General features: G+C 43.6%; 2 protein-coding genes across 4 annotated transcripts; both read left to right on the top strand.

Annotated features, from left to right (window-relative positions):
- Window positions 1-4,366: 4,366 nt before the first annotated feature.
- Window positions 4,367-67,593, top strand: CUNH10orf90 (chromosome unknown C10orf90 homolog). Of its 2 annotated transcripts, none has more exons than XM_071446250.1 (9): window positions 4,367-4,737; window positions 35,455-35,549; window positions 38,305-39,355; window positions 52,883-53,155; window positions 55,041-55,300; window positions 56,286-56,481; window positions 64,796-64,859; window positions 66,372-66,471; window positions 66,625-67,593. In XM_071446250.1, exons 1-9 carry the CDS (start codon window positions 4,671-4,673, stop codon window positions 66,661-66,663), a joined length of 2,145 nt encoding a protein of 714 aa, XP_071302351.1. In that variant the 5' UTR covers window positions 4,367-4,670; the 3' UTR covers window positions 66,664-67,593. The 2 variants fall into 2 exon arrangements, with proteins under 2 accessions (XP_071302351.1, XP_071302352.1); XM_071446251.1 differs by lacking the exon at window positions 4,367-4,737 and adding an exon at window positions 16,300-16,434.
- Window positions 67,594-80,691: 13,098 nt separating this feature from the next.
- On the top strand, window positions 80,692-266,155 carry ADAM12 (ADAM metallopeptidase domain 12). 2 transcript variants are annotated; one of them, XM_071446200.1, is made up of 23 exons: window positions 80,693-81,581; window positions 99,767-99,900; window positions 130,619-130,692; window positions 185,149-185,227; window positions 188,723-188,799; window positions 199,881-200,064; window positions 203,923-203,988; window positions 204,804-204,875; window positions 206,376-206,545; window positions 208,534-208,618; window positions 213,355-213,503; window positions 234,325-234,502; window positions 239,755-239,844; window positions 241,207-241,402; window positions 249,136-249,244; window positions 249,349-249,547; window positions 252,063-252,140; window positions 255,541-255,649; window positions 256,134-256,269; window positions 256,886-256,994; window positions 257,970-258,152; window positions 263,311-263,423; window positions 264,855-266,155. In XM_071446200.1, the coding sequence occupies exons 1-23, from the start codon at window positions 81,455-81,457 to the stop codon at window positions 264,913-264,915; spliced, it is 2,778 nt and encodes a 925-aa protein (XP_071302301.1). In that variant the 5' UTR covers window positions 80,693-81,454; the 3' UTR covers window positions 264,916-266,155. The 2 variants fall into 2 exon arrangements, with proteins under 2 accessions (XP_071302302.1, XP_071302301.1); XM_071446201.1 differs by lacking the exon at window positions 204,804-204,875 and having other exon boundaries at window positions 80,692-81,581.
- Window positions 266,156-288,358: the final 22,203 nt, after the last annotated feature.

Below are 288,358 nucleotides of genomic sequence, written 5' to 3'. Positions count from 1 at the left end.
ATCCCCTTCACCCAGCCAGTCCCAGTTCCCCTCCTGTATCCACACAGGAATCTGTGCTCCCTTGGATGTGCAAATGCTCAGCCTGTTCCAAAGCCCAGCAGAGTTCAGCTCAGGCTGCTGCCCAGACTTCAGCCGTGCCTCCGAGTTAATGATGTGAATTAAGGAGTCAGCATTAACTTGGAATTTTCTGGCTTTTGACTTTTCTTCTCACAGCTTGACGTTTTTGTAATGCTCTGTTTTTCTGAGACTTCAAAAAAAAAAAATAAAAAAAAAAGCCAACCCAGATGGGGAATAAAGTGCCAGCAGGACGAGTTTTGGCAGTTCTGCCACAGCTCCCTGGGACTGTCCTGGAGTGTTGCCCCTCTTGGTGCCACGGGCCAGAAGAGCCACATTTGGTGTCTCAGAATCCCAGGATTATTTTGGGTGGAAAAGACCTCCAAAATCATTGAGTCCAAGCTGTGCCCAATCCCCATTTTGTGCCCAGCCCAGAGCAGAGTACCACAGCCAGGAATGCCAGGGATGGGGATCCCACCACCTCCTGAGCAGCCTGTTCCTACGCTTCCAGTCCCCTCCAGGAGGAAATTGCTCCAGGTGCCCACCCTGAGCTGCCCAGGCCCAGCCTGAGGCCGTTCCCTCTGCTCCTGTCCCTGTGCCCTCCTGGCAGGAGCTGTGCAGAGCCACAAGGGCCCCCTGAGCCTCCTTTGCTCCAGGCTCAGCCCCTGCCCAGCTCCCTCAGCCCCTCACTGGAGCTCCAGCCCCTTCCCAGCTCTGTTCCCTTCCCTGGACCAGTTCCAGCCCCTTAATTCCTTTCTTGAGTGAGGGACTCCTAAGTGGGGACAGGATTCAAGGTGCTCCTCAGCAGTGCTGAGTACAGAAGGAAAATGCTGAGGGTTTCACCCCAAAGTCAGCTCAGCCAGCTGGGGCAGGTGCCACCATGGGGAGGTGGCAGTTCCAGGCAGGTGTCCCAGCAGGGAGCACATTCCCTGCCAATGGTGCCAAGGAACAGTGGAAAAAAAAGGGAAATAAGTGAGGTGACAAGCTGGGAAACAGCCAGCAGGGAAGGGTGAGCCCCCAGGCAGAGCAGGGAATTGATTCACTCTGCTCCCAGATGCATCTCACTGATTTCCTGCAGCACCTTGACAGAAAGCAGATACTACAGTGATAGCTAATTTAAAGGTATCAATAGAGAGTCACACTCCAATCTGCTGAATCCCAAACCTTTCCTGTGGCCACACCATCACACCACACCTCCCCAGCCACAGGATATGCTGAGGCTGGGTGATATTACACAAATCTGCTCTGAACTGTCACAGACTGGGGCCCTGCAAGCCATTTCCAAGGTGTGGCACAGCTCTGTACACCCCAGGAATGATTTCAGGCAGTCTCATCCATGGATCCAGCTTTGCACAGCTGCATTTTCTCAGGAGTAGTATCACACATTGTATCCTGCAGATCAGAGCAGGATATATCCATGTCCATATCCATATCCATATCCATATCCATATCCATATCCATATCCATATCCATATCCACATCCACATCCCACCTCAGCTGCCTGGAGGAGACAAATGGGACCAAAAATGTTTGATTTGAACAGAATTCCATCACCTGGATTTTGAAAATGGAATGGAGCTTGGCCCTGGGATGTGCTTAGGGATGTGGTTTAGTGGTGGATGTGGCAGGGCTGGGTTAATGGTTGGATTTGATGGTTTTGGAGTCTTTTCCAACATGAATGATTCTGTGATCTCAGGAAATAAATGATAATGTAATCAGGGGTTAAAGAGTTATTGGATCCCCCTGAGATGCAGACAGAGAGATACAATTCCTGTTGTGACCAGCACACCTTTAATCTAAAACTGTTTCAGAAGTTCCATTTGTGTGGATTTTCGCTCTGATTTGCAGGGAAGCTCCAGCCTGGGTTAATAATACAGTGGCAGCACTTCACACTGCTCTCCACCATCCAGAAGTAGCTATTAAACTGTCAACAGCACTAAAAGATGATATTTTGATGGCAATGGATAGGAACCCCATCTCCCTGCCCGTGCTACTCAACATTTCTGCAGCTTTCAAGTGCAGTCAAGCATAATTTGTCACTGCCTTGCATATGTGACACTGTCTGAACAGGGACTCTCAGCTACAACTCTGTCAATCAATTTTTTTTTCCCCAGGCAAAACTCATGTAGCACCAACAGACAGCAACTCCCCTTCCCCACGCCCCTTGCACTTTTTGGTGTTCAGCATCCACCTGCAGACCCCTGGAGGGGTGGCAGGAGGTGCCAGCTCTGGGGCAGGACCTGATCTGGACGTGCACAATGCCCTGCCCAGCTGCAGCCACAGATATCATTTAATGCTCACAATCAGGGCTGGATTTGGGCTCAGAGCATCCTGCTGGGAAACATTTCCAAGGGCTGGCTTGGCCAATATCTGTCTGGCTATCTTCCTCCTTGCAGCCTGACCTTTCATTTCATGCTGTACACATCCTAAAGGACATTTCCAGCATTCAGTTCAGGTGAAAACACATTTTTTTTTTTGCCGTTGTCACAAGTCTGCCATAGGAGGGGGTGACCTCAGCAGTGATCTCTGTAATCAGCACCTCCAAAGTGCACCTGCAATCTGGAAGGAACAGCAGATCCTGGTTGGTGCCAAAATCCAGCAGATAATCACAAACCCTTCTGTCCCTGCTGCAGTTTTAAGCTGGTGATCAAAGTCTTAAAAGTCATTCAATCCTATCTACATCAAACACTGAATAAAGTTGTGTTTTTCTCACTCTAAACCTGTCTAGAGCTGGAATATTAGAGGCAGAAATAAGCTTCATTTATAATTCTCAAGCAAAATCAAATTATTTCATGTCCTTGTGCCCCAAGTTGTTTTTCTTTCTTATCCTAACTGGAATAATGAGAAAAAGGTGGGAGGAGAAGTGCATCCACCTGGGCTGCTCTAGAAAGGCTCAGCAGCAAACGTTTTGAAGTCTGCCATGAAACATTCATCAGCCTCATTTGCATTACAACGTCATGGTTCTCTGGGTGAAATCCTGAAATCATTGCAATTTTTCTTTTTTATTTATTTAAAGATTGCTAAAATCACCACATGCAGCTGATAGGAAGGTACTGGAGATCCAAGGAACAACAGGAGCACGATGCAGCTCTAAAAGGATTTAAAGGAATCTGCTCTTACGTTCTCTGCATTTTAAGTTCTGTAAATTTTGTTGTTTGTTTGGCAAAAGCATATTTTCTAGAAAGGTATCTAAGAAATGCAGAGGTCACTGGTGTACTCAGAACATTTTTGCAGCATGTAATCACTGTCTCCAAAGAAATATCTACCTCAGAAGTACTTCGAGGTATTTTCTCCTTGAAAAACCCTTGGTGCACTGTAATCAAATTAACTCTCAGTATCCTTTTGGACAGCAAACCAGGCTGAATCACATGTTTTTCATTCTCCTTAGTAAGTTCAAATAACTTCTGAGCAGTTTTTTCTATAGTTCTATTTAGAATATGGATACTGAAATTAATGCAATATTCCAGTGCTGCTCTTAGCAGTATCAGAGAAAATGATGTCAATCTCTGTTTACCCCATTAAGGCATTACATAACTACACAGATAAATGATTAAAAATCCTTCATTGTGTTCCATCATTAGTCTTGTGATCAATTATCAGAAGGATGATTATTAAATTGTTGTTATATTCAGTTACTAATGATTTCTAAACGGCAAACATTGAGGAGAAAAATGGTGCTACCACTGATTAATTTAAAAACTTGCAATAAAAATTAAAACACCCCGGTGGAAAATACCACCTTCAAAACATAATTTAAAAAACAACACTGCAATGGATTTTGGGGTGAATTAGGAATTTGCTGTGCTTTTTTCCCCCCCCTTTCATGCTTAGAACATGAACATTTTGGCAAACAGGAACATTTTGGCAAACAGGAACATTTTGGTGAACAGGAACATTTTGGCGAACGGGAACATTTTGGCGAACGGGAACATTTTGGTGAATGGGAACATTTTGGTGAACAGGAACATTTTATGAACAGGAACATTTTGGCAAAAAGGAACATTTTGGCGGACAGGAACATTTTGGCGAACGGGAACATTTTGGCAAACAGGAACATTTTGGCAAACGGGAACATTTTGGTGGACAGGAACATTTTGGCAAACAGGAACATTTTATGAACAGGAACATTTTGCTGAACAGGAACATTTTGGTGAATAGGAACATTTTATGAACAGGAACATTTTGGTGAACAGGAACATTTTGGCGGACAGGAACATTTTGGCGGACAGGAACATTTTGGCGAACCGGTGTTCACTATTTAAAAATCCGGGAGGTCACTACAGAAATATGTGCAAGCAGCAGATTTGAACATTTCCTCTTAACTTTGCTCCAGAACGCTCAGAAGGAGGGACACAACTTCAATATTTAAATCAAGAGCTGCTCCCAGCACCCAAGGGTGAGCGAGAGGGCACAGGTGCGACACGGGCTGTCCCCAGCCAGCGCACCCAGCTTTTCTCTCCCCGGGTTGTTAAATCCGATTTTCGCGGGACACAAAGCCGGCAGTGAGCGGTGCCGGAGCAGAGCAGCTGCAGCGGCGCTGGAGGGTGAATAATTGATGTGCTGGCAGCTCCGGGCTGGTCCTGTCGCTGTCACCCGGCCGGGAGCGCATCCCGGGGATGCCCCGGCCAGCGCAGCTCTCGGGCATCTTCTGCACCCCGGGCTGGAGGGAAACGCGGCTTTGGGGTGAGTTTGGGGTGAGTTTGGGCAACTTCGGGGGGGTTCTGAGCGTCCTGCCAGCTCCTTTCGCTCCTGTGCCTGTCTTTCTGAAACCAGACTCTGTTCTTTTGGAGTCTGAAGTGAGTTTAAAAAAGCCTAAAAAGGCAGGAAGTACTTTTCTTTTTAACTCTAGGGAATATGTAAACAGCACCTACAGAACCGGCACTGAAGTTGTGATGAAGCTGTCTGAAATTAGCTGGTGGTATTTAAGTTTTCAAACCGCCCCCCCCCCCCCTCCTCTGTAGCTAGCCCTGGACAAGCTACTAAAACAAAAGATATTTATGTTCCCTTTATGATTTTCCCAAACTAAGATTACTGTAATTTGGTGTGAAATGTGAGAGCTTGAAAGAAGTTTTGTTTTCCATAGAAAAAAAAGTTGGTTCCCTGTCGGAAGTTTAACTTGTGCTGTTGTTTTTATTCAGTTAGAGACATTTCTCAATGTCATTTCTCAGTGACCTGAGACCTGCATCAAGTTCTTAATTAATAACTCTGCATTCAATGCTCTATTTTACCTTAAAGTAGTGGAAAAGTAACCTAATTTTCCTAAGGATAGTGAGGAGATATATTTTATGTATAAAGCACATGGTAGTGACGAACTAAAGCAACTCTCACCCCTTCTTTATAAGGCGAAAAACATCAAAGTATTTTTGTTCTGTTAATCATTAACAGCACCTACCTATAACACTTGTTCAACTGTCTGAGTTATTTTCCAGCAGCGCTCCTGCCAGCAGTGCCTGGGAGCTCTCAGGTAACTCAGTCCTTGGCACAGTTAAAAATTGATACAAAAGCAATCAGCTCCCGAGAGCAGAGGCCAGGGGTAGGAGCAGGGATGTGAGATGAATCATGAATAAGCCTTGATTGTGAATAACAAGTTCCCTCTCTTTTTATTTGTTTTTAATTGCATAGTCCACATTCTGCTGCTCCTGCTTTATTTCCTTTGTTTTGATCACAAAAGCATTTCTTCTTTGGCATCTCAAACCCAGCCAAATTTTGAAGGGATACAAGTCCAGCACAATGATATCTGGTGCTAACAGTAATTAAATGCCCATGTTAAAAAAAAAAAAAAAAAAAGAAAACAACAAAAAACCAAGAGGTGAAAAGAGGGATGTGTAAACACCCGGAGATATGCAAAGAATGGATGTAATCCTGCACTCCTTAACCATGGGAGTCATCCTTACTCAGGAAAATAATCCTGCTGCTTTCAATAGACATCAGTGGGTGCTGGAGCACCAGGCCCAGCTTTTCCAAGGAGATAACAGTGTTTTACCTGGGTTTTTTCTGCACTGCAATTTTAGCAACACAGCTCTTGCTGATGTGTTTGAATGCATTAGTGATAATATTAAATTAGGCTTTACCTGATGTCCATTTTGCCTCTGCAAGTGTGAAAGAGAAAAATGGGATAATGGATGAGATGTGGCAGGGAGAAGGTACAAACCCCACGTGTTTTATTGGCTACCCTGCTCCCTGTGTTTGCAAATCACTTTTTGGTCCATGGGATGTATCAAATTTGCTTTTTTGGGGTTTTTTTTAGGATAGGATGCAACTTTAGCACCAAAAAACTCCTGCTGGCCCTTAAAGTGTATTTGGGTCTCCCTAAAATTGATGTTGATAAATATTGTCCATCTGATTTAAATACAAGGGGACTGTGATAATGTCCAGGGAGTGTTTTTTACTGCTGTGATGCTCTGTGATCTTGCAGGAATGACACATTTTTATATAAATGTGGTGGTTTTGTTGCCCTTTTCACCAGCCCAGCTCAGCATTTCTGAGCTTTGCCCTCCCAGCCAGCGTGGTGCTGCCCTGTAATCCAGGAGGGGGCTTGGGAGCACCTGAGTGCCCTTCCCCAGGCAGAGCATCTGTTAATGAGGAAAACTAATTACCTAAAAGCTTTCAGCAGGATGGGGTTGTGAAGTATAAATAGTCATGAACTGCTCCTGCTGCTCTGTGTTTGTGCTGCTGCCAGCACTGGTGGGGTGGAGGGGAGTGACCCTTTGCCGTCACTGCTCTGTGGGGGAAAATTAGAAAAAATTGTAAGTGAAAAGTTGAAATAGAAAAAAATTACAAGTGAAAATGCACTGGATGATGATTCCAGGTGATATTAAAAGCTTACTCTGAAGCGAGGTTGGCATTAAGTCTCTATTGGCTTTTTGTTGTTGCACTGAGCTATCAAGAACGAGCTGGTTTTCTTCCCTCAGCTTTCTTACATGGTGGTTTCTATTTAAACGTGAGGTTTAGTAGATTAGCAGCATTTATTTGCTGCAGAAGCAGTTTAGGACTGAGGTTACATCACTCTCAGAGAGCTGGAAGCCATAAAATGACCCCGGTGCCAAGGGCTGGGGGCACAAAGTGGCGGCTGCAGGAGGCTGCAGTGGCCCTGGGCAGAATTTCCCTTCTCTTACTCCATGCAGAGTCCCAGCAGCAGCATCAGCTCCCTCCAGGGAGGTCCCTTTCTGCCCCTGAACCCTGCCCATGGAGAGTTCCCAGTCCTTGGAGACCCCCACAAGCACTGGTTGTGTGTTAATTTGAACTTTATGAATTTTGAAGGTGCATTTCTTGCATCTGTTCTTTTTTATTGAATTCTACCTATAAAAATCCAAATCACACATGCAGCAATTGTTATTTGGGGATCTCCTTCTGGCATTGGGCACAGGTCAAGTGCCCATTTTAGTTTTTATTACTTTTTGAGAATTTCAGAGGTGGCCATTCAAGCAAATTTCTTGGAAAGTTTTTCAAGCTTGGCCAAAATATGCTCTGGAATGGTTCAGCCTGTTTTGTATCAAAAATTGTGTGTGCAGTGATGTAAAATGGCTGGGCTTTTGGGGCTTTTTTTGGTATAAATTGTGTATAGAAAAGGTGTTTTCTGTGATTATTGATGTGTCATTCTTATGTCTCTCGTTGTCATGGCTGGTACCTGGTCAGAGGTTGGACTTGATGATCTTGGAGGTAATTTCCAGCCCTAATGATGCTGTGATCCTGTGACTTTGAGGTCCTTTCCAACCTCAGTTATTCTGTGATCTTGTGATTTTAAGTGGAAAAGCTGAGCTGGTGTGAGTGTACATGTTGTATTTCATGGATGACTACAGGCAGATGATAAATCTGCAATGCATATTTTTAAAATGAAGGTTTTCCCTTGTCCTCCACGAGTTCCTCTGCTGCAAATCCCAGCCTGGGAGCAGAGTTCCCAACACTCCTCGCTTGTTTGTGCTCCAGCCCAACCCCAATGTCCCCCCAGGGCATTTTCAAGGGCGTTCTCGTCTCCTGCACTGCTGCTCCTGATCCATGAGACATTTCTGCATCCCTGGGAGAGCAGGGGACAGCCCCACTCCCACATCTGTGTGTGGTCCCACCCCAAACCTGTCCCAGATTGCCACCAGTGCTGTGCATTAATCACTGAGTTAATTGGGTGATGCTGTAACTCCTCAGTCACACACCTGGCAATCCACTGAGCAAACTCCTCTGGGGAATAAGCCCTGACCAATACCTGTGACAAGGGATTCTCTTCCTCCCCTCCCTGCAAAGTACAAACAGCTCTAAGTGTTGGGTCCCCACTTGTTGATGGTGTGTTGCCATTAATAATTATTAGGGTCCTGCACAGGCTTGTATCACAAACAGCTAAAAATGTCTTTAGTGCCCATGGCAGGAGGTGGAACGAGGTATAGAAACCTTTGCTGGTGATTAAAGCCCATCAGTGCAGGGTTTATGAGGGGCAGAGGACAAAACAGTGCAGGAAACACACAATAACCAGTGACAAAATCAGCTAATCACAATTACCTTGGCTGTCTTTTGGAAGAAGAATGGAATCAAGAGAATATGGACATATTTTCCCTTGTGCCTGTAGGATAAATAAAATGGAAAAAAGAAGTGTTTTGGCAGCAGAAGGTAACTCTGGCCACATGGCCATGGGTGCTCTGGGACACCTCTGGGACTGGGTTTCAGATCTCTTTGGGTTTAACTGATTGCATTTAGTTTTCTGCTTCTATTGCTCTGGATTCCTAGTGCCATGTGAAGCTGCCATATGGAAAATGGATTTGGGAGGCTGGGCAGCTTGGGGAGATACCTGGCAGGGCTTGGCCCTGCAATTCCCATGAGAAACAGGGCAAGGCAGAGCCCAGGGCCACACATGGAGAGCTTCTGCCTCTTCTGAAACCAGCTGCTGCTCTTTGGAGCATTTAAAATTATTTTTAAATTCCCTTTCTGGATAAAATCAAACTTTAACAGGCAAAGTTCCCGTGCAGAACAAGAGAACATTGTTTTTAATGTAGTTTTGGTTAACAGGACACCTGTAAGAACAGATTAAACTGAAAGCAAGGTTTAATCAACATTGGGTGGCTGGGGCTCACTTTGCTCAATTTTCTGTGGCTGAGCTGCCCATGAGATCCCTCGCCTGCATTAATTGTCAGCTTTGCAAAGGCAGAGGAGCAGCCTGCAGGTGACTGCACCAAATCCCTCTGTTTTTCAAGGAGCAATTGGAGCAATGTGGTTTCATTCCCATTTTCCATGCCTGGAGCTGGTTGAGATCCCACAAAGGGCATTGTCCCAACGTGTGACACGCAGGGAGGGCACTGTGGGAGGATGGCCTGGCCATGCACAATGAAATGCTCTCTCCATGGAAATGAGGGAGTTGATGTCAGCCTTTGCCTGCTGGGCCCAGGGCTGAGCCACCCAAACTCTCCTTTCCCTGTTTTATCCTCTCACTGTTACCTCAGCCTGACTTTCTCACTGCTGAATTTCCTAGCAGGCAAACACTGCTCACTCTGGGTTTTTCCCTTTCTTTCCTTGCCTGCACATTGCCTTGAACAACAGCTCCTGACCTACTTCTGTCTTTTAATTGCTGTTGCAATATGAATTTTAATTCCAGCCAGAGTCCAGATGTACTGAGGATGCACAGCACATGCCAGGGCCAGGCCATTTATCTCCCAGGCCAGTCTTTCCCAGCCCTTTGAATCCAGGGGCCCCTTAACCTTTCTGAAAAAATATCTGAAGCCATCATCACGTATTTCCCTGTTGTCTGCTGATGGGAAATGCAGATAATAACTGCTAATCTAAATGCTAATATGTATTTTCTCTGACAGCTTAGTTGGTTTTACTGTTCTTTAACCTTTGGCTGAAAATATTAATGGAGATGGATGTGAGCCTGGTGCTTCCATCCCCCAGTGCCCAAATGAACCTGGGCAGTGACAATTTATAGGTCAATTTATATTTTTATTGTTATACTGAGTACTTTTTGCTTCTTTTCATGGCTCTTTTTGGGGAATTATGGACATTAGAGGATGAGTGGGTCACTGAAAACTCAGAATTCTGGATCTGGGGAGATCACAGTTGATGAACAAGGAATTAAGTTTAGCATTTTCCAGAAGGGTTCTGTGAACTTTGTTCCTCCCAAAAAATATCCTTATTTACTTCTCTACACTTGAGAAGAAACACTGGCTACAGGTGCTGCATTTTGAGCATCTCAAGAATTTCCTCTCCTGGGGACATTGTTTTGCTTAGCTAAGATCTCCCTCTTTTTATTCCACAGAAATGGGAAATGAGGACAAGTTATCAATGTGCCTTCTCCTCAATTAAATTAACTCACAGAATTAAAACTGAACTCAAGAAAAGCTTTAATCTTAATCATTCTGTGGTTGTAGCTTGTGAAGGACTCGGGAATCCTTTGGGAGGGGGAAAAAATGTATTTAAAAACATAAGCTGGTTTAGCTCAGGTTTTTCTGGGATACACTAGATTTTAATTAAACAGGAGTTCAATTAATTATAATTAATAAGTAGAATACAGAAAAGGAGAGCTGCTCATACTCTGGAGAGTCAGAAAATGAGGAGAAAATTGGGGATACAGCCTCACACAAGCCCTGGGAATGTGGCTGGGAGGAGAAGTCCAGGGAAGGACGGCACACAGAGGAGGATGCTTCCCTCCACCATTCCAGAATCCTCTTTCCCATAAATATTTTCCAGTCCTTTGCTTGCTGGTCACTCTGCCAAGGGAGGATTTAACAGCACAGATGCATCAAATCATTATCCCAGTGATGTATTGCAGGTACAATGTGTATTGCAACCTGTTCTCACAGCAGCCAGAACGTTAGTGCCTGATATTATTACTGATATTTGATGTACAATCCAACTCTATTTAATTAGTTCACTAAAATGCATTTTCTGCCAGAGATACAGTGAACAGGAAGGAAAATCACCTTCCTGGAGAAATGCCTCGTAGCAGGATGACTGAAAAAAGCAGATAGTAGAGTCTGAGAGGCAGAAATTGAGCACATCAATCCTGCAGATCCCCCAAAATGTGTGGAACCTCGTAGCTGAGATTTTGGAATACAAGCTGGCAATTTAGCTGTAAAATAAAACTCTTTAAAAGGAAACTCCCATGATATTACCTATAAACACTTTAGAACAGCAGATTAATCTGGAGTTTATGGGTAAGATAGCAGAGAGATGCTTCTGTGCTCAAGGAAGTATTTTTATGTTTGCCTAAATGACCTCTTCTTCATCCAAAGAGCTGCAGCTTTGCCTTAGACACGAAATTGAGCTGTGGCCTGGGGAGTCATCCCTACCACAGCCACACTTGTGTTGTCTCCTTGGTACCCACGGTCACAGTGGCACCAGGGGATCATTAAGAAAGGTTTCATCTTTTTTGCATCCTCTGAGCAGGCAGGAGAGCAGCATTTTGGCACGAGCTCTGAGCTGGGCCCTGGGCTCCTCTGCCTGCTGGATGGCAATTTGTGCACTGCTGTGCTGCCCAAAGCCACAGCCTCCCTGAGCAGCACTCAGCCCTTCCCTGAGCACCTGAGGGGGCAGAAACAGCCTCCTCCTCCTCCTCCTTCTGTCCCGTGGGAAACTATTGTGAAAAAGGGCCCCCGACAAACGAGGGAATGATGCATCCGACTCCATGTTCTCAGAAGGCTAATTTATTACTTTATGATACTATATTATATTAAAGAATATTATACTATACTAAAAAATACAGCAAGGATACTTACAGAAGGCTAAAAAGATAATAATGAAAACTTGTGACTCTTTCCAGAGTCCCAACACAGCTTGGCCCTGATTGGCCAAAGAGTGAAAACAACTCACAGCAGAGTCCAATGAAACAATCTCCAAACACATTCCACATGAGCACAACACAGGAGAAGCAAATGAGATCAGAATTGTTTTCCTTTTCTCTGAGGCCTCTCAGCTTCCCAGGAGAAAATCCCTGAGCCAAGGAATTTTTTCAGAGAATGTGAATGCCACAGGAAACCTGGGCTGGCTTGGTTGCTGTATGTGGGTGGAGGATGCAGGAGCCAAACACCACTGCAGGTCCTGTTCTCCTGTAGGTGGGAAGATAAAAGGGCTTGGAAATGGATCTCTGAGCCCTCTTCCATGAAACCAGGAGGAAACCAGGGGATCTCCTCCTGCTCAGGGCTCACTGGGGGCTGTGAAAAGGGCTCCACTCGTGTTGCTGCTCTCCTCCCCCTGTGGGGTTGGCACTGGGGTGGAATCACAGCTCCTGGACCACTGGATAAGGAAGGTGTCCCTGCAATGGCAGGAGCTGGAATCGGGTGACCTTCGAGGTCCTTTCCAACCCAAACCTGATTCCCACAGTGCCTGGTTGGGAATGGTCCCACTTCTAAATTGTCATTCCCTGCAAACCTCTCCATAATCAGTGAGCTCTGGGAAGGGCCATGGAAGCCTCCAAGGGAAGAGGGCTGGATGTGGGGTTCGTGGCTTGTGCAGAGTGAAAGAGCAGCTTTGGTGGCTCCTTCTACCAGACAGGCCAGAGAGATCCAGAGGGGAGAAACCTGAACAGTGAGCTGCAAGGAAACCTCTGCTGCTGCCTGTCTTCCTGTCTTGGATTGAAAAGACAGGTGTCTGCTGAGGAAAGGAGGAGCCTCTCTTGGAATGGAAAATGTAAACCCCCTCCCTCTGAATTATTGTAATTTTGAAATTAAGGGGCTCTCAGGCAAAGATATGGGAATAGGAATAACAGTTCTTTATTAGGAGAAAAAAAAAAGATAAAAATAAAAAAGCAGTAATACAAAACAACCCTGGCAGAGTCAGAGCAGTCCCTGTCCCCCTGTGTGTCAGGGGGTGGCACAGCCCCATCCCATGGGGGCTCAGCCCTCCTGCAGTGCCAGCTGTGGCTCTGCTGGAGCAGGGATCCTGCACAAGGGGGGAGTTTTCCTCTGCAGCTCCAGGGCTGCTGGAGATGGGCCTGGGCTCCCTCTGGCCATGCAGGGCAGCAGAAGCTGCTCCTCTGGGAATGCACTGGGCAAAGGCTGCTGTGGTGTCCCAAACCTCAGATTGTACCCAGGTAGGAATGTTTGAAACCTCAGATTGTACCCAGGTAGGAATGCTTGGCTCCTCCCCTGGGCGGAGCATCTCCCCATGGGATGCTGGAATTGGATCAGCCATGCAGGGACACTCACTGGCCATGGACAGAAAATAACTAATAATTAATGGCCCATGAACAGAAGATATCTCCTGGAGGGAGGATTGGTTGTGGGAGAGATAAAGAAAACTGCTCAATGAACAGCAGATACCTGCATCCCCTCTGACAGATGGAAATAGAATACACCCCTCCATTTCCAACCTAAGGCAGTTCCCAGGCTGGTAAATGGAGCCTTGCCCTGGGTCTGGCAGCTGAGGGAGGAGCGAGGGAGGCAGGAAGGGGTGTTTTCCCCTCATCCCAGGCCTGCCTTTCCAACCCTTCCGGCCTGGATAGGAATGGCAGGACACCATGGAATGATTCAGTCTTAATTACCTGTGCTCATTTCCTGTGTGGATCTGCAGCGAGCTGCTCTGCCACATCCAAATTCCACTTTATTGCTTCTCTTGTTCTTTCTCTTTCCCTTTGTGCTCCTTAGGTAGCAACTGCATTTTAGCTTGTTTTCAGGAACCAGCAGTAATATTTCCTGAGCCAATTCCTTTCTTTAATTTGTTGTTGTTTTGGTGTCTGACACATCCAGAGCTCTCCCTGGACTCCAGAGTCTCTGTACAGTACAAGTGTCTTGAGCACAGTTTATTTTAATCAGGCCTCCCAGAATTCAGTAAATACTTCAGGCCAATTCCTCCAGTAAATCTGAACACATTCAGCAAAAACATGTGCAGCCAGTGCTCAGACATAATTGCCAACAATTTCACACCCACAGAATCCTCTGACATTCCCAGAGCCCCATCTTCCCCATCGCTGTTTCCAGCAGGAACCCCCCAGTTGCTAAGGGGATGGAGGTTCTGATGCAGCCCTAAATGAAATATTTTCAGCACAGAGTGCAGAATTACCCATGTAGTTTTCTGGTTAATGTTCTCTGTGTCAGAGAGGAAGGAGCACGCTGCAGAGAGAAGCAGCTCTCCAGAGGTCTGGAGGCCAGGTTTGATCCAGGCACTACCCAGGCATTCAAAATATGAATTGAATCCGTGTCTGCTGCATTTAACTGGAACTCTGACAATTACAGGCTGTCACAGGAGACTTCCACTCCTCTTCCTGACTCAATTACCCAGGCTCACGCTTCTCCTAAGATTGAGCTTGACTTTATGTACCATTGCTGTAAATAAAGTCAAGCTCGTTTTCTTTTTTCTTTGCTATTCTAAGGAAAAGGGAGAGGCTGATTTTAGCACCCAGCATCCAACTGAGCCCAAGCCTCAGGGGGAGCTTTTGGTTGAATTGCAATTAAGTATTTATTTTTTTAGCCAAGTTGTGGTTATTGATGCACTGAATTTTAACAAACCAAAAAAACCCCACTTCCCACATTTATTGCCCATTCCCAAATCTTTGCTATAGGAGTATCTATCATAAAGTCTTAAAATAACAAAGATACATAATCAACTCAGGTCCCCTTAAAATTTTACAGACACCAATCATTACTAGGCAAAATACTGCAACATTCCATTAAGTTATGTTATTTCCATTGTATTTTCCATAATATCCTGCTCCTTATGCAGCCTTGTTTTCCTTATTCCCCATTTTTTTTGTGCTGAAAAGTTGTTTGCATTAATCTGTTCACAAGTCCTGGTTCCTTTTGTGAGTGATCTGCTGATTGCAGCTCAATAATGTTTGAGAATATCGAATTATTTCTTGCATTTTGGTGGTGATCTGAGTGTGTCCCTGTACAATTCCTGACTTGTGTCCTGCTCTGGAGTTCATTAACTCTGCATGAGTCAGGCAGGCTGCACTTCCCACTTCCCCATGGAAGTGCTCCCCTTCTTCTGCTTCTCCCCTTTTCCCACTGGGATGGCACAGCAGCATTATGGAATAAATCACACAGGATTATTTTGTTCATGGTGGAAAAAAGGCCATTCTTTATTCACAGAACTCCTTTTAATACAGTTTCACAGACCTCGTGTGGGACTCCAGTTGGTCAGGAGCTTTCTTGCCAATTACTTTATTGGTCAGTAACAAGTTATTATTGATTGTATTGATTGTATCAAACTCTCGGTGTGTATGTGCTGAAAAGTTGTTTGTGAGAGATAGTTTTCATTTTTCTATCTAAGGTGCAAAAGCAATTTATACAGGTGTTAGTTGTTTTTCACCCAGGAATATTTTGTTATGTTAATGGGCTGCTCACACCAGGATTGCTTTCACATGGGAACCTGTAAAATGCCAGCTTGACTAAGAAGAAATGACAGGCCAGCCAGAAAAGGCCTGGTTTTATAAGGCTTTTTCAAATAATTTTTCTACCTTACTGCAACAAAGGATAAGCAGATGATCATCCATGGAAGTGCTGTCCCACAGAAATGAAATCCCTCTAAAGCTGGGAACTGGGAAGTGCCCACCACAGTGTTGTGGAACTTTGGATGGATTGCTCCCAGATGTTGTGTGGAAGTGTTTAACTGAGCTGAATGGGATAAATGCCTGAAAAAAAATTCCATATCTTGTGGAAATTCCTGCTGTGCTCCCATGGTTTGAGTTGGAAGGGGCCTTAAATCCCACCCAGTGCCACCCCAGCCATGGCAGGGACACCTCCCACTGTCCCAGGCTGCTCCCAGCTCCAATGTCCAGCCTGGCCTTGGGCACTGCCAGGGATCCAGGGCAGCCAGAAATGACAAATTGTGCCATTGCTGATGCTCTCATTAACTCCCCAGAGCTGCTTCAGGAGATGAAAAGTCTCCTTTTCACAGTGCAGGAGTTTTAACTGTGCCCTGGCTAAAGATTACCTCAACCTGCTATAAATTGAGATGTTTCACTAATTGCTTTCTTGGTTCATTAGCCAAATTGTGAGTCTGAGGGAAATGGAAAAGGCTCAGAATGAATTTCCCTTGCTATCCTTAATTTAAATGGTGAATAATAATTTAATGTTGAACAAAACATTTTGGGTGATTTGCTGTGCTGGAGCTCATTTTTTACCTTGGGATCATTTGCCACCTTTGAAGCTTTGTGGGGAAATGATGCTCAGCTCTGCTTCTTTCTGATGTGACACCAGGCAGCAAGGAATAATCATTATAGAATAATTGTAATAATCTAAAAATGTATTCAGAAACACTTTTGTCATGGGAGGTCCCTCCTCAGATATTGTTTTAGGCAGTGAGATAAGAGAGATAAAAGGCAAAAATCTGTAAAGGTTTTGCTTCTGTGGATTTTGTGGCTCTATTTCCATTTCAGCCATGAAGGTGTCAAAACTACAACATGTCCCTGGTTTACTCCTTCCAACACTCAGCTGAAAATCAAAGATTAACTCTGAGCAGCTGCAGGTAACAAATTCTACTAATTCATCAAAGCCAACGCTGTAGAATTTAATCTGTTTTATGAAATTCCTCCCATGGATTGTTATGGCAGGGCTGTGGCACAGGAGGTCATTTGTGAGCTCTCAATTGCTGGTTGTGTGACAGTGAAAAAAGGAGGCCAAAAGAAAGGTTAAATTAAAGAAGCTCCTAGAAGCTATTTATGTGAGATGAATGTATATTATCTAAATTAATGACAGCAAACCTCCAATTAGCTGAACACTGATGCACAATTTGAGCTTTATAAGGTAAATGCATGTTTTGTGCAGCCAAAGGGTTGGGTGAGGAAGGTTTCACTGGGGTGGGGTTACAGGTAAATGAACATTTTCCTTTCTTGGGGCACAGTGACCTCACTGCTGCTGCTGACAAATCTTTACAATAAATCTGTCATTGTTTCCCAACATCAATAAGGAGTGTGAAACTTAAGACCTTTCCTTCTAAAATATCCTCCTATAACATGGGATGAGCAAAAACCTTGAATGTGCTGCTTTGTGTTTCAATAAACAAGTTAATTTTTATTTTAGAGCAGAGATTTCCTCCTCAGACCAGTGCATGTTGGTTTGGCTGAAATAAACTTGTTTCTGTTTTGTTCATTTAGAGAATTCCTCTGTAAAAATACAACAAAGAGGGCTGCAGCTATCAATTCCTTCAAGGAATTCAAAGGAAATTTCTAATGGTTTTTGCAGTTTATACATGCTAAAATAATGGTGTAATGGAGTGATTTGATCAATTTACTCTTTGGGGAGGGTAGGATTTAGTTGTAGATCATCAGTTACTTCATTATCCTGATTATGGTCATTGAGAGTCAAGATTTAATTACATTTTGTGCAGAAAAACTCTATTTTAATGTACTCAGGAGCTTCACATCTTCTCAGACCTCTTCCTATGCATCTTCTGAATTTTGTGATTTTAGGGAATCTCTACCCTATTACTTCTTTTTTTGACTTGCTAATGATTCCCAACTCATTTAGTGTCAGTATTTTGCAGTAATGTGCCCCTTTCAGGGTCATTCTGGGAAAATATCAACTCCTAGAGTACTTCTGCTCATTTAGGATGAGTTTAGGGAGATGTGGAAGCCCTACTCTATACTATTTGTTTATATTTTCTTTGATTTCTGGCTCTGTTGTTTTGTCACCCTGGTCTTCAGTCTTGTTGAGGTAATTTACGCTGGCTTTATATATTTTTTTCATATTATCCTCTGATGTATCCTAATCCTATCCTAATTTTGAGATGCCTGAGATATCAAGATCCCTTTTTAAAATTTAAGCAGCACTCTGGGTTACTCAGCACTTTTGTGCTGTGTGCTTATATTCAAACTCACACACTTTGTATTGCTTCAGTTGCTATTTTTAAGCTCCACGTACAAATTCAGCTTTCCTTGTTTTCACTGTTCTTTGTAAATTTTTTTGTTGGTTTTTTTGTTTCTTTTTTTAACCTGAGATTTTCTCTGTCCATTCTGTCCAAAAATACAGAGGCTTTTATAAACAACTTTCCTTCAGCTTTTAGCTGGGGAGAAAAAAAACAATTAAAAAAAAAATCCATAAAAACTCTCTCAACTTTAAAAGCATTAACTGCTGTTCTCTTCTGGAGAGGATGGAGCCAGGCTTTCTTTGCAGCCTCCTCCTCAGTCCCCAGGGTTTTCCCAGTAAAATTCCCTATTTTCCTTCTCTCCAGTGCCTTTTCCTGTGCCATTAGAGTGGGACTATTTTTCATGTGAGGGATTTTCTTTTGTTCCCTGTGTCCCACTCATGTTTCCCACTTTGTCTAACTGGGATTGCTCTCTTTCTGAAAGCTGAGGGACATTTCTAACACCCAGAATTGCAGAAAATTATTACATGTGTGCTTGACCCAGGTCACCAGCTGGTCACCACCCACCTTTTCCTTCATTTTTATTCCCCTACCTTTAATCCCCACTGCTGTTTATTCTGCATTTCTAGCAGGAGACATTTAGCAAAGGCTTTGGCTATAAGATGAATTCCCAAATCCACAGAGTTTCCCCATATTGTATTTTCACACTGAAATCCCCTTGAAAGGTCACTTGAAAGTTTGAAATACCAGAGCACTTTGATTGCTGTTGATTTTTCTCATGGTGATTGAGGAGCCATCGAGCTCATCAAGCTTTACTAAAAACACAGTCACTGGTTAAATTTCTGTTCTTGTAAAGAAAGAGCCCACTGAGCTTTCCCACACAGCTGCTGCTGGAACTGCATTCTTCAGGGATGGATATCCCCAGGAATGACACCAGGATCTGCCCAAATGGGGCAGAGAAGAAACCATTCCATGTACCTGCTGGAATTAAAGGAGAGCACAGCTCCACTTAGCCATGATTATGATGAGGAATTAATTTCCACAGCTCAGCAGTGGTTGAGGTACTCAGTGCATGGCCCAGAGCAGCTGTGGCTGCCCCTGCATCCCTGCAAGTGTCCAAGGCCAGGCTGGACATTGGGGCTGGGAGCATCTGGGATATTGGAGGGTGTCCTTGCCCATGTGCCTTGGTTTGAAAAGCCAGGTGTCTGCTGAGGAAGGAAGGAGCCTCCCCTGAAATGGAAAATGCAAATCCCCTCCCTCTGAATTGTTATAATTTTGAAATTAAGGGGCTCTCAGGCAAAGATATGGGAGCAGGAATAACAGTTCTTTATTAGGAGAAAAAAAAAAAAAAAAAAAAGCAGTAATACAAAACAACTCTGAGAGAGTCAGAACCCCCTGTGTGTCAGGGGGTGGCACAGCCCCATCCCATGGGGGCTCAGCCCTCCTGCAGTGCCAGCTGTGGCTCTGCTGGAGCAGGGATCCTGCACAAGGGGGGAGTTTTCCTCTGCAGCTCCAGGGCTGCTGGAGATGGGCCTGGGCTCTCTCTGGCAATGCAGGGCAGCAGAAGCTGCTCCTCTGGGAATGCAGGGGGCAAAGGCTGCTGTGCTGTCCCAAAGCTCAGATTGTACCCAGGTAGGAATGCTTGGCTCCTCCCCTGGGCGGAGCATCTCCCCATGGGATGATGGGATTGGATCAGCCATGCAGGAACGCTCACTGGCCATGGACAGAAGAGAATTAATAATGAATGGCCCACGAGTAGAAGAGGTCTCCTGGAGGGAGGATTGGTTGTGGGAGAGATAAAGAAAACTGCCCCATGAACAGAGATAAGTGCCCCAGCTCTGACAGATGGGAATTTTGAATTGAATACACACCCAGCTAAACCTGAGACACCATGGCAGGGGGTGGGAGGGATGGGATGGAATTTAGGTCCCTTCCAACCCAAACCATTCCATGATCAAAATTTTTCTAAAATTAACTCAGAACTACACCCCCAGGGAGGTGACCTCTTTATTTGGGGGGCTGGTTTGTAAGGGGTTTGTTGAGTGAATCATTTTTGGGATCATGCTAATAACAGGCTTTCAGTCACCCCATAGGCTGTAGATGTGTTCTATAAGATAATGTATTTATAGGTTTGTTCACCAAGTTTGGCTCAAATAAAGATTACTGACTTCACAGGTTTATAGGCAGTCCAAACAATGGGTAATTTCAGTATAAGTAGCAATGGATAATTTCAGTATAATAACAATGCATAATTTCAGTATAAATAACCCTGAATTCCCTCAGGAATGGCTGAACATGGTTCTTTTGTAAAAGCAGTAACTATAGCCCTACCACCATCAAAAATGCAAAGATCTAATTGCTTCTGAGACTTTAGAAAAATAATATTGAAGATTTTTGCCTAAATGGTGATTTCTCTCAGCACTGACCTGCCTGCCCATGAGTTTGATGCTGTTGTAGTTAATCTTTTTTAGGCAGAATGATGAAGTGTCTAAACTTCCCTATGTCATCCCAGCGCTCTTTTCCCTTTGCCATCAAGATGTTTCTGTTGTCCCACTCTGAGTTCATGCCCTTAAAACACTTTTCCACTCACCTTCCAGGCTTTGAGGATCCAGCTCTGCACTGACAAAGGCAGAGGGCTGAATTATGCTAGAAAAATATTAATATTATACAGTGAATTTTTTTTATCCTTGGGAGAAGATAAGATCATATAAATGAGGCAATCACTGCTGAGAAGAGAACTTAACAATCTTTCCTTTTTCCAGTACAAAATGCCAAGCCTTTTTAAGGAAAAGGAAGATGGGAAGTGCTGTGTAGAGCTCAGTAGCAGAAATATAATAGCCCTGTGTACCCCTCTTTGAAAAGCTGCAAGTTGGTTTTTTAAATGAGTGAAAAAGTAAATTGTATATTATTTTTTACAGGAAAATTAGCTTTTATTTATGTAAGGCAATCAGTGTTTATTATAAGTTAAACATTTGGAGAAACAGATTTAAAAAATCCCTACATTCTCTTGGATTTACAATGAGGGTTATGTGCTTGGTTTTCACCACAGCTGAATAAAACCTCATCCTTCCAAAAATCCTGTTAAATATTCTTCAATTCTTGTAAGTATCCCTGAATTCTTATTAAATGCTCTTCAATTCTGTATAATCCTGTATCATCTTCTCTTTGGCAGCCGCACAGCAGCTGTTGGCTCGCTGTCCCTTGATTAATTCTCTCCCTGTTCCAGGGTGGAATACACCTAGTTTGTTTAGTGAAAAGGAATATGGCTCATATTTTAAAATCCCTTTTAATGCAGTTACAGCATCTTTGCAGATTTAATTAGGTCTCAGCCCCTTCCAAATCGCTCAAGTCAAAGGTCCCATCTTCCTTGTCCCTGAGGCACCGTTACACCGAGTCCCCAGACGGCGCCGAGTTCCTGAGCGATGACTTTGCCATATAGGGGCTAATTACTTCTAATCTTACACATTGATGAGCCTGGATTTTATGTCTCTGAGCCACTGGGACTGGAACTGCCAAATTATCCTCTCCATAGCACGGGGGTTGTTTCTGCATTAAAGGGACTGGCTCCACAAATGACAATCCCTTCCCACCAGGCGCTCGCGTTTGAAACCCTAATTATTGCTGGCACTGGCTGCATCCACGAGCTCCTGGTAATCCCTGTCAGGATCTCAGGCAAGCTGCTGAGCCTGGCTCAGCTAAGCCAGGGAAGGGTGAGCAGAGCAGCAGAGAGAGGGGAGCAGGAGCTGAGTCATGAGGGGACATGGAAGCTGCAGCTGGATATGAAACATCCTTGAGCTGGGCCTGGAGCAGCATCCCCGAGCCAGGCCTGGGAGAGCATCCATGAGCCTGGCCTGGGAGAGCATCCCTGAGCTCAGCCTGGGAGAACATCCCTGAGCTCAGCCTGGAGCAGCATCCCTGAGCTCAGCCTGGGAGAGCATCCCTGAGCCTGGCCTGGGAGAGCATCCCTGAGCCCAGCCTGGAGAGCATCCCTGAGCCTGGCCTGGGAGAGCATCCCTGAGCTCAGCCTGGAGCAGCATCCCTGAGCCCAGCCTGCCAGAGCAGCTCTGAGCCCTGCCTTGAGCACCAGCTCTTTCATTTAATGAACAATAACTTCCACCAGGTCTTTAAAAGAAATGACTCAACACTTTCACCTTCTCAGAGCGGGAGGAAAAAATGTCTTTGGAGTCTATAATGCATGAAGGTGTTGGAAGCCTAATCTAGTATAAGCTGCCTTCAGCCAGGCCTTTTCAGCACCAGGGAAGAGAAATGAATGTCTAAAAAGCAGCAAATAGCTCCAATTGCACTCTGATTTCGTGGCAGTGTGTGCTGGAGGTCAGGAACATAAAGCTGTTTATTTCTCCCCACAAAGCAGAGGCTGTTATCATAACCTGCTGTAGGTGCAGGTATTGCAAACTTCAGGGAAATATTGGATTTTATTACAGCATTACTTCACACCATGTAAGCTCCTTTCCCTGCTTCTTTCTGTTGTAGTCTTGACCTAGCCCTGGAGTTGTGTCCAAAAAGGAGGAGTTTTTTCCAGGAATCTGAGTGGAGTTACAATAATTTGGGTTGAGCATTTACCAGATCTTTCCAGCTCTATTTACCAGACTTATCCAGCTCATTTACCATATTTATCCAGCTCTGCCAATGGACAACCATGACATGGAAGCTTTGTTAGGAAAGGAGAGGGTTGGGAAGAACAAGGTTTGGAGCTGGCAGAACTTTTAGTTGTCTATATGCAAGGAAATAAATAACACCTTGATTTAGCTATTGCTTTTTAAAAGGCAACAGGGAACTAAGTGGAAAAAACCCAAAACACCAAAAATCCCCCAAACCCCACGTTCTCAACCTTGGAAATCCTGGGAAAATCCTAATATTATCACAATACACAGCCAGAAACACCAAAGTACACCCAAGGCACAGAAACATCTTGTGCTCATTTCAGTATTTTATTGAAATATAAAAAGACCATTATAAATTAGAGAAATCCACATAATTTTGACTTAATAAACTTCCCTTAACTGTTGAATGAAGTATATAAATCTACATTTATACGTCGATCAGCATTAAATTTCTGGCCAAGGTGTTAATCCCAACATTCTTTTAACTAAGGCTAACTACATTTAGAGTAATAAGATGGTTTTAAATCAATATGACATAGACAAGACACATCCTCCAAAATCATGCTTTCAGTTTAGGTTGTAAGAAATATTTTTGCCTTTTTATTTAAATAATGAGTGACTTGCTGGAATTATTGGGATGGTTTTTTTTTAACATCATAGATGACCTTTATCCCACTAAGCACATAAAGTGCATGTACTTCTGAGTGTATTTGAAATTTTTTTTGAAAAAAAAAAAATTAAAGCTTGGGTTTTAATCTGTCTAAAGAGGACTAACCTTTAACCCAATGCCCTTGCAGGTATCCCTGCAGTGTTTGTCTGTCCTGTGGGCTGCTGTTGGTTGGGTTTAATTTACAGTAAATTCTCCTGTTGTAAATATTGGCCTGTTTGCCTCCCTTGAATAATGCAGTGCTCTCTAGAGTGAATCCCTGTGTGTGCACATCTGTTTAGCATTCCCACCATCCAGATTGCATGGGTGGGTTTGAGGAGAGAAAATTCAGGATCACTGAGCTCTGTGGTGCAGAGTTGGAAATAAAACTGGCCTGTTTACTTCCTCAGGGTGGGACAGCTGCTGGAGTGCTCCCAGCACACATTTTTACCTGTCCTAGCAAAGAGCAGGCTTTTCTCCATTTTCCCTTTGGATATAAGAGCCACCAAGAGACCTTTTTGGAGCCGATATAAAACACGTCCATTACAAACCAAAAAAAAAAAAAAAAAAAAAAAAAGGCAAACAGACAAAGCCACATCTCATCCTTAAAAAAAACACAAAAAAACCAAAAAATCAAAACTACACAAACCAAAAAACACATCAAATTAAAATTGCAAATTAACTCTGTGGAACTAATCCAATAGAGATATCTACCTGAGCCTATTGGTCCAAGAAAACCAGGATAAAAAGAAGATATGGGTGCAGAAAGGGTGCACTCAGTTTGCTGAGGGCTGCAGCCATGTGGGTTGGCTGTAGAGTTTCACATCCACATTTCCAGCAGCAGCTTTCCCAGAATAAACTGAACCTTCCACCTGAGCTTTGCTGCCCTTGGCTTTGGGCAGATCCTGACCTGGTCACGTCCCAGCACAGGGCTGGGAGCTCAGGGTGCTCCTTGTTGAGCCTGAAAGGGCTCAGCCATGTCCTGCAGGTCATTCCCAGGGTTTGATGGAACAGGGAGTATCAACGGTCACCAAAGAGGTTTCTGAAAGCACATCCAGCAAAGTCTGTGTCCTGGAAGTTGTTTTATTACAGCATTACTTCACACCATGCAAGCTCCTTTCCCTGCTTCTTTCTGTAGTAATCTTGACCTAACCTTGGAGTTGTGTCCCAAAAGCAGGAGAGATGTTTGGGATCAATTCCCATCCCAAAGCACCCAATGGAAAGGCTGGATGTGGAGGGTTTGGCTGGGGGAAGAGTGCAGCTGAGTTATTTAATGGTTTGTGTGTTGGCTCTGGATCAGAGATTGTTGTGGAAAGGAACAACTGCAGGACAAACAAAGTGGTGCTGGTGGCAACCGTCCCCAGCCACCTCATTTGCCTTGGAGAGAGAATTGTTTCAGCATTTGGTTGTTCTGAGCTGCTCAGCTATCACTTCACATGGCATTATTCCAAGCATTCTCTGCAGTAAAATCTGGGAATCTGATGCTGAGTCTGTCACATTTAGGAGGGTGACTGCTCCAGCAGTGCTTTGCTCTGTGACTTCTAACAGCACAGATGGTTATGTCTGAGGTACCCCACTACCAGAGTCAAGCAGCTGTGGCATTATTTGATTTTCTCCAAGCCCCTCAATTTCCATAATCTTACCAGGAGATTTCCATATATTTTTAGAGAATGAAAACAAGAATGTGAAATGGAAAATGCAGGCTAACAAAAAGAGGCCATTCCATGAGAGCTGACAGAGCCCATGAGCCCAGACCCAAATATTGTTCCTCACTCCTCCTCATGTCTCCTTTCCCTTCCCCTCTTCCATCTGCCCCTGTGCCTGCTCCCATGACAAGGGATGTGTCCTGCCTGAGTGGGAAACGTGTCCATGGATCCAACATGGATGACCTGGTCAGATTCTGTCTGTGGCATCCTCTCGTTCCCACAAATCCATTGATTTTCGTGGTCAGCTTGTTGGGATATCACCTATCAACCCTTCTGTCAACTTGCTTGGAAGAGACCTCAACTTCAAAAATCTCAGGTTGGGCATAAAGAAGGATAGGGCATTAATCAAATTCCTTTTGGAAATCAGGCTAAAAATGTGATCTAAGTAGAGGGCACAGTGCAAAAGTTGTTGGGTTTTTTTCTTGTTTTGGTTGGCTTTTCTTTTCCTTACTTGTTTCACATGCAGTAAATAATAATTAGGAGAAAAATCAGGACTTCTAAACCACAGGGTCAAATTTTTTGCAGGGAAATTTGTGTAATGACCAAAAGAATGCAACAAGTTTTAAGTTTGTTCCTATATCACCCTTAGTGACATCATCATTAAAATGTAAAGCTATATGAATGACTTTATCCATGTGAGTAGCTCTTAAAGGATAACTATTACAAAAAATAACTATTCACATATTGAAATATTTTTCTGATTGGCCTGGCATTGGATTTGTTGGGGGGAGGTGTGTGTATTTTACAAACACAACCTTGGAGAATGAGGAATTACAGGACAATGCTCTTTCTTACCCATCTGATGCAGCTCTGGTGTTGAATGCAATTATTGTTGAATGCAATAATTTGATATCTGAGCTTATTTTTGCACAAGAACTGGAATACACAAACAGGTTTGGGTGGTTGCTAGGCAGCAGCTGCTTCCCTCTCAGAAAAGCAGTCAGGGCTGCCTGGGCTGGGTGCTGACAGCCCAGCCCTGCTCCTTCCCATCCAGGTGACATCCACAGCCAAAAGAAAGCTGGAGGGAACTCCGCGTTTCACCCCAAAAAGCTGCCAGGAGTTACAGGTTTGAGGGCTTTAACATTTAATCATGGATTCCAGACTTTTCTGCACCATTTCAGAGCTGAAAGCCTGAGTGATTAGAAAAGAAAAAAAAGGCAATGGCAAAGGCCAATTGTTTTCTGCTGAATCTGGTGATAAAACCAACAGCCTCCATGCCCTGTTTCATGGTCATATGACAACATTTTTGGTTTAATCTCGATTATTAATTCTCTATCTGGGTTTCTCCACCTGTTGCAATGGAATCCAAAAAGGGTAATTTCAAGATGAAACAAATGTGGGTGTGTAGTAAAAGCACGTTATGAATAGAGATTTGGTTTTCTGCTTTCCCTTCCAAAGGCAAATTCAGGTAATAATTCACCAACTGGAAAGTTTTACGTGGTGGAATAACTGCAAAGTTCAGCTGTTAGATTTCAAATAGGGGCAAGTCCATGGCAACTGAAATAAATTAGAGGGAGCTGCAAAATATTCTTAAATTTTGCAAAACAAAACTATTTGTCATCACACCAGCGACTTAGAAACTGAACTTTTGAGGCCTCATAGTTATTTAAATCTTGCCTATTGTGTTTTTATCCTGTGAAAGCTGATTTTTTTTATCTTGGTTTTAGCCTCCTGCATCCCCTCTTATCAAGCAGTTTGTGATGTCTGTAATCACAGCAGTTAATGTGAGAGGTTTCCCAGAAAGAAAGAATAATCCCAAGTATAACACAAAAAATGAATGCTTCTATTGTACAAAAGCAACATGAAAAGTCTGTATTCAATCTGGCATGGCTGGAAATCCAGCAAGTTTTGTTTTGTTGTACAAATCGCTCAGTGTCAAATTTGGCTCCTGAACATCCCATTTCTTTGTTTTGGAAACAAAATGGGAGTGATAGAGATGTGGGCTGGAGTCACTCCTTTGATACTTCCACAAAAACATCTGTACCCACGGCACACATCATTTTCTGGAGTCACTGCTGTTTTAAGAGTATTAAAAGAAAAAAAAAATCAATAAATACCATTGTTACGCCAAAGCATCTCAAAAAAACCCTGCAGCAGGACATAAATTGAGTCATGAAATGCATAACAGGCAGCACACTTGTCCTCTCTGAATTTCTCTTTCAAAAGCAGGTAAATATAAGAATTATTGAATTGGGAGGCTACACAAAAACCTCGAGCTCTTATTATGCACAAGCAGCTCTGGGCAAATGTGTACATTTTGTAATTGCTACCAGTTCTGAGCAACACAGGCAGAATTTTTATTTACAGAATCCATTTGTGCCATCAAACTCTATGCATGTTGTGACCTTTACATAAATACTCATAATAACACTAAAATCACTCTTCATAAATATAATTTTTTGGCTGCAGAACTGCTTTGCCTTTGTTTGAGTATGCACTGTATTTGTCATGTTTACAGTCACTTAAGAATTTTCTGGCTGTCTCAGGCATTCCTGGACTTCCAGAAATGGATGTGGTCTCTAAAATGGGGTTGTTTTAATGCCAGGTTGGGAAGGGGATTCTGAGAGGGGTGAAGGAAACCTTCCATCAGCTCTTTATGGAATGTTTCTGCTAATTACCTCTTTGTTCTGAGAGGATATTGGGTGCTCAGGGTCAATTAACCAAATAATATGACAGTAGGTATTAATGAATCTCAGTGCAAGGCTCTGAACCAGGAATTGTCTTCAGAATTCCCTAAAATTAGAAAAAATTTGGTGTTGATGTTGCCTGGACTCACATCCTTTCTTTGTTTCTGTCTCCTGGTTACTTTATTTTCTGTACAAATTTCTGGCACATCCAGTGTTCATATTGAAATATTGAATATTTTTATTCAGGTTGGTCTAATCCAAAAGTCAGCACTACAAATTTCTGACATAAAACAGCCTCCAGTGAGTGCCTTGCTTGAGGTTTTTCCCCTCTCTTGCTTCCCATGCCAGGCCAGTGACACCTCCAGGGCAAAACCCCTCCCTGGGATCCCTGACCCCACTGAAGGATTTGGTTAAAGAAATATCAGCAGTTTCCCAAAAGAATAAAATGGTCACCAATCAGGAATTTGGCAAGGAACCTCCTTTGGTGTGTGCACCTCATACAGGAACCAGAATTTCCCAGGATCTCCTAAAGAGGATTCCTTTTCTCTGAGCAGAATTTTGGGGGGTTTTTTGTTGTTCCTGCTCCTCTCACTGCTTTGCCAAATCCTTTAGAAAAATGTGTCCAAACTATAGAAACATATCTATGTCCCAGGATCATGGTGAGATGTATGGATAATATTGGATTGCCCAACAGCACATCACTGAAAATTAAAAAAAAAAAGGAATAAAGAAAGAAAACTTGAAGGAGAAAGGGAAAAGGGAGAAAGTGAAGAATTTTCTTAATTTTGTCTGTGTAATGGATGTGCTGGGGGTGATCCCTGTCTTTTTATATTATTAATTGGAGATAAAGAGCAACAGCAATGTATAATGGAAACACAATATTTTTTCACTTATGCATGGGTTTGAAGATCTAATTCCTGTGCTCTTTCCAGCCCCCTGAAGAGCACCTTGCTTCTAATAGCACAGATAATGAGACATTCATGACTTGTGGCTTTTTGATAGCAGACCAGAACCCATTTGTCCCTTCCATGGTGGATCCTGTAATCATCTCTGCAGGCAGCCAGCACAGCTCCAAGGTGTGCAAGCAGGGAGAGATAATTCACTTATCAAATCTCACTTGTAACAGAAGAAAATCCATCCTGACATGTTAAAAAAAACAACAACAAAGAAAACTTTTCTATTTTGTTTACACAATGACTCCTTTTCAGGCTGCAATGATTTCAGGCTGTTAGGCTCGCTCTGATTTGAAAGCCTTCCCCACCAAGCTGCCTTAAAACACCATCATTTGGTGCCACTGTGTTCAAGTGCTTTCTTTTGTGGCAGAGTGCTTGTTTGTGTTGGTTTGGCTTTTTTCATGACAAGAGAGGTTTCAAGGAAAGGGCTGGAGCTGCTTTCCCTGCTTTGAGCCCGTGATGCTGTTTGACCCCTGCTGTGAGGATGTGCAGGTGACACAGGAATTAGATCTTCAAACCCATGCATAAGTGGAAAAAAAAGGTGTTTTCATGATGCATTGCTGTTATTCTTTATCTCCAATTAATAATATAAAGACAGAGATCACCCCCAGCACATCCATCACACAGACAAAATTAAGAAAATTCTTCACTTTCTCCCTTTTCCCTTTCTCCTCCAAGTTTTCTTTCTTTATTCCCTTTGTAAGTTCAGCAAAGATGCTCTGAAAGGACTGAGGGACTGTCCCTCTGTTGTCCTCTCCTGAGGAGCACATCCTGTGTGGTTTTTAGTGTGTTTGAGCTGTCAGGATGACTCCCTGTTCCCCTTAAGCATCCTGGTGAAAATTCCTTACACCAAGGCTGCTAAATGTGAAATCCTGCAGAGATTATCAGTGTAGCCCCTCCCCTCTTCCTTGAATTTAACATCACTTCTGGAGGCTCAGGAGAATGTCTGGGAAGAACAACCAGAGAAGCTTCCTGGATCCCTGCAAGTGTCCAAGGCCAGGTTGGAAGGGGCTTGGAGCAGCCTGGGATAGTTGAAGGTGTCCCTGCCCTTGATCTTAAGGTCCCTTCCAACCCAAACCATTCCATGTGCCTGTGTCAAGGCTTGCTGGAGACACAGCACTCTCTCCTCTAGCAACTAAACACATTTTTTGGTAAATTCCCTATAAATCAATTTGACACCAGCAAGGACTCTGACAAAAGGTGGAATTTTCAGCATTCGTGTCTCTACTTTTCATACCAGGAATGTGAACTTTAGCTTTGCTGCTCAGTTTTATTTCAGGTGACACCAGGCTCTGCAGTTTTATGATATCCTCTCTTTATGACACATGAAGAAGAGCAGAAGACACAGGTTTGGTTCCGGTGCTCATTCCAGCTTGGCTTTCATCTCTGATGTATCCACCACGTCTGGGAGGATTTTTTTGATGACTCACCTCAGATCTGAAGGTGCAAACCATGATCACTCCCAGCCCTTACTGAGCAGGGAGCCTGATGAATCTTTAACCACGACACTTCTTTTTCCTCCAGGCTTCCACAGGTATTTGAATTTTAAAAAGCCACGAGGAAATTTAAACAGTTCTAATGTTTTAAACAGAGTCGAGTATAAATTACTTCCTCCAGTAAGAGTAATACAAAGGAAGAAAAGGCCTTAAAAAAAATGTTTAAGTGAGACACTGTGTTAACAGAGGGATTGCTCTGATACCCCACCCTGCAGCTAAGCCATCCCTGTCCTTTAGCTCCCAGGTGCTAAGTGGGGAATTTGAGGAATTTTTGGGAATTTTTGAGTGCTGTAGGGATCCTGCTGCCATGGACATGAGTGGGAGCCCAATTCCCCTCACCAGTCTCATGGATGTTGAGCTAAGATCAACAAAAAAGGTAATTTTTTTTGTAAAGTGGAGAAGTTACCTCTTTTCATAGCAGTGTGTGTGTTCTGCAGTGCTGTTTGATGGTGTTTTCAGGGAAGCACTGGAGGTTCCTGGAGGCTCCAGAGTTCACTGTGAGGTGATGCTGATGGCTCAGAGGGGACAGGGGACGTGGTCAGTGCAGAGCAAGCAGGGCTTGGAGCAGAGCAAGGGAGACCAGAAGTGCTGACACACATTTGAGATTTGTCAGCATGTGAACAGTAAGTGACTAAAATATGCCACTTTCCTGACAAAAACTGGGGATGAGGCCAGGGCCAGTGGTCTAAAGTCATTCCAGCTCTGCCTCGTGTCACTCTGGGTGTCAATCACAGAATGCTTGAAGTTGGAAAAGCTCTGAAATCATCGAGTCCAACCATTCCCCCTGCACTGCCAATGTCACCCCTAAGCCATGTCCCCAAGCGCCACCTCCACAAGATTTCTGAACATCTCCAGGGGTGGTGATACTGCTACTTGCCCAGGCAGACTGTTCCAACTCTTGAAAACCCTTTTGGTGAAGGAATTTTCCCCAATATCCCCCTGAGGCTGCCCAGGCCCAGCCTGAGGCCGTTCCCTCTGCTCCTGTCCCTGTGCCCTGGAGCAGAGCCCGACCCCCCCGGCTGTGCCCTCCTGGCAGGAGCTGTGCAGAGCCACAAGGGCCCCTGAGCCTCCTTTGCTCCAGGCTCAGCCCCTGCCCAGCTCCTCAGGGATTCTGCAGCCCCTGCCCAGCTCCCTCAGGGATTCTGCAGCCCCTGCCCGGCTCCCTCAGGGATTCTGCAGCCCCTGCCCAGCTCCCTCAGGGATTCTGCAGCCCCTGCCCAGCTCCCTCAGGGATTCTGCAGCCCCTGCCCAGCTCCCTCAGGGATTCTGCAGCCCCTGCCCAGCTCCCTCAGGGATTCTCCAGGCCCTTCCCAGCTCCCTCAGGGATTCTGCAGCCCCTTCCCAGTTCCCTCAGGGATTCTGCAGCCCCTGCCCAGCTCCCTCAGGGATTCTGCAGCCCCTTCCCAGCTCCCTCAGGGATTCTGCAGCCCCTGCCCAGCTCCCTCAGGGATTCTCCAGCCCCTTCCCAGCCCCCTCAGGGATTCTCCAGCCCCCTCCCAGCTCCATTCCCTTCCCTGGACACCCTCCAGCCCCTCAATGTCCTTCTCACTCCTGGTTTGTCATCAAACAGTGTCCCCCAGCCTGGCAAAGACCTGAACCACTGGGAAATCAGCATTTTCCATGGTTTTTATGTGAGTCCCAGGTTTTGCACAAAACCTGAGCTGGCTCTGTGTGGGGCTGTCCTGGGCCTGCCAAACATTCCCAGGCCGTGATTCCTCAGCAGCTCCCTCACCTTTGCCATCGATCTGGGCTTCAGCAGCTGATTTACAAGCAGATCTTTGCTGAGCCATTATCTGAGGCAGCTGCCAGTTGGCCCGAGGCAGGATCCAGGCACTCCAGACGAGGGGGGAGAATCGGTTCCAGCTGCACTCTGTGATTAGGAAAACCCTGGGCTGCAGCCGGATGTCCAGATGCCTCACAGAATTCACAGAATTCACAGAATCACTGGGTTGGAAGAGACCTTCAAGATCATCGAGTCCAGCCCATCCCCAACAGCTCAACTCAACCCTGGCACCGAGTGCCACATCCAGGCTTTGTTAAACACACCCAGGGATGGGGACTCCAGCACCTCCCTGGGCAGCCATTCCAGAGCTTTATCACCTTTCTGTGAAAAACTTTTTCCTGCTATCCAACCTGTATTTCCCTTGAGGCTGTGTGCTCTGGTTGTGTCAGTGCTGCTGGAGAAAGAGCCCAGCCCCAGCTGAGCACAGGCACCTTTCAGAAGCTGCAGAGAGCGATGAGGGCAGCCCTGAGTCTCCTTTCCTCCAGGCTGAGCACCCCCAGCTCCCTCACCAAGGAATGCAGCATTTGGTTCAACAAACAGGATTTGTGAGGGGAGAAAATTAAGAAGAGTGAAGATGTCACAGGACAGAGGTCATGTGCAAGCAGTTGCTCCTCTGTTCCCCATGGCCTCTCCCATTTTTAATTGATTGTGGTGGGAAGGGAAGGTCTGGGGAGATTAAACCAATCCTCAGGATTTCAGCTTGGAGTGAAATAAGTTTCTCCTGCTCCCCACAGAGACAGAAAGTACTTGAAATGCCATTTCTTTCATGTTTTCACACCAGGGAAAAAGTGAACTTTGCATTTTGTTGTGTAACAAGGGTTCCAGGGCAATGTGTTTTGTCAGCAGTGAGCATTTGAATGCTCAGTGTGGGACATGTCTCAGCTAAAGCCTTGTACTCCCTGTAGTGCCTTCATTGCAAACACAGATTCAAGCTCTTTTTAAAGGTTTGGGGTTTTTGGGTTTTTTTGCTTGTTCTCCTAACATGAATTAACAAACGTGAAGCTTCCAACGATAGATTTAATAATACTGTGATAAATGCCAGTGCTTTTGCCACCAATGCCATTTAATCTGCCTCAGCAAATACATTCAATGAGTTGCCAAAAGTTTGAGTGTTTTCCAGCTGTAGGATTCATATAGCAATATGAGAATGTCCTTGCACAGGATAGGGTACAAAAGGCAATGCAAAACTCCACTGTGGATGATTTAGCTAAAGAAATAAATATTTCCTCTTCTTCTTCTCATCTCAATTCTTCCTGCCTCTTCTGCTCCAGAAACAGCTACTTTTTAAAGTTAGGCATAAATTTACCAATCTGTTCCAAGGGATCTGTGGGATATTGGAAGGTTGTACCCACAGATTATTGCTAATCATGGGAGGTTACTTGGATAAGAATAATTTGCCTGTTCTGTGCAATCTGCTGTGTGGACTTTGACAACTTGCTCTTCTTCAACCCTGTAGTCCTCAGTCTTTCTCTGGTGCTGGAAATGCATTTGAATGAAATTCATGGAAGAATGAGCCAGTGGGATCTGATTTATCCCTGGACTGCCTCTGGATTTCCTTGTGCACCAGTTGAGATTCAGAAGTTGATGATCTCCTGTTGTAGTTTCCTCCTTAATCTGAGAACTGTGAGGTTTTTACTGCAAAGCCTTTCAGGAAAATATTGATAACTTAGTGGAAGTTGTTGCTTTAATTACATAGGGGTTTTTATGAAATTTCTATTAATGTGCTACTCAATCCAAGATTTTCTTCTTTACCCTTCTCTGCAGGTTATTCCCTATTTAATTGCTTTAAAAAATAAATAAGAGCACGCATGGCTGTTCTTCACCATGAAGGTGCCCACGTGTGATTCACCACAGGTGATACACAGAAAATAACCTTTCCATGAGGCTTCCCCAGCAGCAGAGGAGGATTTTGTCCTTGGATCCTGTGCTCCTCACTGTGCACCATGGCAGGGTGAGGAGCTGGCTCCAAGGCATCTCACCTGTGTTTGGTGCCAGCAGTTTCCAGTGCTAGACCAGGTTCCCTGCCTTTGCACTGATGGCAACCCAGCATTATTCCTTTGCCAAAAACCATGGAGTGAGCCCTCTGCTCTGCCTGTTTGCTGGATTCTGGTTTTGCCCACACTGTGGCTAATGAGTCCAGCTGTTTGCTCTGTGGCTCTGGACTCTGTTGCTCAATGACAAAAACAAACCTCTTCCTTCACGCCAACTATGGACATACATGGTGGCATCTTGGAGATATGCTAGGGAAGTGTTAAAGTATATTTTAGTGTACCTTATTAAAACAAAAACTCATCAAACACCTTCTAAATGTTGTGGTGGGACTAAAGATTTCTTGAGGGATAGATATGATATTTTCCTCCTCTTGCCCTTCACCCAAGGAGATGAATTCTGTTGTGGTGGGCATGGTTTAATAAACAGTTCCTAAAGTGGAGATGATTTATATTCCTTTGTTAATATAATGTAACACATAAACTGAAATTCTGCTTAGCAAAAAATTTTCTCCTGTGGCAGCCTGCCTGGGTGGAAGAAAAATAATACAAAAGGTCTTACCAGTGGTGTGACATGTTGCTGTAAAACAACAGCCAGGAACATCAAGAGATTTCAGTCCAAATGGAGAATTTCTGAAAATTAATTTTGGATGCTTAATACAAACTAGAAAGTAACGTAATTTCTGGCAAAACAGTTGACAACAGACGTAATGCATCAGTGCAATAGCCCAGACTGTGTTAAATGGAAATTAGCTCCATGCAAAAAGCTGCAGAGAGGGAATAGTGCTTGCAGAAAACAGCCCGTGACAAAAGCAGAGGTTGAGGTGCTGATGGAACAGTTATCACTGAACTGGGAATGTTGTGATGTAATAGAATTTGTGGAAATGGTTTGGAATCACTGCAGATCTTTAAATGTGAAAGTTACTCAGTGCCAGTGAAATCCAGCTCATTGCTGGGCTGTCTGTGCTCCCCATTCTGCAGAGGGCACAGAAAGGGTGTTTGTTGAAATCTGTGGGAAATGGAAAGACAGAAACTTCCACAGACACTGAAGGGTTTGATCTGCAGCCTTGGAAGAAGCTTGGATTGATGTAAAAATACAATACACAGATATTAAGCAGAAAAATCATAAACTCATATTTCTATAGTTGTAAGTAAGAATATGCCTGAAGTAAGTGAGAAACTGCACTGATAAGATGGTGAAGGGTTTATAATGTAGGGGTGGGGTTGTGTGGAATAAACTGAGAGTTCAGGAGTTAGAACAGAAGCAGATGTGTGCCTGTGAGACAGAAGCCCATTGGAGAAAAGTATCCAGAGTGAAGCAGAAGTGAGTAAAGGTGATGGGTCAGAAAAGCAAAATAAACCCTGTGGCACCTGTCCATTGGCTTAGAAAGTTCTAGAGTGCCTTGTAACAAAGAACTCGTGACTGCTCTTGAGCTATGGCTGAATGCTTGCTCCTCTGAAATCTCACAGCCTCTAAGACTGATGTTTGTCTGAGCAATAAATCCTTCTTAGCCCAGCTGTGGTCCCATCCCTTAATTAATGCAGGATTATAATAGAAATCCACATTTCCCAGGTTCCCCAGGCCCTCCACAGTCATGCCCAAAGCCATGGAAATCAAAGGCAGAGATAGTGCAGCTTTGGATCAGCCCTGGACACAGTGTGGGACTGTCCAAGTCCCAGCAATAGAATCCCAGGGTTTTTCCAGAGCCTCTTCTATGCAGGGGGAGAAACAAATCCCAGGGCAATCAGATCATTTCCAGGACTCCTTCCCTCCTTCTGCACTCCATTTAAAAGCACATTTTCTAACTCATCTCCTCCAAAACACTGACAATAATGTTCTTTTCTCTGTGTTTTTCCCCAGGGGTGACACAAAAGCGCTGGGGCCCTGATGGTCAGAGGACATGCACAGGCCTTCAGCAGGAGAGTGGTGTGTGGAGAAAATCCAGCCCTTCCAAGGTAAAATAAATAAATTCTGTTTGGGGAGCAGTCAGCAGAATGCAGGAGGGTTTAAAAAACAATCACTGATTGCTGAGCAGTATGTTTGGACTTGGTTTTGTTTAGCTAAGCTTAGCTTAGGCAGCAGAAAAGCCAAATATAACGATGGCTAAGTGTTGTGATTCTGTGTGCTCTTGGTGACAGGGAAAAATGGCATGTTTTGTTGAGGAAAAGAAGTTGTAAAAAACCCCCCACGAGGCTAAATCAAGCAATATCCCAAATATCAGTACAGTCTGCCTGATATGTCCTCAGGACAAAGCCTGAGGTTTTCAGCTCACCACAATTACTTTGTGTATGTGTGGATATTTTTTTCACAAGATGCAGTGAAGCTTGAAAGCTCCCAACGAGCACAGGATCAGCTGGGCAAACTTTAAAGATCCAATTCTTTGCTAAAGATTGAGAGGAGGAAATAATACATATTTTCAACAGAAAAAAGGAAAAGTAAATTATTTAAAATATTGGCACAGGAGTTTGTAGCTAATCAGGAGCGTTTCTGACATGCCTTTGGACTCTTGCAGGATGTCTCCATCTGTGCAGCCCTCAACAAAAGAAATAAATGTCAAATTAACTACTGGAGCATGAGAGATGCATCCAAAATAAAGTCTCTCAAGGAACATTCTTCTTTGGTGCCCTGTAGAAATCTGGGGGAGCTTGAGAGTTTTGGAAAGCATGCAAAGGTCTTAAACCTGTAGGTAGAAGTAAATGAAGTGAAGAAAATATGAGGCAAATGTTGTTAGAAACCATGAAAGAAACAGAGGAGGAAGAAAATGCTTTCCCTGAGGCTGTGAAATTATTGAATTGTCCAAACCACAGGCAGCTGGTTTAAAGAGTTGATAAAATTTATCTGGATTTCACCTCGTTAATAAACTCTTGATCTACCTCTGCCCATCTGGGTTCCCAAGAGGCTCCTTCCCAAGGGATACAAAGGAGCTGTTTCAGGTGGTGTTTTCCTGCATGGAGGAAGAATAGAGGGGTGGTTTAATAGGAGCTCAGAATCATGGAATGGTTTGAATTGGAAGAGTCCTTAAAGATCATCTCCCCATAGGCTCCAGTGTGGTGTCACTCTGATGCCTTGTGCAGGCTGCCCTAGAACAGAGGCTGGACAGAGCTAAAGAATAAAGCAGGGATTTATTCAAAGCATCTCCTCCATGGATCCACCTTGGGCAGCACCAGAGCCCAGCCAGGCCTGCACCCAAGATGAACCAAAATGGCCCCAAAATGCACGGCCGGGCACGGGCTCTGTCCCTGGGATCAGTTCTGCTCCATTTGCATCTTGCAGTTCATTGTCCCATTCCAGCTTTAGCCCCTGCAGTCCCACCCTGCTTGTTTTTCTCTCTCCAGCCCACGGGGCTTGTGCTCCTGGGCTGAGATTTGGATCATTTGTCCTTGGTGCCCAGCTGGAGCAGGAATTGTTTTGTCTCCCTGCTCTGGGCACAGAGCTCACCAACCCTTAATATGAAGCTCAGAAGTGCACATTAAAGCAGCACAGAATCTGAAACATAGAAAAGCTGAAACCTGAGGCATCATTTTCCCCTTCCTGAGCAGGGTGACCATGGCACCAGGAAGGTCATAGCGCTGTCACCCTCACAATCCTCCTGGAGGAAGAACAGTATCGTGTTTTGTGAAGCCCTTGTTGAGTCCTGGCATTGATTATCAGGTGATAGAGACACTCAGCTAGGATTGGGGTGAATTCCCAATAAGCAGGAGTTGATGGCACCTAAACACAGAATGGGCTTTCTTTAGGAAGCTAATCCTCAGATCCTGCATGCCAATTCAATGTTGTGTTTGGATTTTTTTTTTTGTTTTCTATTAGGATCAAGGGATCTGGGAACACAGGGCAGGAGCAATCTAATCAGCCAATTTACAGCAGCAATGAGATTAGGCCAGATGCTTTATTGCATGGGACTTATGTGCCCAATGGGGTAGATAATAACAACAGGAGGCTTTAAACTCAGGTTAACTCTGTCAGAGAGCTGGAACATAAAAGCACCTCCTTTGTCACCTCAAGGGAAGTAAGGTGTGGTCTACCAAGATGGATGTTTCCTGTCATATATGGAAAAATTAATCTGGGCCACTCTGGGTCTCTGGGCCACTGTCAATCAATCTTGTGCATATGTGTTTGTACATTGTTGGCAGATGTCGCCAGGGAATCATAAGAAAGAGAGAACTAATTAATTAAAATAGTGCTCAGAGCCCTTGTGAGTAACTATCAGTTTTTTGGGAGTTTTTCATGCCTATAACTGGTGAGGTCGTAAAGCTGTCATGCCCATGGTGCCCACATGTCTTTTGCAGCATGTGATGTCACAGGGCAGTGATCCATAATATACTTAAATGCTTTCTAAATTCCAGCAGATCATCATGAAAGATGAATTTATAGTCTGCAACTGGCAACTGTCTTTGCCATGTCCATTTTTAAACAGCCTCCAATCCCATCCATGGTCATGAGTTAAGTACTCAAAATAATACTATGGAATACAGGTTTTAAATTTTAATATTTTTCCCTTCACCAGAGTGATAAAGTTTTCATTGAAGCCTCCCAGACAATTCAGAGCTGATTTCAAGAGCGTGCATTTTTAAATGACAAAAAAGTTATTATGAATAGAAAGGTAACAAGAGATCTTGAACAAAACTGTCTGCTGTGATAGATGGTGGACAAGAAACAGTTGCACACAGGATATTGGGGTATGGTGATAACTGGGAATCTTTTCATTTGCAGGAATCTCTGCCTTCCCAAAACACGACATTGGTTTCACCAGTAATCATTGCACAGATTGATGAGGAGAAGCCCTCTGTGCCTATGCAGGCCCTGCTCCCCCAGCCCAGAGCTCATCACACAGAGCCATCCTTGCCCAACCAGGGGCCAGCCATCGTTAGCAGAACATTTCTGGTGCTTCCCAGCCGCTTAGAGATCCAGGCATCCTTAGAAGACACCATGTCACCGTCGGACTCTCCCAGCCCGAAGCAGTGTCCAGGCCAGCAGAGAGGCTTTGCCTCCATCACTGTCACAGCCAGGCGTGTTCCTGTGGGCTCTGGGCAGCTGGCAGGTGGCCCTGGGGTTGGCCAGGAGCCCAGCTCCGTGTCCCCCGCGCCCAGCACAGTCCCCGCTCTCCTCGAGCGCTGGCCTCCCCCAGCCCACGCAAACCAACCTCCTTTAAAGGCTCCCAAGTCTTGCTCAAGATTAGGTGAAGAACCCCAAAAGCAGCTTTTTGACCCTGGAATCAAGGAGGATGGCGTGGGTCTCCAAAGCAGTGATGGGAGGGAGAAAATTCCACCTTCATTCATCTCCTGTGTCCAGCTGCAGGTGTGTGAGCCCTGTCCAAACACCATCTATTATCTGGACAGGTCACTCAGCGTGTGCATTGACCAACCTCGAGTTAAATGCCAAAAATTGTACAGATCCACGTTGTCCTTGAGCCTGAAGTGCAGTTTGTCCGGATTAACAGTAGATGGAGTAGATGGCATAGCTAATGGAGAGCCCATGGAGGAGAGAGCTCCAGGGAAGCTCCCAGGAGCGCACGGGGCTCTGCTCAGATCCCACCTGAGCACAGACTTCACGGGAAATAAGGTAATTAAGGAGGAGAAAACAAAGGAAGGACATTTGGGTCGTAAATACCCTTTGCAAAGTGTCTTTGCCTCGGGACTTCCAGCATTTGTGGATATTCCCAGAGGACCTCACAAGGCAGCAGCAGCAGAGGAAGAGGATGAGCAGCCTGGCAGCCACCACACTGTGTTTTCCCTCCAAATTCCTCATTCAAGCAATGAGGCAGGTAAGTCATTTCCACAAACCTCAGGCTGGTGGAGCAGAGGTTCAGGCTGGAGCAGCCCCACCACAGTGATCCTGTGAGAGCAGATAAGAGCAATTCTCACTTCTGCAGAGGCTCAGGGAGCTAGAGCACAACCCAGAGGTTTCCAGCTCCAGCACTGCCATGAATATTCACCATGGTAGTGATGTGTGTGCTGCTCATCAGCTGAAAGAGAGAAATCCCCCTGTGTTTTCTGCATTAAACCTCTTTTTTTAACCATTTATAACAGTATTTTTTTATTTTTCTCCCAGCAACCTGCAAGTGCTTATCCCCTGAAAATAATTAGGTTTATCTTTGAATAAGGGCTGAATTTCAAGGTGTGAATTTTAAGAAGGAGATAACTGCACTGAGCATGGTTTTGTGCTCCTTGCAATTAAAAATGATCTTGTTTTCAGCTTTTATTTAGAAGGCTACAGTAATAAGCCCAGGCTTTTATACTTAATGGAACCAGGTAAAAGGTTTGCAAATCTTGAACACGTTTGTTTCCAACCTGTCCAAGCATTTTACAAACATAAAATGTTCTTTGCAGCATTGCTCCTTGGGGAAGGGAGAGAGGCCCTGGGGATTGCTTCCTGCCCAGAGTGGTGCAGTTCCCGCTGCACTGGGATTTCCCAGCACATTTGGATAACCACAGCTGAGTTTATTGCCTTTCCAGGATGGGAAGATTGTCAATGAGTGGAGTCTGTTTTTTACCAAAAGCACAAAGATTAAACTCACCCCCTCTGTCTCCTGCAGCCTTGGGCTACATTTAATTGCAATTACCCTGTTCTTACATGGCCTTTTTGAGCTAAGGGTCAGTGCATGAACACGAGCCACTTCCTAAAGCTCCTTTGTAGCTTCATCCTCCCAGTGTGCCAGTGGAAGGAAACAGAGAGATGAGAAGGCTCACGCTGCCTCGAGGGCTGGGCAAGGTGCAAACTCCCCCGAGTCTCTGCTGCTCTCCCTTTTCCATGCCTGAAATCAGTGGGATTGTTCCTGCAGGGGCAGAGCCTGAGATAAAATATTCCTCTGTTTTCCTAAGCATAATCCAGGCTGTGTGGTGTTGGAGAGGAGAAGAACAATGGGGAGCAGGAGAGGGAAGATGCCAACCAGTGCTAAGAGGTTTGGGATGGAACTACAAAGGGATGGCACCAGCAAATGCAACACTTCATTGTATACATCCTAATTTTAAATATTAAGGAATATCACTCCATGGGGAATGTGTTGTATTCAAGGCTTTGTTCAACACCATCTAAGGTTTCTCTCTGATAAAGCAGATTTAAAACTGAGCATTCCCTGGACTTAGTGATGCCATGGTGGCATGGAAGAACCACTTTTACTAGAAATAATTAGAAAGTGAATTGAGAGGCTGCTCATGGTTCCACAGTTCTACTGAAAGGAGGAAATAAGTGAAGTAAGGAGCTGAGAAATACTGGTTTGTGATAAAGGACTTCCACCATTTGTGTACACAAGACTATAGGTGTAAATAAACATGGGAAGTGTTACCTTTTAACTGCTTCCACCTTTTGTGTGTGCCATAATGTAGAATGTAAAGATATACATTTCTCCTGCTCAGACCCTTTGTAATGTGTAAGGAGGTGTTTATCAGCTTACTACAACTTTCCTGTGTGAAATTTGAATAAACAACCAGAATAATGCTCCAAAACAACAGCAGGATAATCCAAGTAATGAGCTCGTCAACCATTAAATGGGACAAACCAGGAGAAACCTGGTGAAATGCATGGGACATCCACACTGGTCCTCAAAATGAGAGGGAATGGTGTGGTTTTAACCTGGGACACATTAAGAGCTGAGCCCTTTTTACTTCTGGACTGGGTGAAGTGAGGAGGAGAAGTATTGCTATGAGATTATCAATCATGGAATCATTTATGTTTGAAAAGACCTTTAAGATCATTCAGTCAAACCAGCCCCCAGCACTGCCAAGGCCACCACTGACCCATGTCCCCAAGTGCCACACCCAAAGGGCTTTTAAATCCCTCTAGGACTGAACAACCTTTTTGGAGAAGAACTTCTATCCCATTCTAGATTCTCAGTTATTTTGGATAGTTTTCTTTCCTCTGCTGTGTACTAATTCAAACCTGTTCCTGTTAGGCTTTGCTCTGCTCCATGTTTATGCAATGAAATGTTTGTGAAATGAAGTGTTTAAAAAGAAAGGAAACCCAGCAAAGAAGGGACAGTGAACAAGTTTTGCCACAGTGTTTGTGCTTTAACTCACTTATCTTATGGATGAGGTAACTGCAGAGAGCACTTTGTCCATTACATTTCTGATGACCCAGAAAGTTGGAGTTTATATTGGTTTGCAGCTGTAGGCAAGAGCTTCCTGCCAGCAGAAATACAAGTGGTAATAACATCACTATGCTGAGAAAAAAAAAAAAAGAAAAATTACTTTCAAGGCTACACTTCTCTGTATGAAATCTGTAAATGCAGTTTGCAGGATGTATTGGTTGCTTTATTAGGATCTGAGTTGGAAGGAGCACCCAAATACTTCTCTGCTTTACAGGTGCTGGGGCTGGGTTTGCTGTTTCCTCTAGGCCCAGTTAAGTGTCTTTTTCCTAATCTTTTGTGTGACTTCACTGCAGTAATGATGACTCTACTTACTGTATTACTCATATTATTTCATGTCCAAATCCAACTGTTCAGGACTTGGCTTTACATAGACCTGGATAACTTAATCTAAGGCCCTTCTTTCAGCAGGAGGCTGGGCCAGGTAATCTCCAGAGTTATATATTTCCACCATATGAAAAGGATGCTTTAGGATTATTAATGAAATGTAAATCTTGGGCTCTGCTTGTGGATGGGAATTACACTTGGAAATCCAAATCTCTGGGACTCGGAGTTCAAAGCCATGGTTCATGCTAGAGCACCCCAAGGATGGAATATGATATTTCCCCACTGTGGACTCTATCTTCTATTGGCTGCACTGCTTTGGGCCTTTACTTCCATTATCTGGCAAGAAATGGGATTGTAAGGGCTGGAAAATCCATGTTATACATGAAGTCAGACTTGAACCGTGGGAGGACAGAGCCATGGGACAGAATTGGGTTTATTTTTAGTGAGTGGCCAACATTCCCATCCCTTGGGCAGCTGCAGGAACGTGTGAAGGGTCCCACTGGGGGCCACACGAGCCACCCACCTCAGAGATGTGGCCAAGGGCCAGCCCAGGCCAAGCTCCACGAGGTGCCTGCCACGGGTGATGGATGTGCATCACCCTGCCTTTGGTCATGGCTTTTAACAAGCTGTCAGGACTTGCTAACGCTGCTCTTAGGCAATGCTGCAATTTCCTTTCCTGTCTGCAGCTGATGTCTCATAAATACAAGGTAAGTTAGAAATGAAAAGATTAGTCTTGTTTCTGCTGAAGACAGGAACATTTTTAATATTAATTTCTCACCTAGCTTTCATGAAGAATGTATTCCCCATGAATATCTAGTTCTCCATCCATCTTTCACTATCTATTACCCTACTGGGCACTGGGCTGAATTATTAAAAAGGAGAAAAAAGAAGAAAATGGGACAATTTTAAAATCTTTTTGACCCCTTGATTAAACAATATCATCACTTTTCTAGGGAAGATTATGAATGCCAACATCTAAATTTATCCATTTGAGCTTAGATAGCAGGAAACTTCACGCCTGAGCGCCTTCACACATCTCAGCTATTTTCTAAACCAGAATATTTCCTGCTTACCTCTACACTTATGTTCATGTTTTGTTGTCATACCCAAAACTGATGTGGAGAGATATTAAGGAATAACAACTGAGCTGGACAGTGAATCCAGTCTGGATGGTGGGTGCTGTGCTGGATCCCTCTGCCCTGAGCTGAGGTGCAGATGTGCAAAGAGGGTGGGGGGAGATGACAAAAGGGAAAATCATGAATTACATTCTCATGTAAGCCACCCAAAATTAGGGACATCAGGGTTATAAGATAATCATCAGCCCCAGTGTGGCCATAGGACCAGGGCAGTGACAATCCCTGTGCTGGGCACTGCTGAGGGACCTCAGATCCTGGGGTCAGCCTTGGACAAGAGAGACATGGAGGGGCTGGAGGGTGTCCAGGGAAGGGAACAGAGCTGGGAAGGGTCTGGAGGCTCTGAGGGAGTTGGGCAGGGGCTGAGCCTGGAGCAAAGGAGGCTCAGGGGCCCTTGTGGCTCTGCACAGCTCCTGCCAGGAGGGCACAGCCGGGGGGTCGGGCTCTGCTCCAGGGCACAGGGACAGGAGCAGAGGGAACGGCCTCAGGCCGGGCCAGGGCAGGTTTGCGTTGGGTATTGGGGAAAATTCCTTCATGGAAAGGTTTTTCCAGTGGTGGAGTCCCCATCCTGGAGGGATTCAAAAGCCATGTGGAAGTAGCACCTGGGGACGTGGTGGCTGTGGCAGTGCTGGGAATGGTTGGAGCCAAGGCACAGAAGGTTCCAGAGTTCCATCTGGAAGGGTTCCATGGTTCCACACTGCAGTCGGCAGCAGGAGGGGATGGCACACAATGGGTGGCTGTGATGAACGTGCTCAGCAGAGCCCTGGGAGCTCCCCTGCCTCCGGGGTGTCCAGGGCAGCACTCCCAACGTTCCTCTTGGAGAAGTCAGGGATGAAATGCTCGGGAGGGGAGGGACGTGGTCACAGCAGTGAACGAGACACCCCGGACACTCGGTAATGCCAATGCTTGCACCTTTGCCCAAAGAGCATGGCAGGTGACTCAAAAGCATAATTTGCTTAATTAAAACAACCCAAGGCAGTGAGTGGGGAAAACTGAGATGGGATCTGGGCTTTGGGTTTGTTGAATGGCCCCAGATGATTACAGACTTCTGTTTCCTTCTTGAACTTACTCATAACAAGTGCTGAAGTCAGCAGCGTGTTTTTAAGGGGTAAATAACTAAACTTGAATTTGTTTCAAGATCTATTTTAATTTTTTGATGCATGTATGTATATTCCTCCTCAAACTGGGGTAAAATCAGAACAGCTGGTGCTGTGGGACTTTGATAAGCTGCTACCTGCAAAGCAAAAATATATTTTTGTTTTAAATATACACTGAAGAGCTCCAGGTATTTGAGACATTTATGTATCAAGAAAATCTTGCGGGTCACCTTTAAACTAATTTATCAACCTGGTAACAGAATGGGATAATTAGGAAATCTGAAAGCTATGAGTAATATTTACTTTCATTAATGAAATAGTATTTGAAATGCTATGATGAAGGAATGTGGCCTGTTGTTCTCACCTCACCTTCTGTTTATGGGAAAGTGACCATGCAATAAGCCAGAGTACAAGATTTGTACGTGTGTAAAAATAAATATATATATATACATGAACAAGATATAATTAGAGGAAAGCAGTTCCTGACAATATGGAATTTATTGTATAGAAACTTGAGCAGCTCCAGCTGATGCTAATTAACTCTCCACCCTGCAAATGTGTGCAGCAGAACTGGTGGTGAAGACAGGAGAAATATGAAATATGGCACAGGAGATTTTACTTATCTTGCACCTGCTAAGCACAAGGAGCCAAATCTTCAGCTGATGTCAACCAAGTGAAATCTCTGCCTGCAGAGGAGTGACACTGATTTACACCAGCCAGGAATCTGGCTGGGGATGTTACTGACTTGGCATTATGGACACAGCAGCTGGTGCTGACTTGTTAAGAACAAAGGACCACATGCCAAAAAGCCCATTAAAAGGAGCTCCTTTGATGTTTCACTTCATCTGGGATAAATTTAAAATGGAGGAGGCTGTCAATTTTCCTTAGTCTAGACATTCTGTGTCACTGGGTCCGTGTTACGCTGAGGTGTGACCTTCACGTGCTGCATCCCCAGAAAATGAGGATTCAATCATTGCAGGTGTTGAAAACTCGAGTGAGGAACTGCAAATCCTGTTACTCTGGAAGATGCTGCCAGTCTTTGAGACAGACCCCAGCCTGTGTGATGGGCCAGAGCAGTTGCCTCTCTTTGTCTTGGAGCTTTTAATTTCATTTGTAGAAAGAAGGGGATGCCTTGTATTTTCTGGAGGGTCCTTTTGCATTTTTTAGAGTAGCAGCTCTTCAGCTTTGCTCTGTCTCAAAGGCCTGCTGCCTTCCCCATCATCTGGTGGGACAAAGGGTGTAGGAGAAGGAAGGGATCAGCAGGAGGGGTGTGCTTTGATATTCCACTCCTTTAAACTACCTATTTATGAAATCAAAAGACAGATGTGGTGACCTCCTGTCCTGCCATATGGAGGCAAGGCTACCCCTGGAGATTGTGGGCAGTGATGTCAGCAGGGGAGAAGGGTGATGCTCAGGGCTGTGAGAGCCAAATCTGGCATTCAGTGACAACACTGTGATGTCACAGTGACCCTGGCTGAGATCATTTTCCTGTGGAACCAATTGTTCTTTATCAGTTTCTCTGTGGTTTAAGGCAATGAGCAGCCAGAGATGGTTGGATCTTCTTGGGGTTTGTTTCTTTGCAATTTTCTTGTGGATTTTTTTTTGTTTGGTTTTGTGTGATCATAAAATGATTTGACTGGAGTTGAAGTTTCCTTCAGGAAATGCCCTTTGAGGATTAAAGGCTCAATTTTCTGTTATGGGACATAGCAATGAAGCTGTTGGGTAGGAAGGCCATTGTTTCTCTGGAAGACAGAAGGATGTCTGCCCTGTTAATGATGATACAGAACACATTTTTATGAGTGAAACTTGTAAATTAGATTTTCCCAAAGATTTTCACATTGTCTGAAGATCCAAGTTAAAGTTCAACATATGAAAACTGAGGGTTTGTTTCTTCCTCTCTTTTCCATTTTGGATTCCATGATTTAAAGGTCTTTTCCAACCTACACCATTCTATGATTCTGTGACATTTCTGAGCTGTCAGCGTTGGTAAGAATGTGAGACAGTTTGAAGTGAAAGACTAGAGGGTACAAGTCACTCGTTAGCACTCCGGGCCAGCAGCAGGGCTGGAATACCAGAATCATTAAAATAATGATTAAAAGAGATGGGCTCTGTGGACTCAGCGACTGCATTATGCCACTGGAGTAAAGAGCCTCATTTTCCCCTAATTCACACTTGGTTTAAACTAGGAACGACTCTTGTACAGTCTGTGAAATGAATACTTGGCTCAGCCTGGCTGCGGTAAATTATCAGAAGGAGCTGAACTAGGTGCCTCGGACATGATGAGAATTCCAAGTGGCCCAAGCCTTTCTTACCCTGAAAATCACCATTTAAATGTTCTGAATCATCCTGAACACTTTTTTTTCCAAGTCACACTGCATCAGATTGCTCCTTGAGTCACTACAATAGCGTCTGATAGCTTCTAGTATGACGTCCTGGAAATGCAAACATGGATTTTTAACTCGGAGGTTTTGGGTCTGTGGCTGTTACAGGGAATGTCTCGAAAGTACAGCAGTAAATATTTTTTTCCTTTCATCCTCTCCCAGCTCATAGGAGGAGAAAGGGAAAAATGCTAGTAAAATATACAAACACTGTAGCTGAGCAGCTGGATACTGGGAGCTCCCTGGTGTGAGCAGTCACCTCAGATTGTGTGGGTGGGTTATTAGCTGTCCACTCAAATATCCTGCTGCAATTATACCCTCTCACAATCCCAGGTGTAAGGTGATGTCCTGCAGGTGCCAGGCAGGAATGTTGCCTTATCGTTAAGGTTGGAAAAAGTCCTCAAAGATCACCAAGTCCAACACCACCATGTCAACTAAACCAAATCATCAAGTGCCACATCTGCTACTTTTTGGAACACTTCCAGGGATGCTGACTCCACCTGGGAAGTCTGTTTTGGGGTTAACCACTCTGTCAGTGAAGAGATCTTTCCTGCTGCCCAACCTGGACCTGCTCTGGTGCAACTGGAGGCTGTCAAATTGCAGGATTTTCCTGCTGCAACTACTGCAAATCCTCCTTCCACCAAAATTCTCCATGGCAGCCAGACTGGCTGCAGCACATTGGTCCCCATTCCCTCCCTGGAATAAGTGATGTTCCCTTGTTTAACACCAAGGGAGAAGGTCAGTTAATTATTTGCAAAGTGCTTGGAGAAAATAAATTGGCCTTCAGCAGGGAGAGGCTGATTGTTAGGGGCTGGTGATTAGCTGGGTTTGGGATTGTTTGCTCTGAAGCCACTACAATAATTTTGCCCAAAGCCTTCTGTAAACAAGCTGTTTCTTGACATTAAGAAGCTTTTCCTACTTAGGACTGATTATAGGTTTGAAGCCTAACAGCTCTTAGGTACACTTTCTGTTTTAAATGATTACAACTTTCTACAGTCAAATATTAGCTTTTGCCAAAAGAAAGCCTCTTCCTTCTGAGAAATATGGGCACAGCTGTCAACATGGTTTAAAAAAACAACCAGAAAGAGGTAGCTAGGAAAAAGAAAAGGTTTTTTTGCTAGAGATAATTTTTTAATCTAGACTCTTAGCTTGAGGTGTTATTGATATAGCTGAGATAATTAAGCTTTATCTCCATCAGGCAAGGCTGTTTGAAGAAGCATTAATACAGGTGCAATGACACATTCATTGGGAACAATGGGCTGGCTGAGCCTCTCTCCTCAAGCCAGCAAAGTTACCTTGACTTTGGATCTTGACATTTCTGGGAATGGAGCTGAGGACAGGGCCCAGCCCTGCTTCTCAGGATCCAGCCCCAGGTTTTTATTGAAAGGTGAATCAAGACCTTGTTAAACATCACATTTTGAACAGGGAGTGTGGGCAGAGCCACATTACCAGGAATTCAGGTAGTTTCCATGGATGTTAATGCTGAGCAGCAGCTGATGCTGTCTCTTTCAAATGAATCATTTCAGAAGCATCAGGAGGCAGTTTGGGACAAAAGTCTCATTGCTGGTCAGCAGGAATTTTAGTCAAAACACGAATTTTGTGGCACCCCTGGCCAACTGCAGCTCGGTGACTGATCACAAGTGATGCCTTTTCTGAAAAATAAATCCTCCATCCTACCTTGCATCCCTTGACAAACCCTGGCATAACTAATAACGCTGTCATGGCTCTCAGTGTTTCCATTTCTCTGGGTTACCAGGCTGTTGAGATGATGTGCTCTGTTTGCTCACATCTAAGACTGCGTGGCTCAGCTGTGCCAACCCTTGATTCATGATAAGGCCTGGGCCATCAGTCTCTGTCAGACACAGGCTGGAGTCTTGCCTGGGATTATGGATGGCTGCTTGAGGCACGTGTGGGTCTCTACAACTACTGGGTCTAAATCTTGAAAGAGGCAGAAGTTTGTTATATTTGAGGAATGTTCATTCCTGCTCCTCTCTGCTTGGGGTATTGGCAGCATCAGCTCCCAGCACGGAGGTCCGAGAGAGCTCAGCAGCTCAGGATGTGGGGATTTTATTAAATTAAAACAAACCCCCCAGCAGGTGGTCTGCAATGTACAGCTACCTCCAATGCTGATGTCTGATCTCATTAGGGACACACAGGGAATCAGCCCAGTGTCCCCTCCCCAGCCACCTCTCGGGCTGACTTGGTGGCCGGGGAGGATTTGCAGCCCTGCTTCTGCTAAAATGAACTTTGGCCAGTTTCAAAGGAGCACTTTGTCACAAATCATCAAAAATCCACTCTGGAACTCTGGGAAGAGTGTTATATTCAAGGATGAAAAGCTGAATTATCCTGCTGTAAAGTGAAATGGGGGAAAAAAGCAGTAACAATGGAACAGGGGATGTTTGCCTGGATTGTGTGTGTCTCAAATTTAACCTGCTGTAATGCAGGGTCACTTCCCGTTAGCAAAACCCCCTGAAGGGAGAGAGGGGGAAATGTAAAAAGATACTTTACAGTAAAACAATATACTTATTTTACTCCAAGATCAAGGATTCTTTTTTTTTTTTTTTTTTTAAAGGAGCTTTTGAAAACCTACCCTTGGTTTGACAGAATATTTTAAACTCCTCCTATATGGTATGGTTTTCACTAAGTCATTATTTAAAAATTGAGCTCTTGTCATCTTTCTTGCACAGGGCAAAAATGACTCTTCTCCAGATGTAATTATGACTTTATTCCTTAAATTTGCTTCTATAAGCAGCTGAACTTTTCCAACTACAACCTATACTGGCTGAATTTTATTAATGGAGTCATTCTGCTTTCTGTTTCTTTGAGTTTTGCTCTCCCATATCTCCCAAAGCATTACACTTGCATGTCTTTGTTCATTGGTTTTAAAGGCTTTCCTCAGCTGGGATAATAGAAAAAACATCTATTTCTGGTCATCCAGTTGCAATTCTGGCTATTCTCAGTGGGGCATATATATTTCAAGCTGGGTTGGTGGAGGGATTTAGATACACAATTCCAGATAGTCTTAATGAGAGTAACAGTCCTAATTCCCCACACAGAATATTAAAAACGGGTCCAGGGTGTACAGAGTGAAATGCTGTGATCTTACCTTTAAGTACCTTTGCCTTGTTCTTTTTTTTTTTTTTTTTTTTAATCCTAAATATCATTTGCATCTGTGTTCATTAAAGTAACTGAGAGCTGCTTTGAGGATGAGGGAGTTGATTTTTGGAGCCCCTGTCTGGTTTGCTTTGCTCTGTTTTCCTGGGGATTTTGCTCCACCTGGGTGCACCTTTGGAAGAGAAAGATTAATTCAAGAGGGAGCTGGAAGAAAGAATTTAGCAAATTGACTCTGTTATTATTCTGATTGCCTTCAGTGTTAGACAAGAAGAAGATGCACATTTTTTTATTGCCTTAATTAACTACCACCAAAAAAAGATCCCCACCATACTGTGAATCTAATAAGGATTAAGATTCAGTCAGAATATTAGAACCAGATCCACAAGGAAGAAGCTTTTCATGCAGGAAGGACGTGTTGATTTTATTCCTGAATTTCATCAGGAATCATGGGGGGTTTTGAAATTCTTCCTCAAGGCAACCTTTTATCATAAAATACTAGGAAGCATCCATCCCCTTTTTCTAATTTTTGGCCCCATTCTTAGTTTTGTTCATGCATTTCTTTTCCTTCTCTCCTAATCCTCATCTTCATAGGGATCCCCCAGGCCTTGTTGGGAGGATGCCACTGGTGGAGTTTCTTTCAGCAGGGAAGTGGTGCAGAGAGGAGAGAAGGTTTTCTCCATTTGCACAACGTGTAAGAAATTTCCTGGAGCTTAATTGTCCATTCCTGAAGGTTGCTGTACTTACACTTGGAAGCCAATATCCATGGAGAGCTAGTCTGGTAGTTAGGAGTAAATGGGGTGTGAATACTCCAGGCAGCTCTTCTTTCTTGTGTTCAGATCAATATTCCGAGTTAGAGAGATGTGACTTGGAGCCTCCTCCTTCCCTCACTCTGGTCTCCACTGTTTTACCCTTCTCCCTTACAGCCTGTTCTGAGCCCCCTGATGGCTCCTGCTGATTTTGGGGAGCCCAGCAGCAGCAAACAGCCCCTCCTGGGGACACAGCATTGCCTGGAGCAATTTGACAGTGAAGCTGTTTGGCTTCACAACACACATTTGCTGCACAGACCATTTCTTGATATGAAGGCAAATTATCTCCCACTGTGATGCTGCCATGGATGAGCAGAAACTCTTTCCTCCTTTCCTCTTTCTTCTCTTCTCTGTTTACTGCTGGCCAGTAAACTATTTTAATTTAAAAGGTGATTTAATGAGATAATCTGTTTTCCATTCAGGTTCTTCCTGTGGCTTAGCTCCCCTCCTTTCTTCCCTTCTATCCATCTGATTTCTTGGCTGCCTGAGTGAAAGGGTTTCCTCCCCTGCTGCTCTGCAGTCACTCAGTGCTACCTGCTGCTTTCTTCATCTTCTCCTACCCCACTGCTTGTTCCTACCTCCTCCCACAGCCACCCTTTGAGCCCATGACCCCATTAATCTGTCCCAGTGGTTTTTCCCCCCTCTTTGTGCTATAAGACATTTTTGTGTGACTGCAGGAATGGGATTGATCAGGGAACAGGTCCATGGATATGCAAGAGCTCTGAGGGGATGCACAGAAATGAGTCTGTCCAGTTTCTTGAGAGCATTTGCATCAAAGCTATTTCCATCTGAGAAAAGAGCTTGGTTGTGACAAAAGATAAGGGAGATATTTGCAATGTATGAAAAGCACAGAGAAAAATAAGTTCTGTCAGAGAGCAGGAGAGCTTGGATGCTACCCCAGAGTTTGGGAGCTCTGTGTGCACCCCCTTGCTTTGACCAGATTTTCTGTAAGGCTCTGAAACTTTGGATGGGGTTCATCTCAATGAATTTAATTAAAAACAAGGTTTGGTTTTTTTTCTGTTTGTGCTGATCTTCAGGGATCCCTCACCGGAGGATCCCCTGAGGAGCTGACTCCTTCTCACTGCATGGGCAGTGACAGGAAGGAGCTCAAGATGTTGTGGTTGGAGTCGATGATCTCAGAGGGCTTTGCCAACCTAAACAATTCTGTGGTTCTGAGCTCCAAGCTCTGATCTGCAGGGAGAGGGAAAACCAGTAATGCTGTATCTTAATGCCTCTGATTTTCTCAGAAATACTGCAGAGTCAAAAAGAGACATGGGTCAGTCAGGTCACTAAATTGCATAGGAGATCATCATTTTGTGGAAAAGAATATTTCTTATCTACTGTGAGTGGATTAAGGATTGGGAAAGTGAACTGCAAACTCTCCACAAGGCAGGATCTGATTTTAGTGAGTGACTCTGAGATAAGGAAGTGTCAAACGCAGAAACACAGAATTATTTAGGTTGGAAAAACCCTTCAAGATCATCGAGTCCAACCATCACCCCAGCACTGCCCATCACTAACCCATGTCCCCAAGTGCCACATCCACAAATTCTTTACAAATTCCTTAAATTCCTGCAGTGCCATCTCACCTTTGCCATGAATTGGCTCAAAGGAGAAAAACACTTCTAATCCTCACTCTGTCCTCAACCTGGACATGGCAAAGAGTCAGCAGAGAAAGAATTGTGTTAAATCTGCTTTTAAAAAGACAAGAAAGGTGAAGGAATCATTACAATGGCCTGGAAGGACAGGACAAGAGGAATGGCTTTTCACTGCCAGAGGACAGGGAGAGATGGGATTTTGGGAAGGAATTGTTCCCTAGTAGGGTAGGGAGAAGCTGTGGCTGCCCCTGGATCCCTGGCAGTGCCCAAGGCCAGGCTGGACAGGGCTTGGAGCAGCCTGGGACAGTGGAAGGTGTCCCTGCCCATGGCAGGGGGTGGCACTGGATGTTCTTTAAGATACATTTCAACTGGAAGTGTTCCAGGATCCTAGGATTTGAAATTGTTTAAACCTCATCAAAATCATTGTTATGGGTTCAGTGGTGGCTCTGATGAAAACCAAGGTCTAACAAGTTTTGGGATCAGGGTTTTGACCCCTCTCCAGTGGAGCGGTTGCCTCAGAAGCATCTCCCACCCCCAACATTTCCAGTCCCCCATTCTGGCTCAAAGCCACAGCAGGAACCAGCACCCAAAAGGTCCAACTTGTACAACGCTATGCCATTGCAGTTTTTGATGAGAAGAGCATTGCTCAGCCCCTAAAACTCCAGGATCCTGCCATGCCAATAAAAATCACATGGATTAGAGGGCTGAGGAAAAAAAAATTCCACGTTATAGGATTGTTTTTCTGTTTTTCTCAGGAACACCAATGCTGTTGGGAAGCAGGAAGAGGAGCAGCACAACAACCCCTGGCTCCCTTCCAGTTGCAGCCTCCAGAGAAACCATTGCTGCTGCTCCTGATGGCTCATCCAACAGGGCAGATCCCTCCAAAGATACCTCCAAACCCAAAGAGATCCAAGCACAGGCTGTCCTGAAACCAAAAATGTCTGTCTCCAGCAGCACATGCAACATAAAGGCATCATCAGGAATCCTCTGGGAAGAAAATGTTCACAGGCAAAAGCAGCTCCTAAAAAGTAAGGTACAAATCCTACTGTGGTTGTCAGGAATATGGTTTCAATAATAAGATGAGATCAGTCTCAGAGAAAAAAAGTGAAATAATGGAAATTCAGGCCATTTTTGTCCAGCTTTAAGTGCTGAGCGTGAGTCATCTGGTGAGAGATCAATCAGCTGATCTGACTGTATACATTGCTATGGTTCATAGAAAACAAGATTAAAATTACCAAGATAGGCTTAGATTCCCAAGAAAATCTTGAAAATGCATTAAAATTGCAAAGTCAAGCAGCCCCAGCCTAACCAAGTAATACCAGTGAGGTTATTTTTACAACCTTGTTCTGATACCTTTTTTTCACTCCTTCAACCTTCTTTTTTTTTGACACAACAACCTGAACTATGACTATTAATAAGATTTCAGAGTGTAAAACATAATTTCTTTGGGTTCAGCTGTGTGTGGGATGTCTTACTTCCAACATTAATTCTCACAGCTAAAATGCAGATGACACCAGCAGCTGTATTCATGCACCAGGTATTTTTGCAAAAGACAACTGAGATTAATTTGTGTTTAGTATCCATATGTTTGTGAGAAACTTATTCCTGAAAAATGTTGTAATGGTGATAGAACCTTTTTTTCTTACAGCTGTGTTTTCTGAAGAGAATTGTTTTGCAGGCAGGTAGGCAAAATTTGTCATCACTGGGCATAAAGCTACTGAATGTCACACATTTGGAAGCCCAAATGCTGTTTTCAGTGCCTGAAGTTAAATCATGGCATTCCCCGAACTGAAAGCAACTTTGTTTTACAAAAGTGAAGCATCCACTGAGATCTGGCAAAGCCCAACTTAATCCACACCTCTAAACCTGGCTTAGGGAGGAATTTAATTTCATGTTCACAGGTTTCAAGGTTTATTCCAAAATGTTGGTGAGAACAGTGTTAGGGAGGAAATACAGTTCAGGCTTTTATAAGGCAAATGTACCCAACACAGATCTTTTTAATATGTTTTTTTAAGTACAATATAATATGTACAATATGTCATAAAGAGGAAAATATTTTAAGTTTATTGTAACCAAAAATTGAAATGAAACAGTAACGGGCTTTATTCCCAGATATTTAGTTCTAGAAATCAAATTATTTGGCAAGGAAGGAGCACTCCATCCAGTGTGACTTTTCAAACAGTTCATATGGAGCCCTTCCGAAGTTCCTTTGTTATTTTGGATTCGTTCTGTCCTCTGAATGAGAATCTGATTTTTGAGCACACAGCCTCTTTTGGTCCTAATTTGTGCAGGGAGTATCAGTCAGTGAGCATTAAAACTTAATTATGAGCATAAAAAATAATCTCTTTTTCTCAATGTGAATTGACAGCTTTCATAATAATGCCCTATAATGCACAATAACCTTTTGTTGATTTTTTTTTTTTAATGGAGCTTTTCCACTGGCTAATGGATCTGTAGGAATGACCAAAAGCAAACTGGATTAAAAACAAAGGAAAAAAACCAAAAACAGTGGTGCTGATGAAAGGCTCAGTGTGGTGAAAGGGAAATGATTTGTGGTTAAAGCCCATAACAATCTGGTATTTTCTGCAATAAACTGGAATGAACTCTAACTGCAGGTCACAGCAAGATATCCCTGGCTTTCCATGGTGCAGATTTTGGGAAGCACCAGCAAAGAGAGCTGAGTGTCCCAGAGTTTTAATTGTGATTTCCTTCCCTGTGAGGTCTGGATAATGTGAGAGACACTCTGGGTGTCACAGGGCAGCCACCATTAGATCTGACCTCTTCTGCCTAATGAGGCCTATTAATAACAGCCTGGCTTTCTTATTTCAGGAACTGCCCTCTCTGTCTAATGAGGTGGAGAACCCAATAAAAAATTAGCCATGCGCTCCTAACGAACTTTTAAATCTCTCCAAGGCAATTACGAATTCCCTGCTCCGAGGGACAGAGCAGAGGAGCTCGAGGCACAGGACAAGCAAGGCTGGAGGGTGCCCCTGTCCAGGGTGTCCCTGTCCAGGGTGCCCCTGTCCAGGGTGCCCTTGTCCAGGGTGCCCCTGTCCAGGGTGCCACTACCCAGGGCCCACTCTCCAGGTGTGGCCTGGGAGAAAAACCTGCTCACCTGGCCAGAACCCCGCTCCGAGCAGGAGAAAACTCCAGCAGCTCCATGGACACTGCGGGTAAAGCATCATTTTTTCCCTTTTTCTCTTTTGTCCTGCTTATTTTTCTTTTTTTTCCCCCTTTTTCCCTTTTCTCCCCTTTCCCGCCATGGATGGTGTTTGCTTCCTGGGAACTTGTTAAGGGCAGAAGTTCACATTCTTTGATTTTTCCCTTTCCAGTGAAGTTTTGGCAGTTTGTATCCACTGCCAGAACTTGCTTGGTTGTCCAGGCTCCTTGTTTTGAGCTGCAGCTGCTGTTCCTGTGGGGGAACTTGTTAAGAGTTTGGGAATTTACAAATTCTCAGTTTCCCAAGTGCCTGGCACTTCCAGCACCAGCTGTAGGTGTGGACATGGCCCAGGTGGTACCTGCCTGATGGACTTCCCTGCCATTTCCTCCTGCACATGTTGCAGACCCATCTCTGCTCCTTTCCTCTGTCCTAAGACATTCCTAAATGTTGAAGCAGCCTTTGACTGGGAAGTGTTTTCTTTCTGGATCAGCCATGGAGAGATCTGACAATCTAAATAAACAGGAAAGTTTGTGAACTGCCAGTGACGAGTTGCTTCGGTGATGGGGTGAGAAAAGGAAACAGGCAAAACATCAAGAACTTGAATTTGGACGTAGAAATATGTAATTTGAAACATAGAAATGTGTAAGCTTGACAGGACAAGGGGGAATGGCTTCCCAGTGCCCGAGGACAGGGATGGAGGGGATATTGGGAAGGAGGGAATTCCTGGCTTGCAGGGTAGAAGCTGTGAAGAGCAGCTGTGGCTGCCCCTGGATCCCTGGCAGTGCCCAGGGCCAGGCTGGACAGGGCTTGGAGCAGCCTGGGACAGTGGAAGGTGTCCCATGGCTGGGGTGGGATGAGCTTTAAAGTCCCTCCCAACCCAAACCCAGACTCATTTCCACCACTTTAGCAACCTCTAACCAAACTCAGCCCTACGCCCACCACACATTTTCCTCCCTTTGAATCACGAGGGCATAAAGCAGCTTCTCTGTCTCCTGCAGGAAGCCCTGGAGCTCCACAACCCCCAGTTCATCTCCCGCTCCCAGCAGAGGCTGAAGAGGCTGGAGCTCATGGTGCAGCTGAGGAGGGCCCAGCACAGGGAGGCTCCTCCAGGCACCCCCCGAGCTCGGGCTCGCAAGTTCTCCACCTCCACCTCCAGCAAGAAGAGGCAATTCACCATCCCTGACCCTCTCAGTGGTGAGTTGGGAGCAGCAGCAGGTCCTTGGCTGCCTTTGGAAGTCCTGGATGGAATTTCCAAATTGAATTTGGGGAGGAATGGGACAGCTGCTGTTCCTGGTTCACTCTCCAGTGTGGTATTTTCGGGGTCCCCCATGGCAGGAAGGAAATGATGAATCTGACTCCATGTTCTTAGAAGGCTAATTTGTTATTTTATGTACTTATACTATATTAAAGAATGCTATACTAAAACTATACTAAAGAATAGGAAATGGATACTTAGAGAAGGCTTAACAAGATACTAATTAAAAACTCGTGACTTCTTCCAGAGTCCTGATACAGCTGGACTTTTTTAGTCAGATTAGTCATTAAATAAAAACAATTCCCATGAACACAATCAAATAATCACCTGTTGGATAAACAATCTCCAAACCACGTTCCAAAGCAGTAAAACACAGGAGAAGCAAGCAGACAATTATTGTTTTCATTTTTCTCTGAGCCTTCTCAGCTTCCCAGGAGAAGAAATCCTGGTGAAGGGATTTTCCAGAAAATATGTCAGTGACACTCCAGCATCTGTACAGATGCTCCTGGCAGGAATTCCCAGCAGCTCAGAGAAGGGTTAGTGGGGATGAGGAGTTTCCTGTGCTCTGTGGCAGCTCCTTAGGGACTTTTTGTCCCTGTCACATGCAGCTGTGTTCTTCAGCACGGTGCAGCTGCTGCTGGTTCTGGGGTGATGGCAAAAATGACATTTCATCCTCTCCCAGCTCACAGAATGATCAGTCTGGGGACAGAGGTGACAGCAGGGAGGCAGGAGGGATTTGGGACAGGAGTCCCAGTTGCAGGTGTGGATTTGCCACTTCTGTCAGAAATCCCAGAGCTGGGGAAGAGCTCTGGTCTGCCCTGCCCTGCTAAATCAAGGCATGCAAACTCTGTGAGTTCCTAATTTAACATGATTAGGTTGTGGCAAACAGCCTCAGCACCCAGTGAGGGAAACCCTTCTCTCCCTCACAGCCCGCACAGCACCTCTGTAAATGTTATCTAAGCTCAAGATGTTGCTTTTCTTTTTCTTTTATTTTCTTTTTAATTGCCATCTGGATGTTAATTAACTCAGTTGACTAAAGAACAAAGATTTATTTGATTGATTGGCATTCATCTTTACATCTTGGTTTTAAATCTGTGGCTGCTTGAAGATACATTGTTCTAGTGAAAAGTAAATTAATTGAAAGGATTAAACAAGCTAACAAAGACACCTGGAGGATGCAGGAAAGGGAATATTTGATGTCCTCAACCTGGGGAAACACAAACAGGTTTATGGCTCCCTGGAGAATGAGGGTGAGTGCAGGAGAGGTGGGTGCAGCCCCATTTCAGGGCTCTTGGAGTTTCCTGGAGAATTCCAATTTCCAGTGGTCTGTCCTAATCAGAGCCCTACTGGGTTTTTATAGTGAGAGCTAAAGACACATAAAGGAAACATGGCACAAAGCATGAATTCTATCTTAAAGGCTCAAGAGAATTAATCCACCATTTCCATGATCCAAGTTAATTCAGATCTCTCAGGGCTGTGCAGTGGGAGGATTCCGTGAGCTCTGCCAGGAGACCATGAGTTTGTCATCTTTCTTAGAGGAAGTGGCAAAAATCTCCCACTTCTGTCTGAACATCATTGAAAATCCCCCAAACCACTCTGAAAATAATTTATGAAACAAAATATGAAAGGCTAAACCTATTTCTCCTCAAATTATAATGAAATTTTAATCTTTATGCTTGTTTAATGAGTAATAAAATCATAATATTGAAATATATTCATTAATTATTGAAGTTAATGACTATTTCCATCTTTTAATGGTTGGTCATTAATGGTAAATTTGTCTAGAGAGAATCTTTGGTTTCTGTAACTCATCTGCCTTCGTGTAGTGTGGTTTTCTGTTTGTGAGACCTTAATATTTTTATAATGACAGAATGTCACATGTGTGTAATTGAAGCAGAACTGGAGTTATGCTGGAAATCCAAATCTCTGGGTGAAGCACAGCCCTGTAGGCTGCACTACAGAGGGCTCTTGTTGGAGCCCTGGCTGCTGAGAATTCCAGACTTTCTGTGCTGACAGGCTCTGACCCCCAGGAGAGCTCTGCATTGACCTGAGGCTGTGGAGAAGCTTCCAAAAGGGAATGATGGAACTGGGATTGTGGGTGTGGGGTTTGGATAGAAGTGTGTGATATCACAGGTGTGTGATCTCAAACTACACACTCAGAATCTCAGTTCTGTTACTCCATTTTGGAAGCCTTCTCCACGGCCTCAGGTCAAATGCAGTGTTCTCCTGGGGGTCAGTACAGAAAGCCTGAAATTCTCAGTACCCAGGGTGGGGAGGGGTGGGTGCCTGCTCTTGTTCAGGTGGAAATGGGGCTTTAACTGCAGCCCAAGGTGTTTTGAGCAGTTTGCTGCACTCACCTCTCTCTGAAATAAGTTTGGTACATGTGCTTCTCTCTGCTCTTGCAACTTGGATTCCAATAAAATAATTTACACCCAAAGCAAAGAGCTGCAGAGATTTTTATCTCTCCCAGAGAAATTATTCTATCAGCCTAAAACATCTTTATTGATAACATGAAATTATTGACTAGCAGGGTTTCCCTGTGTTTTGACAGTGTTGTTGCAACTTCAGTTTCTTGTAGGGGAAAGAAATAATTGGCATTCAGCATAATTTCCATATAAATACCAACATCTGTGCAGTTCCCATTTACCTTCCCATCCTGAAAACCCCAAGTTGTTTACCAGTTTTTAATTGTCCTTCACGAGCGGGGGTTTTACAAAACGCTGAAAGTAATCTGAGGAAAATGAAAATGTTTATCCTGCACGAGATTTTATCATCACCAGAGCTCTTTGAAGGCACAGAACCTGCTCAGAACTCCCAGGCAGCCTTTGTGCTGGGTAATGGGCACTGCTAAATTTTGAGAGTGCTAATTAGTCCAAGATAGACAACTCTGCTGTTGACTGTGTCGAACAAATTAGGGATCCCATTGTGACGAGCTGAATAGAAACAATGTTCAAATAACTGCATTTAAATCTCCAAAACTGTAATGTAATTACTGCAGTGACAGGACTACCAGCTGTTTATGGGCCTTTAAATCTGCAGAATGAACAGCCCTGTGATCTTGGTGTGCACAGGGACTTGGGGAGGTTTCACACAATTTCTCCGGCACCTTTGGGGTTTTTTCCCACCTTTCCTTTTCCTGTCCTTTATGGGGTTGGTTGTTCTTTGGGATTGGCCATAGGAGTTGAAGGTTACCCTTCAACCCCCCTGTGGAGCCTGCTGAGCTCCTCTGGGTTTGCACCCAAACCCTCAATATTTAATAATATCTTAGAAACAATTCAAATCCCCTCAGTCCTACTTCTAAACCTTCCCCAAAAGTTTTTTTGGATTGCTGTTTGTTTGGGTTTTCCAGGGGTGGGTTTCTCCAGTAGCCCTGTGCCAGGGAGGTTTTTATTTGGAGTGAGGGAGGGGAAGGTGGCAATCAGAGAATTTGCAATAATCCTGCAGCCACTCAGGTGTATTCCTGTGCCTTCACATTGGTGCTCAGCTGGGACTTCCTTTGAGTCATTTGTCACAGACACATTTTATGAAAAATCTTTTTGTTAGGATTTTTTCTCCTGAGAAGCTGAGAGGCCTCAGGAACAAAATGTAAACAGTGATTATCTGCTGCTGTGGAATGCAACAGGTGCATCTTTGATTAGTCCTTGTTAGTTTTTTCTAATTAATGGCCAATCACAGTCCAGCTGTCTCGGAGACTCTGCTCAGTCACAAAATTTTATTATTTTTCCATTCATTTCCTTGCTAGCCTTCTGATGAAATCCTTTCTTCTATTCTTTTAGTATAGTTTTAATATATAATTTTCTTTTAATATAATATATATAATAAAATAATAAATCAGCCTTCTGAAACACAGAGTCAAAATCCTCGTCTCTTCTCTTGTCCTGAGACTCCTGAAAACACCACCACAGTCATTTATTTTAGGTCATTTCCCAGTTCTCTTTTCCCCATTCAAACTTCTAAGAGTGCCACCCATTCTTTTGGCTTTTTTGGCTTGCAGCTCTGAATAAAGTCCAAGCTGCAGTCAGGTAATGGAATTAGGAAGAGGAATGATCTGTTTTGAAAATATCATTAAACTAATATTAACTCTGCCCCACCTTATTCAAAAGCTGATATTTTTGGGAACAAAAATGCTTTTTAGGATTATATGCACTAATGACATTGGAAAGATTCAGGAAGGCCAGGTGAGATGCTAATATTTTTGTTTTTCTGGATAAAATCCATGAATGTTTAAGTATCATTTGGATAAAGAGGACTGAAATCTCCAGCAACATCCCCAAAATTATTCTAATATGAAAATGTTTACATAAACCTCTCAACTTTACAGCTTTTTAGAGATATTAGTACTGTTTTCCAGAAAAACTAAAATATTGAGGAGGGTCAGAAGTCTCAGTAGTAGCAGGAGAGACCTGAACAGCTGGAAAACCTGGGAACCACCTTGTCACAGACATATTTTCTAAAAAATCCTTTCACTAGGATCTTTTCTCCTGAGAAGCTGGGAAGCTTCAGCTTCTCCATGTTTTGCTACTTGGGAATGTGATTTGGAGAACTGTTTACCCAGCGTGTGAATTGTTTTTAATTAATGACCAATCACAGGTCCAGCTGTGTCGAGGCTATGAGCAATCACAAGATTTTATTATTCATTCCTTTCGTTTCTAGACTTCTGATGTCTCCTTTCTCTTTCTTTAGTACAGTTTTAATATATCAATATATAATATATTATATTATATTATATTATATTATATTATATTATATTATATTAATAATATATTATACTATATTAATAGTATTAACAATGTTATATAATATTTATTATATATTATTATATAATAGTATTATTTATATACTATATATAATATAGTATATAAATTATATAATATATAATATAAATTATATATAATATAATATAATATAATATAATATAAATATAAATATAAATATAAATATCATATATATTATTATATAAAATAATTATATAATATTATACTGTATATATAATATTATATAATATTATACTATACTATAATATATAATATTATAGTATATTATATAATAGTATTATTTATATATAATATGAAATTATATATTATATTATATTATATTATATTATATTATATTATATTATATTATATTAATAAATCAGCCAGACTTCTGAAACATGGAGTCAGGATTCTCATCTCTTCCCTTGTTGAGCTTGCCTGCAAATTCCACGCCACCTTCCTATGGGTGCCCTTGGGGCAAGGAGCATTTCTGAGCTTTAGGATTTCTGTGGGCTGAGCAGGAGCCCAGGCAGCCTCACTCTGAACCCTTAACCTCAGGGATTATTGCATTTTGTGTCAATAACACCAGAACCTCCTGTGCTGGCTGCAGCTGGAGCAGCTCAGTGCAGGAAGGCACTGCCAGGGGATGTGCAAAGTTTGGGCAGCACCCCTGGGTGTTTGCTTTACACACCCTGGATGAATTCCCAGGAAAATGTGATGCAGAGCTCAACATCACATCCACGTCTACCTTAGATTCAAGGCTAATTTATTTTCTAGGGGACTGCTGATTTTAAAAACCCCATTTTTTTAAAAATTGTTCTGTAATCCGAGGATTTCTCTGGGCAAATGGGTTTTTGGTGCATTATTTTTTCAGTTCAGTAAAAGAGCAGTTAAATTAGAGATCCCCCAGCAGCCGTGCTTTGCTTTTCACACATCCTCAAAGTCACATTTTAGCTCCTACCAAACTTTAAGAATTCACATTCATGTTAGAAGAAAATGTATCTATATTGTGTATACTTTGATAAATTTTGCCACTGTTTTTCTCTTTTAAGTGCTCCAGTGATTTAGTGTTAAATAGGAAGTCAGGGGCTGGTTCCAACACAATCATTTCATCTGTTCTCTGTCTAAATATTTACTGACTTCCCAAGCAGGAGAGTTACTCATCCTCTTGGAGGTGCAGTTTAGCATTAATTAAAATATATTACAGAGACAACCCATTTACCTTCATTTACAGCTTGCTTTAGTGCAGATGTGAGACCAGTTGTAAATGCCAGAAAGTCAGGAGTTTCACAAGGTGTGAATAAAACACCAAGGAGGGGACTCAGCCCTCTCTGTCTGAACCTTTATTTAACTGTGGTGCATCCCTGGCAATGCTGAAGGTCTGCTCTGAAATCCCTGCTCCAAAAGCCATCCAAGGCTATGAAATCTGATAAGGGGCTTTGATAAGGAACAGATAAAACACAATTTAGAGGCCTGTCAGCTTGGGGAATTGTCTACATTTGATCTTTGCTTGGTAGGAAAGAGCTTTAAGTCTCCAGGATGAGCTCGAGGTTATTTCAGCTCTGAGTGTTTGCTGCTTTTCCCCTTTTAAATGCTCATTCTTCTCAATGTCAAGGATTAACAACTATTTAAATCCACTCATGACTTTATTTTCCCATTTCTAGCAATTTTTTTTTATTTATTTCTCCTTTAACTTTTGAATCCTAATCCTACAGTCCATCAAGGATTAGCCTCTATGATTGCATGTGATTTTTCTTCTGGTAAATAGCAAGCTGGGAAGTGCTGCAGCAATGTTTGGCCATGAGAATTAACCTCATGGCTCCATGGGGAAGTGGATTTATTTTCTTGGAGGATTTCCCCCAGAGTCTCTTTTGAGTCCATCCCTTCAAAGCCCTGCACAGCCATATATCCTGTTCCAGGGCAGGGATGGGTCTGATGCCCTTCTGTGCCAGCAGTACAGGATTGTTGGGGAGCAACAGCACCAGCACAGCTCCCAGCCTCTGTGGTGCTTCCCAGAAATTGAAAATAGAGGCCACTCTGACTTAAAGACTTACAGGAAAAATATATTTTATCAGTTTATCATGCTGCACATGGAATAGGAGGTGGGTCTGCAAATCCCTGGATGGGTTTTTCCTGTTCTGGTGGCTCCACAAAGGTCTGGAATGTTCATGTGTCAGCATGCCCCATCCCTGGAGGATTCAAAGCCAGGCTGAAGGGGCTTGGAGCAACCTGGGAGAGTGGAAGGTGTCCCTGGGTCACAGATAAGCTGCTCCCTGCACTTTCAGAGTTATTTGGACAGTAGTAGCATCCAAGTGTTTATTCCTTTTAAGTGAATCAACATGCAAATCAGCGTTAGAACACTAATAAATAAAAGACAAATGATGTTTTCCTAGCAAATCGAGCATGTGGCTGGTGTGTACTGAAGATTTTACAAGGATGATTAAGTGTAGACAACTGCTGAGGGGGGAAAGTCTGTCCTGAGGCAGAGGAGGCTTCAGAGCCTCTCTCCTTTCTGAGTTTGTGCTTTGGAAACTGCACCAGTTCAGAACTGAAACCACTGCAAAGCTCCCTTTGACTTTTGATTGGAAGGATGGAACATCTCTGCTATGGGGAATGGCTGAGAGACTTGGGATTGTTCAGCCTGGAGAGGCTCCAGGGAGAGCTCAGAGCCCCTGCCAGGGCCTGAAGGGGCTCCAGGAGAGCTGCAGAGGGACTGGGGACAAGGATGGAGGGACAGGACACAGGGAATGGCTTTAAACTGCCAGAGGGCAGGGATGGATGGGAGATTGGGAATTGGAAATTCCTGGCTGGGATGGAATTCCCAGAGCAGCTGTGGCTGTCCCTGGATCCCTGGCAGTGCCCAAGGCCAGGCTGGACAGGGCTTGGAGCAGCCTGGGACAGTGGGAGGTGTCTCTGCCCTGGCAGGGATGGGAACAGGATGAGCTTCATGGTCCCTCCCAGCCAAACAATTTTGTGATTCCATGAATTTTATACAGAGATACAGCAGTAATCTCATTTATTTCTTGGCTTCCCACCTTGTACAAATATCCTCCCTTCCCATTCAGGACTCATTTTTGCAAGGAAGGTGTTAAAAATCACCTTTTCCTGAGAACCACTAACTGCTCAGATCAGAAATTATTTTCCTCTATCCAGGGAAATGCTGATTGGAATTATCACAGATCTCTTTATACTTGATCAGGAAAGAGTAATGTGATTTTCCTCCTTCTAAAGCTCAGATAATTGTCCACAGCCCTGGAAAACAGGTGTAAATTGAATCAGAAATGGCTGTACCAGGGCAGGCTCCTGACACACTGAGGAGCAGCCAGGGTGCCTGCAGGACACTGTGAGGAACTTTTGGAGAGATTTGGGCATTTGGATCTGGCCTTAAGCCTTCAAAACTTTAACCAGAAATGGCAAATTGTGTCTCAGTAAAATATGACATTTGAGATTTCAGTAAAAGCAGACCCCTCCAGTACTAACTTTATTTTCTCTCTGCCAGATAACCTCTTCAAACCAAAGGAGAGGGTCATTCCCGAGAAGGAGATGCACATGAGATCTAAAAGGTACAAATCCCTCTGCTTTCAGTTTGTCTATGGATTTTTTTTTCTGCTCTATCAGTTTAGATTTGGGCAGCCCTGCCCTTTCAACACCATGGGGCACCCATGGCATGAAAACCAAACCCTCAGCAGGTCCCTCATGTTGAACACCCCAAAATGGAAGCATTGAGGTCACTTTGGGTTTTTTCCCCCCTGATTATGGCACAGAGGATGGGAATTGCAGCAAATTATGAGGATTGTGGTATCTGATCTTTAACTGCATTGTACTTCGTGCAAGGGAAGCTGCAAAAGCCACTGTGGGGAATTAATCTTTGTTTTCAGATGTGTCCCATTCCTCTTCTCCAAAATCCAATCAGCCAAAACAGGCTGCTTCAAGAACTGGAAATTGCAAAATATTATGAAGAGAACCCAGAACTAAACAGGCTTTGTGCTCATGCTGATGCCTCAGGTTCAGCTTTTCTATTTTTCCCATTCTGTGCTGCTTTAGTGGGTGGGTCTGGGCTTCACATCAGGGGATGCTGAGCTCTGTGCACAGAGCAGGGAGACAAAACAATTCCTGCTCCAGCTGGGCACCAAGGACAAATGATCCAAATCTCAGCCCCTCAGAGCACAAACCCCGTGGGCTGGAGAGAGAAAAACAAGCAGGGTGGGACTGCAGGGGCTAAAGCTGGGATGGGACAATGAACTGCAAGGTGCAAATGGAGCAGAACTGATCCCAGGGACAGAGCCCGTGCCCGGCCGTGCATTTTGGGGCCATTTTGGTTCATCTTGGGTGCAGCCCTGGCTGGGCTCTGGTGCTGCCCAAGGTGGATCCATGGAGGGGATGCTTTGAATAAATCCCTGCTTTATTCTGGAACTCTGCCCAGCCTCTGCTCTAGGGCAGCCTGCACAGGGCATCAATGCAAAACCAGGACTGTGCAGCCTTCTCTTCCAAATCCTGGGAGTTTTATCACTGATTTTAATGGGAAAAGATCAGAAATCACCTTTTTAATGGCAACTCCTGTTACTTTTAGAATGGAAAGATTGTGTTGTCCTTGGTGAAACATGTTCCTAATGACAGTGAAAAAGTGTAAACAGTTTGCAGGCTTATTATGATGGTTTTCTTATATTTTAGAAAAATTACTTGAAAATGATTGCTTGATACTAATTGTGTGACATAAATACAAAATACCCAACAAAGTGTACAGCCCAGATTCTGGTTTGAATTTTGTTGCTAGAAGTTGGAACCAACTTCACTGAGCTCATTAGAATCTACTGTATTGAAATCACCTGATCCCATCACTTTCTTAATTTTTTTTACTCCAGAATTAGAATTTTCAGCAAGATTTGAAACCAGCCAGATTTCATATCAAACCATGACTGTTAATAATTTATCACTCCCATGCCATAAATCAAATTTAAATACACAGAGATGCCCATTACAAGCATTGCATGGAAGGCAACTATTCCCTACAGGAAAAATTAATTATTTGTGAGCCCCAGGGATGACATGAACTCTGCTTTCTGAATTCCTGACAGGATTTATGACAATTTACCTGAGGTTAAAAAGAAACAAGAAGAGAAGCAGAAGCGGATCATCATCCAGAGTAACAGGCTGCGTGTGGAGATGTTTAAAAAGGTGAGGATTTCCTGTTATTTCTGGAGCAAATGCAGCCAGTGAATTTGAAGTCTGGGATGCCAACTCCACCTCACCTCCTGTACCACTAAACATTTCTACCACCTCATGGATTTTAACAGTATTTTAAAGCATTTTTGCATTTTGTTTTTCTAGCAATTACTGGACCAGCTCCTCCACAGAAACACAGAGTGACAAAGGAGTCTCTTGCTCATCATCCTAATTGGATCTTGAATGCCTTTGACTTCTAGATAAGCCATAAAATTAACTGTTATCTCAATTACCTGGAGGTATTTTTCTTATCATTGGCTCTTTGTATAAAGAAAGATCATTTATGTTTCAATTGAAATTTTAAGGCAACTTTCATGTAATCAAAAACAGCCTAAAAGGGAGCACAGCTGTTCCAGAGCATCACCTTTTGGTCAGTTTACCCAGAGGAAATAATTTTAAGAATTTTTAATGCAAATACTGAATTACAGGGGTATTATTTATCTTAATCTTTTTTTAAAAAGCACACTTCTCTGTAGCAATAGCCCAGTGTTTATAATACATGGAAAACTTATTTCTCTGAAGTATTTTATTAATTGATTTCCTGTGAGTTAAATCCTTGAAGAAAACTGTTATTTGTTATGTTTAGGAACCAGTTGAAATAGCATTACCACATCATCAGAGCAACAGCAGTTTCACATTAATACTTAACATTCCAAAAGGGACCAATATTTCAGCTTTCTGAAGAACTCCATTCCTGTTCATAGAGTGAAACTACCTAGCAAGCTCTCCCATTAAAAAAACAATATTTAAATATTTGTTTATAACACTTTTCCACGTTTTTCATTGTGACATACGTTTCACTCCACTTCTGTGAGCACAAAGTGTTTCTAGAAATGGCAGATGAAGGAGTGGTGCCAAGAAGGATGTTTGCATCAAAAACTTGCAGAACTCAAACCAGCTGTCATGTTTCCTCCAAAAAAATATTTAAATCTTTATTTGTACATGTTGGAAGTAAAAACAAGCAGCTCACAAACCAATGGAGTTTATTTATGGAATAAAGCATGAGGATAATATTGATCCAAGCGCTGTGTTTCTATTTGGTGCTGTTAAATAAAACAAAATTATTGAAACTGCCTGAGAAGTCATGCCTTTGTACCCACAAATCCCATGGGGGGAAAAAACCACTGCCCCTAAAAATCACTGCAAGTGTTAAATTCTGCTGCACAAAGTTTGAGCAGGGGTTTGAATGGGGCTGGAATTTGGCCTTTGATGGCTCTGCTTTGTTTTCCTAATCCAGCCTGGGATGTAAGGTCAGGAATTTTTGGAAGAGGGATGTTTGTGAGCCACTGGGATAACCTCCAGCTGGGTGACCTGTGCTGGACACAGGGACCTGGGGTGTTTTGTGCTCTGTTTCTGTTGGATTATTTTGCCTTTTTGTGTTTCAGCTTCCCAGTTAATGTGGAATAATGATGGGAATTTTTGCTCGCAGAGGAGACAGAGATCTGTTGAACAAATATATTCCAGATAGATTTCCTCAAAAACTCATCAACAGTTCAATCCACTGGGAGAAGATGTGGAAGGTAAGGTAGTGAGGAAGGACCTGCCAGCGTTTTTCCCTGAGAAACACCTTTATAACCAAGGAAGTCATTCTGTACTGGAAACCCAGGCCAAGGCTGGACCACAGATGACTCCAAGAAGAACTCAGAAAAGGGACACCAAGAAGGATTCTCTTTCAAAGGGACACCAAGAAGGATTCTCTTTCAAGCTTTCCTCCTGTCCTAGCTCACTATGGCCAGAGACATTTCCCACACGATCAGTGCCCAGATTCTCTTTTATTTCAGTAGAAATGGAACATTTTTCCCCCTTGAGTCCTCACTCTGATTTTTTGCCTTCAGGAAAATGCAGCTTTGGTTCATCAGGGTCTGCACCCTCAGCTGCATTATTTCCTGACCATCTGGGAAGCAGGAGAATGTTATTTACATTTCACCCTGCTTTAGTGTATGCCCTTAGGCCTGCCTGGAGTCTCACCCTAAAGCCACAGCAAGATATTCTGGCATGGAGAGAAAACATTTGGGGTTTGGTGTCCATGGAGGACACAGCAAAATAATCACTCCCTGGGCTGGCACTGACACCAGAAGGGAGCCCCAAAACCTTTCCCACTTTTCTGACAGAGAGGAAGAGACAGGATCTTCCTCATTGGGAATGAGAGTGTTTTCCATGGAAATCAGGCATTTCTCCTGTAGGATACCCAGGAATTCAAGGGAGATTGATTCATCTACATAGTCACTTGATGAACTGTCGAAGACATATTTTATGAAAAATCCTTTTGCCAGGATTTTTTCTCCTGAGAAGCCTCAGAGGAAAAGAAAAACAATAATTATCTGCTGCTGTGGAATGCCACAGGTGCATCTTTGATTGGTCCATGTTGGTTGTTTCTAATTAATGGCCAATCACAGCCCAGCTGTCTCGGACTCTCTGAGTCATGAGCTTTTGTTCATTCTTTTCTATTCCTTTCAAGCCTTCTGATGAAATATTTTTTTTCTATTCTTTTAATATAGTTTTAATATATCATTTTCTTTTAATATAATATATATCATAAAATAATAAATCAGCCTTCTGAAACATGGAGTCAAGATTCTCATCTCTTCCCTCGTCCTGGGACCCCTGTGAAGACCCCCACAATGAACCAAAGCTGCATTTTCCTGAAGTCAAAAAATCAGAGAATGAGGACTCAAGGGGGAGAAACGTTCATCCACCAGCCATGGCATGTCCCTACTCCATGCATACATAGATTTACATTTATATGAAAATCAATGTAAATAAATACGTGTATTTGACATGCTTCCCACTCTCTGGCTGGGAATATCAAGCAGAGGAGCTGATCCTCCCTGGGAACCATGGCAGCCAGGTGAGGAAATTCCTTGTGAGGAAATGAATGATGTGAGCATTTCCTGGGAAGAGCAGCACAGGCTTCAGGTGGGATTTCACCCCTTGGCACCATCATGGATCACATGGAGCAGGGAATGACACCTCCACTGGCCTGGCTTCCTCTCCCTCCTTGAGGACAGGGTACAACATTCACCTGCTGCATCCTCCCCTCCTCTGGCTCACAGCAAGAAGCCAAGTGCATCAATCAAAAGGAAAAAATCCTCGGGGTTTGTAAAAGGCTTATTTCCAAATGTTTTTATTCTCTCTAAACATGATTTTTAAAACCTGCAGGACAAATCTGTGGCAGTCTGAGGTGGAATTTCTTGTGTACAAATAAGGTAGTGAGGAAAATGCATGATGCAAATCACTGTCTGGGAATGTTTTACATGGTACAAAACCTGTGCTTCAGAAAACCAAAAATTATCTCTGTTGTAAACCTAATTTCTCTTTCTGGGCTTGAGGAAAAAAAGCTATCTGGTAATATATCCAGCAAACAATTCTGGCATTCATTTCAGCTCCACAATCCCATCATTGTGACAGAAAATGAACTGTGCAGGAAAATGTCATTCCAGGAAAACAGGAGCCACCCAGGAATAGCCCTGGACAAAGAGGCATCAGCTTTAGGAAGTTCAGGGTTAGGGGAAAAATGGTGGGATCTCCCTTTGGCCTTGCAGGCTCTTCAAAGAGCCCATTTGCCAGCAGATAACAGGAAAATTGGAGGTCACCCACCCTTGTCAAGCTGGAATTTTCCTTCTTGTTGGAGAAATTTGCAGACTGAGTTCAAGTTCTGTGGGTGTTGGTGCTGTGCCTTTGGGAGGGACACGTGAGGATTTCTAACAATGCTGGTTTGGGGGATGTTTGGGAGGGTTTGGGGGCATTATAGCACACAGCCTGTGTGGACTTGTCAGCACATGGCCTTGGCATTGTCCTTCCCAAGCACAAAGGGCTGGAATCCTGCAGGAGTGGAAATGGAGCACACATGGGGTGTTGGAGGTGTGCAGGACGTGGTGTTTGTTTGTTTGCTGCCATCATTAATCTCATCTGACAGAAAAACCTCCTTAAGGGCTGGAAGTCATTGTAATGTAAAGGACTGAGGGTTCCAGTGTTCTGGGGATTTATTTAAACCCAAATATTTTCCTGTGTATGTGTATGCAAGCCATTAGTTACATCTTGGAGTTTACTCAGCTGCTCTGAGGGATGAGGAGAATGTCTGGGTAGGACTTTGGAGGGGTTTTATTGCTGGATATCTGGGACTGGTCACGTTAGTGTAATGTTTTCTGGGACAGAAATCCTGATTTACAAGGAAAACAACACACAAAAGCAGGGATAAAGTTCCTGGCAGCCCTCTGCAGAGGAAACCATTGCCTGACCCAGTGAGAGCTCCAGGGCTGCAAACCCAGCTTGCCTCGTGTGTTCGCCCCTTTGGCTGCGGGGACAGAAGTGCCTGTGTGCTCTGAGGGGTGGCTGATTTTCCCCCCAGGAGCTCTGAGTGGCCACTTGTCCCTGCTGGAGCCCAGCAGGGCGCAGGGGTGTCCCCAGGGTCACATTTCTCCAGGCACTGTGACTGCAGCCTGTGTAGTTCGCTGCTGCTTTGGGATGTGGCCGGATCCTGTGGGATCCCCCTGTCCTGGCCAGAGGTCAGCACCAGGAAATGGGGCTTGGAGAAATCCCAGCCCCAGCTGGGACCATTCCCCATCTGCAGCCCCTTGAATAAAAGGGCATTCATTTCAACTGAAATGCAAATTTACCTGAGCATAAAACCACATCAGAATGAAAGAAGCTACAGAAAATGCATCCAGTTTACTGTTGGTAGAGGAGAACAGTGCATGCATGGAAATATTTATTAAGATTTGGTTTAAATATGTGTTTACTTATGCCAAAATCACAAAAAACCTTGCCCAAAATCCTCCTCAGAGAGAGAGGAGCCTGTGCTGCTCATTGTGTGGTGCCCCTCTGCCCATGGAGAATGAGGCTGGGTCCTGGAAGGGAACTTGTCCCCCATCTGGAGGTGTTTTGGGAGGTTATGGTTTTATCTCTTGCAATTTCAGTTTAGCTGTGAGAAAACCATTGGAATGATCTTGTCATGTGAATTGGGAAGGAATTGTTCCCTGGTACAGCTGTGGCTGCCCCTGGATCCCTGGCAGTGCCCAAGGCCAGCCTGGAGCACCTGGGACAGTGGAAGGTGTCCCTGCCCATGGCTGGGGTAGCACTGGCTGCGATTTAAGGTCCCTTCCAACCCAAACCACTCCATAGTTCTGCATTAAACCTCATTTTTATGTTGAGAATATAAAGCATCCTCCCTTTTTTTAGGTCAGGAATTTTACTTTTCTGAGTTCTCCTTGGCTCTGTACCAAAGCTGTGGGAGGTAGAATGACTTAATACTCATTTTAGATGACCCAAAGAATAAGATAATGAGGTGTATCATCTCCCTACCAGCTGCAGAGTGATGAAAAAGTAAAAAGAAAAAGAAAAAAGGAGAAGAAACTGCACCCATTTTCTCATGGTACACAGAGTTACACAAAATGGCATAAAATAGGAGCAGTGCAATGAACTGCTTGAGGATGGTATTACCTAGATAGGAATTTGTAAAAGAGCTCTTAATTGCAGAAATTTGGTGGATATTTAAAAAAATATTATCACAGGATGTATTTTTAGACTTCATGTTTAAAATACTTTTATTTTCTGCAGTATCTTACCATGACTAGATTCAGTTGCTATATAATAGATTAGTTAATATATAATTATAAGGTACAAACACCTATCACAGAGAGGCTGCTCCCTGGTTCTGGAGTTATTTCAAGTCTGCAACTGGCTTGAAAAATTGGTATAAAATAGCAAAAAACTTTTTGGAAACAACTTTATCTTCAACTTTTTGCTTGAGCCATCTGCTGTTTCACCATCTGATGGGCTCTTGCAGCTGTGCTTGAATGGAGAGACATCCATTCCCATTTCATGTTTCTGTGGTTTTCCAGAACTTTTTGTGCCCTAAAGTGAGCACTTTGTATCCATGATGTGGGGAAGATTAATAAAAATCCTGACCAAAGGGTGGTCAGGGGAATTGTGTCCAGTCTGAATGTGGGCTAATTTTCTGATTGCCTGATAATGGTGTCTGGGAGGAAGGTCCCTCAGCAGTCATTTAATTTATTATGATATATTACTGTGGCCAGGGAGTCAAACAAAAACCATATTGAGGACAGGAGTCTGGTTTTGTAACTGGGTTGTCCTCTGAAATTGTGTCACTCCAGAGGGAGGCAGGGAAATGGGCTGGAGACAGATTTTGCCTTGATTTGGGGGAGAAATGATGAGAAAAGAGCAATGTTCTGGTTAAACCCCAGGGTGGGGTGGAAGGGACCTTAAAGCCCACCCAGTGCCACCCCAGCCATGGCAGGGACACCTCCCACTGTCCCAGGTGCTCCCAGTGTCCAGCCTGGCCTTGGGCACTGCCAGGGATCCAGGGGCAGCCACAGCTGCTCTGGGAATTCCATTGGGAACAATTCCCAATTCCCAGTCTCCCATCCAGCCCTGCCCTCTGGCACTGGGAGCCATTCCCTGGGTCCTGTCCCTCCATCCTTGTCCCCAATCCCTCTCCAGCTCTCCTGGAGCCCCTTCAGGCCCTGCCAGGGTTTTAAGCTTTCCCTGGATCCTTCTCCAGGTGAGCACCCCCAGCTCTCCCAGCCAGAGCAGAGGGGCTCCTCCAAGCCCCTGTTCCTGGAATTACTGGGGTTGGAAAGGCCCTCTGAGGCCATCCAGCCCCTGAGCCCAGCAGTGCCACTGGAGCCACCACCGAGCCACGTCCCCAAGTGCCGCCTCCTGCTCCCCACAGCCCCTGGTGACAGGGGCAGATTTTTTTTTGTAAATTTCCAATTTTTGGGGAGTAACCCAGAGCTTGGATGTCCCATCCACGCGAGTTCCCCATGGGTAATGCTGTTCCAGTGAATTCCAGAGGAATTAATAACCAATCCCCACTGAGTGGTGCCAAACCTGGACTTGTGATGCTGCTGGGAGCACATCTCTAATTTTGGGGTTTGTCATGAGGTGAAAAAATACAACTCTGAGGGCTCTAAATGGAATTATCTAATGGCCCAAGTTAAACTGTGTGAAAGATGGATAATTATGGGCTGCCTGCTCTACCTGACACCATCAGCTGCTGTTACAAAACCAACATTTGACTCCCATTTGTTTTACTTTTGAGAGGTTTTTGCTGTGTTTGGGGCTCAAAGTTGTGCAACAGAACCTAACAGAAAATGCCTGTAATAAAGAAACTCTGTTTCATTCTTCCCTTCATAAATAACAGGAGATTAAGACCTAATTGATTTCATTCTCCTGTGATAGATACCACAGTAATTTTTAATGATTTCTCTCAAGTTTCCCATTAGGAATATTTATTTTTCTTTAAAAAATGCCCCCAAATATGCTGTCTTCCTAATTTACTGCCCCAGCTTTTATGATGATGGATGTTGCATTGTTCTGTGGTTTGCAGAGGGCTAGACAGGAATATTAAAAATATACGACTTCATAATTTTTAGTCTGAGTTGAATGCTGTCCTCTTGTGAGACATGTAAAAATTTGTGGCTTTTTTTTCTTTCTTTTGTTTTCAGAGAGACAGTGAAATTTGAGGCAACAGATCAAAGCACTTATTGTCTAGTCTGGAGTAAAAAAACCCAGACCCCCTCACATATTTAATGGGTTATTTGTTGGATTTAAAGGGATTTTAGCACAGGACACCTTCCTGACATCTTGTCAGGAATGTCCTGTTTGATATAAGGATCTTGCTGGAAAATCTTCACTTCTCAGTACTGAAATTTGTGGGAAAGCCTAAAATGATGTTTCTTCCCCCATGGAGGTTTAGGGCTGTGCAGACATCCCAAAGATTGTGTGTTTGCTAACTTGTTTGGGTTTTATGGAGGTATTTGCTCGTGTGGTACTAAAACAGAGCAATGTTCAGCTCATGGGGTTTTTTCCTCTTCCTGGAGGAAGGCTGGAAGAGGAAAATGGTGATGGGAAATCTCCTGTGGGGTAAAGCCAGGAGCCAGGGAATCACAGAAAATCCCAAATTGGAAGGGTCCCACAGGGATCATTGAGTCCAGGTCAGGGATCACCCCAACAACCCCACCCTGGGAATGATGCCCAAACCCTCCTGGAGCTCTGGCAGCCTCGGGGCTGTGCCCATTCCCTGGGCAGAGGAAGCAGAACCTTCTCCTGATCCCCAGTTTAAACCCCCCAGCCCAGCCCCAGCCCTTCCCTGGGTCCTGTTCCCATCACAGCCTGGAGCTGCAGACCCCCACGAGTTCTCCTCCAGCTGAGCAAACCCAGATGTTCCTCCTGTGGCCCCTCCAATCCCTTCCCCACCTTCATGACTCTCCTTTGGACCCTCTGGTAGATTCACAGCCTGAGCCCTACATCCCTGGGGTGCTGGGGCTGTGGGGTTTGGGGGTTTTGGGGTGCAGGGGTGGGGAAGGTGCTGGTGGTGTCTGTGATCAAGGAGAGCTCCGTGCTCTGACCCAGGGTTTGTGCTGCAGGAGAAGAACGTGTGAGCTTTGGGGCTTTGTGTTTTAACTGCTGAAGAATTTCAGGGTTGCTGTTGTTGCTGTTAAGGTCCTGGATCCTTGCAGGGGTGGATTTCTTTGTTTGCTCTTCCCTGAGCTCCTCTTGGCTTTTTCACCCCTGGCCCTGTGACAGCCGCCTGCAACGGGCTCTATGCAGCCTCCCCACAAGGAACTGCATGAGCTTAATCAGCACTAAAGCACAGCTCACTCCCCTGCCTTGCTGGGGAAAAGGAGCTGCTTTCCAAAATTCTATTGCCCAGGGAGGAGCAGGACAAACTGGGCAGGGCAAACAGGAGAAGGGGAATGTGATGAGCCCGTGGCACTCAGCATCAGCCCTGCTGTCCTTGTTCCAGCTACAAGCAATGCTGGCAGGGAGTGCTCTCCAAGCACAGCTGAGTGGAAGGGGTTTGCTCTGTCTGAGTGTGTTTTATCCCTGAGACAGACTGAAAATCCTGCATCTCATTCATTAAATGCATCACAAAATTCAGGATGGCTTTGTCAGCTTTGTTTATGCTTGAATTTATTGTTACAGTGCTTTGTCACTCAGACAAGGTAGGAGTTGGTTTAGTTGTTTTCTTTGTTAAAAGAAAAACTCAGTTTCAGTGTTTAACTGGATGTTATGTTCTGTTGATTTGCCATAGCAGTTCAAGGCTCTCTACAAAAGACCCTCTTACTCCAAACAGCTCCACAAAATCCCAGCTTCATAAGTGTGTCCTTTTTATTTGTGCAGCAAGGGAGAAACTTGAGTAAATCCTTGGTTCTCAAAGTCAGAAAATCCCAGAATGGTTTGGGTTGGAAGGGACCTTGAACATCATCCAGTGCCACCCCTGCCACGGGCAGGGCCACCTTCCACCATCCCAGGGTGCTCCAAACCCTGTCCAGCCTGGCTTTGGACACTTCCAGGGATGGAGCAGCCACAGGAAGAGCCTGTCCCTGTCCCTGAGCTCTGCTGGATCCCAGCTGGGCACTGGGATGCTGTTCACCCTTTGTTTTGGATGAGCACCATGGCCTCGTGGCCAGTGAGGAACCGGCCCTGTCTGCTCTGCCCCCTCTTGCTGTTCCCAGCTGCATTGGCCAACTCACAGTTTTGGGACAGAAATTCCAGATGGATCCAATATTATGGGACCTTTAGGACAGGAAGGGAAAATCATAACCAGAGGAGGGGAAGGCAGGGATGAATTTTTGGGTAAGAGAACAGTGAGATAGCTGATTTTGCACTGCATATCCTGGGTGTCCCAGCGTGCTGCAGACTCATTGTGCTGCCCAGGGCAGATCAGCAGCTCCTCAAGGCATGCACAGAGGGTGGAAACCTGCCCTTGGAGACTGGGAAATCCACAGGATCCATCCCTCAAGCATGTGCAGCAAGCAGGATTTACAGCCAGGGTTTGATGTCAGAGCTCAGCCCTGGTGGATGCTGCTCCATGTCTGGAGGCTGGGACAGAGGTCTGCAGAGCAGAGCTCTGTGGCTAAAGGTCAGGCTGAATTATACTCTATCTATGCCTGTTAATTATAGAGGACTGTAATCTGCCACTGCAGTCACAATTCAGCAGGATCTTGATTGTACAGAGAGTTAATGAAGTGAGGGAGGACTGGAGACACAAAGTCTCAGCAGCTGGCTGGGGGACACACAGATTTCAAAGGCAAAAGCTTTTTTGTTTTGTTTTGTTTATTCTGAGAAGGAAAAACTTTAGCCTGGAGGCCCCAAAACTGTAGATCCCTGTAGCTAAGCCCAGACACGTCCTCATGCATTTTGGCACATAGGGGAATAATAAAAAAAAAAATCTGGATACTACTCAATGCTGTGATTACAGTGAGGTTTCCTGGATATCCAAGAGGGGATCACAGCTGATCTGGGAAGATGTGAGAGCAGGGTTACAGAGGTGCTTTCTGCCCAGCTGAACCTCTTATCTTGAAATTGTTCAGCTCTCTGAAGTGGCTTAACCTCTCTTCATTTAACTCTGGCTGTAACAGAGGGATGCAAATCCTGCAGCAGACAGCTTTCCTTTTCCACCTTTTTTTCTTTTTCCTCCTTTTCCTTTCCTCATACTCCACACCCCACAGCATACCATAACCCATCTGACAATTAATATTAATTATTTACATTGCCTTGGAGCTAATGTTACCAAAGCATCACATTATCATAGCCTGAAGGATTTATTTACACTTAATCTATTATCCCTCCACTCCTTATTTTTTTCCCTGTTGTCTCCATCAGTCACTAATTCCTTCTCAAAACTGCTTTAACCAAGTGGAAACAAATGGAAATTCATGTTTCCCTCGGTGCATCCTCCTCCTTGCTGGTGTCTGTGTGTTAAGCTTGTTTCCAGGTAAGTTATTCCACGCTGCTCCCTTCCTCACTGCTCTCCTCCAGACTGACCTTTCCAGTGCCAAGCGAACTAAAGCTCCTCATGAATCCCTAATTTGATGAGCAGAGGCCCAGCCTGTGTTGTCACACAGACAAATATTCATGGTTTCAAATCACAAGTGCCCTTTACATCAGATTATTTCCATACCTAAATGCGAGCTGCTTTGCTGTGACCTGCGACAGTGACACGGTGACAGTCGGGGCAGGGGGAGGCAGGAGGGTCCTGGCCATGGAATGACAACAGGTAGTGATGAATGCAGGGCTCATTCCTGCAAGCATCCCCAGCTCTCACATCCCCAGCCTCCAAAATGCCTGAGAAGTGTTTCTGTGGTGGTGTTCACAGCGGTCCCAGGACAAGAGAGGAGACCAGAATCTTGACTCCATGTTTCAGAAGGCTGATTTATTATTTTATGATATATACTATACTAAAAGAATAGAAGAAAGGATTTCATCAGAAGGCTAGCAAGGAATAGAAAAGAATGGATTGATAATAAAATCTTGTGACTGACCAGAGAGTCTGAGCCAGCGGGGCTGTGATTGGCCATTAATTAGAAACAACCACATGAGCCCAATCCCAGCTGCACCTGTTGCATTCCACAGCAGCAGATAACCATTGGGTACATTTTGTTCCTGAGGCCTCTCAGCTTCTCAGGAGGAAAGATCCTAAGGAAAGGATTTTTCATAAAACGTGTCAGTGACATCCCCAAGGATTTTTCATAAAACATGCCTGTGACATCCCCAAGGATTTTTCATAAAACATGTCAGTGACATGTTTCCAAAGCCCACCAGGGGAAGCGAGCACTGCACAGTCCAGAGGTGACCCTGGCAGATCTGGGAGATCCTTGTCACCTTGTCACTTCATTCCTTGGACATTCCCCAGCCACAGGTGACACGGAGCTGCTCCTGCACACACCTCCAAGCATACAGGTGCTGCAGAGCCCCAAGAGTGCTGAAGAACAAAGGATGGATAGATGGATGGATGGATGGATAAAAGAAATAAGGAATAGTGAAAGCCAGAAAGGTAAAAACACCCCTAAAAGTAGTGAGACACCTCCACACCCCCATCCCTCCATTTCTCTTCCCCCAAGAGTGCTGAAGAGCAAAGGATGGATGGATAGATGGAGGGATGGATGATGGATGGATGGATGATGGATGGATGATGGATGGATGGATGGATGGATGGATGATGGATGGATGGATGATGGATGGATGGATGGATGGATGGAGGGATGGATGGATGGATGGATGGATGATGGATGGATGGATGATGGATGGATGATGGATGGATGGAGGGATGGATGGATGGATGGATGGATGATGGATGGATGGATGATGGATGGATGATGGATGGATGGATGGATGGATGGATGATGGATGGATGGAGGGATGGATGGATGGATGATGGATGGATGGATGGATGGATGATGGATGGATGGATGGATGGATGGATGGATGATGGATGGATGGATGATGGATGGATGGATGGATGGATGGATGGATGGATGGATGATGGATGGATGGATGATGGATGGATGGATGATGGATGGATGGATGATGGATGGATGGATGGATGGATGGATGGATGGATGGATGATGGACGGATGGATGGATGGATGGATGATGGATGGATGGATGATGGATGATGGATGATGGATGGATGGATGATGGATGATGGATGGATGGATGGATGATGGATGGATGGATGGATGATGGATGGATGGATGATGGATGGATGGATGGATGGATGGATGATGGATGGATGATGGATGGATGGATGGAGGGATGGATGGATGGATGGATGGATGATGGATGGATGGATGGATGGATGGATGGATGGATGGATGGATGGATGGAGATCCATGGCCCATGGGAATAACCTGGACAATCAGGACTGTGGCCCCCTTTGAAGCAGCCACACAACCTGGATGCAATTTTCATTTCCTGCAGGGAAACTCGGCCCTGTTCTTCTGAGGTGGATGAACCAAGCCTTGTAAAACTGACCGTGGGAGGTGTTTTGACATGAGGAATTAAAAGGCCAGGCCTGGCCTCTCCCTGCACATCCCACTTCCCATTACCTGCCCTGTGCCTGGAGGGTCCCTTTTTTTCCAAGAGAATTTTGAAACTGAGGTGAAATTGTGTTATTCTCCCAAAGTAGCTGTAATTCAGTAGCATTCCTATGTGGATGTTGTTAATAAAATATTTGGGGCTCTTTTGTCATAAATTATTGATCTATCAACTTCAAGCCCATAAAATCGGTATGGTAAAAGGCAACAATTCCTTTTGGGGGGAGGAGGAGAAACTCTGATAATATCTACTTGATTCATGCTAATGAATGACCAAGATATAATTGGCTCCACATTCTCTGCTAGCAAATATTGTTACTCAGATAAAAGTACTACCACTGTAAAGAAAAGCCTTGTGGGATTACCAAAACCCTATTTAGAAGTCTTTAGCTCCCTTTAACTGATTTTCTTTTCATTTTAATGGGAAAAGTACCTTCAAAGACTAAAGATGTCTACATGGCTTTAATGGTGGCCTTCCACAAAGGATTCTTCTGTTTGAATTTTAATGTTTTTAACCAATGTTCTGTGTGGAGCACATATGTCCTTAATGAGAGAGTTGATGCAGTTCATTAGTTTATATTTGAGGGATGAAACGTCGCTGAGTGTAGCTGTTAAACTGTAATTGATAATGGCTGAGTAGGGAAAATTTAGCATTTGGCTATTTAAAGTTACACACAGGCTAATCCCTGACTGCTCCCAAGGAGAGGGGATGCACACAATGAGGAAAATGTGAGGTGAGGCAGAATTGTAGACAAAATTCAAATTTCAGAGCAACTTGAGGTGAGTCCGTGGGTCTGGTTTGGGCAGAGGGGTTAGAGGTGAAAGGTGCTTTTTGAGTGTGAAGCACAGCAGTTGATGAGAGCCCTGTGTGCACATTGTGCATGATCCCAGCCCTTTTCCAGGTTTGTTTGTGCTGGGCTGACCTGGCATTACCACAGCTAGCCCTGGATGGTTCAGTGATGCTGCCAGGGCACCGTGCCAGGCTCCAGTTTGGGAGCCACAGAGGTTGCACCCCTGGAATTTCTGGCTCGTTTATCCCCAGAGCTGCTGAAAAGTACAGTCTGGATCACTGGGAATAATCAGCATCCTCTGCTCCAGAACAGCCCCAAATCTGTGCTTTCCAAACACCATTTTTCAGTGGGATTGCATGGCTCTTGTGCCTGCTGGCCTACAGACACATCTCAGAACACTTCTGCCAACTGTTTCGTGCACAAGGAACATGGAGCCAAGCTGCAGAACTCAGTATCAACATCCAAACTGTGAGATTCGGGAAGAATTTTAGTAAATTAAAGCTAAAAACTGCACAATAAAAGTCTGTGAGGATCTTCAGGATTGGATTCTTTTTTTTCCTGCTGCTCCACAGCAACATGTGGGCATTACATGTGTTTTGGTGGTACATTAAGGAGTAGATAATCTGTATTTGGTTATTCTCCCAGACAGTCAGTAATAATAATTTGAATGAGGGAGATTTTAAAAAATGCATCTGGCAACTCTGTGGGTGTGTTTTGTTGTTTGTTTTCTTTTTTTCTTTTTTTTCCCCCTTCTTTTAAAACCCCCACAATATAAAATAAGAACCAACACCAGAAACAACTCTGAAATAATTATGAAACCAATAAATAACCCCTGAGCTGTAACGTACACAGATGACTTTCCAGAGGAGGCAGGCAGGAAAAAAAAGGGAAAACTCAGGGATGAGAGGGAGGGGGGACTCCAGAGCCCCCCGGGGCTGGGACCCTGTGGAGGGGCTCAGATGTTCCAGGGGCGCAGGATTAAGTTTGGCCCTTGCCAAAACAACAACAACAACAAAAATACGAAATAACCGACACAAACCTATTTGAATAAGGGAGGAAAAGAAAATATAGAGGAAAGAAAAAAAACCCCAACTCCTCTATTTTTTTTTTTTTGTTCCCTAAGCAGCCGAGCCCAGCTCATCAGCAGCTGAGGCAGGAGCAGGAGGGGTTTTGGAGTTAACTGCATGCAGGAAATCTCTCACATCCTGAGTCCCAGCTCGCTCCTCTCGGTAACTGTATATTATGGGGCTGCTCTCCAGCCCCAGCTGATGAAAGTTTGTCTCTCCCTCAGTCTGGGCTGCGATGTCAAAGCGCCTCCAAGCAGCGCAGCCGCGCTCCCCCCGTGCGCTGCCCCCGGCCCGGCTCCCCGCGCTGCTGCTGCTGCTGCTGCTGCTGGGCCCGGGCTGCCTGCTCTCCGCATCGCCCCGCGGTAAGTCCCACACAGCCCCGGGGCTTCCCCCGAAAGGATCCCGCTCCATTTTAGCCGGACGAGGAGCAGGGAGATGGATTCGGAGCGCCGCTCCCCCCCCCGCCGCGCTGAGGGCATGGGGCGGGAGGTCCCGGCCGGGCGCACGCGGAGCTGCGGAGCTCCCGCTCCTCGCGGCGGCTCCGCGGAGATTCCCCGGAAAACTCCGCTGTGGGACCCCTGGCACCCCCAGACCCACCACGGCACCCCCGAACCTGCTGCTCGTTTCTTTGCACCCCTAAACCTGCTGCTCCCTCCTCTGCACCCCCAGACCCGCTGGGTGCCATCCCCCGGCACCCCTAAACTTGCTGCTCCCTCCTCTGCACCCCTAAACCTGCCGGGTGTCATCCCCCGGCACCCCCAAACCTGTCCAAACCTGCTGCTCCCTCCTCTGCAGCCCCGGATTCTATCCCATGGCACCCCAAACCCGCCGGATTCTATCCCATGGCACCCCCTAATCTTTCCAGAGGTGCTGCTCCTTTCTTTGCACTCCCATCCTCCTGCACCCCCAAACCTGCTGCTCCCTCCTCGGCACCCTCAGTCCCCGGCACCCCCAAACCTGTTGCTCCCTTCTTTGCACCCCCAAACCTGCTGCTCCCTTCTCTGCACCCCCATCCCCTGGCACCCCCAAAACCTCCTGCTCCCTTTTCTGCTCCCCCAAATCCACGAAGAGTCATCCCCCGGCCCCCCCAAACCTGCTGCTCCCTTCTCCGCACCCCCATCCCCCGGCACCCCAAACCTGCTGCTCCCTCCTCTGCACCCCCAAACCCGCTGGATTCTATCCCATGGCACCCCCGAACCTTTCCAAAGGTGCTGCTCCTTTCTTTGCACCCCCAAACCTGCTGCTCCCTCCTCGGCACCCCCAAATCCCCGCCGCTCCCATCCCGGGGATCCATTGCCCCCGTTGTGTTCATTCGGGGGTGCCCCGCAGGGTTAGGGGGTGTTGGAAATTCTCCTCCCACGCATCCCCTCCAAACAGCCCCCGGGGCTGGATTCAAAGGTCTGGGAGTCTTGTCAGAGTTCGGGCTCTGTTTCCAGCTGGGGAAAATTGCGCGGAAAAGCCAAATAGTGATGGTAAAAGCGTCCTGGCTGGGTAGAAGTTTTCTCGCCGCCGCTGTGTTCATTCAAAGTGAGCTCCAGGCGGGGATTCAGCTGTGGAGCGCTGTGCTGTCCGTGTTATACGGATGGGAACAGCCTAGGACGGGATTGTCCCTCCCTACAGCAAGTTTGGGGTTTATTCTGGAATCCTCAGAGCGCCCAGGTCTTCTTGTCTTTGCTAAGAAGCAGCTGACTGTATATTTATGTGAGAGAGGAAAAGAGATTCTCCTCTATGAATACATTTAACAGCACCGAGGGGAGCTGTGTCCCTGAGTGTTACTACAAACTCGTGTGTTTGGTCCTTTTTTGTCTTTTTTTTTTTTTTTGTCCTTTTTTTTTTCCCCCATTGTAACTTGAAGCTTTGTAAATATTTGCTTATCTTCAAATGTATTGACAGCGACTTTCATTGGGACTTTGGCTCTGAACTTGCTAAGAGAAAAGATGGGGAGATAGTTTAACACATGGAAATCCCGGGGGGGGGGAAAGGACAAGGTGTTGCCTTTGATCTTGGAATTTATCTTAATGGATTAACAGGAATTGAAGCTTTGCCTTTGGGAGGGGTCTTGGTTTCTTTTTGCCACCACTTGTATTTACACCAAATCAGAGGGTTTGGGGTAAAGGCTGCAGAAGTTCCCTGGCAGATGAAGGGAAATAGGTGCCCTGTGGTTATTCCCTTTTTGTGGGGAAAGGAAGGGTTGGTTTGGGTGGGAGGATGGCTCCTTTCTCTGAGTGTGGGACCCACTGGCTGGCCAGCCCCTCCATAGTTTGAAGTTCACTTGCAGTTGGGAAAGTCTGAGGTAAAACACTTCAAAGTGTTCGTCCCTACAGTACCAGGAGGGCAAACTGTGGGTGACTTGGCTCTGGCACACAGAGGAGTGAGCAGAATGGGAAGAGGGGGTGGAAATCCGGTTCCTGGTGCTCAGAATTCCCTCAGAGCCAAGCTGAAGCTCTAAGGTTACACTCACACCGATGATTTAAGCTCTGTGTAAAGTTTGTGCCAGCTGCTCATCTCTATGGTGTCTTTATGGGTTTTAGGTGTCTACATTTGGGCAGCTGTGGTGGTTGTTCGCCCCTGGATTTGCCTCCCTGTATCTTTCTGCTCCTCTTCTTTCTGTACCATGTCTGTAATTTGCATTTTTCCACCCAGAATGTTCAGTGAGCACCCCCTGCCTTAATTCCACCTTTTCCTGTGGAAGCAGAGCACAGCTTCAGCCCTGCCAGAGCTTGTGCTGCTTGCTTGGGCACGGAGGTGCTGAAAGTTCCAGGCACTCCTTTCCACACTCCCAGTGACACCAGGTGCTCCTGGCTGGGCTGGAATGGCTCTCACTGGGCATTCTGGAGCCCTGCAGGACATCCCAGTGCTGCCAGGACATCCTGATTTTTACATTAACTCCTGCTTAGTGATTAAGACAAGTTGGTTATGATATGCCTTGAGACCTGGGTTTGAAATGTGGCAATAATGTGTGTCTGCCTGAGTGACAGCTCTGTTATTAAACAGAAATTATCAGCTTGTGGGCTAGACAACTTCCAAGTAGCCTTGTTGCTTGCCTTTAGTATGTTTTCTTTCCATGTTTTTGTGGTTTTACAATTGCCCTCTTCGTTTTCAGTCTTGTGCTGGGTTTCTGCTTAAAGGAACTCGTGGACAAAAAGGAAAACTCAACCAGGCCAAATTAACTTTGTTGTCCTTGTGGAGTGGGATATAAAGTAGGATAAGATCTGATCTTTCAGTCTCAGTCAAATACCTCAAAATCTACACCTGTACAAGGTTTTTGTGCTCAAGGCTGTCCTGTTCCTGCAGGGCAGACAGTGATGCTGTGGTGAAGTCGAAATTAGAGATTGTGTGTGTGTGCACAAACTTTAAAAATTCTTTTAAATATTGTGTGTTAGCTGGGAAAACAGAAGGGGAAAAAAGACTCTTGGAATGACAGAATGGTTTGGGTTGGAAGGGACCTTAAAAACCATTTTATTCCACCCCCTGCCATGGGCAGGGACACCTTCCACCATCCCAGGTGGCTCCAAGTCCTGTCCAACCTGGCCTTGGAGACTCCCAGGATAGAAGAGCCACAGCTTGTCTGGGCATGAAAAAATGAAAATCCTAAAACTGCAACCCAAAATTCTTTACCTTCAGTTAAAATCACTTTTGTCTTGATTTTAATTTGCTACTGATTGCAGCTTCCTTAGGTCTAATGGAAATAAATTGCAGGAGAAGAAATGTTGCTTTGTCTTGTGCTCTAAACCTGATTTCTCCATCACCCTCTGTGTTCTGGAGCTCATTTATAAATCCTGTCTTCTCTCAAACTGCTCCAGCATTTGTGGCAGATATTTCTGGTGTGTGTGTAATCACCTCCTCCTGGTCTGATGATTGTCCCCTTCAGACAGCCTGGCATGAGCTGGCCCTGGCCATGGGGCTCCAGAGATCCATGCCAAAATCCCCCAGCAGAGGAATTTTACTGCCGCTCTTCAGCAGTGTTTGCATCCTTCACCTCCAGCTCTCTGGGGAGCTGCCAGGTTCTTCACTGCTGCTTCCTTGGGGGCCTCATCTCCTGATCTGCTTGGGATTTTTGGAAAGGTCCTGATCCAGATGCAAGGAGCATCCCTGAACCCATGGTTGCCAGGCTGTGTTTTGGGTGGTTTTGCATCCTCATGGGAGCCCCAGGGGGATTTCTCTGGTGGCCTGAGGGTGACTGCAGCAGCCCAGGGCTGTGTTTATCTGTTTATTGCACTGAGGACACCCATTTATCTGTTATTCCCACCAAGGCCCTCACTCACCACCCATGATCATGAAATTCTGTTCTGAAAAGGCTCAGCTCATGTTGTGGGGGTTCCAGTCATTGGTTTCTCTGGGTCTGGACTGAAGGCACTTGAGAGGGCAGTTCATGTTCAGACTCAGGTGTTTGTTATTTCTTATCAGTAAAACAGCCTCACTACTGGGAGTTCAGCAGCTTTTCATTAGGAGGCACAAAATGGCAACAATCTCTTGGTACAAGGCCTTTTAAGACTAAACTGTCCAATTAAGAGCTGACACCTGGATTATTTCCCTTTTAACCCAATAACTGATCCCACAGAGCCCCCAATGGGGACTTTCCTGCCCAATTACAAAATGCCACCCAAACCCATAGAGGAGAATGAAGAAGAAGCATGAAGAAGAAACCCAGGAGGGCACCCTGTGCCCTCCATCTTGCTTCCACCCACAACATACTGAAAACCCCAAAACCTCAATTTCTCACCAAGTAATGCACCTACACTGCTCTCTATAATCTATTTCACACTTTTGTGAATTCCAGTCTATCTTGAAGTCTGGGAAACTTTCTCCATGGATGAGGGTCAGAGTCAGTGCTGCCCTGGGGGTCAGGGCACCCCAGAGCAGACACAGAAATATTCCCTGTGGTGCCCTGGGTTTCTCTATCATGTAAAGGTTTATTTATTCCTCCCCCAGCCTTCTCCATACCTCACATCTCCTCCTCCTGACACATTTATCCCTGCTGCTTTCAGCAGATCTGACACTGCCAGGGCGACCTGGCCAAGGAGTCCAGCTGGGCTCTGGATTTTTTGTGTTCCTGAGCCTCCCTTTGTGCTGTGGCAGAGAGAAGGGGGAGCCCTGAGCTGCCCTGCTGGGCTCTTGGGGTGGGTTTCTCTTCACTTGTGCTGGGAGAGCTGCAGTAATGCAGGAATGGACATTTTCAAGGTGTTTGAAAATCTGGAATGCTGTCAGGTTGTCCAGCCAGGCCCTGCCACGCCAGCAGGCTGCCCCAGCTCTGCCTCACACCATCCCATCCTGCTGAGGATGCCAGGCTGCCCACATTGCAGGGATTTTTGTATTTAATCCCTTTTTCTGGTGACTTTCCTTCCTCTACAACCTCTAATGCTTTACTGCACATCGCTCTGGATCTTGCTCTCCCCACTGCCTGCACTTTGCACTTGTATTTCAAGCAGCTCCTCAAATTTCTCCCTGGACAAAAGCACATCATCTGCACAGTCCTGGAGTGCTCCATCCCTGAATCACACCTGCACAGGCTTCTCTTAGGTCCTGCTGAGTCTCCAGGGCAGATCTATGACCCAGTAAATTAAAACCCCACAGTTTGAGGGCAGCAGTTGATTCCTCATAGGGCAGTGCAGTCCAAGGGCTCAATTCCTTTTGTTTCTGGTTAACACAGAGCAAAGTGCTTCAAATGTATTCAATTTTTATCTTTTTGCCACCCCACTAACTGAGAGAAGGGATTGTTTCTTAGTAAAGCCCTGCTCCAGCATGTTGACCCTTCTCTTTTTAGGGTTCAGGCTGGATTTTGAGACTAATTTGGGATCAAGTGACTTGAACTGCATAATCTAATCAGAAATTAATCTGTTTAATCCCTTCAGGTTGTTCCACTAATACTTTACACCCCACACAAATGAATTTGCTGCTTTCCATGACCTGGAGCTAGGATAAGCAAGAGTTTGGAGGCAGGAAATTGTCCTTTCACAAGGTCAACTTGCTAAAAGCAGTGATTAGAAGAACAAATTCTTTCTTGTCCCAAATCTATGATGTAATAAGGCAAGAAGTGAAATGTGTCATGGCCTGTTAGCCATGCTGGATAATGCACATCAAGGCAGAAAAAGCTGGATGCAGAATTTGGCACAAAAGTTTCTTTTACTCATTTATTTTGGGGTATTCTTTAAGAGGAACTGTGTCAGCCCATGGAAATTTAGTTTAATAGTATATATCATATGCATTAAGTGAAAAACCTTCTTCTGACAATGGTGGAAGTTTGCTGTTTTCTTGCTTCTTTTAAATGTTCTAATCTTGCAAGCAGCTGAAAGACAAACCTCATGTGTGACTGCTTACCTCTGAAAGAATACATGAAGATACAAACTTCAACAAAATCAAGTATTTATGGGATTGTTTTGCTACAGTTATGCAAAAAAGAATTTAAAAATTACAAAATCTGGACTTTATCCACATTTAGTAAAGGGATCATATGGGCTGCTCAGGAATGGAGCTGAGCATGAGCAGTTTTTATCCAGCAGCACTGAATGCAGTGATGGTCTGTACTGGAGATCCCCTGCTACTCCAACAGTTAGAAGATGTGAGGAGGATAGTTCAGTCCATATTATTGAAGTTTATATTCCATCCCTTTTCTGCCACTGAGAGCACTGTGATGATAGAGAGAGCTGGGAATAAATTCACTAAATCCCTCTGGAGCACACAGGGATGGACACAGCTCCTCAGCCATGTTCCTTTTGGAGCTGGAGATCACTACAGGATCTCCAGGTTAAAATCTGCTCTTGCATTTTGATGCGTGCATTGATGCTTGAGGTGAGCATCCCAAAGGAATGAGGATTTATGTCTTCATCCCTTGCCTCCTCAGTAAGGCACAGAGACACTTTGGGTGAACACCAAGGTGAAAGTGTGGGATTGTTGCAGAAGAAATCCCACAATGGTTTGGGTTAGAAGGGACCTTAAATCCCACCCAGTGCCACCCCAGCCATGGCAGGGACACCTCCCACTGTCCCAGGTGCTCCCAGCCCCAGTGTCCAGCCTGGCCTTGGGCACTGCCAGGGATCCAGGGACAGCCCCAGCTGCTCTGGGAATCCCATCCCAGCCCCTCCCCACCCTTACAGAGAGGAAATTCTTCCTGATATCCAACCTAAATCTCTCTCTCCTCTTTGAGTTTAAATCTTGACACTTTAGGAAGAAGGAGCTATTTACTCTGCATGCTGTGTTTTCCTTGTTTCTATACCTGACCCTCCTTTGGGATAAATTCCCTCCTCTCCATGGACCTGACTCCTTTGTACAGCCTGGTGCTCATGTCCTGTGCTGGCTTTTAAAATCCTTTCTGCAGCACCAGAGCAGATGAGCAGAGCTGTTGTAGTGACCTGGGGAGATATCCTGCCCTGAAGAAACCATAAAAATAAATGTTCTTTGCTTCTGTAGCTCATCTGCTGCAGGAATGTGAGAAAGTCAGGAGTTACAGAGCGACCCAGAGCTCATGGTGACACTTTCTGCAAGGTCACACTCATAAACCTAAGCAGCAGAGGTGGCCTCAAGAACATTAACTAACTCCAAGTTATCTTTTCATTCATGTTTTAAAAGCCAGAAGAGAGATTCAGTGACAGCTTGTGCTGGAGCAGGTGCAGCTCATTTTCCTCTGCCTGCTGTTGTGTGATGTGAGGATCAGGTACTCCCCACCCAAACAGGAACTCCTGATGGATATAAAAACCTGGGCATAAATAAACTCCTCAGCCCAGCAGCTCCTTTTCTAGGCTTGGGGAAGAACTACAAATCACATCCCCTGCCTGCTCAGCTAAATTAACACTGCAGTTCACCCCAGCTGGGTGTGCTGTGTTTCCCAGAGACATCTGAAAGAATAATCTGTTGTATTTGTGGGGCTCCCCAGATGAGGAAGGAATGATGAATCTGACTCCATGTTCTCAGAAGGCCAATTTATTATTTTATGATACTATATTATATTAAAGAATGCTATACTAAACTATACTAAAGAATAGAGCAAGGATACAGACAGAAGGCTAAAAAGATAATAACAAAAACTTGTGACTCCTTCCAGAGTCTTGACACAGTTTGGCCCTGATTGGCCAATGAGTCAAAACAATTCACATGAAACCAATGAAACAATCACCTGTGGGTAAACAATCTCCAACCACATTCCAAAGCAGCAAAACACAGGAGAAGCAAACCAGATAATGATTGTTCTCCTTTTTCTCTGAGGCTTCTCAGCTTCCCAGGAGCAAAATCCTGGCTGAAGTGATTTTTCCAGACAATATGAATGCCACAATGATCTGTGCCTGTGAGGAGTTTGGTGCTTCTCTGTGCTGGTTGTACACAGCAAGGAGCATCCCTCATTTCACTGTGTGAGGGTTCCTTGCACTCGCTGAGGCAGGTTAGTAAATCACTGCAGAGAGGGATTGCACTGCACCTTTTGAAAGAGCAAGAGGAAATTGTATTTTGGAGAGTAATTTGAACTTCACTCAGTGAAAGTAGCCTTTCATGAGGCTTTGGAGGGGAGGAGTTGGAGAGGAGCACTGGACCCGGATTTTCACGTAATTATGTGGACTCATTGCTGAGAAGTGAAGATATATTTAGTACCTTTTTCTCTGCCCTTGGAGCTGGGTGGATTCCTTGTGCTTGTAAAGCACAGGTTATTATTTCTCTGCCTCAGTAAGTGTTTTTGGCTGGTACAGAAGGGTGCAAGGCTGAGTTCATAATCAAAAACAAAGATCTGTGGGGCTCTTTGGGGAAGAAGCAGCAATTTAGGAACAAGCATATGTGTCCCAGAGTGGAGATGGGCCATCCTTCACTCTGGCAGCCTGGAGATACCTGTGGGAAAGGCACTGTGCAACTCTGGAGGATTTTCATCCATTATGAGCCCTGTCCTGCCTGTTTTTACAAGGGGGAAGGGCTGGGCCAATTGATAGAGTGTGGATCAGGGCTTGGAAAAGAAGCGGCTGAAAATGGGATTTGCAGCAGGAGGACAGAAGTTCTCCTAAGCTGCTGTGTCATGGACTTTCCAAAGCTCCTTGGGGTTGGAATCTTGCATTTCTGGCTCGCCCTCTTCTGTGAACTCCAAGCCCTGAGCTCTTCCATGGGGGGAACCTCTCGATCCTCCCCCATGACCCACTCTGCTGGAATGCCCTTTCCTTCACTGCTTTATTCCTCTATATTTTGAAATGTTCTCTTCTAGGGAAAAAAAAAAAAAAAAAAGACAACTCTGTCTTTGGACTGGTCCTGAATAGTAATTCCTCAGTCAAACATAACAGCATCCCAAATGAGGCTGGACAGCTGTTTCCCAAATATATCCCTGTACATATTCTATACACATCATAAAGCTGGGTTTGGGTTATTTGAAACGTTCTGCAGGCTCCCTGCCCCCTCCTGCAGTCAATGGCAAATGTTGTTCTCCCAACTCCACTTGTCACATTTTGTTCTGGAGAACAGGGAGGATATTGAGATATACTGGCTTCTCTCCTTGACTGCATTTCAATATGTATTTTGTATAATGAGGGCCCAAATCCTTCTGCCATTACTTATGCTTTAATCACACTGTGCTCTGCCCAGATTGCTTTAATCGCATTTGCATCAGCAGGAGTTGCTCTGTGATGAGCAATATTTCATCTGCAAACAGGGCAGACACATCTCAGGCACTTGAGGAGGAAGGAGCTGCCTGGCCAGGGTTTGTTGCAGCACAGCTCTCCACTGAGGGATGGTGCAGCATCCTGATTGGAGAAATAGATTTTCAGGAATTAGAAGGAACAAAGCTATTTTTATAGGTTGCTGGTTTTTTGGTTTTTTTTTTTTTTTTTTTTTTTTTTTTGGTGTGATTATTTTTTTTTATTGTGGATTTTTTTGTTGTTGCTGTTTGGTTTTTTTTTAATTTGTTTTTTTTTCGTTTGTTTGGGTTTTTTTCTTTTTTGGGTTTTTTTTTTGTGGTTTTTGTGGGGTTTTTTTTCGGGTTTTTTTGGTTTTTTGGGGTTTTTTTGTTGTTTTGTTTTTAGCTTGGTTGGGGTTTTTTTCTTTTTGTTTGGTTTTATTTTGTTTTTTTTTTGTTTTTGTTTTTAGGGGGTTTTTTTTGGACCTGTCAAGTGTGATAGCTCCCTTTTAATTTTCTACTAAATGGCTTTTTGGCATGTGTTATCTGCTGAGAAACGCCCGGTGCAGAGCCATCATTTTGTACTTCAGCCATGACATTACTCTAGATGAGAACTGATAAGTTATATAGATATTACACCAATATATAAACCATGTGTGTTAGGAAGACAAGTTCAGTTTTGAAATATTTGCCTTAGCTATGCTTTTCACTTTCAATCTGTGCCAAACATGTGCTTGAATGACTGATGGAGTCATATGGTTCCCTGAATAAAGCACTTTATTGTGCTCAGACTTGGAGCCTTCCAACAGTTGTATTACAGAAGCTTGAAGATTAAGATGATCCAACTGCTTAGGGGGTATGTCCCACAAGGAACATTTTAGTTTTCCTTTTCTTGTCCCCCCCACTTCTCTATTTTTTGTCTTTCTCTGTGTCATCAGTTTGTTCAGCTGCTGGGGCAGTGACATTGACCACAGAGAGTTTGGTGGAGGAGAGCAGCAAAGTCACCTCCAGATTTCAGCTTTCCCTTCTGTGTCCACATTGAAATGCTGAACACATGACATATTCCAGGCATTTTATGGGATTTCTTGGGGGAGGGGGCAGAGGGCTGTTCCCTGTCACTGATTATTTCATCAGCAGAATCAGATTCAGGAAGGGAGTAACTGTGCATGAGCAAGTGATGACAGGAGGTAGATCTGAGAATTATAAACCCCAAATACTGAAAGCCATGTTTTTAATGCTGTTCAGTTAATGGGGATCAGGGAATCTCAACCCTCCATTCCTCATCCTGGAGCTGCCTGGTGATGCTGCAGAGCTCCATCTGCACAGACCTATCAAGCTGGAGGCAGGATCTTTTTCCATTAGGAGCCAGAAGAACAGAAAATTAAATTCAGAAATGCATGGAGTCATCTTGCTGCTGCCTCCTCTCAGGCTCATCAAAGACCTTTGCTGACTTTTCATGTTTGAAAAAGTTTTGTACATGAGTTGTAATTTTTGCAGTGTGAAAAAAAGGCAAAATTCCAGCTCCAGAAGATCCATGGAATTAGTTGCTTTCCAAGGGTTACTTGTGCTTAAATGCCTGAGGTCTTGGGTTTGGGAATTTGGGAGAAGAGAGAAAACAAGTAAAACTTTGTTTGTAGTTTTTCCTTTTTTTAAAATGGCTTATTTTCCAAGCAGGCCATGAAAGGACTAGTTTTCCTGGGTTTTGTAGAAATAATCAATGTACTCTTTAGAGGAGCAAAGGTTAGCTGGGAAAATAATTAATGATTTTGAACTAATAAAAACTTTACTGCAAGAGATAAGGGTTTTACTTATGCACAGTCACATCTTGCCCAGGCTTTTTGTGCTTATAAATAAAGGAGGGCAGAGTCTGGTGTTGTGCTGCCTTTTATGAGGCTGTGGAAGTGCTGGAAGTGGGATAATGGGAAGCACCTTATCAATGTGGTGATTTTTGTCCTTTCTTTTGAGAAGGGTGTCTGTGTCCTCAGCTGGTGGATGTAAAATTACTTCAAAATTTTGATGTAAAATTTAAGCTGTTGCTTCTTTGACCCCGTGCAAGTCTCAGGGATGGCTTTGTTTAACCATTATGCACTGGAAATCTGGTTTATTTTCTGGTTTATTTTCTAGCATTTGCACATTTATTATGAGATAGAATTACAGTTTGTAGGTTTTTTTTCTATATTAGTGCCCAGGGAGGTTGTGGATTCCCATCCCTGGAAGTGTCCAAGGCCAGGCTGGAGCAGCCTGGGGCAGGGGAAGGTTCCCTGTCCATGGCAGGGATGGAATGGGCTGAGCTTTATGGCCCCTGCCAACCCAAACCACTCTGCAATTCTGTGATTTTATGAAGGACCAATTTGTTTCTCCTGTCTCAGGCACAACAGGCACCATTTTAGGTGGTTTCAGCCACATCTGTGCCTGGGTAATGTTTAACTTGGGTAATGTTTTGGCTTTTGCTGGAAGGTGGAGTGAAATAGAGGACTGGAATCACACATTCCCAGACCTTGGCCACAGAGTTGGATAATTGACACTTTTTTTTGGCATTATATGATTGACCCCTAATGTTGACAATTTCCATTTTAAGCAAGTTGGTTTTTCTTTTCTTTTTGCTTTCCTCGATGGACAAGAGCTGGATGTGATCCTCTGTCCAATTCCATATGGGAATCCTATCCCACTTTATGTTTAGGCACTTTATACTCCTGTCATCTCTAAATGTATCAGCACTGGCAAGAAAAATACCAAAAGGCATGGGCAGCTAAGGGACAATCATGGGTCCTGTCACCTTTGGTTTTCTACATTATATAAAATAATTCTTCTAGTTGCCTTCTTGTAATTCAGTCTTTCCACTTCCCTGCTCTCCCTGGCAGCCTCTCCAAGCCACCAGATCCAGGCTCAATTCATCTTTTGTGAGTGCAGGTGAGGAGAAATGCCCCCAGCATTCCAGATGTGCTTCTCACACCAGCTCTCAGGATTAACTTGGATCTCTGGTGCTCCCTGGAAACACCTCTTTTGATGCAGCATTATCAGTGTTATTTATCCCCAGTACCACGTGTGGGTCATTCTGGTGTCACCTGCTTTGGAGAGCAGTGGTAGGAGCAGAAATCCTAATGATCCCTAAGGCTCCTGGGTTTAACCCCTTGCTCCAGCCTGCAAGTTACTGTGTTCTTTGTAATATTCCTGTCCTTCTCTGTGCAGTCATGTCTCACCTCTGAGCACTGGATTTCAGGAGGACTCTTGAGTAAAGGTTGCTGAGAAAAATACCAACTGATCCTAATATCTTCTCTTAGTGAACTGTGGTAAAATCCTTCCCTTGCCTGGTTGTGAGTGCTGTGTTTGTGGGAAGCTTCCAGTTCTTACCCTGTTTCACTTCCATAAATTTCCATAAACTTACCCTGTTTCACTTCCATAACTTCCTAAAGTTCTGAAGTTCACTTCCATCTTGAAGGACAAGGCTTGGTCCTCCCCTCTCAGTGTGTAAGTGTGGGATTCACATTCTCTGAACCTGAGAGAAGCAATGAGAGAAGCAGAGAAGAGAATGATCAAAACAATCCTTATCTCATTTGCTGTGCCTGTGTTTGTGCACAAGTGGAATGCATTGTGGAAGATTGTTTACCTGAAGGAATTTGCTTGATTGGATTGGGCTGTGAGTGTTTTGTTTTCTTGACCAGTCTCTGAAAACTGTTGGTCAGGAGACAGTCACAAATTTTGTTCAGTTGAGTGCTTGTGCAGTTTCAGTTTAGATGTAGTGTAATGTAGTGTAATATAGTATAATAAAGTAATTAATTAACCTTCTGATATCATGGAGTCCTCCTCATCATTCCTCCTGCCTGTTGGGGGCCCTGCTAGTACAATTTGTAAGCTTGGGAGTTTTGGATTAAAAAATTCTGGTTGGAATTTTTCTGGAGGTGGCAGAAGAATCACCCCAAAGGAGAGAGAAGTCCCTGCTGGGGGGGATAAAGCTCTTTACACCTGCTGGGCCCAAGGCAGCAGTGCAGGCTCTGGGGGTGCCTCAGGAACTGGCCACAGCCCCAGTGAGGGAGAGCTGGGTGCAGCCAGGTGTAAATGCCTCCCTCCACACCCAGGTCATGGATGCCACAAACTGAGAGCTAAACTGAGGAAACTGAAGAAAATGAGGAGGGAAATGGATAAAGGATGTCCTTCCTGGCTTCCAGGGCATTGCCTGTGGCACGGAGCACTGCCATTAGCTGATTTCAGTTTGCAGAAAGATTACTCTGTTCCATTGTTCCTTCCAATCCAAAGATTATTCCAGTGCTTTGGGTGTTTTCCTGCAGAGAAAAACGAGGACAGGCTGTGACTTATGATTTAGAGTTGGTTTTTAGTAGGAAAGGTAACACAGGGATAATTTAATTTAATCTTTTTCTATTCCCCCACTTCTATAATTTTCATAGCTCAGCAGTAAGTGCAGGGGGGTACATGAGGGGTGTTTGGGGACAGTGTGAGGAGACAGAGCTCCAGTCTGGGATGGAAAAGGACATCCCACAGCACCACTGGGACCTTGGCTGGGCTGGGCTTTTGTGGGGCTGTGTCAGTCCTGGAGCACCTCGTGACTGATGGAATCCTGGAGCCTCTCCCGTGAGGACAGCCTGGGACACCTGGGGTGCTCACCTGGACAGGAGCAGCTCCAGGGAGAGCTCAGAGCCCCTGGCAGGGCCTGAGGGGGCTCCAGGAGAGCTGCAGAGGGACAAGGATGGAGGGACAGGACACAGGGAATGGCTTTAAGCTGGAAATGGGTGGATTTAGATGGGATTCTGGGCTGTGAGGGTGGGGAGGCCCTGGGATGGAATTCCCAGAGCAGTTGGGGCTGCCCCTGGATCCCTGGCAGTGCCCAAGGCCAGGCTGGACACTGGGGCTGGGAGCACCTGGGACAGTGGGAGGGGTCCCTGCCATGGCAGGGGTGGCCTGGGATGATTTGAAGTCCCTTCTCACCCAAACCATTGTGGGATTTTCTGGCCCATGTTATTCTGGGTGTCCCTGTTGCTGTGTGGGATCAGAACAGGCCCATCCCCAATGGAAGGAAGCTCAGCAGCAATTTGGCTCTTCTGTAAATTCTGTAAATTTACAGAAGAGAGATGTGTGTTAGAGATGGATGTTGTTTATAAACCAGCCCAGGTCTGACTCCTGTCCTGCTCTGTGCTGGGGGGCACTGGCAGCAGGGTTGGGCTGTGCATTGAGTGGGACATGCTCTGTTTTCCTTGCACTTAATCCCATTTTATCCAGAGCTACTCAGCACTGGGTGCATTCACCTCTTTGTTTGTCATGAGGACAAATAAATGGCCCTGCCTCACTAAAAGCTTATTAATTTTAAGTAAATGCAAATCTGGAGAGGGTCTGGGTTGTTTCAGGAGGCAGTGGCTGCTAAGCAAAGATGTCACTTCACATGCTCGGAGTTTATTTTGCACACAGCTTGGAGGAACTGAAATAAAAAGCAAAAAGATGAAAACCATTCTTAATTCCTTTGCCAACAGGCCCTTGTATGATACTGTGCAAAGCAGAAAAGTTGTAGAAGTACGTGGCAGATGAAAAATACTTAAGGCACACAAAAGTCACTGACAGGTAACATCTACTCATCTCACTATTTGTACAAAGTAGCTTTTATATTACTGGGGGGGAAAAAAAAGAGAATAAAGGGCGCTGCATCAGCTTGTGGGCTGCTTGTGGATCAAAAGCATTACCTTCAGTGCAGGCTGAAAATAGAAAACAGACACAACTTGTGAAGGTTTTCATGTGAAAAAGTGGGAGACGAGCTTGCGTCAGGAAGAGCTGGACAGAATTTCACTGAAATGGAAAATAAGTAGGTGAGTAAGGAGGTGCATGTGACACAAAAGATAGGAAACCTGGGTCTAATCTAACTTTCTGCTGTTGCAGATGGCCTGATTTTCTTCTCCTCTCGTGACACATTACCGAAATTTCAATTCTCTGATTTCAATTATTACACTATTTATACTGCTGTAGTTCCAGGAGTCCCTGTAGGGAAGAGGCCTCATTATTAATGGAACACAACTCTAATGGTTCAGCTTCAAAGAAACCCTCCTGAAAGTGGGGAAGGGAGGTGCAGAGTGGCAGAGAGGAAATTCCAGCAGGTCTATGAGCATGAGGAGCTGCAGCGCTGGGAGCTGGGGGAGGTTTTTGGGCGATGCAAACCCTTCCTTGGTGCAGGTGTTGGGCCCATCCCACGGCTCCGCTCCTGGTGCCCCTGGGATGCTCTTTGGGAGGCTGGGTTTGTGCTCAGGGATGGGTCCCAGAACCAGCAGAGGGAAGCTGGGATGGGTTTTGTTCAGATACTGTGCTGAGAGTGGGTGAAGTGTCCCTGACTGGGATGGATTCCTTGGTGACTCCAGCCCAGGTGAGGGCCAAAGGCTCTCCAGGGTACCAGGAACTATCCCTCCTGTGTACCCACCTGCTTTTATCCCATTTCCCCCCAAGTTTCCTGCACTATTTCTGCTTGATTTTTTTTTGGCCTGGCTCTCTCCTTATATTTTTTGTGGGGTTTTTTTCCTCCTGGTGTAGAATATTCCTCTCCCCATGTCCGTGTGCCATTGCTCAGTGGCCTTTCAGAGCTCTCCTTCTCAGGATAAGTGTGGGTTGCTCTTCCAGACTTCCCTTATTTTCTTATTTTCATAGATAAGATTATGATCCCTTATTTTCTGCCCCCTGTTCTTTGAATCAGGCTGCAGAAACCTATTTAAAGGATTTACCTATTTATCTTCCCCATCCTTTTTTTTTTTTTTTTTTTAATTTAAAGACTGGGTTAGAGTTTATTTATCAGCTATACAGGTTTCTTTATTTTGCAGTATTTCAGAAATGCACCCAGTCCATAAATATAATGAAATTTCATGAGAAAAACATTATTTGATATACAAAAGGCACCGTGCTGTGCTTATATCACACAGAGGGCAGCTGGGAGTTAAGCAAGTGCACAATGCATGTGCCCAAATTATCTCCAGAAAGAGGCCCAAAATTGGGCTGCACTGCTTCCTCTGCCTTCCACAGGAAGCTGTGATTTTTATCACACCCAATAATTTAAATAAAAACATTCAGATAAGCAGCCAAGTATCTGGCTCAGGGAAAGCAACTAGACAGAAATTGATCTTGTGTTTTATAAATGCTGTGGCTTCAGAAGATTTGCAAACCCTGAAGCTTGTCTGCTTTGTTTCCCCCCAAATAAATTATCTTTTCCAATAAAGATATAACTGCTGCCTATAAACCTGTCTTGATGTCTGTCTCCAGACTATCAACACTTCTGCACAATGAGCTTTTTCAGCAGATAAATAAGCACGTGTGGCAGATTAAATTTGCTCGTTGTAACCTTGCTTTGTTATGCACCACGAGCATCACTTCATTGGGGTGGAAGAGAAGGAGGAGTGGCAAAACTGAACCACACTTTGTGTGGATTTTCCTCCCTTCTCCCATTGTGCTTTTATAGCTGCTGCACTTCCAGAGCAGGCTGTCTGTTTAGGGAATAACCCATCTGTGCAAAATGCTGATCCCCTCCCTTTTTTCTGCTGTTTTGGGTAGTGCTGGGAAGTTCATGCTCTGCAGAATGGTCAGGGAAGGCCCATGGAGGAGTATCAGAGAGGCTTTGATGTTTCCTGAAATGACCATGGCAGCTCCATGGTGCAGAGAGCACATCCATGGGAGGAGAAGGATCCTCCAAGGGGCTCTGAAAACCTGGATCTCATGACACTTCCAGAATGCAAACCCTACAAAATAATAGAAGGGCCTGAGCCATTTAATCTGTGTGGTTGAGATTGCTCAAGTGGGCCAAGGAGAAAGGAGAGCAGGGCTGGAGCCAAACTTTTCTCATTTTGCTGAGATACGCTTCATAAATTCCTGTTCTGAGCAGGGAGCTTCCTGCCTGATAATGAGAGTAAAGGCTTGGAGTTCTGTCTAGACCCTCCCAGGCTGATGAGATGGTGTCTCATGTGCCTCCCCAGGGGACAACCAAGTCTTGGGCCAGCTTTGGATCATCTCTTCTAAGGGCTGACACTGTGTCCTCCCAGCCCTCAGTCACTTGGGCTGCATTAAAGGGATGTAAGAACTCTGTATAACAAACAACTTTCCTCTCTCCAATATATTTTATCTTTTTATCTTGTGAGGTAGTTTTTTTTTTGTTTGTTTGTTTCTTTGGGGGTTTTGTTTTGGGTTGGGTTTTTTTTGTTGTTTGTTTTTTTGGTGTGTTTTAGGTCCAGTGTTGTATTTTTAAAAGCACGTTGAAAAAGACCAGATTTTATTTCTGCTCACATTGGCTTAGCCATAATGACAGCAAAGATGTTTTTAAGCTAATCCTAACAGTGATAAAATGGGGCTAATTGTGCTCAGAATATGACTCTTCATCCTTCATGAGAGCATTAGGTGAGCACAGAGAGTGTGACAAACCCCAGCAGAGTGTTGACTGTCCTGTGGCACCTGGAGGCCATCCCTGTCTTCTCTTTGATTTATTCTCAGTTATTTTTCCAGCTCTTGTCCTGTGATATTGGTTTTAGGGCTCTGCCTGGACAGGCACCATGCCATTAATGTGTTTAGTGAGAGCAAAACCATGCATGCAAACAGCTTTTTGACCTGGTGGTATGAATGGAAGTCATCTGCCTGTGGAGAGTAGTGTTATTTCAATGAGTTTACATTCTCTTTCTCTTCCAGACCTTTTTTTCCCCCACTAATGAGACTGTTCATCCTCTATGATGATATCCTTGCATCCTGATCTCCACTCTTAATGTGCAGTCTTTGCCTTCTGCTGCCACCATCTAATCCTCTCCAGCTCTTCCCCCTGAGCCCCTCTGATTTCACAGGTTCCCTCTGAAATTCGTGTGTGTTTTGACTCTGACATTACAAGTTTCGTGTTTAATCCTTTTCCTGAATGATTTCCTTTTGAATGTGCTGCCAAGTCCCTCAAGTACCAATGTTCCCCTTGCCAGATGCTCTTCCCAGCTAACCTGAAGTGCCTCTCCCTGTCCTTAGGTGAGAATGTGGGCAGCAAAGTGGAGTCCCCGAGGCTGCAGCTGTCCAAGGACCACTCCAAAGATTATGAGATAACAATTCCCTTCCTCCTGACTGGAGAGCAGTGGAGACCAGTGAATGGCATTTATTCAGAGGTCAGTCTTCATTTTGCCTATTTGTTTATTCTGAGGTGTGTAACAATTTGAAGGCTGTTGGGGGAATTTAATGCACTTTCACCCTGTAGGTTATAAGAGTGTTTTTATATCGTTGTTGCCACGTGTCTGAAATTGCTGCTTATTTAATTTAAGGAATGGATAAGGGTTTTGGTTGAAATGATTACCTTTTTCCTGCAGAGATGCATTCTTCTTTCTGATGGCAGAAATGGAAGTTTAAAGTGAAATAATAGCAATTTAATTGCTTGAGATTTTGTCATGCAACAGCAGAATGAAAACTAAGGAGAGGGGGAGGCAAGCACACCAAACAGGTTTGTTTGGTAAATACAGTCTGACAGCAAGGAATTTAGGGACCAGTGGAAATAATGGAATAAACCAGTGCTGGCTGCAGCCTGAGGCATTATCTGGGCTTAATTATCCCATGGGAGACCCCCAAATTCCATCCCTGTGCTGGATTGGGACTGAGGCTCTCCCTTCACACTCTGCTTCCCCTTCCCTAACAAGGGCAGGATCTGCCCCTGGCTCTGGGATTGTTTCCCCCTCTTGACAGGCCCTGATAAGCTTTGCTCCTTTTTTCCCCCCAGACGTTTGTGAATGATATAGGAAGCTGCACTTAGGAAAAAAAGGCTGGGTTTTATCTCCTTCTTGAAGTATGAGGACAGTTTGTTGTTTATTGTCACCAAATGTATCCTGGGAATCTCTTACCCAGCCTTTTAACTCAGATCTAGTTTGATTCCAGCTCACTTTTTATGTCATTCTTTAAATTATCTGAATGAGGAAGGGAAAAAGTAAAGTTTTTAAATAGTTTTAAAAAAAAAAAAGAGAGGTAGGAAAAAAACCAAGCAAAAACAATTCAAAAAGTCCAGAGAGCCAATTAGAAACAGCTTTTCTTGCTGGATTGGGAAAGTATTCCATGGAGAAATCCTGCTTGACTACTGCCACTGCTTGCAGGACGTGGCTTTGGATCACGTTGCTGATTGACACAAGTAGGTGTGAAAAGATATTCCCAAACAAGGGCTCTGACTTTCAAAAAAAGCTTGTCCAGATTAAAATTGTTCCTTCTTCTCCTCTGTCCCTTCCTAAATAGGAGAGAAGGGCCAGGCCCAGTTCTGAATCCGTGCAGTGATGAAAGGGATATCAGAGTGGGTGTAGAATGGCTTATCTTGGAGAGATAACACAGATGGCTTGGTCCTAGATGTATGTGCAACTCTATTTTTAGATTATTTAATTAGAAACAGGCATTCTCCATATAGAGAGAGGCCTTTTAGCTACTCACTGGAGCTCTCTGAGAGAGTTACAACCCAGCATCACTCTGTGAGTAATGATAATGTGATTTATATCGTTAATTTGTTTCCCAGAATTACTTTCAGTTTAAGATGAACACTAGAAAAGATTTGTGGCTTGGTAGAAAGATCCACGTGCTGTATCAGCACTTTTTTTTTTCCCCTTTGAATACTTCTTTTCCATGGAAACTTATAAATTAAATACACAAAAGTGCACATCAGGCTGTGGGAAGAACAACAGCTTCAGTGGTAGAGGAGAAGAGTAATGAATAGCTTGTCACATAAATATTGATCAAAAGCACAAAAGTTAAATACTGCTGTATTTGATGGCTAAATGAGATCTATTGTTCTTCAACTCGTTTCAAAGTGTTCCTCTGTTTTTTTTAATTGTATATGAAGTCAAAAAAAGTATGTACTTGTAAGAGGGGAATGGTATTGCAATAGGATATATGGTAAAATAAATAATGGAGTGGCTATAAAAATGCCAAGGGATTAAAGTTATTTGTGTACAGATAATTGCCTGGCAATGATGGCCCCATTCCCCAATCCTTTAACTGTAAATACTCCTGCTTAACAATTAGTCCCTGGGAAAGCACACTCATCATTTAGTGCAGCCTTCTCTCCCATCTTGGAGATAAAACTGTCCTTTTATTTACCCCAGGAGTCGCTGCAGTATCTGTTGGAATCTCTCACTTGGAATCTGTCAGCAATGATTATTAAGCTAATGACTTTCTCGTTGAGAGCCCATACACTGTGCAAAAAATGTGAGATAATTCACACAGTCTAATGGCACAAACACACAGGACTGCTCAGCAGCAGTGAGGAAATTCCATTTACTGAAGTGAAAAAAAGAAAATTTGCTTATCTTCAACCAGATTTTATTTTAATACACTTGGGGTGTGCTTTTTCGAGGACGTCTCGTGATTTAGGTGTTTAGGTGTAAACTTAGGAAAGTTTAAATTAGTGACAGGTAAACCCCAATTTTAAATTATATTTAAAGAATTTGGGGGTTCCCAAGTGTAAATTAAGGGGTTTGATCATTTACTGGGCAGGTCAGTTTTTCTCTCCACCTTCCCCAGCTCAAGTCAAAGCTCTGTGAAACCAAGGTCAGGATTTCATGGTGGCACCATTTCAGAAATGTTGTTGCTTTTTGCCTGTTTAAAAGATGCCTGAGCTGATGCCAACACTTTGTGTGGAATTATGAAATCCTTTAGGCTGGAAAATGCCCCCAGGGTCATTGGGTCCAACCTTTGGGCACCACCTTATCCATTAAATCACAGCCCTGGGTGCCACATCAGTCATTTCTGTAGGGCTCAGGGATGGAGACTCCAGCACTGCCCTGGGGAAGCCTCATCCAATTCCTATCCACTCTTTCAGTGAAAAACTTTTTCCTAATATTCAACCTGAGCACAACTTGGAGCCTTTTCCCCTTGGCCTATCAGCATCCTAGATAGGGAAGAACATTTAAAAAATAAAATATAGACACTTAAGAGAAGCTATTATGGAAATACCTCAATTTGTACAACTGCGTGATGCTGTTTGTTTAGTCAGAGTTGTTAACATTTCTCCTGGCATCTTTTTTTTTGTTTTTCAATTCAGAAAATGTATCATTTTCAGTGGGAGTATTTTACTGGTACCTAATTCTTCTATTTACTGGATATAATATTCACTTCCCAACCTTAGTGGCTGCTATTTTGAGTGTCCAGTTGTTGCTGTTGAGGAGAAAATGCTGCATTTGGGGCTGCGTGGCAGCAGGATCAGGCCCTGAAGGGTTGTGCAACATCACCCTGGGCTTCAAACAATGGCTGCCCATATTCCCTGCAGATGTGATTTCCTCCTTCCCTGAAATTTTGTGTGCATTACAGCATGTGTTGATAGGTCATTATACATTAGAGCTCCAGTTGTCCTTCCACTTCTCTTTTTTCATGTGCTCAGCACTTTGAGTTCTGTGTTGATTGCCACCCCCCACCTCAGCGCTTGCTTTAAACACACAAGGGTTGGGTTCTATTTTCCTTAAATATTTCTAAGGTTTGAACAAAGTGGTTTCATTTTATATTATTTAAGTGCAGCAAAAAAAACCCAAAAACCCTCCTTTCCCCCCCCCATATTTCCAGCTGAATATTTTTCTTCCAAACTTGGCTCGCGATTCACAAATCAAGCCAAGTTTGATGAGAGTTTGGGTAAGTGATGTTTTAGTACACAGAACACTTTAGGGAAGATTTTTTTGAAGACCATCTGTTTGGCTTCAGCTTTTATCCTCACACCCTGTTAGGGACACAGAGGGCTTGGTGTGTGCCAGATGCCTGCAGCACAGGAGCTCTGGGTCAGGTAATATCAGTGGTGTTGTTCCAGAGCCTCATCCCTCCTCCTGGGGAGACAAGAGCCAGGCAGGAGATGTTTCACGTGGGCATTGAGGGCCTTTTGGCTCCATTTCTGTGCTTTAAAGGAATTTAGGAACCAGTGGAAATAATGTGGGTAAATGCTGCCAGGCATGGACAAGCTGCAGTGCCCAGTGTTGCATTGCCCTGGGCTGGCACTCGTGTTCCCAGAGGGCCACAGATTAGTGGAGCTGGCTTTGGACTCAGCCAAAGCTGAGTTCATGAAGTTCCTGAGAAATGGAAAGCGTTTTCTGAGGGTTTGGTGTGATCAGCTATGCAGGTAGACCCAGAGTCACTCAGCTGTGGGGTTTTCTCTGCCCCTGTCTGTGTAGGACCTGCCATGCCATTGCTGGCGCCTGCAAGGACTCAAAGAGAATCAGGACCAAGTGCTTTGAAAGATTTAATCCTCTCAAATTTGTAAAATCACATGGGCAGGTTAGGTGCAGCATTCCTTTCTGGGGGATATTTTGGACGTTTGATGGATCTTTTGTAATCCTGATCTCCGTACCTGTCCAAGTGCAGTATTAACCTGTTGGGTGCTCCAGTCAGGTTACAGCTGCCATTCACAAAAATAAATGGGCAGGTATTTAAGGACCTGCAGCCTGGAGCTGAGTGTGGTTCCTAAAAAACCCTATGAGAAGCTGGAAAGCCCTGAGATGCTTGAACTTAGTTTGAGTTTGCAAGTTGCCAGCCCTGGTTGCTTCCAAATGATGGAATTTCAAACAGGGAATTTGATTTTTGATGTTAAATTTGGGGGATATGTGAATCAATGAGTAAATTTTGCTGTGTGACTTCTTTAAAATAATTAACTGTGGGGAAGTGGCTGTGCACAATCTACCTGACCCTGGGTTAGAGCCTTAATCCACCTGGGTCACTGTGAGCATCACAGGGCTCTTTGAAAATACTGTCACTGACCTCAGTATATAAACACAGATTGGAAAATCCTCCTCTCCCCACCTTGCAGAGAGTGAGGCCTCTTGTTCTGTGGCTCCCCACACACCAAGAGATTGGGGTTGTGTTGGAGTTAGGGACGAGCAGAGGAGAAGAAAGAAAGGTGCCCATGGTGGGCAGAGAGGGTGGCAAGACCTGCAGGATATTTCCAGCTCTCACTCCCCCAACACCAGCGACTTGGAAATGCAAATAAATCAGAAATTCTTCTCCCCTCTAGGCAGGGGGCAGTGGATTCAGGGATCAGCAACACTGCTTTGCCAAGCTGGAGTGTTCAAGGCCAGATTCTGAGCTCTGAGTGTGAATCTGTTTCCTTCCCTTGCCCAGGCTGGAATAAATCAGGGCTGCAAATTGAAATCTTAAAGAAGGGTTTTTAAAAAAAGGGAGAAAGAAAGATGAGAAGGCAGAGTTCCTTTTCTTGTAGCAACACTCTTTTTTTCTTTCTTGGTGTTATGTTATGCTTTGAATATAAACTCTAGCAATGAAATGTGAAGATAAAGATGAAAGCCAGCTATAAAATATATATTTAGACCATATTTCTTGTGGTTTTTAAGTGTGCACTTGTCACAGCTCTAAGATTGTGCATGTGAAGTGGCAGAGGATTACCATTTCCTGCTGCTTAGCATGCATTGCATCTCCCTTTGCTCCTGAAGAAGCAGCTTTTGCATCCCTGCCTGCCCCATTCCTGAGCATTGTGCCATGGATTGTATTCAGGAGCAAACATCAGAACCTTGGTTATTTGTGTGGAATTTTGGGCACTGATTACGTGAATCTCAGTGTGAAAATCTCTGCTACCTATAAAAGTATGATCAGCTCTGACAGTTGTTGGTTATCTTTATGATTCTCCAGATTTATCACATCCCCTGGGTGTTACACTGATGCTTTTCACCTTTTTGCATTTTTTAATGCCTTCACTCTAAGGTCCTAGTTCAACACCTACTAAAATTGGGATTTTTTTTGCCATTGAGATAAAATACTATTGGCAGGAAGAGAAGATAACTTTAAATTTGTTAAAAAGCCACTGTAATAATGCTGGAGATGGAAGAACACACTGGGAGCTGCCAAGTGGCAGAAGGGGCAAAGGCAGTGATAGCCAGGGTGTTATTCAGAGTTTTGGTCTCCACGTGAGTTCCAGATTTATTAGGAACTTATTGGGGCATCACACAGATTCCCAGAATCCTGGAATGGTTTGGGTTGGAAAGGACCCTAAAGTTTGTGTTTTTCCTCCCTCTGCCATGGGCAGGGACACCTTCCACCATCCCAGGCTGCTCCAGCCTGGCCTTGGGCACTGCCCGGGGTCCACGGGTAGCCCCAGCTCCCAGGGCAGGTCTCTGTGCTGGTTCCCATTTCCCCTCTTTGCTGCACCCCCTGTGTGGCTCTCCCAGGCTTTGATACACGGCTGAGGGGCTCACTCTGTCAGATAATTAATTTAGAGCTCAGTGTTTTCAAGAGCAAACCCATTCAAGTTTATTTCATAACTGGCATAGCCTTCGTGCAAGTGATAATTGTTTATATTCCCTTCAACCGAGCCTCCTGCTGTTCCTTTTCATTTGAAATAATTACCAAAGTTTAGACTTCCAGACAATTGTATTAAGGGGAGTCATACAGTGCTGCTTAAACAAGGCTTTGAAGGCTGAGAGGACAGCTTTCATAGCTCTTTTACATGGTTGTTTTACATATCTTGAGAGAGAGAGGCATAACCAGAATTTATAGTGCTCTCCATATTTTTTATGACTCATGAGCATCGACTATAAGAGGCAGAGCTGTGCTCTCTCCACAAGCTGTGTCATCAGCTGGGAATGCAGCTTGGCACAGGCAGAGGAACAGCACTAATCCTCCACAACCTTCCCTGGGAGATCCTCTCCTTGAGCCTTTAATTAATAACCTGGAAGTCATTAATTTAATAGCCTGGTAAACAATCTGATATTTCTTTTGCTTTTCCTTATGCACGTACTCCTGCCTTGCAGGGCCACTCTGAGGAGTGATTAGTGCAAATATGCTCTATTAGTTAATAACTCTTGTGTGTTTGTTTCATTTGGAAGCAGCAGAAGTTTTGCAGGGACGCAGTCAGGGGAGGGAGCGTGGCACCTCCTCTGGCAGTCAGGGAATTTCTGTGTCCCAGGGAGCCAAAGCAGCCCAAAGCCACCCCTCTCAGCTCACCTCATCCAAGAGGAGGAAAACAGGTTCCCTTCTCCCATCCAACCCCGGTTAACCATTGATCCATCTGATAATTTAAGTCATGCCATTTTTCAGAAATGCTGGTAGGTGTGTCCTGGCTCCAGGGACTTGCTTGAGCTCACACAGCAGCTCCGGGGCTGAGGAATTCCTGGAGCTGGGACCACCAATGAAAACTTGGTGCTGGTGATTGAGTGGGGGAAGTTCTTTTCTGTGTCTGCACTGCATCAGTGCCCTGGTTCCAGCTAGATACACGAGGATTCATTTCCTGCCTGAGCCACTTGGGCAAACTGGGATTGAGCCCAGAAAAGCCCATTGCATCTTTAGCCCAAGTGATACAGCGTGTTAAGCTTGCAGAGCTCTGAGTGTTTTTGCTCAGGTATTGTTGGAAGTGCTGGGTGTTTTAAAGAACAGAAAATGGAGAGCTTTGTAGGAACAAACCACCAGACACCTCCTGCTCTCCCTGGGGGTGTGCAGCTTTCCATAGGGTGAAATTCCCCTTCACCAGCTTCTGTCAGGCTGGGCTGCTGGAGGAATTCTGTCATACTTGGCCAGGGGAGATCTGCAGTGATATCATGGTGGGGAGCTCTGCTCTCCCCCAGTACCAGGGGCTCTGCAGAGGGTGTGCTGGGGACCCACCAGCTATGAGGTAGTGTCTCAGATCCCAGCTCCAGCCATCCTTCAAAAGCTGGAGCAATCCACTTCAACTTGAGTTTTCAGGCTGGCGTTTCAAAGGAGAAAAACAACCCCTCAAACAAACAGACTGTGCTTTCTGCAATTAAAAGGGATGGGGGGGGGGGGAATATTTTGATTTTAATGATGCAGTTCACATTAGCGACCCTTTAATGTGGGATCAAAATCTAAACCTGAGTTCCTGCTTTATGCTGGGTTTGTAAAGTGCTTGTACTGAGGCATTTTCATATTGAATTAATTTAGCTTATACTTGGCTATTTCACGTCTCTTGCAACAGATCTTGCGAGTGTAAGGTATGAATTTCAGTGTTGGATTAAAAGAATGCTTTGCTTTCCAGCTCTGAGCATGTGATCAGTTTTGGGTTTTTTTTTACAGGCAGGAGGAGAATCTCCCTTGTTCTCAATTCCTATGGTGAGTGCCTTGGGTCAGGCTGAAGCCTAGACCAGAGCAGGCTCTGTCCCACCGAGCACCCCTGGTACCAGGAATGTGCAGCTCCTGCAAGGAGCCCTTTGTGGACTTGGAACAGCAGCAAAACCTGGGGCTCTTCCAAGGACTCCAATCCTCTGAGCAGGGGAAACCATGAGCTGCTGACATCTTTTGTGATGAGGACCCTTATTTCAGAAAGCCACAGTAAATTGAGTTGTTCTCAGTGTGTATTTGAAGGGTGAAGAAGTAAATTGAGCTGGTCAATCCACTGAGTCTTACAGCTAACAAGCCCAGTGCCTTTGTTGTTGAATTATAATTCTATTTCAATGTGATTTACTCAAGCCCCAGTTGATTTGCCTCTTCTATAGGAATATTTCTCATTTTTCAGAATTGTAATGAGGAGTCATAGAGGTTATATGCAGTTTAAAGCCTGATAAAAAAATAATTAGGATTGATAATAAGGCTTTTTAAAATGCAGCAGGAATATCTTGACAATAAAAGGCTTTCAAGGTGTTGGTATTTTTCTAGAAATAAAATGACTGCCAAAAAATTCTGCCAGCTGCTTTCAAAAAGCTTGTGTAGATGAGTTAAAAATTATCTGTATCATTTTGGTATTGCAGCAGAAAGTTCATGTTCAGTTTTCATCTCGTGGAAATTGTGTGTCCCATTTGTGTGGTTGTCTTTCCTCAAGGACACAGCTCTAAAGCGAGATGGAGCTTTTGGAGCTGAACATGGCAATTTCCAGCCTGGCAGAGGTGCTGGGAGTGGAATCCTTGTGAGATGCATTTCCACTGAATATTGTGTGAGAGGTGGGGCTGCTGCCAGAGCCTGCAGGGTGTTCTGGGCTTGATCGGGGTGTGCTGGGGCTGTTTCTGCCCAGTGTCACTGGAGCTCTGTTGGTGACACTGTATGGGGCTGTTTGTGTCCCCATAGCTGTGCTGGTGACACTGGCAGGGGCTGTTTGTGTCCCCATAACTCTGCTGGTGACACTGAATGGGGCTGTTTGTGTCCCCATAGCTGTGCTGGTGACACTGTCCTGAAGCTGTTTGTGTCCCCATAGCTGTGCTGGTGACACTGGTATGGGGCTGTTTGTGTCCCCATAACTCTGCTGGTGACACTGTATGGGGCTGTTTGTGTCCCCATAACTCTGCTGGTGACACTGTATGGGGCTGTTTGTGTCCCCATAGCTGTGCTGGTGACACTGTATGGGGCTGTTTGTGTCCCCATAGCTGTGCTGGTGACACTGTATGGGGCTGTTTGTGTCCCCATAGCTGTGCTGGTGACACTGTATGTGGCTGTTTGTGTCCCCATAACTCTGCTGGTGACACTGAATGGGGCTGTTTGTGTGTCCCCATAGCTGTGCTGGTGACACTGTCCTGAAGCTGTTTGTGTGTCCCCATAGCTGTGCTGGTGACACTGTCAGGGGCTGTTTGTGTGTCCCCACAGCTGTGCTGGTGACACTGTCCTGAAGCTGTTTGTGTCCCCACAGCTGTGCTGGTGACCCTGTATGGGGCTGTTTGTGTCCCCACAGCTGTGCTGGTGACACTGTCCTGAAGCTGTTTGTGTGTCCCCATAGCTGTGCTGGTGACACTGTCAGGGGCTGTTTGTGTGTCCCCACAGCTGTGCTGGTGACCCTGGCTGCTCTGAGGTGTGTGTCTCTCCCTGCCCCAGCAGCTGCTCTCACTGGTGGTGGCTCTGTCCCTGGAGCCAGGGAGGGCCGCTGTCCCTCTCCCATGTCCCACCAGGATGTGTCCATGTATGTCCCCAGCTCTGTCCCTGCCCTTGGATGCTGTGCCCAGCTCTGAGATGTGAATGTTTTGTTCCCCTGGAGCTGCAGTCAGGCTCAGGAAAGGAGGAGCTCCTCAGTCCTGCCCTCATTCCTCCTCAAGGATCAACTTCATTTGGCTTCTGCTGCGTGACCTTGTTCCCCCTTCCTCTTCTGGCCTCTCCTCCACCAGGGTGGTTCCTTGGCAGGTTCATCTCCTCTTTTGTTCCTCCTCTCCCCACTGACCACATCCTTTGAGGAGCATTCTCTGCATAAAAATGGTCTTTTTTGGGGTGAACCTGCCAAGCCCTTCCCAGCCAGTCATCGTTGTCTGGAGCGATTCCTGGAATCCCAGAATGGTTTGGCTTGGAAGGGATCTCAAAGCTCATCTCATTGCATCCCCTGCCATGGGCAGGGACACCTTCCACTGTCCCAGGCTGCTCCAAACTGGCCTTGACCTCCTCTAGGCATGGGGCAGCCACGCCTCTGCCTCCTTCTGAGGTGGCAGCGTTTTGCCTTCTGAGTTAAAATGAAACCTAGAAATAATTTTAATATTCATAAGAATTTTACTAGCTGAGACCACCTCATTGAGCACAGGAGCAAAGATTTTTAGCCAGAGCTGCTGCATGGGGCCAGGAGGGTCAAATCTTCCCAGAGCTGCCCAATTTTGGCTGATTTTTTGGTGGATGTTATTTTCTGGCAGTGCTGGGCATGGCAGGCTCCTCTGGGCAGCAACCCTGGGTGCAATCCCACCCTGGTGTCCTCCATTATTCACTTTATCTCCTCTCTGCTGTTTCCCTGTGAGGTACAGCCTGTCCTGGGACAGAAACGCTGCTGGCCAGGGAGACAAAAACTCTGAGATGTGAGAACTGGGACAGCCAAGAGCCTCCCTGCCCCAAAAAAGGGCCCTTGCCCTGGCAGGGCTGAACCTGCCTTGCAAAGGAGGTTCTGGACATGGATCTGCTGCAGGAAAAGTCAACAAGAGGAATTCTGTCCTCAAAGCAACTGCAAGCCTGTTCCTGGGTTAGCATTGCCCACTCCCTCCAGGAGAAAGAGTGGGATCCCTAAATTCAGTGTATCCAACAGAAACTGCCTCTCTCTTGGTTTCAACAGACAGGAACGTTGTTGAAACCAGACTTTTTTTGGCATTTACTGGCATTACTAAGAAAGAGTTGGCCAGGAAAGCTGGCAGAAGGAGATGAGTTGGAGAAGCTTTAAAGATTTTTTTTTTCCTATAAAATGAATATCCAGAAGCTGTGTAAATGTAATTTTTTTCAGTTTGAAAAGTGTATAGAAAGACAACATATACACATTTCTGACTGAAATACCATCTAAGCTGGCTGTGCCCTCCAAATTCTTTTCCCTCGATTAAAAAGATGGGGGGAAAAAAAAAGTAAAAAGAAATGACAAAACAAAACAACACCTCAGGAAATCCCTAGAATGTTTATTCAGGAACAGAGCAGCCTGTTACAATCATTAGCTTGCAAAGGTATTTCTGTTATAGTCAGAGGGCAAAGTGAATTTTAACCTTTTATTGCCAAGAGATGTCATGTTGTTTGTGGAGGAGCTATTGAGGTGTGTAAATCCCTGTGAATGAGTGAGTGGCATCTGTAAAAACCCCAAGCAAAGCCCCAAAGCAATCCCTGCAGAGGGAAACTAAAATCAATTTCAATGCCCACAGTTAAAACATAAAGTACTACATTTCATGCTTTATTGAGTTTCTATTTATTGCTTAATTTCTGCTTGTAAAAAAGGCTTCAATTGAAGCAAAAAGATGTTTCAAAATATTTGACTCCCTTTTTCCTTATGAGCTCAGTGTGGAATTGCCAACTGCTATGGGGTTTTGATTATAAAGGGAAAAAAAAGGGCTGGATTGGTTTAAAATGTGATCTGTGGGAACCTTCCAGAGCAGGATCTTTCCCAGGAACCCCAGAGGAGAGAGAAAAGAAAGGAAAAAGCAGCTCCAGGGAGACCCAGGGTCAGGAGCCTGGGAACACTGCTTGTCACAGGGGCAGAGTTAGGAAATGGATGGAAACTCTTGGGATTTTAAAGATGGGAACCTGGATTATTTGCTCTGTGCAGTCAAACATCTCCCCTTTATTGTCCTGCTCCTTCCCATCTATCAAATGGGAATAAAGTTTAACCCCGGCAATGGGGCATCGATTTGATTTTTGTAATTTTTCAGAGCAGAAGTGTTATTTGTGTTCCTGCTTTGGCTGTGCAACCTTTAGGAGCCAGGAATTTGCTGTTCTGGAGGAAAGAGGGATGTCTTGCACGTGTGGAAAAACCCAAATGTGCTGCCTGAACAAGGGAATAGATATTTTCAAGATTTTAGGTCTCAAGCAATGAAAGAGGAATGAAATGGTTTCAGTGCTGAGCATGAGGATTGTCACTGTTGCAAACTTGGAGGCAATTTGGAAACATCTTGTAAATATTGTGAAGAACATTAACTGAGATTTTTATAGGGTATGATGAGCCTATAACTCAGTCCAAGTTTAGACAATCACCTTTCTTTGATGGAGATCAGCAGGGACATGCAAACACTTGAAATTAAGAAATATTTTGATTAGTAATATTTTGGTTTATTATGTATCTCTCATTTATATGTGCATCTTTACTTCTTTCAACCATGCAATTTAATCACCAAGCACCCATTTGTTTTTAAAATTGCATTTATCAATATTATCCCACTTCCACACACACCTATTAACTAATTTAAAAAGAAACCTCAATGTGTAGAATGGAGATCAGCTCCAATTTCAGAGCCTTCATGGAATTAGTATTTATTAGTTTCCCTAAATCTGTGTGAGATGGAGACAACAACAGCTGGATTTGAGTAAATTCTTTTGCAGGGAGAACCACAGGGCTGAATTTTCCTGTATTTGTATTAATGGAGTGGATATATCTATGTAGATCTATCTATATAGATAGTTATCAATGTATGTGCAAATGTATATCTATATATTGAGATTTCTATCTATACTTACACAGCTGCTCTGTTTCCAACCTTATCTCAGGATTCAGCTCTCAAACCAGGTTTTGAATTTGTTTTTGCAAAACTCTGTGAGGAAAAAGCAGCTGAGTAAGGCTACAGCAAGATGTGGCCTTGAAATCAAATCAGAAAATCGAGCAGTGGAGAGGGAGGATGCACAGCATGGAGTGCAACTCTTATCAGTGCTCTGCTTTTCTGGGACAGGTTATTAGGGAGGAATCTCATTTAGGAGCAGAGGGTTTATCAGCGTGCCCTTGTGCTGATGGACTCAGCAGTGCTATAAACTTCATAGACGGAGATGGAGTCATTCTAATTTTAGGATAAGGCAATGAGGGGGTGAACAAAAAGCATAATGTAAAAGAAATAAAGGCTGTTCCAAGTGTGGATGTTATCTGTGCCATCACTGCACAGCCTCACATTGCAGGGGGATCAGCTGCTGCTGATATTTTGGCTGATGTGGATGAAAGCAGTGTTTTCTGGAGATGCCCATTATTGTGTGCAATATTTCCTTTAATTCAGTTACTTTGAGGCAGGTAACAAAGGGAACTTTGATATTTCTGTGCAAAAAAATAAAAAAAAATAGCATTTGAAAATTCTTCACAGCCTGATTTACTAAACAATTTAGACAGAGTCCAGTCTCTGTTTGAAGGCTTCAAAGGCAATGTTGGCTTGTTTTTCCAGCAAAATCTTTATTTTTCTCAGTGCAAGAAAAATCAATACAACCCTGGTAACACAAAGCTGTGGCTTACCAAGGTATCTTCCTTAAGCTCAGTTTGAATTTTGACATTGGCCATCACACTCAAGCCAAATTATTTGGTAATATCAAGATGTGCTTGGTTTTTTACCAGCAGCCATGGTGTAGTTTTTATGCATTTTTGCATTCTATATTTTTGTATGATATACAAAGATTTCCTTGCCAGAGCAATGAGAGTTTTAAAAGTTCCTCATGAACCACAGTGAAGTTGTTCTCATGCTCTGTCGTTTTAGTGTGCTGGCTGACACCTGAGCTAGTGAGAAATTTGTTCAGTGTAAAATAATGATAAATAAATCTAATAAATATAATAAATGAAATTTAAAAATATTCTATATTTTTACATTATATACAAATACTTCCTTGCCAGAGCAATGAGAGTTTTAAAAGTTCCACATGAACCACAGTGAAGTTGTTCTCATGCTCTGTCCTTTTAGTGTGCTGGCTGACACCCGAGCTAGTGGGAAATTTATTCAGTATAAATAATAATATATAAATATAATAAATACAACAAATAAATAAAAGTAAAATAGTCTACATTTTTATATTATATTAAAAGGTTTCTTTGCCAGAGAAATGAGAGTTTCAAAAGTTCCTCATGAACCACAGTGAAGTTGTTTTCATGTTCTGTCCTTTTGGTGTGCTGGCACCTGAGCTAGTGAGAAATTTATTCAGCATAAAATAAAAATAAAAAAATATAAAATAATAAATAAATACACATAAAAATAAAACATTCTATATTTTTATATTATATTAAAAGGTTTCCTTGCCAGAGAAATGAGAGTTTCAAAAGTTCCTCATGAACCACAGTGAAGTTGTTTTCATGCTGTCCTCCATCCTCTGTGCTGGCTGGCACCTGAGCTAGTGAGAAATTTATTCAGTATAAAATAATTATAAATAAAAATAATAAATAAAAATAAAATATTCTATATTTTTATGTTACATAAAATATTTCCTTGCCAGAGCAATGAGAGTTTCAAAAGTTCCTCGTGAACCACAGTGCAGTTGTTCTCATGCTCTGTCCTTTTAGTGTGCTGGCTGGCACCTGAGCTAGTGAGAAATGTATTCAGTATAAAATAATGATAAATAAATACAATAAATAAATAAAAATAAAATATTCTATATTTTATGTTACATAAAATATTTCCTTGCCAGAGCAATGAGAGTTTCAAAAGTTCCTCGTGAACCACAGTGCAGTTGTTTTCATGCTCTGTCCTTTTAGTGTGCTGGCTGGCACCTGAGCTAGTGAGAAATTTATTCAGCATAAAATAAAGTCGCAGCGATTTATTGCTGTTGTTGCCTATCCCACAAAATCACTCCTCTGCATCCCTTGGAATGCACAAATTTGCTCCTTCAATTTTAGGGAGCTGGTTTATTGATGCAATGTCACCGTCACAGCCTTGCTGCAGGGAGAGGAAATAATTTGTATTTAGCCTCAGGCAAAGTTTGTGTGTTCAAGGTGTTCTTATCTGTGAATTTTGATTTGCAAACTGCAATTTGATGGAGTTGTTTGGGGGGTGCAGCTGCTGTAACTGCTTTATCAAATGCAGAATGAAAAGGATGTTTACTTAAAAACATGCTGGATGTAAAAACAAGTGTTTGTTGTCTGAGGGGAATACTGCAGCATCTCTCAGCTCAGGAATCCCTTGGGATGAGTGCACACAGGGCATCTCTGCTCTTCCTGATTCTTCCCCTGACTGTAACCAATTTAGTCAATCCTCAAATGTTTTTTTTTTTTGTGCCCCTGGAGAGGTTGTTGGAGTTCCTCTCTGAAATTCTTCAGTCTCCTGGTGATCAAGGTTTCTCATTTAGCTTGGGATGTGGCCCTAAAACACTCCTTCCCTCATCGCCTCAGGAAATCAGCAGTGGGGGAGCCCCTGCAGAGCCCTGCTCTATTGATATGCTGATGAGCCTAAGATTTCCAGAAATGCTGGATATACTTTTAAACCTCCCAGAAGGCTCTGCCTGGCTCCTGTGCTTCAGAGCCCTGCTCTGAGCACACCATGCTCGCTGATATTTGGGATACAACCATGGCACCCGTCTGGGAACCACTTCTTACTTACAGGGATGCTCCTGAACCTTTCCAGGAGCCTTTCTCTTTTTATTCTGCTAAAATATATGCCTTGGCTGTATAAAAACCACCAATATGTCAACAATATGTTATTTATAACAGCAAAGTTTTAGACACTCGTGTAGTTGGATGTTATTTAAATATGTAAGAAGGGCAACATTGATGCTTTTTTTGGTAAAGGAGTGGTAATTCAGTAGTTTAGGTGCATATCTCAGTGAAAAGTTGGAGTTGTTACTGTTTGGACGAACAAAGAGCTGTGTTAAATGGCTCAGGAGCAGCAGTGGGGTGAGAAATGTTCATTCCTGGAGAAGTGGTGGGGTCGCCATCCCTGGAGGGATTTAAATTTGGGTAGATGTGGCACTTGGGGACATGGGTCAGTGGTGGCCTTGGCAGTGCTGGATGAAGGGCTGGACTCCATAACCTGAGAAGTCTTTTCCACCCTAAAGGATTCCATGATCAGAGGGGTAATTTCCAACCTAACTCATCCCAAGGTTCAGTGGTTGATACTGGAGGACTCAGGAGCGCAGGTGGGAGGCTGAGGATCTCACAGGAGACTCAGCCCCAGGGACTGCAGATGTCTCATAACCTTCTCCTTGGATAATTCCTGGGAAGGAAAGCAGTCATTAAAATAAATGAGGGAGATAAGTCACCTGGGAGGACACGGGAAGGAGAGGCAGGAATGGCTGGAGAAACCATGGCTGTGGTGAGGAGTGAGGAGCATGGAGTGTGGAGAGGAGGAGGCTGAGCAGGGCCCTGGTGGAGCCTGCAGGCAGAGAAGAGGCAGTAATCAGTCTGTGTGACACTGTTAGATGTGCTCCTGTCTAGCAGGGACAAGAAGAATGGCCTTACAAGGCAGCAAGAGAGGGCTCAGTAATAAAGATAATGAGAAAAGGATGTATTTACATGCATATCATGAGGGAGGGAGGATAAAGGTCTCTGAGTGAACTCTGAGTTTCAGAAAAGCCAGAGAAAAGCTGCTAAATGAGAATGGTGCAGTTGATCCTGACATGGGGCAGGAACCTCTGAGGTCCCAAAAGCCACATTTTCTATGACTGGATGCAAAGCAGAGATGGCTCCTTCTGCTTCATGAGAACCTCCTTTGGGAGCTTTGACATCTCTGCTATACAAGAGGTAAAATTCGTATTTTTCTGGAGTTTTAGATACATGAAACTTCATAGGGAACACTTTTCCTCTGAGGTTCCTGGGCAGGAACCTCTGAGGTCCCAAAATCCGCATTTTCTACGACTGGATGCAAAGTGGAGGCCATTCCTTCTGCTTCATGGAAACCTCCTTTGGGAGCTTTGCCATCTCTGCTTAAACAAGAGATACAGTTTGGATTTTTCTGGATCTTTAAATATCTGAAGCTTCATAGGGAGCACTTTTCTGCTGAAGGTGGAAAATGGGTGCCCAACAGCTTTTCTTTCTCTTGTATTTCTTGGTTTTGTACAACTTGGACCCAGACTGAACAACGAAAACATTAACTCCTTTCTCAGCTGGGTGAAGAGAAAGAGAATTCATTAGCAGAAGTTCAGCCTTTTGTTCTATTAAATTTTGGTTTTAATTCAAAGATAGATGCTGAAGTCAGAGAGGTGGATCAGGATGCCATGGAGGTTGGGATATTTAATATTCCAACCCAGCTGGTTTAGGGTGGAAGCTGTGGCTCTGTAAGGTCTTGGTAAATTTTGTGTTGCACTGCAGCTCTCTCCTACCTGTGCCAAGTCATTGGCTTCTGGTTTTGGGGATGGGAGCAGAAGCAGAGTAGGATTATACAAATAATGGAGTGAAAAGCACGGGAAACAGCATAAATACAGGACTGAAGGGTCTGTTAGCAACCTGGAGCTGCCCATGAGGGTGGGTAAAGAGTCCTCTCTCAGGATGGGATGCTCTGGCAGCCCAGGTCTTGCACAGAAGGATCTTGGGAGCAGATCTGATTCCATAAAGAACAATTGAAATGAAGTTTTTAGTTTATAATCTACTTGCTCCTCATCTCAGCTGCAGGCCCGCTGCTGCTTTCTCCCATGATTCCCAGGTTCCTAAAAGTCGATTTTCCCTCATCCCTATGGACACTGGACGCCAGCACCTGCTGAGCTGCAGAGTTCTGCTCCTGCTGGTTCTTTCTGGGATGCTCTGCTCCATGGGGCTGAGGGGGGGAAATGGAGATGTTCCCTGAGCCTTCTGCAGGGTTTTTCCCTCTTTCCCACCCCTGTGCAGTCAGCCCAGAGCAGACTCAGGAATATTCCTGTTCATTTGCACTCTGAAGGTGAGAGCAGACTTTGCTTTGCGCTTTTATCACGTGTTGCAAATGCCTTTGAGATGTTTCTTTCTTTGTTATCTCAAAATTCTGTGCTCTATTGATTTTTGGGTTTTCTCTAAGGGGCTGAAAATTTCATCAGTAACCCTGAAACCAACTGAAATAATTGATTATCTGTTTGTACCTCCTCTTCAGTTATTTACCTCATGCCCTTCGATGGAGAAAGGCTGTCCTATTTCTCGATGATTTACTGTAAAGCAGATCTTTGCTGAGCTTTAATATCAATTTATATAACCTTGATCCAGGGGTTATTTTTTGAGAGCCACGGGTTTATCTAATATGTCATGGAAGAACTTGTTCTAGAAATATTTTTTTATAGCTTATTCTTATGGAACAGATGGGTAATGTGAAAAGAAACATATTTTCTATAAGCTCAGATTGCAATTGAAAATACTTAAATTATCTCCAAGAGTAGCTAGATGCCTAATGAACTTTATAACAAATTTAGAGATCTTAAAATACACATTATCCTGAATAGATACTTTTGAATACAGAGGTTTTTTTTTTTTTTCTTGTGTGGATATTAATGGTAACAACGTTTTTATCTGTGTTTTGTCTTTGCCTTTGTAGCAAGAAATATATTGGTCATTAATACTTTAAACCTGGGGGTATCAGTCAGAAGACCACATGTGTTTTTGTTCCAGGATGAGCTTTCTGAGATAAATTTACTGTGCTTTCCACACTCCTTCGTGCCATTTGTTTTCTCCAAGAATGTCACTGTATAGGTGTGGTATCTCTGGGCAAAGTCTCTTTCTAATTAAGCAGAAAAATGTGAGATGCTGCCCCCAGGTTCCAGGATAATTTACTTTACTAGGAAATCTTCGGCTCCTTCTTTCTCTTAGGGCACATTCCAGGATATAAAAATGATTCATGTGTCTTGGAAGTACAGCTTTGGGAAGTTTGTCAAGTTATCTTGAGTAGCCCAAGAGTGGGGTGAAATCGCCCTTTACATTAGTTTAAAAAATAAGAATATTTTATCTGCCTTTGTATAAGGCATTCATCACCTTGGAAAGACCATCAGAGACAAATTGTGGTTTGAAAGAGTGGAAATCAGACCCCAACCCCTCAGTCCTGTTCTGCATTCCAGTGCTGGGGATGCAGAAGGGAACTGGAATCCAGAAGCAGATCGGCGAGCGCAATCACAAATTAGCGCAGCAGATTTAATCAGAGCCACAAAGAGGGAGAGATGTTTAGGGAGAGCAAAGCCTGAGCTCACAGATCTTGGCACAGGCCTGGTGCAGTGCAACTCTGTGATGGGGGGGAGAGGGAGGCTCTGAAAGTGAAGAACAGCATATAAATTAAGCCAAATAAATTAAGTAATTCAAGCATTAATCTAGCCAACCCTCCGACTTCATTCAGAGAGGCAAAACATCTATCATTGCTTCTCTGGAGATTGTAGCATTGTTGAGAATTCAGTTTAGCCAGGACATTTAGACCAACCCTTGCATTCAAAAAAAAAAAAATCCTTAATTTTCTCATTGTCTGAAACTGATTGTATCTTTCTGCCTTTCAGTAAGTTTCACTTAGTTGCAATTACTTTGGCTTCAAAATCTTGAAATCGAATGAATTAATGAAAATGGAAAATCAGAACTCTTTCCTAATTAAGAACTGAGCTTTTCAAGGAATATGAAAGGATTTAATTTAGAGAGAGATGTTTGGAGAGCATGAAATGTGGCTTGAAGGAGATACATGTGCATTCAATAGAACTCACTGAGCCCAGCCAGATTTGTATTGACGGGAAACAAAAAGCATCTGAAACCCTCTTTCAGTGATAGGAAAATTTATGGGATTTCTTGAAGCTCTCCAAGTTGACTTCCAGTTCAGGGAAATGGGTGGCCACCTCTGTTTGTCTCAGTGGACACAATTCCTACTGAATTCCTCATTATTTCTCCCTGTGGCAGTTTGCTGAACCTTTGGAATGGGATTTTGGGGTTGATTTTCCATGGCTTTGTGACCCCTCCAGGTGGATGGAGGGAAACCTCTGTCCTGGCACTGCTGCAGGTGACAGTGAGGGGTGAAAGGAGTGGCTCAGGTAAAGACTCTGACATTTCAGAATGGATTTTATCTTGTATTATCCCTGAAATCCCATTCTGTTCTGCTGCTCCCTCAGCAGACACGCACACCTTGTGACACCCGGGGCTCACCTGCTGCTGCCCTCCCCAGGCAGAGGAACAGAGCAGAGAGCACCTGGAGGCCAAGCCATTTCTTATCTTTGTAAATTTAGTATAATTATCAGCATAATTCTCCTTCCCCACAGTGCACAGCATGTCCTGGGCTCCCTACAAGTGATGGCTGCAATAATTCTGTGTGGAAGGGGAGATGTTTCCAAGGAGGGTCAGGCTGGCTGCTCAGCTCCAGCTCTGTTCTGGAACAGTGGATGTGTGGGTGGGAAAATGCAGAGCTATTAGCTGGGAATACCCTCAGGAAGCATGGTGGGACAAAGGGAGTAAGGTGCAGAAAATATAATTACACTGGGTAATGAGCTGATGAAGCCTTTGACATGGTCCATGCTTGACCTTGGCTTTTTGAGCACATGGGGAAAATGTGATGTTGTAATCAAACTTCTGGTAAAAGGAGGTCACAGCCCCCAGTGTCCTGACAAGGAGGAGGAATTTTACTTTTCCAGACAAGAGCAACCCAAACAGGATCCACTACATTTGCACTGCATGGTCCTCAAAGAACTCCACGTCCATTTCAAACTGGCAAATCTCAGCAGCTGCTCACTCCCATCACAATTACCCAAATTGCAAAGGACTGTCTGCAGCGAGCTCTGCTCCATAACTAAGGCAGCCCAGCCCCAGTGAATTGCTTCCTGCCTGCCAGCACTATTAACTTGTGTTTTGTGACAATTTTCTCCAGCCCAGGCATGTTTGTTTTCTTTGCACAGCCTTGCACCAAGCATTGTTTAAGCAGCACATAATGGATTCCAACCAAGAGGTGCTTTCTGCTCCCATCTGTTTGATAGCACAGCAACAGTTGTGATTCATACGTGCAGTGTAAATACTGGGTAATGACTGTGCCTTTCCTTTCAGCCAATTCCAGGTTCTTTCATTCCTGGGCCAGCTTCTGAGCTGCTTTTGAGGCAGGGGAAAAAATGTCTGAACCCAGGCTTGAAATTTTCAGGTGTTAAATGTCTCTCTAACAGAGTGACCCATCATGGTGCAGAGCTGACAGTAAAAGCTGCCACGAGCAGGAGCTGCCATGGGCTTCTCAAATCTCTAAGGCTGTGTGGTGTTCAGGTGCCTTTTCTGAATATAAGGACACCCAAACACTCCCCCAGAAACTTACAGGGTATTTCCACTTCAAGTTTTTGGGACAACATTCCTGGAATGTCCAAGGCCAGGTTGGACACGGGGGCTTGGAGCACCCTGGGACAGTGGAAGGTGCCCCTGCCCATGGCAGGGCTGGCACTGGATGAGCTTTAAGGTCCTTTTCCACCCAATCCAAGCTGTGATTCTGTGAATACAATGAGGAAAAGAAATACAGGGGATGTTTCATTTTTTAGCCCATTTTTTTACCAGACTCTTCAACGAATTTTTTGTATCGTTTTTTCCCCCCTCTATTAAAAAGATTTTTTTATTTCCAGGTCTTTCAAAAACTCAAATTCCTGTTGGTGCAATCAATCAACCTCCTGGCCACCCCCTCAGGGTGTCAGAGGACAGGCAGGGCTCTGGCCAGTTTAGGGGATGGGATGGGATGGGATGGGATGGGATGGGATGGGATGGGATGGGATGGGATGGGATGGGATGGGATGGGATGGGATGGGATGGGATGGGATGGGATGGGATGGGATGGATAGCAAACACACCCTTCTATCAGGCTGGGATTCAACAGCTCTGCTGCTCTTGTCCTGCTTCCAAGCTGAGATCCTGCTGCTGGTCCTGCTGGGCAGGATGGGAAGTCCCTGCACTCCGTGGAGTCACTTCAGTACCTGGATGAGCAAATTTGGGGATCTTGGATAGATTTCTGGAAATGACCCTTGACAGAGACGGTGTGTTTGGGATACACTGCAGTAAATGAGGGCTGGCTAAAAGCACACGTATTTTATTATTATTTTTATTGCTTGTTCTTACTACAAAGTCAAGTTCACACTTCAGCGCAGTCATTTCCATTCAGTCAAAACCATATGCTGTTGCATCTTCCTTTCTTCCCCTTTTTTGTGGCCCAAGGAATCTCCTCACAGGTCAGCAGGCATTAGGAAGGACAATAAATCCCCAGCAAAGGCTGCCCTGGGCTGCTTTGCACCCAGGCTGCTGCAAAGCTCCAGGAAAGGCTCCCCTGCCTCCCCTGGCTGCTTTGTGTTCCAGCTCCATCCCTCTCCCAGCCCACATCCTGAGCTGGAGGATCCCAGAGCTCGCTCCCCATCAGCTCTTTCAAAGTGTTGGCAGCACCAGTTCCCCTTTTCATAATTCACCCGTGTTTGTTCTCTCAGAGTTTGTTTTTGAAAATCTTTCAAAGAATTTTTTTTCTTGTTGCAAGGTTTGTACTGAAAAGGGAATACTGATTTTTGACCTGTTTTTAACTGACATAGTTCAGAGGATAATTGGAGGGCTGCTGTAAAAACCAAGGCTGCCCTATTTGCACTGCTTAGATTCAATTAAAAAAAAAGAATTTATTTTACTTCGTTTTTTAAAGTATAAAGCTGAAAATTTTCTGCTAATCCCTTTTTAGCTGGTTAAATGCATCTTAATATATTTTAGTGTAACCTCAGTGCTTGATAATGAAAATGTGGTGTAAAGGCTGAATTCAGGTTTTATGCCTGACTTTTTATTGATACTGAATAAATTCACAACATAACTCAGCCTGACAAGGTGCAGATTTCTTTCAAACATCAAACCAATTATTTTGGAACTGCTCCTAAAATATTTGCTGCTTGGTGTTATGACATTTTAAACATGTTTTAGTCTGGTTAGCCTTTGATTTAAAAAAAAATGTAAATCAGGAATAGCTCACAGAAAGGATGTAGCTAAGTTGTAAGCATGTTTTCCCTTTCCAGGAGCAGTCATTAGCTTTGTATTCCTGCATGGAAAGCAGGAAATGGGGAGCTGGAGCTCTGTAATTTTATTGATTTTGGTCTGGCACAATGAACTTCTGGGTTTCCTCTTTCTTGAGCGTTGTTTGCTTGGATTTTTAACTCTGGATAGGGATCCTGGGGCACCAGTAGTGAGCAAGGAGCTGGGAATTTAAATACAATGTTGGAGATTCACAGGGCCTTCAGCAGATGCTGCCAAACAACCTGATGGGCAGAGGCTGGCACTGGCACTGCTGCAGAGGCAGCACACAGAAATGCGGAGATTTTTCATTTTAATTGAAAGTGGTTTCAGCTTATGAAGAGAACTTTCCCAAATTAGGGTCATTCCCAAGAGCTCCAGTTTTATCTGCACCTCGTGAGCTCCATGGTGGGGTTTCTTGCCAGCTGGTGGAAGGTTTTCCTGCTCATTGCAGGGGGATTGGACTGGTCATCTTTAAAGATTCCTTTAAATTCCTTCCAACTGAAGTCCATTGAATCATTCCATGATTCCTGTAAGGAAGCCAGGGATGGAGCAGAAAAGTTGCTTTAGGATCTCATCTGCCATGGGTTCTGCCACATTGTGTGGGGCAGAAGGTTTTAAAAAATATATATTTTTATATGTTTATGTATTTATATTATATATATAAAATATATGCGATATATAATAAATATGTATAATATAACTATAAACATACATATATATTTATAAATCTTCCATCAGTTTATAATATGACAGTATGGGGAGCAGGAAAAGGAGAGGGTGGAAAAGCCTGACTATCCCCAAGCTGCAGTTGCAATTTGCTATAGGAGTTAAGAAAAGGAAGACAAAAATAAAATTTAAAACCCCCGAATTTAGCTATTGTGTCCTCCAGATAGAGGAATCTTGCATTTCTCTGTACAGCCAGCATGAAAGCAAAAATCTGATCATTCTGCTTTTACATAATCTCTTTAAAATAAACTTGGGGACAAACTTGCAAGTTCTTTGGTTTCCTACATTATTGGACTGGCTCAGCCAATTTGTTAAGGGCTTGGGAGTCATTGGTAAGCCATTAAAGAAAATAAAAAAAACAACTGCAAAAGGCTCTGTTCGCTTAGTTGGTGCTCATTATAAGCAGCCACAGGGATACATCCTTCTCATCTGAGAGCAGGCAAAGCACAGCTGAATTTGCTGCCCCCAGGAACCTGCAAAACCAGAAGAATTAAATGTTTATGCTTTTCATGTCCTGCACATGAAATATTGCTTAGTCTTGGAGGTGTTTGCAGAAAACATTGCACTTTGTGTTCACTTCTAAACTGAAGCCAAAAGAAAACCAGGAAATATTTATGGATTTAAAAGCATTGCATACAATTTACAGCATTTGTTGCAGGTTGTAATTATCTTAAATGTATATTTTTTGTAGACAGCTTGCATTTGTTGGATTGAGTTCCAGTTTCCATGGTAAGATTCCCTGAGTGACTTTATTTCTTATACATTTCCCAGCTTCTCCCTTTTTGTGTCTTATAGATAGTAGAGGAATAATATCAGCCCAAAGATCTGATACTGTAAATACACCTTTTAGCACTACTGCAGAACGTCAGTGTGTGATAAACGAGGGAAATAAAAGGTATTTTCATATAGATGGCAAAAAATGGCATGGATTTTTTCCCTGCTGGAAATAATGGAATCTTTCCCCAGTTATGCAATTTCTAATTCCTGGTGTTAACTCTTCTGATCCAAGAAAAAACCCGTATGTGTGTGGAATGTGACTACCTGATAAATCTCAAAGGTCCTTAATTTCCAGAGCTGTGTTTAGGAGATAATGATCTCACAACCTTTATTTTTTGTGCTGGAATTTCTGGTTTTAAGAGCATAGAGGAGAAAGTCAATAGGATCGTGGAATCACAGGAAGGTTTGGGTTGGAAAAGACCTTGAAGGTCATATGGGGACCTTAAAGCTCATCCAGTGCCAGCCCTGCCATGGCAGGGACACCTCCCACTGTCCCAGGTGCTCCCAGCCCCAGTGTCCAGCCTGGCCTTGGGCAGTGCCAGGGATCCAGGGGCAGCCCCAGCTGCTCTGGGCACCTGTGCCAGGGCTGCCCACCCTCACAGGGAAGATTTTTTGTCTCAGTCTCTCTGCAAGCCTCTCGAGTCCCTGGGCCTTACCCGGGTCGGCAGAGAGTGGGGGGGGTGACCCCACCACGGCCGACTGCGGGGAGACACTCTCTGTGCCCCGAGGGTGCTGAGGGCACTCAGGCTGGTTGCCTTCGTTGCAGCAGAGACGACCGAGACGTCGGTGGAAGAGGAAAGGGGCCGACTCCCAGCAGGGGGTATTCCAAGGTTTTATTAAGGAGTCCCGAGGGAGCTCCTCTGCCTCAGGGGGTTCCTCCTGCCGAGAGCGCTGGGGGACGTTTGGAGCTTACATTTATAGGGGGGAGGAAACTAACATAGATAAAATCCTACTGACCAATAGGTATCTCTGGGGGATGGGTGCTGGGGGGACAGACATACAAAGCAGCGTATGGGGCAGGACTTGGGGGGTTGACCCTTGGCCCCTGGCTAATCACTCGACAACTTGGACCGAAACTTCTAGGTAGGGGGCTGGGATGTGGAGGTGACTGGCAGAGAGCCAGGGTGGGGGTTTTGGAGATCTTATCCCAGGAAAGGGATAACACAAAAGGAGGGGGGGGGGTGCAGTCTGGGATAAACCATTTGGGAAAAACATGGGAATACAAAACCAACTACTTCAAGGTATTACAAAATATAAGAACGCACTACAACAATTTTTCTCCCCCAAATCCCATCCATCCCTGCCCTCTGGCAGTGGAAGCCATTCCCTGTGTCCTGTCCTATCATTGTCACCACTAATAATGAAGGGATGGGACTATTTTCAGGCTAAGAAGGATTTATTGCTCAGACAAACATCAGGCTCAGAGTCCCTGAGATTTCAGAGGAGCAAGCATTCAGCCATAGCTCAAGAGCAGTCACAAGTTCTTTGTTACAAGGCACTCTAGAACTTTCTAAGCCAATGGACAGGTGCCACAGGGTTTATTTTGCTTTTCTGACCCATCACCTTTACTCACTTCTGCTGCACTGAGGATACTTTTGTCCAATGGGCTCCTGTCTCACAGGCACACATCTGCTTCTGTTCTAACTTCTGAACTCTCAGTTTATTCCACACAACCCCACCCCTACATTATAAACCCTTCACCACCTTATCAGTGCAGTTTCTCCCTTACTTCAGGCATATTCTTACTTACAACTATAGAAATATGAGTTTATGATTTTTCTGCTTAATATCTGTGTATTGTATTTTTACATCAATCCAAGCTTCTCCCAAGGCTGCAGATCAAACCCTTCAGTGTCTGTGGGAGTTTCTGTTTTTCTGTTTCCCACATTGTCCCTCCATCCCTTGTCCCCAGTCCCTCTCCAGCTCTCCTGGAGCCCCTTTAGGCTCTGGAAGGGCTCTGAGCTCTCCCTGGAGCCTTCTCTGGGTGAACACCCCAGATTTCCCAGCCTGTCCCAGAGCAGAGGGGCTCCATCTCCCTCATCACCTTTGTGATGGTTCTGAGGACTTTCTCCAGCAGCTCCATGCCCTGCCCCAGAGCTGGACTCGCTGCTCCATGTGGGCTCTCTCCAAAGTGGGCCTTGCTCAGACAGCAAACATCTGTGGTTTTAGCACAGTTTAAAACTGTCAATGAAAAAATACTCCCAGATGACCCCTTGGTAGAATCCTTTGTCCATCCAGTCATTGACTCTGGTTGGACTCAATGTAGTTTCTGTGTCCTCAAACTGAAGGCCAGGCAGGTAATTATGAAATGTGATCCCCCGTGAGGGGAGGGTTTTTATTTAGCTCCCTGTGGAATCTCAGGAGCCACATTGCATACTACTAATTACCAGCCATAATTCTGCTCTTAATTATCATTTTTTCCTTCCTGTGTTACCAGTTTTTGCCCATTTCAGCACTGCATAGGCCAAGGTCACCTTGGGCCCAGGCAAAGCTGAGCCTGCTCCAGGGCTGGCTTTAGCAAAGTTAATACCAGCTCTGGAGGGCCTGGAAACCACTTTGCTGGATTAAACAAACCTGCCTATTTCAGTCTGGCCCTGTCAGGATATAATTTAAATCTTGGAAACCAGAGAAGCAAAATGACCCCTTTTTGTTCTATTTCTTGTGCTGATCTCTATCCTCAAACAGTGAATTTAGACACTGGATACAGCTGAAAATGCATTTCTGTTTCCAAATGAATTAATGCTGCTGCTTTGAGTTCATTTTTACTCTTTTCCTTATCTGTAGGTATTTCCCTTTATTTCTATTATATAATTGCTAGAATTTATTTAAAGTTGTGTGTGCCGATCTAACTCATGCATCTCAATCCAATAAAATCTTATATTTTTATAGAGAGGGAGCTGCAAAGACAGATGTGTTAGGACTCTCCATTCCATCAGTTTTCTGCTTTTCAAATGTAATGAGAAATTACTTGGAGTCTTCTCTCCCAGTCCCAGTAGGGAAAAGCTCACAGCCCTGCAGTGGGATAACAGCCCAAAGGAAAGGGGGATCCAGCAATAATTAAGATTTTGCCCAGTGACAAATCCTTTGCATTCAAATTTCAGAATGGGCATCCCACCAAGGTGAACAAATCTCCAAATGTATCTTCTCCACAAGTATTTCAGGAGTAGAAATGGGTTATTTTGTGGCTAGATATCATTATTATTAGATGGTATTCCAAACACCACCCCCATGTTCACAGGGGAAGCCCTTAATCCCTAAACTGTCCTTTCTTTTCTCTTTCTCAGTGAGGATCAATGTGATTTTAAAAGCAGAAAAAAAAGCAGTACTTATGAAACATGTACTAGTTAAAGTAGTTTTACTGCAAAACTTTTCTGACTCAGAAATAGGCTGCTGTCCCTTCATCTTCTAGTTAATCAAGTACTGATTTATTATTTTTTTTAATCTGCTTAATCAGTGAGAATTCTTGCTTGACCTTGACTTAATGTTTCACTAATTTCCTTCAAAATATTGATTTTATCTAACATCAATTCAGACCAAAGCCCCTCAGCTCCAAGAAAGGAAGAAGCGAATTAAGGGGGGGAAATGCTCTTCCTGGGTTTTTTTTGATACAATTTGATGCAGATTTTGGATGCAAATCTTCTAAATAAGAGGGCAAAGTTATGGAGATTCCTACTTCAATCATCCTGAAGTTTGGCCTCTTAGGATATCAGGGAAAAGCTTGTGTGCACTGATGAAATCTTCTCTTATGCCACAAAAAAAAAATTACCAAGAAGGAAAAGAGAAAACTGCAGTTTTAGGAGAGAAGTAGAAAACTTGAGTCTGTGGAGAAAAGAAACTAGAACCCTAAAAAATTCTTGATTATGGTTTAAATAATGCCACTCTCATCAGGTCCACGTGGCTTCCACAGTCAATAATTTTAAAGGGATCAATGTGGGAATAAGTTGTGGCACCAGCATGGAAATATGTTTGTGGTTCTTAAGGAAGTCTTAGAACAAGTGACTCTCAAACATTCTGAGCAGGAGGCTCTGTACCCCCACAAGGTGCTTTTTTGATTATTCTCTGTGGAAAATAAAAGCTGTGCTCTAATATCTGTACTTATCATCATTTCACCCTGCTGACTCAGGTTTGAAAATATTGATTGTAAGGGGAGGGTATCACAGGGTTTCATGGGATTTAAAATGAACTTCTAGGAGATTGTGGCAAAAATGTGCAAAAACTTTAGGGAAGACTCGTTAGCCCCTGCAAGAAACCCCCCCCCCCCCAAAAAAGCCCCAACAAACAAAAAATCTGAATTAATTTCACAGGAGTATGGATTAAAAAAAGAGGAGGAAAAACCAAAGCACAAACCTCAAATGCCCTTTCTGAAAGAGACTCATTTTTTTCTTTACCATTAGAAATTTATAATTTCAAGTGTTTCTGTTTGCAGTCACCCTAACACCTGTGCTGTGGGTAATTTTTGCTGTATTTGTGCTTATGAATTCCAGTCAGACTAAGAAAAAATATAGTCTCATCTCCTTGCAGATGGAAAAGAAGGAAATGAGCCATTTGTTTGAAAGAAAAATTGATGGTGAAGCAAGATTCTGAACCTGGGTCTGGTGCACAGCAATGCAGCATCCGTAACTGGGGCCATTATTGTGCTCCATGAGAAGAAGTTTCAGCTTTAGGAATTCTCTGAGAGATGATTTTGTCTTGTAACAGCCTGTTCTATTCTGCAGCTGCTTTTTTAACTTTGCAACTTTACCAACATCCATTGACTGTCAAATAAGTACCACTGTGAACTCATGAATAAACATAGTTGTCATTTCCATATTAAGAGGAGCCTTCAGCTGAAAAGAATCCATTTGTGCCACTGCAATATCTTAATTATTTACTGTGTTATATTGTAATTAATTGTGGTTTGCTCTCTCAAAACTCCATATTCTGTAGATCTCACGGGTTTTGGAAGCAATGCACTAATATTGAAGTCATAATCAACACTGCTTCTAAATATTCATGCCAAAAAATGACTCCCATGTGTTTGCTGAGTGCCAAGGATAGTCTGAAGCATTTATTTAGCATTCTAGTGGGATCTGGTTTCTGCAGAGTTCACAGAGATGCAGAATTTCAATGCTGTTGCTGAGAAAGCACGTTTGGATTCTCACGAGCAGGACACTTTGGAGAGAGCAATGGTATCTCACTCCCAGCCTGGGCTCAATAAAGCCTCAGAGCACTGGGGAGTTCTCAGCTATTTCTCATTTGAACAATTTTGTTTAGTCTATGACAGCCTCCCAATAATTTTGCTTTTTAACAAACATCTCTAATTTTTCAAACAATTTGAAAATCACTGCATTCCAAGGACGGGGATGCTCTGTCTGTCACAGAGGCTCCACTGGGGCTCTGCTGCAGCAATCACAAATTCAGACACATTTCTCAATAAATCAATTAAACACTAGAATCCTAAAATGATTCTAGCTGCAATTGGCTGACACAAATCTCCAGAAAAGCATCTTGAGTGTACAGGGGAACAGCTGATTTATGGAGCTACTGTTGGAATTTCAAACAAGGAAATGCTGTCGCACAATCCAGTGAGCTTGTTTAATGAAATGTAAGTTAAATGTAAACAGTTTTAAAAGATATTTGAGCTGAGTCTTTTGAATCAAGAGTAGCCAGCATATTGCAAACTGTGCTTTCTCCTTGGGAGTGCAGTTTCCAGAGCCTGTGGAGGTGCATTGCCCCTTCCTGCAAGTCTTTAGGCCTCCATTGCTCCAGATCCCCTCTCACAGCTCACCCCAAAATTATTTGGTTTACCTTGGATGCTTGAGATGAAAAAGAACTGGGGTTTTATAACCAGGGGAAAGGCAGTATGAAGATTGCACACAGCCATGATGGTGCTTGAAAATGCAATCCAGATGTCCTGATCCATGCTGGAGTGCAACTGGGATTTCTGTGGGCTCTGGTGCTGGTGTTCTGTTTAGAAAGTTCTCTTAAATACTTGGATATGCATAAATACTTTGTCTGTTGTTGTCACAGAAATACTTGATAATACTGTTGACCATATTTTTATTGATATTTCACATTTTTTGTGCTTGACAATCCTTATGTGTCCCTTTCAACTCAGGATGTTTTATACCCTTAATTATGCAGCACCACTTCTTTCTTTTAAGATAAAACTTAATTACGCCTTATGAAAAGCTTGAAATACATCTTAAAAATTTGAAATACATCTTGGATATTAGGAAGGAATTGTTCTCTGTGAGGATGCTGAGGGACAGTGGAAGGTGTCCCTGCCCATGAGAACTAAATGGTTCTCAAAACCCCTTCCAAGCCAAACCTTCCTTTGATTCCATGATGTGTCCATTTCCCTGGCAGAGCTGGGTGCAGGATGATGGGCTCTGGGTTTGGACTCAGCCAACTCTGTTTTCCTTTTTCAGAACCACCCAGCACTGCTGCAGTTTGTAATTCAAGCTGAAAATAAACATCTGGTCATCGATCTGGAGAGGAATGAGTAAGTACCCTGCTGCATGGTCACTTTGTACTCTTGGAGGAGGGTTATAATTTTAAAATTGATGGTTTAAAATTAACCTGGGGCCAGTTTTGCTACTGGTCCCCTATACAGAGTCCCGTAACAAGAGAGTTTTGTTTCAGTTTGGGTTATGGGTATTTGTGCATTGCTGATAGAGCAAGAATCTCTATGGTTGTGTGCATTTATGTGGGGATGAAAATGGACATGTTGCCTTTCAGGGTTTTCCTGTGTATTTCTTTTGGATATTTCCTCCTTTCCTGTGGTAAGGCCTTTTATTTATAGTAATCTGGAATATCCTACAGTCTCTGGAATTTTCTGGGGAGGACTCATCCCTCCTAATGCTGTCTGCACCCATGATCTGCTCCATGCAGTGTCCATCAGGGGTGAAGAGTCAAGGCTTGGGGATTAGCCCCTGCTGGAATGTTAAATGGAGCCCTCTGGGTCTGCTGGCAAGGGGCTGATGATGGGATGGTTGTGCTGTTCCTGCAGCCCAGGACCAACACTGGGCTTGAGCATCTTGAGCACAGTTTCTGTGCATCTTTTTCCACGTGCTCTTGGCAAATCCTGCTCATGTCCATGAGATTTCAGAGAGGGATCAGGGACTGCTGTAGATGTGATCCTCTGGGCAGAGTTGTTAAAAACCAAAACAAGAATGAAATCACTGCTCTGGAAGTCCATGACAAATGGAAAAAGTCATCAAAGTCTGTGTCTACTATGCAAGTGTTCTGCTTTCCTCTAAGAGAATCTCAAGGATATATGGTGGGAATGCAGATGAGGACAACTGCATGCTGTTTGTCAAAGGCAAACCAAAGATCACTCTGAACCCAGGGAAAAGCTTTTATAACAGTTCCCAAGGATCTGTGAGTTCTGCAGGTTCCCCTGCTGGGGAATCAAAGCCACAAAGGTATTTTTTTCAGTTTAATAGAGAGAGCGTGGACGTGAGTGATGCAGTTGGATGTGTTAGGAGGAAGGAATGTGCTTGTGAAAGCAAATGTCCAGGGGAGGCTGGGGATGGACAACATCAATGGAAAACCATGGGGCACCTCTTTAGTCCTCTGGAGTAAAACAGTGCAAGATGCTTTTTATTCCCACTCATTTGGATGAACCCCAACATTACCCAGCTGTGATGAATTCCAGCTCACTTTATTATTCGACATCAAGCCCAGATCTTAAGCTTCCTTTCTGTTATGTTTAATGCCCCTTAGCTGTTGGAAACCTGTCCTTGAAGGGTGTGTAGATCCCCCATGCACAGGTTGCTGTGTTCCAGTAACTGGAGGAGAATTTAATTCCTTTAGTAAACAGGGATTTCACTTTATATTCTCTAAATCTTTGTCGAAGGGTGTGCCTTCCTGCAGGAATGGGAAGTATGCAGCAATTGAGGAAACTATTTACATTCCATGTCAGCGATTAAAAGAACATAAAAACATAAAAAAACCATAAAACTGCTAATACAGGCTTTGCTGAACATACCAAACTCTCTTGTACCTGTAATAAAGTCAGATTTAGGAGATTGTAAGATGCAATCTCCCCCTCTTTTAGAAGCAGGACAGGAAAATGCAATAAATTACCTCCACAGGCGTCTGTGTGACTGTGTGGATTTGGAGATGTTGAGATCTGCTCCTGAAAAAATACATTTATCAGTGATTATTTTTCAGCTGGGGTAAATTGGGATTATTTTTTTAGTTTGGTGGGGTGTCCAGCTGAAGGTTTGCCTTCTGGAAGAGCTGTGTGTGGTGTTGACAACGTGAGGTTCCTCATCCCAGCAGGAGCTTTGAGGCAGTGTTGGGGAATGGAACAATCAGCCTTGCCTGGGTTTGGCATTTGTCACACAAGAGGCAGTTCACAGATCCCAAACCACTAGAAAAAATTGGTCAGGGTCTTGCAAAATCATTTTGCTCTTTTCTTCACAGTTTCTGACTTTGATTTTCCTAAGACATTATGGTCTGGGTGTTGCAAGTCCATGCAGAAGTTTTCTCAGCGTGTGCTTGTGTAGGTCAATTTTTGTTTCTGTAAATCACACCAGGCACTGGTCTGCAGGACTGGGCTGTGCTTCCCAGGCAAAACAGTGCCAAGCTCTTTGTGCTTGTCTGTGGAAGTTGTGGTTGTGTTTCTTCTGCCTGTAATGCTGGTGCTGTCACTGGCACAAGAGGTGAAAGGAGCATCCTGCTGCTTCCAGGGACTCTGCAGGGGCATGGAGTGGGAAATAATGACCAGGAGAGAAATGAGAGCCTGCATTTCTGCAGAGCAAACATCTGATGGCAGCAGGCCAGGCTGGACCTGTGGGTTCTGGACTCCAGAGGTGGGAAAAGCTCATGAAAAACCTGGGGAAGGGAGCAGCATTCCCATCCCTGTGTCCTGGGAATCTCCAAGGATGCAGATGAGCCCCTGCTCCCTCTTTCTGATATTGATGTGGAACATGGAGCTCAAATGCAAGCATTGAGACATTACTCACCTGCTGCAGGTAGGGGTGGAGAGAGAAACACAAACACCTTGTCTGGAGTAGAAAGGGGCAGCACAGGAAGCTCTGAGACGTGTGCTGTTATCTTTCTGTGGTTTCATGTAAGCATTGGAGAATGGTGTGGTGGGGGTGGAGGTGCATGGGACCCCTAAATTACATAATTTCTGCATTGGGTCATGCAAAAAAAACCTGGATGTGATTTTCCTTGATTAGGAGGAACAGCTGCTTTGAGTAGTCTTGACATTAAACTCCATTTATTGAAAACCTTAGAGATTTTCCAAACCTTGAGTTAAGTTTCAAGACACGATTCAGATACATTAGACAACCCCAAGTGGGGAGCAACGTGTGAAACCATCTGTTATCTGTGGAAATACTGAATGTCAGTTTGGTGTTTTCTGATATTTAGACCCATCAAAATGTGTTCATATGTACTGGGCAAGATGTTCTGAGCGACTTCTGGAAGAGTTACTGGTACCTGACTTGGCAGCCTAGGGTTTGAAATCTCGATGGCTTGCAGCTGTTGAGATTCCTTCTGTGGATATTCATTAAATACTTTGGTGATTAATTTCCAGGCACTGCCCATTTGTAATTGCAACCCCAAAATTATTTTGTGCTGGATTCAATTTGTCACAGGCAGAAAACCTGCGAGCGAGCTCACGTTGCAAGTACATTCCTTACCATGATTTAGCTGCAAAAGATGATTGCACTCTTGAGAACCTTCAGCTCTGTAGTACCTTAAATGTTTTAGAAACACTTGTCATATGGAGAGATTTCCAGAATCAGCAAAGCATCCATCAGCTGCAAAATAAACCACTTTTTGGAGCAGCTGGCCGGGCTGGGGTGCATTACATGTGTAATACTGATGCTCTGCTGGTCTGCAAGGGACAGTAATGTATGCACTCAGAAATCCCTTGGAAGTTGATTGCAGCATGTGGGTCTTAGAGGGAAGCACTTAACGGCTGTGTCAGTGAAACAGAGCCCCTGTAAGATTAAATCTGAGCTGGAGAGTGGAACAGTCTGTGGCTACTGGCTGTTTGTCTGTGACTGGAAACGTTTTGCACTCTGTCAGGGCTAGGTCTGTACACAGCAAAGCTCCTCAGTGTTCTTTTAACTTCAAACATGTGAGTGACCCAGGTGAAGTCAGAGGAATTACTGATTTTCAAAGCTAATTTCATGCTTACATGATCTGCTGACAAAGGTCATAATTATGAATGTCAGAGCAATGTAACTGTGAACAGATGCTGGGGAACTTTCCCAGTGCTGACTCCTGTGGGTACCTGAGGCTCGGGATGTCACAGAAGGATAAAAAGCTGAGATAAGTTGAGGGCATATGAGGGTGAGGATGGAGGGAGGACATCAAGAACACCCCAGGTGTGTCCTGGACAGTTTCCTTCTGCCAGGATTTCATTGTCTAGCTTTGCAGAGGGAGCAGTGAGGGTGACATCCGTGTGCTTGTGGCTGGTGGGCCACTGGCAGTGTCCATTGGAACGTGGAAATGGAAAGAAAAAGCTGGAATATTTTAGAGGAGCTGGGTTCACTCTTCATTTCCCCATCATTTTATGCTCCTTTTTGTCAGGTTTATAGCCCAGCCTTAACAAAGCAATATAAAAAAGGCAATATATGAGGTTACATTGCTGCCTTTTATTCCCTCTGTAAAAATTTTTCCATTTTATCAGGAGACAAAATCCAACTCAGGCCACGGTATAAGCCTCCATCTTATCTATAAATCCCTTAAGGTTCCAGAGGTCTCCAGAGGTTTAGGTCATCTCTGATTGTCCCCCCTGCACATTTTCCACATCTTCATGGAGACCCAGTACCCAGGGCAGGTTGGGATGTGTTGGAGGTCACTCTGAAAACTTTTCCCCAGGATTGAGGAGGCTCCAGCAGAATTCCCTGGGCTGGAAATCAGGCAATAGCCATCTTCATGCACAGTGCTGCCATGACCAGCTCCAGTGAGGCTTCAGAGTTCAGCAATGTTTTGTTTCCTCTTTTTGGTTAAAAGAAAAGAAGTCGTTCTCTCCACTTTTGTGCCCGACCTCCCTGAATGGGAGCACTGATTGGTGTGCAAGTGACATTGGAGCTGGATTAATTTAGCAGGGAAACAACCCATTCCCAGTGCCAAAGGAAATAGCTGACAGGATTTGATAATGAACTGACATGCTTCTATAGAATCAATGGCTTGAAATACAGCGAGAGAAACACATCTAAACAAACAAACCCCAAACAGAGAGCTGGGACCTGTCAGAATATACTTGCTATTGTAATTCTGTGCTGTGTCTTAGCCAAAAAACTGTGACCTCAGCCTGGTTTATCTGCAAGTGCTGGAGCTGGCAGCTGTGCTGCAGCATTTCAGCCTCAGCTGACAGTTGGGATTCCACCAGAATTGAAGTAAAAAGTTTCACTTTCCTGGAAGGAGCAGTTTTTCCCCTTCTGCAGTGGCACCATGGCAGTCAGGTGGTCTAACCCATACCAAAATATGGCAATTCAGCTACCAGAGCTACAGTAAATTGGGATCAGCCTGTGGCTCAAAGCTACAGGTATTTCCCACAGGTTTGTGGTTTAAAAATGCAATATTAGCATGGGAATTGAGAAACAAAGGTTTGTTCTATGTTTTTTAGCAGTGGTAGTTGAAGTTGTGTGGTCATTTTGGAGTGAAAGGGTTCAGCCCCATCAGGAGAGAAACTGCTGCTTTCTTGGTCCATTTTTTATCTTATAATCATAGAAAGTCTTGGGTTGAAAGGGACCTCAGAGATCACCTAGTTCCAACCCCCACAAACATGAGGAGTTCCCCATAAGGAGTTCCACTCCTCGCATGAATACTCCAAAAAAAAGGAACAGTGAAAGAAGATATTTATATGCTGATATAACATGAGGATAAAAAGACTCAGAAATACAAATTCTGAGACATTTTTGTGGCTGTCATAAAGTCTGTCAAGGTCAATCTTCTCTTCCAGTGCCTACAAAACAGCAGGATAATGGAGCTGTGCCAAATTCCCTGTAGAGAAGAGAGGGCTGTGTCCTACTCACATCCCAAACCCTGGTTTTGGGGGCACACTTGGGGTCAGGGGAGTCAGTGCTGCCCTGTCCCCACCCTGCAGCCTGGGCACAAGGGAAGGACTGAGGGATCAAACCCTTTTCTCTGGGAAAAATGAGATGTGGGAAGCTTCACACACAGTTGTGCATGTTCTGCAGAGCTACAGACCTCATTCACACAGCAAACAGGATCAGTCTGGTGGGTGGGACAGGTGCAGGTTTCCCTGCACAAGTGTTTTCCTGAGCTCCCAGAGTGTCATCAGCTGGCAGCTTTGAGCCAAGGGAACTCAAAGGTTTTACTTTTTCAGTCTGTCAGAGCAATCCTGAGCTGTCCCTTTCAATTAAAGATATAACAGTAATAGGCAATTGTTAATAAATTGAATATAGAATCAGCCTGCTTTAGGTTCCACTCTCAGAATACATTGCAGCAGTAGACTCCAATATTTCTGAGCTGTGTTTTGACCTCCCTTTGGTGTGCAGAATGTGAGGTTTTCAGCACGTCCCTTTGCTGTGGCTCAGCAGAGAGGTGGGGAGGAGAGCTGGCTGTGGGGAAGGAGCAGGAATGCTGTTCCCTCCCTCAGCCCCAGCGCCGTGACAGCGAGCACGGGCAATGTGCGATCCTCCAGGAGAGAAAATTCATAACAAGGAGGGAGACAGGAGATAAAAACCTTCTGGAAAGCTGGTGATCTGCTGCTGATAGTGCAGCCCACATGGCGAGGAGCGCTGGCGTCCCAGCTCCCTGTGCAGGCTGGCAGGGAGGGGATGGGAGCGTCCCGCTGGAGCCAGCCTTGCCTCACAAACCTCCCAAGGCCTCCTCTCCTCACGTGGCTTCTCTGTCTGCTCCTTGGGCAGGTTTCAGAATCCTTCTGCTTGTTGGGTTGTTTTTTATGCAATTTTTTTTTTAAATTCGTTCCTGACAAGAGTGAGCAGTGAGGGATAAATGCTGAGCTCTGCTCTGCAGCCTCAGTGCCCCGGCAGGCCCGGGCTGTTTGAGCTCCTCCTCACAACACCTGCACAGAGACCAGGCCAGATCCAGGAGGGTTCTCCTGACTTTCAGAAGCACTTGTGGATATTGTTTTCTGGCTTCTGAACCACAGGGAGGGCTTAAATAAGTTTTAAAAGTACAGTTGAGGGTGGGCAGGCCCTGGGTCCCTGGCAGTGCCCAAGGCCAGGTTGGACATTGGGGCTTGGAGCACCTGGGATGGTGGAAGGTGTTCCTGCCATGGCTGGGTTGGAATGAGGTGATCTTTAAGATTTCTTCCAACCCAAACCGTTCCATGATTTTATGATTCATGGAATTTTCCCTTCCCTGAGTTTGCCCCCTGGGATTTTAGCTGGAGGTTGGATGTAGCAGAAGGGAGATAATAGGAGCAGGAGGAGGAAGACCTGGCAATGTGTGTCCATGTCAGAACAAACTGGGAAGAGATATCACAACAGAAAAAAAAAATCAAAAAGCAAGATGCAAGATTTAAGATTCTTTTTATGATGTCTTTCATTCTAATATTTAAGATTCATGTCCTCAAGTCTTTTCTGCTTTGCCACAAGTTTTTTTAAAAAGCCAACAAACCAACCAAAAGCAAATCCCTGATAGTATTGTCACAGTCATGCTTAAATCCTAAGGTTTGGCAGCTTTGCTATGCTGTGGTCGTGGAGTTTAGATAAAAGCCTTCCCCTCACATCTGCCCCACATGATTTGTGTTTTGAGGTCCTGGGATATGGTTCTTCTAAGGCTACATCCCTGCAGGGTTAGAAGAAGTAATTTGTATCACAAACTGAGTGTAGGGATTTTTTTAAGGGGCTAAGGAGACACTGGTCATGCTGTTCTCATAGGATTTCATACCTCACTTGCCTTTAAAGATCTCAGTCAGGAACTGAGTGCAGCAGCTCCCACCTGAATGTTCATCTAGCCTGCTTCTCTTTTATATTTTTTCTTTCTTCCTTCTTTCATTTCTTCTTCTTTATTTTCTCTTTTTTTTCCCCCGTTTCCAAGCTCCCTTACCAGGGATTTCCAGGTGTGTATGAATTTCCATAGGCACAGTAGGGCAGCCTTCAGCATTTCAAGCATTTCTTCCCTGCCAGGGCTGCAGGGAAGGTGGCCAAAGTGCACAGACCCCTCTCTAAAAACCTCAGGGTCCTCCTCTGCCACAAAATCCATGGAAAGAGAAGGGAAAGCAGGGGAAGGGAGTTGAATGTGTGTCCACAGCAGAGTGTGATTCCTGGATGTTTCTCTGGGCAGGATCCGATTCAACATCCCTGATGTAAGAGCTCCTTTTCCATTTCTCGTGTGTGACTCAGGCTGCAGGCATGTCTGCAGAGCTGCTGCTGCTACAGCTGCCTCTCTGCACCTACCTCTGCCTCTTCAAAAATGAAAAAGGGCAAGGAAAAGATAGAATTAAAAAAAAAATAGGGAAGAAAGAGAGAAAAAGGCAGGTGAAAGGGATTTGAGGACAAGATTTTTCTGAGTATGGGGCTGAATTCAGAGGGGAAGCAGACGCTTTGCTGGATGCTGAATTTGAGACTCTTTCCAGAAAATGTCAGTTCCTTTCCAAGTGACAGAGCAGTTTCTCAGGGCTCCAAGGATGGCAGGAGGTGCTGCTGGAGGAATCCAAACCCATCCCTGCCTGCAGAATGTGTGGGTCCAGGAGGTGCTTGTGCCCTGTCCCAGCCAACCCACCACCCAGAGCCCCGCAGGGAAGGAGGGATCCCCCCCACATTTATTTGTCTCATTTCCTCCCAGCAGAGCCTCAGGGAGGAATTTGTTCACATTTTGAGAGCCTCGAGGATGAGTCTGTTCACATTTTGAAGATGAAAAGCAGCGAAGTGTTGCGATATCAGCCAAGAGGGCTGATGCAAAAAGCAGAGTCTATATGAACAGTGGGGAGGAAATACATATATGGAAACATAAGCTTGGCAAGAAGGTGCTTTTTTCCCCCCTTCTTTGATGTCTGGCCTCAGTAATCCAGACAGATTCCTTCAAGAAATGGGTCCAATTTATTCCTCTGCTTTTATCTTTCTACCTGCTCCTCATTCATTTGAAGTAGCTGTGAAAAGTGCCTGGCTGTGTGTGGAAGGGTGCCTTTTGTAGGAATGAGGGAATTTGAGAACACTGGAATGATCCCACAGAATGGGACTATTCCTGGCAATTTGTGCTTCCCGGTCCTCCCAGAGCTTGCCTGTTCATCTGCCCCACATATTTGCAGCCTCTTGGTGTTGCTCAGTCCAGCAAAAGCTCAGTGTCCCCTTCCTATCTGATGCTTTTCCTTTCCCCAAGGGAAACAAGAGTTATGTTCAGTTTCAGCCCCATTCAGGGTTTAGTTTCAATGCAGTCTTTCTCATGTTACATATTTTATCTGCCCAGCATATTCTGTTACAGATTATGTATTAAAAGGTCATGTTTTATTACAGTTTTTTCCCTGTAAAAGGAAAGAATAAGAAGATGTATCTCCTGTGCTCTGATAATAAAACACGTAAACTTTTGGCTTCAGAAAAGCTGCATGTGACATTTAGGAATAAAAAAGCAAGCTCCATCACCAAATTAATCAGGAATACTTACATACAGCCCACTCTGACTTCAGGGGAATGGCTTCCCATTCACATCAGAAATTAATATGATACATTTGAATGTTAGTTTTACTCTGGATGTTAGATAAAGGAAAAAAAATACACAGCTGGATGGGAATTAGGAAATGGAAGTAGAAATATTTTTTCAACCTGGCCTGAAAACCATGGAAATGACAGTTTTCTTTACATTGCACAAAGACCTTCAGATGCAGCTTAGAACCTGTCAGCTGTGCCTCGTACTGACGTGGTTTGCAGACAGCTTCTGCCTTTTCTCCTCAGCACTGGGCCTTGCTTGCACTTTGTGACCTCCATCCCTCTCCCCCTCCCAAGCTACTGGTGAAGCAAACTCCACATCCCACCCCCCAACCCAAACCCATTTATTCCTGCTCTAATTGAACACCAAGGCAGTAAATGCCCTATCAGTTTTGAAAAAAGCGGGCTGGATAATTCCAAGCAGATGTCTCCTTCTCCTCAATCACAACATCAGCTCTGTCTTGGTCACTCTTGATTAGCTGATTCTTACATAATGAGGAGCTGCAGTTAATGGCCACTTCTCTGTGGGCTGAACTTGCTGAAAAGAGCAGCTTTGGCCCTGGAGAACAAGAGGCTGATGAGGCAGTGAAATCAAGCTCAATGGAATGAGGCTGCATTATGAGTCATTAGGAGGGATGACGCTCTGGGAACAGATGAAATATCCCTGATGGAGACCAGTTGTAAAAGCACAACTCAGTGCTTAATAAATGTGTTGGGGTGACTCAGAAATCCAGGGGCCACATTTGTCTCTGGGCAGTGTTTCCTGTGCTGGATGTGTCTGGCCTTTGGAAGGGACACCCTTACACTCACTGCATGAAAGATGACTCTACCATCAATATGAAAAGAAGAGTGATCAGACCCCTTGAATTTGCTGAAAAATGGGCAGATCTCCCATAAAGTGCCTGTTAGGTGTAGTATAATTTGACTAAATTTAAAACTCATCTAGTTGAAGACCGGATTGTTGGAAGCTACAACAGTTCCACAGGTTGCACAGACCAGTTAACAAGTTCCACAAGACCCCTTTAATAGCTTTTCATTGGACAAATAAAAATCTAACCTAGGAAAAAGGAGGGATTCTTGCTACACAAGGAATGAAAAATTGAATTTTTCATCCCTTACCCCTACGTAAGCAGAAAAAACCCCAAATACAAATAAATAATATCACATTATTAGCTGGGTGATAGTGTTGAGGTAGAAGTGATTGCAACAGAAACGCTTCTGGACCAAAAATATTTGGGGAGGAGAGGAGGGCATGTGCTAGAAAGATTTAATTGTATTATTAGAGAACTGGGTAGTTATTAGTGTCTTCTGAAAACAAAGCAGTCAGGAGCAAATAGCTGCTGTTTTCACTTGCTTTTGGGTTGGATTAATACAGTTTTTGTTCATAGAGGAGCTGATGATTTTAATCATCATTAAAATCCTCCTCACTTTGTTTTGTGGATGCAAATTGTGGCAAATTAATGTCTTTCCAAAGGATTCTGTGGATATTGTGGATAATGGATAAATGCAGGGCATGCATTTGACTTCCTTTGAGCTCAGAGGCCTGGTGATTTGATATAGAGACCTTTTTAAAAGGAAAACAAAGCCAGTTCCTGTTAAGATATTTTTACTTGGTAGCACCTGTTTGATCTTGTTAAATAGTAAGTGCTGTTATTTTCCAAAGAAGAGTATGGATTTTTATACTAATTTAGAGGAGTATCCATCAAAATTGTAGTAGGTCCTTGGGAAGAGTTGTGGGTCCCTCAGTGTAAAGATTGCTTTATGTTGATGAATTTGCCCAACCTGTCCTGCAAGAATCCAGCATTTTCCCTGAGCTTACCAATTCCTGGAAGAAAAATACTCAGCATTGTCTGGGCAGCATCAGAGGAACTGCTTTATTTTGCATTTTCCTTGATGTGAATTCATCTGTTTCATTCCCACACCCCCTAATAATTTAATTCAGATCAATGGTGCAGTCCTTCTTGCTGCAGCACAGCTGGCATTGTTATGCACCAAAACCTCTGAGTAACAAGGAGAGACAACACTTGCACCTTCTTTTTCTTCAGAGCTGGTGCCACCAGCCCAGTGCCCCAGGGGCAGCATCAGGGTCTCCCCAGAGAGCCCCAAGGTGTTGGGTCTGAGTCACCAGCAGCAAAAAAGAGCCAGCAGCAAATATATATATATTTTTTTTATAAGTAATGAATTCACTTAGTAGGAAAAGGCAGGGAAGAGAATGAATTGTTTAACAGATTAATGTGAATGTCTTTTATATTTTATAAACCTCTTAATTCCCTGGTGTGCTGAGCCAGGTTTTGTTTATGTACATGGAAACATGAAATCTTTTCCAGTCCCTGTGCAAATAACACAGAATTGGACTTCATTACGTTGGCTAATTTAACAAGTCCTGGGAGGCTTTTTGTTACTGGGGAATCGAGGAGGAGCCACGAGCCCAGAAGTGCTGCAGCAGCACAATCTCTTGGAATGAAATAATCTGCCTTTCCTTTCAGAGATCTCCAGGAAGCCTTTGCCTGGGAGGCCTGAGCTCAAAGATTTGGGGCAAAACCCAACTTTTCCTCTGGGCTACCTGGGCAGGCAGGAGCCTTTCAACCCAGCTCCTGCTGCAGCACACTCCTAATGAATAAGTAATTTATTACTTATAAAAAAATAGAGATTTGCTGCTGGTGACTCAGTGCTGGCCCCCAACACCTTGGGGCTCTCTGATGCTGCTCCTGAGGCACTGGGCTGGTGGCACCAGCACTGGAAGAAAAAGAAGGTGCAATTATTATCTCTCCCTATTATTCAGTGGTTTAGGTGCATAACTCATATTGGTTCCTCAACAGAGAGTTGGAAGCATCTAGTTTTAGTGGGGCTCTGAGCTTTAATGAAGGATTTGGAGATCTTTTCTTTATAATGAAAAGCATAAAAATTCTAAGACTGGGAATTTATTTCTCTCTCATAACTAGTGGATAATCGTGGTGCTGAGAAGCAGGGCATTTAAAACTGCTGATATGATTGCTGCTGTGCCAGTTAAATAGAACTAATGCAAGCATTGCATAAATATTTTAATAGCTTTTTACTGTATTTCTTTAGAAAATGTTTAAAGAGCCACCTAATGTCAGGCAGAGATACTTCCTGAGTAAACACTTGTTAATTCTCTTTTAATGGCTTTATTAACATTGTGTAATTGAATATTGATACATTTAGCAGCCCTTTAAGCATCCTGTTCTATTGAGGTGTTGCACTCACATATTGATAAGTAGCACGACGTTAGAGCACTGATTAATGGCATCTTTGCTTAGTTCTCTTTGAACTGGTTCAACATGAAAGATGAAGCATAGGTACAGGAGAGCTGTCATTTTTATCATCTTGATGTATTTTATATGCATAGTTTGTACCACTTAATTGAGCTTCATTTTGATTCCCAGTCTGCCCAGTTAGTACAAGTATGATCACACTGCCAGAGATAGGAGAGTCTAAATTTTTTACTCTGTGAAATGTTGTCTTTTATCTCTTCCCTTATGAATAATTTACTTGTTGGTACAGCTTCAGAAGTGAATCCTGTTCTGCAAAAACATGTATATTTTACTGGGAAAAGCAAGGATTACAGTGATATTAGCTTTCTCTTTGGAAACTCTCCTCACAATATCAGAAATCTGCAGAGGAGGATGCCTTGTCTTGTGTTCCTGGTCTTAGTTGCAGTGGTTTTTCTTCTTTCCTTCCATCAAAGCTCTGGCATTACCATTCATATTTAATCATAGCATGGCTGCTTTTCTCATCTCCAGTGTTCCCCTTTGCTTCTCTATGCATATTTTTCACACAGTTCAAGCAGGGTGAAAATTTATCCAAGAGCAGAGGGAGCATGGAAGATCATGTAGTGTCTGCAAACCACATCTCCAGGGCTTTTTCCAGTGCTGGAATTTGCATATGAGCTGAGGTGAATTTTCTGGGTCTTCCTATGTTTATTCTGAACCATTGTTAAGACAATTAGAAAGGAAAAAAAAAAAACCCTCTTTTGTTGGCTTCCACAGAATCCTCTAATTAGGGGTTGTGGTGTGGTGTGTTTGGGCTCTGCTCCCAGGGCACAGGGACAGGATGAGAGGAAATGGCCTCAGGCTGGGCCAGAGCAGGTTCAGGTTGGACACCAGGAGCAATTTCTGCCTGGAAAGGGTGGTTTGACTTTGGAAAGGGCTGCCCAGAGAGGTGTCCAATGGACACCTGGATGTGATGGCAGAGAAAAGAACCTGAGATAAGACACACACACACACATTGGAATCATCTATGGAAAATCTTCCTGGGCCAGCAAGATTGCACAGGAGCTGCTGCAAATGAGAGCAGAGTGATTGTGGTGAGCCCTGGAAGCCAGGAGATCACTTATGCACCCAGCTGGATGCTGAAACCTGCTCTGGTTTTCACTCCTGGAGGGATTTTGAGATCAGAATTTATCAGGGAGGGATTATTGGAATGCAGAGATAAGGAAAAACAGAGATAACATCTCAGTCTGAGCAAAAGATGAACGTCAGGGATGTGACTGACAGTATTGATAGGGCTAAAGCAGCATTCCTTTCACCCTGGCAGTTGCACACCTGGTATGAGGCTGAGTGCCCAGCTGGGATTGGAAGAAAAGGTTGGGAAGCTGTCTTTCCCTTCAGGAAATGAAGTCAGGAAAGAAGCATAAGGAAAATGATATGATATGATCATTCCTGACTAAAAATGGTACAGGAGGCATGGGTTGGATCATGGGGATACATTGCTCATTTACGGTCATCTTAATTTGCAAAGCTGTTAATGTCAGTGATGAGCAATTCCTGTGGCTTCTCCATGACAAGATTTTTCTGTTCTTTAAATGAAAAGATGTTTTGGAAGAAGAGTAAGCTGGGAGGAAGACAACTGGTGGAAATGGGAGAGACCACACTGATCACAGGAGAGATCCTTTGCTTACAAAACTTATGGTAAAGGGAAAACCACTGGAAAATACATCATAAAAGAGAATTAAACAAAGCCACTGGAGTGCTTCATTCCTAACAGAATTCCCTAAAGGGAGAGACACTTCCAAGGATGGGGCAGCCACAGCTGCTTTGGGCAACCTATGCCAGGGTCTCCCCACCCTCTTTGGGAGGAATTTATTTCTCATCTCTAGTTTAAATCTACCCTCTTTCAGTGGCAAATGGACAAAGACTGGGCAATGGTGTTGGGTTGAAATTTGGTCAGGGAAAAAGTAGGAAATGTGAGTCTTAGAAAGAGGTTTAGGATGTGATTTAAGTTTAAAATTATCCCACTTTAAAGCTTGGATGTCTTTGTGCTTTTTATCAGCTGTGTGTGTTTGGTTCAGAGGGGAATGGGAACTGCACCCAGACATGCTTAGAGAAGAACAAATGTTCTATATTCAGATATTTTAGTGAAAGTCAATTCTCATATATTTCCATGTATTACTCATGTCATTGCATGAATCATTGCGAAAGATATGGAGAGGAGAATAAAAAAAAAAGTTCAATTGGGAAGGCCTGGTATTTTTCATACATTGCCAGTTATGACATTTAATCTTAATTGTGTCTGAATTTGACTGATTTTCCAATTGCCTGAGTTTAGCAAGAGTTATGTTGTTGCTAGGACACAGAGACTTCATGTGATACAACTGTCATCAACCTAAAAGAATGACTTTAAAGACTGAATCTTAGATTTGCACTCACAAGTACATTTGAGCAGTGCAATCCTAATGCAGAAGGACCACAACATCCTTACTCTGAGATAAAATCATCTGAGATAAAATCATTGAGCCATGGTTAAGAAATGTCTCATTTTTAAATCTTTCTGTGGATAAATGGGAAAGAGGAGAGTGTCCACCCTTGTGGTCATTTCCTGTGGTTCCTTAGTCATGGTTTGTTTGGCCTTTTCATGGTCTCAATGGTGAAGTTGGTCTGTTTTGGTTTTGTTCTGTCCCATGAGATGTCCCTGCCCTGTCCATTTCTGCCACTGGTGTGCTGCCTCCTTTTGAAAATGAATCTTTTTTTGGGGGGGCACAGTCAGAACTCCTAGCCTGTATTTTACACAGGATTTTATTGTGCATTCCCTCCAAGGGCCCCTCTGACTGTCATGGCCTTGGGGAATTCAGTCCTTGTGTTCATGTGGGCCTTGAACCATCCATGCAGTAATTCCAACTCCCAATTCCATAGTGGTGACTTCCCAGGCCACCTCTGGGATGTTTTTATGGAAAGGTTTGAGGCTGTGGGTTTTGTGAATCAGCTGAGTGCCTTGAGCAGCAGCAGCACTTCCATGACCCTCCCAGCCCTAAAAGTCCTCAGCAGGATTTCTGTAATGATGTAGAATAAGAGCTGAGGGGTCCTTGGCAGGTGTGATTCATGTCCCTAAAGCCACCAAAGCTCTGCAGGTGGCTGAGATGGAGAATTGCTTCCCCTAAATGTAGTAAATGAACCAAGTGCTAATTGGGTTGAGCTATTTATAACTGTGAGCCAGCTCTTAGTGCAGGTCACAGCCCTGGCTGCATTGCCAGACCCAAAATGTTGTCCTGGGTGACCTGAAAGGTCCTTTGTTAATCCTGAGAGATAACTGGCATGGAAATGGACTCAGTAAGGCTCAGCTGTTAGTTGGGAATCTTCCATGGCCAAATTATGGCCATGTTTGGGTTCCAGTGAGTTCACACCACAGGATCCACTCAGCCACATTTATTATCTCTACATGGTCAGAAAATCTGTAGGATGGCAGGAGTGGAGCAGGGGAATCCTTTGGTTTCTTGCTCTTCTGTTCTGTAGACAGAGACATTTCTGGATAAAGGCACTAGAATATTTTGAATATTTTTTTGTTTGTTTGAGAAAATAATTGCAGGAAAACATTGTAATTTTTTTTTTTTGGTGAAGGATTGTAGAGACTGGCATAACAAAAATGGGATTTCTGGACAAAACCCTCAAGCTAACAATTATTCAAAGTGCAGGGTGTGGTACTCCAAAATAATCATTGATTTGAACTGAGTATGGAATTATTAAGGTTGGAAAGTCCTCCAAGATCATCAAGTCCAACCATTAAGGCCACCACTAACCCATGTCCCCAAGCACACAAATAAGAGATCCATTTAGACCATGCTAAAACATTTAATTTCCCAACTCTATAGAGAATTTTATTTTCATAACTAAAACTTTTGCTGAATATCAACTTTTTTTTTGGTTGGAACTTCATATTTCAGCACAGGAACGTGGTGCAAGGCCAAGGCCACTGCAGGGTGTGATGAGCACAGTTGGAATGTGATTCATCTCTGAGTTCATGATAAACTGAAAGAAGTTTGAAATTCATGAGAGCAGAAGACAATGAGTATTTTACTAGGGCCATTTAGGACTGTCATTTGCATGAAATTAAAGATGGTCCCTTATAAATTTATATATGAAGTTCTGACAATCCACATCATTTTGGAGACAGAGATTTAGAGGGTGATACTGGAATAACATTTGGTAGATATATTGCTAGATCAAAGTCTGTTGATATTAATATGAAATTTCAGTTTTCTTTATCTTTTACAAGGAACTTTTTTTTTTTGCCCTGAGGAGTCTCCAGTAATCAGTGGTTCAGCAGGATTTTAGCAGGCCCAGGGAAGGGTAGAACCCTCTTTTCACAAACTTTGCTGCTGGATGTCTTTAAATATTTTCTCCAAAAGGGCACTTTGGAGGTGAGAATTCAGTAAAAAACTCCTTTATCCAATGTGAAAGCTCAGCGTGGCCAAATCCTGATGTTTCATGGTGTCCAGAAAAGCTCTTGTGCTCTGAGGGTGGAGTGGGATGTAGGACAGATACAAATTCAGATGCCAGGGAAGAATGTGAGCAGGGATGTTGTAGGCCAGAAAAACAGGAATGGATGATGTTCTGCTGGAGAAATATGCTCATGTTATCACCCTTGGCTACCAATACTGACTTAGCTTGGGGTTTGGATTAATTGCTACAAATTGGGGGGGTTTGTGCTCACCAGAAAGTGCTTTATTATCACAAATACAGCTGACATCATGCAGCTGCCAGCACCACTTAAAAAAAAAAAATTCCATCCTCTTACCTCTTCTGTGTTTTAATGTTTGCATCAGCTTGCCAGGATATCAGATTATCTTCCCCAAGTGTCTGTGGCCACTGACCTGGTCATATCTGAGGATTTTACATCCTGACCTGGTCAGCAAAATGTGTTCCAGAGCTCCAGTTTCACTGCTTATCTCTATAGTTACAGAATGTATCTCTAATGAATCATTTCCAGAACATCTGGATGGCTGTGGATAATGATATCCAACTGGAATTTATCTAGTGCTTAATTTATGATTAATATTTTATCTATATGGTCATGGAATCACAGAATGGTTTGAGTTAGAGGAGACCTTAAAGCTCATCTCATCCCACCCCTCTGCCAAGGGCCCAGACCAGACCAGGTTGCTCATGTGTAGAAATGTTGTTTCAATAAAATCCTTTTTATTTATTTACAAAATACCTGTTTATCCTGATAGAAACAGAGGATTTCCCCTGCAAAACAGAGGTGGGGGAGTGAGTGCAAATATCTCCAGATGATTTGGCCCTCCAGGTGTTCCCAGCTGTGAGATCAGCTGCTGATGGAAGGTTCTGGGACAGTGGCAGTTCCTTTGACTCTGCTGCTTGTCCTCCTGTGGCCCAGCAGAGTTCTGTGCCTTCCAGGCTTGTATTCTGAATGTTTTGGGATTATTATGAGGCTCTGGGAATTCCATAACCTCAGATGGACAGAGGAGTGAACATCTACTACCAGGTGATTCCTTCTACTCCTACGTTCTTGTGATTCCTTTGCAAACTATTAATGTCACAAAATTTTATCAAGCAACACTGTAATTAGGTCATTTGAGGATGGAAATACAAAGATCAGGGACCTAGAGTATTGGGTGAGCTTTTGTGACCTATTTAAATTATATCTAAGCATAAAAAGATAAAGCTCCATTAAAACAAAGTTACAATCCATTTTTTATAAGAGTCTTACCTGCTGGATAGAAAATATTCCTTTCTCAGGTGCAAATTATCTATAAATGGTGCTTTAGAAACACTTTCAATATTAATATTTTGGGTTTTTAACTTGGCTTGGACTTAATTTTTCAGATTACCTTTTAAAACCTCATGTATTACGAGCAAACACGTACACAAGACCTGATTCACATTCCACTATGGTTTAGTTAATGATGTCAACACAGGAAGATAAAACAGAATAAACATGAATTTATTTTTGTGTCCATGCAAGCCCAGTGTAGTGCAGTGACTGATTTCTTCAGGGAAAAAATATCTTTGACCATAGTGTTGGACCAGGTCCCTGCAATCTGTCCAAGTCAAGCTTTCAATATAATTTTCAAGCATGTTTCTTTGAAGAAAGTATTTGACCTAGTAAACCATCATATTTCACTGTCACAATTATGATTCCCTTGGGAATTAGCCATGTTTATCCAATTTCACATGTTCTGTTGTGCTATTCTTCACTGTTGGGAAGCTGATGCTTTGGAAATGCAGTTCTGGAAGGGAATTACGTGACCTTGAAGGACAGACGTGCAGTTTATATCTACTTGCTCTTTTTTCAGTTTATATCTACCTGTTTCTTTCTCCAGTTTATATTGACCTGCTTTTTCCCCAGTTTATATTTACCTGCTCTTCCTCCAGTTTATATTTACCTGCTTTTTGTCCAGTTTCTATTTACCTGTTTCTTTCCCTAGTTTATATCTACCTGCTTTCCCTCCATTTTATATTTACCTGTTTCTTTCCCCAGTTCACATTTACCTCCTTTTCCTCCATTTTATACTTACCTGTTTCTTTACCCAGTTTATATCTACCTGCTCTTCCTTCAGTTTATATTTACCTGCTCTTCCTTCAGTTTATATCTACCAGTTATTTCCCCAGTTTATATTTCCTCGTTTCTTCCCCCAGTTTGTATTTACCTGCTATTCCTCCAGTTTATATTTACTTCCTTTTCTCCCAGTTTATATTTACCAGTTCTTTCCCCAGTTTATATTTACCTGCTTTTCCTCCTGTCTATATCTCCCTGCTCTTTCCTCAGTTTCTACCTCCCAGTTCTTTCCCTAATTTATATTTACCTCTTTCTTTCCCCAGTTTACATTTACCAGTTCTTTCCTCCATTTATTATCTACCTGCTTTTCCCCAGTTTATATCTCCTTGCTCTGTCCTCAATTTATATCTCCCAGTTCTTTCTCCAGTTTCTATTTACCAGTTCTTTCCCCAGTTTATATTTATCTCCTGGTCCTCCAGTTTATATTTACCAATTCTTTCCCCAATTTATATTTACCTGTTCCTTTCCCCAGTTTATATCTCCCTGTTCTTTCTCCAGTTTAGATTTACCAGTTGTTTCTCCAGGTGATATTTACCTGCTTTTCCCCTGTTTCTCTCTCCCTGCTTTTCCTCCAGAGGTCTCTCCCAGCTCCTGGGGACAGAGTGGGGAATGGAGCCATGGACAGACAATAAATCAGAGCCTTGCAGGGAGTTCTGCTCCTTCTTTATTCCAGGGAATCTGTGATGGGATCAGGGCACAGCCCTGCTGAGGGACGTGGGGATATCAGAACCAAAGGAGGAAACTTCCATGAAGGCTCTGGAAAGAGGCCCTGATCCCAGTGACAGTTTTGTTATGCCTTAGGGAGATGCAGCAGCTGTAGGAGGTTGCCAGTCTGAAGTGGTTTGGGTTGCAGTGTTTGAGTTGGTTTGGGTGACACTGCTGGGCTCCCAGGCATGGGAAAAGGCTTGGAAGGAAAGCTGGGGAACAACCAGCCTGGCCCATCAGCTGTGAATCCCTCCTCTGCCTGCAGAGGAAATGATTGGAGATGAATAAATGGAGCCTCAGGGGCTGGGCTGGGAGGGGTGTGGGATCCAGTCACACTTTCTAGGCAAAAACAAACTCCATCTGTAAATGGAGCTGAGAAACCTCTGAGTCTGGGCAGGACAGGCTGTGTCAAAACCTGATTTGGGCAGGGAATTAAGGGTTGATCCTTTTTGGGACAGACAGGGAATTCTTGACACTTGTGTGTCCTCCAGCAGCTCTTACATCTGTGTGTGACTTGTCACAGTGACTGAGATATCTCAATCTAAACTCTATCAACACTGGGCTCTTTTGGGTTTGGTTTTTTAAAAGGAAACTTCTTTCAGTGAGTTGGTCTGAAACACTGGGACAACAACAAAATATTTGCCATATACTAGCAAGTGTCACAGCTGAGATTTATGCTGTAAAGGGCTTTTCTACAGAGGGAGCAAAACCCCAGCCCAGACAGCAAAACTTCCCTGCCTTGCTCGTGGAGCTTCAGAATTATTCTTCTTTCTCTGGGGATCACAAGGAATCAGTGACAGAATATAAAGGCTGTGCATGAGATTTTCCAGTACTGACCTACTTCTTCTCTCATTAAAATCACTGTGAGTCTTACCATTGACTTTTCAGGCAGAGGCAGGCCAATATTGTGTGCTAATGAAATTGCTTTCCAAAAAGCTTCTCCAGTAGTTGTGTCCAACTGTTCCAAGGCATGGGTCACAACAGGATTTCAGAAGCACTGAGGAGACCATCAGCATTGTGAAACGTATTTCCTGGCCCTGGGTGGCTCAGATTTGCATCTCGCAGGCTGTGGCAGGAAGGAGAAACCACACAGAAGGCCCTTTCTGGAAGAATCTCTTTGTGCTTTTGCCTTTGTGGTCTCCTCCTTCAGGTCTCCCCCATCTTGTGGAGGAACACACAGAGGGCTGAATTACCCCAATATGCAACTCAGGGGTTGCATAAGACAGATAGTGCCAGGGATTTCACTGCTTTATTATTTCTATCCTGTGAGCTTTTAACATTTAGGGGTTTTTTTCCTTTTAATTCTTCTGTAATTTGCTCCATAGTTCAGTGTTTCACACTGTCTGGACACTCAAGAGCCCAGAGAGCTCTGCCAGAGGAGCCCAGACACAAAGGAAAAGGATTTCCCTTGGGTTTAAGGCATTCCCATGAGAAGGAGCTTTACCTGGGTCAGGTTTTTCCTCAAGGAAATGCTGAATAAGCATAACAGCCCAAATAGATGGAAGCCTGATTTTCCTCATATTAGCAGTAGGATCAGAGCCAGGGATTTGGTTTGGGGCTAAAGGAACTGCAGGATGTAAAGCCGAGACCAAAAGAAAAACAGGATTTTAAACGGTGTGCTTTAAAGTTAATGAATAGTTACACTGTCTGGAGCACCGTGCAGGAAATAAAAACTCTGGGCTTTTTTCAACTCGTTATTTCAGGGGATTTTCCTTCTTTATTCCTTGCACAATTTAGCAGCCAGAGATCTACAAAAGGAAGATCTCAGCATTCAGATAATTTGAGGGGATCAAATTTTTTTTTTTTTTAATAGGAAAAAACGTTATCTATCCAAAAATCGTTGAGCTGAGGCTGTGCGAGGCTGCTACAGCAGCAGCATTGTGCCCTCCAGTGACAGGAGCTGCTACAGCAGCAGGAGTGACATTCCTGCAGGCTCCCAGGGAACTCCTGCACACGGGGATGCTCGGAAAGTTAATATGAATTCAGCAAAAAAATGAAGTTAATCCGGCATAAATGAAATATCTACATTCCACTCTCCCCACTTTCCCTTCAGCAGATGCCTGCCTGCTTAATTTACTCCTGATTTGCTGTAATCTCCTTACCCCTGGACATTCCCAGAATTGTTTTTGGCTTTTAGACTAAAGCACACCAGAAAAGAATGCAGTCTCCACATCTGTAAGGAGCTGCCAGTTGTAATAATTTTATACTCTTTGATGGGTAGTCTTGCAGGAACAAGGAGCTTTGTGGTGCACAAGACCTTGATTTTGCAACTGGGTTCCAGAAGGAAGCCACTGGTTTGGGGCAGAGGCTGGAATGAGGGTATAGGATACAAAGGGAGAAATTATGAGGAGGACTCCATTGATATCAGAAGGCTAATTAATTACTTTATTATATTATTTTATATTATTTATACTATATTACATTATATTTAAATTGAATTTGTATAAGTACTCAGCTTTACTTAATTGTTTAGAATTTTGTGATTGTTAGTTGATAGTTTTGATATATATATATTTATATATATATGGATTTAATTGGTTAGTGAATTGAAATATTTATATTAGAATTAACTACTAATTCTTTTTTTTTAGGTAAATTTTTTTTACAGTGTATTTCACTTGTGAATAATACAGTAGTAAATGAGATAAGAATTGGGGTTTTTTTTCCTGAGGTTCAGAGAATATGATCTCAGAAATATTCTTGGGAAGTTGTGCCTTGCTTTTCTCTGTGAAGAGAAATGCAGCTACAGGAGGGTGCTCAGCATCCTGCCCCTCACTCCAAGGGCTGGTCCTGGAGGGAAATGTTGTGAGAGAGGAGAGAGAACCTGGCAGTGCCCAAGGCCAGGCTGGACAGGGCTTGGAGCAGCCTGGGATAGTGGAAGGTGTCCCTGCCATGGCAGGGGGTGGGATGAGATGATATTTAAAGGTCCCTTTCAATCCACACATTCTATGTTTCTATTCTCTAATTGTGTCTTGGTTTAGTTTTCCAGCACTGGTGTGCCCTAAGGGCATCCCCTAAATGTGGGCAATCCAAAGGTCAAAAGAAATGTATTTCTGTAAAAATGTAATGACTGAAAACTGAGCCTTGTTCTTCTGCATGGAGAGGATAACACCCCTGACAGGTCAGAGCCAAACTCTCTTTTATTGTTTGAGGTGTGAGATTGATGCAAGGCTCCCCTACCCTCCTTTTCTTGGGAGCAATGAACTGTATGCAGAGAGAGAAAGAGAAATCCCCTGAGCAGAGAGAAAAGGAGAAATCCCCTGAGCAGTCAGGGTCAGCTTGGACATCAGGAGGAATTTCTGCATGGAAAGGGTGATTGGACATTGGTAGGGGCTGCCCAGGAGGGTTTGGATCCCCAGGCCTGGAGGTGTCCAAGGAAGAGCACGATGTGGCATTCAGGGCTGGGGATTGGTGAGGATTGATCACAGATCCTGGATGATCTTGGAGATCTTTTCCCACTCCAGCCATTCTGTGATCCCAAAACAAAGAGGAAACCAAGAGAGGAGAATGAGGCCAAGGAAGCTGAAGGAGAGGCAGCATCTTTGAGGAGCTGGGTTGTGTTGCTGTGGGTGCTGTGAGCAGAGAGGTTCAGGGCTGATGAGCAGGAGTTGTCCTGGCACTGCTGAAGATCCCTGTGGATCTTCACACGAGGTGTGCCTGAAAGGAGGGAAGAGGGAAATCCTTCCTCTCCAGTGGCCTGCTCATATGGAGAGCAGCTGTAATTGAATTAGAGGCTGATTTAATGAAATGCAATTAGAAGTGACACCGCCTTGCTCTGGCGTGGCAGCCCTTTGGAGCAGCACTCAAAGCAGCTGCCAGGTGGGAATCACCAGCTTTTAAACTCTCATTTCCTGGCTTTTTTCTCCACTTCTTTTTCTAAAGGGGAAAAGTACAAAGAGACCTCAGCTTGCACAGACGTGAGCAAGTTGTCCTTTGCACAAAAAAAAAAAGAGATAGTTTGATAAAATAGGGTTTTTTTGGTCAGATCACTGAACTACATCAACTTTCTGAGTAATATTTTCGGTTTGCACGTTTTTTTCCATACCCTCGTGGAGTTTTGAGGGGAATAAGTTGGTTTGCAGAGTAGAAAAATTTGTTGGTTTGCAATAACTGTCATGGAAGAGAAGGGTGCAGGTTCACAAAACCACCTCGTGTTCCCTGGGTGTTTTCCATGGTGGGGATAATAGAATTCATAACTTCATTGAGAATTAAATAATTTGATTTTTAATGTGTTAAATTCTCTTTGCAGTCATAATTAGTCTCCTTTTTAACAGGAGTCTTATATGATAAAGGAATAAACTTGGAGATATTGACTGAAAGCTCTTTAGGATTCTCTGGTTTAGTTTGTGTAGCACCAAGGAGAAAATTATTTTATATGTATGCCATATTCTTGGACTTTTAGCTTCAAAGTAATAATGAGTAATAATAGATTCACACAATCAAATTTCTGCAGAGCAGGAAAAATCAGTATTTTCTTTCTTTCTTCCCCTGGACCAAAACTTTCTCGGCTGTGATAAGGACAAGGGATTCTATTGCAATGGCAGCACAAAAGAAAAATTATTAATTTCTGTATTTGCTTTAAATTGAGCCATAGTACAGTTTTCTTGATTTAATCCAAAACAATAAGCAACTCTGTTTAAATGGATGCTGAAAGAAAATCAGAAAGCTATGAATAAAAAATGTCCCAGACATGATAGGGCTGGTAATTCCTGATTAGAAATCACTGCTGTGGTTGTTAGTGCTGTAGATCAAATTTGCAGCTGTCTGGAGGTGTTACATTTAGAATAGTCTCCTTTGTAAATCATTATCAAACTTTGAACACACTTTGGGAGTTTTGCTTTTATTTTTTTAATTTTTTTTAACCTTATTTACAACTAGCTTGTTGAAACAGTTCCTATTTCTGCTCTTTGTGGTTTTCCTTCCTGTTTCGTTATTAGGGCAGCAGACTTTAAATGGCAAATTTATTCATTACAGAGGAGGACCATGCATTATATAGAATTCATGCTGTTTATCAAAGCCTGAAAAAATAATTATGGAATCTGTGCATGAAGGAATAGAATTTACACGTGTTAGTAGGATGATATTGTTGTTTATCCACCAGAAAAAAATTTGTTTGCCTGAGGCCAAGAAGGTGTAGCATTTCACAGGACTCACTTATCAGAAGCCTCCTAACTTTATAGGAATTATTACATGGATTTAACTGCCAGCCATCCTCTTGCCTGAAACAAAACAAAATAAAAATAAAATAGGAACCTTCAGCCATTTTTTATCAGTGGCTTTGAGGTATTTGGCCTCATTCTGACCTTTCTGATCTGTTCAGTTTAGCTTGTCCTAGGGAAGGTGCAGCTCAGGCAGTCTGGGGCTGTGCTGAGCAGATTTTTGGGGGCTGATTTCTGTCCTGAAGGGAAATTACTCAGTTTTGGATCCATGAAAAATTTAAATGCATATTAGACTTGACTTAGTTTTCTGCAGAGGTTTCTGTTATGAAGGTTTAACTGCAGCTTTAATTTTATTGTCTCCATGAATCTGCCTACAGAAATTTGTCCTTTGAAGCCAAGTCATTTTCACTCAGTTGTTTTATTTATATTTGTAAATATTTCAGAAACCAAGGGTATTTCTAATTGCTTAAATCACAAATTATACAGCAGAAGGCTTTAGACTGAATGCTCATCTCCCTCCAAAAAATAAAATAAGCCTAGAAAACAATAAAGATAACAAATAATAAAAACAATAGTATAAAGCACAATAAAGTTAACAGCAGAACCCATGGTCTACAACTGCATGTTGTAGACATTGTTTTTTTCTTTGTAAATCAGAATTTCGATGGTGTTTACCCAGTAGGAAAAGTAGAGACAAGAGAGTCACCTATCTGAAGCTCCTTCCCCTGCAAAACCCCACCTGGATAATTTCCATGTGAATTCAATCTCTGGAGGCTTTGGTCAGGATGGACATCATCCCAAATATATCCCTAAAAACATCCAAACAGACCATCAAAACCTCTCCCTTCAAATATTGTCACCAGCAAGGGACCTCCAAACTTCAAGCCAAATGTTTGCATTTCTTTGAGACAAAACAAACATACCCAACCTTCTAATTGCAGCACAGCTAAATTAAACTGAATGCAAAATGGTGTTTTAGGACTTATGGAGCCTCCTGCACTTTCACAGAAAAAAAAAATTTATATATGAAAAATATGTGCTATTTTATGCAACAGCAATTTGGACTGCTACAAAAATAATTACTTTTAAAATCCACACTGCACATATGCAGATGGTTAACAAACTCTGGCTCAGCCTCCAGATGAAAATGATATTGGGAAAATCCATGCTGCAGAGATAGTGCCATTCCATTAGAAATGTGCAAAGCATGCAAAAACATTACAGCCAGATTGTTCTCCAGAACAGCCTGGATCTCAGTGCCAGATGTTTTATTCTTTGCATATCTCCTTGTAACTTCACAATTGCTGCTCTCTGGGGTTGTCCAGCCTGGGAGAGGAAATGGGAGTTTTAGATGTGCTGACCAGTGCTGGTCTGGTGATGCCTTGGGAGGGCTGCCCTAGGACAGAGGCTGGGCAGAGTTCCAGAATAAAGCAGGGATTTATTCAAAGCATCTCCTCCATGGATGCACCTTGGGCAGCACCAGAGCCCAGCCAGGGCTGCACCCAGGATGAACCAAAATGGCCCCAAAATGCACGGCCGGGCACGGGCTCTGTCCCTGGGATCAGTTCTGCTCCATTTGCATCTTGCAGTTCATTGTCCCATTCCAGCTTTAGCCCCTGCAGTCCCACCCTGCTTGTTTTTCTCTCTCCAGCCCACGGGGTTTGTGCTCCTGGGCTGAGATTTGGATCATTTGTCCTTGGTGCCCAGCTGGAGCAGGAATTGTTTTGTCTCCCTGCTCTGTGCACAGAGCTCAGCATCCCCTGATGTGAGCCCAGACCCACACACTAAAGCAGCACAGAATGGGAAAAATAGAAAAGCCAAAACCTGAGGCATCACTGGGGCAGACAGGAGGCTCCAGGCTGTTCATGTTTCTTCCAGCTCCCTCCTGGTTATTCCTGTTCCCTGACACACAGGGCTCGTTCAGGTTTAACTCCTTTGGTTTTCTACCCAGGTTTAACACATGGCTATGGTAACACTGCAGAAGCAGAGCTCTTGTAATCTCAGAGGAAATCTGAGCCAGCTGGAATAAATGGGATTTTGGGGCATGGAAAGGCAGGAAAGGGATGAGTGAGCCCTGCTCTGCCCTCACTACTACACTCCCAAAGTCTCCTTACCTTTGTCTCAGTGACTTTGTTGGGGATAGGAAAAACCTGTCTTTGAAAATGTTCATTATTCTATAGATCCAACCCTAGATTTTGTTGAAGTGAGATTTATAAGATTTTAAAGCAGATATGTTGTTGGATTTTTAGAGAATGTTGGTATTTTGTGTGTTCCAAAAGTGCCCTTCATAGGCTTCCACAGATCCTTCCCTTGACATGGGGTCATTGCCAGGGGCAGCAGGACCTTGGCACCTACCCATGAGTACCCTCAGACATTTACAGGTATCCAAAACCCACGTTGTTTGGTAAAAGTCATTTGTTCAGTTAAAGATGGCTGATAAACAGTAAATTTTCCTTTTTTCTTCCTTTTCCAGAACATGGTTTTCCCCAAAATTTCTAAAGCATGAGCGCATTTCTGTAGTATAGAGAGAGATTTTTATCCTGAATTAAATCAATTTCAGTTGTCATCCTTTATCCTTATTACTGAGTTACTTAATTAGTAATTTCTGAGAGCAGCCATAACTGCCACAGATACAGTGGGAGAGTCATCAACACTCTCCATGTTGATATAATTGCAGAGTTTTGTTATTTTTCCAAGTGTTCTTGTTGAGCACCAAGTGCCATTGCCAGTGTTTTGCCCACAGTATTCCATGATTGCAGGAAATCCTTCTTTAAATCAGCATGGACTGCAGTTGTAGGAGCCTCCTAAACTGCAGTCCAAGTTCTGCAGGAGCATGTGTCAGGAAAAGAATCTAAAACATGGCTTAACAAGCATGTGACAATAAATTAAGGAAATACATTTGGATATGTGAGGAAGAAATGGTTTCCACAAAAATACTCATCTCCTCCCAGTCACAGCTGTGACTTTTGAATATGTATTAAGCTCTGCAAGGAGAGCTAAGCTTGGAATTTGGCAGTAATAGTCTATTCATAAATATACATGAAATGTGAAAAAAAAAAGAGTTTTTGGAGCTGGAAGTGAGTATTGGCCAGGGTAAGCACACATACCTTGAGATAAAAAATGCAATTCATTGTCAGCACATGAGGCCTCTGATTTCAGCTGATAAATGTAACAGTGCCATTAGATTTCCTCATCTATTCTGCATTACTTATAATTGAATAGTGTATTAACAAGTGAATGGTTGTTTAAGGGGAGAGAAGGAGCCTTCTACCCAGGCAGTTTAAGGTTTAATATCTTCTCTCCAACAGAAACAACTTGTTTAACGTTCAGAGAGAGATTTTGGCTTTTTGTCCCCCCTCACTTTACCTCCACAAACCAGATGGCAAATGTCTCACTGAAAGAGCCAGTGCAAACAGAGTCTGCATCTGCCCATCCTCCTGTTTGCCCTGCCAGCAAAGGGGAAACAATGTTCAATTTAGGGTCTTGTATCAAACACTTGCAGCTACAATTCCATTTTTTTCCCATTTTGCATTCTCACACGTCATTGAGCCAAGCTACTGACAGCTTTTACTCATTTTGATGTATTGCAGGGAATGAAATGTATTTATTGACATCCTATTTCATGTGGCATCTTCCAACAGTGAGCAAGTGTGCCTTTGACTGGTATTTAATATTTTCCTCTGACTAGTATTTGATAGTTTTTCACTTATATGTGCACAGAAATCTCCTCATTTCCAAGGTAATTGTCTGTGATTTGAAAGCAGGATTATCATGTAAATAGATATTTATATTTATATATACACACCTCTAGAAGCCTTGGTGGTGAAGGGGAATTTTTAGAAAGGAAGGATATTGGAACAGCAAGGGTAACATACCAAGAAAGCAAATTAAATTTTGGATTGGATTGCATTTAGTAAGAGCTGCTGGTTGCACCTCACTTACTTTGTATTGAACAGATTCTAGTTTGATTTACCAATTCTACAACATTTAAACTTCCATATTTAGGGTAGCCAGAAAACAAATCAGATTATTTCTCAGGTTCTTTGCTGCTTGCTTCACCACTGAGAACTTTCCAGAAGAGCATCACACATTGCCTTCAGATTTCTGGGGTTTCTCCTGTGCCCTGTCAGCCACTGAGAGTCAAGGCACAGGAAGAATGGAGCATATGGAAAATGTTTCCATATTTCTCCCTGTGAAAACCTACTTGGCATTAATATTATCACATTAAGACTTTGGTTCCTGGCCGATGAGAGGGAAAATAAGGTAATCAATGATGATTTCAATGAGTTCATGTGGGAAGAGTAGGTGTGCTTTAAAGGACACGTTAAATTATAACAAAACTCTCAACAGTTACAAGAGTTTCTGGTCCAGGTTGGTGGTAAAAATGAGGGTTTTTTTTAGAAAGGAAAGATGCTTGAAGAGGAAGGAAAACCAATTAAATATTGAGTTGGATTGTGTTTAGCCAGTGGTTGCACCTCACTTAATTTGTCTTGCACATATAGATATTTTCTTTAACTCTCTATCATTTAACTTCCTCCTTGGTGAATATTGCAGCAGAGAGCTCTGTATTGCAACGTGGCTTTAACATGAGTTTAAAATACTTCAGAAACCAGATGAAAAGTATATTGTTAAAATAGGAAATTTGAAAATGACGACTGAGCAGTGGCAGAGCTTCCCTGGGCCTTCTTCTGAAAGCACCACTACTATTTTCACACAAGGGTGAGAAGAGGGAAATCAGATGTTTTAGATTACCCTTGAGATAGAAAATAGATGTGATCAGTTCAAAGAACCAGGGGAGATTTTGTTTGCATAAATTGTAGCTGCTCTACATAGTTAACCTTGAAAGCCTTCTGTCAAAGAAATGCTGTTTTGTTAAAGTGGTACCAAGTCTCCTGCTCTGTGATATCTCATTATACAGGAATACTCTGCATTCCTAGGCACTCTAAACACTATTATCTGCTACTTGTCCATTTGAAAAGCAATGCCCAAATTGCTTATGCAAAGGAAATAATGGTGTTTGTGGAGAATTCACATTAATTTAGAGCTAAAGTCCTCACTGGAAGTTAATACATGGACTGGCTGACTCATGGTGTTTTCACAGCAGTGTAATTTAAAGAAATATAGATGTATTTTTAAAAAAAATCAGCTTTTCCTGATGCCTTTTTAAAGTTGCACCACAATCAGCTGATGGATGTGTAGTAATTACAGGCAACATGTACAGCAGTGCTGGAGCAGGATTTCATTAAACCCACAGAGGCAGGAGGACTCTGAGTGGGAGCACCCACCAGATTTATTGCCAGCGATGCTCCTGAGCTCTGTGCTCTCTGCAGAAGAATTGTGGAGCTTCCAGAGGGGCTGGGAGGACACAGGAGTGCAGATCTCACTATGAAAGGCTTTATTTGAAAATCCTGGTGTTCATCAGCATCCACAATCACCTTGGTGTTCTCCAGACCACTGAAATCCTGCTGCAGAATGGGCAGAGCATCCCACAGCCACAATTTCTAACTCAAAAAAAAAGCCCTCAGAGCTGCTCAGCCCCTCTGTCTCTCCTTTGCTGCATTCTTACTCAAACCCAGCAGTGATCTTTATTAAAGCCATTATTGTTTTTTCCTTGGAAAACCCCATCCCTGTGGGATGGTTCCACAAGTGGCCCATTCCAGAAGAGCATCACACATTGCCTTCAGATTTCTGGGGTTTCTCCTGTGCCCTGTCAGCCACTGAGAGTCAAGGCACAGGAAGAATGGAGCATATGGAAAATGCTTCCATATTTCTCCCCATGAAAACCTACTTGGCATTGATATTATCACATTAAGACTTTGATTCCTGGCTGATGAGAGGAAAAACAAGGTAATAAATGATGGCTTCAATGGATTCATCTGGGAAGAGTAGGAAAGTAGGAGCCTTAAATTAAGACAGCAAAGTCCTTTCTCCCTCATTCCACGAAATCCCTTCCAAGTTCAAGTAAGGTGTAGATTATTTGTTTACTTCAAAGTTGCTGGTGGCAGTGCAGAATAACACAGCAGCTGCCAAAAAAAAGCCTGTGGGATCCCACCAGGAGCTGAATCAGAGCATTCCTTGCTGATACTCATTTTTTGCCTTTTCCTGCTTCACTAATCCCTGTTTTATTTAGGATCTCCTGCCCATGGATCTCTGCTCAGCACAATACTGGGTGCTAACAACAATTTGAGCCATGTAATCATCTTTATAAAAGCAAACATGTAATTATATCAAGGAATGAAATCAGGTTTGCTTGGCATGACCTATTTTCCTCCAGCAATGCTAACAAAGATTAGGTTCCAAAACTTCCTTTGGCTTATAATTGTTTTATAGGCCTCAGCCTATTTAAAATGCAAATTTAGGGGGTTTTGTCCTGAATCCAGGTTAAGTTCTGACATTCCCTATAGGGAGAGCAGCTCACAGTGAGAATCCTGCAGGACAAGTACTGCCCCATAAAGTGGGGTGGGTGAGCTCTTAAAGGGGGTGACTCTTGCTTTTCTGTCTTCTGCAGCCATCTGATAATGGGGGAAGGGAAAAGGGGGGGATTAGAGATAAAAAAATATGCCCTGATATGAAAATAAAGCACATGGAAGCCTTTGTGATGCTGCTTTAAGAAACATTCTTATATCAATGAGGTTTGGGATATTAAACAATAATGGATTTAATAAAACCCCATCTCAATTTCTCTTGCTGTTTGGATTAGACCCATTAACATGGGTTATTTTGTTTGATTTGAAATACAATTTTATTATTATCATTCTGATTTCCCTGTAGCTTTTAGCCTGCTGGGCAGTGCCTGACCAGCTCAGCTGCACCAGCAGCTGCTCCAACTCTGAGCCTTTGGGTATCAGTGACAGAACTCCCATCACTTAACTCCCTTTCAAAATCTCAGGTTCCTAATAGGTGAAGCAAATGGGTGCCATTCAGGCCTAAAAGTGAATGTGTGAGGGACAGAAAGGCTGGAATACAGCAAAATGCTGAATTTGGAGGCAGAGAGCACAATGGGCGGCTGAGGAGATCCCTTCAGTGAAGTGCAGCCAGCATCAGATCAGAGCTGGGAGGTGCAGGGACAGGCAAAGCCACTTTCTGTAAAATCATGGCAGAATTCAGAGCTGGAGAAATAGCCCTTAATAATGTGAGGATCCAGGTCTGGCTGCTTTGTGTCTCCTTTGTGCTGCTCGTGTCTGCACCTTGCAGAGCACTTGAGAGCCTCATCCTCCTGAAGAATGGGGGATGATTTTAAATGTGCACTGGAAGTGCACAAGATAGGAAATGCGAGTTCTATTTTTCATGTATTTTAGCTGGTAATACTGAATTCCTCTCCAGATTGTCCTTCAGACAACTAACTGGTATTGAAACCAGCAGTTTGCAGATTATTTTGTTGAAAAATAAGTGATTTTGCAATTATTTTAAAAGTATGTTGAGTAAGAATAGTTTTTACATTTGAAAGGAGTCACAATTGTTATTTATCCATAACTCAGCATGTGACTCTGAGCTTTGCCTTTTAATGAAATGGAACAAATATGATGGATAAGAATGGGGATGTAAAAATGACCTTTTTAGTTGAGGGCTTGTACTCTTATTGTGGCTGAGAACAAACCCGTGGCCATTTGCTGCCAGCTCTTTATCTGTGCTTAAACTGTTCTTCAGTTGTTATTTCTGGCTAAGTAACTTTCTGAAAGTTAATTAATACTAACAGTATTAGTTTAGTTTATTAGTATGAGTTAATTAATACTACTAGTAATTATTACTATTTCAATAGAATAGGATAGTTGTTGAAAATAGTCTAAAACTGCTAAAACATGAACAGCTGTCAGCAAAACACAAGTTTCAGACAAAACCTACATGTCTAACATGATGACATTGGAGTCTTATTGAAAAGGTAAAATAGAGGCCCTGATTCAGTTCTAGAATTAATTGACAATAGAATGTTGTGTGTTTTTATACAGACAGCAGAAAATGTGGGTTTAGTTCATTACTTAAATAATTTGGAATTCCATACATTAAGATGGATTATGGTTGCTATTTAGGAGTAGTTTTTGTTGTCCCATTTCCTCCCTCCTGGATCTGTTCTCTCACCTGATAATACAGTTTTGCCCTCTTTCTGAACTCTTAAGAGCAGAACATGTACTAGTCCTGCAGCCTTTCTCTAGTGGGGATGTGGTAATGTATTTTATGTTGCTAATTAATTGTAATCAGGCTAGACTTTTCCACCATGAGAATATGATGGGGTCTTCTGTGGTCAGCTCTAATTTGCCTGTGGATGTAGCCACATTCCCCCTCTGGAAGTCGTGTCTGAATTATGTTTCAGTTTTAATTAAGAGTTGGGTTTATCTCTAAGACCTTGCATTAGAAGCCTGGTGAAACCAGATGTGAGACACTTCCCATGGTGAATTCCTGGAGCTGTGTCTGTCCTGCTGCACAGCCCTGGGTGAGATAAACAGGGGAGACCTCCAGGTCCCACTGCCTCCCCTGCAGTGCTGGGGGTCAGGCCATGACTGCACTTCACAGCTGAGGAAGCCAAGGACTTGCACACATGAAGAGAATTCCAGAAGCTGCTTCATTATAGGAGAGTTAGAAGTAGAACCCAAGGGGTACTTGCTGCTTATTTTTCTCTTTTGTCTCCCTTACTGCTGCCTGCTCTCAAGTGTTACAGCTCCTGAAAGGTGCCTGTGCTCAGCTGGGGCTGGGCTCTTTCTCCAGCAGCACTGACACAACCAGAGCACTCAGCCTCAAGGGAAATACAGGTTGGGTATCAGGGAAAAGTTTTTCACAGAAAGGGTGATAAAGTTCTGGAATGGCTGCCCTGGGAGGTGCTGGAGTCCCCATCCCTGGGTGTGTTTAACAAAGCCTGGATGTGGCACTGGGTGCCAGGGTTGAGTTGAGCTGTTGGGGCTGGGTTGGACTTGATGATCTTGAAGGTCTCTTCCAACCTGGTCATTCTGTAAATTCTGTGGATAAATGCCAGCCTGCAGTGTCTCTTATCCTCTGCCTGATTTCCTCTTGGACCATGGACGGATCCCTTGACAGAGCCTGGCCCCAGGCTGAACTCCCTCCCCTCTCACACTAATGGCCTTTGGGGCACTCTCTGCCTTTCCCTTCCTTTCCTCCTGTTTGCCCTGGCAGTCCCAGTGTGCCATCAGCTGCAGGTTTAAATCCATTTGCAGTGGCTCAGCCCTTCACAAGCTCCTGCACTGGGCCCAGCATCACTGAGACACCCACAACAGGAGAGGGTGAACTCCTTAATCCTCTGTGTTTAAGTTATAATGGTTGGCTTGAACTGGTTATGAACATTTGGGAAACCACATGGAAAAGATGCTTTTACCCTGGAAATTGTGTAGCCACTGACACCTCAGAGGACAATTTGGACCACTTTTGTAGGGTAATGATCCTCCCTTGTACTGTAGCACAATTTCTATTGCTCTTCTGCACTGCTTGGCTCAGGATGCTGGAGAGCCTGAACATTTTTGGGATCTCTTGCTGGGATGGAAGCACCTGGTGTTGGCCTGGAGGACACAGACCAGTGAGGAGCTGTAAAAAACCCCACCAGTTTCCTGGTACAGCCTCCAGATTTTAAATTCCTGTAACTAAACTGAGAAGATTAGGTTGTGCTTTATATCTAAAGCTTCTGCAGTCTTCTGATTTTCCAGAGCCATAACCCTTGCCTCTTCCAGTTTCTCTCCATATATGAAAATTTCTCCAATTAATTTTCTTGTGTTTCATTCTGCCTACAGTGCAGAAGTTGCTGATATTGGAACTGTAAATACCATGAGGGCTGCAGAGGGACTCTTTCCTGTAGTTACCCCTTCTTTTGTTTTAATGAAGATTTTTGTAGCTATTTCCAAGCTCATATGGGGGATAATCAGATGTGAGGCAGAAAAATGTTGATAGTTATGGATGACCAGGAATACCTGAGGGAAGCAGGAGCTGGCCCTGCTTTTGAGATCCTTTCTTTAATGATTTTTTTCAATGAAAGCACTTTTTTTTCCTCATCCATAGCTGCTGAATGATTTTGCTCAGTCCTCTGTCTTCATGACAGCAGAGAATGGCACTTGCCCACACTCTCTTCTCTTGGTGTTTGGTTTGCCTTCTTGCCCAGAGGAGCCAGCATCTTCCTCTCTGTCCCTGGATATCAGAGCCACTGCAGTCCAAATTGCACACTTAGGGGTACAGTGATGTTCTGTAGCTGGTTCTTTTGTCTCACAGCTGATTTATTTCTTTGTTAAACGGGCCACAGTGAAGAGTCACACTCTGAGTGTTCCTGTGCACAAAGGAGGTGAAGGACAATTCTGGTTTTTATTCCTGTTTGCTGCCTTTTGGCTTTCAAGATATGGAAACACCTTGGCAGAGAGTGCCCTGAGCAAACCTGGGCTTGCAGAATGCACAAGCCCCAGGTCAGACCTGCACACCTGAGAGCTGCTTCTCTCCTCAAGCACTTGTTTGCCCAACATTTACTTTTACCAAACAATTTTAAAAGAAAAACCACACAATAGAACACTTTAAAAGCTTCAGCTGTGTGCTTAAAGATTTTTCTGAAGAGAGCTGGAACTAAGCACGTGGGTTTACTGAAATGAGGGCTGAAATCTCAGCTGGATCCTTGCCATGATTCCGCAGTTTCTATTCAGGCCTGGTAGGCTTTGCCCATTGGGAAGAGGAGGAGAAGTTTGGCTAAACAGGAAAATGAAATTGTCCCCCCCACAAGCCATTGGCAGGAAATAGAGGAAAGAGAGAAAACTTGAAAATAATTTTCATTACAATTTCACTTGCCTGAGCTTCATCTCCTTGTGTGCAGTTCACTGTAGGGATAGTTGATGCCTGTCCCCCTCTGGACAGACCTGATTTACCTCTCCTGTGTATTGTCTGTCCCTGCCTTGGATTGAATCCTGCCTGCTGGAGCACTCCCCTCTTCTCCTACTGCAGATAAACCAGATTTGCTGTGATGATTTGAGTGAAATACCCATTCTGATGAAACCAGCTCAGGGTTTGACTGCAGCAGGGAGGTTTTTATCTTGCGTGGCAGAAAATGCCTGTGTGACCTGTAGCATCATCTGCAGCAGCCAAGTGTGAAATCAGCTGTGCCAGGCAGCTCCTACGCTCTAATGAGGGAATAATTCCTCTGTGGAAATCAAAATATTCATGCTGTGGCACACCTGCTCTTGGAACATTGAGACATCCAGTGGGAAAGGGGATTTGTCAGCCTTTCTCCTTCACTGCTACTCACAGCTGACACTTTACAATAAAGCCACAGGAGGTTCAAGGCTCTGTTACAGCAAGAGCTGTGTCTCCAGGAGAGGACAGGATTTCAGAATACAGATGTTTGCAGAGGGATAAAAGGGCTGAGCAGCTCTCTGAGTGCTGCAGCAGGGAGGGCTGACCTGGGCTGGTTTGGTACCTGTGGCAGCTCTTTCAGAGAATCACAGAATGGTTTGGGTTGGAAGGGACTTTAAAGATCATCTATTTACAGCCCTCTGTGGTGGGCAGGGACACCTTCCACTAGATCAGCTTTTTCTTCATTTTTAACCCCTGGAATGCCATTTTTTCCCTTTCTCCCCATCTTGGCTGCTTTTTGTTTTAATAGCCATGTTTACATCTATACCACTGGACAGGTATTGTTTCCTTGAGGATTCCTGTTACGTTCTGCACATCTGCAATCCCAGGAGCAGATAATTATGAGGAAGTGGCAAAGCTGAGAAAGAGCAGTGCACATTCCCCACCTCCCTGGTGGCTGAGGGCAGCTGGTCAGACTGGGCTGCAGAGCTTGAATTTCCGTGGCACTGATGTCACGAGCAAAAAGCTTTCTCCCTTCAGCTCTTCCACTGCAGCTCAGCACATGAGTGCTGTGATTTAACAATTTTACATGAATTTGCCTTTTGGATTAATCTTTGACATCTCACACTTGGTGTTTTAGGGGAAAGCCACGCTGCTGGGGAGTGAATTCGTTCTGCTGCTGCAGTCGAGAAAATAGGCTCATGCCTTTGAGAGGCCAGGAGAGGAATATTCTGGGAAGCAATTTGAGCTGATATTGTTGGGAGGGTAATATTGCCTGACAGATCTGCTGTGACAGCTGAAGATGTGCTGGAGCACAAAATAGAAAAGGCAAAGATTGTTGTTAGGCCAGCGCCAAGATGAAATCCTACTACTTGTGACAGCTGTTGGCAGCATGAAATCACTGTCCCCCAGCTTTGCACAGAGCTGCAGGACTAGAAACTTCAATATCATGTTGGATGTGTGTTTCTGGAGATCTTGTTTGGGGTAATGCTCCCTGACAGCCACTAATTGGCAATGGGAACAAACAGAGAAACAAAACCTCAGAGTGTTTGTGCTGATCCTCTCCCAGGTCACTGCTCACAGGACCCTCACTGGTCACTGCTTCCCTACTGGAAGCATCTGCAGCTCAAAAAGTTCAGAGATTTCTTGTTTCAAAGGGAAAAAAATGGGAAGAGGTATCAGCACAATTAAGCTCAGTGAAATGCAGAGGGAATTTGGGGAATTTGCCTTCTGTCTGTTGGGGTGTAGAGTCAGGAGCCCATGTTGTAGAAACTTTTAACATCTTTAGAACTCTAGATTTCAGCAAGCTTTCAGTGAGGGCAATCTCACTGAGAGCTGTGTCCCTGTGCCCTCCCCTCTCCAGACACACTCCTGGCTGTTTTCTTCCCACCCAGGCTTTCCAGGTACTTTTGCTGAGGTTCTGCCACCTTTCCAACTTTTAACCATCAGGAAGCTGAGACAAGCCAAGGAGTCTCTGCTTGGGTCTTGCTGAAGCCTAAAATGCCTTTTTGGCAGAGCTCTCTGTGTCTTGGCAGATCTGGGGCCCTGGAGCTGCAGCCACTCTCCTGTCTCAGTGACACTGTACTTGGAGCCTCTCATCCATCAGAAAGGCCAAGAAGTATTTCCTATTAGGAGAGGAGATTTCTGGAATTCCAGTGCTGTGATATTTTTTTTCCTTCCCTCACCAGCTACAATTACTGTCTTGCATTGAGTTCAAAACTCAGCTTCATTTGGTTGCTGCCTGATGTTAATTCAAAGAGTCTCTTTTGCATTCTGGTTTTTATTGTTGTATCTCTTTCAGCTGACATGAATCACCATAGCTCAGTAGGAAATGATGAGGTTCTGCTGATCTGCCCTAATATTTATGAAATATTTCTTCCTGTGCATTATCTAATTGTGTTCAAAATATGCCCATGAAACCAAATATCAGTTCATCAGTTGAACTCCTTAGGAGTAAAGTTTTTATCAGATCAAGGTAGAGAAATGAACAGCTGCACTGATGATCATAATCCAAGGAAAACCTCCCCATAGCTCTTGATGGTGGAAAAACCCAATATTTTGAGCTGCAGAGCAAAGCTCTTCTCTTTTGGTGTGTTATGATAAGGAGAACATGTCTCAGGAGGTCATGAAAATTGCATAACACTGCACTTCCCAAAGTGCAGCTGGAATATTCTTCCTGTCTGGAGTGTGACAAACTGGAGCAAACCAAGGGAAATCCAGGACCAAGCAGGTCCAAGGACAGAATCAGGAAATATTTCATTAATGGCATTTAAATCCAAGGCTGTGCCAAAGATTATCATGAAAGCCTCTGCCTTCCCAAAAAGCCATGGCAGGGGACATGTGGTTTATTGCTAAAATGAAAGCCCTGCTTGCAGCTCAAAATGTGAGTCCAATGAATATGGTTTTTTTGAGGAAACAACAACATCCCATAAAAACTGGTCAGGAATTGGAGAAAAGCATTGTCCAGGTTTTGGCTGGGATAGAGTTAATTTTTCCTTAGTATTCAAAGCACTCAAAGCAAGTGGAAGGTTGCTTCAAAGCATTGCTGACACCTGGAAAATACCTACAAATATTAACACCAAAAAAAAAAAAATCTACCTATTTATTTGGTGCTTTTTGCTTTGATTTCCCTTATTTCTGTTTTCCTTTTGTGCCTTTGATTGTTTAGCTGGCTGAGCTGCTGGGCTGCCATCCCTGGGCTGGATGAGCTTTGCATGCACGAGGTGTCAGGCAGTTTCACTGCACCTCTCTATGCTCTGCCCACTCCAGCACCTCAGCCCTGCTCTGCCTCCTCCCAACGAGGGAATATTGGGAATTTCTGCAGCATCTCCTTCCTGCTCAGCCTGAAAACAAAACAGGGAACTGGCAGAACTGAGGGGGAAAGGGGAGTGTGGCTGGACTGGGTCGATTGCACCATGATATCAGTGTCTAAGCTCAGAGCAGCTCATTTTTTGCAATCTGCACATCAGCCATCAGTTAAAACAAAAAAAACCAAAAACAAAACAAAAAAGCACCAAACAAAAAAAAGAAAATCAATCAAAACCCTTTCCATTATTTTGGACAAGGATCTAATTAAAATCACAAGTCTGGAGGGGAACAGCTCAGGATCCTATTTCACATTTCCCAAATTGTTGCATTCCCTGCTATTTTGTTGGTGGCTCTGATTGTATCATCTGCCCCCTCACCTGCTGGAAGTTTTTTGCTCAATATTATTGAGGTCTCCCTGACAACCTGGCACCTCCCTTCTCTTGTGCTTCCTCTGCAAGCTTTGTGGACCAGGCAGACACAGGAGGGGTAGAAATCCTCCTGCCCCTGGCTGAGCCACCAGCAGAGCTCTGATAAAACCTGATAAAATCTCCTGCTTCTCTGCCATGGAACATTTGTAGGAGAACATCTCTCACCAAATTAAACAGCCTCATTTCCCTGGGAGTATTGACCTGGCTGGAGTGAAAAAAACACCCTTTGTTTTAGGTGTGACATGTTTTATGTTTCTTTTTGGACACTTCTAGAGTGAAAATTCAGCAGTGTGCAAGGAAGCAAAGGGAATTTTTTGGTGTTTGCCATGCACTGGATAATTATATGTTGATTACCTCGAGCCTAAGACAAGGAGAAATGGTTTTAAACCAAAAGAGAAGAGATTTAGATGAGTTGTTGGGAGGGAAATTGTTCCCTGTGAGGGTGGGGAGGGGCTGGGATGGGATTCCCAGAGCAGCTGGGGCTGCCCCTGGATCCCTGGCAGTGCCCAAGGCCAGGCTGGACACTGGGGCTGGGAGCACCTGGGACAGTGGGAGCTGTCCCTGCCATGGCTGGGGTGGAATGGGATGGGATTTAAGGTCCCTTCCAGCCCAAACCATTGTGGGATTCTCTTGTGGTGTCTCAAAGTTTTCTTTTGGAGGGATTTCCTGCAGGCTTTTGTCTCTCTGGTTCACTCTTGTTAAAAGCAATCTCACCTCACCTGATTCTGTCCAACACCAAAACCTGGATGAACGTGTCCTGGCCTGGGTGTACCTCAAATGAAAGAAAGATGATTGTGAGAGGAGACAAAGCCAGAAAGCCTGACCCTGTGGTGTAATGAACCTTTCTGTTGAGATCCCACCTGTCACATTTGCCAGGTTTTCCTCTTGGCTGTGCTGGCACCCCCATGTGTCTGCAGGTTCTGTGTGGGTTTGTGTTTCTGCAGCTTGCAGTGTGCTGCTCTGGGACCAGCCTGGCCAAGGCACTGCCTTGCCCTCCTGTCAGCAGCAGGAGACAAATTACAAATTTAAGGAATAGGATCACACAGCTTCAACTTTTCCATGCTGCAGTCTCGGCTTGAGCCTGTTGGCAGAGCTTTCACCCTGCTGAATTCCTTGGTGATGAGTGTTGTTTCTTTGAGTGATGTGTGCAGGCAGGGGAACATTTCTACATCACTGCCCAAACTTCCTAAAACATACTTAAATAATTTACATAAAATCCAAATCTGCGTGTGAAATACCCTCATGACTCAAGGGTTTATTCACAGTGAATCCATTCCCTGAGTGGGAGGAAACCTAAACTGTCTTGGATAAAATGGCCTTTATAAAATATAGATCCATTTCCTAATATTTATGTCAGATGCTTCTCATTATGGGTTTTTTCTTCTTTCTTATTTCAGTCTGAAACTGCCTCAGCAACCCCTTGCTAGTACTGCTTGATGTGGATGTTAACACTAAATCAGGAGAGTTTCTTCTGTGTCTGTCTCATTAAATATTATCTCTCTGATTTGCCAGGCTGGGTTACAATAGGGACATTAAAAAGGCATGTATCTCTAATTGCTTTTTAATGCCACTGCTATTTATAGGTGATCTGAGTTTCAAAGTAACATGGAAAGTCATGTAAAAACATCGAGCTCTTGGTGATAAGGGGGTGCCAAGGAAAATTGATGACACATGAAGTTAATGAATTCAAGTAGTGTTAGGGATGCTGGGATGAAGAAGATTCCTGTGTGCAGGGTGTGGTGGTTGTGCCAGTCAAACTCAGGGTTGTACTAAATTCTGCAACCTGAGAAGCAGCAAAACCCCATCAGTTTTATAGTTCTGTATAAGCATTATTAACAAGAGTCATAGCAGTTCCACGTATGACAGACATAGCCTGATCCATGAATAACAGAATAAAAAAAAAAGTTAATTCAGTTCTGTGTGGAAATACAACCCTACATTTATCCAGCAATCCTAATTTTCACTTGTGCATGACAGTTCCCACTGCAGAGCAAGCCCAGCTAGCTCAGAAATCTCCTGAAGGGTTTTACATCACTAAAAACTTTAAATGCATCACTTAAACCTGAGCTGGGGCAGGGGGGCTCTCCAGAATCCTCTTGAACAGTTTCCAAAATACTTGTTTCTTCACACAGTTACACAAAACAAAGCAAAGGCTGCCAGGATTTCTCAGGTCAGCAGTAGTAGCATAAACTTGCTTCATTTAAGTGTGAATAAATCTGTGTGATGTATGAGGATGGGGCACCAGGTGCAAAGATTTCATAGAGAAACAGTTAAATATAAGTAGTAAATAAAATTCTGAAGGGATTTTTTGTGTGTCCAACTTGCCCAAGTGCTTTAGAGAAGACTCATTTTCAGGGAGTGGTTACCCAAGAGTCTGTAGCTCCCTCTGAATTGGCAATTCTTTTTTAGGGCTGTTTAATGTATGTGAAAATGCATATAGGACTCCAAAGTTATATATATGGATATATTTGTGTGTGTGCACATCTAATTTCTGCACATTTGACTCACATCTGGGTGTGTGAATAGTTTGCCTATAATCCTGTGGAACTTCATGTTCTGGCAGATGAGTCTATATTAATTCCTGAAACCCTGAGCAACAATGGAATTACTTTGCAGTGTTAGGGGGGAAAACATTACAATAAAAATGAAGCATACTTTTAATTATCTGTAGTCATTTGGATGAAATCTATAATGAGCTTGATAAATGCTGATGCTCTAGGCATCAATTTTTCAAATGACAGTAGAACCAGAAATATCTGGGAAGGCATTGTTAGCTCAGACTGCACAATATTTTTGAGGTCTTGGTTAGTAGGAATAATTAAAATGACTTATGTAAGATAAGTGTCATATCTCTGTCAGCAACTAAATGTTAAATGTTATTATAAACTAATTACTTCCTGGAATTGAAAAGAAAATTATAATTTTGTGTCTTAACCACTAAAAGATGGTGTCTGATCCTTCTCTCACTAAACCAGTGACTTCAGTGCAGACTCAGAGTGGGTGAGGAGTGAGTTTGGACCAAAAACCACTGCAGAGAGGAGTCAGAATCTGCTTTGCCATGAATCAGCTCCTAAATGAGCACAGGGTGAAGGAGCTGGGGCTGTGGGGTTTCTCTCTGTGTGGTAGGAGGAGGAGGAGGAGGAGGAGGAGGAGGAGGGATGGTGGCTCAGCCCTCTGCTGTCCTTCCCTCCTTCCCACGTCCATCTGCTCGGCCGTGGCTCAGCTCCCCAAAGCCACAGGCACTGCCCTGGTGCTCCCCTGCAGTCATTTGCTGTTGGATTGATGGCTTTAATTTGCTCATCAAGGGCTCTGACACATGGCAGAGTCAAGGCATTAGATTCAGGGGAAGTGCAGAGCAGAGAGAGAGGTGAAAAAGCAAAGAAAGACATTAAAAAACTGATTTAGCCTTCCTGATTTCACTGGTTATTCTTCCTCTGCTGCCTGGGAAACACCAGCATGGAGCCTGAGCTGGCAGCAGGGGTGGTGAGCAGAGTCACCTCCTTTAGAGGCCCCACTGATGCCACATCTTGTGGAGCTGGGCACTGACAGGTGCCAGCCTCACACCCTGCTGTGGTACCCACAGGTTTCAGGCTTGTTAAAGAAAAGCACCAGCGTGGTTGTGTTGCTTTTCGTGTTTTTATCTTTTTCTGTTGCTTTGGTTTTTTATGTACCAAGGAAAAATGTTTCTCCTGTTGAGTAATAAACCTCAGCATGCAAGTGGTGATGAAAGAGGCTTGGAGGGAATGATTCAGGGAAAAGGAGAGATGATGGAGAAAGATTAAAGCAAAATGCAGGGCATGTAGGAACATAATTAATGGCCAAGAAAGAGAAAGGAAGGAGGAATATTTCAGCCCCCATCCTTTCAGCTGCCTTCACCCTACAAACTCACTCATTGCTTGGAAGCTCAGGCCCATGGTTTTGTTTCGAATCACCTCATCCTAATTTTAAGTCTTATCTGGAAGCAGAGTTAGTTGTAAATGAGCCATCATCTCCTGAGAGAATAGCCTGATATTATTTGAAATATCCTGCAGGCTTTCCCAGGACACCACAGTGCCATATCCCAGCAGCTGTTCAGAGTTTGGGATGTGTTCAGGGGCTGAGGGTGAGGACACCCCCTGTCTTTGAGGATGTGCTTTAAAAAGTGGTTCAGGTGTCATCAAGTGACACCTGTGTGCAAGAAATGTGTGCAAGAGATGTGTGCAAGAGATGTGTGCAAGAGATGTGTGCAAGAGATGTGTGCAAGAGATGTGCTGCTGGCAGAGCCAGAGAGCAGCTGTGGGGTTTTGGATGGGAGTGGTGCTGACAGGGGTTGACAGGTCCCACACAGGAAAGAACAGCCCTTCTGCTCTAGAAAACCCCATGAGCACTCCCAGGCAGCTCCAAACAAATCCACCCAGGCTCCTGACACACTGGGGATGTTCCTGGCTGGTTTCCTGTCCCACTGAACTTGGGTTTTGTGCTGGGCACTGAAATCAAAGCCTTGTCCAGGGGAGCAGCCTCCAGAGCTGCAGCCTGGTCGTGCTGCCAAATTAATTGATCTTCATGGAAGCCACTGCTTTAATTGGGGAGGAAGAGTGGCAGGAGACACTGAGAACACCCTTGTGAGCTTGTGTTTCATCTCAGCTTCCACCCTGCATTGATCCCTGGCTCACAGAGGACTCAGAGGCAGAGCAGGAGCAGGATTTTGGGGAGATGTAGAATGTTGCTCCTCTTCATGAGTTATGTCCTTAGTACTGGCCACTGGGGGAGGCAGAATACAGGACTGGGTACACCTTTGGATTGACAAGCTGCCATTTATTTTAGGGCTTTTGCACCTACTGAGTTTTAAGGCAGATTTACAGGCTTGGGGTTTAAACACAGATTTAAACACAGAGATCTCCTTGGGATTTAAACACAGATTTAAACACAGAAATCTCCTTGGGATTTAAACACAGATTTAAACACAGAGATCTCCTTGGGATTTAAACACAGATTCAAACACAGAGCTCTCCTTAGGATCTCTGCCCTCTTCACCCAGCCTTTTATAAGGTTAGTGAGAGGCACACTGAGGCACAGGGCAAAATAAAGATACATCTCTGGAAATCCATGATTCTGCAAGTGAAATGTGAGCACAGCCTGCCTAGAGCAAATGGTTCATGCTGGTGGCAAGGAGGAAATTGTGGGTTTAGTTAAAAACAAAAATGCGATTTCATGTTTCGACAAATTGGCAGAAATGGCAATAAAACTTCTCTAAAATTAAAAATGCAAATGCAAGCCTAGAGGCACACACTCCAAAGCAAGAATAAGGTACAAAAAGGATGTAATTGTTGGTTGGAGTCTAAGGATAAACTTAGGCTCAGTGACTTTTCATTACTGTAGGAGCTTGGCTTCCTAAAAGTATTGCAGATGCTTGCAATAACCTTTGGTAATCCCTCAGCTCTGTTTGCATTTTGTTGTATTTTAATAAGTTCTGATTTTTCATTGGACTTACTTAAATTTCTATGTTTATAAATTTTCCATGTTAAGAGCAGTTTTCTTGGATCTTTCAAGCAGAATTCCGTAGCAGTCTGAAAATGTTCAGCTGCAAGTACACTCAGACAGTTTGCCCAGTGACATCTGTTCAGCAGCATAATTTCACTCAGCTACGAGTGACATATTTTAATTAACTGAGACATTTCAAATAGAATTTGACAGCTTTCCAGCCCAGTATCTCCAAACTTACTACTTACTGAAAATGTGCCATCCTAGGAGTGCTACAGGGCCTAGGAAGAATGTTTTAGTTTTATGAAAGGCAGTGCTGGGATGTTGGAAAATAATGCATTTAAAAGATCATGCCTGCCACTTGTTGTGGATTTTTTGGTTGTTTTTTTTTTTTTTTTTGTTTGTTTGTTTGTTTGTTTGGTTTTTTTTTAAAGTTGGGATTAAATGTTTGAGATGGTATTTTCTTGTTTGGATCCAGATGTTTATTAGTTTTTATTTATGTTATAGTTTCACAAACTGTGAGTTCTATAGTAATTTGCTCTAATAAGTTAAAAATTGAGTTGTATCTCTTTTTTTATAAGGCTTTTTAAGGATAAACTGTCTAATTAAGAAATTGCACTTAAATTATTTTTACTTTGAACTTAATAACTAATACACAAGTAGTTAATAACTAACTACTTGTGTTCTGCACAATGCAGATTTTTTTATTTAATTACACAATACTGCCTAAACTCATGGAGAAGGTGAAGATAAAGAAGGACTAGTCTCTGCTTTAAAGCTTCTATCTTATTTTTTATATATTACTATATTTTAAACCTTTAAACTCTGCATTTTACACTGAGTGATATTACACATTTCTATTCAAGCTACACACTCACAATCTTAGTTTTATTATTCAATTTTGGAAGTTTTCTCGATGGCTTCAGATTAAGTGTAGTGGGTTTTGGGGGGGGGTCAATGTTTGTCAGTAAAAGTGTAAAATTCTCAGTACCCAGGGTTCCAGCAACCTGTGATGTTTGTGCCTGTGAGCTCCTGAAGCATCTCAGTGATCCTGGGGAGCCTTTCAAGCCTTGGTTTTATTCAGGGCTCCCTGCACCTGCAGCTCCAGCTCTGGACTGGGCAGGCAAGATCAGAATGTCCCAAAAAGCTCTTAGGTTATCCTGCACAGGTTTTAGTGGAAGCACAACGCTGGGAAGCGTGCTTCCCATCAGCAGCCACAGCACTGCCGTGTGAGGGGCAGATCCTGGAGGGGCAGCCTTCCAGAAGCTTCCAGGAAGCTCCAGAGCAGTGTCAGTCTTTGGTCCAGCCCAGGCCAACCCAGAATTCTCACACAGGCTGGTCTGGGCTCAGCCTGCAGGGTGGCAGAGCCCATTCCTGCTGACTCCTGCCACCGACGCTGCAGAGGAGCAGGAGTTCAGTGGTTATTTCACTTTTGGCACATTGCTGCAGGGTTCCACTGCAGCCATTTCCATGACCTGAAATTGAAACCACTCAGTGCAGCTCGAGCAGTAAAGTCTCCCCAAAGCAGGCAGCCCACAGGCTTTGCCTGAATGTACAGAATTGTGTTTTCCCTTCAAAAATCCATTAGCCAGTAAGCACCAGCACCTCTCTATTGCTGACAGTTTGTGGCTTGTGTTATTCTGGAGCCTTTCCTGAAGTGTTTGCTTTTCATGGCACCCAGCCCAGCTGACCCAGTGACAGGATTTCTGTTCATCCAGCACACAGGGAAGCTCAGGGAGCTGACCTGAAATATTCCTCACAAGAACAGCCCCAAGAGAGGTGCTGTAAGCTCTGGGATATCAGAACTGGACAGTGAGAAGCAGTCAGGAGGTCTTTGAGGTTAACATGGGAATGTTGGGACTCCAGTTGTGAGTTTGGCTTCTGGGATGTGTGAGGTTGATCAGCTCCACTCAAAGTCCATGGAGGAGCTGCCATTCCCTTTCCTGCTGAAGTTTTGCTGTGTGGAGACACAGGGAACCTTCCTGGTCTTCTTTGATTCCTTCACATGTTCCCTGGGTGTTGTTTCTTCCCTCAATGCCCATCTGAGGTGTAGGGTCACCTAAACCCATCCCATTAGGGACACCCTGGACATCTTGACCAAGTTTAAGCCATTTTAGGGAAATAACTTGTTGTTACCCATCTGCTTTGTTGGAAAAGTGTTATTTATCTTCTTTATGCTTTCCCCACACACTGGTTAGCAGTAGTCTCTTCATTAACATTTTGGAATTAGAGTGATGAATAAATGCTGGAGTTTTGGCAGGTAAATGCTGACAGAAATGTGACAGTGAGTGATGGAAGTGGGGTGTGCACTGAGGGCCCAGAACAGCACGGGAGGCCACCAACGTGCTGGATTTCATTTCAATCTTTGCCCATTGAAATCTGGGGAGGTGAAGTTCATGGATTATTTGCCCAGCAGCCAGGGAAGCAGAAATCTCTCAATCACTGGGTGATGGCCAGCCTGGGAGCTGTGTTCCTCCCCAGGTTTGTTGGCTCAGGCTCTTGGGTTTTCTGCATTCTGCCTCCACATGCAGTGACAAGTTATGAGCACTGGGTGCTTGGGGGCTTTGAAAGGAGGATTTATCCCTCTTCTCTCCTGTTCCCAGCAGGCCAGGGAGCAGCTAAGTGTGGAAGTGCCTGTTCCCACACCCTGTCCAGGGATCACCCAGGACATGGATCTCACCTGCAGCATGTGTTTGTCAGAACTGGCTCTCAGTGTGCCAGGCACTGCTCCACCCACTCCAGGGGATATAGCTTAACATGGACTCCAATAGGCACAGGGTTATATGGATTTCTGCATCAAAAGGACTGGGTGCTAGCACAAAGACATATTTTCCAAATCTGGTATATGTTCTACTCCAATTGTCTATCTCCAGACCATGTGAAATAGGCTGCAGGCTCCTACCATAGAGTTACTATTGAAACCTGGGATGCTTGGTCGGTTTCCCAGCTATTATAGTTTTATTTTACTCCCTTCTTTGCCTCTGAATTGTTGTGCTAATAAAGCCCACGAATTTCAATCTCTCAGGTTCTTCAATTATGACATTGCAGCCCCTCTGTGGCAGCACGCTAGAGTGTGGCAGATAGGATATTATGAAGTGGAGACATTCAATGGGAAAATGTCCAAAAGCAGTTCAAATCACTTAAGATAATTAAACAAGGGAAAGAATGTGGTGTGTTTAGAGAATATGAGATGGTTTTGTGAATAGAATGGTGTTAGGTACCCGTGCATGAGAAACTCATTACCCATGCTGAACTCATTTTTTACATTGTAATGAGAAAGAAGAATTGAAAAACACCTCTGTGAACATCACCTTTGTGGGTGCTTGCACTGAGACCACCACAGCAGAGGCAGCAGGTTCAACAGACTTGTTTATTCCTCTGGATGTACCTGGGAAAAAATGCAGCAATTGAGGAAATAACAACTAATTTCAGTGTAAAGGTCAAAATGACCCGAATTGAGATACTTAAGAATTAATGGAGTAGGCTGGTGTCAGCAGGCAGAATAAATGACATTTTTTATAACTGCCTGTTCACCATGCTGCTTCAGGCTCTTCACCTCCCCCAGATGCAGGAAAGGTTTCAAATGCATTGCCAGAGGGGTTTTAATAAGAGTTTGTATAACAGAGTGAGGCAGTGCTTGAGTGGGGAGAAAACAGGCACTTGAGCATTGGGAAAAAACTCTGAGTGAGGGCCAGGGGTGTGTGTGACAGCATCCCTGAGGGGAAGGGAGGAGCACAGCCACACCTGAGCCAGCCCTGCACCACCTCTGTGGCACTGACTGCCATCCTTTACAAAGGAACAGGGATATTCAATGTTCTCCCTAAAACAGCAGTTCCTACAGCAGAGTGACTGCACAGAGCTGTGAATCAAAGGCAAGGGGAAGCAGAAGATCAGCCTTCAGAGCACACAGAGTGTTCTGTTTCTCTCCAGAGGTCAGTGGGGCACAGCACCTTGTCTCCACTACTGAGAAACCAGGTAACCAAAGGGGGGCATCCCTGTGATGCTGGAGCCCAGGGTCTGCTCCTGCTGAGATGATTGATGCTGGGATTTTTCCTGAGTAGCACTGACATGAGGAATGCACAGTTCTTGGCTTTTTTTACAGCCTGATATTCTGTACTTGGTGCCTGGATGGCTGAAGGACAATTGGATAATAATCTGCACCTTTTGTGCATGAATAATAATAATAATAATAATAATAATAATAATAATAATAATAATAATAATCTGCATTTACATCACTGTGTAAATGACAGATCTACCAAGAAGGAAAGCACTTGTCTCAGCTGGTGAAAGAAGTGGGCTGGGGAGAACTAGAAAGTCTGGATTTTGGGAAATGCATCATGACAGTAACACCTGTTGGAATGCAAAGTGACCTCCCCTGGAAGGTGGTGGGATCAGAACTGCTCCTGACGTTTGCAGCTCCATGGGGCAGAGCCTGGTTTGATCCATGGCACACTTGCTATGATCCACTGGGTTTTTTCCATCTCTGACTCCTGTGACTGTCTGTCTGACTTTCCCTGGGTGATGAAATATCATTATAACCTTTTGAAATAATGTATCGGTGCCTGGAGAGCAGAGACTGATTTTCCCATTTGCAAGTGAGAGGCAGTGTGTTAAATTACCACTCCTGTCATTAAATGGATTGAGGGGAAAAAATCTGATGTGCTTGTACCAGGACACTTTTCCCCTCCCCAAATAAACCACCTCAGATTTCACCTTTTGGGGGGCCAGGAAGGTGAGGATGAGAAGTTTAAATGAAATTCATCATGTTCTCTGAGGCTTAGGTTGCTTGCTTGACACCTGAAAATGTTTCAGCAAGTCTGACATGGAAGCTTTCTGCTGATTTACAGAGGATGAGGGAGCCTGTGCTGTGTCTGTCAGAGATCAGGAGGCATAAAATTTATCTTTCTGGGCCATGGAAGCTTCTACTTGTTCATTTGGCTCTGGGAAATTTGATCCTGAACAGCCTGGTCGGGTGGAAGGTGTCTGTGCCCATGGCAGGGGGTGGAACTGGATGGGCTTTACGGTCCCTTCCTTCCCAAAGCACCCTGTGATTCTGTGAAGTGTGGAAAAATCACTGTGCTGATAAACACAGTGACCAAGTGTGTAAGTGATTGTGCTCAAGAATTGCACTTCTGCATCTTTGAGGCATCAGTGAGAAAGTTGTGATGTTGTTCCAGCTGATTTTTATAAATCACATCAAGCAGCTGATGCAGTTCTTCAGAGCATTTGTTTCTGTCTTTCATGCAGGGCAAAGTATTGATAATCATCTGGTACTGCTGAGCATTGTAGCTGGCAACATTTGAAACTCCAGACATGGTGATGAATTGCTCTATGATATATTAATGTTATTTTGATCCCTGCTCTTTCAGAATTACATTGATCCAATTAGGTTAAGTAGCTTGCCATCTAAATTAATTTACTTTCCTCTATTAATCTCCTTTACTCTGGGTCAAAACCAGAAATGTAAATCAATCCATTGTATTGCATATCTTTGGGGGGTGGGAGGGTAATTAAATTACCTGATAGATACATATGCTGGATTGATTGTTTGCTGTGTTGAACATTATTGCCATAATTGGAAAGTGAAGTGGTGCACACTCAGTAGTGGAATTTGAGTGCTTGTAACAGTTAATTTTCATAACCTGTCAAGAAATGCCTTGCTGTCCCTGGGTACCAACCCAGTGTGGTGGTGTTCACAGGGGTCCCAGGACAAGGGAAGAGATGAGAATCTTGACTCCATGTTTCAGAAGGCTGATTTATTATTTTATGACATAATAATAATTTCATTATTTATATAATTTATATTATATTTACAATTATGATAAAAATGTTTACATTTTAAAAATTATTATAAATATTAATTAATTATTATAAATTTTAAAATTAAAAATTATTAAATATTTTATATATTATATTTATAATATTTATAATATTTTATGATATAATAATATATTATATTAAAAGAAAATTATATATTAAGACTATACTAAAAGCATAGAAGAAAGGATTTCATCAGGAGGCTTGAAAGGAATAAAAAGGAATGGAATGGAATGATAATAAAATCTTGTGACTGACCAGAGAGTCTGAGCCAGCTGGGCTGTGATTGGCCATTAATTAAAAACAACCACATGAGACCAATCAAAGATGCACCTGATGCATTCCACAGCAGCAGATAATTATTTTTCTTTTCATCTGAGGCCTCTCAGCTTCTCAGGAGAAAAAATCCTAGCAAAAGGATTTTTCATAAAATATGTCCATGACAACCCTACACACCCAGCTATGCAGATTTTAGGATATTGGACATTTTGCAAGTGGAGATAAAAGCTCCTTCCTCTGCCAGGAGCTCTTGGACTCCGTGGCAGCATCTCAGAGGTGCTCCCCCTGTGGCTGTGGGGAAAGCCTTTCCCAGGTCAGCCTCAGGCTGGCACACAGGGCAGGGCCAGCAGAGCAGGTGTCCCAGCCCTGATGTCTGAGGTACCAACTGAAGGAAGGCTGGTGCAGAACCCTGCAAAGTTCTCCTCTTTTCCCAGTGCCTTGTGAAATTTCCGTGGTTTGATAGCCTGGAATCACAGAATGGTTTGGGTTGGGAGGGACCTTAAATCCCATCCAGTGCCATGGCAGGGACACCTTCCCCTGTCCCAGGTGCTCCCAGCCCCAGTGTCCAGCCTGGCCTTGGGCACTGCCAGGGATCCAGGGGCAGCCCCAGCTCTGTGTCCCACACTGGGACATTATTTTGCTTCCCTTGGGTCAGTCCCAACAGTGGGATTCCATCATCTTGGTGCTCTCACCAGTGTTTTACAGCTCACACTTGGAATTCTTCCTTACAGCCAGTATTTTCAGGGTCTATATCAAACTTTCATCCTGACAGGGACATTGCTGACACCAGGAATTTGTTTACCTGCTACATTTCCTCACTTTAGTGGGAAGAACTTTCCATGGAGGACTGAAACAAAAATAAAGCTCTGATGTGAGGAATGAGATCCAATCCAGTGGCTGGGAACTGAATGTTGGCACAGTTAAAACAGATACAAAGTGCAGTGGGTTTAGGTTGGGCTTGGTTAAAATCCTGCCAGGTTTGTGATAGCTTCATCTTCATGGGAGATGAAGGCAAGGGCTCTTTACAGTGGGAAACTGGATCTGGTTCCTTCCCTGTCATTGTAGCAGAAGATAAATTTGGGTCAGATGACCCCTGTAATGGGGCAGGGCAGGCTGGTGATCACAAATCCCTTCTGGTGTTCAAACCTATGGATCTATGAAGTATTTTCTAAATCTGTGCCTCAGAGCAGAATGAACAGCAGCAGAAAGGTCACCTTTATCATCATTGCTGTCAAACACCTTGGAAACAGCAGAGCACAAAGCAAGTTGCTCAATCACTTTGCCCTTCTGCTACATCTGTTACCTGTACCTGTACTTTTGTCCCATTAAATGAAACTCACTCCCCTGTCCTGGATGGAATCCCATTTCCAAAAGCTGCACAGTGAAACTCTGTTGGCTTCAGCAACAGGATCTTGCCTTTACAAAGGCAATTAATGCCTGCCAAGTGCAGAAGTGAGCAGTGTTAGATAAATAATGATAATTATGAAAGCAGCTGCTCTTTGTCATAATGAGACAGTAGAAAACAGAGAGGGACTTTTTGCAAGAGTGTGTGGTGACAGGACAAGGGGAGTGGCTCCAAACTGACACTGGGTGGATTTGGATGGGATTTTGGGCAGGAATTGTTCCCTGGCAGGGTGGGCAGCCCTGGCACAGGTGCCCAGAGCAGCTGGGGCTGCCCCTGCATCCCTGGCAGTGCCCAGGGGATGTTGGATGGAGCAGCCTGGCACAGGGGGAGGTGTCCCTGCCCATGGCAGGGGTGGCACTGGCACATCTCAAAGGTCTCTTCCGACCCAAACCATTCCATGAGTGTTGGTACAGCCCCTGTGCTCCTGGCAGGGTTTGTGGGGGCTGCAGGCACAAGAGGTGAGGTCACCACTGCAGCCAAGTGTCCTTGGAGGCCCCACGGGTGTCCCTGTGGAGCTGCTTGGTGGGATTTATTATTGTGCATCCAAATCAACACGAGGTGTTTGGTTGGGCACCCAAATCCTGCTGTGGGTGTGGTGCTTCCCTGAGATCCAGTTCCTACAAACCCACCAAATGCTGCAGTGTTTTAACATCCCATATCTATTAATTAATATGGTAATATTTCCCACAAGCTGAAAAATTTAAAAGTTAAATGTGAGAATCTCTGCTTGAGTGCTCACTATAATGTGTTGGGGCTTCATTTTTTTGCCTTGCCACTTCCATATTTTCTTTTTTTCCTTTTTTTCTTGTTTTTGGTCTTGTTTAATTCTTTTTTTTTTCCCACCTCAAGATAGAGGCTGGGCTTTCTTTTTCTTTTAAAGCTGGTTTTTCTCCACAGTAAGTGTTTGTAGAGCTCCTAGCACAACCAGATCCTGATGGAGCCACTGGATATTAATGTGCTGCAAATTAATCAGTAATGAAAATTAAATGTGTGTTTATGCTCCAGTTATAATGTTTATACAAACACAAGAAGTATGTACCCCAACTGTGTAATGGTTCCCACCACAATATTTGCAAGGATGCAGCATTAACCAGCTTTAAATAAAAGAAAGTGCCTGGTTTGTTCAAATGAAGAACCCAAGGGAGAAACACCTCTTAGAAGTGGAACAGAATGAACATTGTGAAACACAGAGCCAGGGATTTTCAATATTCTGCACTCTCCAGTTTTTCTGAAGGTGATGGTGGCGTTTATCTCTTGGCTCCTTCTGTATTGTGCTTTTGCAGCTCACCAGAAATTTTGTCAAAACTCAAGGGTGTTTGTGATGAGGAGCACAACTCAAGACCTGCGTTAGGAGTAAATGTGAATGAGTGTTCCTCCTTCTGGCTGTCAGAAATGCTCTTTAGATAAGGAGTTGAAAACAGATCAATAGCAACACCTTTTTTTTTTTCTTTTTTAAAGAGGCAGATGCCTGAGATGAGTTCCCTACAAAAAGCGAAGTTTCTGTGGTTGTCACACACATGCCCCTCCCTGGAGGTTCCTGGAAAATGACAATTGCAAGTCCAAAGTTTTTATCTCCTTGCCAAAGGCAGGAGGGGAAGTGTGGAGAGAATGGGAACAAACTGCCTCGTCCCAGACATGATCTTGCTCAGTCTCCTGTGGAATCGTTATATTTCCATTTGTGAATATCCCTTCAGATGAGCAGGGTAAATCCAGTGCTGTAAATTCTGTGTTGTTCATGCAGTGTTTCCCTGGAGTGTCAATAGGAGGAGTTTGTTTCACTCACCAAGTGCTAAATTTGTCTTTTGGTGGTCACTTGCTGATGAATACAACAGATTAGATGAAAAATAAGGAACACACGGAAAACATTTTCCTTTTCTACAAACCACCATTACTTAACAGTACTCTAAACCCCAGATCTCCCTAGATTTAACCTAAAATGTGTTGAAAATTACATGGAAGATTCAGCACTGAAATGTGCTGGCACAGAGTCCTCATTTGGAAAAGAAAACAGTCTGGAAACTTGTAGTCTATTCACAATTACCACAGGAAGTGTTCGTGTCCTGCAGCTTCAATATTTGGAGTTCCATTTTCCCTTATTCCCCGGAGCCATTGAATCCTTAATGCCTGCCTTTGATCCTTATCTCAAACAGCATCACTGAAGGATAAATTCAAGGTGAGGTGGCCTCAATGTTCCCTGTGCTCTGTTTTTTGCAGGGGCCTGCTGGCCAGAGGCTTCACAGAGACCCATTACCTGCAGGATGGCACTGACGTGGTTCTCACACGCAATCTCACGGTAAGGCTGGGCTGTCCTGGGCAATTCATCCTTCAAATACAAAATATCCTCTGCCAGGATCTGAGCCCTGGCATGAAACAGCTCAACATGTGGCTTTTTTTGGTTTGGGTTTTTTTTTACTGTTGCCTTCAGTGTCTTTGTGACTGCTCTGATCCTACACATGAATTTTTAGAGGCAGCCTTTGAAGGCGAGCTCTGGGGTGAACCACGTGGCTTTTAACATTTGTGAGGTTTTTTTTCAGCTTCTTGGAAATAGACCTATTAAAATGTGGTAATTATGGCAGATCAGTTATGGAGAAAAGGCCTGGTTCTGTCTGGGGGAAAAAAAACCCCTAAATATCTGATTTCCAGAGTGCAAAAGTTCATGTCAGAGATTGGAAGGCTTGGGTGTCTTTCCTCACTGGGGAGGTCATGGGGAGGGTGTTGGTTGGGTTTTTTTTTTTTAATCCAGGCCATAAATGTGTTGTGGATGTACTTTATACTTGTATTTGTGTGTATGGATGTGTATATTTATGTGCATGTATAAAAATGGATCTATACAAAATATGGCTTGTTAAAAGAAGCATTTAAAACTGCTTTTTACAAATAAAAACCCCTTAAGGCAGGAATGTATTTTGTCCTCTGACAGCATGAATGCCTTAATTAGAAATAATGCAGCAAGCCATTTTAATTACAAAGCTTATCTTTTATCTGCCTAAGTCCCATAAAGTATTTTCTCTGTTATGGTATTTACTCACTGACACTGTCAGCAGAGACACAATGCTTTGTGTTCCCATCCATAACAGGCTTTGCTGGGATCAGGGGAAGGAATTATTTCTCTGCATAACATCTTACTTCTGAAGAAGCATCTTCATTGTAGCTGCAGACACCCCAAGTAAAGCAATCATTTCGAAAGCTTTCAGGGCTTTCATTTTGCTGGGTGCTCATATCTCCTTCCAAATCAGCTCAGGAGAAAATAGTCATTTGTTTTGGGAGCAGGAAGGCTGCAGAGACTCCTGAAGGAAGTAAAAGGAAATAAATGAAACACATGAGTCTTTCAGAGATTTACCTGAGTTAACAGGAGTATGTGTACAGCTAATGACAGGTTTTCCTTGCTAAAATACAATATCTGTTTGCAAAATGGCAAAGTAAGTCATGATTAGTAATGACAGTGCATTTTGCTGCCTAAAAAAGAGAGCTCAGTGCATTCATTTTTCATTAAATGCTGCAATACAGTTGAGAAAAGACAAGACTGTGATTTTATTTTTATATCTCTTCTTCACTGAGGACATCAATACAGTCTGGAGTTGAAACCAAATCCGATTTTCCATTGAAAAGTTGCTTAGTCAAATTCTGCCTGGAGGTCAAGGCAGGTTTGTGGAGCTGTCTCTTGGGCAGTTCTCTAGCACACAAGTCAGTGTCTAGGTTATTTTTCAATTTATAGCACCTGGAAAATTGTCAAAACCTGCTATTTATTAAATGATCTCAAGCAAGTATAGAGTACTGTTTTAAGTATGATGGATCAGCCTTTGGTAATTATTTGTTTTTAAGGGGTCACCCATTTTATATACTAGTTTGCAGGAATAAAAAGATTTGATAGCAGAAAAAAGTCCTGCAATTCAGTGGAATTACTGAGCTAGAAATCAATTTTCTCCCAGTCCTGTTGCAGGCCATGCTCTGATAAGTTTACATTTTCGATATTGAACTTTGGCATCACATTGCTGGATCTCAGAGAAATTGTGAAATGGGCCACAACCAGGAGCTGAGAGTTAATAAAATGACAAGTTGTATGTGGAGAGGGAAAGAAATCAGGCCCTTTGCCATAATTCACTCTTAGATAAAGACAGCTGGACCACAGCAGCAGCTGTGCAGGGTGAGATATTGGCTCCCCTCCCCATTTCACTGGCCTCAGCTCTGGCGATGCTCAAACCCAAAGATTTCTTTCTCAGGAGCTCTGAACTTCACCTCATGTTTGCTTTAAGCAATGAGAATAAACCTATTTCATTTTTGCTTTTAGCATATAAGAAATTCAGTGCTTGAGTGGGAGGAGTGTTGATTGTTCTTCTATCATGGATGCATGGAACTGGTAACACTGAAATAAAGTGAAATAGTGCACGCACAAGGAAAGTTTGACATCCATAGCAATTGTGACTGAAGTGATCACCCCAAAAAATTCAATCTGTGACTCCCTTCTATTATGGCTTTATCTTTGCTAATGTGTTACTGACTCTTTATGAGGATTGATGATAAAAATACCCAAGAGTAAAACACTCTCACCCTGTTTCTGTCATTTCTTCCACTGAGAAAAGCTACTGAGATTTGTATTTACAAAGTCAGAGCTGGCTGCTCAGTGTTCACTTGCTCGTGCTGGAAATCAAACAAACATTTTCTCTGGCACAAACTTATTTACAGAAAATTCCTGTCTGAATCATTCCATCTTGCCCAGACTGTTGCTTTCTTCACCAAAATCAAGGTGCTTTTTAGAAACCTGCTGTGAGTGAAAGCCATGCCCCAGCCTGGAAAGGTTAATTAATGCAATAATGAACCAAGCCATGAGAGGCACAGGGAGATGACTGGAGTGCTGCAGCACTGATAACTTCCCTCTGCACTAATCAGATGGGAACCTTGCACAGCAGAGTTCTCACTTTCCAGGTGGTATTGAGAATGCAATATAACCTTTAGTCAACAATAGAATTAGCCTTGATTCCAGACAGATATGTGGATGAGCTTAGAAACCCTCTGTTGTGGGTGCCTTTTGCAAGCAGTGGATTATTAAAGAAATATAATAACCAAGGCACAAAATGAAATTGGACTGTTGTCTCTCAAAATAGAAGCCCCCCCTTTATTCTTGGTTGTTTTTAATAACATGCAGCTACTTGGTTGGGTATTTCAATAAAAAATTTCATTTCCCACCTGTTTCCCTTCCTTCTCATTTGCTTTGTGGTTTTTTATTTCAGGTTCTAGGGTTGGGATTGGCTTTGTTATGTTTCTCTTTTCACATACCTGCCTCCTATAGGGATACACAGATTTAAATGCCCTTAAATAAAAATAGGAGTCTATATAGAAAGGAGTAAAATGCAGAAGCTGATTTGTTAATCTGATTATTTTATAAAATATTAAAATAATATTAAAATATTAAAATAATATAAATAATATAAAGCTATTAGAATAATATAAAATATTATCAAATGTTTAATTATTGTGGCTTTAAATACATAAGACAGAAAAAGGGGGTCAGTCGTACAAATCTAACATTATTGATCCTTCACAAAATAAGAATACAGAACCAAACAAAAAACCTCCTATAACTTTTTGAGCTTTAGGAGCACTCAAGGTTTTTATTTAGGACTCTTTGGTCTGTTAAGCACAGAGAATATTTGGCGGGACAGGAAAGGTGCTGCCAGTGAGATTCTGAATGCTGTGGCCTGAAAGTGATAATCACCTTGAAATAAAAGGGCTGGAAACCCAGGAGCAAAGAGGATTTGTGACCAGTGAAATGTTTTCTCCTCCTGCACAGGGTCACTGCTTTTACCATGGCCACGTCCAGGGCTTCCCCAGCTCCTCCGTCAGCCTCAGCACCTGCTCGGGACTCAGGTGAGCCCAGATTTCAGCAGAGTTGGAGCTCCTGAGAGCTGGGTTTGGCTTTTAATGCATGATCCAGTATTGGGGAAGGGGCTGGAGCCCCAGGAGGGGCTGAGGGAGCTGGGGAGGGGCTCAGCCTGGAGCAGAGGGGGATCAGGGGGGACCTTGTGGCTCTGCTCAGGACCCTCGGGCTCTGCTCCCAGGGAACAGGGGCAGGAGGAGAGGGAACGACCTCAGGGTGGATATTTGGGAACAATTTCCTCATGGAAAGGTTTGTCCAGGCCTGGCACAGCTGCCCAGGGCAGTGCTGGAGTCCCCATCCCTGGAGGGATTTAAAATCCAAGCAGAGGTGGCACTTGGGGACACGGGGCAGTGCTGGCCTTGGCAGTGCTGGGAATGGTTGGACTCAGTCATCTTAGAGGGCTTCTCCAACAGAAATAATTCCATGATTCCTTCTCTTTTTCAAATGTTGGATAAATCCCCACAAATAATTTTCCCTCTAGTTGCTCTGAGGAGAAAAAACCAAAAAACAGATAACACAGTTTTGGGGGGTTTTCCAAGAGCCATCCCTTGTCTCCTGCTGCCCATCCCTCTCTGTGCCCGTTCCTTGGCACATTTTCATACTGGCAGTGCCCGGTGCCTTTCCAGGCCTCTTTGTCCTCACAGTTGTTTCAGCTGCCAGCTGTGGAATCACTCATTGTCCAGCAGCCTCAGCACTAGGAGAGGTGGCTTTAGAAATCAAAGGTTCTGTGATACAGAGAACATGCATGGCTGTGGAGCTCAGTAATTGTGTTTATGGCAGGTAGGATGCTCAGCTTTTGGATTTTAGCTGCTTGTTAACAGCAGAGTAGCAGATTCCTATTGCTGAAAATCAAACCTCTTCCAGTCTGACAAAGGAATGGGCTGACAAAATTTCACGTTCACAACAGACACAGTTCAGGAAACAATTATCTTTCTTACTTGGACAATCAGAGACTGGTATTTACTCATAGAGCTGTTCCAAATCACAGTAATTAACTGTAAATTGGCTCTAGGTTCTCCCTGGAAAACCCAGTTTTCCTGTCAGATTTCCAGCTGTCTCAGCCTTTTCTGGGTTTAATTTATCTACAAACAGAAGGAGTAGCTGGAATCTTTTCCCCTTGATTTTGCATTTTGTGCAGTAGTGGCATTGTCAAGGCTTCTGTAAGGGAGCTCTGGGACACACAGCAGCAGAGAGAGCAGAGTTTGATCCCAGCACCCCTCTCCCTCTGGAAATGACCCATTTGCTGTGGTGGATGGGATTCCTTTGACTCATTCCCACACAGAGGGGCTTTATGAGTGCTTCACTATGGATCCAGCATCTTCCAAAAGTTTAATAAACCCCTTGCCTGAACAGTCAGAATTTATCTGTCATTCTTACTGTAAAACATATCCAGAATTTAAAACTGTTTATAAAAATCTAATGCAGAACTCTCAGTATTTTAGTTAAAGGATCACAACGCTGCAAGCTCCCCAGGGAAAATTTGTACCTCGTGGGACAGGGTCTCCATTGATGTCCTTGTTCCAGAGCTACCTGGAAATTAATCACTCTCAAGAGAAAATGCACATTAGAAGTCTTTTCTTTCTTCTCCAAAGTGCTCTCTTTGCAATTGTGGAGCTCCCAGAGTCTTTTCCCAGCTTCAGGTGGTTCAGACATGTCAAGACAGCAGACGCTGACAGGGACATTTTCCTGGCACTGTTGCAGACAAGTGCCCAAAGTGCAAGCTGACAGGATTGGGCTCCTTCTCTGCAGCACCTTTTTCAGTACAAAACTGCAGAAATTTCCTTTGCAGTGCATGCTTTGTTCTAGTAGGAGATCAGACAAGGCGAAATCTCAGTTTCTGTGCCCGCTTCACTGCTGAGATTGATAAACAGAGTGTCCATGGGTGAGAACAGTCTGTGGTAAGAGTTCTGTGCCTGTTGATTCACTCCACCAAACCTGTTTCACAGCCCAACAGCTGTGGGTTTCTCTGGGTCTGGATTGAAGGCTCTTGAGACAGTCGTTCATGTTTGGACTCAGGTGTTTGTTATTTCCTATTTGTGAAACAGCCTCACAGCTGTGACTTTGGTAGCCTGTTATTAGTAAGGCACAAAATGGCCAACTATCTTTTGTTATAAGGTCTTTTAAGACTAGACTATTCAATTAAGAGATGATACTTAGATTATTTTCTTTTTTAACTCAATAACTGATCTCTTGAAACCTGTAATGTGGACTTTTCTGTGCAATTACAAAACACTACCCAAACTTAGGAAGAAGAAGGTGAAGAAGAACAACCTGCTTCTGCCCTAAAACCTCAATCTTGTTTCATATTTATTTCTATATTCTAAAACCCCAAACTCAAAGTTTTCTACCTTGTGATATTATATACTTCTAACCAACCACACACTTGTAATCTTAGTGTTATCAATCAATTTTTGAAGCCTTCTCCACAGCCTCAGGTCAATTGTAGTATTCTTTTGTGGGTCTGTGCCTTTGAGCACAGAAAGTTTAACATTCTCAGCATCCAGGATTCCAACAAACAACCAACAGCAACAATTCCCAGACAGAATAACTCCCACATATTGCCAGTGCTTGATCACAGAAACACAGAATGGTTTGGGTTGAAGGGACCTGAAAGCTCATCCAGTTCCACCCCTGCCATGGGCAGGGACACCTTCCACTGTCCTTGGCTGCTGCAAAAAAAGCACAGTCCAGGAGAACTTCTTGGCTTTCTTTGCTGGCAGCTTTGCTGGCTTGAAAGAATAGATCTGGATGGGATGGGATGGGATGGGATAGGATAGGATAGGACAGGATAGGATAGGATAGGATAATGTACTTGCCACCAGCTGGCTGGAGCAGGGACTCTTGTTTTTCCAGAGCATGGCAAAGACTCCAAGCTGCAGGAGCAGAGATGTGAGGCTCTGTGTGGCCATGGAGCCCCAGGTGGGGACAGTCCCTGGAGCAGCCCTTTCACTTGCAGCAGCTGTTGGAAGGGAGGCCAGGTCTCGTTTTCAGGGTCTGTTCCTGGCTTTGTGACAGTTTCTAAGTGAATCAGACAAATCTCTCTGTCTCAGTTTCTCCATCTGTGAAATCCATTTAATGATTCTTACCTACCTCACACAGCTGCTGCGTGGAGCTGGGGTTCAAGTGCCTGAAAAATAATGTAATAATGTAATGAGAGGAAGTGCATGCTGTCAGCCCTCTGAAATCCTGGAGAAACCAGTATCTTCCCCCTCCCACCAGACAGGCACCCTGGGCATTGTTCCAGGTGTGGATAGGTGGGGGCTGTGCATTTTCCCCCAGACCAGCAGAGTTCATTAAAAGATATGAAACTACTCATAAAGAATAGGTCCCACATTTCAGTGTGCTCTGAAGGCTGAGTGCTCAGCAGCAGTCAGAGAAGCAAAAGGGATCATAGGAATTACTGAGACAGAAATAGAGGATAAAACAAGAACCCTCATTACCACTTTATAAATCCACAGAGCGTTCACATCCTGAGTTCTGCATGCAGTTCTTGTTTCCCCCTCCCCTGCTCCATCTCAGAAGAGGAAGAAGCAATATATCCAGAAAAGGTACAGAGAAGGGCAAAAATTTTGATCAAAGGTGTGGAGCAGCTTTTATCCAAGGAGAGAAAATAGACCAGGATTTGTCACTTTTGAAAGGCGATGACGGAGAAAAGGAGCATGATGAAACAAGGGTGAATGTCACACTGGAGAGGGGACAATCACTGAATATTCTTCATAACCTCAAAATTAGGAGACTTGAGAGCAAAGGAAAGTACTTTTTTTATTCACATAACGAAGCTGGAGCTGTCACAGGAGGGTGTCAGTGGATCAGTGACAGTGTCAATGGATTCCAAGAGGATGTGACAGTTTGGGAAGGGGAGCTCAGGGAGCCTCTGCAGGGCTGTAAAACCCTGAAATGACCCTGGCACTGCTGCTCTCAGAGCTGGGGCTGCTTGTTCTGTTCCTACCTCTCACCCCTGAGCTGCTGCTGATGGCCAGGGCCAGAGAGGAGCTGCTGAGCTGGAGGAGCCTTGCCCTGACCTCCCCCAGCCACCAAGGTCTTCCCTCCACGGGGCTGAGCAGTTGAGATGTGGTTTTAGCTCCTGAACACTTCATGATTGTTCTGTGATGAAGAACAATTGTGTGAAATCTGAATACTAAGGTTAGTCTGGTTTAAGTTTCTCAGGCAGGCAGAGGGGTGAGAGATGAAGAGGAGAGAGGAGGAGGCTCAGCTCTCTCAAGCACACATTGCTCAGCTCTGTTCCATCCTCACATAACATTCACATAACTCCTCACCTCACGTAGGAGCACAATGGCAGAAATAGTGGGATTGGCACTGAGAGCTGCCTAAAATGCAGGTTAGAGGAGAATATAATCATGCCTTAATCTGTATCCTGCTGGCTCCTCTGAGGAGGAGGAGCTGAATGGCAGAGAGGGCTCAGGAAATGCTGAGTGCACGGAATGGGAACAATGGCTAATCAGGATTTCTGGGTCCATCAGGATCAGAAGCCAGTTAGACTGTCAGAGCTTGTGGGAAGGTGAAGGTACGACAGAGCTGAGCCATTTCCTTCCTGTCCTCAGGAAATACCCTTCTGTTTATCCAGCTTGGAGGCCCTTCAAGTTTTTAGCAAATAATTTTGGCCTCTGGCCACCGCTCACATCTTCTGTGATAAATTTGTTCAGACTTGAATGATTTTTCCCTGATTACTTTCCCTGGGAGTGCTGAATCCACCCAGAACTGCAGCCTGGAGAAGGGCACAAACCTCCCTGGGCCAGGGGCTGCCAGGGGACTCTGCCATGGAAATGTGCAGCTCCAGAAGCATCTGCAGTGACCTCTTAGATGGGGGGAGCTTGAGAGGTGCTCCCAAAAATTCCTTGGGAGCCTAAGGACAGAAATCTCCCAGGAAGCCTTTTCCTTCTGAAACCCCAAAATGCACTTGAATATCCTCAGATGTTTTACCCAGTTGTTAGGTGATTAAGCCAGTCACACAAACAGAAAGTGTTCACTCTTTGTCCAGCCTCATCAGCAGCTGAAAGATGCAGTGTCCACAGGGACAGGGATGGGCAGAAGGCCCCAGGATGGAATTGATGCTCATTTTTACTGGGATTACAGAGTTATGGTACCCAAGGCTGCCAATACCATTTTTCAAATGGTCTGGCTGAACTCACTGCAGCCCAGACACAGTCAGCTGAAGAGGGGATTTAAATGTGACACTCCAGACATCAACTGTTGAGAAAGGAATGGAAGTAGGAAACCAGTGAGAAAAAGAAATGTAAATTCCTCACGACTCCTCAAGCAGCATTTCCCCACAGAAGAAGAGATTTCATCCAAAAGTTAAGTTAGGAGAAAATCCCCATTGAGAAAAGCACTGGTTTGGATGTGAGCTTTTCCTCCCTACTTTCTGCAGAGCTTTTAGTTCATATAAACATCCTGCATGGTTTGTAATTTATCTGACCAGGAAACTCCTGGAGGATTTTGAGCTCAGCATTAAGAGCCATTCACTTTCTGGGGTTTCATGGCTTCTGTTTCATGGCTGCCTGTTCCAGGGGAGCAGCTCCTGGCTCAGGGTCACCTCTGTGCTCTGAGATGAGCATCATGTCCAGCCTTGGACCATGGTGTGCACAGGGATCACTGCCAGGACAGGGATGAGGGATGATCCCTACCCAGGTGTTTGAGCTCCTTCTCCATCCACTCTGCTGCTGGCATTTAGTGGGATATGCAAGTTGGAATCTTCTTGTCCTGTCTCTCTGTTTGCTGCAGGGTGCTGTAAAATGTGCTCACTAAATTGCTACCCATGCTAATGCATCTTTCCTTCTTCATTTTCCTTTCCTTTCCTTTCCTTTCCTTTCCTTTCCTTTCCTTTCCTTTCCTTTCCTTTCCTTTCCTTTCCTTTCCTTTCCTTTCCTTTCCTTTCCTTTCCTTCCCTTCCCTTCCCTTCCCTTCCCTTCCCTTCCCTTCCCTTCCCCTTCCCCTTCCCCTTCCCCTTCCCCTGAAATTTCCTTTCCATTAAATTACCTTGAAATTTCCTTTCCTTGAAATTTCCTTCTTCCCTTTCTCTTTCCCCACCCCCACATGTGACCCTTTCTCTGACAACACAATTCCTGTTCCTTGCAGCCCAAATGCTGGACATTAAATCTCATTTTCTCTCCCCCTATCCCAGTAACTCCTTGCTGGAATTCCAGGAATCAGAGCTGCAGCTCGATCTGCACCCACCCTGGACAGATCTGTCCTGCACTGAGAAAGGATGAAGTGTGTGCTGCAGGAGGCTCTGGCCATAATTCCATTTTAGAGAATATATTTTCAGGTCCATGAAAGGCACTGGCTGGAGTGGGAGCTCTGTGAGTGATGATGTGTCTGTGTGGGAACACCTCCACCACTCCTGTGAGATGCAGAACCTGTGGTGCTACTGCTTCCACCCCCTTGGAGAGGCTGCCCTTGGCTGATTTGGGTCAGATTTGTTATTTTAATAGAATCCTCCTGTGCAGTGTGCTAGGATAATGGGATTGTTTTTCTTTCCTATTGTGCTCTTCATCAATAGATGATTTTTTTTTCTGTGGATACTAAAATTTTCTCTGTTTTAGAGGTGAGGAGTTGTTGCAAAAAGAGGTGACCAGAGGCAGAGACAGGAGCACATCTGCTTTCAGACTCCTGTTCTCTGCATTTCCCAGTCTCTTAAAGCTAAAGAATGACCAAACCATTTGAAAAATATCTAAATATCAGCTCTATTAGAAAAACAGTCAATAGATCATCCTGCTCATTTATCCCCACAGTATCCATCTGCAACTTATTAAAACAGCCTAAAAGTGAAGCCCTCATTCACCACCTCATTTTTCTTTCCCTTTTGTTTGTTTGCCTGCTTACTTGCCTGGGAATTTGTTATGCAGAGCCCTGGGAATGCAGAATGTACAATAAAAATAAATAAAAATGCCCTCTGAGTGCACAGATCACCCCTGTTGAGCAGCCCTGCACTCCGGGCTCACAGGGCTCCAATTCTGGAACCTTTTCACCCAAAACTCCTTGAAATCCAGGGAAGAGCTGTGGGATCAGCCCCTGTCCCTGGGGAGCTGTGACATTGGTTGTGCAATGAGGGACCTGGAGGTTTTCAGGTGGCACAGGAGCCCTGCAGTGTCTGTGGGCAGGCACAGACTTTAAATGAATATTCAGTGTGTGAGCAGGAACTGCCCTCTAACTAATTTCTCACCAACTCAGGACATCTACATTCCTCTGCCAGTGGAAATAGAGCTTTTTATTTTTATTGTTGAGAAATAACTTTGAGCTTCATTAAAACCAAATGTTTAATTGCACTCACAGATCTCAGGTTTATCAATTTACTTAATTTCCCCTGTATAGTGCAGCAGAATAATATATAATAGTTTCATATAGTGCTGTCCCAGCCAAGTTTTGCTTCAGCATCACAATTTCTCAGACAAGTATGTGTTGATGGTTTATGTTGGCAGGACCTTTGCTTCTGCTGACAAGTTGGAAAAGAAAAATCCCATTTATATTTTGAGATTTCCTAAAGCCTGTTGATTTATGAAATACGACTGGCCTCGCTTTAGGTTTTGTTTTGGTTTTCCTTTTTAAGAGGGGAAAAAAAAAAATTCTATTTGATTTTATCGACAGTTTAAAAAGTGGAATTATTCCATGAAATTGCCTTTCCCTGATTGAGAGACTCCTGGCAATGTGGAATCGTGTGAGTTTTAATTTCTGTTTGAGGCAGGGAGAGCTCTCCCATCTCACACAGACATTCCCAGGTGTCCCCAGGGCTCAGAGGGGAGGACAGGAGGCAGAGCCCCGTGGGTTTCCCACCTCCAGGGGCTCAGCAGGGATCTGGAGGTGCTTGGGCTGCTGCTGGCCCCAGGCATGAGCAGGGACCTGTGCAGAGCTGGAGTCAAATTTAGGCCAGGCTCAGGACCACACTGGAGCTGCTTCCAGTTGGCCTGGAGCCTGGGAGCTGCTGTCTGGACGTGCCCTTGGGATGGATATTTTCCCTCCCTCTCTGCTACCAGGGATGGAGGAGACAGGGGGAGAATTTCAGGTAGGTTGGGGTTGTCTCTTGGCTTTCCTGCCTGCCTCTTTTGTAAATCTGTCTGACATCCCAGCATCTGAAGGTTTGGGACTGAGGAAAACCCAGAATTAGACACCTGACACTAAAATTTGAATAGTTCATATTGCTTTTTTTCCCTCTCCAACGTTTATAATCCTGGGAATTCTAGTAGTCCTTTGTCTGATAGAAATCCCACAGACTGGTCTTAAGGACTTGCTGAAATCTCTTTGGGGTTCTTTGTGCAATTTTTGACTGGGGATCTGTAGTTTAATGTGCCATTTGCCACATTAATACTTTATTAATCAGTGGAAAACACAACATGGTTTAGCATTAATGGCTGCTGAAAAATAGAAAAGTTTGTGGGAACATGGGCTGACTCAGGAGTGTGGGAGATCCCAGCTGCAGGGGGAGACACAGAAATGCTGGAGGAGTAACAGAAGCCTCTTGGAGACACCTGAGGGGAGTGGAAGGAACCAGTAGCTAGAGATTTATTTTATTTGCCTCAGACTCTGAATGACTGGTGGGTATTGTTCACACACACAAAAAATAAAAAAGAAAGGAACCATAACTCTTGACTCGTTACATTTTTAAGGTGCTGTGCTTGGCACTGCACGATGGGGGAAAAATGCAATTGTAGGAAAAGAAAATTAGTCAAAACCAGAGAGCTGGCCAAGAAAATTCATATTTGATATTCATTATCTTATTACAGATGGTCACAAGCCAAGTGCTGATATCCTGTAGGCAGCACTCAAGGGATAAGTGTGCTTTAAATGAAAAGTCTGGTTTTCTTTCTGCCAAATCTGCAGATTTTCCTTCTCCTGGGATTGCTCCATAGGCAAAGGGAAACTGGTCCTTAAAGGCCCCTGCTTCCCTTGAGATGGGAATCAGATGGTGTGCTCAGGAAAAACCCAGATGAATCATTCTGGGATCTGATCACTTGTCCATATCCTCAGCAGCTAAAGGAAATGAGGGGTAAAGAAATGGTTATGTAGGTCTTTTTAAAGAAATGGTCATTTGGTTCTTTTAGACAGAGGTTGGGTACATGAGGGACACATTGGCAATGTGGCATTGATGTGGCACATTTTGGATATGAACTCCTGAAAACAAGATGCTCACTTTAAAATATTTTTTAAAAAAATTTAATTGAGAGAACTCAACTTAGGATACATCTAGATCTCTGCCTTTGTAGTGTAAGTAATTAAAGAAAATTGATCAAGCTTCTAATTTTGAAAGTGAACATTCTAAGAAGGGCAAATTTAGCATTAAAAATAAACCCCTGCATGCTTTTCTGTTGTTTCTGAGCTGTCAGCACAGGGAGCTGGTCAGGCTGGCCCATTTCAAACAGTGACTAATGGACTCCTGCCTCCAAAATTAAATGATTAATTGCACAAGGCCAGGACAACAACCCTTATTTGATTGTGCTGATTACAGGGCTGCTGGTTTTTGGAGTAAAGTGAATATTTTGTCCCCATTTCCTCAATCCTCCAAGGAGTGAGGCAGCCCTGACAGCAATTCAGAGCCTGAGGTTACTGAAATCAGGGGGTGACCTGCCCGAGGTGTCCCATACGTCAGGAGGGCTCTTGGGATCCTGGCTGGGATAAATCAGCCCAGCCCTCCCAGCCCTGACCCATCACTCCCAGCTGCTGGGGGATGCCTGGACGTGTCTCACCTGCTCTGCCAAGGGGGCTGAGGGAGCTGCAGATGAATTATCAGACCCTGAGCCTTGGTTCAGGGCAGTAAAACAGGCTCCTGGGATTGCTGTTGGACAGATTTTGATATCCTGCCTTTCCAGGCTGCTTTTTTCTCTTGGACTTTTAGCTGTTCCAGTCCCCAGGAAAATGTCTGTTGGCTTGGTGTTAATGGTGCTCTGAAGCAAAACTGTGCAGCCAGCTTGGAATTAATACTTCAGTTCATTTGTTAGCAGACCAAAGACTTTGAGTTTCTTCATCATATCTTCCTAATAATAGGATAACTAAGGTACCTTTTCCAAATAATTATCATTTTACTTTTAAATCGATCTTCATAGTATCATTAACCTGCTTTTGGGTCCTTTTTCTCCTATTTTATCCTTCTTTTTTGTAACTTTCTGGAAAATTGTACAGTAACACTGGTCTCACAATGGCTGTTGTATTTTACCTTTATCACAGCAGAGACAGAAATAAAAGGGGCAGACACTTCTAAAACTCCAAAAAGGTACACTAAGATAATAAAGTTGCTCCATTCCTTGTCCCAAGTCCCTCTCCAGCTCTCCTGGAGCCCCTTTAGGCCCTGGCAGGGGCTCTGAGCTCTCCCTGGAGCTGCTCCTGTCCAGGTGAGCCCCCCCAGCTCTCCCAGCCTGTCACATATTCACCCTTTTGTCACCCTTGCTTTGCTGTGGCATCTGGGCAGGACCCAGCACAAGGACCCTCTTCCTTTCCTCTTACAGGCTGTAGCTTAAAGAGCTCAGCAAGAGAGCTTTCAGTGCCAGATCTGTGAGTTCCTCAGGGGGCAGGTGGCATTGCTGTTGAAATTATTCTTTTGGGCAGTAAAATGAGCGAAACAGGAGCGCACTCCTACCGTGTCTGAGCTCCCCTCTGCTGCCCTGCTGTGCAATATTTAATAATCCATGCTGACACCACGAGGCCTCTTTGATCTGGCAGGGTTTGCTTTAGCAGCTCTAATGGAGCTGCAGACTGGAATGGATGTTTTCCCACTGTACCTCCTTCCCAAAGTCTTTCTCTTTTTCTTTCGTTTGCCGCGGCTCCGGCGGCATCGGCAATGCATCACTGGGAGAATGGAAAACAAATAAAGCACAAATATCATTTTGCTCTGCAGTGCAGCACTTCAGAAGAGACAGATTTCTGTGAGCCATTGGTTCTTTTAAAGTATAGTGTGTGCTGCAATGACAAATGTACAGCTTTGATGTTTCCTGCTCCGCTCGCCTGTGACACTGTAAATCAGTGTTTTGCTTTCTCATACTCCATCATTATTAAACTTGGTGTAACTCTGGTGTAGACAAGCTCCTGAAAACCACGTGTCTCACTCTGCTCTCCTGTGTCCCAGGGGAATTATTGTGTTTGGAAACAAAAGCTACATTCTGGAGCCAATGGAAGGTGCTACAAGGGAACACAAGATCTACCGAGCGGAGAACCTGAGAGCAGCCCCGGGCTCCTGTGGCCACCAGCTGCACATCCCTGCCATGGGGGCTGCTGCCACTGCCACATCACAGCATCCTCCAGCTGCCAGGGTAGGTGGCTCATGTGCTTTTCTGTGTCTGCTTGGCAGCATTTCCATATTGCTGCCCACTACAAGGGTCTCCACTGAGCAAAACCTTAACCCACACCACCGCCTTCCCTCGGTGCCGTCTGCTGAAGTGCAGATGAAATTATTTCTTAAAGCTTCATTACTTTTCCTGGACTCTCCATGCATAGCTTGCTTTTCACTTCCTTTTCAACACAGAAAAGTTTATGGGTTCGTATTATGGTTGTATATTCTGGTTCTTGTATGGTTAGAACCAGAATTTGAGGCTCCCTGAGAATACTGAGCGATGTCTGGAAAAGTTCTTGCCCTCCCAAGATGAAAGAGAACATGATAGCTGGGATATTTTGCTAATACCAGGTTTGGAACCTCTGTATTTTAGTAGCAAAGTCTCTTATGCAGACAAAACAAATTCTCAGCATATTATTTTACAGCTGTATTATTGGAGTTGCTGTGATGTTGGCAGAAATGTACTTCATGTGAGATTCATCTAGCTAATGGAAATTAGAAAATTAAATGAGCCAAAAACTAGGAAGAGGAAATGCTGTAACAAATTCCTCTGCATATTGGACAAGGGTTGTAGAAAAGGCTGGGTTAGGAATTATAGAATGATACAAATCTGCCATCAGCATTTATTGAATGTCACATATGGGGATTTGTACTTGCATGTATGACTCAGGCTTTGCCTCAGGTCCATTGTTAAGGAAAGCAACCTAAGTGACATCTCTAGATAGAATTATGCAATGGAATTAATTTATTTTACATTTTTAGGAATATTGCATCCAGAGCATTAGCCTTTGCATGTAACATCATAAGAATTAAGTGTATTTCTAAAAGCATGTGTGTGGGTGGAAAACATTGGAAATACAACTTTATTAATTTTTCCCCAAATTCTCTGTGACTTTGAATTCCACTGAAGTAGTCAGTGTAAAGCAGAAGTAAAATGTGTGCATGTAGCAAACTGACACAACCAAAGCCATTTTATTATTACCCTTATGGTTCTTCCATTTTGCTGCTGGCTTCAACTACATCTCAAACTTCACTTTAAATATCTGAAAAATATTTTTGCTGTGGTTCACTGGACATAATTATAAAACCTGTCAGCAGTCACATCATATGGATAGGTACAATATATTTAATGAGTAAGTTGGTTAAGCTTCTAATGTAGGAATTTTGAAAGCTGTCAAATGTCATGTGTGCAGTGAGTTTTCATATTTCAGTGTTGTCACTAAGCAGTCTGTCAGTGGGCACATCAAATAAAGATGACCTGCAAAGTGGGGAGACATAAAGCTGCTCCAAGTCACACTGGGTGACAGAATTAAGCAGAAATCTGGTCTAAGGTTCATGGGATGATTAAAATATTTGGCTTCTTGACAGGTCTGGGGGAAGATTTTTGTGTGGTTTTATCTGCTGACTCTCCACTCAACCACCTACACGAAATTCTTATTGAGCAGAGCTGAAAAGTGAGATCAGTGCATCACCAAGGGCTTTGGTTAGATGCAAGCACAGGTGAAGGATGGCACAAGCAGCAGCCTCAGCTCCCCAGACCCAAAGAGGAGCTGCAGTGGAGCAGAGCAGGAGATGCAGAGGCTGCCACTGACAGCCCGTGCCCTGCTGGAGCAGGGTCTCTGTGAGTGCTGGGTCATTTCCTGACTCACTGGACCCTCAAATTGCACCAAGGAGCATTTTCCAGCTGAGCTCCATTGAGACAGGACCCTGCAGAATGTCTGGTGTGTAGGACACTCCCTGCAGTAGGGAATTTTCTCTGTAGCCACAAGGAAAAAAAGCCATTTTGGTGATGGTCGTGACCAGGAGCAGGCAGGGGATTTTTTAGATCATGAGGAAAGAGAGGCTGCACCACTGCAGTGTCCACCCAAGCCATGCCAGTTGCCAGGCAGGGAAGGCTGAGGAAGGGGTGGGACAGCAGGTTTGGGATGGGATCAGGTGGGGAAGAAGCAGAGGAGAGAGACCATGGTCAGAGGAACAAAGCCCATTGTCCCCCAGCTCTCATGGCTGTGTCATTGGCTCCTCATTTCAGTTCTGAAGGATTAACCCAGCAAAGGGGCTGTGCAGTGATGCAGCTGGCTGCAGAGAGCAAGCTGAAAGAAGCCATAATTAGGTATATTTCATAAATAAATATTGTATCCTAGGAGTTCACATAGCCTTTGGGCAAATCTCAGGAACAGATTTTTTATGCAAGTCAGTCACCAGAGGCTGATGTGATTTTTATGCCTGCTAGCCAATTTCTCTCCAGCTCACTCCAGTCCAAACAGTTTTACTCTTGGTGAGAGGGAAATGTTTTAAATTGACTGATGTAACAGAGCTCTCCTTGCTCCTTTGAACTCAGATTTTCCTGTATCATCTTTTCTTCTTCTCTCGGAGGAGGATGAGAGGCTCCTTGGAGATGCATCTCTTTAGGACCTCATCATAAATTTCAGGATGGGAGAGTTTCAGTGTCTGAGAGATCAATTCCATCACAAACAGCAGCCACATGGCCATTTACCTTTTGTGGCACCTCACTGGTGTCTGAGTGGCATCACACCCCAGTGCCAGAAGTTTTAAAAGAATCTACCTCAGCTCATTTGCCAGAGCCCCTAAAAAGTGTAATCCTGTCAAGTGTTTGCATCCTTGATGTTTAATTCATTAACAGCAGCTTTTACTCCTCCCTCCATCCATAAATATGGTCCAAATTAAACTCATTTTTCAACTTATTGGAGTTTGCAGCACTATTAAATATTAGGTTGAAAGTCAGATACTAAAGATTGCATCGCTCACTTTTCCTCTAATTCTTGCAAAACATCAAATCATCAATCTGCAGAGAGTGAAGAGGAACAGTTTGATAATGTGAAGAAAACTTTGTGAAATCTGTCTGGAAGGAGTTGTCCAGCTCTGGCTGTGCTTAGGGGATCTCTCAGTTTGCCTTGGAGCAGTTTTCCTTGGAAAGCTTTAGTCATGTTTTAGGTTAAAGAGCTTTGCTGCAGCTCAAGACATCATGGTCAGTTGTAGGTCAGACATCTGTTTAAGCCTTCTAAGTTCTGGCAGGAAGATCAGATACTCTGCTGAGACCTCTTTTCCCTAAATGTCCTGGTCCAGACACAAGGAAGGAATGATAGGATAGATGCTGCTGCTGCTGCTGTAAATCACAGAACTTCTACAGGCACTAATAGGTCACTGAAATTTAGGGTAACAAAGGAGCTGTGACATGGTTTGTACTCTTACAAAATCATTTCTTCACTGATTTTGTTTTTTCAGTAAAGCATTGTGATTCTTTTAGACCTGCATTTTATATGAATTTGCAGATGCAGAATTAAATGGGTGCCTTCCATTTTTCAAGTATTAATTTGCTTCCCCAGACACCGACAGTTGGTTCTGCTTTTTTTTATTTTTGGGTTTTTCTTCCTACATAATTTATCAGTTGACTGCTTGACCTCTTCTCTGCTTCACTCAATATCCCTTTCTCTCTCATTTTTCTTAGTAACCAGTTTGTCTATCGTGTGAAACGTTTGTTAGAAGTTACCTCATCTCTCCTTTAAAAGTGCCTTGGAAATAGCAGAGGTCTTTCTGCTGGAGGGGATATTCTCCTGTGAGGAAAGATAACTCAAATGTTTCAACTGCAGAAAGCTGAAAGGTTGAGAGAGACTTTACACCAATCTCCTGCTTTCTGTGATCAAACCCTGAGAGGTTTTGTAAGGAAAACTTCCATGAGGAGGAGGAAGGCGCTACAAATCTGTGTGTAGTGAAATCGTAGTAAAATGTAGGAAACCTGAGACACTGTGTATTTCCTCTTGCAAGCACTTTGTTGTATCAGGGCTGAAAACAAAATAAGACTTTCATGGTTTTTTGACAGTACAAGAGGGAGACTCTGAAGACAACGAAGTACGTGGAGCTTGTTATTGTGGCGGATAATCGCGAGGTAAGGAACTGCAAAATAAAAACTTATGTGAGCAGCAAAGGGGCAGCTCAGCTCAGTTACCATGGTGCTGCAAACAAGGTGCTTCAGACAATATGATGACAATAATATGATGTTTTCTGAGGTAAACCATCCTCCCTAATTAGGGCTGAGCAAGGAAGGAGTTATTAAGATAGGACAGCAGTGATACTCAGGTGTGAAATTCCTTACAATACCTCAGAAGGAGTTTGACTCTGAAATAACCGTGTCAGTATGGAAGAAGAGGCAAATAAATATTCATTCCTTGAGCAAGTTAAGTCCTCACTGCCATTCCCAGTGCCCTCAGTGGGGCTGTCAGGGTTTCTGGAGCAGTGCTTGGCCATCACATTCCATGGAGCACGACTGCCTTCCTGAGGTGTTGCAAAGGGAGCTTCAAAGTACCAGCACTGGCTGTAAAAATGTTCCAGTGAGCTGAATGGCAAAGATCTGAATCCTGGCTTGAATTATTTTGCTGCCTTTTAAAATTTTTTTCTGGTCTCCTTGAACACTGCTACTCAGAGAACTGCAATCACTCTTTGCTAAGAGAAGAACTATTTCCCAAAACATCAGTCCTGAAAAGACCCCTGTGTAACACTTGGAGATTTTAAAATCTTTTCACGACAACCAAAATCCTGTCCCACAGTCTGGGTTTCTTTTGGGGCAGACTGTGGATCCAACAGGAGTCTGCTGGTGGATTTTGGCTGCCCCCTAATTCCCAAAGATCCCTGATGTGCTGGCTCTTGTGGGGGGAAACTCTGTGACATTTGTGCTGCTGGTCCATTGATCCTTTACATTCCAAGTTTCAGAGACAAGGCAAAGATGTGGATAAAATTAAGCAGAGGCTGATAGAAATTGCAAACTACGTGGATAAGGTAAGAACACGAGGATTGTTTCCCTTTTCCCAACCTTCCCACATGTTCTGTAGGATGCTGAAGGAGCTAACCCTGCAGCTTTGCTGGTACTCCAGTATTTCAGAGCAAAGCTCCTGGAAAAGCAAATTTAAACCTTTCATTTGCCTTTTGATACACAAAACCATGAGCTCTGCTCTGCTGCATATGGGATGTAAAGATCTATTCCCAAGAAAAAGCCCAATTTAGCCCTAGGATTTTATTCACCAGGGAAGAGGGTGGGGATAATCACCTAGAGAACAGCCTATAGAAAAAAAAAGAGGATTATTTTTAAGAGAAATTTGGAGAACAAAGTCATTTGTAGCAACAAGGGAAGGTCCAGTTGTAAGGCCAACAAAGTCCCATGAAAACACAGTTAATAAGATGTGTAATCCAAGGAAGATGGCAGAATTAAAAATAAGGAAGCAGATTTGATGGCTGAGTGGAAGCAGTAAGAAAGGGATATACACTGGATTTTTTAGGTCTTGAAATAATTCCTTGACAGGAAACAATAAAGGCTAAGAATCCTCTAGAGTGGTTTTTGAACAAATTAGAGTTTATTTTTGTTAGGCTGAATGGCCAGAAAATATTAGGACTCTAGTAGTGAAATTATAACTGAAGAGTGTCTTAATTTATCTGAGAATTTATCAAGTGATACTTCAAGGGCAGTAGCTCAAGGAGAAGCATTCCTGATTAAAAACAAGCTGCTGAAGACACCTCCACCTCATCCATAATTGTCTTGCTGACTTATTGCCAGAGGACAGGTGTTTCCATGTTACCTGCTCAAAATTAATTTTGCATATTGTAATCTATTTTTTGTTTCATGCTTAATTTATGCTCAGCAAACGCTGGTGTTCTACAAATGACTGGAATGCATAGAAACAAGACAAAGATCTACTGGGTGTTTTGTCAGCCTGTCAGGCAAATCTGGACTTGATCAATCCCTGACTCCTTCCTTACATTACTCTCACATTGGAACTGTTGCCATGGCTCTGCTGATCTTGCTCTGGCTCCCCCCTTGAGGCCAAATGGCATTTGCTGGTGGGGGAATGGATAAAATTACTGGGTTTTATCTGCTCTGTGCAAGGCTTGATGAGCCTGGCTGGTTTTCAGCTGTTACTGTGATCCACAGCACAGTTCCTCTGCCTGTGGAATGGGATCTGTGCAATCCAGGGTGGGGCAGCCCTGGGAGACTCATCTGCCATGGCCTGGGGTTCCTTCAGAGCTGAAGGACATGGGCAGGGAGTTCAGGGAGAAGCAGGAAATCCCTGGATCTCTTTGAATGCCTTATGGGTATTGGGTTGGGTCAGAACTTGTTTTCTGGGAGTCTTGGAAATATTTTGTCTGAGTCCTGTCAGGTGTTTTGCCCTGAAGAAGAAACTGTTTTAACCTCCACAAGAAAGGCTCACTATTAGGTTTTTGTTGAAATATTCTAGTCTGCAATATTTTTTAGACACATATTTCCTACTTTTCTCTTCTCCTTAGTTCTACAGGCCCCTAAACATCCGAGTGGCCCTGGTGGGAGTGGAGGTGTGGAATGACATGGACAAGTGCTCCATCTCCCAGGACCCTTTCACCAGCCTGCACGAGTTCCTGGACTGGAGAAAGCTCAAGCTCCTCCCTCGGAAAGCCCACGACAATGCCCAGCTGATCAGGTAGGCTTGGCTCTGCATTTGATACCCACCACCAGGATCTGAGGGATTTTGGGGATTTCAGGATAGCTGTGCTGAGTTCTGCCCCAGCTGCTAAGCTCTTGGAAGGAACATCTGTGCTCCTGAGGGTTTGCCTTTCCCCCCTGCAAGTATCAAACCCAAAATCACTCTGCAGGTGCTCCAGGTGAGTTTCCTTTCCCAGCCCTGGTGCTCAAAGCCTGTCCTGAGCCTGTCTATAACTCGTGTAGAGCTGGGGATTGGGCGTGCTCAGCTGCTGCATGCTCAGGGTGTGAATTTACAGCCAGTTTAAACTGCCCTCAGTCTAAATTGTCACTGGAAAAGACAGTCCTGCTCTGACCCTAAGCCTATTTCTTGATGAAATGGCCTCAGTATGCTTTAAAATGCTGTCTAATTTAAACAATTCATTTGCATTCATGATTTAAAAATTAAACCATAAACATATTTTACCCTGCTGCTTTTTCTTGGAATAAAGGAATTGAGTAAAGGTCCCTGTCAACCAAACCAGTCTATGGTTCTGTAAAAGTAAAAGCACTCTTAAAAAAAAAGGGAAGAGGAACACCTCTTTGTTGAATAGATATTATTTTGATCAATTGACTATTCTTTATACTGAGCAGATAAACACAACTGATGTCTCAGTAATTAAAAGGAGTTATTTACTTCTTACATTACCTGAATAAGAATAAATTGAGCCTTTCCAAACTGTCCCCCCTGAGATATTTGATTTCTCTATATGTATAATAACACTTTGTTTGAAATTATTACACTCAAGGCTGTGCATCATCACAAGCAGCACATAAACTTCCCCCTGCATTACAATAACCCTGCTTTGAGTCAGAGGCTCCATCTCTGTGCTTGTGCTCCTGTTCCCAACCTTAGAGAAAAGGGAGGGGGAGAAGGGTCCTGTGGCAGCAGTGAAAACTGAGGAGGATGATTCAATGAGGGTGATCCAGTGGGGGTGATCCATTGAGGTGATCCAGTGGGGGTGACCTAGTGATGATGATCTATTGGGGGGATCCAGTGGGGATGATCCATTGGGAATGACCCAATGAGGGTGATCCATTTGGGGTGACCCAATGAGAGTGATTGATCCATTTGGGGTGACCAATGGGGGTGATCAAGTGGTGATGATCTATTGGGGATGATCCATTGGGGGTGATCCAATGGGGATGATCCATTGGGGGTGATCCAATGGGGGGGGATCCAATGGGGGGGATCCAATGGGAGTGATCAGTGGGGGTGATCCATTTGGGGAATCATCCAATGGGGATGATCCAGTGAGGGTGGTCCATTGGGGGTGGTCCAATGAGAGTGATCCATTGGGGATAATCCATTTGAGGTGATCCAGTGAGGGTGATCTATTGGGGATGATCCATTGGGGGTGACTCAGTGGGGGTGATCCATTGGGGATGTTCCATTTGAGGTGATCCATTGGGGGTGATCCATTGAGGGTGATCCAGTGGGGATGATCCATTTGGGGTGACTCAGTGGGGGTGATGCATTGGGGGTGATCCATTGGAGGTGATCCAGTGAGGGTGACCCAGTGAGGGTGATCCATTGGGGGTGACTCAGTGGGGGTGATCCATTGGGGGTGATCCATTTGAGGTGATCCATTGAGGGTGATCCAGTGGGGATGATCCATTGGGGGTGACTCAGTGGGGGTGATGCATTGGGGGTGATCCATTGGAGGTGATCCATTTGAGGTGATCCATTGAGGGTGATCCAGTGGGGATGATCCATTGGGGGTGACTCAGTGGGGGTGATGCAATGGATATTCCCAGAGCTGGGGCGCTGTGGTTCAGTTCAGCTGAGGCAGCACAGCCCACCTGGGCTTCCCATTGCTTTAGAGCTGCCAATGCGAGGGGCAGAAACGGGGTCTGTGTTGGAGCCTGGCAGAAACCCAGAGCTGGAGAGGACAGGGAGGTGTCCTGGCACTGACTGGTGGCTCTGTGTCTCCTCTCCCCCTCCTGCAGCGGGGTGTACTTCCAGGGGACAACCATTGGCATGGCTCCCATCATGAGCATGTGCACAGCAGAGCAGTCTGGAGGGGTCGTCATGGTAAGTGGGGGAAGCTCTCAGCCACTCTCACTGGCCCAGCTGGGGTGACACCACACCAGCCCTGCACTCCTGCCTCCTGAACCAGCCCCATTTGTCCCATTTTCCATCTCTCTGTTGTTCAGATTGCTTGTAAATGACAGTTTCCATAGTGAAAACAACCAAAATATTGCATTAAAATATAGCAGGGCCTCTTTGCAAGGAGTTTATTCTTCTAATTGTTATTGAACCAGGTGCTGAGGTGCTGTGAAGAAGAGAACCAGAAGATGTATTTGTTATACACTTGGGTATACTTGTGTTACAGGCAGCAGCAGTCTATCCTGAATCTTTTATTATATTGATTTTATTCTGTATTTATAGAGTTTCCTGTGTTAGGCCTTATTTTCCATCTTTGCAGCAGTGGTTTTATTGCATTGCCAGACAGAGGGAACAAACAATGGCAGCATTTATTCCAGCTGAGTCTCTCCCAGGGCATTATTGTTGTTGTTAGATGCAAGACATGGTGAACACACAAGCAAACATCTTATCCAATCTCTGGAAGGAGTCCTGATGTACTTTCTTTCTGATTTTTTCTTTCTTTGAATTTCAGTTTTGCCGTGCTTTGTGCTAAGACGGAGGGAAGAAGCTTTAAACTAGAACAATCAAATCACATAATTTGGGAAAAGTTGTGTCAAAGTTGTAGAAAAGACAAAGGTTTCAGGCTCTTGATAGCTTGAGAAGCTGAGTCTGTAATTGCTGACTGTAACAATTATTCACTGGGTACCTGGGAGAGAGGTACAAAAGGAAAAGGAGAAAAACAAGGAAGAAAGAGCTGTAGGAGTGTCCCAGTGCACCCCCAAGTCTTGGTAAAGGCACAGATGAGGCAGAGAGCCCCATTTTACCCCTTTGACTCAGCCCTGCAGTCACTGCTTTGGCTTTATCTGCAGTCAGAGATGCCTTTAATGATGACTTTTTGTCCTTTTAATTTTTAGCTTAAGATTTAAAACACTCCACAGTGTAATTTACAGCCAAGTCAGTTCTCTTTGCTCTGGAAGCTGTCAGTTTAAAGAGAAATAATTACTAATAGTTCATTCCAGTAACAAGAAAACAAGAATCAGCAATTTCTTTAGAGCATTCTCCTAGAGAGGGGACTGATTTATCTGTCCAGGAGAAACCCAGGCTCTGTGGAAGAGTCCTGGGCCAGGCTGAACCTTCTGTGATAAAGGGGAGCAGGATGTTTCCCAGAGACTCACTGAATTTAGGCTTTTGAGGTGCAAATTAATTTGAAACTTGCACAGGATAACCAGAAATGTTCTCCAGCTCTTTAAACAAATCCTCAAAAAGGAGCCAAATCCAAATGAAGCAAACACTCACTCCACAACCCAAAAGTGCAGCTGCCCAACCATCCCCTGAGTTAGCAAAGGCAGATTCAGGCACAAACAAAACACATTTATATATATTGGTCCCTGTACCCTGGCACAGCTGCCCAGGGAAGGAGTGGAGTCCCCACTCCTGGAGGGATTTAAAAGCCCTGTGGAGGTGGCACTTGGGGACACGGGGCAGTGCTGGGCATGGTTGGACTCGGTGACGTTAAAGGCCTTTTCCACCCTAAAAGATTCTGTGCTCTCTGAAAGAATGAATCACTCTCAGCCTGGGAAGGTCAGGGCTCAGGTGTCTCGACACTGCACAAAGGAACATTTGGCCAACCTCTTAATTCAGCCAATTTCTCACCCATCCCACCCCCAGCACTCAACACCAAAAGCTCCCACACTCTAAAACCTGTTCTGGAAGAAAAGACAATGAGAGACTGCGTCAGAAATGACATTTGAATACAAAATCTGGAGTGACTCTTGTCTGATGTGATTTTCCTGCTTCTTTCTGCAGTTAGTCAGCTCTACTTTATGATCTAAATTCCTCTGTCATGCCTCCCTGGGAGCTTGCCTGTCTCTTTTCTATAGGGCTGAGCTCTCTCAGTGGGTGACACCCTGTCTGCCATTAATTTTCAGAGGAACTCAAAGCAGGGAGAGCAGCCATGTGAGTGTGAGCAGCTTTAACAAGACCTTTATCATTTCATTTCCCTGTGAAGTTTCTGTAGTGTCACAGAAAAACCAAAGAGAAGTTGACATTAAAGCAAGTGTTTGACGTGATTCAGTCTTCATTCTTCTGTTTCCAAAGGTTGCCCACTGAATTCATGGATTTAAAAGTAAAATATTTCTGAGAGAAGAGGAAAGTGACTTTTTATCTAGGCAGACAGTGATGGGGCGAGGGAGAAGGGTTTAAACTTACAGAGGAGAGATTTAGATGGGATATTAGGAGGAAATTGTCCCCTGTGAGGGTGTGAGGCCCTGGCACAGGGTGCCCAGAGCAGCTGTGGCTGCCCCTGCATCCCTGGCAGTGCTGGACAGGGCTTGGAGCAGCCTGGCACAGTGGAAAGTGAGCTGGGACTGGATGATTTTTGAGGTCCCTTCCAATTCAAACCATTCTGTGACTCCATGGACAGAGTGAGCACACTGAAAATACCAAGAGCAGGGCATTTGCCTGGTGGAGCTGTAGGTGACAGCATTTAATGATTAGGGTTTGATTGAAATCCCAGTGGAATGAGGCAGAATTCAGCTGAAAGCAGCTGCATGTTTTGTGCAACAGCTTATAATGCCTTAACAGTAGATGGTTGCTTATTCAGTGGTTGTGAAATGTGTTTGGTAATGACTTTTACTGCTCAAGTTAACTTTGAAGGACCCTGGTGGAATAAATCAAAGTCACATTGCTATTCATTTCTTTAGTCCTTGTGATTCTTAAACGGTCTCAGTATCAAATGGAACATGTCACTGTTTGTTTTGATAATCTTCACTTATGCTGTCTTCAAATAACCTCTTGTGCTGAGGCATCACATTCCTCCTTCTGCAAACCCTCTCTAGAAGCTGATAAAATTGCATTCCAAGTGGATCTGAGCAAGTAATGAGAACCGCATGGGCTGCAATAATTGTTTGCCTTTTCAAGTCCCAAATTACATTTCACATCATTTGTTGCTCCACTTCTGGAGTGGACTGTGTGAATCCTTGGTTTTAGTTTTAGTTGACAGCTTCAGAGTATTCAGGGAAATATAATCACTGCTCAGTAAGTGGAGGAGGGAGATACTGGAAATACAAAGAAAGTCTGAGCTCAATTTGCTGGGTGTCTGTAGCTCAGTGAGGACTCTCTGCCTTGACCAGATAGCCTGAGTTTCAAGGCATCATCCAGTGAGTCAGTGGTACATTAGATGGAATTATTTTGCTGTTTTCTTAATCTTCAGCCCTGCATTTTTTTTTTCCATTTGAGTGAGAGGTTGTGCTCTTTTTGTGACATCAGGTTCAATTACACTGAGTTCTCTAAGTATTCCATCAATTACTGTGTGCACAAAGATAGACCCATCTGTATCAGAGCAGTATCTAGATAAGATATCTCATTATTTAAGTGTTGTGCAGGACAAACTGCCTGTCACAAGATTTTTATATCAAGATTTTAAAATTCAGTTTTTGTTGTTTTGTTTTTTTTTTTAAGAGACATTTTACAAACAGATAAAATTCTTTTGTGTTGATTCCAATTACAGAAGGAGCATTTTGACTTTCAGAATGACTGTATTCTCTTCTTAATTTTGTTTGCTGCTTGAGAAATGATTTACTAAAAATGTTAGCTCAGACAGATGAAAGAAGAAACTCTTAAATCTACCCCAAGTCATGTATTAAGGCCTCCATTAGTACACAGATAATGTTTTAGACAGTTTTACCTTCACTTCTTTTTAGTCTGGAGTTTGGCTCAGATGATGCTGAAGGAGTTATTTAAAGTGAATATATTCATGCCAGCTTCTAGAGCAGGCAGCTGTACACAGTAATTCCATTTACTGACTGATAAATAGTGGATCATGCATTTATATTACATGTTTATGCCTTCAGGGAAAGCTTTCTTACAAGTGTAGTGGATATTTTTTCCCTCAAGGAAAATGATCAGTGTGGAAAGGTCTCTTCCTTGTGGTTAAGCCAAAGCATCATTCTGATCAGCAGCCTGTAATCAAATCATGCAGTGAATTTCTCAGAAATGATTGTCCCAACAATCAGCATTTAAACATGGATTAGAGTTAAAATTTCAAACTGACACTTTCAACATTTAGAGTATTTATAGGTTAATAAGAGGCCATGGAAGATTTTGGCTTGCTTTGGCCTTTCATTTTAAAAAGGAGATTTTTAACGGTCCTTGGTTTTTTTAAAAGGATTGTGAAATCTTGGGCATTCTGATATTAAAGAAACAGTCTGAAGCAAATTAAATAGACTGAGTAAAATCTCTTGCTGCATTTTTAATTTGCCTCCTGACATGAAGGACTTCTCACTTGTCCCTCACCACACTCATCCTCACCCATAAATTATTGCCCTTTCCAACACTCCATGTCTGGTTTGAGCTCTCTCTGCCACTGCTGGCACCTGGGGGTTTGGGGGATTTCTGGAACAGCAGAATTTTAAGCCCAAATAAAGAGATGTTCACAGCTGCTCAATGGTTTCAAATGGCTGATGGGAAAACTGGATGGCCAGAAAGGCTGTCCTGAAATTCCGACTCTGCCCTAGACAAGGATGAATTTAAAATTGGGTTTATTTAACAACAGAGTAACCTCAGCTGCTAAACTTATAAAACATGTCAAAGGACAGGCAGTGGGACCTTGGAGGGGGAATGTGTGCCTTGGGTTGGGTTTGTGTGCTGCACTGACTGGTTCTCCTGTGGGTTTTGTTTTGAAGGATCACTCAGAAAACCCTCTGGGTGCAGCAGTGACGCTGGCTCACGAACTGGGGCACAACTTTGGGATGAATCACGACACCCTGGAGAGGGGCTGCAGCTGCAGAGCTTCCACTGAGAAAGGGGGCTGCATCATGAACCCCTCCACTGGGTAAGTGCCAGCCTCAGACTGGCAAGCCACAGCTACACTGGGACAGCTGTGGCTTCATTTTGTGCCTCAGGAACATCGGAAGGGACAAAAAAAAGTTACAAAAGGTTTTTCAACACCTGTTAAATCTTGTTGCAGTTATCCTCCTCAAGCTGAAAAAATTAAATGTTATCAGAGCAGGTGTACTATTGCACCTTGCTATTTCCAGGTTAACAGTGTGAGAGACAAAAATGCTGTAAGAAACTGGGTAATTAAAAAAAACACCAAAAAACGATCCAGAACCAAACAAGCTGTGTTGCAAGTGTTAAATCAGCATTTCACCTCCTCTCATCTTGCCAGCTGAGCATCAGTCACAGTAGGAAATGAGCCAAGACTGAGATGAGTGGGTAGGAAATTCAGTAATGCAGGAAATGCCCTCTCAGGCTCTCTGCAAACTCTTTGTCTCATGCAGAGCAGGTTTTTAACTCTGCACAAACTTTTTTATTGCAAGTGGGGAGCACTTTCTGCTTGTGAGAAAATGAAATCTGCCAGGTCGGTGGCATTAAGGCTGTTCTGTGTCCAGAGGGAGATCTTCCAAGAAAAGAGATTAGAAATGTGGGAAATAAAAGCAGTGAACCTGTGGTCACTTCTGTGGGTGCAGGGCCAGCAGCTGCACTCAGGGATCCTGGTGAGTTCAGGAAATTCCCTGATTCCCTGTCAGAACTGAAGAGGGGCTCTGCTGCTGGCAGAGGCACTGTGCCAAGCACAAGAGTGTTCTGTAGACACTGGAATTTCAGGCACCCTGGGCAGAGTGAGCTGTCACTGCTTGCAGGGATGTATTTTAGGTTCCTGTTGAAACTGAAGGATATGAGGAATGAGTTCTCCATGTCCGTGTTCAGACTAGGACTGAAAGGATTAAATTGAAGTAAGATTTGCCAGTTAAACTGCCTGTGACTGGAATCCAGTAAGAACCAGTGAGGCAGATATCTGCCAGCAGTGCAGGTACAGCTGGATGTGCCTTAGGACAAGAGGATGCTCTGGATGTTCTCTGATGTCCCTTCCAGCTCCAGTGTTCACTCTGTGTGCCTAAAGTTCATCTGTTGCTTAAAAACCTCCTCTGGGAACTGTGATCAATCCTCCCTGTGCCTTTTCCAAGACTGCAGGTTTCTGGGAAAGAAGGGGAGCAATGTGGGAGAGGCCAGGGAGGGTTGGGCAGGGCTGTTCCCTGCTGGTCAGCCCAACAGCAGCCTTGGAACTCCTTCAAAGGCAAAGCTGTCACCCTCCACCAGGGCAGAAATCAGGGCTGTGGCCAGAGGCCAAGCACAGCAAGCTGAGACACAAACAAAAGAGAGTTGTGAGAGTGGGGGAGAATGAGTCTGGGAAAGAAAAATAACTCAGCTCTTGTGAGACAATGGGTGGTAATCATCCCCCTGGAATGCACCCTGCACTGGTCAGGGCTCTGTCACACACACAATGACATGGGACAGGGCTCTGAGCTGAGCTGGGCACTGGGCAGGCTGGGCTGAGCTCAGCTGAGCTGGGCACTGGGCAGGGCTGGGCTCTGAGCTGAGCTGGGCTCTGAGCTGAGCTGGGCACTGGGCAGGGCTGAGCACTGGGCTGAGCTGGGCACTGGGCTCTGAGCTGGGCACTGGGCAGGGCTGGGCTGTGAGCTGAGCTGGGCTGTGAGCTGAGCTGGGCACTGGGCAGGCTGGGCTGTGAGCTGAGCTGGGCTGTGAGCTGAGCTGGGCTCTGAGCTGAGCTGGGCACTGGGCAGGCTGGGCTGTGAGCTGAGCTGGGCTGTGAGCTGAGCTGGGCACTGGGCTGAGCTCAGCTGAGCTGGGCACTGGGCAGGGCTGAGCACTGGGCTGAGCTGGGCACTGGGCACTGGGCGGGGCTGGGCTCTGAGCTGAGCTGGGCACTGGGCAGGGCTGGGCTGAGCTGGGCACTGGGCAGGGCTGGGCACTGAGCTGAGCTGGGCACTGAGCTGGGCTCTGAGCTGAGCTGGGCACTGGGCTCTGAGCTGGGCACTGGGCAGGGCTGGGCTCTGATCTCCCCAAGGAAACATTCCAGCTCCTGCCAGCTCAGCTGAGTTACTGGTTCTGCACCAGCTGCTCCACATGGCAATAAACACAGGGATGCTCTCAGGACAGAGATTTCTGGGCACTTTCTGAACTCATCTGGTGAGAGGGCCATTAAATAGCCCCTTGTTCATTCTTCCTTCACCCTGGAGTCCTTGGGGGTGTCTGAGCCTGTCCTGGGTGCTGCATGTGCCAGTCCAGACTGGCACTGGGCTTGGGCTGGCTCAGGGCAAGGTCAGAGCAGGGGTGTGCCCACCCAGGGTTGCTCAGGACACGAGGAGTTGCAGATCCCATTCCTCATCCCAAGCAGCTCAGCTGCCCCATTGGGGTTCCTGCAGAACCTTCCAGGTTGAAGGTTTGGGGGATTCTCACATCTCCCTCTTTGGATTTTCACCAAACTCTGCATTCAGCTCATGCCTGAGGAGGAGCTGTGGCTAATTGTTTGCACTGATTCTTGATTCAGAAATGGAAACTTCAGCTTTGGGTTTATAGCCTCAGGCTTTATCTCCACCCCGTGCTGTCAATCTGTGACAAATATTCCTGGAGCACACTCCATGCCTTGAGTCAAGCTGCCTCTCACCCATTTCAAATTAACACTTCCAATATTTAATTACCCAACGTGTCTCACCAATAGCAATATTCCCCTGAGCACCATAATGAAGGAACACTGAAAAGTTTTCCTCTCTGGAAGTGTTTTTCTGTTAAGGAAAGGCCAAATGAATGTTCCTTATCTCAAATGCACTCTGGAAATAGCCAAAAAATCAAAACTAAGAGAATCCCATGTCCATTTAGAGGGACAGTCTGCTCTCAGTGTACTCACTGCATTGCCTCTGTGCTTTGCTAATTGGTTTAAGGTAGATTTAATGAATGGAATAAAGAAAAATCTAGCTGAAGTTAGTGTAAAAAGCACTGGGAAGTCCTTATCTGATGCCTACAAAAATAGGAAATATCCAAGTTATGCCAGAAAGGCCTCTGAATTTCACTCTGGAGTCATTGGTGTGGTCATGCACAAAAGGGAATGTTTTAAGGCTGTTGACTTAAAAGAGTTTTCATCAATTACTGTAATTTCTTTCTGTTCTTCTGTTTCAGTCTTTGAAGAGGTCTTGGAAATTATGTCTTGGTGGGAAAAAACCTCCAGGGATCAGGGTGGAATTTAAACTCTGTTGGATCTATGCTTTAATCAGCTTCCTATAGGTTTTATTCTTAAAAGACACCAGCAAGATGAGCATCAGTTGTGTGTGAGATACAAATGTCTAAAGACCAACTACTTTAGCAAAATGTATTTTTTCTAACATGGAGTCAAGCACAAAACCCCACAAATTTGTGTTAACACAGAACTTTGAGAGATTCAAATATCTGCTATGAAAATCACATAAATCCTTCTGTAGAAACAGGGGTGGTTCCTATAAGAATACTATCAATAAGGAATATTTAGTACTAAAATGAGTGTTTAGTAAAACAGATGTTAATATTGAAATATATTTAATATTGATACTTACTCATATCAGTAAGGAATATTTAACACACCTTGTCCTCTTTTTTATACATCTGTTGTAATGATATTCCTCTCGTTTTTTTAAATTGTCTTGTACATGAACAGTTGCAAGTGCCAAAGAAGGAAAATTAGAGATATTTGTGAATCTTTTTACTGGGATCTTATTATCTGGAAACTAAGGGACTGGCCTGAGCCAGTGAGGCCACTTCAGTATTCCACTTTTTTTCCCAAATATCTCCCTAAAGTGTTTCCTCTTAGGAGTAAAAATATTCCTCCTGCCAGGCAGATAAATACCCAAGAATTCTGGTGCAGCCCGAGGCATTGGGCTGCATTAATACCCTTGCAAATGTGAGCAGAATTTAGCACTGCAGAGCAGAATGCTGCCAATTAGCAGAGCTTGTTTATTTAATAATTTTGGAAATGCAGTTTTTACACAAATTTTTACTTCATCAAAATTGAGCACAGGGCCTTCCATGGGGTTTGAAGCCGGGTGAGCTCCCACTAAGGAGTTGAAATATTGACTTCAGATATGTCTGAGATTGTTTTGCCAGCCTTAAGGGAAGTAAAATTTTGATAGTTGGTGTTCTCCCTTCCTGTGAACTCAAGGGTTGAACTTCCCCTCTCCCACTTTCCTGTGTCCTTGAGTGCTGTGCTCTTTTAGCTCCACGCTGGTGACCCATACAGGGAACTTGTCTGCAGGGAAATTTGTTCTTCCCTCCCTCTCAGGGAGTGCTCCTTGATGCCTTTCCATTTCCTCTTCCTGGTGAGGTTAATGGGAGCAGGAATCCTCCCAGGAGGGGCAGTTTCACCCATTCAGATGCTCATCCTACAGTTGGTTTTTCCCAGGAATTGGGATGCCCAATTCCTGCAATAACCAAATACCCTTTTCCCTTTGGGATGCCAAATTCCTGCAAATAACCAAATACCCTTTTCCCTTTGGGATGCCCAATATCTGCAATAACCAAATACCCTTTTCCCTTTGGGATGCCCAATTCCTGCAAATAACCAAATACCCTTTTCCCTTTGGGATGCCCAATATCTGCAATAACCAAATACCCTTTTCCCTTTGGGATGCCCAATTCCTGCAATAACCAAATACCCTTTTCCCTTTGGGATGCCCAATATCTGCAATAACCAAATACCCTTTTCCCTTTGGGATGCCCAATTCCTGCAATAACCAAATACCCTTTTCCCTTTGGGATGCCCAATTCCTGCAAATACCCAAATACCCTTTTCCCTTTGGGATGCCCAATATCTGCAATAACCAAATACCCTTTTCCCTTTGAGATGCCCAATTCCTGCAATAACCAAATACCCTTTTCCCTTTAGGATGCCCAATACCTGCAATAACAAAATACTCTTTTCCCTTTGGGATGCCCAATTCCTGCAATAACCAAATACCCTTTTCCCTTTGGGATGCCTAATACCTGCAATAAAATCCATTTTCACTGGCTCCTGGTGGGAGCATTTTCTCTTCTCAGGTTCATTTCCTGTTGCTGGATCATCCCAGCCAGGGCTGATGGAAATGGTTCCAAGGACAGAGCCATTTGTTCCATCTCTCTTTGCCTCCCCACAGACACAGGCTGGTGGAAAATGGGGAAAGGGCTGCTTTGGAGTGTTCCCCTCCAATCCCCTTTGCACCTGGGTATGGGAATGGTGGAGATTTTCTCAGGTCTGTCCCACTGCCCTACCCCCCATTGCTGTCTCTGTACATTTGTTATGAGATGGAACACCTCACATTGATCTGGAAGGCTCTCCTCAAAGCCCACGATGGAGAGAAGATTAAATAAGTGCAAAATAACTTAAAATACTCAGGAAAATATAAATTCTGGGTGGGCTATTGTTTCAGGACAGGCAATGAGTGTAGATGTTCAAGAAGTGGAAAATCTGAGGTGTGAGAGAGCATGGCTATTGATATCTGCTTAACAAACTGAATGAAAGAACATCTCTTGGGAAACTTATTTCAATATAGGCCCCTATCAGACCTGGCTTTTCTCTTTTGCAAGAGTTCCAAGACATATTCTGATTTCCATCCCTTGATGACACACAGGAAGGTCTGGGCCAGGAAGGAGGAAGCAGCTTTAGGATCTTTAGGATCCTTCCCTCACAACAACTCCCTTTGTCCTGTTCCTTCTGTGTGATGCTCCTTTTCAAAAGTCAAGAATGAGCTGAACCCCTCTGCCTGCCTTTTCCCCCCGCCCTGTTCTTATCTTCAATCTTGTGTTCCCATTTCCAATTTTCACAGCTAGGATTTAAAATCACTCTGTTTCTCTCTCAGATTTTAAATTGAATTTACTCAGATAAATATGACTGTAAGTGTTACAGGGAAGTGGGGCCTGGGATGGGACACTGCTGGTGGAAATTCCTGTTTTGTGTAGTGATGACCATAAATATAAAAAAAAAAAAGGAGAAATGAGATCAATTTAACCTCTCAGCTATAGATTATTATTTTATTATTTCAGAGGATTTTTATGGAATGGTGCCTCACATGAAAAAAAGAACAGCTAATTTTGAGTAATTGCCTTTCAGTACACAATTTCACTTTAATTATTGAGTTTTTGGAGGCAGGGTCTGGGGGAGGAGACCAATTAGGAACCCAGAAAGAGCACAGAGTAAGAAATCATACATAGAAAAATATGGGTTAATTTATTGTTGTAATTTGGAGAAGACATTTTTCTAACCAGTCCCAAAAAAACCTCTGCTGTTATCAGTAAAGTTTTAAGTAAAATTCAAACCTTTATGTTAGAATTAAAGCAGGGAGACAATGGGAAGCTGCCTATTTGTGAATGAGAGTGAGAGCAAAGGGGATCTGTTAAGACTCAGCTGAGTGACAATCCCAAATTAAACTAATTACTCCAATTAAGCACTGCTGAGGAGAAATGGGGGAAAATTAACCATGGGAAGGACCATCAGGTGGGCTTCTTCCAGGTACCACTGAAAAAGAGCCTGAGTAGTTACTGGGTTTTAATTCCCTCCAGGAGCAATTAGATATTCTGCACTGAACACTGAGTACATCAGCAGTAATTAAGGTGAGATAAAATATTTAAGTGGAAACAGAGTGGCTTTTTCCTGAGCAGTAGTACCAGATGTCTGTGGGGAGCTCCAAGGGACACCAAGAGTTGCACAGGAGATGCAGCAAATGTGAACGTTCCTGTTTGCCTCCCTGGGGAGGAGCTGGGCCATGGATCTGCTGTAGAAGTGGTCCAGGCATCCCTGGATGAGCTTAGGAAACATTTGCTATCCAGAGGCCAATTCCTGTGCTGTGGGATCTGGGAGAAGTTATCCTTGAAAGGCAGCTCTGCTGCAGGTGAGGAGGAGTTCATTTGATGCTTTGCTTTCGTGTGTTGTCTTCACTGAAGGGGTGTATCACACTCCAGTTTGTGCTTTTTCTCTAAGTAAACACCCATTTCTGCTGGCAAGGACAAGCTGGTTTTATTGGCTCCCCTCTATTGACAGCTTCTGTGGTAGCAAATAGATTATCAGGGACAACTAAAATAGCTTTTATTTGTTTTCTCTTCCTGCTTGTTCCATACTCTGGAAAGTCTTGCTGATTTTCCTGGTGTAAGGGCTCAGGCTTGAAGATTTCTCTGGAGTTTGTGCTCAGTGCAAGGGCAGGGCTGGCAGAAGCTTTGGCATTCAGGTGCAGCTGTAATTGCAGGAGTCCAGCAGCAAAACTCCCTCTTCCCAAACTCCTGGGCTCCAAGGATGCATCTGGAATGTTCCCTAATGCCTTGGGAGGGCTGCCCTAGAGCAGAGGCTGGACAGAGCTCCAGAATAAAGCAGGGATTTATTCAAAGCATCTCCTCCATGGATCCACCCTGGGCAGCACCAGAGCCCAGCCAGGGCTGCACCCAAGATGAACCAAAATGGCCCCAAAATGCACGGCCGGGCACGGGCTCTGTCCCTGGGATCAGTTCTGCTCCATTTGCACCTTGCAGTTCATTGTCCCATTCCAGCTTTAGCCCCTGCAGTCCCACCCTGCTTGTTTTTCTCTCTCCAGCCCACGGGGTTTGTGCTCTGGGGCTGAGATTTGGATCATTTGTCCTTGGTGCCCAGCTGGAGCAGGAATTGTTTTGTCTCCCTGCTCTGTGCACAGAGCTCAGCATCCCCTGATGTGAGCCCAGACCCACACACTAAAGCAGCACAGAATGGGAAAAAGAGAAAAGCCAAACCTGAGGCATCCCCCAGAGCCACTGAGGTGTCACAACCTGGATTTTACTGAATATTCCTTAATTAAGTGTTAGGTCACAGGAGTGTGAATTGTATCTGTGTCCAGGGTCTCTGTCCAAAAGCATCTGATATTTCTGGTGGAATTACGGGTTTGGGAAGAGAAATTGGCCTCTGCACACAAACCCCAACCTGGTTTGCTCCTGTGCTACAGTTTGCTTCCACCTCTGGTGAGCTGGAGCAGCATTTCTGGGAGAGATGTGAAAATCCAGGTGATGGGAGCCAGGCAAGTGAAAAGCAAGGTTTGTGGAGGCAGGAGGGTGTGCAGGAATCCCAGGGTTCCTCAGGGATCTGCCTCTCCCCCTGGAGCTGGGCTGGAGGAGCAGCAGGGATGGCTCAGGCTGAGGGGATCCAGCAGCTCCTTCATTCCCCACCAGGGCAGTGTCTGGGGGAGCAGCAGCCCGTGATTAAAGTGCTCCCAAGTGCTGTCCTTTGATGGTGAGGGAGGTCTGTGCTCCCCTGTGGATCCCTCATTACCATTAATGAGGTTCAGGGCTGCACATCAAAAGCAGGCCAGTGGCAGCAATGCTGATTTTACACTGCACAAGTGAATATTTGCATCTTGGAGGGCTCCTGGAGAGCTGCTGGGCTCAGTGGGTTTGGGTCTTAAGGGGTTTTTTAGGAGCCTTCTTATTTTGTCATCTGCTTTTGTTTCATTTTTGAGCTGCCACGGGAAAAAATATTTATTTAACTACTTTATAAACATGTAGTTAAATAAATAAAACATAGTGGAAACCTCTTAAGGACAAGTTGGGGAAAGTACTAATCACTTGTGCCATTTGTTGTATTAAGTATTGGTTTCAATCACTTTTCTCCTTTTTGAAAAATGATCTCAAGGAAGCAGAACATAAGGTCACCCTCATTTTGGTCATTCAAAGGCAGAACTGGAGTCTCCAGATGTGAAAATACCCAGCCAGGTATGCCATGAAAACAGCATCCACTTGAATGGAAACACACTTTTTCTAGCACTTCTCCAGATTTAAAAAAAACCAAAAACCTCAAATAAATAAATGAATAAAGCTTAAAAAAAAGACAAAAGGTCAGGGTGAAATGGGAAAGAAATCAGAAACAGAGTGTGGGAAAGGACACTTCAGTCTAGTGAGTGGTTCTCTTTTTTTCTTGTAGACGTCTTGCAGCATCTTGGAGCTGCAGAGCTGTTAAATGTTAGATAATCAAACCATCAGTAGTTAGCACAGAATTCCCTGACCCCTCTCAGTTGGTTTTCAGCTGTTCAGACCTCACTTTGCATTTTTCTGTCTGGCAGCTTAGAGCCATTAAACTCTAGAGTCAGCAGAATTGTCTGGAATTACCTCTGTTACAATTTGAGGAAAATGAAATTATCTTTCAGATGTAAACAGTTTCTAATTAAACTCTGAAGCTGTTTATGTTCCCAAACCAGTCTGAGCTGAGCTCGGCACAAAGACAGACTTCTTTGTTGTCTTTTTCTTTTTTTAATAAGGTTGATATACTGATGTAATAAATTACTTGTGACAGAGCTAGGTCTGTTGTGCCAGCAGTGCAACTGCTTTTTTTTAAAAAAAAAACCTTAAGCAACATATCCCTCTGCCCCAGTAATTTAGCACATTGCATTCTGGTCCTTCCTTTAGTAGGAAACAGCCACGAGATTACAGAATAGATTTATGTCAGTCTTTCCCTTCACTCCAAATAGCCCCATGTCTGCAGTGCATTTGGCCTTCTTTTTTTTGTTAATAATTTCCATGCCTGGCAGATATATTTAATTTTTGTGCTAAATAAGATCTGTGTTGAAGAATCAGTAGCGTTGGTCGAAATCCATTTAATTTTCCCCAGCCCTTTGCAGGAGTGGGTCACTGTTAACAATTAGCACACAGAACTGTGGGGCAAGAAAAAGAAAAAGGATAATTGCTTTTTATTTAGTTTAGTCTTTCCCATTTCAGTAGATGTGCTGTTAGGAGGGAAAATAATTGGCTTTGCTGGTGTACTCTGAAGGAGAACTCCCAGATTGACAGCCTGACTTTGCTGTAAGTGAAGCTGACAAGGAGAGAGGTGACTTCTCAAATGAAAGCACATTTTACTCCTGGTGTGATTATTTATAGCAGATACTTAAGGACAAGCAGGGGTTTCTGCCACGAGATGTATCCACTTTTCCTGGCCTGGATGCTGGGATGAGAGAGCTCAGCTGCCTTTTGTCTTGTTGCTGTAATATCCATAGGAAATATAGCTCTGAGAGGGACATTTTTCTCCTGCAGTGCTGCTATTGCCATGACCCACAAGAACAAATCATATCAGGACATTTCCCTTTATCTTGGCTGTTTCATCCAAAAAAAAAAAAATAGAAAAAGAAGAAAAAACAAACCCCAAACTTTTCAACCTGCAGGGATAAATCTGCAGAGCAGGATGTGGAGAATTAAGCACCCAGTGTCCAGTTTTAATTGGTGTTAATGAATTCCAAATTCCTGGCTTGAAAACGGGAACATACCTTAAAGGGCAAATCCTTCAGGTCACATGAAAGCTCCTTTTTGAGCATGTGTTGTGTGCCCAGGAGCACTTGAAGGAGCTGGTGTGGCCTTGCAAGGCTGAATCCCTGTCAGGAACTGGTGCCCACAGCTGCACTGGCCACAGTTGTCATGGGAATCACAGAGCCCTTTGTGCCTGCAAAAGGTTGCAGGTTTTACCCTGACAATTCCTTCCTGCAAAGCCATTCTTGATCTTTTCTGATGTCAGAGCCTGCCAGGGAGGGCTGGGCACGTTCTCCTGGTGGCAGCAATGCAGGGAGGCTCCATTTCAGCCTTTGGAAATGGATGATGCAGCCCCAGCGGTGGGTTAGGATCAGAAACCACCTATTTTAGAGTAAAGGCACTAAAAATGAACAGGTGAAATAACTTTGGTGTCCTAGAGAGCCTTTCTGTGGCCTCTTTCAGCATGGAAATTGTGTTCATCTCCACCCCTGGCAGCCAAGCACCACCAGGTGAGAAATCCAGAGTTGGGATGAAAACTCTCGTGGGTTTCAATAAGGCCAGGATTTCATCAGGATCCATGTGGGGTTGTTTTAGATTTATCAAAAGCCTTTCACTCCTGTGAGTGAAATTTTAATTTGCTCATTAAGGATCCCTAAGTCTTGGATCATGGCTGGATCCATCCTGTCCTCATGGCTTGAAATAATTAAATAAATACAATGTGGATGCTAATTTTTTTTGTTCCAGCTCTGTGAAAAAGAAAGGGGAAGGTAGAAAAAAGGATTCCTTGTTATATATTTATATAACAAGGAATATATATTTAGGATTTTATATATATATGTTATATATTTAGGATTTCTTTAAGAATTCCATTTCCACTCATCTGAGGTGTTTTAGGTGTTATGGGGTAAAGAGCTTTTTTCTCATAGCAGAAGAAGAGAAGGTGAGAATGCTGGGGAAATTCAGACTAATTTCTGGCACTGTTTTTCCTCACTTATCTTTCCTTTGGATCTTCCCAAAGAACAAGAAATTGAGCAATGATCCTGCTGCCTTGGAGTCCTGATTTATTAAGAGCCTGGGTAGCAGAGATGCTAAGTGAAATCAATATGAGCCTGTCCCCCAGGTATTTATTGTTCCCAGCCTTTTGCAAGCTCAGATTCTTTTCTCCAGCACCCCCATCTCACCAAGGGGCATTTCCATGCACTCCATTCTCTGCTCCTGCTCTTCCCAGGGAGCAGCTTCTCCATCCAGAGGGCTGATCCCTGGGGTTTGTCTGGGCCAGGAAGGTTCTTGTGGGTCCCTTCCAACTCAGGATTTCCTGTGAATTCCCTTCTCCCTGGCCTGGGTTTCTCCTCATTGGGTTTAGCCCTATTTTGGATCCATTTCCCTTAACTTGGTGTCATTTGATCCATTTGATCTGCTCACCTGATGTCCAGGCTCATTCTCACCCAAACCCATCTCTGAGCACCATCTTTATGACTGGTCTGTCCATCAATCTGATTCCCAAAATCAGATTTTTTTGTTTTTTTTCATCCCTGTCTGCTCCTGGCCCATTGAAAAAAAATCAATTCCAAGGTTTTTCAAGGGAGAAAATTAGAATGTAACAGCCTGGAACAAAAGCAGATTGTAAAATCATGTTGGGAACTAACCAAAGCACCTTTTCCCTAATCAGAAATCAGCAGGAAGCTGATCTCCAGCTCTGGTTTGGACCATTTGTCTTTATTTGCTCGTCACATGCTGAGGATGTTGTGTTTTGTGTGACAAAATTTAAACTCAGGGCACTCTGCTTGTGCTCCTTATCCAGATTTTCCCTCACTGCTGGGAGCTGCTGGCAGGCACAGGGTGTCTGCATCCTGCTGTTCCTTAGCCTGGGACCAGCCCTGACCTGGCCTTTTCATCCCTCCCTCTGCTCTGCCTTGCTTGCTGACTTTTCCTGCAGTCAGCATTGGATCAGCCTCAAATTCTAAGCAGTAGATTGTGAAACCTGAACTCTCAGCAATCCAGCAAATTTTTATTAATGAGGTAGTGGTCTAAAAGGAAACAGAGCAAGAGATGAGCCAGAGGCAAATTCAAACTGATTCCAGCCCCTTGCCTTGGCTGTCTGGTTTCCAACAGGAAGAACAGTTGTCTGAGTTCAATTCCCATGGAGCTTTTGCAATGCAGATAACTCCAGCACAGAGTCAGGATCCTGTCAGGGCTGATAAATTGGTTTAGTGTTGCTTCACCCCCAGAACACAAAGGAAAGTCACAACAGGCCTCTCCTCCAAGAAAAAACTTCTCTGACCATCTATTTGTCAAAGGGAAAGTAACTGCTAATAATGTTTTATTTGGCAGTTTTGTGACTGCCACAACAATCTATACTGTATAAAGCCATTAAGTGTTGTTGCCTTGCAGAATGGATTTTTGGGAACCATCCAGGCATTTGTTCTGCCCTGAAGCCCCCCATTCAGAGTTGTAAATCTGTCTTTTTGAATATTCCAGGTAGTTAAAATTGCACCTTCTGTGTGAAGGGAGAGGCCAAGCCTCAGCTGGGGCTGTGTCAGTGCAGTCTGGGCACCTGGAGGGAGATTGCTGGAATTCATTCTGGGAATCTGCACTATCCCCAGGGGAAAATTAAAACAAACTTAAGGCATTTGTGTGCAAAGCTTAAATGCTTCCTTGGAAAGGCTTTCCTTCCAATAAGCCTGGAAATTCCACTGTAGCACAGCAAGGCTCCAAGCAGACATCAATTAAATGAACACCAGTGTGAGATATCCCAGTTATTTATTGGAAGGGTGAGCAGCCACCACAGAGTGAGGGTGACAAAAGCTGCAGGAGAAATCTGGGCTTGTTTTGGAGTCACTGACCACAAACTCAGACAGAAGAGCTTTGATGTCATCTCTAACTACATGGCCCAGTTCTGTGCTCTACTTTATCCATGCTCCAGGGATTAAAACTCTAAAAGAGGAGCAGGGGAGTGAAAAATAGGCTAGAAAAATAAGTGTGGGTTGTCAGACGTCCTCTACCTTTTGAAGCAAACTTCCTGTTTAAATGCTTTATCTGTAGATAAAACCACTCTTCCTTTTTAGCTAAATCCTTCCAAATCACCTGAAAAAGATGTGCCCATCAGCTCTGGGACTCATATCTTGGGTACATCTGCCATGTGCTGCTTCCAAGAGCCCAAAGGCTCCTCCAGCTTCCTCCCTCCTCCTAATTTTCCCAATTTGCTGTTGGGAAAAGCTTTAGGTGTGAAACAATCTGCAGATACCTTTAACTCCCCTTTTATTGTGCTGGTTGGGTCAAAAACTGCATTTGTGCCTTTCTCCCTCAGAAGTACTTAGCAATTAAGACATTGTTTAAATAATGGATTAAAAAGCCCTCCCATATTATGGCACTTGTCTAATTAATAGATTAAAAAGCTCTTCCACATTTTGGCACTTGTCTAATTTGAAACAATTGCTACTAAAACGTGAGGTGTAGGAAATAACGTGTAGTGACAGAACTTGATACATGAAGGGATCTGTAGTATTTGAACACCTATTTCAATATCAAAGAAAACTGGATTTTATCTCCTGCTTGACACCTAATTCTATGAAGTTCTTTATGCTTACTAATTCATTAACATACTTGCTGTACAGAAGAGCTGGAGTGTCAAAAAATGTCATCTCATAGCAAATTCACTTTTATTCTGGTAGGCTCATCTCTCTTAGGAGCCCATAAAAAGTTGTTTTCAAAAGGTGGAGAGCAGTAATAAAATCTAGAAGGTTAAAACCAAGGGGATGCTTTTGAGTGCAAAAGAATTACATCAATTAGATCAGGACTTAAAAGGGGGCTGGAAAATTGTCACAGTTCCTTGAAATCAACACCTCCCTGGGTCTAGAAACATTTATGCTGCTTGAGTTTCTGCCTTCTAGAGGTTTATTCTTGGGTTTCTCCCTCTAGTGCTGCCATTTTTCTGTGGAAAAATCAGTTACACCTGTATTCCCAAAACCAACCCTATCTCTGTTCTTTAATTTAGTTTCCACCCCCTCATTTTTATGTTCTTATGTAAAACTGGAATATGCAACAGAAAATTCACATATTTCTGTGTCAGGCATTTTCTAGAGTCTGAGCAAGGGTGAGCTCCAACTCCCATCTCCATACTCCAGTAAAAGAGTCTGCATTGCTCATCCCCTCCAAAATTCAGGAATTTTGGAGATTAAGGAGAGTAAATATTCATATTTTTGAATCTCAAAGGGTCCTTGGGTCGAGACAGACACAAAGTCACTGTGGTGGTCAGTTCAGACAAGGTGTTGTCATGGAAAATGTTGGAAATTCAGGTGTTGGACCAAGGAAACTTCTGACTCAGCACCTCTCTTGTCTTCAAGCACCTTCATGCTCCTAAATGCACAGCTGATGCCAGAGCTATTTCCAGCTATGGCCCCTCAGGTTTGGGTTCTCAGGAATTCTGGGCAAAGTTCAGTCCCAGTTTTCTGCACCTTTGGCAATTAGCTAGCCAACAGTTGTTTCCATAAGCATGCTCAAAGAAAAAAAAAAAAAAAAGTCCCTTTTAAAATTAATATAATCTCCAATTATCATATTACCTCAGGGAGGGAGGTCTGGTGGTACTTAACAGAGCTCTTTGGGGCTCTTGTGCATTTTAATTGAGTGAATAATTGTAAAACACTTCAGGGTCTTTTGGTAAAAGGCTCTGTATAAACATTGCCATAATGCTGAATAATCAGGTTGTGATGTGAACTGGAAGAAATGAACCCTATAAATAGATGTGTTGAACCCTATAAATAGATGTGTATATACATATAGTGTCTGTCTGGGTGTGTACACCAACATTTGGGACAGAACAATGCAGTTCCTTCAGAAAAATCCTGTAGCTCTTGAATAAGAAATAGAAAGTGAGATTGGCTAGTGATAATCATAATAATCAAAATGATTCTAGGATACGGTGAGCCTGTAGTTTATCCTGCTGTGCAATGGATAGAGAATTCCCAGAATTATTGTGTTACCCCTTGAGTGCTTGGGAAACACAAATCTGCGGTGTTTTATGGTGCAGGAGCTCAGGGGAGGTGGGCCCAAGGTTCTGAGGTGTGGACAGACAGGATTTGGAGGAATCAAAGGAGTTCCACCTTTCCTGAGGTGCTGCTGCAATGCAGCTGGAGGGGTTTGGGTCTCCTGCAGCCCAAGGCAGTGCTCCTCCAGGCATATTCCAGATGGAGCAGTGGGGAGGGAGGAATGGGAACATCCCAGCCTGAGCAGGGGGAAGGACAGGAATGGGAACATCCCAACAGCCTGAGCAAGGGGAAAGACAGGAATGGGAACATCCCAGCCTGAGCAAGGGGAAGGACAGGAATGGGAACATCCCAGCCTGAGAAGGGGGAAGGACAGCAATGGGAACATCCCAGCCTGGACAGTGGGAAGGGTGGGAATGGGAACATCCCAGCAGCCTGAGCAGGGGGAAAGACAGGAATGGGAACATCCAGCAGCCTGGGGAGGACAGGAATGGGAACATCCCAGCAGCCTGAGCAGTGGAAGGACAGGAATGGGAACATCCCAGCAGCCTGAGCAGTGGAAGGACAGGAATGGGAACATCCCAGCAGCCTGAGCAGTGGAAGGACAGCAGTAGGAATATCCCAGCAGCCTGAGCAGTGGGGAGGGTGGGAATGGGAATATCCCAGCAGCCTGAGCAGTGGAAGGACAGGAATGGGAACATCCCAGCAGCCTGAGCAGTGGAAGGACAGGGATGGGAATATCCCAGCAGCCTGAGCAGGAGGAAGGACAGCAGTAGGAATATCCCAGCAGCCTGAGCAGTGGAAGGACAGGGATGGGAACATCCCAGCAGCCTGAGCAGGAGGAAGGACAGCAGTAGGAATATCCCAGCAGCCTGGGCAGTGATCACAGATCTGCTGTGACCTGCACGGATCAGCAGCCACTGCCTCTCTCCTCAGTGCTCTGCCTGTCTCATCTCCTCAGCCTGTAATTTTCTGGGGCAGTGGCTCAGTTCCTGTGCTTGTACTCTCCTGTCATTCAGCCCCTGAGGAAGGGGAATTCCTCTGGAATGGAGATGACGGAGATGAGCTTTTATATTTCATAAAAAAAAAAAAAAAGGAAAAGAAAAGAAGCCTGTGCTGGGCGACGAGGTGCTGGTACAAAGAATCCTCTCTTCTTAAATGGGACTTGACAGAGTGCTGATGCCACTTCACTTAGTTAATGGAAGGAGCCATCTAATACAGGCTAAATTGCAGAACTGCCTAAAGGAACCTGGCATTTGGAGGGCTGCAGTGCTTGAAATATAAATGAATGGGACAAGCCCAGGCTCTGTTTCCCAAGGAATCGATTACCAGGGATCCTCTGACAACTGTGAAGGTCTTATTTGCAGGAGCAGGCAGAGCTATTTTTGTTGGAAACTGGGATATTTGTTGCTGGGGATTAAACACATCTTTAAAGCACCAAGGAGACACCAAGGAATGCTGTGGATTCAAGAGGGGCAGAAAGACTGAAGTGATTTTCCTTGCTGCAAAGCCACTGAGGAGACTGATGGTAGTGCTGGGAACAATTTGAGTTCTGTTGCATTGTATCCACAGCCAGAACAGTTTGACAAAATGATCCATTGTGTATTAAATCTCCAGATTCAGACAGTGTAAAAAATGCATGGGACACAGCATTTTGGAATAAGAGTGAGGCTGGACTGAGGTGTCCTTTCTCTTTCCAACTGTAAAAAGAAATAAGGATCTGTAACAGAAAATGTCTTGAGTGGAGATGAATGGAGCATAAAGACTGCTGATGAATTTTTCACCTCTGGAATGTTCTCCATGGCATTTATGAGCTGGTTTTCCAACAGAGCAAGTGTCTGAGCTACCACAGGAAGCACAAAGGTCCCTGTTTAGGTATCACTGAAATCTTGGAGACAGGTCAAGGGCTGACTTCACTGGAGACCCCATTTCCTTCTGCCATCCTAAGGCAGCTCCTTCCAGGTGAGATCAGAAGCCTCTTTACAGGGCAGTGGGAGGAAGCTCCTGTATTTGTTCAGAGGATGAATTCTTTTCACATCCCCATCCCTGCAGCATTTTTCACAAGCTCCAGATCCACCCAGACATTGGTTTGAGCACTGCTGACATCTGATATCTGTGACTTCCCTTCCCATCCCATCTGCCAGGCATTTCATTCTTCTGATGAAACAGCTCTGAAATTGCAAAGACAGACAAAATACAGCCTAAAAATCACAACAATCAAGTGCTGTGGCCGTTACATGGAACTTTATTGGTCAAGAAAAGAAGACTGGTTGGGTATCAGAGTATCACATTAAAGATCAATCAAGTTTCCAATGAAATACCAATTGGCACCAATTGATGTGGAACCTTCTTCTGCATGGTGTGGTTACCCTGAAGTTTCTCTGTTTCCACCAGCTGGGTTTATTTCTGGGTTTTTACTGCTTTATTCGGGGATTACTTGGTAAAGAAGCGTTTCAGGAAATGTCATCATGTGCCATGTGCTGCACTGATGTCAGCTGAGGAAATCAGTGTCAGGAGCAGGAAAAGCCAGGAGATGAATGGATCTCTGGGTTCAAAATAGGAAACAGCTTGAATTTCCTTTGTGGGGGGGGGAAACATAAAGCCCATTCATCAGCAATGACACAATTCCACCTCTGGCACAGAGAGAGGACTCTGCCCTCCTGCTGGTGGACAGACACATCCATGCCAATGATCCTGGGAATCCAGGGGTGCCAAGGAACTGCCCTGGAACAGTGACAGTTTTGCCTGGGGAGCTGTCCTCATGACCTGTGTGTGGCTGAGAGGTGTCACATGGAAATCTGCATTAATTGTGCTCCTGAGTGGATTTCATTCCCCAAGAGGTGTCTCCTTGTCTCACCCTTATCTCACTTTGGATATCAAAGCTGTGCCACTGAAGAGCAGGACCTTGCCTGGATGATGCAGTGTTCATTTACTCACACTTTGATATGAGGGCCCTGTCTGATCAAGCCCTCATCAGGGTTTATCAGTCAGGTGTATCTGGGTTTCTTTGGTTTCTTTGGTTTTTATGCACCCATCTGCTTGTTCACAGTACGTACACAGAATTTTGTGAGGTTTCTTCCCAGTCACACTCAGGGTAGGGCAGAAGTTTGTGGTGCCCTGTTGAGAACATCTCCAATTGCTCAATATAAAATGGTCAGTAGTTTTCTAAGAGCCTTTATTTTCTGTTCCATTACTCCAAGTACCTTCCCTGTCCTCCCTTGGGGCCCAGCTAGCAGCCTGGCTCCTACCTCCTGCTATTCTGAAATTTCTTTATTTATCTTAGACTCTGTCATTTTGCTGAAACATTGATATTTTCCAGCAATCAGCTTATTACATGGAGATGCCTATTAGCTTTCTGAAGTCATATGTCAGTGAAACTCAAAACTGTTTAGTTTAACTTGACAAGCCCTATAGTGATATTGGAAAATTATTTTCTTCTTCAGACTCATGTTTATGTTCTTTTCCAATGAGCTGGCTGTTTTATTGCAAAAGAAACTGTAAAAGAGGTAATTCTAACTAGGCAAAAAATATATTCTGTTCTGTAATGTATCCATAACCTCCTAGAAGATCCTAATTAACTTCCTTATGTCAGCATAGGAAGCTCTATTGCATTTGTAGTTGCCAAACATTTCTTTCTTTTTAATAGAAATTATCCCTTTCTAAGACCTAGGGGCATCATCATTCCCAAAACAAGCTTTTCATCTGAGGATATCAGAAACACCAGGAGATTAATGGAAGGCTGAAGTTCAGCAGTGCAGAATTTCTGTCTGTTATCTTGTTTGTCTGCAGAGATAACAATCCTAATGACACGTGGGTGACACAAAGCACTCAGTGAGTAAAGTGGAGTTGCCAGGTTGGCTCCTGAGCTGCTGAAATGTTGAGTTTCTGCTGGACAAAGGTATCAGGCTGAGGGGAGAAGCTGTTTTACACCATGTTTGTGACACAGGTTCAGTTTAACTCAAGGTGGACACGAGATATTTGGGGAAATTGTTTCCTTCAAGGTGGGGAGGCCCTGGCAGGGGTTGCCCAGAGAAGCTGTGGATGGAGCAGCCACAGGAGGTGTCCAAGGCCAGGCTGACGGGGCTTGGAGCACCCTGGGGTAGTGGGAGGTGCCCCTGGAGGTGGCATCAAATGGTCTCCAAGTCCTTTTCCAGCCCAAACTGTCCCTTGGCTCTGGTTCCATGACAGCACAGAGCAGTCACAGCAGGATGACACCTTGGGCTGGAGTTTTTCTGTTCTGTTTTGGTGTGCAGCTTTAGCTTTATATGAAGTGTTACTGGGATCTTTGCACAGGTGATGGAGACAAAACAATCCTGCTCTAGCTGGAGACTCCAGGACAATCTCCTCAAACTTCAGGCCCAAAGCACAAACAACATGGAAAGAGGAGGGTGGGCAAGCAAGAAAGGAGGAGGAAACTTCATTGTTTGAAGTTGTTAATTGGGCAGTTAATCCTATATGCAAATGGACTAAAACTTATAAAAATGTGAGATCTCATGCCCAAGCTCTCTTGCTTCCATCTTGGAGCCATCTGGGCACTGCCAGGGTGTGGCCTTTGGAGGCACCTCAATAAATCTCCACTTTATTCCTCTGAACTCCCTCTGGCCTCTGCTGCAGCTCCCCAAGGCATCAAGGACACCGTGCCATCAGCCAGGCCCTGGTGTCACTTGGTCCCTCACTCATGAGGCAAACTGCAAATTCCTCAGCAGAAATGGAATTGAGTTCTGCCAGAGAAGAACAGCAATTACCTGCTGGCATTTGTGCTGCACTGGACTGTTCTGTTCTCACTGGCTGGGGGTTCTGCAAAAGGAGTGGGAGCTGCTACATGTCTGCACAGCAGGGTCCAACCTGCACTCAGCACTGGGAATTCCAAACAGGAAGATTTTCAGCCTGCTGATTTAAAATTATTATTAAAATATTTAATATAATATAATATAATATATAATTATATATAATTATATATAATATATACCATAATATAATATAAATATAATAATATCATTATTATATTTTAAATTATTTACAGCCCTGCTGATTTAAAATAAAAACTGTCTTTGCTTTAATCATACAGTTCCCAAGCTCAGCTTTGATGAATTGCAGAAGCAGGCTCTTATCAAGTAACAGTGGGTTTTTTCTTTAGTCTTTTTTTTTTCCTGAAAAGAGCAGGAAGTTTGCCATTCTACAGAGCAAGATGAATGAATTTGCCATTTGAGGCTGAATTTTCCAAGAAGGATTAGGATCTTTTGCAGTCCTGCAAATGCAGGATACTACTTGCAAACCCAGCATTTCTCTAGGCTCATAATCATCATTTGCATTATAACTCCATAAGCAAAAGAGGGAGAAGGAATTTCAAATGTAAACACTTCCAATCCTTAACAGCAGCTACAAATTGAAGTGAAAAAGTGAAAATTCCCTTGCTCATAGTCAGAAATTATCATTATTATTATTATTAATGGGTTGAGCTCAATTTCACAGTGAACTGCTGTATCTCAATTTTGTGTGATAAAAAGTGAACACAATCTTCTGGTTGAGGCACAGATGTGCTGAAATGTCACCAGTGTGACAGGAGAGTGAGGTTTTCATCTGATATAACAACCTTCCCTTTGTCTCCATGTGGTTTTTCTCCAGCTATCCATTCCCCATGGTCTTCAGCAGCTGCAGCAGGAAGGACCTGGAAAACAGCCTGGAGAAAGGAGTGGGGATGTGTCTCTTTAACCTGCCTGAGGTCAAGGAGTCCTTTGGTGGCCAGAAGTGTGGGAATGGCTACGTGGAGGATGGAGAGGAGTGTGACTGTGGGGAGCCTGAGGTAAGAGAGTGTGGTGGGCTTTGAGGGACCCCAGGATGAGGGGAGAGATGAGAATCTTGACTCCCATGTTTCAGAAGGCTGTTTTATTATTTTATGATATATATATTATGTTAAAAGAAAATGATATATTAAAACTATACTAAAAGAATAGAAGAAAGGAGACATCAGAAGGCTAGCAAAGAATGAATAATAAAAATCTGTGACTCTCAGAGCCTTGACACAGCTGGACCACAATTGGTCATCGAGTAAAAACAACTCACATGCAACCAATCCAAGATGTACCTGTTGGTGAACCATCTCCAGATCACATTCCACAGCCATCAGATACTCATGGTGTACATTTCTTTTCTGAGGCCTCTCAGCTTCTCAGGAGAAAAGTCCTGGCAAAGGGATTTTTCAGAAAATGTGTCAGTGACAGGACACCACCTGGGAAATGCTGCTCATGTCCTGCCTGCAGGATTTTGGCAGTGGAGGCTTGGTTTGGTGGGCTTGGTGTAAGACAGAGCTCTCACTTCTCTGCTTCTGTCCCATCAGCTCAAACCTCAGAGCCTCAGAAGAGCAGGGAGCCTCGAGTGCATTCGAGATGGGAAAGTTTAGGCAGGGCTTGGGTTAAGAATGTGCTCAGTTCATCCTTAGAGAGCAAACTCTGGCTTGTCCAGCAGACTGGCCATGACCTCCTGGTCCTAGAAGTTCCTTTCAGCATTAGCTAATCTGCTAAACTCAGAAGAAGTTTGAGAACTTGGCTGGAATTTCTCAAGAAAACGTCAGTTAGTCGAAGGTTTGTTTCCATCAATAAGAAGCCACTCTTATAGTTATAGTTATATATTTATGTTAATATTTATATTTATAAAATTCTTGAATTGTATTTAAATTTGTATTTATTTATATTTATGTCAACATAACCACAGAAACTGTGCAGTCCTAGAATGCTTTGGGTTGGGGACCATAAAGATAATCTCATTTTCCCCCTGCCATTTCACTTATTCACTATCCCAGGTTGCTCCAAGCCCTGTCCAACCTGGCCTTGGACACTTCCAGGGATCCAGGGGCAGCCACAGTTTCTCTGGGAACCCTGTGCCAGGGCCTCACTATCCATATCTATAGAATTATACAAATAGAAATATTAATATTGGCCAAGTATTTTTCATTGCAGCTTCAGTTTTTAGGTCCAAGACCTTTCCTCCTTCCCTGTAGGATTTTTCTTTCCCTCTAGTCAGTTACCTCCCAACAGAAAGAGTCTTCACTGCCTCCCAAACACATTGCTGCTGCATCCAAGATTGTTCCATTTAGTTTAGTGACTGTGTCAGAGGACTCCTGAGATCAGCAGGAGATAGGCAAAACCTGGGGTCAAATAATATCCGAGCTGGCATCCTTATCCCTTTTACATCCTCTCCTCATTGGCTTTATTGAACTTCTCTCTGATTATGTGAATTAAAGGCAGCAGCAGATCTGGGATTTGTTTCCTGTGATGAATAGGGACCTACAGACAAAAGAGATGAGGGCAGTTAAAGCAGCAAGATATTGCTGCATCCTGCCTGTGGAGTGCATTGGGCTTGTCCAAGCCTTGAGGATTTCCTGACAGTTCCTCACTCTTGAGGATAGCAGGGTTGGAGGAAGCAGCCTTATCTCCATGTTTAAAGTCAGTAGAGTGCAAGCAGCTTGCAAATGTCTTTGTAACCCTGTTATCTTTCTTGTTTTCATTTCTGAACGTCAGTGATACCTTTTCAAGTCAAAGCCACTTAATGTCAGCAAGCACTGCCTTGATTTGCCTCTTCTTTCTGTCTTTTTTGCCTTTTTAGTTATATTGGAAAGAAATGCAGCTTGGGTGCAATTAAACTTATTTGGGATTTACTGCTGTGATCTGAATGGTTCCAGAAAACCTGTGTGATTAGTTACTAATGCCCTGCCCACTCATTTGTACCAGCTGAGCTCTGCCCATGGTGTTGCAGCATCCCAAGAACGAGTGATATTAGGATCAAATTCTTCTGTGAGGGTGGGCAGGCCCTGGCACAGGTGCCCAGAGCAGCTGGGGCTGCCCCTGGATCCCTGGCAGTGCCCAAGGCCAGGCTGGACACTGGGGTTTGGAGCACCCTGGGACAGTGGGAGGTGTCCCTGCCATGGCAGGGCTGGCACTGGGTGATTTTGGTCTCTTCAAACCCAAAGCATTCTATGATTTTATGATCCTAACAATTTTTGTCTATATGACCAAAAATGCCTGATGTGCTGCAGTGTCTGTGGAAGGAGGGTTAATGTAAATTATAGATAGAAAGATAAAAGGATAAAGAGAAGTAAAAATCTTCAGTCCTTGAAAGATGAAAATATGTCTTTCATAACCAGCTGCAAGGAAGAACAGAAAACTACAAATTGCTAACTCAGAAGTCAGACAAATTACTTCCAAATGTAATTAGGAGTGAGTGCCCAAACAGCTGTGACATGCCAGGGACGAGTCAACACAGCTTTTGTGCCAGGAACTCTTGTCTTACAAAATCGTGTCTTACAAATCCATCACAGAGCTCTGAAGGGCTCAACAAGTGCATGGAAAGGGAAGGGACAGGGCTGTCACTGCAGCCTGTGAGGGGCTCAGAGAGGCTTTGGGCCAAACCTTCACCAAAGCATCTCTGGGAGATTGAGCAGCTGTAAAGGAGAGAAAAGTGCACGGGCAAAAATTGGGTTAAAAGATGAGAAATGCAAGCAGGTGTAAATCACCCATTTCATGCAGTGGTAGGAGATCTGCTGTGCTGCATCCATGAGATGTGTCCTGGGACTACACAACTCAGCATTTTCATAAAGAGCCTGGGAGGAGGAATAGTCTTTAATTTGCTGATGATATTAGTTAGGCTGCTAGAGATGAAAACTGGCTGTGAAGGACTGCAGAGAAACCTTCTGAGGCAGCTGGAGCAGGCATTAGGATGAGAAATGGGACTCACTGAGGAGTGATGCACATTCCAAAAACACAAAGAAGATGATGGACTCTGAGCTGACTCTGACCATGGAGGAACAAGACTTCATATTGCAATAAATAGTCTCATGAAAATGTCAGCCCAGTGCTCAGGAGTGGTCTAAAAGGTAAATAGGCTGTTAGAAAGTACTAGGAGAGAAATAGGAAAACAAAACAAAGCACCAGCAGACCTCTATAAATCTGCTGTGCCTGAAACTGCTTGTGCAGGTTTTCCCTACCCCTCCCTGATCCCAGGGAGGATAAAGCAGAGTGAAAAAAGATTGAGAGAAAAGCAATAAGGTGGTTCAAAGTTTCCAAAGGGCTCTGGCTGGAAAAGAAGAAAATGAAGGGGAATGCAGCATAAGCTGATAAAATCGTGAAGGGAATGGAAAGGGTGAGAGAGGAGAGATCAACAAATGAGCAGATGAAGTTAGAAAATGGCAGGTTCCAAAGAAGCAGAAGGAGCTGCTGCCCTGACTGTGTTGGTTACCTGTGAGTTCCTTTACTCCGACTCTTACAGGTGCTAAAAATGCCCATGGAGCCAAGGGAGAGCCAAGGGAAAGGCAGGAGAATGGGAAGGTGTCAATGTCCTTAAACATCTGCTGCTGGCTGCTCTCAGGGGGACACAAGGGGTTATGGGCTGACCCCGTGGGGTCTGTCCTGTTCTTAGAGAAGAGAGGGGGAAATCCAGGTGTCCTGTCCACAGGACAGAGCCTGACATCTCGTAGGTGGTGCTGGAATTGTTCTGGGGTTGGGCTGCTCTGGTTCCTCTGAAGAGCCAGGAGAGCCACACTGAGAAACCTCCTCCCATCATTGCCGTTGTTATCAATAATAATAATAATAATAATAATAATAATAATTATAACAAACTCCAGCACAGCAGTACTTCCAGGTGGCAGTCTCCATCCTCCCAAAACCTGGTGAGCCTTGCTTGTTTTTTCACTTGTTTATGTTAAAATCATTCCTGACAATTTGATAGCCCAGGCACAAAAACTATTTACCAAGCTCATTCCCTACAATGAGCAATAAGTGAGGCAGCAATTGGAAATTTCAGAGGCTGCTGAAACACCACTCCAAGAGCTGTGTCTTTATCCCAGTCTGCCTGTGGAATGCTGCTGTGGGGCCAGAGGATGGGGTATTGCAGCTGACTGCTTCAAAATGGCCTTAATGGGACTGACACTCCACCCTGCTTATCTCAGATTATTTCTGAGGTGAATTTAGAAGACGTGCTTCTGTGCAGAGGAATGTTGCTCCTGACATGCAGCAGCTGCACAGGAATATTTCTGTAGCCTGCTGCTTCCCGGTGATCAGAAATAGGAGCAGGAAGTTGTTCCTCTGCTTCACAGCACAGTTGGCTTTGTACATCCAGGAAGATAATACCTAAAAAAACAGTGAAATGCTGAGAATCTTTCTGGTTTGTGCTGGTGAGTCAGTTGGGAAGCTTTCAGAAGCCAGGGAAGTAACAAGAGACTGAGAGCATCACTCTAACCCACTCATTCCTCCTGTGTTCCCTCTATTGTCAGTGATCCCTTGCTAAGTCAAACAGATTTAACACAGCTGAAGAGCAATTTTATCTGCTCCTATTTCTGTGAGAGAGATGAGATTCCAGCTCAGCTGGTGTAACTTGCAGCTTGTGGGCATTATCTTGGAAAAACAAATCCATTCTTTTCTGAGGCTCCTTACGAGCTCATTCTACTGACAATAAAGTTTGCAGGAGCCCACACACGGCACCATCTAATCCACAAGTGTGAAATTGGGGATGTATCAGTGAGTGAGGCTGCAATTCATGGCCATTCCATATCTCACAGCTCTATTACTGGTGTGCTCTGATAAGGGATTACATGGAATCGTGTCGTTGTCTTCCTCTGTGGCAGCCCCAGCCTCCATCCAAACAGGAGCCTGGCCAGCAGCTAGCACAAAACAGAGCTGTGGTCGTGATGCTCAGCAACTGCAGCAGCTCCTGGATCCTCTCTGGAGGCACTGGAATCATTCCACTGATTCCTGTGGCAATAAAACACCCCAGTGCTCTATCAGGGTTGGTGTCAGCACGCTCGGGTTGTTTCTGATATTTGGGATTAGATCCATAGCAGGAATAAACCAGCCCTCCTCAGCAGCTCCTCTGGTTTTACTACACTTGTTGGGCTTGTTGAATCCGAGGGCAGACAAGGCTGTTTGGATCAGGTTGTCGAATTTCATGCATAATTCATGATTTCATGCCCAGCTTTTCTTGGCAGAGCTATAGGCAGCCTCTTGATTTACAGCTCATGGTGACTGCACGTTGTCTGCTCTAAATTTACCCTCCAAATCCATGCAGGAATGTACAAACCCGTGCTGCAATGCAACCACCTGTGCCTTGAATCCAGGAGCAGTGTGTGCACATGGGCTCTGCTGCGAGGACTGCCAGGTGAACCTGGGGAAATGTCTCTGGGTGGGGTGGGGAGGGCAGAATTCTGCATTTTTCCCTGCTTCAGTGCAGTAAGCAACGATGGAGGAGAAGTAAATTGGTATTGATGAGCATTAAGACACTTGCATGTCATGTGAGCAATTAGATAATTCCCAAAGCAAGGATGGAGGAGAAGTAAATTGGTATTGATAAGCATTAAGACACTTGTGTGTCATGTGAGCAATTAAAAAATTCCCAAACTATAAATTATTGAAGGAGCAGATCAACAGATTTTTTTTAATTGTCTCTGTGCTTTTTGTGGCCCCTTCAGTTACTCATGCAAAACTTCTTTTTCATGAACTTTTGTGTGCTTTAATTTTTCTCATTCTTACTCGGCAAGCATTCATTAAATGCTTAACCCTCTTTTTGGGGGGGAAGGTCCTTAAATTATTAACTCTATCAGCAGCATAATGTATTTTTAACAGCAGCTCATCAGCTGTTGTGGTCTCCTAACACTCTATAAAAGCCAACTTACCACAGGCATTTACCTGCTTGAATTCTCAGACCATCCCTTGCCTGTGGGCTAATAAAGCATCCAGCAGGTTGTCTGTGGCAACCTATGAGCTTGGAGCAGCAAGGGATCCTCACAGCCAGGAATTGCTTTTTAGCAAAATCAATCTATCTTCATGTCCTTTGCTTTTTACCAAAGGCAATGTGATTAAAATTCAGCGCTGCTTCCAGAGCACACCCAACTTTTGTGGCTGCTGTTGAGATGTGAATGTTCAGACTGGCACGTTCCAAAAAAAAAATATCATTTTCCATGGAAATTGGTACAGGACAAACAGTTAATCTTGTAACTAAGTTTGAGGAGATCTTGATGCCCATCACAACAACATTTCCATGAGGAAATGTAACTCCATAGATTTATTAACGTTCAAGATCTATTCAAGATCATTGAATTGAACCTTCCAAGCTGGGAATTGTTGGGCATCTGAATCCACAGCCAAGTTTGCTGGTGGCTTCCTGTGCCCTAACACAGCACAGTGTTCTGTGATCAGCTGCCCTGGATGGAAAGGTCTCTGACCTGCCCAGTGCTCCAGATCCTCCTTTCCAGAGTTCTTGTGCTCGGACACGATGAAGGAGCCACCTGCAAACATCAGGGCTGGGGTTCCCTTCTGTCTTGAGTCATGTGGGCAGCTTCATCTGAGCCTCCTTGCTGCCAAAGCCTCCCAGCATGGCTCAGATCCGTGCACTCAGAGCTCTGCCATCCCTGCCCTGTCCTCTGCAGTCAGCTGGGGCCGGGCCAGGGGGAAATCTATCTGCTCCTGTGCTGCAGGGCTGACCAGGCACAGCCCAGCCACTGAAGTTCTGTTTGTTTTGCAGCTCAAAGCAGCAGGGATTTCATGCAGAGAGTCGAGCAATTCCTGTGATCTGCCCGAGTTCTGCACGGGGGCCAGCCCGCAGTGCCCGGCCAACGTTTACCTGCACGACGGGCACGCGTGCCACGGGGTGGATGGCTACTGCTACAATGGCATCTGCCAGACCCACGAGCAGCAGTGCATCACCCTCTGGGGCCCAGGTGAGTGCCAGAGAGGCCTCAGGTTTGGCTTTTCTATTTTTCCTATTCTGGGCTGCCTTAGTGGGTGGGTCTGGGTTCACATCAGGGGATGCTGAGCTCTGTGCACAGAGCAGGGAGACAAAACAATTCCTGCTCCAGCTGGGCACCAAGGACAAATGATCCAAACCTCAGCCCCAGAGCACAAACCCCGTGGGCTGGAGAGAGAAAAACAAGCAGGGTGGGACTGCAGGGGCTAAAGCTGGGATGGGACAATGAACTGCAAGGTGCAAATGGAGCAGAACTGATCCCAGGGACAGAGCCCGTGCCCGGCCGTGCATTTTGGGGCCATTTTGGTTCATCCTGGGTGCAGCCCTGGCTGGGCTCTGGTGCTGCCCAAGGTGGATCCATGGAGGAGATGCTTTGAATGAATCCCTGCTTTATTCTGTAGCTCTGCCCAGTCTCTGTCCTAGGGCAGCCTGCACAAGGCATCACCAGCACTGGGACACAGGTCTGACAGAGGCTTGGGGGAAGGAATAAAGATCTGGAGGGTGCAGCACCAATCTGTAGCTGTTTGAATCATGAGGGAATCTCTGGGTGATTCATTCCAGCCTTGATTTGCTGTCGTGTTCATGTCTTGCAGCAGGAGGTAACGAGGCTCATGCAGCAACAAGCTGCAAATGGATAGGTGAAGTTAGACAAATCATTTCCTCCTGACTTTGATATGGTCTGATGTCACCCCACAAGGTGCTGAACGCTCCTGGCAGGTTGAAATCACAGCCCTTTTCAGGCTGCTGTGTGAGCTTCCTCCTGTGCTCTAAACAGCTCATCTGCAAAACAGATGTGTCTACTCCATCCCCAGCCAGGGCTCAGCTTTTGACACTGACATGAGACTCCTGGATCACTGTGTGTATTTGATTAACTGGTGTCACCTGGAAACTGCCTCCTGACAGTGCTTTTAGCAGGGTGTGCACTGAAGCAGAAAGGGGTTTATTCTCCCGTGGGAATTTGCTCCCTTTTTGCAGAAATCTGTTAACATGAGTTCTTGAGTTGTTCTCAACATGTTTCCCAAGAAAGCTGTTCACCTTTCTATAAAGGCCTGTGACCCTTCCATTGAAATGCAAGTATTAACTCAGAATTTTGGTATGAATCCAAATCATGTCTCCTTCAGCATCTCTGACCTTCTATCTCAAATTTGAAAAACTCTCTCTCCTAAGGAGAAACATTACTTAGAAATAGGTGTAATTATTTCTTTTAAACTAATATTTCCAGCCTCTTTGAATTCAGCATCTCTCACTCTGCTCCAAAACCTCTGTATCAGTATAATGGCACACAGATGTTTCCCTTGGTCAAAGCCCTCCCCAGAATACTACTGAAGAATTTCTCTGTTTCCTTCCCAGAGAACGTGGACTTTTTGCAATCTCTCTTTAAAAGAGCATTACAGCATGTCAGGAAGCAGCCCCAGTGGTGCAGGTCAGCTTGGCCATGTGGGTATCAGAGCATGTTCAGGAGGGGTTCCAGCTCAGAACTGAACTCCTCACGTGGAACAAAGCGTGCTGTGCTCCAGTCCCACGCGTGTCCTAGAGCTGATGTGAGCTCATAGAGCCATGGACAATTATAGCCTCCAGCCTGAGTCACACTGGGACTTCTAATCCCTGCATACACAGACATTTCCTCTTGTAGAAAGCAAAAATCTCCTCCTGAACCAGTTTCCCATGCTGTGGAAAGTTACTTGGTCAGGCTGTTTGTGGTGTCAGTGGCTGAGAAAAATTCCTCTAAAGGTCAGGGAGCTGCATTGCTGCAGCTCCTTGCCAGGTCTGCTTCCTAACACAGCAATTCCACCACGGCCCTGGGATCCCCTAATTCTCTCCTGCCTTCCTTCTTGGGACTGTTTGATATGGGCACTGGCAGGCATGGAAGCTCCATCTCTCTTTATGAGACAGATGTTGTGTTAAGAACAGAGCTCAAACAGATTTTGGCTGGAATAACCCTTGGTTTTGCCTTGGGAAGGCCCAAGGAGAAGGATTTTAAATAGGGAGGAAGGGACATGACCAAACCTGAACTGAAAGTCTTAATTCTTGCCACGTTTTTGGAAGAATAAATTAAAAATAAACGCAGATTCCCAGAGGGGTTTGGGCTGGAAGGGACATTAGAGATCATCTCGTTCCACCCCTGCCATGAGCAGGGACACCCTGCACTAGACCAGGTTGCTCCAAGCCCCTCCTAGCCCTGTCCTGGCCTTGGACACTTCAAATAATGCCCATATTCTGGATTTAAAGACTAGGGGTGTGAATATCCACTGCTCTCTCACACATCTGGCTGAAGTATGAGCTGGCAGATTTGGGGTGGAATGAGAAGAGGGGTGGGTGGCTCATGCAGTTGGAAAAATGGTATAGATCATGGTACAGATTAAAAACCTACACGTCTTTCCAGCCTTGCCTGCAGCACAAAGAGATTTGACATTCTAAGATGTTGTCTCTGGACTTTGTACCAAAATATACATTGGAACCTTTTCCCAGGTTGTTGTGTCTGATCAGAACTCTTTTTAACAACTGCCTGTGTTGAAGTAGTTTTGTGTTTAAAAAAAAATAATTCCCCCTCTAAAGGAAAATCATATTACAATTCATTTTCATTCTCTCCTTATTTTCTTCTTCCCAGTAGGAGGAATCCATGCAGAACAAAATACAATAACTTTTCCTAAAATAATATTCGGTATATTGAATTCCTTATTAATGTCTTCCCTTGTACATCTTTCTTTATTCATCAGGTTACAGATGTCCAGAAGCCCAATGATAAATGTCAATCTTCATGTTTTTAGATCTATTTAAAGGAAAATGATGAACACTGTCAGAGCTTGTTTACATTAGGCTGAGCAGTAGGAACCTGTTTCCAGAAAAGCACTTGCATTTCCTTGGGGTTGTTTTTGTTTCTCTCAACACAGTGGCTCAGATAAAATAGAGGAATTTTGGTTTTTTTCTTCTTTCTTATCTTTGTGGAAAGCTTGGTGGGAAGGAGAAGGGAGGAGCTCCTGGGGAGAATCTCTGAAAATAGCCATGAGTTCCTCTCAGAGCCCAGGCTGATTCCAGTCTGCTCCCAGAGCTCTCCATTCTCTCTCTCTCTCTCCATAATTCATGTCATTTTTATCTTTGGGGAGCAGGAAATTCTGGTGACCTTTTTTTGGTCCATATTCAAAATTATCAGATTGTACTGATCTGACCTATTGATATCAGTGACATCAATGGTGATGCTGTGTGTGGTGGCATTTTCCAGACACACAGATAGAGCTGCTCAAGACAGAGAAATCATTGATTACCAAGGAACAGAAGATTCTCAACTTTAAACTCATGGCTTTTTCTGCATCGACAAGAAAATGATTCTTTAGGGAAGTTTGGCAGTTTGTTTTCCTGTAATTTCCCCAAGTGGGGAAAAAAGCAATGATTTTGGGGAGCTAATGGCAGGCATTGATTTAATAATTAGAAGACATTTAAATGTGTTGCATGGACATGGCCATTTGTTGAGGCAGGAACATTCTTAATTTAGATGTCAATATTTGTTACTGAGTGAGAACTTTGCAGGTTTTGCCAGGTAGAACCCTACAGACACAAAATAAATGTCTGTAGAACCCTACAGACACAAAATAAATGGGCTGCCTGCCTCAGATATCTGACCCAACCACTGCTGATTTGCTTTTGGAAAAGTGCTAATTGTCCAAGCACTGCAATTTCCTGAATTCAGTGAAATCAAACTATTTTGACCATCACAGATTTATGGCCAGGCCTTTTTCTTCTGGAGATGGGAAAGATATTAAATCATATTCTCAGGGGTGGTGACATCATTCTCCTTAAATGCACAGAAATGCTCAACTCCATCTTGCTCTTGTCCAGACAGAACAGGGATCATCAGGATGGGGAGAGGCCAAGGGCAGCTCGTGGAACTTTTGCTTTGCAGCAAAAACAAAGTTAATGAGCTGAAACCCAGATCACACGACAGAGAACTGTGGTTTTTATGCTTATATTTACTTGCACAGTTATTTGTGGTGCTGGCTGGCACAGCCTGAGCCACAGAACTCCAGCCTGTTACTCAGAGGTTGTTTTTTTCCCCTCTCCCCACCCACAGACAGCTGGGAGCTGAACTGAAATATCTTCCTTTTCTGCTGTCAGCCTGATAGAGCATGTTTCTCGTGTTCATGGAATCAGCACCATGGTCAGAAATTTCCCTCATTCCTTTCAAGAGGCTCTGTTGGTGTTTACCTATGGCAGCAGGTCTGAAATGACACAGCATTTCTGTGCCCTGCAAGTTAGATTTTTTTATTTTTTTATTTTTTTGCAACTGCATAGGGAAAGAAGTGGGCTCATCAATATACACATTTGGAGAAAAAACCCCAACAATCTCCAGGCTGGCAGCTGCAGGGGTGAGCTTTGACCTTCTGCAGCTTCCAGGGGCTGATTTAATCCCTTGAATGAGGCTTGGCATGGAAGGGCTGACAGGACCTTAATTAGAGGGTCATGATACTATAATTACCAACAGCAAAGTGAAATAAACTCTGTTCATCCAGCTCAAACCACTTAATAACCCTCAGAAATCCTTCACAAATCATTTTGCCTCTGCCTGCAGAGGTAGAAAATAGAGGAAGACAGGACTTTCTGCTTCAGTTTACGTGGTGCAGTCATGATAAATGGGTTTCCTCCAGAAACACAACATTACAATTCTCTTCCTTAAGCATCCTCTGAAAACCTCCTTTTAACTTGGTAGCTCCATCTGTTCAGCATCTCACACTCTGATATGTTTTCATCCATAAAGAAGTACAAATATTGTGAGAAGCCAGTGGGGAGAGGGAACAGCCATCTGAATCCCAAGCACCAGCATGTCTTGGGTGGAAACCAAAGGCAGAAAGTGAAGCTGGGTTTTGGTTTCCAGGCTGCAGATGATCACTGGGTACCAGGTGTTTCCACACACAGACTGCTCCCAGCCTGGCAGGGGAGTGGTTGTTTGTGCTCCACAAGATCCTTTTTCTTGTCAAGTGTTATTAAAGCTGGAGTTAAAGCTCAGTGTCTGAGCCCTGCAGATGTGTTTTCCTTCCTGGGGGCTGCTTTCCATCATCTCTGCAATGCCTGGCTGCTGAATTCAGGAAAAAAATCAGCCACACCAAAAAAAAAAACCAAAAACTTCCACCAGGTGAAAGAGGAACACCTTAAACTCTGTCTTCAGCATTCCCTTTTAAAAACCATTTTCAGAATAAGCCTTAGTTACATCCCTTGCAGTCAGAGCACAGGACATGAGCATTCATTTGGCTTTTGGCAGCTTTGGCCCTGAGGGGACAGCACTGAGGGGACAGCACTGAGGGGACAGCGTGTCTGGGCTCTGGGCTGTGCTGCCACAGCTCCAAGGGAGCATCCAGCCCCTCAATTCCATGGCAGCAGCTGAGCTGGGCTGAGGCTCCTGGCCAAAAACAACACCCAGAGCAGTTGCTCACAACCAGGGCTGCACAAGCTGGTCCTTGCACGTGTGGGAGAAAAAGCAGGTTTAGAAAAGGCAGTTTTAGGAAAAGCAGGTTTAGAAAAAGCAGTTTTAGAAAAAGCAGGTTTAGAAAAAGCAGGTTTAGAAAAAGCAGGTTTAGAAAAAGCAGGTTTCCTTGGCCTCTTGCTCCCAGAACGTTTCTTCCCTCCCCAGCCCTTCCAAAGCTGCTATAGAATATGCACATGGTAATGTTTGTCTCAAGCTGAACACTGAGTGTGCCCACCCTGGAAAGATGAGGAAGCATCTGCATGCTGAAAATGGAAATTTAACTTTTGCTTTTTCTGCACAGCGCCTCGTCTGGATGCTTTTGGTTTTTTTTTTTATTATTATTGCATGAACTTTAATGAAAAAGAATTGAAAGAATCCTGTGTAGGTCCCTTTTAGGAGTTCTAGATTTGAAAAAAATATTCTGAACTCAGCAAGCTTGATCATAATCTTCCAAAGAATTTCAGGCTCTTGTCCTTCTCCCCAGGGAACTATCAGCTCATATTCAGTTCCTTCTGTGCCTTTCTTGCTGAATTTTCCAGTTTCAGCATGTTAAAATGTTAGAAGGAAAAGAGGGTGCCATCTTAAGTCTCTCCAACTCTTAATACTTTGTCCTTAATAGCATTAGATTGCTGTTCAGCAGTATATAGTATTAGTCAAGCTTCTGACTATGAAATGCAGATAATTAATTGAAGTTTTAATCTCTGAGTTTTTAGTGAAAAGATCCACACTGGCTGGAAGTGTTACAGTCATATTTGTATTTTCTTCTCCAGGAATCTGACCCCCTTTTTTTTCTTTTAAGAAAAGAAAAAAAAGAACATTTTCCTCTTTGAAGGCTTTCAAATGAAATCTTCAGTCTGGCTCAAATAAATGCAATGTTTTACCCACAGTTAGAGGCATACACACTTGGAAGTGACTCAAAACATTTGACAAAATGTAGCATTAGTTGAAATGTTCTGTGTCTGGTAAAGATCAGGAGCACTGTAGAAATGGGATATTCTCAGCCTTTGGGCTATCACATCACTTGCTGCCAAGTTCTTTTTGCTTTGGTTTGACTGATCTGTCAGAAGCACAGAAATGCAGGTAGCAGGTCTCTGGTCTCAGTTTTAGCCAGTTTCTTCTCTGCTGCTCAAAGCCAGTCTCCCTGTTGGAGCAGTTGAAATGTTGGTGGTGACTCGATGGTGCTGTTAATTATTTTCATGGAAAGAAAATACAGAGTAGTAAAGAGCCCTAACAAAAGGCCTCTTAATCTTGCAAGAAGCAGCAATTATTGGCTGGAAATGAAAGCCACACTTCACTGTAGAACAAAGGGATTAAGTTCCAGTACACTGACTAATGAATTGTTGCAGCAGTCAAACCAGGGAAGCAGATCCTTCACCTCTTCAGCATTCCAGATGAACGGATGCATCTTCCCCTAGAAGATATTCTGTAATTGGTTCTAATCTGGAGGGAAATGAGCAGGAGATTGTGTGTATAAAACACTAGAAGAGATGTTCTAATAGCGCCCTTGAACTCCTGAAGTGCAAGGATTAATTATCTGCCTGCACAAGCTTTTCCAGCCCTACTCCCACCAGGGAAGTTCCTTTGCCATTAGGATATGTCTTTATCAGAAAAGATCACAGTAGATAAGAGCCAGATGCTGCCTGAACTCCCATATTCCCACTTCTACCACCATGACAGAAATGCCCCTTCTTCCATGTCACTCTTCCTCTCAGGAGTGGGTGTCCTGAGGGTTAAGGTGGGATGGGCTCCTTTCCTCTCCCCAGTCCTTCAGCCTGAGTTAATAGCAGCACATTTCCCTTTGCCATGCCAGGTCCTCACATCTTTACACCCAGTTTACAACTGGATTTTCCCTGTTGGCTTGTTCTCAATTGCAGTCAAACAGGCCTTTCTTGAAAAGAATTTTCTTTGGGGTGTCACTAGAATGTGAACTCCTGCAAAAGAAGAGTCAACTTTCCAGCTGGCCTTTGTCTGTCTGGTATTTGCTAGAAGTTTTTGTGTCCTAGGAGGATTGGCAAGAGGGCTATGAGCTGAGAAATCCTGGAAGAGAAGGAGTTCTGCACTGCCTGTTGCTCAGAGACAAACTTTGGCAATCCCACCCATCCAAACCCTTCCATTAGCATGCACCGCTGTTTTGTCGCCTCATCAACATTCAGCTCACATCCCCCCTTTCCCCTAAAGCACCAGCAGAGCTCAAAGGAAATTATTAAAAACACCTTGTATGAGATGAGAGTTCTGATTAGGTTTTGTTTCAGGTGCAAAACCCGCTCCTGGGATCTGCTTTGAGAGAGTCAATTCTGCTGGAGACCCTTACGGCAACTGCGGGAAGGACTCCAAGAGCTCCTTTGCCAAATGTGAACCCAGGTAGGGCCTCTCCCTGCAAACACAGCAACAGGTGCTGGCAGAGGGCTTGGAACATTTCCAATGATTCACCTCATCCTTGCTTGTGTTGTGTTTATTTCCATCAGGGATGCGAAGTGTGGAAAGATCCAGTGTCAAGGAGGAGCAAACCGACCCATCATTGGTACCAATGCAGTTTCCATAGAAACCAACATCCCACTCCAGGAGGGGGGCAAGATCCTGTGCCGTGGCACCCACGTGTATCTGGGGGATGATATGCCTGACCCTGGGCTGGTGCTGGCAGGAACCAAGTGTGGAGATGGAAAAGTAAGATTCTGGAATGCTCCCAGACGAGGGGAACATCGCTACCGTCACTCTGCCAAGTGTTTTGTACTTCTTTTTTCTTTGGATTTTTTTTTTTTTTTTTTTCCCACAAAATAATTGCTTCTCATGCTTAGACTGAAACAAATTTTCCTCCCTTCTGGCCACTGTTCTGGATTATGGATTTTTAGATGCAAATTTGAGCAACCTGATCTGGTGGAAGGTGTCCCTGGCCATGGCAGGGGGCTGGAAATAGATGAGCTTTAAAGTCCCTTCCAACCCAAAACATCCTGGTTTCTGTGCAATGCAAGTTGCTTAAGTTTATGACTGATTTTTTGAAGACAGTCCCAATTATCTGCCCACGGAGGCTTGGGGTTTTCTGCAAAATAAGTACAGCAAAATACATTACAGGCTTATTAATGAATTCCTGAGCTCCATGTGTTCCCTTTCCCAGCATCTCTGGCATTGCAAAATTGTCATTAACTTCACTTGAGGTTTCAAAACGTATTTTATCTTCTGATTATGACTCCCCACTTCTTTTTTTCATGCAGGAAAACCTATCTCTGTATGCACTCTTAGAAAACTATAAACCCATTGATGCTCAGCCACCAAAACTGATTTTAGTGTTTGTGTTTTGCAAACTTTGTGAATTACCCACTGCAAATGCAGCCCAGATTTCACATGGCTGTGAAAAAACTCATTCTAAGTTTTCCTTTTGTGAGGAAAGCAACTGAGAAAGATGGGAGGCAGCCATGAGTTTACAGGGGGAGGAGGAATGGAAAGCAGTCCAAGATCTATTGAAATGAAGGAGGTTTCCATACCCTCAGTGGGTTTGCTTGCAAAAAGGAGGAAAAACAAGTGCTTTGATAATTTGTGGTAAATTGAAGTAAGCCTCTGAATTTCTGAAAGCTTTTGAATTACGTTGTATTATCTCACTGTACTGGGAACAGGTTTGAAATCCATCCCCAGTGAAACCACAGCTCTGCTACAGGAAAACAACCCTTACAACATTTCTAAGTCAATCTGTTCTAAAAAGTCTTTTCAAAGGCAACTCAGCACTGAGAAAGCACCCCATTATGTTTTACTAATGAGTATTTAATCTTTCTAATCTATCTAATCATACACATCCACACTATAGAATACACAGGCTAATACTTCTGAAATTGTATGTTTTACTTTGAGGACATTAGTGCATTTGTATTATGGATTAAGAATATGAATTTAAATATTCTTGGGTTTTCTCAACTGGAGATGCACAATTTGAAACGCAGCCATTTTAATGTGATCAGAATTCTGGGAGCTGCTGCACTGTGAATATTTGAATTGTGAATAGTGCTGTAATCAGACCATATTCTCTCCATGCCTGCATGTTGATGCCAATTCACTCTAATTTCCTTTCCATTTTTCCTTCTCCCCAGGGCGTAAGTGCCCTGATTAAGCATCCCTGTCGCCTCCTTCAACACCATTCCCAGCTTAATGCTAATTATTGTGACTGACTTTTAGTACTACTGAACTGCACTGCAGTTAAACATGAGCAAAATGTGCAGTGTGGGGCTTTTTGACCTTTTTTGTTGTCAACATAGCATAGGAACTGTTATTCTAGTCCTAATTCCTTCTTTTTTCTGTTTGGAGTAGGGTAACTTCTCATTACAGACGTGCTCATCAGTTGTGTGGCTGTTTGATGTTATTATTGCTCAGCACTAATCTTGCTTAACCTCAATTTTCAGCTCCATTGGCAGCGTAAAGTTTATCTGCAATGAATGGAAAGCAAAAAAAAAAAATTTGAATTTTATTCTTCTGCATATGCTATTTGTTTACTTCCATTTCCTATAAATATTAAATGTTAAATAGGGTTGGTTTATATTTGACACCAAAAAAAAGTTATTTAATGTGGAAAAACTTGGAAAGATCTTGGTTTTCCTGGAAAACAATGATGAGCCCATAAAAATCAATGACCTCACTTAAATATTCACTACTATGGGTCCACATTCTGTAGTGGAATGAAAAATATTTCACTGTTGATATAAACAAAACTCTGATAATTTGCACCATGAGGATCCAAAGTTTTGCTGAAGGAAGCATCTGCTGTGGTGAAGATAGGAAGGAAAACAGAGCAGGAACCTGAAGGAATCCTGCTTAGTGCACTCCTAGTCCTGAAAAAAAATGCAAATTACTGATTTTTAAATTGGCTTTAAAAACTCCCAAACCCCAGGGTCTCCCCAGTAGTTCCACCTGAGTGGATCTGTGAGGGTTTGCTTGCACAACCTCACACTGTGAACGGTGTGTGTGGAGCCAGGGCTGGCCAGGAGAGCAGAATTCAACTTGCTCAGATTTGGATTTCAAAGATTTAAAAGGGGCTGAGGGAAATAATAAGAAGACACCCAATCCTGGTGTCCTTTTTGTCCATATAATGATATATATTTGTGTGCTGGGAATATTTAACTGCTGAAAGAAGGGATAGGATGCCCTGGGAGCCCCAGCAGCTCTGTCCCTGTTCAAAATCTTTTTTTTTATTTTGCAGATTTGCCTGAACCGGCGGTGCCAGAACACCAGTGTTTTTGGGGTCCATAAATGTGCCACCAAGTGCCATGGACGGGGGGTAAGCATCTTGGAAAACATTTTTTACAATCCCTCAATAACCACTGGACATGAAATCACTTTCTGTAACGGCTTTGAGATCTAGAATTGCCTGCCATAGATCAGTCCGAGTCACTGCAATACATTTTATTATGTATTTCCATTTCCCCTGTGCCTTATATGAAATTGTTTTTATTTGACAAAGAAATGTTTATCAGGCAGTAATTATCTTGTTCTTAATTGACAGCCTGTGATACAAAGGAATCTTGTAATCCTCAAAGCAATTTGAAGTCTGACCCTCCATCATGAAGAATTCCCATTAAAAATCAAAAATGCAATTTCTCCATAGATACAAAGAAGTTGAAGTTTTTGAATTGAGCATTGGAAACATTGGAATTGAGAGGCAAATGAAACAGCATTTCGAATAACATTAAAAAAAGTAAAACCATATTGATGAGTTTTGTGGCATGAAAGTGGCACAGAATGAAAAATGTGATGATATCATTTAATAATATCAGTGGTTTGAAACCCAGTTTATATTATGATAATGTTAATTATGTCAAGCTTTGCCTTATTAACCTTGATGTGCTGATGAGCTGTTTGTTTCTCTGAAAAGCTGTGGCAGCCACATTGGAAGAGCCATAGAAACTCACTGTCCTCTCTGAGGAAGGATTTTAATTTGCTTTAACTTATTTTATCACCCTGAATTTGCAAAACTGAGTGTGTTGATGGTGCTGCCTCTTATCATTGAGGATGGAATGAGCAGAGGCTTGGACTGGCATTTTTTATGTCTGTACAAACAAGAACCTCTGGTGACTCCTCAGTGGCAAAACTGACCTCGTGGAATTGTAAATGGGAATTCCTGTGGTGCTTTAATTTAAAAAATAATGCTTAACAAAGTATATAACAAAGTATATTTTTAATTATCTTGCTGTCTTTGAAATGTAAATTTTTTTTTTTTTAATTTTACATGACCACAGCCAGTCTGAGCTCTCTGAATATTTTAGTGCTCTGCAGACACAGGGAGCACAGTGTTTCTGAAAGCCTGCCAAGCTGACCTGGCCAGAATATTGCATGCTCAGAATAACCCAAACTCCTGTGAACTGATTTGTGTCTTAGTGAAAACTCCTTTATTAATCTGTGCTGTGGGCTCTTCATGGTGGTGGCAGATCAGTGATGGTTGGGGTTAGCACAGAATTAAGGACCTTATTGACAACAAACCCTAAAGCCCAAAATCTTTTATTTACACATTGATTTGAGCTCCTAAATATGACTTCATATCCTGGGGTCAGTTTGGATCCCTCAGGAGAAGACATTGAGGGGTGGAGTTCAGGGAAGGGAATGGAGCCTGGCAGGGGCTGAGCCTGGAGCAAAGGAGGCTCAGGGGCCCTTGTGGCTCTGCACAGCTCCTGCCAGGAGGGCACAGCCGGGGGGGTCGGGCTCTGCTCCAGGGCACAGGGACAGGAGCAGAGGGAACGGCCTCAGGCTGGGCTCAGGGTGGATATTTGCAAAAATTTCTTCATGGAAATGTTTTTCCAGGCCTGGCACAGCTGCCCAGGGCAGTGCTGGAGTCCCCATCCCTGGAGGGATTTAAAATCCATGTGGATGTGGTGGCACCTGGGGCCATGGGTGGCCTTGTCAGTTCTGGGGAATGGTTGAAGATCTTGGAGATCTCTTCCAGCCTGAGCAGTTCTGTGACTCCATGCATTCTGTCAGGCCAGCAGGGAGCTTTAAGCTCTGTGTTCACCACACAGCAGCTGCCTGAGGAGCAGCAGGAGGAGATAATGAGGGTTTGGGGACAGTGGGGAAAGCCCTGGAGTTCTGGCTCCTGCCCTGTGTGCAGCAGGGCCAGGCCATGCTGGTGCTGAGCTCCAGTCCCTCAGAGCTCTCTGATCCCACAGGGGTGGTCAGGCCTCACCAGCTGTTCCCTCACCCAGATTAAAACCACCCCAGCACAGAGCACTGTGTCTCTGCAGCCAGTGCAGGTGTGGCATTGTCCTGGTTCAGGGCAAATTTTGGAGAGAACCCCCAAAGGGGCTCCTCTAGGAAAGCAGATTCAATTGGCTTCTCCCCCAACTGGTTTGGGAGAAAATACCTCCTTGGGGACAAGTGGAAAAAACCCTGTTTATTAAACAATAAAACCTAAACAATATTAAACAATAGAACCCCTTGCTGCTCCAAAAGAGATGACAAACTGAGAAAGTCCCTCCCCGGGTTGCAGCTCAGCTCACTCAGGCTCTGATCAGTCCCTCAGTGCTGGAAATGTCACAGGCCAGGCCCGGCCTGGTGGGCCCCAGGTGGAGCTGCCGGTGCTCTGCTGGTGTCCAGTCCAGAGCAGGTTTGAACAGCTCCAAAGAAAAGGGAAAAAAAACCCACAGTCCAGGGAACTTGTTTGCCTCAGCAAGCTAAAACTAACTAAAACAACGGAGAGCTCTGTCCCACTGTCTGTCCATCCACAGACAGCACAGGCCAGGAGCAGGAATGTGGAGGAGTGAGTGCAGTGCCTGAAAACAAACTGAGCTTCTTCTCTGCCCCCTTCACTCTCTGCAACAAGTCCTAAAGTGCAAAACTTATTATTGAGCATAAACAGAACACGACAGCTGGGGATTAAAGCATCATATAGTCAACCTAGGACAGGTATCAAAGCTCCCTCAGGGTTTCCTCAGCCCTGAGCCCATTTCACAGCTTACTCCAGCAACTGGTTCATCTTGGAGCCATGGAAAAATCTGTGCTGGGCTCAGTGCAAGCCCTTATGGAGAGGAGAGCTTGGGGTGTAGTAATTACATATCTTCTGAACAGAGAGAGACATGGCTCTCCCAGGAAAATCCTGGGAAGCTGTGTAGAAGCTGTGAGAAACTGAGATGGAAGAATTCAAACAATTATTATCTCTCTTTCTGTAACCATTGTTTATAAATACGGTTTTCTAGAGTGTGCTATTCATATTCACCAATAATGGGAGAGAAGATTCCTAAAGGTCTTAGGTCCACCACTGTTTCTATAAGAACTGTAGATTTCTAATAATCAAGTGTCTTTTCATGCCTAATAATAAAGTCTCTGTATCACCTTTGGCTGTCCCCAATACCCCTTCAGTAATACTTGGGGGGCTGACAAAGCTCTGCTGCTCCTGTGCAGGCACAGAGAACAAAACTTAAGAGGTGTCTGATTATCCTCATATTATTGATGATGTCAGCTGGGGCAACTCCAACGATTTCCTGCCAAAGAAATAATGGTTTTTAGGATCCTCTTCCTCCATGGCGAGTTGCTCTTTGCCACCTCAGTGTGCAGCAGGCAGCTATCAGCACATCTCCTTTCTTCTCCAAGTTTTATTCCTCTCTGATGTGTCACTGTCTGATTAGAAGCCCTTATCAGCCAGGGCTGCTCTCGGGTGTTTTTCATGTTAAGCCATTTGTCTTGTTTTGCAGGTCTGCAACAACAAAAAGAACTGCCACTGTGAGGCTGACTGGGCCCCCCCCTTCTGTGACAAGCCAGGCTTTGGTGGCAGTGTGGACAGTGGGCCCATCAGACAGGCAGGTCAGTGGGAATTCAGGCTCCACCTGGTTTTTTTTAAAGGAGAAAGAGTGGAAACTGGTCAACCTCAAAAAGAATTATTTCTACACTTTGTTAATTTTACAGGATTTCATTATTCCATGCCAATTTTTCCCCAGAGTGTTGGAACATTAGTGACCTCAAAGATGTTTCTGGTTTATGTCTGAGGACATTACAGGGCAAGCAGTCTCCTCACAAGTGGATGTACAAACTAAATCTCAGTGGGAAATAATGTCTGCTTTCATATGAACAATACTGTTCTAAACCAAAATGGATCTCTCCTCTGCATGCCAGATGCTGCAGTGGGTGGCAATAGTGAAATTATGACAGCATGGTTATTTCCATGACAAAGCTTCCCATCATGATTTCACTGCTGAAAGATTTTTGGTTTTTGAAGATAGCAAAGAAACCCTGGCCAGGCAGTGAGCAGGCCCTTGGAAGAAGTTAACTCCATGTGATTTTTTTGCAGACAATAAGAGCTTGACCATAGGAGTGTTGATAACCATCCTGTGCCTTATCTTTGCTGGATCAATCATGTACCTCAAAAGGAAGACTTTCATGAGGTGGTTGTTTACAAGCAAGAAGACAACAATAGAGAAATTAAGGTATGCCCATTTTCCCTAATTATATTCCAATAGATATTAAGGAAAGGAAGCAGTAAACACAGCAATTCTCATCACTGTGGATGTATTAGGAAGAACCAGCCTTGACAAAAAATATTCACCATTATCAGCAGTGTTTTCCCTGGGTTGGTTTAATTTCATTGATAGGCAGTAAATAACACAGGTATTGGTTTGAATATATCCCTCTTTCCTTTTGGGATGAAAAATTAAGCAGCGATGGAAGTATTGTCTTTATTTCCATTTGTCTGAAACAGTTTCATTACACTGCATGGCCTTTTATCTAAACTCAGCTGAGTGAGCTGAAACTTTCCTATTTGAGGTCATTACTGTTTAAATGTTAGATTCATTAGAATAGTCTCCTGGGTGTTACAAAGCTGTATTTCCACAGATTGCAGAAGCTAATTTAACAGACTACTGGTTTCTAAAAAATCAATATTTATTTTTATTCTTGCAGGAGTGCTAGACAATTTTTACTTTCCTTGTTTACTATAACCAGGCAGAAAGTCCTTGCAAAATCCCATCCTGAAAAGAGGCTCCTGTTTAAGAAAATGTTACAAAGCAGAACGTTGTGTTCAACAATTAAATGTTTGTATTGCAGGTCTGTGAGTCCAGCAAGACCTTCCAGTTCATCTGAGCCAAATCATGTTCATACCGTATGTGTTAGTAAAAACCTCATTGTGAAGCCACAAAATACAGCCATACAAAAAGTGAGTCCATAAATATTTTTTTTAAAGTGGGGGAAAACCAAAAAAAGGTCTCATGTATTTTGGATCTCAATTAAGTGATTTATTATAATACAATAATTACATGAACTTAATATCATGTAGGTAGGACTAACATTAAGTGAAATGGGAGAGGATGTAGGCTTCAAAATTCATTTATGCCTTCCACATTGAATACAGGTGGAGCTGTCCAGTGCAGAAAATAAATAGTTTTGTCTCTAGGAGAGAAAAGCAGGGCACTCCCATGGATTTTAAAGCAGCACTAGGCCAGGTTTGATAGGGCTTGCAGCTCCCTGGTGGGAGGTGTCCCTGCTCACAGCCAGGGGTTGGAACATGCTGGTCCTTCAGATCTCTTCAGAACAAACCATCCTGTGATTCTGTGCCAGCCCTTGAAATGTACAACTTTGGTTGGATTATTGAAATGAGTAACTTTGGTGGAAGATTTGTGTAAATGTGTGACTTTTGTTAACACCAAAATGTGTAACTTTGGTGGATGGTTGAAATTGTATTACTTTGGTTGGATTATTGAAATGTAAAACTTTGGTTGGATGATTGAAATGTATAACTTTGGTTGGATTATTGAAATGTAAAACTTTGGTTGGATGATTGAAATGTATAACTTTGGTTGGATGATTGAAATATATAACTGGTTGGATGATTGCCATTTATAACTTTGGTTGGATGATTGAAATGTATAACTTTGGTGGATGATTGAAATGTAAAACTTTGGTTGGATGATTGAAATATATAACTTTGGTTGGGTGGCTGAAATGTGTAACTTTGGTGGATGATTGAAATGTATAACTTTGGTGAAGAAGATTGAAATTTCTAACTTTGGTGGATGATTTAAATGTGTAACTTTGGTGGATTATTGAAATGTATAACTTTGGTTAATGATTGAAGTGTGTAATTTTGGTTGGATGATTGCCATTTCTAACTTTGGTGGATGGTTTTTCCCAGAGGGACGGCCCCAGGCGGCCGCTGCCGTATCAGATCATCGACATCAGCGACCCTGTGAAGACACACGAGGTGCCACCATTAAAAACACCCCAGAGGGTCCTGCCACCCCTTCCCCAGCTGCCAGGACACCAAGCTGGGCCTGAGAGACCCCTGCCAGCTAATCCTTCACTGAGGTTCACCCAGGTAACTGTTCTCTTTGAACCATTGATTCTCTTCTATGTAATATTTACTCTGTGAGTGTCTGGAGAAATGAAGTGTTTTCTCATCTTTCTTGCTGCCCTTTTCCCACAGTATTTTCTTTATGTTTTGTGTGAGTTCAGAACTGTGCTGTAGAAAAATTGCCTTGTGGCTAGTGGGGCTGTGATCCTAAAATTTTGGATCCTGAACTCTGCCTTCACCACTCAAAAGACATCAGAACAAAGACATTAGAGGCAAACACATCTCTGCAGCTGCCCAGGCAGGGGAGAGCTGCACAGTTTGTTAGTGAGCTGCCAGACACAGAGAGAGAGTTTGGGGAGTTATGTTGCAGATGTGATGTGCAAGAGCAAAAGGTGTCTTAGCTTGATGTGCTTCTGCCCTGCCAAGGGCTGCATGAAGCACAGTCTGGTTTTCCAGGGCACAGACACAAAAACCACTATTTCATGCAGACCCACCTTTCACTGCAATGTTTAAGTAGAGATGGTAATTATTTTTTATTTTTTATTTTTGAATAAGATGCATCTGAGGGCGATAGACAGGGTAGATGAAGCTGTGTGTATTAAACAGTGCCTTTCCTTGTCACTGGCTGCTCCCTTTTGGTGGCACTTTGGAGTGACTGTTTCTGTGCAAAGCACCCAGGCTGTTCCTGTTCTGGCTGTGGTACAAGGTTGAAATGGAGTTGTTAACACCTGCAGGAGCCCTGAGAGCTGCTTGAGACCCTGTCCTGGTGCTGGATAGGAGGAGACAGCTCTGAGACAGTGCTGGAGTGCAGGGCTTTGAAAAGGGATTGGAAAAATGTCAGAAACAAAGAGGGATGAGAGAGGCTGCCCAGAGAAGTTGTCAGGGAGGGTGCCCAGAGCAGCTGTGGCTGCCCCTGGATCCCTGGAAGTGCCCAAAGCCAGGTTGGACAGGGCTTGGAGCAGCCTGGGACAGTGGGAGGTGTCCCTGCCCATTGTGGCAGCAAATAAGTGTTTCTAGATTTAATTTTTTCTAAGCCTGAGCATTGTATCACTCAGGTTAGACCAACTTTTCCAAGTGCAATCTGTGTTTTATTTGCTTTTTTATCTTCCCTTTTCCATGTTCCCAGTCATTTTCCTTTCCAGAGGAGTAAGGAACGCTGATTCTTTCTAAAATAAATTTTGTAGGGAGTCAGGAGCAATATTGATTCCTCTTGCTTGTCTTTAGCTCCAATGGTCTTAGTGTTCATTTTCTCATTTTCTCTAACATTCTGCACAATTCACAGTGGTCATAGGGAAGATTTCAAGTGCAAGTGCTTTTCTGCTTCTTAAGCAGAATATGGATGGAGAAAAGGCTTTCCAAGGAAAAGGAAAAGGAGCCATTTGTCATTCTGATACTGCATCTGCACCTGCCCCAGCCTCACTGCACATCACAGCAGCCCAGTGCTCCCCTCTACAGCTCGTGTTCCTAAATCCTTGTGCTCCAAATGTCACCCAGAGTGCCAGGTGGAACACCAGACCTGCAGTACCACCACTAGCAAAGACTGACAGATCTGAAACTGCCAAAAAGCTTCTCAGCTTGGCAGCTCAAATTCATTGTGACAGTTCCTTCATCAAGCAAAATATCATTGCACCATTTTCAGCCTCTGCATGGAACACAAACAGGGGATCAGCTCAAGGCAGCCTAAAGAATGAGCAAGAATAGATGCTTTCAAAATTAGATCATAACCTCAATATTGTGAGAAACAGCTACTTTTTATGTCAGAAGGACCAAAAAACACTGTGTGGGGAGAAAATCTTTCATTCCTAAGTTAATTTTTTTCCCTCTCATGTTGGAAGAAGTAAATTAGAAGAGTTAGAAGTAAATTCAGAAGAGTTTGGGATAATAAATATAAGTACTGCTTCATGTATTGCTTCAGCTCTCTCTTGGAAGCACGTCCAGAAGGGGAGCAAGAGGAAGGACTTGAAAAATCATTGCTACATTCAGGATATCACCCAGATGCTCAGTGCTGCAGGATGGTGCTGTAAATTATATAAAATTGCCTTCAGTTGTAAGTAAAATAGTTAAAAAACAAAGACAACACGAAATAAACCAAACCAATCAAGCAAACAAAAAATCCTCAGCGAATTAGCTCTTGCCAAGTTTAATATTTAATTATCTTTTTGACTGAAAAACAGCTTTTCCTTCTTTCAGATGCTCTTGCAAGGCAAACAGTCTTTATTTATGGGCCAGATTCACAGTCAGTATAAATCAGCAGAGCCCATGTGAATCAAGGGAACAGTGCAGGTTTATCCTAGCCATGGGTTCAGTGCAGGCATTTGCATTTGATCTCTTTCCCCTCGATTTTGGTGCTTTTAGCATTCAGTTGCTGCCTCTGACACTCTCATCCTCTTGTTACCAAAATACATCTCAGATTTTACAGCTCATCCTAATGCCAGGGAATAGAACTTTTTTACTTCAAAATTTTACCACTTAAAAAAGTGGTTTTACTTGTTCCTAAAACCAAGCTCAGCCCAGCTCTGCTCCTTCTGCCACAGTTATCCTGGGAAATCTCTCCTGTGACACCTCAGCTTGGCTGTAATCACTGAGGGTTTTCACTTTCTTCTTCAAAAATCAGTGGAAAAAAGCTGGAATTTCATGCACCTGATGTCTTTGGAGCTGCTCAGTATGAGAATTGTGTTTTTTCATTCCAATATTTAAAACAACACTTCCCCAAGCAGGGCCTGAATGCATTAAATGCCAGGTTGTGGATATAAAATGGACCAAGAAATCCATCCATAAACTCTTTGTGAGGAAGAGCTGAAGCTTTGTAGGGGAAGGAGTGGAGGAAGGAATGAGGGAAGCAGGGCTGTGGTGGTACCCTGAGCTGTGCTGCAGATTCCAGCACATCAAAGGCTCTGCAGGGCCCCACACGAGGTAACACACAAAGTTTGGATGCTCCCGTGGCACAGAAAGAACAGAATAATAATTCTGTAATCAGTCTGGGGGATGGGATTTATTTCTTCACAGAGCTTTTCCTCTGTTCCTTGGGTTGTGTGTTCCTGGTGGCATCTCCTTTCTATCAAGTGCTGCTCCATTTTGCTTTATCTCAGCCACCATTTATTCTCCAGCTCCATTTTTATCAGAGTTCCCTTTTCAATTTTTTTCTTTCATTTACCCTTTCCTAGCAGCTTGCCACCACATTACACTTCCTGTCAAAACACTTGTCTGCTTCCTCCTTAAGGATATTTTGAAGACATTTTGAGTGGGAAATGAATGAATAAATAAATCAGGAGTTGGGCCTGTGTACCTATCAATACTAGTACTTGTTATGCAGAGAATTAAACAGAGGGTGGACATTACATGCAACTCTAAAATGTAGTTTGTGGCAAATTTAAACTTATATATGAGATTTACTTAAGCTCATGTATTTTCTTCCTTATCAAAATGCCTGTGGATAATCAATCTGCATTTCCTTCTTGAAAGAGCAAATATTTGCCATGGAAAGTAAAAAAACAAAAGGATGCTCAAAACAAATAATGAAAAGTTGGACTTTATTCAGGAGCAATTCATGCTCTGATTGCTTGGATCACATCTTTCAAAGGATCTTTAATCAGATTATGCTTGTAAGCTCTTCTTGTTTCCTTTAACTTTACCAATGATCCTTAACTAAAAATAAGGAATAAAATTCCTTGGGAAAAGCTTGGCCATGCAGCTCCAGTGGTAGAAAGATCTGAAGTGAGTTTGGGGATAAACTGGAGAGATCTGTGTGCCCTGAGCAAGCCACTTAATGTGTCCCAGCTCCCCATAACAAGGAGCACAAACAGCCAAGTTTCCCCGTTTGCAGGGACCACCCAGAGGAGCCACTGGCCCAGCCTGACAGCAGATGACTTCTGTTCCTTATTAATGGAGCCTTTAATTCCACTGAATGAAAGCACAGCAAAAAAGATTCCACAGATGCTCCCAATCCAAACCAGACTGGGGCACTTTGGTTTTGTGGCCATCTGAATTTCCATTTTAACGTCATGTCGAGCATTTCCACCTTTCTATAGAACTGCTTCTACAAAGTTGTGTATTGAATCTTTGCTGTTTCCATTTACCACCAAGTAAGCATTGAGTCCAGTAGAGATGCACCCTGCATTTCTAGAGCAAGGAATCAAAAGTCATAAAATCATGAAAATATAGTATGAAATCTTTGGTTTAAAATTAGAGTGCCAGTTTATTAAAAATAAGTTACTTTTTACTCATTTAAACTTATCTGGTCATAACATATCTTCAGTTTAGGTTTAGATTGTTAGGAGGAAACAGGGAGGGGGGATGAGGTGTCAGTTTTACCCAGAGTGGTGGCTGCCTCCTGGAAGTGTCCAAGGCCAGGCTGGATGGGGCTTGGAACACCCTGGTGATGCCTTAAGTTTTAGCTTTCATATTTTCCAGATCCTGTACTGCATTGGTGTATAACTCTGAACTCCATATGAAGTGCCAGCAGCTCTCCCCACAGCTCAGGCACACAGAACAATCCTTTTCCAGCCCCAGAACCAAGGACACCGCTGCAGCTTCAGCCCCAAAAAGGGCAAATAGCAGGGAATTGAGGGAGGCAAATTTGGGAGGATGGGACTTCATAACCTGGAGCTGGGATTGGACAATCAACCCCAGTATGGAAATGGACCAGAATTTATAAAAGTGTGAAAACTCGTGACACGCCATCCATCTTGGGTCCATCTACATTAAAAATAGAATCAATACAGTCTCCAGATTTTAGCAAAAATACTGCACCAAGAAACTTTGATTAAACTCCTGGCTGTCCATTCCAGGCAGATATTCTGAAAGCAACAACATTTCCACATTAACCCCAATATGGAAATGGACCAAAACTTATACAAGTGTGAAAACTCGTGACTCATTGTCCATCTTGGGTGGAGCCATGGCCAGGCTCTTGAACTGCCCAGGGTGTATCTGTGAAGGCTTTTTAAGAAATACCTGCTTTATTCCTTTAAATGCTTTATTCTTTATTCCTTTAACCCTGTTCTCAGCAGCCTCCCAGGCATCACTGGGACAGTGGGAGGTGGGCGCTGGGTGGGCTTTAAGGTCCCTCCCAGCCAGCCCAGCGTGTGAGTCCCCAGTTCTATGGCCTGACACGATCCGTGGCCGTGTGCTGGAGGGCGTGCTGTCCCCTGTGAGAACTGACAGGAGCTCGTGTTCCCTGCAGGAGCCCCCCAAGCCCAGCGCCCCTCGGAAGCCTCTCCCCGCGGACCCGCTGGGCCGAGCGCGCCAGGGCCCCGCCGGACGGCCCCGGGCTCTGCCCCACGCCAGCCCCGCCAGGTCAGTCCCCACCCTCGTGCCTTAGGAGTGCAGCTCCTGTGCTTCCCCTCTGCCTGTGATCCTGTAACTCAGCAGGGTGTAACCCAAACTCCACACAGTGTCAGCTGCTGCTTCCCCATTTTAGGCAGACACAACAATTCTTCTCCAGGCCTGGCAATCAAGGACACCTCACTGCCTCAGGGCCCACAAGTGTAAACAAAAGTGAGTTTTGAGGGGAGAAAACTTGAGGTAAATTACTTCATTAACTGAAGCTGTAATTGGAAAATTAACCCCCAATATGCAAATGGACCAAACTTTAAAAAGTGTGAAAACCTGTGACCCATCATCCGTTTCTGGGTGTAGTCACTGGGGAACTTTGTCTGCCCAAAATGTGCCTGAAGTTCTTTCAATCAATATAACCCCTTTTTATTCCCTTAATTTTCCCTTTTTCATAAAAGTATGAAAACCTGTGCCCCACCATCCATTCCTGGGTGTGGTCCCTGAGGAGCCTTGTCTGCCCAAAATGTACCTGAACACCCTTCAATATATATATAACCTCTTTTTATTCCCTTAATTTTGTCTAGCCTCTGTTTTTAGGCAGTCCCAAAAAGGTATCAATCCCAACACCTGGATTTTAGCACTTCACAGCAACATGGCTAAAACAGCTCAAGGAGCTGCTGCAACAACCACTTCCAACATAATTTCCATCTCTAATTTTACTCATCATGCTGCTTCTCACTGGGAGTGCACCAGCACAGTTGCTCTGACTCCCACAGAATATGAGGATTTATAATACCTGTGAAGGCTTGACTGTAAACACCTGGCTGTATATTTACAAAACTAACCAATAAAAAAATGAATTTTCTCCACAGTTCCCCCCATCTGAATACTGTTAAAATCAGCCACCAAAAAAGTGATTTCCTGATCACCTATTTCCCAAGGAAACATCAGTTGCCATCATCTGAAAATGTTACCCAAAAGATTCAAAAAGCATAGAAATTGTGCACTTCAAAAGTCTAATGGTTTGAAAAAAATAGGAAGTGGAATAACTACACCCAATGTTAGTGAGTTTAGTCAATGCTGTTTTCTTGCCCAATATTCCTCAGTTTCCTGTGAATAAAGTGAGCTCCAAGGAAGATAAAACTGGTGTCTTAAGCTACAAGAATTCTACCAGTAAAGCACTGAAGTGCTCAGAAACATTAAAAATAGAACCAATATTGTCTCCTATATTTTAGCAAAAAAATTGCACAAAGAAACTTTGATTAAACTCCTGGCTGTCCATTCTAGTCAGAAATTCTGAAAGCAACAACATTTCAAGCTGACCCCTACAGCTTTTGGAGACCACCTGGAATTCTGTACCATTACTGACATTTTTGATCAGGTACAAAATTGATGAGCACCCAAAGAAATGGAGATTAAGTAACAATATGCTGTTTTCTTTCTTTCCAACAGGCCTGCTCCCAAACATCCACCACAGGTATCCAGGTCCAGCAACACTATGGATGTGAAATGAAAATCTGACACCTTTATTTTAAAAAGTGAAGACAGAAGTTTGCACTATCTTTCAACTCCAGCTGGAGTTCATTTCTATGACAATACTTAGAACTTTTAATGTTTAAAACAGCATTATTTTTAAGAATTCTGAGCTACTGCCTTTGGTGCTGTGCTGTGCTATGGTGCTCTGTATACTTGCTCAGGTACTTGTAAATTATTAATTTATGTTGAATATTTATTACAGTGCAGTGCACTGTAGTAGATATTTTTACCATAGCTGAGTTTTCCTAAAAAGGAAACCTTTTTTTTGTAATATTTCACTGAACTTGAATAATTCTGCTCTGTTGGTCCTATGTAGATCTCTTAGTTTTGTTCTTTAAGGGGTGCTGATGCAGATCAATGAAATGTGTAAACAGCTCCATCTCAATGGTCCTTACCCAACTTCTGAGTAAATATGGCAGGGTGAAAAGACAAAATCTCTCCTGGAACTGGGTGAAATGCCCAATACCTGCACACAAGGTGTGACCTGCATGTAACCAAAGGCTCACTCTGTGTCTGCAGCTGTACTGTAATCTCAATTTTCACCTTACTGTTTGAGACCTCCCAGAAATCTCTGTGCTGAAAGGGGATGTATCCACCTGGGAGAAGTCCTCTCACTGAAGAAGTACCGTACATCACCAAGCTGTGGTGGTTTTAACCTCATTTTCCTCAAGCACAGCCTGCTCAGTCCATATTAATGCAGATATCAGGCCTCCCTGTGCCATCTCCTTTTTGATGCTTTGGTAATTAAATTCCACCATCTCATTGTTGTCCTGATTAGACTGGCAGTGCATTATACCCAGGGCTGGGGGGAAGCCAAGGATGACAAAGAATTACATTTAAAAATCAAATTTTATATTATTTCCTTTTGCCTCACTGCTCTGCTTATCACCTGTATTTTGCATATTTACTACTGTTTTGTATTAAACTTCTACAAGGTTGCTCCAGGTTCCTTAATTCCCAAATCAAAATGTGTATTTTAATACATAGACTTGGATTATCCAAAAAATTTAAAAAAAGTTCATCTCTGCTCTGTGATTACACCTGATCTCTTCTGTGCCTTCTCAGTAGCACTGCTGAACACAGTTTCACCTGTAAAAACAGCAATTTTTAATTATCAGCTGAAGCAGAGGGAGAAGGGACTATCACATTCAATGGTTTCCTCATTGCTTGTGGTTTTTGTTTCCTTAAGCAAAAATAAAAGCATTGATAGAAACTCAGACCTGGCTTCAGGGAGTGTCATTGTATTTCATTTTCCCAGTTATTCCCCCTCATAGCAGCACAACCTTCATGTTTATGGAGAAACTGAACAAACCAAAATACACCCCAGCTCAGTTTGGTGCTCTATAGCAAAGGAAAAGCTTCACAAATGTATTTCAATTCTTAAAGCAGCAACAGGGCTTTGTGTGTGGAGAATCACAACAGAAGGTTTGGGGAACCAAAATGATGCTTTTTATGTACTTTACATATTTCTGTATTTAAAATACTAATTTTTTTTGTATCTAGAGTAGGGGGTACCTCCATTTGAAGCAGCCACATGAGCTCAGTTTGCTTTTTGAATGCTCCCATTTTATCAGATTCCTTCTGCAAATTGCTGAAAACCACAAGGTGAAACTGTGGGTAGTGAAAGGTGACATGAAATGACTAAAAGGTGTCTGTTATCAGCATCAGGAGTTCTGAATTTACCAGGAGCAGCCTGGGTAAGACTTGGCACGTGTATAAACTTAAATACAACCAGCCTAGGCGGGCTTTAAAATATAGAAAATAGAAATATCCACACAGGGCACCCAGCTGTGTCCCTGTCACTGCAAGCAGCCACCTCACCCCCCCATGTGTTAAATTTCTTAACTATTCCCACTAAAACAAGCACAGGTATCCAGGGACAGGGAATTTAGTCCTACAGTTAAGAAGAACATATTATCTACCAGACTTACCATCTAAGACATGGCTAAACTTTGAGATTTCTAGATGTCTGGGGAAAAAAAACCCAATTCTCTGTCTGAAACACAGGTAACAAAACCCAAAGATCCTGTAAAAATTGATACCATTACTTGACACCAGTAAAATTTCTTACTGAATAGTACAGGGTGATTTTTTTCACAGCAAAGTGTGGGTGAAATGTAGGCAACAGCCATAAAATGTAAAATCCTTCCAGTCAGCAATTTGCAAATTTTATATTTTTTTATATTTCTTTTATTTATATTTTTTATATTTATTTTATTACTTATATTTCACAGAACTCACAGAATGACTAGGTTGGAAGAGATCTTAAAGATCATTGAGTCCATCCCATGCCCTAACACCTCAACTAAACCAATATATTTATATTTATATTATCAGGTGCAAAATTCTACAGGCAGAAAAGGACCTGTAGCTTGGGTGGAACGGGACAAGAAACAACACCTGACAACAAGAGATGACACCAAATGATCCATCAAATCCTTCTTTTCTTTTAGGGACTTTTATCAGTAGTAGCTGGTTTGAGGTGCCTTCCCACCTAATTAGTGCCTTCATGATTAGAAATGCAGATGGCATGGAAAATTCCACTGTGGAGAGCAGGTGAATGGTTTTACATCTGTAAGCAAATAAATTCCTGTGGGATACAGCAGGGTGTGAAATCCAAGGTGTGCTCCTTGCACCAGCCCTGGCATAATAAATTCAGTCCTGCCATCATAAATTCCTCCACCTCCCTGCTCAGCAAATCACCTTTTCTAAATCACCTTTAATAATTAAAGGTTAATAATTTCTAAATCACCTTTAATAATTAAGGTTACACCAACCTTTAAATCCTCAGTGTTTTATGGGTCTCAGTTTATCTTGGTGGGAGAGATTTTTTGGGGCTGATTCTTCCTTTCTGTCCTGTCCCACACCCCTGGAATGCTGCCACAGCCAGGCTCCCTTTCCAGAGGGAAGGCAGGAACAGAGTGTGCTCTCCCTAAAGCTGCCTTTATGCTAATCAATAGAACAGAAAGTACAAAACACCAAAGAAAATTAATAAATAGGCAGTAAACAAAAGGAAAATTGCATATTTACCATCTTTCTCCCCATCAAGTCCCTTGGGTTTAGTATTCCCAGATTGTTTGTAAATGCTAGCAATTATCAGGGTAGCAAGATTTATCTCCTTTTAATTTCATGGAATATTTTAAAAGCCTTTTCAGAAGCTCAGAGTATAAAGAGATAACAGAGCTTCCCCCTTTGCTTCAATTCTGGTTTCTTCTGATCGTTTGAGTATGCAATATTCTCTTTTATTAACTTCCAATCAAATAACAGCAGTTTCCAATTTAACTGTAAATTGCCATGTAACAGTAAACAAATTCTTTCTTTATCTCACTCTGCAAAACATCATTTTCTGAACTCAGGAAGGCTGAAACTCGTTCTGCACAGGGACCATCCTTCCACAGAACGAGACCACACAGAAACATTCCCCACAAATTACAGACAGCTGCCCTTTTCACACAACACTTACAAGAGAAATTAAAAACCTGGAGCACATTGAACGTTTAGAACTCTTGGGATTCAGTTCATTCAGGAATTCATATCCAACATTATCATCATCATCATGACAAAAGATACTTTTCATTTCCATGACCCTCTTTTATTTTTTTTAACCAGTGTACAAGACCACGTGTATCTGTAGAGGTGAGCAGTACATGTTTCTGCTTTATTTCAGACCTCAATTCTTACATATTTAAATTTAATGCACTTAAGAACAATTGGGGAAGGGTCTGGAGCACCAGGAGGGGCTGAGGGAGCTGGGCAGGGGCTCAGCCTGGAGAAAAGGGGCTCAGGGGGGACCCTGTGGCTCTGCACAGCCCCTGCCAGGAGGGGACAGGGACAGGAGGAGAGGAAATGACCTCAAGCTGCAGCAGAGAATGTTTAGATCGGATATTGGGAAGAAATTCTTCCCTTAAAGAAGGAGGGTAGGAGAGAAGAGCATCTTCCTGCCTGTGTGTTCCCACTGCTGCAAGAACCCACAGCAAAAATTAAAAGTTCTATCCACCAGATTGCCTTTTGTATGTGCCATATCTTAGATTATGCTGGATTTGCAGGAAAGGACTGGATTTTTTCTGATTTTTTTAAGCAATTGAATTTTGCATTTCTCAGTGGTTTACTCTGCAATCTTGATGTTACTTGATATAAAGACCTCTAAACCTACTTTTTAAACCCCCAAACCATAACTTTCAGGAACCAATCTGAAAAGACCTCAGATCATTTATATACTTAACATATATTACTTGCTTTTATTTAGCAAATATACCAGATTATTTTACTGTTAAAACTGTAAATTACTACTTAATTCTAAAAACCAAAAACTAAAATATATCAACATATATTTTCTACAAAGATTCATTAATTTGCCTAATTTTCTGTAAGAATTTTAGACGCCTTAACAATCTGAACATATTTTTCACTTCTAGAGCTGAAGCTAAATTTGTTGCACAAGCAGCTCATGATTTGAAGTAAAGAAGCATCTCCTTGGAAAATTTAAAGATGGGTATTAACAAGGTTGGGTAAGAAATGCTATTTTTTTGTTTACTCAAGAGACAGTCATGAAAGAAAAGAGGTCTTGAAGAAGAAAAGGAAGCAGTAGAGAAGAAAAAAAAAATCAGTATTTAATTTCCAGCAGTTTTGTAATATCCTCAGGGGAATGCCAAAAAGTATCTTGTTTATTTGAATTTCTTGCTTTACATCTAACTCTGTGCAAGAGGGTTCTGTAAGGATTCAGTGTCTGTAAATCCAAATGCAGGAGGAGATGCTGAAGAGGAGGCTGAGCTCCAAAATTTACAGTGCCAAGGACCCAGAAATCTGAATAATAGAGGTGAAACAGGCAAGTTACAGCATTTGGGGCCAAATATTCATTTTTGCACTGACTTGGTAGGAAAAATCAAAGTTATCTGAGGCCTCATCTCCAAACTGGGGAACAGCAATTTTTCTCTTTGTTTTTCCTTCTTGACTTCTAGCAAATTATCAAAGCTCCAAAAATCACAACAAATCCAGAAGGAAATATGTTTTAAAAATAAACTCAGAGGCAGAAAACCTCTATATAGGGATTATTTATACCTACCTGTGAAAACTTCCAGTCTTTTGTAATACTGAAAGGTAAAGAGAAAAGGAAAAAAAACCCCAAAAACAGAACCAATAAAGTCTGGGTAACTCCTCCTGCAGCCCCACGTGGAAAAATCACCCTAAATCCTGTTTGAAAGGTGGAATCTCCATCCTACACCCATCTAATCCGGGCTGTTGCTGCCTGGAATTAAACTATCAAGTCAGGTTTTAACAAAGCATCAACAACCAAAGTGCTTGAATGCCCACACAAGGATGCCAAGCAGAGCCCTGACACTGCTAGAGAACCCATTAATTGCATTTCAGCATTAAGTAAAGCCCAGTAACATGGAAACTGCAACAAGTAGATGGTTTGGGAGAATTTTTAGGCAGTCTGCACAAGATATTCATATTGAAATTAAAATATAGGTCAGGGACAGCTGAGAAAATTCATTAAACTCCTTGTTTATCACGAGCACAATTTTGGAGTGCATTAGGAATGTATGAAAATTTATTCATTCAATGAATACATTCAGTTTGTAGAATATTTTTCCCTAAAAATGTGGTTTGGGCACATTTTGGATTATCCCTTCCTCTCCAGTTACATTCAAGCTATTACCTGTAATTACTAACCAAAAGAACAGCTCTGAAGACAGAAAATTGTGTGGATTTAAGACAGCAGGGAGATTTTATAGAATTCCAACATTCAGTAAGGATTCAGTAAGGCATAACAAACTACAAGGCAACGGCTTTAATGCCATTTTTATGTTTTAAACTTTCTGGAGATGAAATTTCCAGTGTCAAGCAGGGCTGTCCTTCCCCACAGCCAGAGGGGAAAGTGCCTGGGCTCAGAGGTCTCTGTTTTAGCACTAACCCCAGAGCACTGCCTGCCCCTAAAAAAGCACATTTCCTATTCAGTTCCCTTCAAGAAACTCTCTGAAACCTTTGCCCTTCCACATCCAGCAAATCCTCTCTTCACATTTCCCCTCTTTATCACTTTGGGGTTGTTTTCCTGCCTTTCCTTCCTTCTTTTTGTCACATCCCCTTTGTGCTCTTGTGTTGTTGTGGCTCTCCCAGCCAGCTTTATCTAAATCTCAAACCTAAAGGTGTTTACAGAGGAAGATTTTATAAAAACCTCTCCAATCTTTTGGAGAAGTTGGAATATTTTTTTTTTTCTTTATTTTCTCCCCCTTTTTTTGTGTCTGGTTTCTGTGATGAAGCTTTGCAATCTCAGATGAACACTATAAATCTCCAGGGGCACCACCATAAATAACAGCAAAGACAATTAAATGGATTGATTGGAATAGATGAATCACACTGTCAGGATGTTCCCAGTTTGGATTTCTCTTCTCCTACAGCTTTGATTTTTCTCCACTATTGAAATAACCTGAGATTTTCTCCATTCTGTGAGGTGGCACCACCTCAGCACTCACTGGTTACATCTCCCCACTCCTAAAGTTTCCCAGGGCTGTGACAATGCCCTTTTTTTGTGGGTGGTTTTTCCAACAGGAGGTCTGTTTGCTGCTGGAATTTTAACCTTATTCACTTCTCCTTTCACCACTTCAGCTAATGCTGACAATTCCCCAAAAAACTACAATTGCAAAGCCAGTTCACAGCTGCTGCCCCTGGACTTTGCTGTGCATAAACCCAGGCAGGAGCACAGGAACAGCAGCCAGGACAGCTGGACATGAGTGCACCCATCCCACTTGATAAAGGTCTCTAAAGCCCCAGAGGTTTGGAATTCTCAGCTGGAAGAAGAGTCTGGGAGATCTTGGCCATCAGTTGCCATGGCCAAGGACCTCTGGTGTTTAATGGGCTAAAATGTCTCATTGTCTGCTTTATTCTCAATATTTGCCTGCCATGCCTGGTGCAGGGGGACCAGACTTGGCAAAGTCAGGAGGGTTTCAAATGTTCCAGGTTGTTCAAAAGGCTTGAGTTAATAATAACTAGGGTTTGTAAAGACAAATTGAGATTTAAGAAGAAGAGCCCTTAATTTCATCTCAGTCCCTTTATTCAAATAAAGTCACAGGACTCTTCTGTCTTCTTCTAGCACTTGTGGATTTTCCTGACACACTCTGGAAAGAAGATGAAAAAATTCAAGAGAAAAGGCTCTCAGCCTTTTCTGAGACTGCTGAACAGAAATTTTTTCAAATTTCACCTCTCAAGATGTGTTTCCCTCCAGCAAAGCCTCCCAGAGAACTGCAGGTCCCAGTAAATAACTTTTCAGGTTTTTCTCCTCTCAATCCATAAGCATGGACAGCAGGCTGTACTGTACAGCAGTGCACACAGTAAATAATAAAAAATTATATCATTTCAAACACTTCAGCCATGGAATTCCTGGAGTAACAAACACCCAGCAGAATTAATTTATGAAGACAGAAACTCTGGAACCTCCTGATGGCTGGGACAGCAATGCCCACTAAGTGAGAATAATTGTGCTCCATCCTGCTCCCCAGAGCTGATGCTTTGCTACCAAAGCTCCATTCTATGGTTTTCATCCTCCTTCCCTCTTCCAAAGCTGCATTTCTCCCTTCCCTAAGGGGAACCAGTTCACCATAAGCCCAGGCTGATGTTGGGAGCAGAGGGACACAGAATTCCATCACTACTCACAAAACCCCAACAAGGCAGCACTGGGAACAGGGGATCTGTCAGGGGAGAGGAGAAAGCACCCTCAGTTCCATAAAATAAATTCAAAACTAAATTCTATCCCACAAGCTTTAAGTGACACTTTAAGTCCCATACTGCTGTTGCACATTATCCTGACCATCTTCAAGAAAAACAGAAAAACTTCAGCTTATCCAACATGCCCAGCCCTCTCTGGCCCCTTGCACTCCTGCAGGAGCCTCCATCAAGCTGATTTTTATTTTTTTTTTTAATCTCAGCCTGTTTTACAGGTCATCAATTACATTTCTCCATGCTTCAGGTGCTCCCCTCTTCTCAATTGGGATAACATTACATCCATCAATTCTTATCTCTGAATCTTCAGCTTCTCATTCAGCCACCCAGCAGTCTTGATCAGAGCTTATCAGCTGCAACCCTGTTGCTTTAATTGCACCATCCATTTGCTAATATTTACTCAGCCATTACTAAATATCTCCAATTTTGTTTGCTAACACACATCCCTGCCTGGTGTGAAACCAAATCTAGGCAATCATGCCTATCTCCTGTTTCATGGTAACCTGCAAATAGAACTGAATGTTGTAGTTGGATTAAAAATGTGGATTATAAGCAAGGAAGGTTCCCTATTATATCCTGCATCAACTCCTAATTTTCTGACACCCTGCTCCCTATGAAGGAAAGGTAAAGGGAGAAGGTCTAATTACAAAACCACTGCCATGGAATCTTCACTGCCCTAAAGACTTAGAGATTATTCCAGTTATTGCTATAATATCAGCAGGGTTTTATCCACTGCTCTGTCTTCCAGCCAGAATTACACAATTCTCCACTTCTCTGAACCCATTGCCATCATTCTTTTGGGCAAATGAGTTTCCATTAAGCAAGAGCCCAAAGGACTCAGGAATGTATCAGGGCAGAATTAACATGAGGATAAAAATTACCTGCTCACTTTTGGGACAATGCTGCCTTCTCTGCAAACTGTAGAGATAAAACTCTTCCATTTCAGCATCATCAAGCACCAGGCAAGAGCAGGACCTTGTCCTCCACCTGCAGCCCTGAAAAGTTGTGTGACCTCCCAGATCTTTGCCTTCTCAGAAAGCACCTGGTGAGCTCAGGTACTTAATCATCTCCAGGTGACCAGCAAAAGTAGCCAACATCATCATTAAAAGGGGAGAAGAAAAGGAAATTAACGTGCTACAAAATCAGGACATTATTATCAGTATTTAATAAAAAATCAATTAAATGTGTTCAATGCCACATCAAATTCTGAGCAAGAATGTGCCTGTGGTAACCCAGCTCTAACATGGGAGACATCTGAAAATGCCTGACCTCTTGGAGACAAGGACTAACACCATAAATATATTTTAAACCCTTGATGCACTCCTAAGAGCTCTCTAAAAACTCTGCCTCACGTCAGAGGAGGGTAAGAGGCAGACAGGCACAGAAACACTGAGAAATCTACATCCAAATTCCAATCCTCCTGCTGCCTTCACTATCCATTAGTCCATAGAAAGGGTGTCATTACACCCATCTTTTACTCCAAATATTGTTTTTCCTCTTAATTAACTCCCAATTCCTGAATTGCTGAATTCCCAATTCCCACTCTGGCACAAGGGTGTGACCTTTAAGTTTCCAGACATCAGCTGGAAATTACTGAAATCTAAAGGACCTGGACTTACATCTCTGTTCCAAAACAGGCAGTGTGTGGCTCTGAAAATATGTTTCTCTCCCTTTGGGTAAATCCTTAAAGCACCTTTTTTTTACTTAAAATCCAAAGGTAATTCAGATGATTTTATTCTGCAGAGATTTGTCACCTGTTGCTCAAGGCCAGTGTCTTCCTTCCCATGCTGTAACACTGAGCTGTGCCCTCCAGCAGCTCCCTAATTACCCATTATCCCCAGCACAAATGGTGAGATCTCCTCTCTGCACCTTTTCTTTGGTGAATTCTGCATCTGCCCCAACCACAGCATCACAAAAGCAGCAGGGAGGGCCCCAGTCCCACTCCTGCTCCCAGCAGAAATCAGGGATTTCTCCAGGCCAGAGCTGGACAATGAGGGACGGAGGGGAGGCAGAAGCCTCTGTGCTCCCTGTCCTGCTGCTTGGCACAGGAGCCCTCCTGGGAAGGGCTTTTCTCACAGCCTGCCCAAACCTCTCCTGCCTGAGTTCCTGGGTGCTGTCAGCTTGTCAGGGCACCCTCAGCACCTGTGGGACCAGACAGAGTCAGCTTTGGGACTTTAACAAGTTTGTGTTGTGCCATTCTCACCCTTCCTCCCTTTTGTTGAATCCTGTCTTCAGATGCTCCATGCCCACCAATGGTTCCTGGCTGATCCCCTTCCTCATTTAGTAAAACCCCTCTGGTTCTCCAAACCTTAACTAGAAATGGGAAATAAAAAAGATACAAGGATTTGGTAATTAATAAATCAAACAAAATAAAAATAGTGGGAGAGAACCCTGTAATATTTTAGCCCTCCACGTAAAGAAATGGTTCATAAGGATAATTCTTTTAGTTTTTCTCAAATGAAAAGAATTAAAAGATCAGCTCACTGTGCTGCTTTTCAGCTGACATCCTGTGTCAGTGTGATTCTCCTGTCCCTCAGGGTGGCACCACAGCATCTGTCACATCATATTGCATTTTACATCTTTTATATATAGTTATATACATATCTATCACAGAATCCCAGGATGGTTGGGGTTTGAAGGGACATTAAAGATCATCTAGTTCCAACCCTCTGCCATAGCCAGGGACACCTTCCATCAGCATCTTAAAATTTATGAATGCAGGACTTAAAAAATCTTCCCAATTATCAAGTCCAGCCTCCTGCTGTTGCAACCAACCATATTATTTTATGCCTTTCAAAAAGTTAGCACAGAGAGTCCTCAGTGTAATGAGAATTTTGCCCCTGCTAGCTGGATAGCTATCCAAAAATCTCCCTGTGCTGTGTAGAAGACCTGTTTGTACTGAGGCAGTTCTCTTTTTTTTTGGTTCTCTGCTTTACAGTCAGACCCAAATCTGAGAGGTGATTAATTATCTGTATTTATCTCTCAGAGGTTACAATTAACAAAACTGTAGGAGTGTCTCAATTAATGAGTCTTCAATGCAATGCTTGGCCAAATAACACTCAATCACATCAAAACCAAGTTCCAGCTCTGTTTGTTTTTCACTTCTAAATGAGAAATAATTTCTATTTATCACAGTGCTTTTCCAAACACTGGGATGTGTTTGATCCCACCAGCAAGCACAACAACCCCCAGGGAAATGTGGCAGTGACACTCTGGTTAAACTCACATTCAAACCTTGCTGTCATGGAAATAACAAAGTATGATGTCATTCAAAACACAACATTTTACTGCCTTACCCCATCACTGAGGTAATAATACAATACCATATCAATACATTTACTAAATGTGGAGTAAAAATGTAAATGAAGCAAATTCAGCTCAAAGCAGGGTTTCAAACCCTGGGTCCTTGGTTGCAAATTTCTACTCTGACAGAGATGAAAACATGACACAAAACTTGGGTTTTTTCAAGCAAAGGCAGACAAACATAACATCCATTACTTCAAGAAATGCAGAAGAAATCCCACCCATTTTGAGACAATATAGACATAGCAAATGTCCACCAGTGACCCCAGAGGTTCTTGGAATACATTCAGCAGTTCCACAACGATGGACAGGCCATGAACTAAGCAGGACACACCATTCCCTTCTGCACAAATCACCAAATTTCCAGGCAGGACAGCAGAGCTGCGTGTGGGGCTCCAAACTGCCCAGGACTGGTTACCAAAATGCTGGGAAAATCAGCAGAAGGCATTTGATAAACACGTGGATGCTCCAAGGGGAAGAACTACTGAAATTGTGTGGCTGTCCCAGCACACAGGACAAAATTCCAACAGCTCCAGCTGACATTCCAAGCTACAGCTTGGAGAAATAACTTCTGAGGATGACCAGAGCCTGAGAAAGAAAAAGCCAAGAGAGTTAAGGAAAATGTTCAGTGGGAATTCAGGTGTTCAGCAGGGATTGCTGGAGGCCAACAACAATTTGATCCAATTCCCCCTTCCTGAGCTGGGTGATTGCCAGCCCCGGGGCTGGATGGGTGTCAGACAATGCCGCAATCAGCACACGAGGCTTTTCATGGACTCACAGCCCCGGGAAAAGCCGCTGCTGAATCCCAAAAGAAACCTTTGTGCTGAGGTTCTGGGACTCCTGCGCTGCCCTGGCTGAGCCCCTTTAACCCCCAGGACGGAGGCTTGGTGACAGCCTAGAAATTAAAGGCATAATTACCCACTAGAGAATAAAGTGACATTATTGGGATGGTCTGCAGGAAAGTCCTTAAGTTCTGAAAAGGAAAAGCAGTGCCTAATGCAGGTTGATTTAATTCAGAGCCACTTTTCCTTCAGCATTGTGCTTCAAGCAGAGCTGCTGCACACCGAACTCACCTGCCAGAGCTACTTAACTGCAGCTCTTTAATCCTTCAGGAAAAGGGACTTTAAACCTGACCCCACCAACCAGAGGCTGGCATTTGACTACAGTTTGGATTTTCAGTGAAAATGGCACAATTCCAGCTCCAAGGGGAGATAATCAGTAGGATGCAGAGCAGAGTGTACAGTGAGGTACAGTGAATCTTTGCTTTTGAATACAGAGAAATGGGCTTTCTTCACAAAATTCACATGAAGGGGAGAGGTCTGACACTGGAAAGTGCCTGCTGATTACCTGGCAGTTAAGGGAAGTCTCAAAGAGTTTGGCTCAGGACAGACTGGTTTAAATAAAGATAATAATTCTGTTTGATTTCTTTCTTTGCAAATCTAAGAATACATGCGTGGATTAGTGAAAGGAAAAAAAATATCATTATTGGGTAGAGCCAAGTCCCTCCAGACCTTCAGAAGGACAAAAAGAACACCCAAAGACAAAGTCTCCTCTCTTTAGATAAGTTTCTGTGGCCTTTCTATATCACATAAAAAATTCTCAATATACCTGTCCTTCCCACTTCCTGTATTCTCTCCCTTTTAGCTCGCTATGGATGCCTGCAGAGTGAGTTTTATCTAGAATTTGCAAACACAACAGCTAAGCCTGATATAAAAGAAGATACACTGATAATTGAATTTTGGAAGCACAATAGCATCTCATTGATGGTATTTTAACGTTGTAATAGCAATTATAATGTAAATGAAATTTACAGAACATCGTGTAACACCATTATTAAAACATTTAAACAACATAATAAAGCTATTTAGCATTTCTAAATCTGTTCTTTCAGACCAGAACATTTTCTTACCCTCCTTGAATTATGTTTAAAAAAATGCCTCTGCATTGTAACAGCCAATGGAATTGTTCTCCATTCATTGCTTCTCCTATCGTAAGCAAAGCACAAAGTATTTTTTCCAAAAAAATAGATGGAACATTCATTTTAGTTACACAGCATTAAACCAGTGCTGTAGAAGATTAATCTTCATGTTTAATAATACAATGCTCTGATATTTCATTTTACTTCATTATTTCAACAACAGAACCCCAGTTCTCAGTTTGCTGTTTAATGTGGCAGATTATTCAAGTTCTACAAGATCTGATATCATTATTAGGATCAACTATTTCAGATATGGCCATCTTCAGAGACTTAGAAATGGCTGCAGAGCCTGTCTTAAAAATACCTTTTAAAGGAAACAGAACAGGATCAAATTAAATGTTTGTATCCTTTGAGTTGACAAATTTTAAGTTATTTTACTTATTTAACTTATTTTAACTTGAATTTTAACTTATTTTTACTAAAAGCAAACAAACAAACAAAAAAACCCAAAAAAACAAACAAAAAACCAACCCAGAGCTGTTTGGATCTTCCATTTAGTAAATGTAAAATATTTAGATTTGACATCTTTATGGTTCTGTTTATCAGCCAGATAAAGGAAATACTGACCCAATATCAACCCAAAGGAAATGTTTTCCAGGTAAAAACCAGCACTGGAACAGTCCCAGGATGGTGTGGAGAACCCCAACCAGCCACACCACGGATGGAGAGGGGAAACGAGGACAAGGAAGGCTCAAAGAAACAAACTGCAAAACCAAAATACAAAGAACAAACCTAGAGGCAAGGGCAAAACAAAAGATAAGAACAGAACAAGTGAGCACAGCTGCTGCAAAAATTACTTACAAGGAGGATAAAAGGAAAGGGGATACAGGAGGGAACAAGAGTGGAGAGAAAAGGGAGGAAAGGAGAATAAATTCTTTGTCAAGCTGAAGTTTTGTATTTCACTCCTGTATTTCCCTGGAAGAGTTTGCAGCTCCACTGCAAATGATCAGTCAGAAAAGAGGGAGAAGGGCAAAATCCCAACCCAAAAGTGGAGCTGTAAATGAAAGTAACAGAGAGGCTGTGGAAAATAAAGAGAAATAATGAGGAGTTCTGGAGGAGAGGAAGGAAAGAGATGATGGAGAGACTCTTCCCCAGATGCACAGTGAAGGACAGATGGAAATCACCCTGGATGGTGGGAAATTCTGACTTGGTGTAAGAAAACAATTGATTTTACCATGGAGGGAAAAAACCTGGAACACAGAGAAGCTCCAAAACACAACTGAGCAAGACCTGGAGCTGGATCTGACCTGAGCCAAAGGCTGGGGCCCTTGAGGGTCCCTTGCAGCCCACAGGAACCTCTGGTTCTACCCCAGAAGCCTCTGGAAATCTCCAGAGCTTGGAATCATTCCTAACAAGAAATGAATCTTTCAGCCAGAGGGATTAAATTTGTTTTTCCCTTGGTTTGACACAAGAGATGTGACCTTTCCCAGGAAAGGTGATTATTAGATGAAAACAATGGAGCTGGGAGGGTGAAGGTCACATCTTTGTCTCTTGCAATAAATTCTTCATGTACAGTCTGAGCTGCTCAGTCCCAAATGTGCAGGCAGTCCTACTGCAGGGTGCCCACACCTTTATTTCAGCATTGAAGGCAGTGAATAAATGATGAGTGCATTGGTGGAGACATTCACCAATTAACCAGCAGCAGCTGTTTGTCTTCTTTTCTTAGGGTACAATTGATTAAAATTGCATGCTTCATTGAAACAGAATTCTCTTGTACTTCACCAAAGGGGGAGAGCAAACTTCCATTCTGATTTATAGAACATTTTTCCAGCTGAATACAAATTAGAAACCTATTCTGCCTTGTTGTTTATAATGTGCAGACATGATTTGAAAAACCAGAGGTAAAATATTTTGAGTGTTAATCAGACATTGAGTGTAACAAAGCCCAGTTGGTGCAAGAAGTTATTTCAGGCTTGGACCATCCTTCTTTTCCTATTTATTCCATGTGTGGATTTACACAGACCCACACACCATTCATATGGGATTTATGGATATATGAGATATCTACAGCCAAATTATTTAAGATATTCATATGGGATATATGGATATATGAGATATCTACAGCCAAATTATTTAAGATATTCATATGGGATATATGGATATATGAGATATCTACAGCCAAATTATTTAAGGTATTTAAGGTATGTGCTGGTGTGAGATCTAAAAGCTGGAATGCAGTTGAAAAGTGTCCAAAGAGGGGCAAAAACTGGTGCAGATGCCTGAGTCCTTCAGTGTAAAGCAGAGCAGAGATGCATTGACTGAGCTGGAACAGGGGAGATTCATCCCTGCAATCATTTCCCTTCCACTGCAGCCATGAGCAGGAATTTGTAAAGAAAACTCAATTTTAGGTTGTGGCAGAGGTGAGGTGCTGCCTGGGATGGTCTAAGCAGTATGTTCAACATTTCTCAACTAAAAATCATTTTAACCAAGCTCTGATTACATGTGAAGCTGAAGGTTTGTAGCAAATGCATGAAGAAATAAATCTCAGCTTTGCAAGTTCTGCTTCAAAACAAATTAATCAACTTAAGCTTTCTTTATTTCACCTAAGTCTCAAATATTCCATACAACATCATCAGTTTAAAATAGCTGTACAAACAGATATTCACATTTTAGGAGAGCTCTATTTCACTGTGGGAAAAACTGCAATTCCAGCTTGGAGATTCAATGAAAAAGGCTCCTGGTAAAAAACTGATCCCTGAAGCCATTGCAGGTGTTACCTAAAAATATGTAAAACTCCTGAAAAACTTGAGAGTGAGCTGTTTTCAAGCAGATGCTATTTAAGGCTAAGAATGTCTTTTTTGGGGAAAAAAAGGCATTTATAATTTCCATTGTCAATGATATTCCCATTGTCCTGGTTGCTGAGCATCCCCCACTGCCAGGAGTTACTCTGGGTGCCAAACTCCTCCTGTAATTGATCTCAGCCCACTGGACACCTCCTGCACCTTTTTCACAACTTCCAAAGTTCTTAAGAACATACTCAAGGCAAAATATTCACTGACCATGACTCAGACACCTGAAAAGAAATGCAAATATAGTCCCACTAAAATATTCTAAGAACATCCATGTCTAGAATTGCACTGACAGAAACCTGAGATCACAACCATGTTCTTCCCCAAGCCACACAAAATCCAGACTTGCTTCTGCACCTGCTCACCTTGGATGACCAGCAGTTGGCTGAGGAAAAAGTTATTTTAAAAATTTAAAACAAAGGAAATCAAGCAACATTTTATTCATTATTTTAAGAACTATGTCAGGGAGCACGCTAGAGAATTTTATAACTATAATATAATCTAGAGAATAACTTTAGTCCATATTAGTTAACCTGAGTGTTAAAGTAAAATGATGTTATTTTCCTCATGCCTGCTCAGACACATTTCTTAAGCTTTTCTGTTTGGTTGGTTTGGTTTGGCTTTTTTTGGTTTTTAAACATATAGAAGGAAGCCTTGACTTAGTAATTTAATTATAATTTAAAATCTAGGCTATTTTCTGGTAGGGAACACAGGGATAACTGGACCATAGTGAGGGATCCTATAGGGCTGGTGACCTTTAATCCATGTCTGTGGACTCTCTTGGCTCACAACCTGTAGCACATCCCTGAAAATGAAATTGAAATTGTTCCTTCAAATACCCCAGAGATTTCAGCACCCAGCAAGTGATCAGAGATGTCCCTCTCATTTTTTTCCCAAACATTTGCTTTATCCCTCAAAAGAAAATCTCCTCAGGTTCTGCCTGGCTGCTCCATCTGTCAAATCCAGGCACCAAAATATTCCAGGATTGGAGCTCCAGGATTGTTTTGATGGAATAAATGGAGAGCAGAATGAAAATGCCAATTACAGCAGAGTTTTTCCAGTTTTACCCAACCAGAGAGATTTCAAATTAGCCCACACAGGAAAAATCTAATTTGTAACATCTCTAACTCAAGCTGGGAATTGAGGGTTCTCAAAGGAAAAATGGCATTTAAAGTAAAAAAAAAAAAGCCACTTTCACAATAAATACCTCATTTGCCCATATGGGTAAAGCAGTATTTGAATATTAGACGCCTTTGGAAAACCAACATGTTTTTATTTACACATCATTACAAATTTGAGTAGTAAAATACTTCTAATGCTCTATCAAAAAGGAGCAGCTTTTATCCCAAAGGGAATATTGATGAAATATTTCAGTGATTCTGGAGTCCAGCATGGTACACCTGCTATTAAAAAAAAGCTCATTAAAAAACATTAAATTTATTTCATGTTAATGTTTTTTAAGTTATTAGAATGGATTGTAATTGATTAGAATTTATTGTAACATGTTGATGCTTTTGAATGCTGGGTATAATCCAAGGGGTATTTAGGGAACAGAGATGAGTGAATAAATCCTCAGCAATGCTGGCACTAATACAGTCTGATCCTGCCACCTAGTGACGAATTTGCCTTGGAAAATCACTACATTTCCCCAGAAAATGCATTTTTCTGCAGGAAAACAACCAAAGTGTGGAGCCTTTATAACCAAACTCTGAATTTTACCAGTACTTCATGTTTAATTCAAAGGAAAGAGAAATGGACTCAGGAATTACTTGGGCCAGTAGCTAAAAAGTGAATTATTGAAGCATTTAAGTGAATTATTTGAATTATCTATTTATTTATGTAAAATACTGGTTTGGTACAAGTGGTTCTGGAGTTATCCAGAGCTTATTTTGAGAACAAATTTTACCTAACTTTACATTTTACCTCTGACATATACATTTACAGCAAATATTCACCATTTCAACCCCTCCCAGATTTAAAGTGTTTACAAATCTGAGGAGAGTCCCACATCAATTTTGCACTTCCATAATATCTGACTCCATTAGGATGCAACATTGGAGCTCCTGGAATACCCCAATTATTGTCCTTATCAGTCTCTTTATCTGCTTTGGAGCCCAAAGCAGCTGAATATGGGGCTGCAAAAATTCTGTAACAACAGGATGTGGTTTGTTGATGGGTCTTTTCCCTAAAAATAAATACTTTTTAAAACTAATGTTATTATATATTTTATTTATTCATAAATATTTTTATTTTTATATAAATATCTTATTATATCTTATTATATATTTTATATTTTATATTTTATTATATATCCTATTATGTATTATAAGTTTTTTCAGTAAACTCTGAAATTTCTTTTCATCAAATTTTAGATGCTACAGGCAGGCTTTGGGCTGCTATATAGATATAAATATAAATATAAATAAAATATAAAATATAAAATATATACATACATGTAGCTTGAGTCACAAAGCAAGCAAATTAAGGAAACAACAAAAAAACCCAACAAAAACAAAGAAAAAATACCAAAAATTTGAAATAACACTTCAGAAGCTCCCTTCTATTCATCTATTTTCTTTGAAAATATGTTTATCTATTAAAAATATAATAAAGTAATAAATTAAGACATATTTAAAATCTGGACAAAGTAAATATTATTTTATAATGTTTTATATTATTTATTTTCTATTATTTATTTTTCTCCCATGACAAAAATGCCTTTCAAATGTATTCTTAATGTGTTATTAGTTAATTAACAGCCAAGTTAATTATAAATAATGAATTTTTTTAAAATTATAAAGAATGAAATAAAAATAACTAATTTTTAACAAAAATCATAATTTTTAAAAAAATAATATTTAGAATAATTATTAATTATTTCTTCTATAAAATTATAGTAATTAATTAAATTAAATAATAAAAAATAAAGCAGGAATTTTTCTTAATCACCACATAAAATTATTTTTGTTTCCTTGTAGAGGTGAACAGGAATTTAAGGGCAAGAGTTGCCTTGGCTGTGGAATTTCCATCCCTTCTGCCCAGCAAAGCTGGGGGGTCACAGGGGCTAACGAGGCTCAGCAGCCCCAGAGAGCATTAATTAATTAATTAATTAAGCAATTTCATGTTCTCTTCCCAGGTGGTACCAATGCCTCCAGCAGGTTTTACATCCCCTCTGGGTCAAACTTTCCTTTTCCAGGGCACATTTGAGAGAACACTTTGGTTTCCCTGGTGAAAATTTCATTGCAAAGCCATGAGCAGCCGTTAGAGCAGGAAAAGGCTGGGGTGGGAAGGGACCTTAAATTTCATCCTCTTCCACCCATCAGCCTGGCCTTGGGCACTTCCAGCACTGCCAACCCTCCTGGGATGCCTGATCCTACCTAAAGCCACTGAAAAATTCAGTATTTCCTGAAGGATTTTCAAATCCCTATTTGTACGACATAATCCAGGTTCCCCATCCAAAAAAACCAAAGCTCATCTGCACTCAGGTTTCCAGGAGTGGGATTTTATTGCTTTAACTATTATTTCTTAAAAGCTTTTCCCCATCACCCCTTGACTTGCATCCCATTTGTCTCCTTTCACTGGTTTTTCATCAAACATTGTTGCTCTTCATGAAGCAGAAAAGCACAAAAGAGTGCTTATTAATTGATAGATTTTACCTACAGAGGAAGAAACAAACAAAACCCCCTCCTTGAACTTCCTAGAACCAAACTGGGATTTATGGTCCCACTTGTACAAGGTTGTTCTTAATGATTTATTCAATAAAGGCCATAACTGGAAGTAACTGAAGAGTAGGTGAATTTGAATATTCAACACCTCATCCAAAGCTCATGATACCTGTGTAGTCATTAAAAATAAACAATCTCATTTATCCCATCCAATTAGAATCCAAAGTGGAAAACAAAATGCACCTACAGAAGGTAAAGATATTATCTTCCCTCCACCCCCCATTTCAGTGGCTCTAAAAGGTTTTCAATCTCTGTATTTATTATTAAAAGGTTTCAGGTTTCATTCATAACCAGGTTTTTGTTCACATGACCATAAAGCCCTTCCAAACACATTACAGAAGATTCTCGTGCTGCAGTTTGCTTTAGCACTAAACAAGCAAAATCCAAGTTATCCTCCAGGAGACTTTCAAAGGGAAGGTGAAATAAAAGGAGAAGTGGATTCAGAAGAAACAGCAGAGTTACTGGGAATGAAGAAAAAAAAAAAAATAAAGCAGGAATTTTTCTTAATGGAGATGTAAAATTGGTTTTGCTTTCTTTTAGAGGTGAGCAGAAATTTAAGCTCAAGAGATGACTTATCTACCATTTACTTTTTTGCTTGCAGCTGAAAACTCTAACAAAGTTTGACCCCACACTAAGGGTCACACTACCTTGATAAAATAAAAGGCATTTCCATAATTCTTTAATATGGCACAGACATATTAACAACACTTCTGAAAGAAAATCTGGGTTGATTTTTATAGATGCAAAAATTCCTGTTAAATTTAAAAAAAAACCTGAACATTAGAACTAATTAAAAATTAGTTCTGCATCTGTATTGGAGCAGATTTTCATCCTATTATCTGCACATATCCCAACAGGCAGGGCTGGAACTGGCACAGCACAGCCCTGCCAGCTCACATTGGCTCCCCTGATTTTCTGCCTTGAGGGTAAAAGCCAAAAAGTGGAGACTGACTTCACTTCTGTCAGCAACAAAACTCCCACTGACCTGGCCAGGGTTGGAATCATGTAATAAAAAAGGTGTCCAAAGGCTCAGGGTGGGTGTTGAGTTGATGGTGACATTGTGACAACAGGTGAAAGCCAAAGGTGACAGTGCCCACATGCACAGAGGGACACTGAGCCAGGGCAGTGTCACATGAGACATCTCCAGTGGCCAAAGAAACCAAAATGTTATTCCAGAGCACACTGAGCTGTGCCAGATCCCTGGGACACAGGAGAACAGCCCTGGTATCAGCAGCTCACTTCAAACAGTAAAGGCAAAAAATGGCCAACCCCAGCAGGCAAAGTCCATCCTCCTAAAGGAAAAGTGCTCACCCTCCTAAAGGCAAAGTCCATCCTCCTAAAGGCACAGTTCATCCTTCCTAAAGGCAAAGTCCATCCTCCTAAAGGCAAAGTCCATCCTCCTAAAGGAAAAGTGCTCACCCTCCTAAAGGCAAAGTCCATCCTCCTAAAGGCAAAGTCCATCCTCCTAAAGGCAAAGTCCATCCTCCTAAAGGAAAAGTGCTCACCCTCCTAAAGGCAAAGTCCATCCTCCTAAAGGAAAAGTGCTCACCCTCCTAAAGGCAAAGTGCTCACCCTCCTAAAGGCAAAGTCCATCCTCCTAAAGGCACAGTTCATCCTTCCTAAAGGCAAAGTCCATCCTCCTAAAGGCAAAGTGCTCACCCTCCTAAAGGCAAAGTGCTCACCCTCCTAAAGGCAAAGTTCATCCTTCCTAAAGGCAAAGTGCTCACCCTCCTAAAGGCAAAGTTCATCCTCCTAAAGGCAAAGTCCATCCTCCTAAAGGCAAAGTGCTCACCCTCCTAAAGGCAAAGTGCTCACCCTCCTAAAGGCAAAGTTCATCCTTCCTAAAGGCAAAGTGCTCACCCTCCTAAAGGCAAAGTCCATCCTCCTAAAGGCAAAGTCCATCCTCCTAAAGGCAAAGTGCTCACCCTCCTAAAGGAAAAGTCCATCCTTCCTAAAGGTAAAGTCCATCCTCCTAAAGGAAAAGTCCATCCTTCCTAAAGGCAAAGTCCATCCTTCCTAAAGGCAAAGTCCATCCTTCCTAAAGGCAAAGTCCATCCTCCTAAAGGCAAAGTGCTCACCCTCCTAAAGGCAAAGTCCATCCTCCTAAAGGCAAAGTCCATCCTCCTAAAGGCAAAGTCCATCCTCCTAAAGGCAAAGTGCTCATCCTCCTAAACAAAAAGTTCTCCCCCTTCCTAAAGGCATCCTTCTAAAGACAAAATTCTCATCCTTCCTAAAGGCCAAATTCTCCTCCTTCCTAAAGTCAAAGTTCTCATCCTCCTAAAGTCAAAATTTTCACCCTTCCTAAAGGCAAAGTCCTCCTTCTCCTAAAGGCAAAGTCCTCACCCTTCCTAAAGGCCAAGTCCTCCTTCTCCTAAAGGCCAAGTCCTCCTTCTCCTAAAGGCAAAGTCCTCATTCTCCTAAAGGCAAAGTTCTCATCCTCCTAAAGTCAAAATTTTCACCCTTCCTAAAGACAAAGTCCTCATTCTCCTAAAGGCAAAGTCCTCATTCTCCTGAAGGCAAAGCCCTCACCCTTCCTAAAGGCAAAGTTCTCACTCTTCTCCCCCTGTTTTTATTTCCAGCACTGTTTTGTGTAGGATTTGTTTATCAGAAACATCTGTAATGTGCAACATTTTCACATCTCATGCTCCATTAGGTAAATTATTAAGTTACAAGTTCCTTAAAAGTTAGCACAGAGAAAAAAACTACTGCTCAGTGAACCTTGTGGGTCCCTTCCAGCTCAGCATATTTTGTGATTCTTTAAGAAATAAAAATCTTTAGAACGTGAGAGAAATCAATAGCATTTGTACTTACAATAAAGGAGCCACAAAAAAAAATTATATATAATAATAAATAAAATAAATTACCTTTCTGCATGTTTTTCCATTCTGCAGGATCTAAAGCATCAGGAATCCACACCCACAGAGAAAGGAATAAACCTCAGTGCAGAGAAAGGCAGACACCTGTGCCATAAAAACACTTTGGGGGGTGTGTGTAATATATTTTATTGGGCAAATAGAAAAAGCATTCACATTAATCAAAGCCTAAAGAGGCATTTGGAAGACCTTAGAACACAGAAAAATAATTCTGGAGTACAGAGGCATCTCACTCCAGCATCCATCAGAGCAGCAATGAGCACTCTCAAAGTTCCACGGCTGCTGCCAGGAGCTGTAAAGAAAACTGAAACCATGAATTCCCAAAACAGAGCTGAGCCCTGCAGCTCTCCCCTTTCACCTCCCTTTTTCCCCAAAATCCACAAATCCACCTGCTCAACACCCCTTCATCTCCCCCAAATCCACAGATTCACCTGCTCAACACCCCTTCATCTCCCCCAAATCCACAGATTCACCTGCTCAACACCCCTGCATTTCCCCAAAATCCACAAATTCACCTGCTCAACTCCCCTTCATCTCCCCAAAATCCACAAATTCATCTGCTCAACTCCCCTTCATTTCCCCCAAATCCACAAATCCACCTGCTCAACACCCCTTCATCTCCCCCAAATCCACAGATTCACCTGCTCAACTCCCCTTCATTTCCCCCAAAATCCACAGATTCACCTGCTCAACACCCCTTCATTTCCCCCAAAATCCACAGATTCACCTGCTCAACTCCCCTTCATTTCCCCAAAATTCACCTGCTCAACACCCCTTCATCTCCCCCAAATCCACAAATTCACCTGCTCAACACCCCTGCATTTCCCCAAATCCACAGATTCACCTGCTCAACACCCCTTCATTTCCCCCAAATTCACCTGCTCAACACCCCTTCATCTCCCCCAAATCCACAAATTCACCTGCTCAACACCCCTTCATTTCCCCAAATCCACAAATTCACCTGCTCAACACCCCTTCATTTCCCCCAAATCCACAGATTCACCTGCTCAACACCCCTGCATTTCCCCAAAATCCA

This window comes from Agelaius tricolor, unplaced genomic scaffold (assembly GCF_023055355.1).
Source record: "Agelaius tricolor isolate 1412-34295 unplaced genomic scaffold, bAgeTri1.0.p SCAF_22, whole genome shotgun sequence".
Taxonomy (NCBI): Eukaryota; Metazoa; Chordata; class Aves; order Passeriformes; family Icteridae; genus Agelaius; species Agelaius tricolor.
The sequence above is the reverse complement of the archived record's forward strand: the minus strand, read 5'-3'. Positions and strand labels throughout refer to the sequence as shown.

Coding starts and splice junctions, on each gene's coding strand:
- CUNH10orf90 (XM_071446250.1), top strand. CDS start 4,671: ATGCCCCGGCCAGCGCAGCTCTCGGGCATCTTCTGCACCCCGGGCTGG. Junction 35,550..38,304: donor GAAAATCCAGCCCTTCCAAG/GTAAAATAAATA, acceptor TTTCATTTGCAG/GAATCTCTGCCTTCCCAAAA. Junction 66,472..66,624: donor GTGTGGAGATGTTTAAAAAG/GTGAGGATTTCC, acceptor TTGTTTTTCTAG/CAATTACTGGACCAGCTCCT.
- ADAM12 (XM_071446200.1), top strand. CDS start 81,455: ATGTCAAAGCGCCTCCAAGCAGCGCAGCCGCGCTCCCCCCGTGCGCTG. Junction 200,065..203,922: donor AGCATCCTCCAGCTGCCAGG/GTAGGTGGCTCA, acceptor GTTTTTTGACAG/TACAAGAGGGAGACTCTGAA. Junction 258,153..263,310: donor CTTCACTGAGGTTCACCCAG/GTAACTGTTCTC, acceptor TGTTCCCTGCAG/GAGCCCCCCAAGCCCAGCGC.